General features: G+C 40.3%; 2 protein-coding genes and 1 long non-coding RNA gene across 7 annotated transcripts; 1 reads left to right on the forward strand and 2 right to left on the reverse strand.

Moving 5' to 3' along the window:
• Positions 1 to 6,385: 6,385 nt before the first annotated feature.
• On the forward strand, positions 6,386 to 20,141 carry LOC125464483 (protein ABHD15-like). 2 transcript variants are annotated; one of them, XM_048556839.2, is made up of 3 exons: positions 6,386 to 7,552; positions 14,623 to 14,757; positions 16,284 to 20,141. In XM_048556839.2, the coding sequence occupies exons 1-3, from the start codon at positions 6,780 to 6,782 to the stop codon at positions 16,801 to 16,803; spliced, it is 1,428 nt and encodes a 475-aa protein (XP_048412796.1). In that variant the 5' UTR covers positions 6,386 to 6,779; the 3' UTR covers positions 16,804 to 20,141. The 2 variants fall into 2 exon arrangements, with proteins under 2 accessions (XP_048412796.1, XP_048412797.1); XM_048556840.2 differs by lacking the exon at positions 14,623 to 14,757.
• A 2,357-nt stretch (positions 20,142 to 22,498) lies between these two features.
• Positions 22,499 to 173,352, reverse strand: taok1a (TAO kinase 1a). 3 transcript variants are annotated; one of them, XM_048557431.2, is made up of 20 exons: positions 173,207 to 173,352; positions 105,993 to 106,216; positions 104,244 to 104,315; positions 87,317 to 87,418; positions 86,686 to 86,731; positions 80,232 to 80,328; positions 76,470 to 76,583; positions 74,902 to 74,993; positions 73,806 to 73,899; positions 69,477 to 69,558; positions 66,704 to 66,871; positions 66,050 to 66,256; positions 61,616 to 61,750; positions 55,874 to 56,110; positions 52,751 to 52,879; positions 46,517 to 46,720; positions 45,915 to 46,154; positions 37,233 to 37,445; positions 32,148 to 32,330; positions 22,499 to 30,226 (listed from the first exon to the last, which is right to left on the reverse strand). In XM_048557431.2, exons 2-20 carry the CDS (start codon positions 106,122 to 106,124, stop codon positions 29,765 to 29,767), a joined length of 3,009 nt encoding a protein of 1,002 aa, XP_048413388.1. In that variant the 5' UTR covers positions 106,125 to 106,216; positions 173,207 to 173,352; the 3' UTR covers positions 22,499 to 29,764. The 3 variants fall into 3 exon arrangements, with proteins under 3 accessions (XP_048413388.1, XP_048413389.1, XP_048413391.1); XM_048557432.2 differs by lacking the exon at positions 173,207 to 173,352 and adding an exon at positions 173,063 to 173,191; XM_048557434.2 differs by lacking the exon at positions 173,207 to 173,352 and adding an exon at positions 106,471 to 106,491.
• A 38,513-nt stretch (positions 173,353 to 211,865) lies between these two features.
• Positions 211,866 to 240,781, reverse strand: LOC125464711 (uncharacterized). Of its 2 annotated transcripts, none has more exons than XR_007250069.2 (3): positions 240,567 to 240,781; positions 232,382 to 232,522; positions 211,866 to 213,804 (listed from the first exon to the last, which is right to left on the reverse strand). It is a non-coding gene; the product is annotated as an uncharacterized LOC125464711 (long non-coding RNA). The 2 variants fall into 2 exon arrangements; XR_007250067.2 differs by having other exon boundaries at positions 240,530 to 240,781.
• Between the last annotated feature and the right edge of the window lie 26,837 nt (positions 240,782 to 267,618).

A 267,618-nucleotide genomic window follows, 5' to 3' on the forward strand; every position in this document is an offset into this window, starting at 1 on the left:
TTCCCAAACTCTACTTTAAATTTACCATGAATATTTTCACACAACTATTACCCTCAACTCTAAAAATGTGTTGTTCATTGACAACTCCAGAACTGAGCAGTAGATTAATAACACAGAAAGATGAAAAAATCAGATGGATTTACACAACCAGCTCTCTCCCATCCATGGCTTTATTTTCCTCCCCTACCCCTATATGTATAGGTACTGTAGTTTAAACATACAATATAAAGAATGGCTATAGAATTACAGCATATGAAGAGGCCATTTAGTCCATCATGCCTGTGTTCAGAAAAAGATCAATCTAATTATAATAGTCCAGTGTGGAGCTGGAGGAAGACAACAGGCCAGGGAGCATCAGAGGAGCAAGAAAGCTGATGTTTCAGATCCCAAACCAAAATGTCAGCTTTCCTGCTCCTCCGATGCTGCCTGGCCTGCTGTGTTCCTCCAGCTCCACACTGAGTTATCTCAGACTCCAGCATCAGCAGTTCTTACTATCTTTAATTCTAATAGTCCCACTCACCTACTTTCTCCTTGTGAATGTGCTAATTCCTGTTTTAAGTTATAGGCAATTCTCTATTTAAATTTCACTATTGAATCTGACTTGACTGACTGGAACAAGAGGTTAACAGAGAAGACACTGGTCTCCCTTCAGAGAACAGATAGTTGACATCCAGTCGAGATGATTGCCCTCAATTGGATAAAGTAGGTCAAACAAATCCACAGTCCTCTGAATGACAAAGGGAGGTAGAAATTAACATCAGAAAGAAAAAGTACATTATCGCAGGCATAAGGTAGAAAGTACAATTGACAATCAAGAGGAATACCAAAGGTTTAGAGAGGAGAGAGAAGGCAAATAGGAGAAGCAAAGAGGAATTATGTGGAAAGATGAGCAGCTAACATAAAGGAGAATCCCAAAGTCTTCTAAACCCATATGAGCAGCGTTATAGTAGTTAAAAGAGTAGGTCAAAGAACAAAAATGGGATTTACACATAGAAGCAGAGGCATGGCTCAAGTGTTAAATGAATACTTTGCATCTATCATTATGAAAGCAGGATGCTGCCTAGAGGTTTTTGAAGGTAAAAGATAAGCTTGAGGAGTGTATTGCAGTTGATACAACATGCATGGATTTCCAGAAAGTGTCCGGTACAGTGCCACAAAATAGACTTATCATGAAAGTGGAGGTCATGGCAAAAAGGGGAAGTAACAACATGGATACAAAATCGCCAAATGATAGGAAAGCGAGAGAGTAATGGTCACTGGATGTTGTTTGGGCTGAAGGCAATTTGCCGTGGAGGTGCCCAGGGTTGATACTGAGATCCTTGTTTTACCTGATATATATTAATGATCTGGATCTTGGTATGCAGTGACTAATTTCAAAGTTTGGAGATGATACATAATTTGGAAGAACTGTAAACTGTGAGGAGGACAGAGTGGAACTCCAAAAGGACATTGACAAGCTGGTGGGCAGGGCAAATAAGGTGCTGTTTGGTAGCAAGAACTTTGAAAGACAATACAAAATAAGGGTTACAATTCTAAATGGGGTACAGGAGCAAAGGGACCTGGGTGTGCAAGTATACAGATCATTGATGATAGCAGGACAGGTGGAGAGAGCAGTTAATAAAGGAGATAGTGCTTTTGGCTTTATTAATAGCAGCATAAGTACAAGAGCGGGGAGGTGATGGTGAACTTGTACAAAATACTTGTTGGGCCTCAGCTGGAGTATTGTATACAGTTGTGGGCGCCAGATTATACGCACTGAATGCATTGCAGAGAGTCCAGAAGCAATTTGCAAGAACGGTGGCAGGAATGAGAAACTCAGCTATGGGAAGAGATTGGAGAAATTGGGACTGTTCTCCTTGGGCAGAAGAAGGCTGAGAGATTTGACAGAGGTTTTCAAAATCAACAGCGGGCTGGACAGGTAGTGAACAAAAATGAACAAGAGTGAGGGGGCACAGATTTAAAGTGATGTTCTGAAAGAAGCAAGGATGATGTGAGAAAAATATTTTCACACGAGTATTTAAGATATGGTCTGTACTGCTTGGAAGGGCAGTGGAGGCGGATTTAATTGAACCAATCGAGAGGCAGGTGGAGAGAATTATTTCAAAAAGCATATGGGATTCTGAATATGCTTGTGCCCAGGCGTCCTCAGAGAGGGAGAACACAGCATCCATTAATGCTCTCCATGCCTTTGGAGACACCGCAAGGCATACCCACTTTATTTACCCACCCCCAACTCCATTTTTATTTTGTCCCTTCCCCATGTCCCCAACCCCCACCCTGCCTTTGATGGTTAGCATTGTCCATAATGGGCATTTCTTGTAAAAACTGAATTGGCTACGCTGCTTTATTTTTTAATGATGATGGTTATTAGTTTTAAAAAGAAATGAGATTCTGAGTTCAAAGGCAAGGAAGTAATGATGAATCTTTATCCAACACTGGTTCAATTAAACGGTGTCCAATCTCGGCAGCTCAACTTAGGCAAGACAGGAAGGCTTTAAAGATGGTAGAGGAAGAATTTTCTTAGATCTTTCCAAGGATGAGGGATGGCAGTTATGTGAATTGACTTTAGACATAGAGGTATTAAGAATCAGGAGAATTTTCGAAAGAGAAGGTAGAGAGAAAATGTTCCCATTGGTGGAAGGGTCCAGAGCCACAGAACCTCAAATTAAGATGATCGGCAAAAGAACCAAGGTGATACAAAGAAAAACCTGTAGCCAAACCTGTGGCATTGAAGCAGAAGAGAAAGTAAGTTACAATAAAAAAATTATAAATTTACAAATGGACGGTTAGGGGAATGGGCCAAAATTCAGCAGATGGAATTTGACATGGATAACTGTGAGGTTATCCAGTTTGGCTAGAAGGAGACAAGGCAACTTATGACAGGGATACTTCAAAGTGCATTGGTGCAGAGGGATCTGGGTGTTCTCATGCATGAGTTGCAGAAACCGAATGTGCAGGTAATAAAGATGGCAGATGAAATTTTGCCATTTATTGCTAAAAGAAGGGAGCATAAAAGTAGAGACAGTTCTGCAACTCTTCAAGGCATTCAGAAGACTACAATTGGAGCACTGTATGCAGTTTTGGTCCCCTTACTTGTGGAAGGATGTAGGTATATTGTGGACAGTTTACAGGAGAGTCACCAAACGAATTCCAGAGTTGAAAGATAACAAAGTGTGAAGCTGGATGAACACAGCAGGCCAAGCAGCATCTTAGGAGCACAAAAGCTGATGTTTCGGGGCTAGACCCTTCATCAGAGAGGGGAATGGGGAGAGCGTTCTGAAATAAATAGGGAGAGAGGGGGAGGCAGACCGAAGATGTGTAGAAGAGAAGACAGGGGAGAGGAGAGTATAGGTTGGGAGGTAGGGAGGGGATAGGTCAGTTTGGGGCTGACGGACAGGTCAAGGAGGTGGGATGAGGTTAGTAGGTGGGAAATGGATGTGCAACTTGAGGTGGAAGGAGGGGATAGGTAAGAGGAAGAACAGGTTAGGGAGGCAGGGACAACCTGGGCTGGTTTTGGGATGCAGTGGGGGAAGGAGAGAATTTGAATTTGTGAAGTCCACATTGATACCATTGGGCTGCAGGGTTCCCAAGCGGAACATGAGTTGCTGTTCCTGCAACCTTTGGGTGGCATCATTGTGGCACTGCAGGAGGCCAGGATGGGCATGTCGTCTAAGGAATGGGAGGGGGAGTTAAAATGGTTTGCAGCTGGGAAGTGCAGTCTCTGTCTCCATCTCAGGCCACCAACTAGAAACTGATATCCATTTCAAGCCCACCGACTCCCACAGCTATCTAGAATACACCTCCTCCCACCCACCCTCCTGCAAAAATTCCATCCCCTATTCCAAATTCCTTCGCCTCCACCGCATCTGCTCCCAGGATGAGGCATTCCACTCCCGCACATCCCAGATGTCTGCGTTCTTCAAGGACCGCAACGTCTCCCCTGCAGTGGTCGAGAATGCCCTTGACTGTGTCTCCCGCATTTCCTGCAACACATCCCTCACACCCCGTCCCCGCAATAACCGCCCAAAGAGAATCCCCCTCGTTCTCACATACCACCCCACCAACCTCCGGATACAACGCATCATCCTCTGACACTTGCGCCATCTACAATCCGACCCCACCACCCAAGACATTTTTCCATCCCCACCCTTGTCTGCCTTCCGGAGGGGCCACTCTCTCCGGGACTCCCTTGTCCGCTCCACACTCACCTCCAACCCCACCACACCCGGAACCTTCCCCTGCAACCGCAGGAAGTGCTACACTTGCCCCCACACCTCCTCCCTCACCCCCATCCCAGGCCCCAAGATGACTTTCCATATCAAGCAGATGTTCACCTGCACATCTGCCAATGTGGTATACTGTATCCACTGTACCTGCTGTGGCTTCCTCTACATTGGGGAAACCAAGCGGAGGCTTGGGGACTGCTTTGCAGAACACCTCCGCTCGGTTCGCAATAAACAATGGCACCTCCCAGTCGCGAACCATTTTAACTCCCCCTCCCATTCCTTAGACAACATGTCCATCCTGGGTCTCCTGCAGAGCCACAATGATGCCACCCGAAGGTTGCAGGAACAGCAACTCATATTACGCTTGGGAACCCTGCAGCCCAATGATATCAATGTGGATTTCACAAGCTTCAAAATCTCCCCTTCCCCCACTGCATCCCAAAACCAGCCCAGCTCATCCCCTCCCCCACTGCATCCCAATACCAGCCTAGCTCGTCCCTACCTCCCTAACCTGTTCTTCCTCTCACCTATCCCCTCCTCCCACCTCTAGCTGCACCTCCATTTACCACCTACTAACCTCATCCTGCCTCCTTGACCTGCCGTCCTCCCCGGACTGACCTATCCCCTCCCTACCTCCCAACCTATACTCTCCTCTCCCCCATCTTCTCTTTTATCCATCTTTGGTCCGCCTCCCCCTCTCTCCCTATTTATTCCAGAACCCTCTCCCCAGCCCCCTCTCTGATGAAGGGTCTAGCCCCGAAATGTCAGCTTTTGTGCTCCTGAGATGCTGCTTGGCCTGCTGTGTTCATCCAGCTTCACACTTTATTATCTTGGACTCTCCAGCATCTGCAGTTCCCATTATCTCCAGAGATGAAAGTTTGTCTTATGAAGTGAGATTGAGCAATTTAGGCCTATACACACTAAGTTTGGAAGGAGGAGAGGAGATCTAACTGAGATCTAAAAAAATACTAATGGGGTTTGATAAAATAGATGGAGAGCAGATGTTTCCCCTGTGAGCAATCTGGAATGAGGAGTTATAGTATGAGGATAAAGGGTGGCAGATTTGAGAAAGAGGAGGAATTACTTCTGTCAAAGGGTTGTAAATCTGTGTAATTTATTACCCCAGAGTGCAGTGGACACAGACACTGATCACATCTAAGGAGGATATAGAGAGATATTTAATTAGTAATGCATCGATGGATAATGGGGAATGGGCAGGAAAGTGGAGTTGAGGCAGAAATGGGATCAGCCATGGTTGTATGAAATGGTGGAGCAGGCTCAAGCAACTCAATGGTGTTCTCCTCCTCCTCGTCCTTAAACAAAAATAACATTGAGGTGAAACTTTGCCTTCAAAAGTGCACTGACCAATAATAAGATGAGGGAGAAATAAATGCAGGGCCTCCATACAGGGTGAGGTCAGAGGTCACATGACACCAGGTTATAGTCCAACAGGTTTATTTGAAATCATGAGCTTTTGGAGCATTGATCCTTCGTTAAGTGCAATGCTGTGAAAGCTTGTGATTTCAAATAAACCTATTGGACTATAACCTGGTGTCGTGTGCCCTCTGATTTTGTCCACCCTAATCCAACATAGGCACCTCCACATTATAAAGAATGAGGAAGTGATACTGGCCAGATTGCTCTCGCACAGAGCCGGCAAGTACTGGATGGGCCAAATGATCCGGTTCCATGGTGTAGCCATTCTGTGATTCTACTCTAAAACCAATGTCACCAGCAATCAAATGAAATGTACATTCATCTTGTCACTTGCGTTTGGGATCTTGCCGTGTACAATTGAGCACCTCCTTTCGCTCCGGAATATTTGAATTTCCAACGTGGTTGCCTCTTTGAGGTCCCTTGGCAAATTCCGAGAGGGCGCTACACAAACGAAAGTTCTTTTATTTCTTAAAGTGAAGATTTTTTTGAAAAAAGAAAGATTGTATACTTGATTCTGAAGTTGAAGTTTTTTTGGGGGGGGCGAAGGGCTACGGGGGACGGGAGAGGGGATAAACTTTCCGAAGTAAAATTCCCACCGATCGAGATGATCGCGGGAGGAGGTCAAAAAGCCAAGACAGTGAGCGAGCGTCCTCTCGGTGATTTACAACCACCCTACCCGCCTCCCACCAAGGCAGGCGTCCAAAGCAAAACCGCGACACGCACTTTACACTCTAGATCCCAAAGACGGATCGCTGCTACCACACCCGCCCCATTTTGGATGAACTTGTGCAGAAAAAGGAATAAAGAGAAGGTGGGATTTCAGAGATGGAATTAACGGTTGCAGTGTTGGCGAGTAGCTCTGCAAATGTGAATGCTGCACCTCATTGCCGGGGCTGAAGGGACAAGGCGCTATCATTAAGAGGGGGAAAGAGGTGGCAGTTTGGACTGTGTACTCTTGGAGAATTCACTATTCCGAATTAACCTCTAGAAAAGAGTGAGAGTTTGGACTGTGTACACTTGGAGAATTCACTATTCCGAATTAACCTCTAGAAAAGAGTGAGAGTTTGGACTGTTGGCGGTTTCAGTTCCTACCCCAGTTAGTTAAGGCAGTGGGAAATGGTGATCTGGGAAATTGCTGTCTGGTTAGTGCTGTTCGCCCTACTGCTCGGACTATACTTCACTGTCACTTCAGCAACTCGGGAGGCAGACGGGGAAGACAGCGTCCCGAAGCTGATCTGCAAACCTTCAGCTCTGTCCAGCTACCTGACGCGGAACTGTAAGAGCTTCTGGCTGTGCCCCCGGGCGGGCTGGCCTCACTTCCAGACGCTGTATAGCGGCTTGTGGCCGGGACCCGGGAGCCTGCACTTAGTTCGGGAGCACCTTCAGATGTCGGACGGGGGTGTGATCGGTCTGGACTGGGCTGTCAGCGGGGAGGAGGAGTTAGGAGAAGGGAACCGGAGATACCGGGACACTCCACCGCCCATCCTGCTGCTCATCCCGAACAACCTGGGCGCGGTGAGCGGCCACTGCCGCCGACTGCTGCAGCTCGCCCTCCGCCGCGGGTACCGGCCTCTCCTCTTCAACCGGCGGCTCCACAACAGCGTCCCGCTCACCAGCCGCCGCCTGCTGCCCTTCGGAGACCCCTCGGACCTGCGGGAGGCCGTCAGCTACATCCGCTACAAGCACCCGCTCGCCCCGCTGTTCGCCGCCAGCGAGAGCAGCGGCTCGGCGTTGCTGCTGTCCTACCTGGGCGAATGCGGCTCGTCCAGCTACATGACAGCGGCCGCCTGTATCTCCCCTATCCTCCGGTGTCAGCACTGGCTGGAGGATGGGCCGCACGGCCTCTACCGCTGGTTCATGCTGTGCTACCAGAAAACCAGCCTGAGCAGGTAAAAGATTAAACTCCGCGCTGCCAGAGGTGGGGGAAGACACCCTAAATCCCAGCACTGATCTCTCGGGAGGTGGTTGGGGTGGGGAACTTCATAAACTCCAGGATTCCCAAAAGTCCACAATTGGGAGTGGGAGGCGGTATTCCCAAACTCCGGATCGCAATTACAGGTAGTATCCCCTAAACTTCGGGATTCGAACAGGAGGCGGTATTCTCTAAACTCTGGAATTGGAAATGGGAAGGCAGTATTCCCTAAAATGTGGGATTGAAACAGGAGGCGGTATTCCCACATTCCAGAAGTGAGATGAATGGCAGGACTGCCAAGATTCTGGAATTGGGATGGCAGGTGAGATTCCCAAAACTTCAGGATTGGGTTGTCAGGTGGATCAATAATGTTTGGGATTGGGCTGACAGGTAGAATTGCAAAAAAAAATAGGATTGGGACAGTTGGTGAGGTTCCCCATAAATTCAGAATTGAGATCATAGAATCTCTACAGTGTGGAAACAGGCCCTTCACCCCAGCAAGTCCACACTGGCCCACAGAGCATCCCACCCAGACCCAACCCCCTAACCTACACATCCCTGAACACTACAGGCAATTTAGCACAGCCAAATCACATAGCCTGCACATCTTTGGACTGTGGGAGGAAACGGGAGCACCCAGAGGAAATCCACACAGACACAGGGAGAATGTGCAAACTCCACACAGATAGTCACCCGAGGGCAGAATCGAACCTAGGTCCCTGGCACTGTGAGGCAGCAGTGCTAACCACTGAGCCACCCTCCTGGGTTGGGAAGTGGGAGTCTCTTAAGACTTCTAGCAGAAATTCTTTTTCTATTTACTCATTCAAGGCATGAGGGCTTTAGTGGTGAAGCCAGCACTTAAGAGTCACCCACACTACCATGATCCACAGTAGTTCCAACAAAGATTCAAGCCAGGGCACAGTTGAGTGATGCTTAAAGAACTTTCCAGAAATACTGAACAACCCACACCCCAGGGAGCTCCTGATCCAAATGTCAAAGTCTTTCATCCTCTCCTTTTTTAAAGTGAACAAATCAAACAGCATTAATATAAACATCATCTTGGGGTGACATGTAAAAAATTAGAGGAATCTTATCAAACAAATGGAAATATCTTTTGATGTGATAATGGGAACTGCAGATGCTGGAGAATCCAAGATAATAAAATGTGAGGCTGGATGAACACAGCAAGCCAAGCAGCATCTCAGGAGCACAAAAGCTGACGTTTCGGGCCTAGACCCTTCATCAGAGAGGGGGATGTGGTGAGGGTTCTGGAATAAATAGGGAGAGAGGGGGAGGCGGACCGAAGATGGAGAGAAAAGAAGATAGGTGGAGAGGAGAGTATAGGTGGGGAGGTAGGGAGGGGATAGGTCAGTCCAGGGAAGATGGACAGGTCAAGGAGGTGGGATGAGGTTAGTAGGTAGGAGATGGAGGTGCGGCTTGGGATGGGAGGAAGGGATAGGTGAGAGGAAGAACAGGTTAGGGAGGCAGAGACAGGTTGGACTGGTTTTGGGAAGCAGTGGGTGGAGGGGAAGAGCTGGGATGACTTTCCATATTAAGCAGAGGTTCACCTGCACATCTGCCAATGTGGTATACTGCATCCATTGTACCCGGTGTGGCTTCCTCTACATTGGGGAAACCAAGCGGAGGCTTGGGGACCGCTTTGCAGAACACCTCAGCTTGGTTCGCAATAAGCAACTACACCTCCCAGTCGCAAACCATTTCCACTCCCCCTCCCATTCTTTAGATGACATGTCCATCATGGGCCTCCTGCAGTGCCACAATGATGCCACCCGAAGGTTGCAGGAACAGCAACTCATATTCCGCTTGGGAACCCTGCAGCCCAATGGCATCAATGTGGACTTCACCAGCTTCAAAATCTCCCCTTCCCCCACCGCATCCCAAAAACCAGCCCAGTTCGTCCCCTCCCCCCACTGCATCACACAACCAGCCCAGATCTTCCCCTCCACCCACTGCATCCCAAAACCAGTCCAACCTATCTCTGCCTCCCTAACCTGTTCTTCCTCTCACCCATCCCTTCCTCCCACCCCAAGCCGCACCTCTATCTCCTACCAACTAACCTCATCCCACCTCCTTGACCTGTCCCCTCCCTATCTTCTTTTCTCTCCATCTTCAGTCCGCCTCCCCCTCTCCCTATTTATTCCAGTTCCCTCCCCCCATCCCCCTCTCTGATAACGGGTCTAGGCCCGAAACGTCACCTTTTGTGCTCCTGAGATGCTGCTGGGCCTGCTGTGTTCATCCAGCCTCACATTTTATTATCTTGGAAATATCATTTTGTGTTTTTATGATGCATCCCAGACTCTGCTCTCCTCTGCCTCAAAACCTCAAGAGAATTGTTTATAACACTGCAGCAACAATTAACTAGCTAGTCAAAGCCCCCGAGTAACAACTGCGTGCTAGCAGGCACACAGCTCTCAATGACAGTTAAGTCTGGTTTCTCAGCTGCATTGACAGAGGCGAAAATAAAATGAGCCCAGTGTTAGACGTTTTAATAAAGTATCATTGTCCACTCAAACTGTTACAAGGCAGTTCTAGAGGTTAGTAAAGCTCTGCAGTTCGATAGACATTTCAGTATCAACTGCCCTTTAACACCAGTTTATGGAGGTTTGTGGTGCAAGGTAGTATTACTGCCTCTGAAGTACCCTCTTGCCTTGAATGAGTAAATGGCCCAGAGGATCAGAACTCAAGTCCCACCTGCCTTTGAGGTGTGTTTTGTACACTCAGCATTCTGAGGAAGGGTCACTGGACCCAAAATGTTAAATCTATTTTTTCCATTACAGATGCTGCCAGATCTGGTGAGCTTTTCCAGCAACTTTGTTTTTTGTTCCATTTATTGGACACTCCTAACTTTGCTGGAGAAGGTGGTGGTAGGCTGGTTTCTTGAAGCATTGCAGTCCATAGTGCAGTTTAGGTGAGAATTATAGGCTTGTGACCAACTGAATATAAAGGCAGGATGTTGTCTGGCTCAGAGGAGAACCTGCAGAGGTTGTGGATTTTCCCTGCTTCTCTGTCACCCGCCCTTCTAAATGGGAGGTTATAAGAAAGTTCTCTTAAAAGACAATTGGTGATTTGTTACTAAGCATCTTGTTAATAGTACATGGAAGGCTGTGCTGTGCTCTGTAAAGGGGCAGAGACCTTTCCCCTTAGTGTAGGGGTCACTGTACAAGGGGTAACAAGGTGTGGAAGTGGATGAACACAGCAGGCCTGGCAGCATCAGAGGAGCAGGAAAGCTGATGTTTCTGGTCTGGCCCCTTCACGTCAGCTTTCCAGTCCTCTGATGCTGCTTGGCCTGCTGCGTTCATCCAACTCTACACCTTGTTATCTCATACTCCTGGATCAGCAGTTCCAATTATCTGGAGTATACAAGGGGCACAGTTTTAAGATCAGAAACTGGTGGTTTAGAGAGGACTTGAGATTTTTTTTTCGTCCTAGAAGGTGCTGGTTATCTGGAAATCTTTTCCTAAAAGGGTGGTAGAAGCAAGAATTTTCAAGACATTTAAGAGGTATTTGGAAAAGCTCTTAAAATACCATAACGCACACAATTATAGGCCAGGTGCTGGGAAATGGAATTAGAATTAGAGTATACAGATGCTTTCAGACCAATATGGATACGATGGACCTTTTACCATCCTGTAAAAATGCTGTGACTCTAAACTGGTGGAGAGAGAGAATGCCAGTCTAGTGGGTTGCTTTCTGTTGGATCGTGTTAACCTTCTTGACTGTGGGAATAGTCCATCATACTCCTGACCTGTGATAACAAAAGTGTGGAGCTGGATGAACACAGCAGGCCAAGCAGCATCTTAGGAGCACAGAAGCTTACGTTTCAGGTCCAGACCCTTCATCAGAAAAGGGGGAGGGGGGAGGGGGGAGGCAAATCGAAGATGGATAGAGGAGAAGATAGGTGGACAGGAGACAGACAAGTTAAAGAGGCGGGAATGGAGCCAGTAAAGGTGAGTGTAGGGGGGAAGGTAGGGAGGGGGTAGGTTAGTCCGGGAAGGACAGACAGGTCAAGGGGATGGGATGAGGTTGGTAGGTAGGAAATGGAGGTGCAGCTTGAGGTGGGAGGAGGGGATAGATGAGGGGAAGAACAAGTTAGGCCCCTTGACCTGTCCTCCCCACCTGCACTCACCTCTACTGGCTCCATTCCCGCCTCTTTAACTTGTCTGTCTCCTGTCCACCTATCTTCTCCTCTATCCATCTTCGATCCACCTCCCCCTCCCCCTTTTCTGATGAAGGGTCTAGGCCCGAAACGTCAGCTTTTGTGCTCCTGAGATGCTGCTTGGCCTGCTGTGTTCATCCAGCTCCACACTTTGTTATCTCAGATTCTCCAGCATCTGCAGTTCCCATTATCTGATACTCCTGACCTGTGCCTTGTAGATGGAAGTTACTTGCCACAGAATTCCTAGCCTCAGAACTGTTCAATATTTGAATGGCTGGTCCAGTTAAGAGGTGATGAATCAAAAGACATGAAAATTCATTGAGATAGCTGCACTAAGCATATCCTGTGAGAATAACGGGAAGAAGTCTTTGGGTGAAACTATTTATTTCTCATTCTTCACTTGTAACGTTATCAGTCTTTTCTTGTGGTCTTGTCTTCAAGTGGTCCCGTGTTATAAAACTGACTGCTCTTGTGCATTCCCTAGCATCTATTTATGTTCTAAAGACACGAGTCTTTTCAAAGTAAAATCCCACTTGTTTTTAAGAAGCCAAGTTATCTAAAGGCAGCAAAATCCTTGCATAACCCTGTACAATCATTGAAATAACTCAATTCCAATTCCATACTGAAATAAACTCTTACTTTACATGGAGGGTAAATTATTTGTCCCTACCTTTGGGACAACGAGATAATGTTCTCACAATGACATAATTCAGCACATATTGAAAATTAGACCGGGATTTCAACTATGTTTGCAGATTAGTTCTGCACTAGGTGGTGTTTTTGGCAACTGGGTCAGAAATGGTCGGAGCATTTGACAACAATTGTTTGAGTACATCAGAAAGTACATCAAGCAATTAGGAAGGAAAATGATTTGCAAAGGCCTTGGAGTAGAATAATAAGAAATTACGTAGGGCTTTGGTGATATCACATTTGGTGTATTACGTGTAGTTTTGATCTCCTTATTGCAGAAAGAACATATGTGCCTTGGAAGGGGTGATGCTAAGTTTCAGTAGATTGATTCTTGAAATGACAAACTTGTCCAATGAAAAGAGATTGTCCAGAATGAATCAATGCTGTCTGGAATTAAGAAGAATGAGTGGTGGTTTTATTGAAATCTATATATTTCTTAAAAAGGGGAGATGGCACGTGCTGGGGAGTCAAAAATAGGGGACAATTTTAACATAAAATACTTCAGCCATTTAGAATTCCGACAAAGAAAAACATCTTACCTCAGAGTTTAAGTATTTTAAAGTTTTTTTTACTGCAAAGGTTGTGGATAATCGGTGTTTCCGTATATTAGAGACTGAGACCAACAAACTTTTAGGTAACAAAGAAAGAGGGAACAGCTGGGAAAACAAAATTAATGTAAAAGTTCAACTATGACCTTACTGAATAGCAGTAGCAGCTTGATAGCAGTAGGCCTCAGTTTCTTATCATATCCATTGAAATTAATATTGGGCATGTTCTGTAACAACTTGGCCCATCGACTACTCAAGTTGGGAGAGTGAAATTTAGCCTTTGAGCCTTCTGCACAAGATTCTAAGTTATTGTAAGCTGCAAGTTACTGTAATGTAATTCTGGGAAATGAACTATAATTTAGTGATCTTCTCTATAGGTCACTGAAAGAAAATACTGAATGTAAGACTGTCTTAAGAATTAACACTCCTGGAAAACAGACATACAAAAATTACCTCAAATCCTTTTCACGTCAGTCACCAATTCCAACCTTTGCAATGGTTACATATTAACCCAAATAAATATTCATTTGCAGAATATTTTTAAGACTGGGTGAACTCTAATCTGATGCAGTTTTAGATAAACTCTGCTGAGAAACTTTGTCCTAGCTGAGAGATATATAGTTACTAAAACTGTTGGAAGTTTCAGAATGCACACCCACATCTAAACATAGTTTAGATCAAAAAGAAATCTGCGGCTGAGCTCCACATTAGGGTTCAACACACGAGTGAGCCTGTTACTATAATACAAGGACAGAGAAAGTTCACCAGATGAAGTATTAAAAGGGAAGTCCCATCTCTCTTATGATTTGATGGGTGGCATGGGGGTTAGCACAGCTGCCTCACGATGCCAGGGGCCCAGAATCAATTCCAGTCTTGGGAAACTGTTTGCGTGGAGTTTGTATATTCTGCCTGTGTCTGAGTGGGTTCAGTTCAGGTGCTCCAGTTTCCATTCTGAGTCCAAAGACGCGAAGGTTAGGTGGTCCGTCTGGGTGGGAATCTGTTTGAAGGGTTGGTGAGGATATATTGGGCCAAATGGCTTGGATCCACACTGCCGGGATTCTATAAACAGATGCTGAACCATCAGATTCCAAGCACTGTCCAAAGAACTGGAAATACCTCATGCCATAGCCAGTGCTGCCCCTTCAAAAAAAACAGCAATTATATATTGAGTGGGCCAGGCAGTGTCAGAGGAGCAGGAAAGTTGACTATTTGGGTCAGGACCCTTCTTCCAAAACAGGTTGGGAGACAACTGAGAAATAATTAGAGGGGAGGGTGGGGCTCGGGAATGTAGGTGGGATGGTGATAGGTGAGTGCAAGTAGGAATTGGTCAGTGGGATGTGTAGGGGGGGGAATAGGGAGGAGAGAAGATAGACAAATTTGTCAGGTCAAGGAGGTTGGGATGAGGAGGAGGATTGAACGTGGCATGAGGCTGGGGGGTGGGGAGATTTTTAAAACTGGTGAATTCCACGTTTCGACCATTGGACTATAGGCTCCTGAGCTGTTGCTCCTCCAGTTTATGTGTGGTGTCGCTGTGACACTGGAGGAGGCCCAGGATGGACATGTCACCCAGGGAGTGGGAGAGGAAGTTAAAATGGTTGGCAACCAGAAGGTGTTGTTGTTTGTCACATACAGAGCGCAGATTCTCTACAGAACAGTCGCCGGGTCTATGCTTGGTCTCTTTGATGTACTGGAGGCTGCATCCAGAGCAGCGGACATAGTAGACCAAGCTGACGGATGTGCAGATAAACCAATGTCCGATAACAGAAGGTTTGTTCTTTTGCCTTAAATGGAGGGTGGAGGGGGTAAGGGCAAGTGTATCTCTCCCAACTCCCTGACCAATCACCACCACACTCTACCTGCATTCACCTATCACCATTCTCACCTACCTTCCACAGCCCCATCCCTTCTATTTATTTCTGAGCTCCCTTCCCCACTCCGCTACCCCCCACATTTCTAAAGAAGGGTCCTGACGCAAAATGTTAACTTTCCTGCTCCTCTTATGCTGCCTGGCCTGTTGTATTCCTCCAGTTCCACACTTAGCTCTGACTGCAACATCGGCAGTTCTAATTATTTCTGAGCAATCGGATATTGTTGATATAAAATAGTTGCTGTGTTTATATATCAAACAGTTGCTGCATTTCAAAAGCAATTGCTTGAATGGGAAATATTTTTGATCACAATGATTGAATGCTGGAAAACATATCAAATGAGATTATATTTTCTACTAATATCCAACAGGTTTATCACTGACTGAAGGCAGACAGTAGTAATATCTACTGAAAGACCCTCAAAGACTAAAAGGAGCAGAGTGCACTCCAGACAGTGTTTTGTACCTTTGTCAAATGTTAATCATCCCCAGCGCCTTGCCAAATATTGATAATTAGAACTGGTGAATTCCTCCCCGTAAATAATCTGGAGATCACATGGTGCAGGTGCTGAGTCCCTGCCTCTGGATTCAAATCCCATTTGTCTAGGCGTCTAAACAAGTTGATTAAAAATACTTTACCCAAACCTCGTCGATTTGACGTCCATACCTATACTATGTGCGTTATCTGTGGTAGCACCCTCACCGCTGACCAAGAGGTTATGGTCAGGTTTGGCTGTAGTACTTGAAACTCAAATGTCAAAGTTATACTCCAATACAGTATTGTTGTTCAGATGAGATGTTAAATTGAACCTACTAACTCAAAAAGAAACTAAAGATTCCCTGGCAATATTTTGAAGTCAAGAGATGGTATCCTGGTGTCCTCTGAATACTGTTTGTGGGAATAACATGCTGTACACAGATTGTTAAAAAGGAAATGCAGTAGTCAATGAGTCAGTCAATTTTGAAAGTATTTCATTGGCTGGCAAATGCTTTGAGAGGGCTTATACTGGTATTTATACTGTACCTTTAACAAATTAAAAATAGGAAGAAATATGAAGTTTCTATTTGTCTTATTTAGACAATTAAGTTTCTTGAATACAACTTTGTTTTTGTCTTTCCCTGTAACTATACACTGACACCCGAAACCAGCTCCTTACCACCGCGTCCCTGGTTTAACGGTTGCCCTAGCCCACGGTGGCCAAAACTGACCATGGTAAACTGGTAGCAACTATGAAAGGAGTTGTGAAAAATTGGTGTAGAAAAATAATTTAGCATACTGTTGATTGTGTTTACTGCATATTCTCAACGATTTCATCTGGCAACCTAGGACTCTTTCTATGTCATCTCTATCTAAAATCACATGTAGTATCACAAAATGTATCAATCTTCTCATTAATTTCATTGCTATATTGCTCCATATTTCTAGATATGCCACCGTTCTTGGAGAAATAATAGATACAGAGAAGTTATTCAGGAGCTGCACTCTGAGGGAATTGGAGGAAACATTGTTTTGTCAGTCAAAGGTCAATAATTTGAGCTGGGCTTCCTATTGGGAGAAGAACGATCCACTAAGGGACGTGGATGAGGTTGCAGTTCCTCTTCTCTGCATCTGCAGCAAAGATGACCCATGCAGAGGTAATCCAGAGGTTACATTGCCTTTTGAATTATTTGAAACCAACCCATATTTCTTCCTTCTGTTAACGAATCATGGAGGACATTGTGGCTTTTTAACTAGCAGCTGTTCCTCATGGAGCCATGAAGCTGTACTGGAATACTTCAAATCAGTCAGTGATTTTTTTAGGGCTGAAGAACGAACAAAAAGTATTTACAGAAGAAAAAGGTCAATAACATCCCACAAAAGGAGGGGACCTGCTACTCACAAAGAATCTGTTTGCTTTCAGAATATTCATGAAATTTTTAACTGGCAACGATCATACACAAGATGAAAAACAAACATTTTGTCTTTGGTATCAATCTTTAAATATAAAACAGATGATCAAGAGTAGAATTATTAGATCCAATTTCTATATGTGTAAATCTCGACAGATCGTGCTTAGGTATTAGTATGCTTATTAATTTAATACATTTCTAATGTATTCTGTAAGCGTTTCACAACTTAGTTACATTTTATCATACATAGTTGAGAAGGTGGAGTATTTTTCAAAAGTATAAGTAAATAATTATAAAGTTTGCAATTGTTTTGAGAGAGGCAGTTATTTGTATTAATGTATTGTACAAAAACAAACTTATTTGTATTTGCTGTACTAAAAAGGAGCTATTTTCTATTCTATACCACTGCAGTTTACCCTGACCACAATGCCAATATCAACTTGTGCCATTTGACCATGAGGTAGGAACAGAAGCTGACCATTCAGCCAACCTGTTCCATCATTCAGTGAGATCGTGGCTAATCCTCATTTCCAATTTCCTGCCCTTTCCTGAAAACCTTTTATTCCATCTATTGTTTAAAAATCTCTCAGCTCTCAATATACTTAACAACCCAGCTTCTACAGTCATCTGCCATAAGAATGCCACAAATTCACTACCCTCAGAAGAAATTCTTCGTCATCTGTCTTAAATGGGCAGCATTTTGTTCTGATTATACCCTCTGCTCCTAAACTCTGGTAGGAGGAGAAATTTGAAATCAAAAACTTTTGGAGATGTGCACAAACATCTTATCAAAGACAGGTTAATGGCTGGATTTTGATTTTCGTAGATGGTGCAATATGGGAAATATAGAATTAGCTTCCTATTAATCAGAATTATTGCTGTTATCAAGATAATGGAAGAAAAGATTGGGTGAATAGTGGATTCTCAATTACATGTACCTCATTTTACCATCATTCCGTGGCAAATGACCCCAAAAGTTCAAAACATCAGAACTAGGAAAGGGACACATGAACAGTTAACTCATCTTTCTGCTTCTGGGTGCTGATAGATCTGCCTCGATTGCCCAGATTATTTTTCTGTATTTATAATTTTCCCTTGTGTGCTTATTTGTTAACAGATTTTACAGACATCCAAAGCATTGTTGCAGACCTGTGTCCTTCAGGGTTTTGCAATTCAAACAGAAAATCATTCTGAAACTGTATCAAATTGGAGAGTTTTTTTCTTTCAAGGAATGATCATGGATATTAACTAAATACAACAATGATACACTTGAGGTTAATTTACCTCTAAAACAAACGAACATGTTTCCATTATGAATTAGGTTTTAGGATTATCCATTGCTATCCTAATACCTGGACTGGTAAAGCCTTGCTTCACATTCCGAAGACCAGTTAATATGCAGTGGTAGAAAGATACAAGACAGATGTGTATTGTCCTTGTTCAAAGCAGAGACAATTCCAATACACTCTTGAACGACAGCCATTGGTCATAAGTATCTTACTCTCAGGTTTCTGTATTCATTACTCTTAAATAATTGGTTACAAAAAACATTCATGGGCCTAAGCATCATTAGCTAGGCCAGCATTTATTGTGCATCTCTGATTTGCCCTGGAGAAAATAGTTGTGAGCTGCCTCCAAGAACTGCTTCAGTCCTTGGGGTCTAGGGACACCCAGAATACTTTCAGGAGGGAATTTCAGGATTTTATCCCTACGACAACAAAGGAATGGCGGTACAGTTCCAATTCAGAATGATGTGTGGCTTGGGGGGGAACTTGGTAGTGTTCCCATTCATCTACTGCTCTTCTAGGTTGTACAGGTCATAAGGCTGCTTCCATAGCACCTTTGGTGAATGATGCAGTGCGTCTTGTAGATAGTACACACACCTACTACAACTGTATATCGCTAGTGAAGGAGTAGCATAGAAATATATACCAACATAGAATATAGCAGAAGAGGACCATTTGTCCCTTTGACCCTGTCCTGCCATTCAACATGGTCATGGCTAATTTTAAAACTTGGTACATTGGATCAAAGATACAGCCAGAAAACAAACATTTAGTCTTCAGAAGCACACCTACAAATTTCTACGAAGTCTTCAATATTTTGGCCTTGTTTGCTGTGGCAGAGAATTCCACAGGCTGAAGGTGACATTTCTCCTCAGTTATCTTAAAAGGCCCACCCCTTACCCTTAAATAGTGACCCTTGGTCTTAGAATCAATGTAATTGAGAACATCGTGCAGTTGTTATTCTTCTTTGGGTTGAAGTGTGATGCAAGGTGCGAGACTTATATTTTAAGAGTTTGGATTTTGAGCTATGGCATGTGGGTTTTAGTCTGTATATGAGGGAGTTCAACGATAATCTTGGCAGTGCTTTTGGTAAACAATCCAGTGAGAGGGATTTCCTGGAAAGTAATAGGGTTTTATTTGCATCAGGTGGAAGTTACTTCTAGAAACTAAACAGCAAAGTGCTGGAAAACATGAGTTATTTATTACAACAGATGGAAAAAAAGGTGATTCGGTGATTGAGAAAAAATGTTGGTATGTAAGAGCACTTCTGGATATATTAAAAAAAGGTGCTCCCCTTCCAATACCATTTTGATTTAGACCCTCCTGCTTGATGGTCTGCATTATTCTTACAAGCTCTGCACATAAATCAATTAATTGGAAAATACAGGTGATTTACTGGCAGTGGTTAATAGAAGGGGAAAAATACCACAAGCGATTTGGTGATGGAGAAATAAAAACTCTCAGTCTCCATCTCAGGCAACCAGCTTGTAACTGATGTCCATTTCAAGCCCACCGACTCCCACAGCTACCTAGAATACACCTCCTCCCACCCACCCTCCTGCAAAAATTCCATCCCCTATTCCCAATTCCTCCGCCTCCGCCGCATCTGCTCCCACGATAAGACATTCCACTCCCGCACATCCCAGATGTCCAAGTTCTTTAAGGACCGCAACTTTCCCCCCACGGTGATCGAGAACGCCCTTGACCGCGTCTCCCGCATTTCCCGCGACACATCCCTCTCACCCCGCCCCCGCCACAACCGCCCCAAGAGGATCCCCCTTGTTCTCACACACCACCCTACCAACCTCCGGATACAACGCATTATCCTCCGACACTTCCGCCATTTACAATCCGACCCCACCACCCAAGACATTTTTCCATCCCCTCCCCTGTCAGCTTTCCGGAGAGACCACTCTCTCCGTGACTCCCTTGTTCACTCCACACTGCCCTCCAACCCCACCACACCCGGCATCTTCCCCTGCAACCGCAGGAAATGCTACACCTGTCCCCACACCTCCTCCCTCACCCCCATCCCAGGCCCCAAGATGACATTCCACATTAAGCAGAGGTTCACCTGCACATCTGCCAATGTGGTATACTGCATCCACTGTACCCGGTGCGGCTTCCTCTACATTGGGGAAACCAAGCGGAGGCTTGGGGACCGCTTTGCAGAACACCTCCGCTCAGTTCGCAACAAACAACTGCACCTCCCAGTCGCAAACCATTTCCACTCCCCCTCCCATTCTCTAGATGACATGTCCATCATGGGCCTCCTGCAGTGCCACAACGATGCCACCCGAAGGTTGCAGGAACAGCAACTCATATTCCGCCTGGGAAACCTGCAGCCATATGGTATCAATGTGGACTTCACCAGTTTCAAAATCTCCCCTTCCCCTACTGCATCCCTAAACCAGCCCAGTTCGTCCCCTCCCCCCACTGCACCACACAACCAGCCCAGCTCTTCCCCCCCACCCACTGCATCCCAAAACCAGTCCAACCTGTCTCTGCCTCCCTAACCGGTTCGTCCACTCACCCATCCCTTCCTCCCACCCCAAGCCGCACCCCCAGCTACCTACTAACCTCATCCCACCTCCTTGACCTGTCCGTCTTCCCTGGACCGACCTATCCCCTCCCTACCTCCCCACCTACACTCTCTCCACCTATCTTCTTTACTCTCCATCTTCGGTCCGCCTCCCCCTCTCTCCCTATTTATTCCAGTTCCCTCTCCCCATCCCCCTCTCTGATGAAGGGTCTAGGCCCGAAACGTCAGCTTTTGTGCTCCTGAGATGCTGCTTGGCCTGCTGTGTTCATCCAGCCTCACATTTTATTATCTTGGAATTCTCCAGCATCTGCAGTTCCCATTATCTCAAATAAAAACTCAGTTGTGTTAAGAACACTTCTGGATATAAAAAAGTAGGGGGAGAAAAAAAACTGAAGTGCAAGGGCTCTTGTGGCACAATTGTAGTATCTCTACATGAGCCAGGAAGCTGGGTTCAAGACCCATCTACTCCAGGTGGTGTGTAATAGTGTCATTGAACAGGTTGATTAGAAAAATACCTGCTGCAGCACAACTGCAGATTGTAGATTCAAATCATTTTAAAAAAATGGATAGCGAAGTGCATTATACTGCTCCCAGATAGAAGAATCTAGAGTCTATTTTAGGGGGAACACCCAAAGGTTAGACAGCAGGTAGATGTGTAAAACAATGCCTCCTGAAAAAAAGCTTAGAACTGATAAGAATAGGTTTCTTCAGTTTGAGTTTAGTTTCAAAGCTCCAGACCAGAATTGTTTCATTAAAACCTTGAAGGGAATAACTGATGCTGAAATAGTCTTAAGTTGTATGAATACTTGAGGCTGTTTAATTCTCAAGATGGGGAATTAACAAAAGTTAAGCTAAATCTGGATGTGATAGATAAGAGATTCTCTCTGGTGTCTGAGTACTAAAGAGGGAAGTTGTGGGGATACATAGGATTGTATTTTAACAAGAAGTGTTTCAAAATCTTTAAAATTGCATCATGTAAATAGCCTGGTTTATTCTATTTCATCTTCACTGCTTTTGCATAATAAATTCATTGATAAAGTTGCACGTTTCAGTGAAATACCACCTTATTAAGTTCGAAAGAAAACATGATCTATCATACCAGATTTCGGTCTGGGATCTGATTTTTCCGGTAATAACATCAACTGGGATTATAACAATGAATAGAGATCATATCTCATTGAATGAGTAGCAGAATGACAGAATGAACAGCCTAAACCTGGTCCTATGTAGGCGCTTCATTTTCTAGCACTAACATCATTCGTCTCCCTGAATAGAAAATTCTCACATTTTTAAAAATACATCCAGAATCGGCTATTTTCAGGAAGGTCAAGCTTACAATTTGTTTTCCTGTATCTGCAAGTATACATACGTACAAGTGCTGTGTATAGTTACTGTCAAGCTTGGATTTTATTATAGCTGAAAGAAATGAGACAAAGATTCAAGCCCAAAAGTTTACAACAGATAGTCTCCAAACTCTGAATCAACACTTATAAATACAATGTGAAAATCCAGCACCCAAGAAGGCACATCTCATTTCTGTAAATTAGAAATAAATATTTAGATGTAAATAACAGTCCTCAAAAGCAAGGGTGTATATTTTTAAAACAAACTAGAAGTCAAATATACAAATTCTTTTGTATATCTTCCGGTTTAATTTTTATTAAAATTTTCTCGTATTCAAAAGTGACTGTTGCAATTAATGCTAAATAGTTTTCTTCATTAACTAGATAATGGAAAACTGGCCAACTTTTCTTAATGTTCTGAAATGTACTTAATGGATTCAATTAGTGGTTTCAGTATGGCTACATTTGTAACAAACCAAACATTGTATCAAATGATGTAATTTTCTGTATCATAAAAAAATAAGTTCATGACATAGCAGTTATCTGAAATAACAGATAAATGAGCAAAGTACACAAGCTGTACTAAAATTATTTTATTACAGTTGATTTTAACATCTCCTTTGTAACAATACAAAGGATAATTACAAACAAAATATTACATATGACCCTATTCTCTTTCTCTGACACTTGGTAACAGCTTAACTTCACAATCTATACAATTAATACAGGTTATATGAGCTAATGTATGTTGAACCAGAAGTTACCAGAATACTGACATTTTACTGTACAATTTTTAAAAGAAATACCAGTAAATGAAGGAATTTATTGGTAACCGGCTATGAACGACTGGAATAACATATTTCTAAAAAAACGATTAAAGTAGATTTGGCTGTTAAAATTTATAATTCAGATTCTTCTACCATATATGTGCAAATAAAATCAGAATTATGCTGAGAACATAAGAACTCCAAAATAGAAATGTAAAGAGATAAAGTTGAATAAGCTCAAACATGCTGTCTGATTTGTTAAAACCAGCCAGTTGCTCTAGGTTAGATTAGGTTATACATTCATGATGTGTTGTTTTCACCCCATGGGATTAGTGTTAAAACATTTTTAATGTTTATGTTAGAAATCTCAAGTTTTTGTCACAATTCCTGCAAGCTATTTAAAATGTACAATATTAACATTTCTCACAGTCCCTCATTCATTACTAATGCACATTAAACTAATTTTTTTGTTGCATACTAAAACAAAAGGGATTCTGATAGCATAGTTAGTAATGAACATCTTTATTTTAGGACAAATACCCTCTTCAAGTACTCTGTGGGTTTAGTGGTTTTCTTTAACCCTTTACACCATATAAATATCCTACTGCAAAGAAATCGTTAATAAAATTAGGCATTTACAAGATGTCAAGTCATTAGGCCATCTTTCATTATATGCACTATTATACTTTTAAAAATGGAACTGCGTTGATTTATTCAGAATCCCCAGTAAGAGTTGTGATTTTTGTTTGTTCAGAGCCAGCGACAACTACAGCAAGAGAAAAGGGAATTTTTTTTAATAACTAAGAACATTAGATTATCTTACCAAACAGAATGTAGTCATTCCCTACCTCAATGATGGGTAAGCTCAGTACTACACGTTAACAGATTACTACTATACCATAATAACCTACTGTTGAATATTCCACAGATTTTAGCACTAGGTTGATCTTGGTGAGCTCCCTTTCTGCCAGTCCTGACTGTTGGGCAGCAATGGCTAATCACTGTTCTTCTAACAGTGAACAGAGATAAAGAGCATTTCAGAATTTAAACAAAAGTTTATTTGGAGCACTTTGGAAAACTGTACAACATCCCTGGATTAAATAACAAATTCTATATGACAGTTGCTGCTGGGCAATGCTTACACGTAGATGCTCATTTTTGTTCATTCACTTCCCAAACCTGCCTGATTTTATTTTTGACCATTCAGCTTCACAATGCCCTCATCTTGAGTGCAAATAAGTAACCCTTAGCCATATTGTCAAATATGAAGCCACGTACGGCTACTTGGAATCCCTTTGTAACTGTATGGTTTTTGATTATAAACTAAAAGTAACAGACATACTGAGCATATCATTCCAACATTCATTTGCATTATGTGGGATATTGAACTTTCCATAATCTGCACTGCACAGGTCCATGGCAGGCATTTTCCACTAAAATCCAGCCATTTGGCTGAACTGGTTTCACCACTGCTAGTGATTTCCATTAGTTAACGCTGATCTATAGATATCATTCACAACCTTGATGCAACTTTGCTTTTATGTTCAACAGCTATGTAGGGGGCGATATAATGCTTTCATCCAAGAACTTCAGTGAGAATTGACACAAGTAATCTTCAACAATGCAGCAAGAAACTGCAAATAATCTAGAGGAATGCAGCGGGTCTGGCAGCATCATTATATATAAAAGAGTTAATACGAGGCCTATGACCCTTTATCAGAAAACAGGGAAGCTGAGGAAGGATGGACTGCACACTGAAAACAAAAAAATGTCGGAGATCACAGTGGTCAGTGATTGAAGAGTCACCTAGACTTGAAACGTTAGCTTAGTTTCTCTTCATGGACGCTTCTGAACATTTTTTGTTTTCAGTATGGATTCCAGCATCTGCAGTAATTTACACCCAACCAGAATAGAATGGCACAGTATAGAGATGGTGCTAAGAGGGTAAAAAAAGAAACGAAACACAGGCATACCACAAGACTGAGACATTAGGGCAGCACTTGCTCCCCCTCTCTCTCTCTCTGCACAACCAGGATCGAAAGCAGTCACATACCCCATGCAAACAATATGGACCTGAGGACACTAACCAGAGAAGAGGTGCAGCTTGCAGGACTCTCAACCCAATGTCAAGCAGGGTTGCCCCACATCTCCTTACCAGACCTTACATAACTGAAGGGATTTTATAGACTGTTTTGTAATTTGTCACAAGAACATTCAGCATCAGTTGTGCTGATTAGACATTTGATGTATTAAATATGCTATAGTTCATAAAGTTGAAACTTTGATTGCAGTATTTGTCATCCTTCAACATGGTTCATAAAGAAAAGCCCAGATCTTCAACTGTAAATTACTGAGTTTGATTGCAACCAGTAAAGCTGAATGTCCCTCACATGGTTGAAAAACCTTACAGATGAGCTCTCTCTCGGCACCATCACCATGCATTCTATTTTTGCCCAACCATAGCCACACTGCCACCCAATTCCTCCTTCCACACTACATCAACTGTTTTTCTCTCTATAGATGCTGCCAGACTTGCTGTGTTTCTCCAGTGCACACTTTTAGTTTCAAGTTTTCAACATCTGCAGTTCTGTATTTATATTACTGCAAATAATCCAAATTATGAAGTCACTTTGTAAACTGTACTGTTCCTATGCTACCTCCCATGTAGCATTTTTGGCAACTACGTAATCCCATCAAAAAATGTCAAATTATAAAATGCAATACTGTAGACACATTTTTGATTTTTTTCTTGAAACAGATTGTTCACAAATTACTATGTACATAATGATAAACTTCTCTTTGCACTCAATGACTTCTTAGGATTCTACACTAGTTATCATCCTACCTGCTCCTAAAATGTGCATTACTACTATGCAGAATTCCTACATTAGGGTGGAATGATCTAATGATGTGCATTTTTAATTATTACTAAATGCATCTACATAGTTAATGAAGGAGTGTTAACCAGAAAGAATTCAATCTTTTTACCTGTTCCCCATGTAGCAGCCATGTGGACAGTCGGTTTACATTGGAAAATTGAAGAAATATAATTTTAATTAATTAAAATCTGCATTTTAGCAGTCAGACCATGCGTTATGCAAACCAATTAAAATGAAAATAAAACAAATGCGCCAAATAGAATTCTAACTGGATTACAGATTATACTCTCACTAATTTGAGCATACTGGAGAAAGCTTACTTTCTTTGCAAAGCTATTTAACTCAGCGTTACATGTTGATGCAAATTACTAAACACCAAACCAAACTGTTCTTTTAAGTTCCAAATTAAAATTAGGGAGCACCTTGTATCCCTACTCATCTCACTATACACAGTGGCTGACAGTACATTTTTTCCAAACAGGAAGAAATGGTCATTTTTATATGGTCTTAAGAAATAAATTCTTGGCATCTCCTCCATTTTCAACTGCTTTAAATGACACCTTAAATGCAGAAAGGCGGCTTTCACAGCCTTAATTTCAAACATGGTGAGTACTGCAACTACAATACATACTTTAAATCAATTTCCTGTGGTCAAATTGCATATTCAGGCTAACAGAGCAAATGGTCAGCTACCAACTTAAACTCATTGGCCAAAAGAGACAAAATATTTGAACACACAAAAGACTGATAGGAAGAGCACTAGGGATTGAAGATGATTCTCTTTTCTTTTGTAATTCATGTTGAAGTGGTACTTAGAACAACTCTTAATATAAACATTACAAAAGATGGAGGCACCCTAAATGCCCAGAACACACAAAAATCTGAAGGTCGATGAGACTAATTTAAACTATAATTAGATACCCTCACTTCCCCTCACACACATGGCATCTCATTTATAAATTGAGTGCTGATAATGCAGGCAATTAAAACTGTATAAATTGTTCAGCAAATGTTAAATTTTAGTATCAGTATTCAATTACTGGGACAGGGCAGCAAACAGAATCTCAAAGGGTGAGGCGTGAATCTTTGCTGACATCTACTATTTTCTAAGAGCATTCAATGAACCTAAAACATTCTCATTGTGCATAATGAATTTCACCAAGTAGTGTTTATTTTCAACCAATTTTTGCTCACTGTTTAAGTTTCTAAATTCCAAGCCATACACATAGGTAGCATGACAGAGAAATGAAATTTTTACTTTTGTTGCTTTCTGTTTGAAGAATTATTGTACGATTTCACAGGGTGCTGAATTTCAGCATGCTGCATGGTACAATGGCAGGTTACCAGTTAATCTCTCAGAGGTCAACTTCCAATGCGCTCTGTAAAACCAGGGAGTGTCTTAAGTGGGAACCATGTATCCCTGGCTTGGGAAGGGAAAAGACAGCTAACTACAAGTTAAGTCCTTGGACACATACTCATGAATATCCGAGAAGCTAGTCACACAGCAACACTGACCGAGGTATTTTGCAGAACTCTGTACAACAGGTAAGATTCTCAGGGTTTGAATCATCAAGAGTAAAAACTAACACTTAAAGAGCCTTATATAGTTCATTATTTAAAAATATGAGATTAAGTTTATTAAAAATAGAAGCTACTAATAAATTAAAGGAATTGTATAGCAAATTCTAAACCAAAATGACATTTAAAATGTAAATTTTAAATTATGGCTATTCTGTCACCAACTCCAATTTGCAAATTAAACATTTGTTTTTAAAAATCAGTAGCCAAAAGCCAATAAGTCTGTGATAAAGTAGCAAGTTCTGCTTTTGAGCACTGTTGCCTAAATGATTTTGGCATGTCGTCTTCAACAATGGAGAACAGAAGAAACTCCAGAATAACAACTCACTAATGTTGTCCAATGGAATATGCATACACAACCACTTGATCTTAGCTAACCACCAAAAATACTTCAACCAGTCAGGTTCATGCCAGACTGTTTGATCTCAAATATCAAGGCAGACAACATTTATGATCTGTTATGATCTAAGCAATGTTGACTGCATGTCCATAATTTAGATATGAGTTTCCATGAGCAAAAATTATCCAAGCACTGCTTAAATAATCACTGTACCACTGCTTGACTGCAAACTGAAAAATGCTGTTCTCAGCACTTGATTCTTCTCACATTCTTTTAATAAAATAATTTAGAATTACTTAGAACAGTTTAGGCAACACTACTGGGCATGAATTTTGGTATTAAAATTATAACCAATGAAAGAAACAAACCAATCACATGGGGTCAGGTGGGAGAGAAAATTCAAACTATGAAGTTAAACATGTGAAAACACTTAACTAGTCTTCATTCTTACCAATATTGATAATTTTGGCAAATAAATGATAACTACATGTAAGTGATAAGTTGCACAATGTCACATGAAATAACAAATTAGATTATTGGCAAGATTTAATATCATTTCACCATTAAGTTTCATACCAAAAGTAGTGTTTATGTGAAATGCAGTACATACAATAATTTTTTACTGCCCAGTCAGTCAGCACTGTAAGGAAGGGAAACAAGCATAGCTTTCAGATGTATTTTTTTGTCTGTATAACACATTTAAGACTTGTTACATTATACTACAGTGTAGTAATAGTGATACATAGAAAGCTAAAAAGTCATAGGCATGCTCACTGGTGCTAATAATGGCACTAAGTTCTTTTTTAGTTGACAGAACCTAAATTCAGTATAAAAAGACACAGGAACTAGGCCAGCAGCTCAGCAATTCCAATTTACTACATATTTACAGATACATACATTCTTCAAATAAAAAAAAACTTTTTTCAATGTAACCTGAATTTTAGGGAAGCGGTTTACTTACTGCAGTGTTCTTTCTGAAGGGACAAAAATGTTCACAGTATTGTGGCAATAGATTATTGTACAACTCATAGACCACGCACAACGTAAAGTCCTTATTGAAATGTGCCAAAAGTCAGAACACATTGTACAACAGCCTATTACAAAAACACTCTAACTTTTACTTATTAAAAAATAAAATTATACTATCTGTATAATTTAAAAATAGTGTTCTGTATCGAAACTGTTTTAAGAACAATATATGTGGTTTTTCTATTGGTAATGGTAATGTATTGATAATTTTCAAATGTATAGTTTAAAACTACTTTCTATGGTAGTTTGTAAACACCTTAAATTTGGAGCATGATCATTATGATGCAGTAACACCATTTTGGAGCCACACAGCATGCTCAACGGATGGTGGGAAGATTTGCAAAAAGGAAAATGTTGCACATAATGAATAAATCTGAAAATTATGAAGTGGGGGAAATCAAAACAATTAGCAAAAGGCAGTTTTTCTTTAATCTATTATTTGGCGAATTACTTATGGCATCATTGCTATGCATTAGTTAACATTAATATTCCTCATTAACTAGTTTCATACTCTAGACATGTTAGTGGCTAAATAATTCACAGATAACGTAGCAAAAGGTTAATGCCAGATGAGTAACTGACCAGTAAACAAATGCAGGTTTGTGGCTGTACATAAATACCAAATGGTTGTACCAGATTTTAACTCAGTCCCACTTCATATCAGCCCAACTTCCAGTCTATTCACGATATAATTTTTCTGCTCAAGAAATAGAACCTAAATTTTCTTCCGTATAATACCTACTCCAGCAGACAAATTCCTCAGGCAAAGAAATATAATGTCGGTTAGCAGCTGGTGAGATTACTGGTTCAGCCCTTGAAAAAGTATACGGTCTGATGGCCAGCAGAAGTAAATGGCAACCAAAAGTATTTCTTTTTCATGAAGAAAGTTTCCACTACCACCACCTGGAAAAATATACTGCTAAAAAAGGACAACAAATGGGATGTCATGGTGTTGCAATGCCACCAATTAGAGAGAACAAGGCTCAGCAAGAATTTTCCTTTGGCCTGCCTTCACATTTTTTTTTAGGGCTAATCAAACAGATAACATATGACGTGCTGACAAATGAAAAAAAAATCTGTATTAACATAAGAGACGTGTTTTTTTCCTGAAAGGCTGGACAAACATGCCCACGCACTCTGAACCTCAACCGCAGTACCAACAGAAGGCTTTCAAAATGATGCATAATGGGCGGTTTTTGCAGAGCATTGAGGCAAGACAGCAGTTATACAACTGTTCCCCCAACCTATTAAAATTACGTGTAAGACATGTGTGAACCATTTGAAATTTGCGATGTGACACTTGTGCTCCTGCTCATGCCTTGCTCCGATCTGCCTCCGGAAGCTGTTCGCCTAAGAGCTTGGGGACTATTGCGGACCCCCATACCACCTCCTCTGGGTACAGCAACAACAGGGCCAGCGGGATGTCCCCAAGGTTGGGATCCACCTGACATAGGGTGACCCCAGGCTGGAGGGTGGCCACCCATGGGGTGACCCCAGTGATGCCCTGCTCCTCCAGAAGGGTGATGAGACCAACTAGTAGCTCCAGGGTAACTATGGCTAAAAGCCTCTGGAGACAGATTAGAAAGGACCATGTTGCTAAAGCCAAGTCTCATGCTCTCAGAGTCAAAAGCCTCTATTTCTCGGGCTTGACGTTCCAGTAAGCTTCGTATTCTCTCAGTGCGTTCATTCTGTAGTGCCAGCATCTCCTCCTCAATCTGGAAATGGAAAATACAAATGGGAGATTTGAAACCACAAGCAGTTTATATTACGGCCTATAATGCATCCAAATCTCCTAATGTAGGAAGATTGATGATAAATCCTCTGCTCATGTCAAGTGATATAATACCATAAAACTATTTTTCCAAATATTGCTTGCAAATTGTTTCAAGTTAAATATTTTATTAATATACAGCAGAGTAAAATAATGCAATGATATATGCTTGTGCAACCTAAATAACTTTTGGCCTCCAAACTGTCATGAGCTGTTTTGTAGTTCATGCAGTTACTCTGGATGGTAATTCCAATTCTGAGCAGGAAGCAGTGTAACAAATTGCATTACACTGATTTCTGGCACAGTAGCAATATCATCTGTTTATCAATGAAAGCAGGCAATGCAGTTACATTTCTGTTAACAAATGTTTAGACAAACAGTATCTCAGGCCTTCTTAAATGTGTACTCTAATGCCAGTAATTTTTTACCTGACCAACGAGCGTGACTGGGGCGGTGAAGCTTGATGGAAATAATGCTTTCACTCTAAACTGACTGATCATTTGTCACAACACCTTCATCAACACAATTGCGCAACTTGAAATGGCAAATGTAATCATCTATTCAGAGCACTGCAATATCTATCTGTAGCATGTCAGCTATTTATGAATGCGTATGACACTGATCTAGTTTTAAGTAATGCCCATTCCGAAATGAAGCCAGTGTAAAAAGTGGTAAAGGTTCAATGTGTGTAGGAATTCGAGGCTGTTCATATATCTAAGAGAATGAAAGAAAACCTGCCTCTACTGTCAAGTGCATTTTTCGTATGTCGGAACCAAGTTACAGCTTTGTTTCAATGTTTCTTCATGTAGGAAACATGGAGCATTCTCTTCAAGTTATGAGAGGTTACATTAAGTGCTTTCATTTTCATATGCTGTTTCCCTTAAAGACATATTCATCCAAGGCAAGTAGAATTGTGATGCAATACAGGATTTCACCACTGCCCCAACAGCAGAGGTCCTTGGTTTCAACCGTCCTCAAGAAAACTGCACGGCACTCAAGTGAGTTCAAGCAGGATATAAGCCAACCCACCTACTTGCCTCAGAAGATGATGATGAGAAATAACGATTAGAGATAACATAGTATACAACTGTGATCATTATTGCCAAAGTATGGAACACATTGTGTCAACATGTCCACTAAAACCTGCTGTGGAGTGTACCCCAGTTCTCCTGGTCCAAAGGCAGATCAGGAGACCAAAGAATAGCTAAACTACATAACTAGACATTAAAACGGTTCCTGTTTTACAAAAAAGATAGTTTTTTTAAAAAAAACTGCGATTCAGAAAAGTTAGTCATCAGCATTATCAGAAAAGATGGATGTCATAAACAAACTAGTGGAAGAAAATAATTACTTAAACCGGTGGCTCAGTGGTTAGCCTCGGGAGACTGTCTGTGTGGAGTTTATACATTCTCCCCGTGCCTGTGTGGGTTTCCTCCGGGTGCTCCAGTTTCCTCCCACAGTCCAAAGATGTGCAGGTTAGGTGGATTGGCCATGCTAAAATTGCCCGTAGTGTTTAGGGGTGTGTGGGTTACAAGGGGATGGGTCTGGGTGGGATGCTTCAAGGGGCAGTGTGGACTTGTTGGGCTGAAGGGCCTGTTTCCACACTGTAGGGAATCTAATCTAATCTAATCTAAACCCTTCAAAAACAAATGAGAAATTGTTAAAACATTGTGAAATTGTCAAATATTTTGAAGTACAAATATAATAAGAGTTTACAGATGAATCAGGAAGACATACTGAGTCTGCAAGTAGAAGTTAAATGAAATGGGCTCAATTTCACAGCTTGTTTAAATCATTGAACACTGTTTGAAACCTTGGGAGTAGGTCAGCATGTTAATTTTCACAGACAAACCATCACACAGTACCTTTTGCTCTAGTAGGGCTCTACGCAATGAGACTCTCTGCTCCAGTTCCTTGCGTTCACGCTCATGCTGCGCCTCAGTCTGCATTTTTATTTTGCTCTGGTATGCATTAAGTAGCTCAAGCTCCTGCTGCAACTGCATTTTTAGAACCTGGCATTCAGCCTCCTGAGCCTCGTCTAGACGTAACTGTAAAAAGTGAACATAAAATAAATAATTACTATTTGGAATTAAGATTGATTGATTGATTGCTCAGATCTGCTAAAAGTGGTTTTGCAATGTATAAATACAACAGACGTACACCATGAAATGGTCAACCTTTATAATACTCTATTTCAGTTTTGGTTTAATACTTACCCGGCTTTAATTCTATTTCTAACAAAGACATCTACATCATCACGTAGAAGTGAAAGCTTTCTGCGTAACATCAAAATATTGGCTCAGATTTTGCTGTAATAATGTCAGAGACTGCTGTACTGATAGGTGCCTGCCCACATAAATCTGAAAATTGTTGTTTGAGATACACTAGCTATTCCTGATTCAGCACTTAAAGACAGTGAACTTTGAAATTCCCCATTTCTTCTGCAGTAAAAACAACTGCAAATGTCAGGGCTATAATAAATGATTATTTTTGAACAATCTCTCTGGTCCTGAAAGTTTAATTCCTGAAAATAGAGTCTTAATTCCATGGAATAAAATTAATTTAAAAAATTCTCTCTCTCCCTTAATCGTACTTGAAATTCCTAATTTTAATTCAATTTCTTGGTCACAGTAGGTATAATTTGTACTTCTTGTTCATTAAAAAAATGCTGGTTTAGACTCTTCATGGTTTAAGAGAATTCTTCAATCTGACTAGGTGAAGCTCTTTGCTATTGCTTGCCATTCAAAGATGCCATACATTGTGTCTATATGGTACCGCATTTACATGATTAGAAGTCTGCTGACAAACCCACAGAAATCTGTCTGTGTAACTACAATGTGATGTGAATAAAAATAAAGCTTGATTTTGCTGCTGAGAGGAAATTCCTTTGCCCAGAGGACATCTGTGATCGATGACTATTTTATGTATGTGATGCAATTATCTGATTTTTTTTATTCTCAGTTTCTATTGCATAAAAAAAGTAAAATAGTAAAAGTAGTTTAACTACTTTAAACAGATAGAAACTTCATAAATTGAAAAGGTCTCTGAATAAAATATCTTTCAGTACAAACACAAACTGAGAAAAATATCAGTTGTACTAAATTTAATTTACAAATTTGGCTTTCGATGTTATCATACTGTCAGATAAAATATATTCCAATTAAAATAGGTTTTGAATGTTCATTGTAAAGCAGAAGCAATTAAAGAAATTCTACCACAAATTACAAAGAAACGGATTGCACATGTAAACTCAAATAATACAACTGAGATCAACAAATCCAAGTACAGAACTTTCATGGATGATCCACTGATCAAAATAATTACTCTCTTTCCGAAGTTACGTTTGAAGTCAATTTGCACTAATAATGCCATCTGCTGGTTATGAGCTATACTGAAAGTCCATAAAGGGCACTGAAAAGTAATATGGAAGTATATATCTCCATACATGACATTGCCAAATAAATTGCAGTATAATCTCAAAAACTGTAGAACTATTTCAGCTGCTAGATACTCATAACTTGATATGTTCCTAAACGTTTTCAGTCAGCCATGTACCAATTTTACGTACAGTACTCAAGCAGATATTTCTAAAGTCTATTTTTGAATACTTTGACAAAGCGCCAATAAATGTTTGGAAACAAGATGTAAACCTTCAGCAAACCTGATAACGCCCCTTATAATTAAACCTCTATCCTCAGATTGATGGATTCAGTTTATTTGCATATGAATCAGGTGTTTCATATAAATGAAAAATTATGAAAACCAAGGAAGTTTACAGTACTGCACTAAGTTAAATGGATAGCTTATATTTCCAGAAGAAATCATTTCTTGCTGCATTTGATGAAAAATATTCAAATCTGAAATCCAATAGCCTGAAGCTATGTACGACTTTTTGTGTCTATGATTCCCTGCAACTTATTTCTAACCTTGGTAACAGAAGAGTGAAAAGGCCATTCCCCAAAGAGGCATTACAAAAAAAAGTTAATTTGGATAGTGAATGGCTACTTCTAACAGTAACATAGATTGTGTAATAGTGAATGACATGAGGAGCCTAGAGAGTGGCAAGATCTGTATTAGGTACTGTATAACTTACAGTATCTAATTCCACATTATTATTTTTCTTTCACAGGATATGGACATCACTATTTAGCAATCATTACCCATTCCTAATTGACTTTGAGAAGATGCCAACAAGCCACTTTCTTGAAATACTGCAATCCTTTAGGTGTTGGGACCCCATAGTTGAGAAGTTCTAGGATTTTGACATCGTAACAGTAAAGGAAAGACAATATAATTTGAAGTCAGGAATGATGTGGGGCTTGGACGTAACTTGCCAGTGGTGGGTTCCCATGCACCTGTTGTCCTTGTCCTTGCAGTGGCAGGAATTGTGGACCGCATATAGATACATATCTGATTTTTCAGTCTGTATGCAGATTAAAATCCTCCATGATTACCACTGTATCACTGTGACAAGCTCCCATTTCTTTATACCGTTCACAGGACGGTACATCACTCTCAAGTGAACTTCAACTTTCATTACTCATCTCTACTTAAACTGCTTCTTTACCCCAGTTCCTAAACATAGATCATCTCTCCCTGTAAATATAACTTATTGATAGAAACTCCCCTTCCACAATCTTAACTTCATACATCCTTCAATATTCAGTAGCAATCTATGTAATGCTACAGCTTTGTCTCTGTAATGAGACATGGGATCACAATTATTGCTATTTGTTAGTTCATCCGCTTTGTTTCAAATGTAACATGAATTTAGATAGAACCTTTTGTTTTGACCTTTTACTATTTTTGTAACTGCTATCCCTTAAGCTGATTTACTCTTTGTTTTGAAATCTCTATTCTTTTCCGTCACTGTCGATCATTTTCTATATTAAGAGATTCCTCTCTCGCATTGTCTCTACTCTGGTTGACCATATCTTCCCAAATTTGATCTCTTCTTGGAAAGTGCTGTCCAGCCTTCGTACGTTTGGTTACTATTGATGGCAAAAGTTACTTCAAAATATATCAAAAGTTCACAATTTACTCCAGATTTGTATATTTTCTCAAAGGATTCTTCTATCTTAATTCTAGGTTTCAGTTTACGGTCATAAGCAAGGAATTAACTAGGAAACTGTGTTTACCCACTGCAACATGTGAATCATTACAGGACATAAGAGAATGCTTGAATCTACAGCACTTCACAACAAGTAAACTAATGGTTTTGTACAAGTACGAGTGTCAAGCACGTGTTGCCACAAACATCAAGGTGGCAAGTGATCATTTAATTTTATAATGATGATGATGATGATGATTTGGTCCCTTGAGACTGGTTCACTATTCTCAGTTTCTGCTTCAAATTCCAGATTCCCATTTGGGGATAGATAGTGTCCAGGATATTGGAAGAGATCCCATTCTTCTTTGAAAAATATACCATGAAACCTTCTGCGCACATCCAAAAGACAGAGGAGACATTAGACTGGCATTAAAAAAATACTTTCTTTTTGTTATTAGCACAAAGACTGTCTGTTTAAAGCTCTGTCATCATGATACCTTTTAAAAAATTCATTCATGGAATGTGTGGCATCACTGGCTGGGCCAGCATTTAATATCCATTCCCCAGTTGCCCTCAACGTGGTAATAGCTGCCTTCTTGAAACACTGCAGTTCATTTGATGCAGGAAGGTCCACAATAATGTTAGGGAGCAAGTTCAACACCACCAAAGGAACAGTGATATATTTCCAAGTCATGATGGTGAATAGAGGGGAGCTTCAAGTAGTGCTACTACCATAGTTTGTGGCGCACGTGACCTTCTAGAAGGTAATGACTGTGGGTCAGGAAGGTGCTGTCTAAAGAACATTGTTGAATTTCTGCACTGCATCTTGTAAAGGCTACACATTGCTGCTATGGAGCATTGGTCTTGGGAGAGAATAAATGTTTGTGGATGTGGTACCAAGTAAGCAGGTCACTGTCCCAATGGCTTTCAAGCTTCTTGAGTGTTAATGGGGTGGCACTCATCTAGACAAGTCAGGAGTGATCCCATCATTTCTGACTTCATACTTCATCTATCACAAAGTTACTACTAGGTAGGTTATACACCACTCCTCTCAGTAACTTCATGCCTTTTATCATTTCCTCATCTATACCAAAACCTCTTCTACAAATCTCTGACTGCTTTGCAGAACGCCTATGTTCTGTGCACAAAAATGATCCTGAGCTTCTAGTTGCCTGCCACTTCAACACAACACAATCTTGCCTGGCCAACATCTGTCTCTGGCTTGCAAGCAGGAAGAACAGTCCCTCATTTTCCGTTTGGGGACTCTGCAGCCTTCAGGATTCAATATTGAGTTCAACGAGTTTAGGGTCTGAGCACATCTCCCATGTACTTACCCCAATCCCTACACGCCCAGTTCTTCTCATCACTGGGCAGCTACCACAACCAACCCATTCTCAGCCACTAATGGTTCTTATTAGCAGTTACTGATTCTCTCAGGCTGACCTTTACTCATTTCTTTGTCTGCTCAGTTGTTGTTTTCTCTTTCTAGGTTCCATCTTCTCTTATCACTCCCTCCTCCCTATCCTATCCCCACCCCATCTTAAGCATTTATACTAACCTTTCCTAGCTATAAATCAGTTCTGAAGAAGGGTTGGTGGACCCAAAACATTAACTCTGCTTTCTCTCCAGATGCCAGACCTATTGAGTTTTCCCAGTAATTTGTTTTTTGTCTCTTCTACATCCTGCTTTTGTGAACTTAGGACATCTGTCCCAAATGCGCTAATGACTAAATCAGAGCTAACCTTCCAACTTTTCTTGTTTTTTCTTAATGTCATGTAACTTTAATATTTGGTGCCCAATCTATCAATTCACTAGATAATAAATATTCACAAAATCCATGTAAGGAGCTATTCACCCAACTGAACCAAGTTAGATTGTTAAAATTTAATTGTATACTTACTGCCTGAGTTGACAGCATTTCGTTTATGCTATGATCATACTGTTCAGCAAGTATGGCCAATTTTCGTGTCTGCTCATCCTTCAGTCGTTTCAGCACAGCTTTATGTTCACTCTTGGGTGTAGTTTCTAACAAATGGTTGCGAAGTGCCTTGTATTGCCTTGTCTGAATCTTGCAAGTGTCCTGGAATTGTTTTTTGATTTGCAATTCTTTTGACTAGAGAATACATAAAACTTGTTTCAAACACTACTCTAGCGATCAGCACTTCTAAGTTTCCACACAATAGGAAGATATACGTTCAATATGGAATTTTTAAAATTTCTGTGGTAGAAATGCAAGCAGAGATAATCTGATAACATACCTGTAAAAATATACATTTATACTCTGCACTTTAATTTTAACTATTTCTTTCAAAATGAAATATCCTTTACAATTAAAATACAGAACTCGTTCATTCATTCAAATGAATTGTCTGTTCTCCCACACAATAATACTTCTAAAGGTCCGTTACTTTTTAAACAAACTGACAGTGATTGTGAAAATCAAAGGAAGAAGCACAGTCAATACAAATATATTGCACAAATCAAAAAAAAATCATAAGACATTTGGCATTTCTCTGTCCCACACTGACCAAATAGAGTTGCTCCTTTCTTTCCTCAGAAATCTATACGATACCAACAACACAGGCGTAAGTGAGTGACCTACTGAGAATGGCTTTAATGAAATACTTTTACTTCTCCTGGCTCACTGGAATCAACCTAATATAGTGGTTTTTATTCAAGTAGATAACTTCTAAGGAACATTTAGGGGGGAAAGAATACTATTTGCTTTGGCATTACTTTACTATCCAAAAGTCAAGGAATACTTTATTTAAGACCAAAAATCTAAGAGGAATATTTCAAACTACCAACTTAAAAATATCTTAGAGAAATCACAAGCTTCAGTTACAAAATTTTAAGTTTATTTTCTATGATGCAATGCCTTGGCATTTTAAACTGTAAGTAAGCTTAGCAGAGTCAGGAAAGAAATATATCTGGAGTGAAACTCAGCTCGAGTGGGAATGTGGTGCCAAGGTGAAGAGATACTTTTGCTTGATTTTTGGACCAAAGTTTGCAAGATATTTTTAAGCAGCAAAATTGAAACCCAGGATTGGGAATTTAGCACAAAACAAAGTGACACAGGATTACTGCAAACTTACTGGCTGGAAAAAGCTGATAACTTGACTATTATAGGTTACTTTCAGATTGAAGGTAAATAGGAGAAATATTTAGATTACAAAACTAAAAGGCCAGTAGAATTAAAACAAAAACAAATTAAGACCTACGTAAACAAATCAGACATAACAGTGCGGAGCTGGAGGAGCACAGCAGGCCAGGCAGCAGAGGAACAGGAAAGTTGATGTTTTGGGTCGGAACCCTTCAGAAATTTCCTGCTCCTCCGACGCTGCCTGGCCTGCTGTGCTCCTTCAGCTCCATGTGGTGTTATGCCTGACTCCAGCATCGGCAGTTCTTACTATCTCAGAGATGGCGGGTCAATTGCACCTGAATGATGAGGGAACTGGTGGGCATCGTGGCTCACAGTAACCACATCTGTAGCAAGCACTGGTTGCTTGATGAGGAACTCTGGCTTCAGGGTTGATGAGATGGAGTCACATCAACACATCAATGTCCAGGGGAAGTGGGGGGGGGGGTGGTGGTGCTATGTGCACGCGTCGGTGTCTGTGTGGTGGAGACGAGTTAGGAGACAAAAAAATACTGCAGATGCTGGAATCCAAGGTAGACAACAGGAGGCTGGAAGAACACAGCAAGCCAGGCAGCATTTGGAGTGTTGCATTTTTCACAAGAAAAGATTGTTGTTTGAAAAGGCGGACATCCGGGCTGCTTGGGAGGATGCTGGATCTTGCCAGATGTTGCCTTTTCCAATCAATGCTCTTTTCCCACACCCCCGCCGTCCATCGTGCCTTCTCCAATCCCTGCTCCACAGCGCTTAACCACAACCACCAGCCCTCTCCAAACATAATAAAGATAGGATCCCCCTTGTCTTCACTTTCCACCTCAACAGCCTCTGCATTCAACACATCAGCCTTAAACACTTCCGCCAACTCCAATTAGACCCCGCCACATCTCCCCACCTCTCTCTGCCTTCTGCGGGGACCATTCCTTTTGTTGCTCCTTAGTTCATATCACACTCCCCACTCCAATCTATAACCATAAAAGATGCAACACACACCACCTCTCCCACCTCCATTCAGAGCCCTAAACAGTCCTTCCAAGTGAGGCAGAGCTTCACCTGCATCTCCTCCAACCCAGCCTAAGCATCTGATGCTCCCGATGTGGTCTTCGCTACCTCGGTGAGACCAAACATAGACTAGATGACCATTTTGCCGACCATCTCCACGTGGCCCATAATGACCAGCCTAACCTCCCAGTCACTGCCCATTTCAACTCCCCATCCAAGTATCCGTCCAACACGTCCGTGCTCGGCCTCCTCCAGTGTCACAGTGACTCGTGATGCAAATTTGAGGAACACCACCTTGTCTTCCACCTGGGCATTCTACAGCTCTAAGGACTCAACACCGAGTTCTCCAATTTCAAACAATGTTCCCACCCTTCCCCCGGCTCTCTTACCAATCCCACCTCCTCTATTCCAGCCACCAACCTGATTCATCCCATTGACCAACTAGGTCATACCTACTACTGTCCACCTATTACCACCATTCCACTACCACCTCTCTCACCCTACATCCAGTCCTAAAAGGGGGTAATATCCGAAAGGTTGACTGTTCCTTTCCTCCAGTTTCTGCCTGGCTTACTGTGTTCTTCTGGCCTCCTGTTTGTCTACCAGGGGAGCAATTACATGAATCCTGTTTCAGGAGACAGTCACAACCCTTAGTTTAACTATCTTGATTCAGTCAGTAATCAGGGACAAGAGGATGCGACTAAGGGTGAGGCAGGTAGAGGGGTACAGGAAGTAGTGCTGAAGGAGTCTCAGACCTCAAGTCTCTCAGGTTTGAGATTCTTGCTTCCTGTGTGGATGAGACCAGGAAACTTTACAGTGGATGAGAAAACCAATCATAGCACTGTGGTACAGGGAGTCAATCAAGTGGACGGAGAAAAGAGAAATGCAGTTGTAATTAAGGACAGCATAGTCAGGGGAAATAGACACTGTTTACTCTGGCCAGAATCAACAATCCCAAAGAATATACTGCCTGCTTGGTGCCCGGGTTCAGGGTATCTCATTTGGGCTACAGAAGAATGTGCGGTGGGAGGGGAAGGATTGAATTGTTGTGGACCACACAGGTATGAACAATATAGGTAGAAAGAGGAAAGATGCACTGCTGAGAGAATGAGCGCAGCTAAATTAAAAAACAGAACCAAAAAGGTAATAATCTCCAGATTACTACATGAGTCAAGAGCTAATTATTATAGGGTCAACAAGATTAAAACAGGAAAACATGTAGTTCAGATTTTGCCGAGGCAGAAATGGGTTAGAATTCATGGGACACTGGTACCAGGGAAGTGATCCGATGGAATAGTTGAATCATGGTGGGACCAGAGTCTGACTGAATCATCTAATTAGGGCTGCAGTTGGGCCTTTAAACTAATTGTTGGTTGGTAAGGGGTTTTAGTTGCATGAGGAATGTTAATGGAAGGGGGCCTCAGGACAGTTTAATATTAAATAACACTAAAAGGACAGAGCATGGAAAGGGTCAGGAAACTACCTGCAGGCATAGCAATACAAGGGAACAATAATGACATGGCAGAGGTGGTCAACATGGGACTGGGGATATTGTACTTAAGTGCATACAGTACACGAAACAAGGTACTGAGTTTGCAGCATGGATTGAAATTGGCAGGTACGATGTTGCTGGCATCACAGAGACATGGCTGCAAGGGAATCAGGGCTGGAAACTAAATTTAGAAAGATATGCATTTTATCGAAAGGACAGGCAGATGGGTGGAGGGAGTGGGATTGCCTCATTATGAAAGTGCATTAAATGGATTGCAAGAAGCAATATGGGGTCATAAGGTGTAGAGTCCGTGTGGGTACAGCTAAGGAACCACAAAGGGAAAAAGATCCTGATGGGAGCTATGTACAGGCCAGGATGTGGAGCAGAAAGTAATTAGGAGATGGAAAAAGGCATGCAAGAAGGGCACAATTACAATAATCATAGAGGACATCAATATGTAGGTGGACCAAGAGAATCAGGTTGTTAGTGGATCTCAAGCCAAAAAATTTGTGGAATGTCTACAGGAATTTATTTTGAGCAGTTTGTGGTGGAGCCGACTAGGAAACAAGCAATTCTAGATTTGGTAATGTCTAATGAGGCGGACCTAGTTTGGGAGATTAAGGTGAAGGAACCCCAAGGGGGCAGTGACGACAACATGATAGAATTCACCCTATAGATTGAGAGGGAGAAGTGCGAATCAGATGGAATGGTATTACAACTGAGTAAAGGTAACTACAAAGCATAAGGAAGGATCTGGTCACAGTTGATTGGAGGGGGATCTTAGCAGGGAACTGGAGCAGCAACAGCAAGGACTTCTGGGGTGGTAATTTCAGAGATGCAGCAGAAAAAGTCATGCCCAAGGAAGAAAAACATACTAAGGGGAGGATGAGGCAACCATTGCTGACAAGGGAAGCAGAAAGCACAACAAAAAGCATACAATGTGCTGAAGATCAGAAAGCCTTTAAAAGCCAGAGGACAACTTAAAATAAACAATAAGGGGGTGAAGATGAAATATGAGTAAGCTGGCTGGTCATATACAAGTAAGATTGCAAGTGGCTTTTAGAGACATAAAAGTCAATAGTGAAGCAAGAGTGGACATTGGACTGCTGAAAAACAAGTCTGGAGGAGGAGTAATGGGAAAGAAAGAAATGGCAGAGAAACTGAACAGGTACTTCGCATCAATCTTCTTGTGGAAGACACCAGGAACATACCAGAATTTCAAGACAGTCAGGGGGTAAAGGTGAGTGTACAGGCCCTCACCAAGGAAAAGGTGTTGGGAAAGCTGAGAAGTCTGAAGGTGGGTAAACCACCCATATGGACTACACTCTAAAGGTTCTGAAGGAGACAGCAGAGGATATTGAGTAGGCATTGGTGGTGATCTTTCAGGCATCACTGGAGTCAAGGAGGGTCCAAGAGGACTGAAAAATTTATTTGAATTATTTATTATCACGTGCATTTTGTTTAAAAAAATACAGAGTAAAAAGCATTTTATAGTGTTGACACACTCTGGTGTCACCTTAACACAGCAAAACAAACCAAAACATTGAAGAGAAAGAATTCTAAATACAACAGCAAAATAGCTAATCTAACTCTCTTAGTTAAGGAAGGAGGGTGGCAGAAGTCAGGACATTATTGATTGGTTAGCCTGACCTCAATAGCTGTTAAGAATTTAAAATTCATTATTAAGAATGAGCTTGCACAGTTCTTGCAAGTATATAGTAAAATAGAGCTGAGTCAGCATGGCTTCAATGGAAGGTCATACCTGACGAAGTGCTACAATTCTTTGAGACAGTAATGAGCAAGTTAGACAAAGGACAGACAATATGATACGATCTATCTGAATTTTCCCAAAGGTCCCTAACAAGATGCCACACAGGAAGCTACTAAATAAGATGAAAGCCAATGGTGTTATGGACAATGTACTGATACGGATAACGGACTGGCTGACTGGCAGAAGACAGCGTGGATCTGTGTCGGGATGGCAGCTGTTGATTAGTTGAGTTTCACAGGGGTCAGAGTTCAGAACATAACTATTTACATTATACATTAACAATTTGGACAAAGGTGTGTTTCTTAGTTTGCAGATGACAAAAATAGGTGGAGGGACAAGTAGTGTTGAGGCGGCAGGGGGTAGAGGATGGAGAATCTCATTGAAGTTCACACAATACTGAATGGCCTGGATAGAGTAGACATGGAGAACATGTTTCCACGAGTAAGGGAGAATAAGTCCTGGGGGCACAGCTTCAGATTGAAGGGATGACTTTTCAGAACTGAGATCAGGATGGAATTTCTTCACCCAGATGGTGGTGAAATCTGTGGAACTCATTACCATAGAAAGCTGTGGAGACCAGTCACTGAGTGTATTTTACACAGAAATTTTACACCTCAATGCTTCAAAAAGAAAAAAATATGCGGCAGGAATGGTGCCATGTGAGCATGATAAGTCTTAACTGTTAATATGGTTACCGTAATCCTACAACTGGATCCCAGGAATGCCCTACATTGTTGATAAACTAAATACTACAATTTCTTCTAAATAAGATGAAAGCCCATGGTGTTATGAACAAGGTAGTGACATGGATAGCGGACTAGCTGACCAGAAGGCAGTGAGTATGGATCTTTTTCAGGATGGCAGCTGTTGATTAGTTGAGTTTCACAGGGGTCAGAGTTCAGAGCACAACTATTTACATTATACATCAACAATCTGGACAAAGGAACTGACGGTGTGTGGCTTAGTTTGCAGATGACAAACTCAGGTGGAGGAACAAGTAGTGTTGAGGAGGCAGCAAGCAGAGGATGCAGAATCTCAGTGAAGTTCACAGAATACTGAATGGCCTGGATAGAACACAGAATAGTACAGCACAGTACAGGCCCTTTGGCCCACGATGTTGTGCTGAACTTTTACCCTAAACTTAAAATCTATCCAACCTCCACCGCTACCTTATACTATCATCCATATGCCTATTTAATAGCCGCTTAAATGCCCCTAAGGAGGCCAGCTCCATTACACTCACTGGCAATGCATTCCATGCCCCGATTCACTCTGAGTAAAGAACCTGCTTTAGATGTGTCCACAATATCTATTTCCTTTCACTTTAAAACTACACGCCCTCCTAAAAGCTACCTCCATTCTAGGAAAAAGTGGACATGGAGGACATGTTTCAACTAGTAAGACAGACTAAGTCCTGGGAGCACAGCTTCAGATTGAAGGGGATGTGACATGTGGATGTCACTGGCTGGGTATTTTATTGCCCATCTTTGGTTGCTCTTCTTGAACCAATGCAGCCTACATGCTCTAGGGTGACCCACAATGCTATTAGGGCAGCAATTCTTGGATTTTAACCCAGCAACAGCAAAGGAATGGTGATATATTTCCACATCAGAGTAGCTTGCTGGTGGTGGTATTCCCATGTAGCTGTTGTCCTTGTCCTCCTAGATGGAAGGGGCTGAGAGTTTGGAAGGTGCTAAGGATTTTTGTGAATTTACAGATCATACACCCTGCTGCTATTGAATGTCAGTATTGGAGGAAGTAGATGTTTGTGGATGTGGGGTGAATCATGCCGGCTGCTTTGTCCTGGATGGCGTCAAGCTTCTTGAGTGTTGTTGAAGCTGCTGCCATCCATGACATGTACTTTGTAGATGGTGGACAGGCTTTGGGAATCAGGGGGTGAGTTTATTTCTAAACTCTCATCTGGTCTTGTAGCCACTGTGTTTATGTGGCAAGTCCAGTTCAGTTCCTGGCCAATGGTAACCCCAAGGATGTTGATAGTGGGTGATTCAGTGATGGTAACACTACTGTCAAGGGGCAGTGGCTAAATTGTCTCTTATTGGATAAAAACGGAAAGAACTGCAGATGCTTTAAGTCAGAATAAAAAACAGAAGTTGCTGGAAAAGCTCAGGGAGGTCCGGCAGCATCTTAAAGAGAAATCAGATTAATGTTCCGGGTCCATTCTGAGGAACAGTCATTGGACCTGCTGAGCTTATCCACCAATTTCTGTTTTTGTGTCTAATTGGATATGGACATTGCCTGGCATTTATGTAGAGTAAATGTTACTTGCCACATGTAAGACCAAGCCTGGACATTATCCAGATATGGCTGTGTTTGAACACAGACTGCTTCAGTTCTGAGGTGTCATGAGAGGCGTTGAACATTATACAATCATCAGCAAACATACCCCCTTCTGACTTTATGAATGTTTTGGGGGTGGGGATCGTTGAAAAAGTGAGTGAAGATAGTTGGGCACAGGAACTCCTGCAGGGCTTAGATCTGATCCATTGGTTGTGGAACTGCTTAGCTGTTTCGCTGCCTATGCCGTGTGGCATGTAAATAATCCTGTTTGGTCACTTCACCAGGCAGACACCTCATTTTAGGGTAGGTCTGGTGCTGCTCCTAGCATGCCCTTCAGCTCTCGCTATTTAACCAGGGCTAATCCCATGGCTTGATGCTAATAGTTGAGTGAAGGATATGCCAGGCCATTAGGCATACTATGCATACCCAATGAAATAAATAAATAAAAAGGAACAAGGCTGGAAAACCAGAGCTGCTTAGACAAATATATCAGTAAGAGCATAAATTGGTTAAATTGTCAGTTTTGGAAGCTGATCTAAAATGCATTTCTGGTTGACTATAATCTACAAAACTTTAAATTAGGTAGCTTTGTGCCATGGCAAGACAAATTCTCATCTCCATCATTCCATAACAAAGAAAACTTACAATTTTAGCTGTGCCTTCAAGGAAAAGAGCTTGAGTGATGGAACAGAATTGTTCATTAACCCAGTTTTGCACACCACCACACAACAGCAAGTATAACAACTGCAACAATCTAATGCTAATCACTCTTGTAGATGCATGGCAGCAGAGGCAGGTGTAGTAGAAGAAGAGAAAGGGAGACACAGACAGAGACGAAAACAAAAGTATACTTCAATTTTTTTAATTTCAGAAGAACCACCACTACCTTTAGACTTTTAGGTTGCTGCCGGACTTCCATTCCATGTTTTCGCCGCAGCTCTCGCTCCCTCCGTTTATTGTACTCCAGTTGATTAGTAAGCTCAGTTTGGTGCTGCAGTCTAATTAGCTCACTACGCATTTTCTGAATAGTATTGAGGTGGCGAAATTCTAGCTCTTGCATGGACTCATGATGGCGCAGCAACATAGCATGCTCCAGATCCTTTTGTGTTTGTTTCTTGTTGAGCTCCTAAAACAAATAATATCTACTGTAAAATGTGAGGGCATGATATAAATTATCTAGTGTTCAACTGGTAAGACATGCAGCATGAAATCCAACATTACACACATTTTTCTTATTACAGAAGATGGCTGCTCATCTTGATGGTGAGCAGGTGTTTTTTCCTAATACTGCCTTTATCCATAGACAGCAACAGTATAGGCCTAGTACTAAGTCAGGTCAATTTCTTTATTTTTATTTACTTAGAGAAGTATACTGTTCTCAGCATGCACAGATATTCAACTTCTCAAAACTGTACTAGATTAAACACAATGATTACACAGTCACACTATTCATATTGAGAATACTCAGTATTCAGTTAAACAACGTACCTCCCGTACCAGATCCTGTTCAAGGTTATGGCGTGAAAGCAACATTCTCCGTTTGAAACGTCGACATTCCAGTTCTAGATACTGGCGCTGCCGCCGCAGTAAATTGGCTTCTTCTTCAGCCTGGAAGTGCTGGAAGTTTTCCTTCTGTTTTGAAAGCCATTCTTGTTTCTCCTTCTTTGGAGTGCTCTGATTTTCATTCAGCTCCTGTCAAAAGAAAATAAAAAACATCAAGTCATGCAGCATAGATAGTAGGATGTGTTGATGCTGGAGAATCTGAGATAACATGGTGTGAAGCTGGATGAACACAGCAGGCCAGGCAGCAGAAGAGCAGGAAAGCTTGACATTTTGGGTCGGGACCCTTCTTCAGAAGTGGGGCAGGGGAAGGGGATTCTGAAATAAATAGGGAGACAGGGGGAGGTGGATAGAAGATGGATAAAAGGAGAAGATAGGATGAGAGAAGGCAGAGAGGTCAAAGAGGCGGGGTTAGAGCCAGTGAAGGTGAATGCAGGTGGGGAGTTAGGGAGGGGATAGGTCAGTACAGGCAGGTCAAGGGGGCGGGATGAGGTTAGTGGGTAGGAGATGGGGGTGGGACTTGAGGTGGGAGGAATGGTTAGGGAGGCGGGGACTAGCTGGGCTGGTTTTGGCATGTGGCCGAGCGAGGGGAGATTTTGAAGCTTGTGAAGTCCACATTGATACCGTTGGGCTGCAGGGTTCCCAAGCGAAATATGAGATGCTGTTCCTGCACCTTTCGGGTGGCATCACTGTGGCAATGCAGGAGGCCCAGGATGGACATGTCGTCCGAGGAGTTTGGCGGGGGGGGGAGAGAGAGTTGAAATGGTTCGCGACTGGGAAGTGTAGTTGTTTGTTGTGCACTGAGCGTAAGTGTTCTGCAAAGCAGTCCCCAAGCCTCAAGTTATGTAACATGTTCTACGGCAACAATTAAAATTAAAATCATATGATCTATCATTGTTCATTCTCTTAATTTACCCTTGCAGCTATGGTTGTACTGCTCTTGTTAGAAACTACAATCAGATTCATAGTCTTTACTGATACAAGTCTGTACACAACATTCAGGTTCCTGCACTCAATGATGTCACCATATTTTCAATGCTACATTGTAATGGCGAGAGACAAGATTTACAGTATGAATTTCCCACTAAGTGTACATCCTGATTTTAGGAAAGGTCTTAACAGTGGGTAGCTGTGTTGATAAATTTGATTAACTTTTTCATAAACCAAGAAGCCAAAAACCATTTTTATGCAAAAGCTGGGACAATAATTTATGCTGAGATACTGGGAAATTTGGGAATATTGCAAATGATTTGGATGAATGAGTAGAAGGGTGGGTTAGCGAATTTGCGGACGATACGGGGGGGGGGGGGGGGTTCACATTGTGGATAGTGCGGAGGGCTGCTCTAGGTGATAAAGGGGCATTGATAGAATGCAGAGCTGGGCTGAGAAGTGGCAGATGGAGTTTAACCCTGAAAATTGTGAGGTGATTCATTCTGGAAGGACAAACTTGAAAGGAGAATGCAGGGTTAACAGAAAGATTCTTGGTAGTGTGTTGGAGCAGAGGGATTGTGGGGTTCATGTTCACAGCTCCCTTAGAGCTGCCACCCAGGTGGATAGAGTTGTTAAGAAGGCATATGGTGTGTTAGCTTTCATTAATAGAAGGATTGAGTTCCCAGAGCTGTGAAATTATGCTCCAGCTATACAAAAGCCTGGTTTGGCCACATCTGGAGTATTGAGACCAGTTCTGGACACCTCATTACAGGAAAGATGTGGAAGCATTAGAAAAGGTGCAGAGGAGATTTTCCAGGATGGTGCCTGGAATGGAGGGAAGGTCTTACGAGGAAAGATTGAGTGCGCTATGACTTTTCTCTTTAGAACGACAAAGGATGAGAGGTGACTTGATAGAGGTGTACAAAATAATCAAAGGTATAGACAGTAGACAGCCAGAGACTTTTTCCTAGAGTGGTGGTAGCTTATAAGATAGGTATACGGATGATAGCATAACGTAGGGGTGGAGGTTAGATGGACCTTAGGTTAGGGTAAAAGTTCAGCACAACATCATGGGCTGAAAGGCCTGTACTGTACTATACTGTTCTATGTTCTTTACTCTTCGTTTAAACTCAAGATTAAAAAAAAAGTACAGGATCAAGATATAGATTCATTGTGGAGGGTTGTTTTTGCAACAATAAAGACATAAAAGGATAAATTATAAATTTTAGAAGGAAGGTGATAACATTGTTGACACACAGACACAATAATAAAAGAGGTCAAGTTAGGGGTCAAATTAGGATGATTGCTTTCAATCTTCCAGAGGGAAACTTGGGGAATAATTTAAGCATGAGTATAGATGCAGTTAAGTACATGGTTGAATACTCTGGAAACTTGTAGAGGAGCTTTCTATAGTCATGAATTATATTCTGAAAGTTTTTCCAGAAATTTGCCATGGTGTTTCTAACTTTTCACAGGTATTAACATTAACTGGCGATACACTCAAAAACAAGACGAGTACATATGGCTTAGGTAGTCTTACGTCATTTTCCTTTTCAATTTAGACTGAAATGTATTTGAAATTTTATTTGAGATAAGCACCTATGATTTAATTTACTTTTAAAAATTTAATGCCAATTTTCTGGACTCTGAACTAAAATAATTGCTGACAACATAATTTAAGTCTGGCCAACTTGTATAAATTCTCTATTTTCAGAATACAGCAATTGCTGGGGTGGTAATTTGGCCATAAATATTACTGTTTCGTTTACATTACATTTTGAAAACCCTGAAGTCTTTTGGCAGTCCAGATAGCTACTTTTTTTGGCTGACATCCTTTTCAGCCTCTTTACAAATGAATTAGATCAGTTCTGGTAGCCTTATGTAGTCGAAACTAATGAAGAGGTGTACAGTTAATTTAGTTACATTTAGATATATAACCTATATTTATATGAATTTACATAAATGAGTTGGAGATGGATGTTGAGGGCAAAAATCTCAATTGCAGATGATACTAAACTAAAGAAAATAATGAATTGAAGGGATGACACTGAGCGACTTCACAGGGGCACTGACAAGTTGGCCAAATGCACAGACGCCTGGCAATTGAATTTCAATGCAGAGAAATGTGAGGTAATGCATTTTGGTAAAAGAAACACAAAGACAATACAGACTCACTGGTCCAACTTTTGAGGGGAGTACAAGAGCAGAGTGACCTCAGCATTGACATGTACAATTCTCTGAAGGTGGCCAGGCAAGTTGAAACAGTAGTAAAGGTATCTTATAGGATGCTTCAGTTTATAAATAGAGACATACAGCATGAAAGCAAAGAAGCAATGCTGCACCTCTATTAATCACTGGTCAGAAGACTACATTTGGAGCAGTGTGTTCAGTTCTGGGCACATTATTTAAGAAAGGTGTTAAATCCCTGGACAGAGTTCAAACACAGCTGATGAGAATGATACCAAAATTGAGGGATTTTAGATACAAGGAAAGCTGAGAGAGATTGGGCTTATTCTCTTTGGAGCAGGGTCGATTTAGGTGACCTTATTGAGGTGATAAATTATGAATAGCGAGTTTTGAGAAGATTTGTAGCTCAGGTTGAGGTTCTGGATGCGAGTTTGCTCGCTGAGCTGGAAGGTTCGTTTTCAGACGTTTTGTCACCACCCTAGGTAACATCAGTGAGCCTCCGACAAAGCGCTGGTGTTATGTCCCGCTTTCTATTTATCTGTTTAGGTTTCCTTGCGTTGGTGATGTCACTTCCTGTGTTGGTGATGTCATTTCCTGTTCTTTTTCTCAGGTGGTGGCAGATTGGCTCCAAATCAATGTGTTTGTTGATGGAGATCCGGTTGGAATGCCACGCTTCTAGGAATTCTCGTGCGTGTCTCTGTTTGGCTTGTCCTAGGATGGATGTGTTGTCCCAATCAAAGTGGTGTCCTTCCTCATCTGTATGTAAGGATACTGGTGATTGTGGATCATGTCTTTTTGTGGCTAGTTGATGTTCGTGTATCCTGGTGGCTAGCTTTCCTGCCTGTTTGTCCAATGTAGTGTTTGTCACAGTTCTTGCAAGGTATTTTGTAAATGACGTTCGTTTTGCTTGTTGTCTGTATAGGGTCTTAAGTTCATTAGCTGCTGTTTTAGTGTGTTGGTGGGTTTGTGGGCTACTGTGATGCCAAGAGGTCTGAGTAGTCTGGCAGTCATTTCCAAGATGTCTTTGATGTAGGGGAGAGTGGTAATGGTTTCTGGGCACGTTTTGTCTGTTTGTTTGGGTTTGTTGCTGAGAAAATCAGCAGTCTGTGTTCTTTTTGAATACGCTGTATACGTGATTTTCTTCTGCTCTTTGTAGTTCCTCTGTGCAGCAGTGTGTGGTGGCTCGTTGAAATAATGTTCTAATGCAGCTTCGTTTGTGGCTTAAACAAACAGCTCTGCCAATCATCCAACCCAAACTTTGGGTCCGCTACGTGGATGACACCTTTGTCATCACTAAATAAAACAAATTAGAGGAAACTTTCAAGACCATCAATAATACCCTTTACTGGCATAACATTCACAAAAGAGGAGTAAAACAACAACAAACTGCCATTCCTAGACGTCACAGTAGAGCGAACAGCCATTGGGGATCTTCAAACCAGCGTCTACAGGAAAACAACACGTACGGACCAAATCCTGAACTACAGGAGCAATCATCCCAACACCCACAAACGAAGCTGCATTAGAACATTATTCCAACGAGCCACCACACACTGCAGCACAGAGGAACTACGAAGAGCAGAAGAAAAGCACCTATACAACGTATTCAAAAAGAACGGGTACCCAATGAACACAGTCCGCCAATTTCTCAGCAACAAACCCAAACAAACAAACAAAACTTGCCCAGAAACCATAATCACTCTCCCTTGCATCAAAGACATTTTGGAAATGACTGCCAGACTACTCAGACCTCTTGGCATCACGGTAGCCCACAAACCCACCAGCACACTAAAATAGCAGCTAATGAACTTAAAAGACCCTATACAGACAACAAGCAAAACAAACATCATTTACAAAATACCTTGCAAGAACTGTGACAAACACTACATTGGACAAACTGGCAGAAAGCTAGCTACCAGGATACACGCACATCAACTAGCCACAAAAAGACATGATCCACTATCACCAGTATCCTTACATACAGATGAGGAAGGACACCACTTTGATTGGGACAACACATCCATCCTAGGACAAGCTAAACAGAGACACGCAAGAGAATTCCTAGAAGCGTGGCATTCCAACCGGATCTCCATCAACAAACACATTGGCTCCAAATCAATCTACCACCACCTGAGAAAAAGAACAGGAAATGACATCACCAACCCAAGGAAACCTAAACAGATAAATAGAAAGCAGGACGTAACACCAGCGCTTTGTCGGAGGCTCACTGATGATGTTACCTAGAATGGTGACGAAACGTCTGAAAACGAACCTTCCTGCTCAGCGAGCAAATTCACATCCAAATTATGAATAATTTTGGCAGGGTAAAGAATGATATTCTGTTTCCATTGTTATGTCAGTAACTTGGGGGTCACAATTTCAGAGATTTTCAGCAAGACAGCTAGACTTGAGATGAAGATAATCATCTTTACTCAGCTGTTAAGATTTGAAATGCATTGCCTGGGACAGTGATGGAAGTGGTTTCCACAGACAGCTTCAAAAGAGCTGAATGTATATTTGGAAGTAATGAAGTTAGAGGGCTATGGAGATAGGACTGGAGAGTGGGACTAACTGGGTTGCTTTTTCAGAAGCCAGTACAGACAGTGGGTCAAATACCCTCCTTCTGTACTGTAAAATTTTATGATTCTTATATAACAAAGGAAAATAAATAGGAAGGTAAATACGACACACAGAAAACTCACACTCATAAGAAGTAAAACTAAACATTTTTACTTCACTTAAAAAATCTTTTAACTGCATGCTGACATTAACGGAAACAGTGCTACCAGTTCTAGATTTTCACCTAAGTCAGTCTTTCAATTTTTAACAGTGGAAAATTCACTATGACACTGTTGCAAAACAGTGTTGATTGTGATACTAGGCCAATAGTTTAGAGATGCTTCATACAAATGACCTGATCTACAAAGTTTTAGCAAAATTACAGAACAGTTGCAACACAAGAGGCAGCCACCTAGCTTTGTGTTTGTGCTGACTCTCTGAAGATGATTACCCATTATTGCAAATGGAATATAGGCATCTTTTTACCTCTTTTAGTTGTTCCTTGCGTAGCTTATATTCTCTCTTCTGGGATTCAAGAAAGCTATTTAATTCCTTCTTCTGCTGAGCCTGTATGTGCTGCTGAAATTTCTTTTCTTCAGTAGAAACTGCTTTGGTCTTAACAAAATGACAAGAAACATGTTTTGAGACGTAAGAACAGATTCCTTTTTAGAACCTTTAAGGAAAACTAGATTTTTGTCCCTCTCCCAGACAGACGTTTTGCCCACAGCATTATCAAGGTGCATGGATGTGTATCATACATTAATTGCTTGGCAGTCCAGAAAGTTTTGGCAATGTCAATAGTAGAAGAATGCTTCATAAAACCAAAACTACACTATTGCTCCACCCTCAAGTGATAAAACCCCTCACTAAAACCACTAGTAATCTGAGCTGTTTTTCTGGAATCACAAAGATCAGTCCTTCAGAGGCTGAAAATGATTGTCAAAGTAACATTAATTTAAGTATTGCTACAATTCCTCTTTATTTCACTTTCATGGGAGGAGTATGTGGTTGGCAAGGTGAGGAATTCTAGTCTAATCCTAACTGCCCTTGGGGTGATGGTGGTGAGTTTCTTCACAAATTACTGATGTCATTCCACAGATACAGCTGTGGTTGCAGGTCTTGGGCCCAACAACCCCGAAAGAACAATTATGTTGTTGTTGCTGTTGACGTGGGGGAGGGGTGGTAATGGTGTTCCAACATGTTTTCTGTCTTTCATCCTTTCCAGTGACATTGGTCAGTGTGCAAGGTGTTGCTTAAGGAAGCTTGGCGAGTTGCTGTAATACGTTTTATGTATGGTACACAGCACTGCCACTGTCTACTTCTAATGAATGGCGTGCAGGTCAAGCAGACTGCTTTGTCCTGATTGGCAATTTCTTCAATGTTGGAGCTGTACTCAACCAGGGAAGTGAAGAATATTCCATCATAATCTTGACTTGTAGCCTTGTAAGCAGTAGACAGGTAGTGACCACTTGCTGATGTGTGAAACCTCATGGGTCCAATGACAATGTTAAGAATACCCAGGGCCACTTGAAACTGACTTAATTTTAATGGGACTGTCACGTCAAGGGAGCAGGACAAACCCAGGGATGGCAATGGCGATGTTTGGGATATTGCCTGTAAGGTGTAATTCAATATCTCAGGCTGTTTGCAACTAGTCTGTGGGACACATTTCCCAATTTTGGCACATGTTCCTTGATGTTAAGATTTTGCAGGGTTGGCTGAGCAGCATGTGCTACTGTAGATACAAGCACCTGAGTCAATGCTGGGCAGTCTATTCATCTTTAGTATTTTTCAATTTTTCAGGAATGGTTTGGCACAATTAAATGGTTTGCAAGGCCAATTCAGGGGGCAACTAACAATCATCAATTTCTGAGTATGGACTAACATGTAGACGAAAAAACTGTATTGCTTTTTCTGGAAGGTCATTTGTGAACTGGATGAGTTTTTATGACAATCAGTAGTTTGACAGATAGTTTCTGCATGATGGAATAATGTTACAAATACCCAGATTCTAAAATGTCACATGACATGCAATGATGCAATTTTAAAAAAATAAGGAATTCTGAATTTATCCTCTTAAAAATCTAACTCTGTAGTAGCTCTAATCAGCTGAGGCTGATTTTGACCTGCTAAATATTCAGTTAGTAAATGTAGTTAGTTTAGAATTGCAGGGATAGTTTACTGCAGTAGAAAATGAGCATTCATTTGACCTGTTTGTGCATCTATGATCTGTTGGTTGTGCCACAGCACTGGTTCAATGACATAAATCAGCCTATCGTGAGCTCAGCTGTCTCTCCCTCAGTCACTACACCCCTTACATTTGATAGGTGGCGGCATAAAAATAGTGCAGCTAAGTACTGGGAAACAGGAAAGAGGTAGAGGATTACAAGACAGGAGATTAGGAAAAACCTCAGAACCGTTTGGAAAAAGTTAATTCAAAAGCATGGTTCAGGCTTTGAAATCAAAATGACAACCACCTTAAACACAGGTACAAATGCATTATGAAATACACTCCATTTTCAGACTTGACTATTCCTTCAGTTACTTCGCTGTGTTCCTATCTTTACCTTCTATAAATGTCAACTCTTCCAAACTCTGCATAATATCCAACAATAAGTTCATATCTGTTTGTCCATCACCACTGTGCTTGCTGACGTACAGTACCTCAAATTTACCAATTTAAAATCTTTATGTTTGAATTCCTTTATAGCTTTGCTCTCTGCCCACCTCCAAAATCTTCAATTGCTGGAACTACGCATTCCACAAGCCTTAAGTGCTTACCCACACCCTATAATCCTATCTTGACTGTTATCCTTATGTGCTCTTAAATTCCCTCCTTAAATCTCTACCTCATTCTCCACTGTCAGTCAGTATCCCCTTTGAAAACTACCTATGAGTCAAAAGCTTTTAATAATCTTTCCTCATACCTTTCTTCAGCTGAGGGACTAATTTACACTACTGTGAACTTCTATGAGATATTTTACAACATAAAGAACACTATAGAAATGTAGGTTTTTCTGCTGTTTAGCAATTTATTTTTCCCAAAACTTTTCCATTGTTGGCACAACTCTAGAGCTAGGATTTTTATTTTCAGAGGATTCTCACTAGAAGTGCAGCCAAAACCTGTTTGTATTGCAAGCTGTTTGTTTGTCATGCCATCGCCGAAATTGTATTCTTAAACAGGATCAAGTTTGAAAAAGGTTTTCAATTAATATGTACTATTGGTATTTTCTGTTAATCTCATTGCAAATACAGCATGCAAGGTTATCTGAAAATGAAGTACAATGCTCATTGTTTCTGGTTATTTTACCTGGATGACACATTAATACTGTGTTTTCAGTTTTTCCAGGTTATGAGGTGTGGGAGGTTTCTTTAACTCATTGGAATAAATAGTTTGACTATGTCAGTTTCAACTATTCAACAAGGATCAACATGAAAAGTGGGTTCTGCTGTAAAGCCAAGTATCAATGCAAAACCACAATTACAGACACTGATATTAGTAATTTTTACCCAGATCACAATATTAATTGCATTGTCATCTTAAACATTGATATATCAATCAGTATAAACACAGCACTAAGTAAGGAAGCAAGTATTTATGCAAGGTACCTCTTTTTCCATAATACCGAGGTGTTTTTTAATAAGTTTCTCCATTTCTGCAGCAAAGCTGTTACGTTGTGTTTCTAGCTCCTTGTCAAGCCGCAGGCGATGTTCGTCCATCTCCGCTTTGAGCTTATTTTCCAGCGCCATGAGCTGCTTCTGATGCTGGCGTCGCATGCGTTTATAACCAGACATCTGCTCCCGAAGCTCAGAATCTTGTTCATGCTCTTGTATTTGCCTTGTAACCTGAAAGATACAATATAAAGCAATGTATTGACTTAACAGTCATGAACCACAATGAAAAGCTCAAAATGACTTCTGAAAATTCTTAAGTGTTTGTTCAAACTAACTATAGCAAAATTTATCCCAATAGTATTCAACACTTTGCACATACTCATGAGCGACCAGTTTTTAAACTGCAAATTAAGATAAGACCCAGTAACTATCTTCAAGTAAGATATTTGAACAGAGTTCACTCAATTAGCTTTTATGCCAACAAGACTACTTGACATCTTTGTCGCATTCCATTAGAATGAATTCATTATGTATTATGATTTAATATTTGTTTGAAAAACAAGTTTAAAGATAACCTTATAGTAAGAATAGTTTGGTGCAGCAGTTTTACTGCAATTAAGATAGCATCAACAGGTTGCTCCACTATGTCCTGAATGCACATGGTTTCACTGGAGACAAAATGTTCAATTGCCTTGTAAGTCTAAAGACAGGATTCCAGTCTATATTAATGACCTTTTAATCAGGCTTTTAGATATAAATTTCCACTATGTGCTGTTGTCAGATTTTTGTCACAGTTCAATGGAATAATAATTTTTACCACAAAAGCTTATGTCCACAATTTGTAATGGGAAATACCTCAAACTGACTGTACAATCATGTAATGTTGTCCCAACTTCTGGAAAAAGGTAAATTACTTTTCATCCCACCACTTTTTCATCAGTAACTAAAATTTTTTCAGGTGTTCTGAAGAAGGGTCACTAGACTCACCATTACTCTCCACAGATGCTGCCAGGTGTGCTGAGTTTCTTCAGCGATATCTGCTTTTATTTCAAATCTTCAACATCTGTAATTGTTGTTTTGGTTTTGGTGTAGAAGTTCACCCAGGTCTAATCACATCTCCCCCTTTCCCAATCTATTGCCATTCAGATAAAAATCTGCCTTCCTGTTTTTGCTACCAGAGTGGATAACCTCATTTATCCACTTTATATATCATCTGCCATGCATTTTCCCCACTCACTCAACTTATCCAATGTCACTGAAATATCTCTGCATTCTTCTCACAGTTCACCCTCCCACCCAGCTTTGTCTTATCTACAAACTTTGAAGACATTACATTGATTTCCCTCATCTAAATTATTCATACACATGGTGATTAGCTGGAATCCAAGCATTCACTCCTGCAGTACTGAACTGGTCACTGTCTGCTATTCAGAAAATAACCTGTTTATTGCCACTCTGTTTCCTATCTGCTAACCAGTTCATTAGTCATTTCAGTACCCTTACCCATATTACACATGCTTTAATTTTACATGCAAATCTCGCATGTGGGACCTTATCAAAAGCATCATCGAAGTCCAAGTAAACCACATCCACTGGATCCCCCTCATCAACTCTGTATCTGTATGAAAGATTGCAATCTACTTGTCAAGCATGATTCCCCTTTCAGAAATCCATGCTGTCTTTGTCCAATCCTGTCACTGTTGCACAAGGGCTCTGCTATTAAATTTTGTAATGGACTCTAGAATTTTCCCTGCTACAGACTCTAAAAATTCCTTGTTTCCTAGCTACTTTTTTTTAAAAATAGAAAAAATGGCATTACATCAGTTACCCTTCAATCTATAGCAGCTGTTCCAGAATCTACAGAATCTTGAAAGAAGACGACCAATTAATCCAATATTTCTATGGCCATTTCCTTAAATGCTCAGATGCACGCTATCAGGCCCTCGTGATTTGTCAACCTATAAGCTTGTGCATTTTCCGAATACTGTTTTCCTACCAATACAGATTTACTTCAGTCCCTCCCTCTCACTAGACCTTGTGTTCCCCAACATTTTTGCAATGTTATTTGCATCCTCCTTTGTAAAGGCAGAACTATGTATTTAATTGGTCTGCCATCTCTTTTCCCCTCATCATAACTTACCGTTGCTTTTGAAAGGGGCCTACATTTGTCTTCATTAATCTTTCTCTCTTCGTATACCAATGTAAGCTTCTACAATCAGTTTGCATGTTCTCCGCAAGCTTATTCTCATATTCTATTTTGTCACTCTTAATCAATCCCTTTATCTTCTTTTACTAAAATCTAAACTGCTCCCAGTCCTCAGGTCTAGTGCTTGTTTTGGACAATTTATATAGGACTCTTCCTTAGATCCAGTGCCATCCTTAATTTCTCCAGTTAGTCATGGTCAGGCCAACATATCTGTTTCACTTGAGTCAAACCGGAGTGAACAATTATTGCAGTTCCTCCACGCATTCTGAATATTTGCTGTTGTCAACCCAATGCTATCCCTTCAAATAATGTTCCCCAATTTAACATATCTTGCTTCTGTCTCATTCCCATTGTAGTTCCTTTTATTTAGATTCATGTAGAAGGGAGATATTCGTAGATAATTAAGATGAACTGAAGGAAGGCAAATAAAATGTTGGTATACATTGATAAAGGAATAGCATATAAAATTAGGGTAGTGTTGCTCCAACTGTACAAGGAATTAGAGAGGCACACCAGGCGCACTGTGTATAGATCTGGCCCTCTTAAGTGAGGGGGGGATCTATTTGCATTTGTGGCAGTTTGAGGGGTGGTTGAAGAGATTGATTCCAGAGTTCAGAGGTTTGTAATATGAAAAGAGATTGATCAATTTAGCTCTATGCTTTGTCAAGTTTAGAAGAGAGGAAATTTAAATGAAGCATAAGATATTAAAAGGGATTGACAAAATAGACAAAGCTGATATTCTTATTGTGGTGTAATAGCAGGTTTAAAACAGTCTCGAAGGGTGATGAATCTGTTGAATTCCCTACCCCAGAGTGTGTGTTGGAAGCCAGCACACTGAGCAAATTTAAGGAGACAAGACAGATTTTTATTTAGAGATAGAGATATTTTATTTAGTACTGGATTGAAAGTTTATGGGCTAGACCGTGGATTTGAGGCCAAAATGAAATCAGCCATGGTCATTCTGAATGGTGGAATAGGCTCAAGATATTGATTTGCCTACTCCTGCTCATCATGTTCTTATGAAGGAAGACATGGTATGGAGCTGGAAATACAGGAGTTGAGTTAGTAGTTGCAAAGTGTAGGGATAGTTGTGAAACTATGAGTTACAGGAACAGCTGTGTAGTTGGATATTTACAGGATTAAGTGAACACTACATGAGGGGCAAATGAGTGACTGGAGAAAGTAAAACTGGGAGACTGGAAATTTAAATTAAGGACAGAATTGCATTTGGAAGCTGCAATCATTGTGCCTCGCCCTCTAAACCTATTTTATCTGAAGACAGAGCTAGATCATTACTCATCATAAGCACGGTTATAGAAAATCAATTAAATTTATTCCAGATGCATAATGTCCTATCAGAGTCTTTCATGTTAATATCAATTTTAAGCTAATATTAAATGTAACATAAAAATGTAAAGTGTAAAATAAAAACGAAAATCCCACAAAATGTAGCTTTAAGTCATGTCCAGTAGGTGGCGGAGCAAAGTGAATTTCTGAAATCTATCTCTAACTCATCATCCCTCGAAAAATTAGGTTTCTTAACTGTCCTTGAGTAATATACAGGCAACTTACCAATGATGTACCAATGATGACTTAAAATGTCTACTAACATATTGTAGAGAAATACTTTTACATAAGGGGAAAGTCACCTTAAACATTTTGCCAATCAAAGAACAGTCCCTTTATCTCCATGTTTTGCCTTCACATCTGAATGATCTATCATTGTATGTCATAAAGGTGTCTCCAATTCTGTGTGGTCTCATTTTTGCAAATAATCTCTGACGATATTATGGCTTTAAGAGGTGCACTTTGTCCTTTTTTTTTTAAAATAATGAAGGGAGGTTGAGACAGAGGTAGAGAATAGTCTGTGTCAAGTCAATAGACAGCTTGAGGGGCTTTGGAGAACAACGTGTAGAGGTCATCAGGCCAGGCAGCATCAGAGGAACAGGAAAGCTGACGTTTCCGGTCGGCACCCTTCTTCAGAAATGGGGTGGGGAGGTAACTCAAATAAACAGAGGGGAGGGGTGGGGCTGTGCTGGGAGGGAGGTGGGATGGTGATAGGCGAGTGCAAGCAAGCAGTGGTGGAGATTGGCTAGTGAGGTGGGAGGAGTCGGTAGGTGGAAAAGATGATGGACAGGTAGTGCCAGGTTAAGGAGGCAGGGATGAGAGGGAGGGTTGGTCATGGGATGAGGCCGGGGGAGCGGTGGGGTAGGGAGATTTTGAAATTGGTAAAATCCATGTTTAGGCCTTGGGCTGTAGGCTGAGGGGGAATATGTGATGCTGCTACTCCAGTTTGTGGGTGACATCATCATGATGCTGGAGGCGGCTCAGGATGGACACACCACGCAGGTGTTCCGATGTCGAAGGTTTATTTTTTTGCCTTGGATGGAGGTGAGGGAGGTGGTGCAGGGGCAGGTATAGCACTTCCTGTGGCTGTAGGGAAAGGTGCCGGGAATGGTGAGATTAGTCGGGAGTGTAGAGCAGATGAGGGAGTCACGAAGAGAGTGGTCCCTATGAAAAGCACATAGGGGGTGGGGAGGGAAATACATCTTTGGTTGTGCGGTCAGATTGTAGGTGGCAGAAATTGCTACGTTGGATGCAGAGGTTGGCTGGGTGATGTAGATACAAGGGGAATTCTGCCTTTATTTTGGTTTTTGTTGTGGGGAGGCAATGTGAGGGCGGAGGTACGGGAAACGCCAAGAGATGCATTTGAGGGCATTTTCAAACATCTGAAGGGGCACGTTGCAGTCCATAAAACAGGAGGACATCTGGGATGTGGGGGAGAGGAACATCCCATCTTGGGAGCAGACGCAACACAAGTGGAAGAATTAGGAGTTGGGGATTGCATTCTTGCAGAGAGGGGGCTGAGAGGAGGTGTACTCAAGGTAGCTGTGACCTTGGTTTTTTTTTTAAAAATGCTGGAACAATAAAAGCAGCCTGAATGGGTGGGATCAAGCTCCCAACGAACCAGGATTTAGCTCTCAGTAGCTGTTGGGATTGTGAAAGCTGCTACATCTCTCTCTTAGTTACACCTAAAAGCTGGTGTTAGAATTCCTGCTTCCAGAATTGCTTGAGAGACAATCTATTTTACTGAATGTGCCTTTGCCAAGAGTGCTTTTATGGGATATTACTACAGTGGAACAGAAGTTTTGCAATAAAGTATTTTAAAACAAAACAGAATAATATTTAAATTATTCCAATTTCTTCTTTCCTTTGTTGTCTTTTAATGAGGAGTATGGATGCAGTGTGTTTTACTTCAGGCCTAGTAGGTTGATCAACCAAATCGCTACCAGAACGCCATGCCTGTCACTGGCCTTTAAAATAAGAAGATAGCCTACATCCAACCTCCTTGACATGTTTTGATGGGGTAGGTCTGGTCCATAACATCTCTCCAAGTGGATACTCAATCGCCTCATGCAAGTTCACTACACCACCTATCTTATTAGCGAACTCGTCAAACAATACAATTATATTTGTATTTTTCACAGGAGAAGTCAAAACTACTGCAGCTCACTTTCAAAGTTACTCACCAAAGAAGCTGTACGTATTGTGGCAAAATGTTCTCTGTTTCGGTAGTGTGACTTATGGCGTGAAACTGGAGGTGGCGATTGCGGTTCTGAACCCCTAGGTCTGTGGTCAACCTCTTCGCCATAGTGATCATGATCCTGACAAGTAGAGAGCGGGAAAATTAGGTGTTCAAACAAGGCCATAAAAATACATTTTAATTGCAGAATGTTTTTTCATTTTCCAAAACAGTAAATAGTACTCAACCACTGCAGATGCATCCTAGTTTCTATGACAGCACAACACCCTAGGCCAAGCAGCACAAAATGAGCTACCCATCCATGGGTGTGATAATCAGAGAAATATACCATACCCAAGGGACTCCTGTTACATGCAAGAAGTTCAAGTGTGAATGTGACACAAGCCCAAAAATATTTCCAATACTTAGCCAAAGGCCTTGCTCTCACAGTGTTCCTTTACACATGGCATCAAAGAAAGTATCAAACTACTATAAATTCACATCAACACTGAGGATGTCAGCAATCTCATACTGCAGCAGGGCTCCAAGGCCAGTCACTGTGAATTCCCTACTTCAGTTGAGCTGTACTGTCTAGCAAAATCCATGGAGCTAAATTTGTGCACGAATGTCCCAGTGCTGCCTGTAATGCACTTCAATTGTAAAGAACTGGAAAATCCAGGTTCACGCTTGTAACTTAAAGCAGTTTTCATACTTTGTATGAATTGATATTAACCTCAACAATTGTCACTGTGCTATTTTTAAAAAAAAGCTGTCACATGTTCTATGTTCTAGCATCTTATTTGATTCCCTAATACTGACAACTCCAAATACTGTACACTAAATTTCTAATTTATTTTTAAAAATCTGAGGGGCTGACACTATATAAAAATTTAAACCAAACTATCTTTGATTCTTACTAAAAATGAGATGAACAGTAATTTCAATTAAAAAAACAGACAAGCAGTTTAAGAATTCAGCTACAATTTATTCCAAATTACGAGTAACCTGGGTTAATATGCCAAATTACCCATATTTAAATTATGTCGTCTTAAAAAGAGACAAAGCTTGTGTAAATTTTGATTAGTCACAAAATAAGCCACGTATAGCAATCATCTTACCAACCTACAGAATGAAGTCACTAAGTGTGGCGGTAAAACAAGACCAGAACTCTAATTTGGTTTGGTCTCAAAAAACTGAATTTTCTGAATTTTCAAAACACAAGATGGAGTACTATTTAACAATTTCATTAGACATCACTGCATCAGAGGAAAAATTTCACATAAATGTTGGCAAGTAGATAATTATTTGTATTACAATACTTGCAACCCATCCATTGCCAGGTAGAGGAAGACTGATTTAACAAGATAAATGCAGCAGAGAAACTAAGTGGGATAATACAGTGTCTGACAATGGACTTGTGCTGTTACCACTTTGCATAGGGAGGATAACGTGCAAAATAGACAGGGGCAGCACAGCGGCTAGCTCTGCTGCCTCACAGTGCCAGCGATCCGAGTTCAATTCCAGCACCTGTGGCCCCTCTGCCTCACTCTCCACTCCTAGTACCTTGTGTTACTTCCCAGTTGTGGAGTTTATACGTTCTACCCATGTCTGCATGGGTTTCCTCCCACAGTCCAAACATGTCCAGGTTAGGTGGATTGGCCATGCTAAATTGCCCATAGTGTCTAGGAATGTGCAGGCTAGGTGGATTGGCCATGGGAAATATATGGTTACACGGATAGGTAGAGGGGGTGGGTCTGGGCAGGTTGCGGTTTGATGGGTCAATGTGAATGCGTTGGGTCAAATGGCCTGTTTCCACAATGTAGGGATTCTATTCTACATGGATGAGGGGAGAATCTGACTATGAAATCCCCCAAATCCCTTGGAAAAATTTTAACAGGGAAAATCAGATAAAACTGGTATGTAGACAGAACAAAAAGAAACAGCAAGGAACTGGGTGAGGGGTGTAATTATAGGTGCAGTCCTTTTGCTGATACTAGGAGGAAGCATCAAGAATGACCACTTTGGAGACAGCCATTTGCATGCCAGGAAAGGGTCTTAACATTGGCATAAATGGCAAGACACACAAAGTACTGGGAATGTAGGGTGAGGCAGGGAGGCCACAAGGTGCTGATGAGAATAAGGACACGAGAAAAGGAATGGAGAGAGGGGACGAGGGCAAAAGAGGCAAGGGGCAGGGGCAAGGCCTGGGCCCGGGGGTGAGGGGGGTGGGCAGCAAGTGCAGGGGAGGGGAGAAGGTGGCTGCAAGGGCAGGGAGGGGAAAGGGGAGCTGCAACTGCAAGGATAGGGACAGAAGAAAGTGACTGCAAGGGTAGGGACAGAAGAAAGTGACTGCAAAGAAGTCAGCTCTTTCAAACATCAAATGCTGCTAACTATGAGCTAGGAAAATGTGAAAATCACTTAAGGTAATTAATTTCTGGCAGATGAAAGTGGTACCTCTAGCTTAAGGCTGTAAATGTTCAGGAGTGATGTTAAACAATGGGGTTGCAGCTAAGAGTCTCGTGTGGAGCATAACTGACAAAAAGACTGGATTGAAAAACTGTAATGAACAGAAACAGCTCGCAATTATTTCTTATATTTGCCTAAACTAGGAAGCGTTTATGCTTGAAGTTTGTACCGAGTTCATGAGATTAGCACATTGTTGACAGGATGCTGAGCAATAAATTGTGAGGATAGAAGCTCAGCAAATAGTCATCTTCACAGGTAGGTAAGATGTCAGCTAAGAATGGAACAGATGAAAAACAGCACAATAAAGATAGGATGAGAATAATTCAGAACTAGAGATGCAACTGCAGATTCAAATACAGACACAAAAAGTGTGCCATCAGTTTACCTCATGTACAGTTTGAAGTGAGGATGAAGTAATTTAGTGGGAGGGAAAAGAGGGTGGAAAGCTTTGCACTACGAATGGGAGTTTGGAACCTACTGAGCTTTTGGGAGTGTGTGTGTGTGTGTGTGTGTGTGGGGGGGGGGGGGAGAAATATTAGTGCACAAGGAGGATTAAGCCAACAGAATGAATAGGTGCAAGTATTTAGGTGTTGAAGATTCTGCCAAGACTGCAACGTTGGTCACAAGTGAGATCTCATGAACCAATGATCCAGAACTCAGGCAACAGGAGGAGCTACTGTACTGGGACAGTGATAAAATTGACATTGTTAATGAAATACACCTTTAGTTACATAATTAGTCAATGCAGTTTTAACACTGAATGTTACAAGTAGAGAATCACAATTAGCTACAAACAATATCAAGTGAGAAAGAGAGTGGAGCAGCAGCCTGAACTGGAATTTGGTAGCGCAAGTTGACTTTTTTGTAAAGCTGGCAAAGGCTACATTCACACCTAAACATTGCAACCATTCTTACTTGTTTGACCTTGAGTATATATAATGTGAATTAGTTCATAAAAAGAAGTTGTTGTTCTAGGTTATAATCAGGTTGGCTTCACAATAAAAACTTTCCATCACTCTGCTCAGATGAAGGCAGTAATGTTCAATAAAACTAAAGCATCCCAGGCAAGAGTGTTACAGATTAAAAAAAAACTTCATATTTTGCCCAGAGTTGAGAAATATCTGTCCTAAATCTAATGAACAAAAAAATGCATCCTGTCACACAATTTACTTCAATCTCCTAGTTAAAGCCATTGGCTACATTGAGTAAAGGCTTGTACTGTTTTTGCATAAAGGCTTAAGTATGCACACAGCGATTAAGTGAAAAAAAGAAATATGAAGATGCAGATCTAACTTCAGTTAAAAGAAGCCTGGTTCAGAGTGGGACATTGGATCACGTAACAGATGATACAACATTGTTTTGTATTATTATACGTACTACTGATGATCTCCCTTAAGGCATAACATTAACTCCTAGTTTCCAGTCTCTGTGAAGCTAATTGAAAGAAACATCTCCGCAAATCAACTCGCAAATATATTGAAAAGCCTTAAAATTGCTTTTGAAAGAAGTATTTCATTATTCTACACTTTTGCAACAATGTACAGATCTGGATTTTTCAAAGACATCCATAATTGGGTGGCACAGTGGCTCAGTGGTTAGCAGTGCTGCCTCACAACACCAGGGACCTGGGTTCGATACACAGTCGCCAGAGGGTGGAAGAGTTTGTACATTCTCCATGTGCGCGCGTGGATTTCCTCTCACAGTCTAACGATATGCGGGTTAGGTGGATTGGTCATGCTAAAATTTCCCAGTGTTTAGGGATCTGTAGCTTAGGTGAGTTATAAGGGAATAGGCCTGGGTGGGATGCTGCAAGGGTCGGTGTGGACTTGTTGGGCCGAAGGGCCTGTTTTCACACTGTAGGGTTTCTATAAACTATATGTTCCCAATGCATCGAATATTCATAATATGTAACGCAAAATATCTACATGCATTTTAAGTGAATTGAGGGTACATAAAAGAATTGAGAAAGACTTACTGGCTTTAGATGAATAACAGAGCTATTTGACATCACCGTATGATCTCCCTCCTGCATCATGGCAATTTCACTATTATCATCCGAAGCATCTGGAAGACTATTGACACTACTGCTTTGGCTACTAGCGCTGATAGACATGCTTGGTATAGATTGATTACTGCCCACGCTGTTAACCGTGCCCGTCCTACCAATACTGTGTTCAGGTTCCTTTTAGGTAGAAGATAAGAATATTAGAACACAATAATTATTATAGCCACCAAAAGCGTATTTTGTGTTTTTAAAACAGATTAAAGAGAATAATCAAACTTTTTCTGCCAATGCTAAGTAAAAATCATTTACATTAACTAGGAACATTCAATATTTGTTGAAACACATTAAATCAGAAGCTGCGCTACTCTTTGTAATTTAGCAAAGTATAGTAGACAAAAGCAAAGGACAATTCTACAACTTTTAAATTAATATAACACTAATTTAGTGTGCATATCAAAACATTCAGATTTATATCACAAAAAGCCTTCCAGCCTTTGTGAAATAAAACAGAAGTACTGTAACGTCAAATAAATAATAATTTTCCTCAAGATACAGAACCTCTGCTCACAATATTGATTTATTCAAAATAAAAAGAATAGATACGATCCCCCAAAGCTCTCATACCTCTTCCTCCTCTTGGGCTTCAACTGCAGGCCCATTATGGGCTTCCTGAAAAAGGATTTTCTTCATCTTTCTATATTGAAGGTTATCGAGCTCTCTGACGGCATCTTTTGTCCGCTGGATCAAATCTATTAACACTGTTTCGGGGCGTTCTCTAACAACAAACGCGTGCTACGAATTGAACAAATGTGACAAGTTATAATAAAATGTCAGCCTGACAATTTTTACAATCCTACCAAATTAGTTGCTTTTCTATGAGTCTTGTACTTATGTTTAAAAGCAAAGAAATTCTGAAAAATGAAATTATCCAATTATTTTCGAATTGGCAAACAGGAACATGAGTATAATCAATTCCAGGAATATTCAAAAATCAGATCAGTAACAATATTATTCCATAATTTATATGCAAGACTCTTAAATTCTGCTCCCTTTGACGTCAGCTTTTACCTGTCACGTTAGATTCGAACAACTGCATCTTCTCCAAGCTCTCGTTTTCTGCCAAGCTGGGACATTCCCAAAAACAATTAATTCTCCTAGAATAACACGTCTCAATCTGAGGTGGTGCTGTTGTGCTCTTTATTACTTTCTCACAGATAGGCGAATTGCACGGCTCGGTTCCACATTTTCTTTCAAGACATTTGAACTGACCTGAGGTACTATGTGATTACCCCAAATAAAAGATTGGAACTGGAAGAGTACAGACTTTTTTCTTTCATGAAGTGTCTCAAATTATTTACCACTGGTTGTACTCTAACCCTGAGTATTATTCAAACGAATGGATAAACAATGAAGATATCAAGATATCAAACATGTTTTGGTTTACAAAAATGGTAGACTTGGAAGAGAAAGCACAAAGTACTTTCACTCCAGTATATTTCTAAAGTTCAAAAATCAGCAGCATTACTTTCTGCACTAAAAATATAACTGGCAATCATTTACGCAACAAAACATACTTTAAAAGTTAATTCTGAACAGAAAAAAAAGTTTATTGCATGGAGTACAAGCAGCTAATTAAAGGTCAACAATAAAAATTCAGCACTGTTGAGGAATTGAAAACTGCCAGAATTATTTGCTAACATTTCACAACAGGTCACAAGAAAGAACTTAATGATCTGCCTCATGAATTTAATGAGGGCAAGCTCCATTTAGTTTTCTTGATCATAAATAAGGCATTACATTGCACGAGGAACAACTACAGCACTAATAACAAATTTGAGTAATAATCAGGCCAAAATTGTAAGAAAACTATGTGTAAATTGCTTTAACGTTTTGCTTTCTTTAATTCAGCTAGTCTTGGTGGAATTTAATTCAACAAATTCAATTAATTCCGAGAAAAACTGCACATGAACCACTGCCATTCTCTACAGTGATGTATTTATTCGTGTTTTTGGAATTAATCTTTCATTTAACTATGAAAGATTTTATCCTGTTGCAAGTGCAAAATTTTTTTATCTACTACCTCTTTATGCTGGTTTTTAAACTCAAAATGTAAAGTAAAACAGTTGAAAATGTTAATACTTGAAGAAAGGAACATGAAACAAATGTGAAGAATTTGATGAAAACCAAGCATGGATCTAGACAGAAATGAAAATAAAGAAATTCAGTTTGGAAACCAAAATTAACTGGTGAAGCAATTCTCTTCTGACCTTTCAAACTTTTAGTTTTTATTAGGATAAAACAGTTCACACCATTCACCTCTAGGGTCAAGTTATACAGTTACTTGATAAAGCTGCAATGCTAAATTTATAACATATTAGTTCCTGATTTTAAATATGACGAACATCAGTTTTATTTTTTATTACAAATGAGTTTGCAAGCAAATGAAGTCTGGAAAAAAGCCTGCAGCAAAATGATCAGAATGGAACTAAGTTTGGAAGTGTCAGACTAGTGGAACTAGTCAAAATTGCAGCCAAAGGATTTTGTGGAAATGCAGTGCAGACGCTCAGGGGCAAAAAAAACCCACATTCCAGACTCTGGTCTATACACAGCCACAAGTAGAGTTTCAAAGGCTATTTTTGGAATAATTGCAAATTTTTAATTTTAGAGGACTATGGGTTTAGTTTTAAATGTAACTTTTCAGCATGACAAAAGCATTTATATTTTATATGTAATTAAAAGTAATTGCATAATTTGATGGAGAAAAGTATAAAATGCACTGTACTTTCATTGAGATAAAGACAAATGAAAACATTACCGGGTGGTATTCCAGCTTCTGGATGAAACATGCATAATACAGTCATCACAAAATAGCCCAAGTTCTTAAAGATGAACTGTAGGCTCTGAAGTACTTAGTATATATTACACAGTGAAATCATAATAAAATGACAACATCAAATGAAAACTATTGCAATTATATGAATAATGTTTTGTTTTGATTTTGTAACGGCACCCAAAAGAATTGCTTTTCAGACTTTCAATCTTGCTGTAAAGATCCCTTCTCAAAAATGCCTTACAAAGACTCAACAGAATATCTACAACTAATTCCACACGAAACATAAGAAGTGATTTTGCAGTTATATTCTTCTGGGATAAATTAGTATACTGTATTGGGCTGCAAAGAGAAAAGCCTGGGTTTCAATTGTTTAACATCCTGGACAGTTCTGCCCCAACTTACGAAATTGAAGCAACTTCAAATACGTAATTTAGTCAAATTAAATTTCTGCAGGTTAACAGATGCTATCAAGTTAACAAAAAACAGATTCTATATTCTATTAATCAAAGTACTTTGTTTAAAATGTCAAGACCAGATCTGCACTGAATACAGAATCCTACTGACTTTGAGAAGTTCCTCTGAAGTGGGTCTGTCTTGAGGAATTTTCTGAAGACAGGAGTCTACAAAGTTTCGAAAGTAGTCAGACCTGGCAAGAATATATCAAACCATTTGGTGAGTGTAAAACTTACTGAACAGACATTATGCAAAATGTTTTGCAACATAGCTGTGAGTTAGCCCATCATTTTTTGACTAGGAAATTGCCATGGATACTTTACGTAGTTTACACGAACATTCATATTTACCACAAAAATATTATTGATCAAAATATTCAAATTAAGGCAAAAACATCTGGCATACGATAAAAATAGGACTGTATAATCTCAGTGAATAAAACCCACTAATGATCCATGGTCATTTACTCATGGCAGATTTGTTCAGTTATTGTACATTTGCCATTCATATTTGGGGAAAGAAAAGATAGAGGCTCACAGCTTTGCCAATGGGATTTCCCGTAATTGGGAATGATTACAGAGAATAATTTCTAGCAAGCATTGTCACTTCCAAATGTACTGCACCATATGAGATGTGGTTTTCTGGAAATGATATTAAACAGATACCCCATACGGCCCCAGTCAAATGGATATAAATGCTACAAATGGTAAGGGTGACAGTTATCCCTCAGTCATCATTGTTAAAACAGATTATCTGGTGATTATCACATTTTTCCTTGTGGGACCTGGCTGTGCACAAATTGGCTGCTGTTTTATATTACAGCATTGACTACACTTCAGAAATACTACATTAGATTGACAGTGTAGAGAGCGACTTTTGCACAAATAACACACGAGCATGATTTTTTTTTGTCAACACCTACTAGAGTTAAAACTCTAAGGGAGATTAGTATGCTTCAAGATCATTCAAACTATTGCACTATCATTTCGAACCAAAAGTATTGGTGATCTTTTAGTTTTGTTTTTCTGCTGAATTGTGAATTGGATGCTTGCAAGAACTAAGCAAGATGTACAATAATCAGATTTTGGAAAGGAGCCAGATTGGCATACAGAACTTGGATCTTAAAAATATCCTTTTCAAATATTTAAAATTACAAATAAAAACGTGGAAACTGCTGCCTTTCTATTTTGTTTCTAAAACGGGGAACACATTAAAAGCTTATAGGAAAAGACATGGTTTCTTCTACATTGAATCTAAAATTTCTTCAATAAACTGACTCAAATTGCATTGCTTTGTGCACCATGCACCAGAAATAGGCTTATGGTTTTGCAATATCAAAGCTAAAAAAGTATTATTTTAAACATCAAGACATCAAAAGTTATAAATGATCAAAATTAAACGGTAACATTTTACTGACCTCAGTATTTAACACATAAAATAGCATAAGTGGGCTATTCAACGCCTCATGCACACTTCGCTGTTAAGATCATAGTTGAATGTTTAATACTTTGAATTCCACATTTCCATCTACCTCAAATGTCCCCCGATTCCTATTTTTAACAACAATCTACCATCACCACATTCTGCCGCAGTTCCAAAGTTGCATAACCCTCAGAGAAAAGGTTTCTCCATGTATCTGACCCGAAATTTTATGAGTGTCCTCTAGTTCTGGACTCATCCATAAAAGGAAAGAACTTTTGCATATTCACCTTGTCAAGACATTTCAGGATCTTGTGCACTTTAGTGAAAACACCCGTTTTCTAAACACCACTCATTTAAAATAGTCTAGTTCATATTCTCAAAGCCTCCTGTGCATTTACGCTGCAATCTTAGTCTCTTTAAGGAACAGAGTATTCAAGAAGTGGTGTCACCAATGCCCTGTATAATAAAGATAACATCCTTACTTTTATGTCCGATTCCTCTCATAATAAAAGATAGCTTCCCATTTGTCTTCTTGATTATGGACTGCACGTGAATACAGCCATTTGTGACCCATGCACTAAAACACCTAAACTGTGTTGTACTTCAGAAGTCTATAGTTGTTCTTCATTTAAGTCGCACTCTGCCTTTCCTATTAAAGTCAACAACCTTACATTTTCCGACATTAGACTCCATCTGCCAGATTTTTGCCCATTCACTTAACCAATCTATGCCTTTCTGCAAACCCATTTCTTTCTCAGAATTTACTTTCCTACTTATGATTGTGTCTTTCTTTCTCTCTCTCTCATCTAAGTCATTGATGCAAACTGTAAAAATGTAAAAAAGACTCTACTTGACAAATCCTACCAATCAGGCAAAGATCTGCCAGCTAACCTATCTTATATCCATGCTAATATGTTACTCTTATGCTATGAGCTTTTATCTTCTGCAATAGCTTTTGATGTGACACTTTTTCAAATGCCTTCTGGAAATCCAAATACCGTACATCTACGGATGTGCCTCCATCTACAACACATGCCCCTTCAACTGTCTCATGAAAGCAATAACATCAGAACCCCACACGTTAGAAGAACTGAAGGTGCTGATTAATGTGCAAAATTCCACTCGTTAAAATAAATGCCATCCAGCCTTGGATTAAACTGTCACCAAAAATGTAAAAGCACACAAGATCAAGAGGATTGAAGGAAAAACAAAAAGCCTGAAAGTATTGATGACAAACATTCAAGCTCAAGTAAAAGACTTCATTGTGAAGTACTTGAAGTAATCTGTTAACTGGTGTTCAGAGGAGTAAGGTTAAGCAGTAAACTAGGCCGTAAACTCAAAATTGTTCAAAGTTATAGAAGTTGGAATCCTCTGGTAAATTCAGGTTAATAAGATTTCAATGCGAATCAAGCCAATTTATACAAATTAGATAAAATAATTAAAACCCTTTGCAGAATGACCCCAATGTATTTGCTTGAAAAGAAAAATATGATTACAAAGTCAATATTCTTATATCAACTAAATTAGGTATATAAAGTTCTAAGTTACAAGTTGGGAATTAATGCTGAAAATCCTCTGATAACACCAACCATAAGCATTAAGGAGGATGGAATAGGTAAGTATGACACAATTAAAATAACACCCATAGGAGCAAGTTTACAAAGGACTTTACATGATTTTCACATGTAGATACAAGTTTCCTGAAGATAGAAAACAATATAGGAATTTAAATTGCAAGCACATGCAGGAGCTACAAAGAGCTGGGTTAAGTGAGAGATCAACAAAATGTCAGATGAAGTGTAATGTGTGAAAGCGTGGAGTGGGGGAGGGAGAGAGATTGTTAAGGTTACTTTTGTTTTAAGAATATAAGAGCTGAATATTTTTTCTAAAATGTATGAAGGTTATAAATGCTAATATGTTTAGAAAAGTTGGGCGTGTTTGTACAAGAAATTCAAAGTTGGCTTTCAGGTACAGTAAACAATTAGAAAGGGAAATGACACATTGACCTTTAATGCAGGCAACCTGAACACAGAAATAAAGATGTCTTGTTATAATGTGCCGGGTTTCAATTTGATTACATCTGGAATACTTTAGGCAGTTTCAGTCTCCAATAAAAGTAAGTATTTAATAGTGGAAGCAGTATGGCTGTAGTTCACTAAATTGTTCCTGGGTGTGGCAGAACTGTCCTATGATGAGAGGCTAAGTAAGTTAAACCAAGTTCTCTAAAGCTTAGAAGAATGAGAGGTGATCTCATTGAAACATACAACATTGTGAAAGCACTTGACAGAACAGACATTGACACTTTCTGCCGGCTGAACAATTTAAAACACTAGAGATATTGAAGTGTGGAGCTGGAGAAACACAGCAGGCTAGGCAGCATAAGAGCAAGAAAGTTGACGTTTCAGGTCGGGACCCTTCTTCAGAAAATTCAGAAACGTCAACTTTCTTGCTCCTCTGATGCTGCCTGGCCTGTTGTGTTGGTCCAACTCCACACTGTGTTATCTCTGACTCCAGCATCTGCAGTTCTTGCTATCTCGAAAACACAAGGGCACAATTTTGGGATAATAGGTCAAACATTTAGTACTAAAGATGACCAGAAGTTCTTTATTCCAGAAAAATATGGACATGTTAAGTTTTATATAACAGACGCTAATAGTTGAATAAAATATTTACTTTAAAAGTCAGTAGGGATTATCCATTGTACTGCTTGAACTCCAGCATTTATTACAACACTGCCATTTGTCCGAATGAATTAAATTTTGACTTTTACAGTCAACCCATATGGTTTTCAAAGATAGCAATATCATTGATACAAATGTAACTCTCAACATTTAACATCTTCATAAATATACAAATAGTATTTAAAGATTATGCAGTGCAATTTAGGATAATCTGTTTAAACAGTCAGGACTAATGATAAACCTTCACTGACTGACAATTATTTCTTAAAATGGCGACTGTTTTGATTTAGAAACATCTGTTTCGACACAAATCTCAGACCTTCAAATGTGTACTCACCATTCATTAGACTGAAGAGCAGGTGACTCATTCTGTGCTATATGATATAAGGCACTCATTGCATTCATATTAAACAAAGGAGGCTTTCGCTCCGCTGTGGGCAAAATAGAAGTAATCAGATTTCACAACTGATAACAACAAATGATAATTTACAGCATTAAAGTTGAATTTACAGTATGATTTCAAACATTTTAAACAACAGTAAGCATTTTCAAGCACAACCTATTATACTTTGTGTCAATATAGCATTCTCCCCAAGCCATTTTAATGTTAAACTGCAAATAGGAGTAGTAGGCCATTCAGCCCTTTGAGACCGCTCCATCATTCAGCATGATTGTGGCTGTGGACCACTCAGTGCTCTGTTCCTACCTTTTTACAATACCTTTCAATCCTGTAGCCCAAAGAAACTATATATAGTTCTTTCATGAATACATTTAATAGCTTGGCATGAACTGCTTTCTGTAGCAGAGAATTCCACAGGCTAACAACTGCGTGCAGAAATCTCTCCTCATCTCAGTCCTAAATGGCCTAACCTATATCCTAATACCGTGATCCCTGGTTCTTGATTCCCCAGTCATCGGGAACATCATTCCTACATTTAGACTATCTAGTTCTGTCATAATTTTATAAGCTTCTATGAGCTAACCCCTTCATTCTTCTAAATTCTAGTGAATATTATCCTAACCAATCCAGGTTCTCTTCATACATCAGTTCTGCCTTTCCAGGAATCAGTCCAGTAAACCTTTGTTGCATCCCCTCCATTGCCACAACATCCATTCTCAGATGAAGAGATCAAAACGGTTCACAGATGTGGTCTCACCAAGGGTCTATACAACTGCAGCAAGATATCTCTGTTCCTGTACTTGAATCCTCTCACTATAAATGCCAACACAGTATTTGCCTTCTTCACCTCCTGCCATACCTGCATGCTTATTTTCAGACTGATGTACAAAGATACCCAGGACGAATGTCATCTCTCCATTGCCCAACCTACAGGTAATCAGAGAATTTCCAAAAGTGGATAACCTCACATGTGCAATGCACTTCAGTCATTCACTCAACTTGTTAACATTTTTTGTTAATTGCATTGACTTACCTAATTCTATGCAGGTAATTCCCAAGGACCAAACGTCTACTTTGCCATCATACTGTCCTTCATCCATGGCAAGGATTACTTCAGGAGCCATCCTATTTCAACAAAATATAATTCTAGTCTGATAAGTCTGCATTGTAAAAATCATTTCACTAATGTTGTTGTTATTATGTAAGCATTACAATTGTAGTTCCAAAATTTATAATATAGACAAATTAGTGATTTACATCTGATGCTACAAAGTGCTGAAATTATTTCAAACCAATTTCAGCTTATATAGACCATAAGACCATAAGAATAGGAGTGGAAGTAAGGCCATTCGGCCCATTAAGTCCACTCTGCCATTTAAATCATGGCTGATGGGCATTTCAACACCACTTCCCTGCACTCTCCCCATAGCCCTATGAAACACAACCCCTTAAAGCTCTAGGTTTCTTTAAAAGCAACAAAAACTGAACTTTAAGATAACCAGGTTTTCCCTTCATCAAAAGATTTAGTTTAGGAAATTAAAACACTTGTTAACTTAAAATGGTTTGCTTTAATATTACAGTTAATAAGATATTTGTTCAATTATATCCATTAACCAAGAAGTGAGAACTTTGCAAGGATAGATCAGTTTGATAATATTCATTTTTTTTATAGCCTTGGTTAAAAATATTAACAAACAAACACCAGGTGCTGAGGGGAAAAAGCCCACTACAAGCATTTTATTCTTGTGATTTTCCCAGTAATTAGTGACAATTTCACTTAAACAAGTGTGGTTATTCCCAAAAAAATCTAAAAGGACTGTGAATGCTGTAAATAAGGAATAAAAACAGGGGTGCTGGAAAAGCTCAGCAAGTCTGGCAGTATCTGTGAAGAAAAAATAATCAGAGTTAACTTTTCAGGTCCAGAGACCCTTCCTCAGAACTCGCAATTCCAAACTTTTTCTCAATGCAGTCCCACAGGCATCAGCACCCCACTGGTACTTAATCAAGTGCTTACATATCATGCGCAAGCCTAGAAAATGATTTGATTTTGGGGAAGATGATGCCATATCAAGGGCAAGCTCAAATACCTGAACAAATTTACACTGTTACCTATCCAAATGCTGCATTAGACTTTCTAGCAGCAGTTGTTGATAATGGGCAGGTGTGGAAAGTCCAGGTGATTTGTCCCTTAAAAGTACTGAAACGAAGGCAACATTCCCAAATTTGGCTCAGCTCAAACCATTTATGTCTGGGCTTACTAAGTATAGAAGGCTGAGGAAGGGTCACCAGACGTGAAACGTTAACTGTTTTCTCCTTTACAGATGTGGCCAGACCTGCTGAGCTTTCCCAGCAACTTTGTTGTAGTTCTTTTGATGATTTGATTCCCTTCCTGCTTACTAAAGGATAAAAGATGATCAGGGAATAAGAGATTATTGGGCGTATGTAGAAGTTAAAATCATATCAGCATGATCTTGCTGAATGGTGGAGTAGGCTTGAAGAGCTGAGTGGTGCTTTTTTTTGAATGTAGGTTTGTATGTATACTTGTGACTAAAACTATGACAATGAAGACAAAGGATTACAACATTAAAGGAAGCTTCTTACCAATACGGTGTTCCCACAAATGAATTAGCAGGAGATACTATGGAAGCAGACCCAAAATCAGCTAACTTCACTTGGCCTGGCTCTGTCAGGAGGATATTACCTGCCTTTATGTCCCTGTTTATAAGGCAAGTAATATATAATTAAAAACTCAATAAATTCAGTACGTAATATTGCTCGAGGCCAATCCTACAAAAAGTGATAGTACGTACAATTTTCTTAATTAATGGCTTAAAACAAATTTACTAAAATGGTACATGGCCAAAGAATACTAGACAAAAATGCTAATTAGAAAAGATGGCACAAGTATTTTATAGAATCCTTCTGGGTTTACATTTTTGCCAAAAAATTTATTTGGTAATGTAACATTTTGACCTGCTTTACGGAATATATTTTACCAAGTTCATTATATGATGGAGACAGAGAAAGGCGTTCCAGTGGAGCTCATCCACTCCACCCACCGTTCTTTCCTTTTTCTTCCTTTCAGTGCTTTTCTTTTGTCCTCTTCAACTCTCAGCCTCCCACAGTGGCCCGGCATGCAGCCTTCCAGCATAATGTGGCAACCACCCATAGCAGCCTTCCAACCTTGCACAGCTGCGTTCCTCTGTACAGACATCCCAGTGTGGTGTAGTGACCTTCCGGCCTCCTGGCGTGGTGTGTCGCCTGAGCGGTGTGGAATCAGGGCCTGGTGTAGACTGGAAGCTAGGTGCCAGTGTGGTCTGCTGTACTGAACTTTTATTTCTGCAATGCTGGACATTTTATTTTCTGTAATGTCTTAATCTTGTAACAAAAGCGGTTGTGCCTCGGTACTTTTGTACCTAAGTCAGCATTGTAATTGGCAATGTATAAACTTTTCACTATGCTCATTGAGCATATATGACAATAAAGGCTACTATATTCTAAGATACCACTTTTGCAGAAAAAAATTTAGAAATTCAGCTTGCTAATGGTTAAGCAATATAGACCAGAATGTGTAAGTAGGATCTGGCAGCAGGACAACCAACTGCTGCACCTAGGGCAAGCATGGGAAAAATCAGCCACAATCCCAATCACAATCACAATTCCCCAACTGCAGCATTGAAATACACAAGTGCACACTGTACGGAGGAAGGATCAAGTTTAGCTGTGATACTCACCTCCTGTTGACAGTTTTGGCAATATCATACGTGGATAAAAACTACTTGGACAATCATGTGAGTTGGAAGTCAACAAGTGCAAGAGTGACAGAAAGATAACGAATGATCTTGCTTTTCTGACAAAATGTAATAAAATTCACGCTAGTCTGAGGATAGCGAGTTGAAAGTTACATTTGTTGAAAGAAATAAAGCATTTTGAGCTAAGACACTAATTTTGCACTTTCAAACTTGTGGCCAAATAAATTCATAGATGAAAGAAACTAAAAACTTGGCCTAAACATATTTTGGGAAAGATACCTAATTCAGTTGATTATCAAGATTCAGTGGCATTTAATGTTGACCTGATTTAGAAAACTAAAAGGGATGCTGTGTCATTTTGTCAGTAATCCATTATCATGTTCTTGGTGTAGCACACTCAGCAGCTTTTCACACAAGTGTTAAACCATGTTTTTCTGCACCTTTCCCATTGAGCATTAAAATGTTCCAATAGCACTAATTCAGAGAAGTTCACTTTGGTGCATTGCCCAATATTTATTCTTCACCTAGTGCCTACTGTTCATTACCAGATTACATATGGCTGTTTGTGGGAGCCTGGAGTGTAAAACCTATTGCGTTTTCAGAATCTCAACTATAGTTCAATAATACTTCATTAACTGTAAAGCACTTCAGAATGTTCTGAGGTTGTGAAAAGTATTCTATTAATGCAAATCTGCAAGTAGTGAAATTTTTACAATCTTGTGAGACGAATGCTTCAAGAATGAGTGCTTCTTAGCTTTAACTACAAATAAGTTAAAAATACAGTCTAGACAAAATTTTGTAGACTGGGGTAACAATTTACACCACTGCACTGTGAATTTAAAATCAAGTTCAACTCCAAACACTTCGGCAGTATGAAAGAAAAGTGCAAGTACTGGGTAATTTAATACTGAGTCATGGTCACTATTAAAATATAAATTAGTTTAAATATTTTGAATAACTTTAATAGTTTATATTTGTATAATAATTTTCACATAATAGAATAGCCCAAAGAGCTTCACAGAAACTCAACAAAACAGGACTTAGGACATGAGTGACCATTCGGTCCATCAAGTTGACACTATCACTCAAGACGACCACAGATAATCAGAGATAGTAGGAACTGCAGATGCTGGAGAATCTGAGGTAACAAGTTCTAGAACTCAATGAACACAGCAGGCCAAGCAGCATCAGAGGAGCAGGAAAGATGACGTTTCGGGTCTGGACCCTTCTTCAGAAATGGGGGAGGGGGAAGGGATTCTGAAATAAATAGACAGAAGGGTGAGCAGATGGAAGGTGGATAAAGGAGCAGATAGGTGGACATGACACGGACAGGTCAAGCAGGCGGGGATAGAACCAGAAAAGGTGAGGTGAGTGTAGGTGGGGAGTTGGAATGGAGTTTGGTCAGTCAAGGAGGCAGAGAAGAGGCTGAAGGCAGGGTTGGGGGTTGGTCAGTAACGTGAGAGGAGCGGATAGGTGGGAGAAAAGACGGACAGGTCAAGGAGGCAGGGCCGAGCTGTGCTGGTTTTGGGATGAGGTCGGGGTGGGGACATTGTGATCTCAGCTCTACTTTCCTGACTGCACTCTTCTTAACCCTTGATTCCTTATCTAATAAAAAACCTAAAATAAAGTTCAACGATCCACAACTTGATATAAAGGTTAGATGTAGTAAATTTGCAGCAGTAATTTCTACAATTTGTTAGCCTTTTGTTCTGTAGTAAACCACAGAAATGTAATCAAGTAGCATTTAATCACTTAGAAGTCTGAAACAAAGACAGAAATTGCTGGAGAAACTCAGCAGGTCTCACAGTATCTGTGGAGAGAAAACAGAGTTGACTTTTGGAGTCCAGTGACCCGTGTTCAGAATCAAAACACATTCTGAACACAGGTCGCTGGACTCCAAAACTCAACTCTGTTTTCTCTCCACAGGTACTGTCAGACCTGCTGAGTTTCTCCAGCAATTTCTGTCTTTGTTTCAGACTTCTAAGTGATTAAATGCTACTTGATTACATTTCTGTGGTAAACTACAGCCCATAAAGGCAAACGTTTACTACAGAACAGAAGGTTAACAAATTATAGAAATTACTGCTGCAAATTTACTACAGCTAATGTCGTATCAAGTTGTGGTAAACACTCTACGGTTTGCAGTTTTTGCAGCTTTTCCCCTTAATTTATAAAATTATCGGCATACACACACGACCCACATTTTCAGTGAAATTGGATAAATAGAACAGCATTTATCAAATTTCAGTGCTTTCAAACAAATTTGATTTGCTATTGTTAGTAAATGGTAAAAACTGTCAATGCAATCCTGGAGGATGCCAAAACTATGACCATAATTGGCAGATGCCAAAAATAACAAATCAGTACGCAGAACCTATTTGCTTATAATATAAAAGCTGATTTCCTACCTCCATTTATTGTCTTGCTAAATTTATAATTTGACCTTATAACTGACATGGATTTCTGTTCAACATTGATACAGTATGGCTTATGGCTGGAGACCTCTGAAGTACATCTGAGTTGGCTATGACACAAATCCGATATTGAAATGTCCCTCAAATGTTATTAAAACATGCTTTCCCTGACCCAAAGTTCCTTTGCATAGGCTTACCTGTGAATCATGTTGTGAGAATGCAAATAAGCTAATCCTTGCAGAGCACCATGTGTAATGGCTGCTATCTCAATTTCCTGAAGCGGTTTCTTATGAACTGAAAAGAAGCAAAACCTGATAAATGTTCTATTAGAGAACCATTTAGGGCTGTAAACCAAAATTGGCATCCCTTAATTATTAAAACAAGCAATGAAAAATAATTCTCAAAACTTTTTCTTCAAATTCAAATTAGTGTTAATTAAATTTCAATTGCTTAAGATTAAGGACAATTCTCTGACAAGTGTTTCATAGCAACTAAAGCATCAAAAAAGTATCACAGGTTTTAATTACTTGTGTTTGAAAGGAAAAATAAACTTATATCCAGTCATGCATGAGAGAGAGTATAAGGGATAAAGAGCTGGCATCTCAAAATCTGCTACATTTTGGAGAATCAAAAGACAACAAGGATTTTTATAATCATGAACAAGGCCTATGATAGGTTAGGAAAGTGAACAGTCTAAATTTTTATATTTGAAACAAAGCATTAATACTGGAGTTATATTGCAACTATTATTTGACTAACTAGAAAAACCATGCAACTAGCATACAAATTGGTTATTATTTCCTGGAGGACGATGGAGTGAGGAAGAGTGGAATTTATCGCACAGGTAAAATACATAAAAACAATTAAAATTGTCAATTGGAATGAATGGACCAGAATCAAATTTTCACTGAAGTAAAAAATTGAAGGTTTCATATGGGATGGTGTGGTAGATCAAACAGTACAGACAAGGTGAGACGGAGAACGACAATATGGGAACTGATAAACCGTGAGCGGAAGGGAGAGAGAATGTAAATCTAAGAGAAAATCAATAGATAAGACGAGACGAGACATTACAAAAATAATAAGCCAACAAAACTAAAGACTCTGTATCTGAGTGCTTGTAGGATTCAAAACAACAGATGAGCTGATGACGAAAAAAAATGCAAGTACAATCTGAAAGCTATTAGAGGCATGGCTGCATGGTCACCAATTCTGTTCTTGATCAGAGGCTTGGATAACACAGGAGCAGGAATGGCTGTTGGATGTTCCAGGATATAGATGTTTCCATAGAAATAGGGAGGGAGGTAAAAAGAGGTGGAGGAGTGGCATTGCTAATCAGGGATGGTATCACAGCTGCAGAAAGGGAGGTAGTGGAGAAGGTTTTCTCCACTGAGTCAATATAGGTGGAAGTCAGAAACAGAAAAGGAGCAGTCACTTTATTGGGAGTTCAGACACTGAAGAACAGATTGGGAGACAGAAACAGAAAAGGTGCAGTCATGGTGACTTTAACTTCGCTAGTATAGGCTGGAACCTCCTAAGTGCAAATAGTTTGGATGGAGCAGATTTTGTCAGGTGTCCCCAGGATGGATTTCTGACTCAATATGTAGATAGTCTGACTAGAGGGGAGGCCACGTTGGATTTGGTGTTTGGCAACAACCCAGGTCAGGTGTCAGATCTCTGGGTGGGACAGCATTTCGGTGACGGCAATCACAACTCCCTGACTTTTACTATAGTCATGGAGAGGGATAGGAGCAGATGATATGGGAAAGTATTTAACTGGGGGAAGGGGAATTACAATGCTATTAGGTAAGAACTATGGAGCACCAACTGGGATCAGATGTTCTCAGGGAAATGCACGATAGAAATATGGAGGTTGTTTAGGGAGCAGTTGCTACAGGTACTGGAGAGGTTTGTCTCACTGAGGCAAGGAAAGGATGGTAAGGTAAAGGAACCTTGGGTGACAAGACAATCTCTTCCCTTGCTTCCCGTAGAAACCTTGGGTATATCCTGTCTGGCCCAGGGGACTTATCTATTCATGTTTTCGAAAGTTTCTAGCACATCCTCCTTCCTAACATTAACTTGTTCGAGTATATCTGCCTCACAAACTGTTCTCACAAACGTCAAGGTCCCTCTTGCTGGTGAATACTGAAGCAAAGTATTCATTAAGGATCTCCCCTCCCCCTCTGACTCCGCACACAAGTTCCCTCCACTGTCCCTGATTGGCCCTATTCTCACTCTGGCCATCCCCTTGTTCCTCACATAAGAATAAGGAGCCTTGGAGTTTTCCTTGATCCTACCTACCAAGGTTTTCTCATACCCCCTTCTAGCTCTCCTAAGTCTATTTTTCAGTTGATAGAGTTGTAAATAAGGCATACGGTGTGTTGGCTTTCATTGCCAAGGGAATTAAGTTTAAGAGCAGTGAGGTTATGCTGCAGCTCTTCAAAACTCTGGTTAGACCACACTTGGAATATTGTGTTCAGTTCTGGTCACCTCATTACAGGAAAGATGTAGAAGCTTTAGAGGGGGTGCAGAAGAGGTTTACCAGGATGCTGCCTGATCTGGAGGACAGGTCTTGTGAGGCAAGGTTGAGGGAGCTAGGGCTTCTTCCTCATTGGAGTGAAGAAGGATGAGGTGACTCGACAGAGGTTTACAAGATGATGAGAAACATAGATAGAGTGAATAGTCAGAGACTTTTTCCCAGGGCAGAAAAGACTATTATGAAGGGGCATAATTTTAAAGGTGATTGGAGGACGGTATAGGGGGGATGTCAGAGGTAGGTTCTTCACAGAGTGGTGGGCATGTGGAATGTGCTGCCGGCAGTGGTAGTGGAGTCAGATACCTCATAGACTTTTAAACGACTCTTGGATAGGCACATGGAGGAATGTAAAACGTAGGGTATGCAGGGTAGATTGACCTTAGTAGGACAATAGGTTGGCACAACATCGTGGGCTAAAGGGCTGTTACTGTGCTGTAACTGTGCTGTACTGTTTTATGTTCTAAACATTGAAGGTACATGACATTTAGAAGGGACAGGAAGCAAGGAAATTTGTAAGTCTTAATTTGGACATTTGGCTCTCTTAATTCATGATAATGCTATAAGCACAAAAGGACAGGATGATTCAAGTTCAGGAAAACCAGGAATCCTCCACACCCCTCTAAGGTTGAAAATTCTGAAGAGCAAGTTCCAGTGTTAAATGAACCTGTCTTTTATCCCGACAGTCTAAAGTCACCAACGAGAGGAAACATTGCTCAGTATCCACCCTGTATCCCTTTTATACTTCAAAAACTCCAGAAAATACCATTTTCTTTATTTCTCTTCATAAGACAGAGATTCCAAAATCCCTACAGTGTGGAAACAGGCCCTTCGGCCCAACAAGTCCATACAGGCCCATTCCCTACAACCCACCTAATCTACACCTCCCTGAACACTATGGACAATTTAGCATACCAATCCACCTAGCCTGCACATCTTTGGACCGTGGGAGGAAACCGGAGCACCTGAAGAAACCCCACGCAGACACGGGGAGGGTGTGTTAACTCCATACAGAGTCGCCAATGATGGAATTGAACTCTGGTCCCTGATGCTGAGGCACCAGCGCTAGCCACTAAGTCACTGTGCCACCATGTTGGCCAGGGAACAAAATGGTGTGTTGAAGTGGCAGCCAACTGGAAGTTCAGGTTGCTTTTTTTTTTAAAAACAGGCAGAACACAGGTGTTCTGCGATGCAGTCACGCATATCCAGGAGACCGCATTATGAGCAGCAAATGCAGTAGGCTAGATTGAGTGAAGTGCAGCTGAAGCACTGCTTCACCTGGAAGGCATGTTTGGGCCCTTAGATATTGAGGAGGTAGAAAGTAAGCAAGGTGTTTTACTTTCTATGGTTGCAGGGAAGATGCCACAGAGCTGTTGGGCGGTGTTGGGAATGTTGGAGGAGTGGGCCAGGGCTCCCGAAGGAAACCGATCTTGTGGAAGGCTAACAAGGGATGGAAGGGGAATATTTGTCTAGTGATGGCATCCTGCTGGAGATGGTGGAAATGGTAGCTAATAATCCACTGGATGTGGATGCTGGTGAGATGGTACGTGAGGACAAGGGGGACCCTATCACTGTCATGGGAGGGAAGAGAGGGGGGGTGAGGGTGAAGTGCGGGAGTTGGGGTGGATCCGGCTAAGGGCCCTATCAACCACGGTGCTGGAGAATTCTCGGATGAGGAAAGTGGACGACATTTTTGGAGGCCTCCTTGTCAAAGTTGGCATCATCAGAACAGATGCGACACAAAGACAGAGGCATTGCAAGTCTTTACAGGAAGCAGAGTGAGGATGCATAGTCAAAATAAAGGTGGGAGTCGGTTGGTTTGTAATGTATGCTGGTGGTCAGTCTATCCCTGGAAATGAAAACCGAGATGTTGCGGAGGGAAGGGAGGAGTCAGAGATGGGCCGGATGAAGATGAGAGCAGGATGGAAACTGGAAGTGAAATTGATAAACTTTTCCAATTCCAGATGACAGGGGGAGCAGCTGATACTCATGGCTACCTCTCTGACCTGAAGTAAGTGAGAGGAGTTAAAAGAGAAGTTGTTCAGAGGAGGACAGGCTCAGTTGTGCAGAGAAGGGTTGTGATGGATAGGATGATTCTGGCCTATAGTCCAGGAAAAAGCAGAGAGCCCCGAAACCATCCTGAAGGGGAAATGGATATGTAAAGGGATTGCATGCCCATGGTAAAGCAGCAGCAGCTGGGCTCTGCAAACTGGAAATTCCAATATCTGATGCTTTATATCAGTTCAAGAGGGAAGGAATTGGACATGGGGAAAAAAAACCAGAGTAAAGGTAGGAAGAGAAGAGTTCTGTGGGGCAGCAGCAGGCAGAAATTATGGGACTTCCTAGACAGTCCTATTTGCTGGTTTTGAAAAGGGGAAAGAAGCAAACTGTGCAGGGTTGGGAAACTATGAGCTTGGAGGCAGCAGAAGAGAGATCATCAGATGAAATGAGGTTAGTGACAGCTGTGGACACAACGGTCTGATGTCCTATGCTAGGGTCATGGTTGGGGGAGACAGGAAGAGGTATGAGAGCTGGTTCTCAGTCTCTACAATGCAGAGGTCAGACCGCCAAACTACAACAGCACCAGGATTGTGAGCAGGCTTAATTACAAAGTCAGGGTTGGATCCGAGAGGTCGGAGTGCAGTCAGTTCATGGGGAGATTGGTTGAAATGGACGAAGGGTGGGGGTGGGGAGAAAGAAATTGTGGTGACCAATGTCACATTGACAGTTCTCGATGAATAGATCATTGTCCGCAAAGATGATCCTGAGTTTCCAGTTACCTGCCATTTCAACACACCACTTCCCTGGCTAGAAGAACAACTCATTTTCTGCTTGGGACCTTACAGCCTTCTGGACTCAATAGAGTTCAACCATTTTAGGGCTTGAGGCACCTTCTCCCACATCTTTACTAAAATCCTCACACAATATGTTATAACATGGTCTACTATTACACACTACCCATTGTTAGCCACTAATAGCACTCATTAGTAGCTATTCATTCTCCTAGGCTAATTGTTATCCACTCCTTTGCCAATCCAACTGTTCTTCTCTCCCCTTGGGCTCTATCTCCAACTATCGTTTACTCCTTACCCCCTCCTTTCACCCTATCTTTTAGATAAAAACCAATTTCCTAGCTATCATCAGTTCTGAGGAAAGGTCTTGGGCCTGTAATGTTAACTCTGACTTCGGATAACTGTAGTTAACAGATAGTTCAGGCCTGCTGAGCTTTTCCAGCAATTTCTGTGTTTGTTTCAGATTTCAAGTATCAGCAGTTCTTTCAGTTTCTACAAGCTGGACCGGTTGGGTTGTCTTATTCATACAAAGTTGGACGGCTACACCCCCTGGAGCTTAGGAGATAACCTAGCTGAAATATGCAAGCTCTTTGACAAGTACTGATAGGGTGGATATGGAAAGAGGTTTCTTCTTGTCCAAATGTCTAGAACTAACAGTTACTATTTTAAAATAAGGAGTTATCTATTTGAGAGGAGCATAAATGTTTTCCTTCAGTGGTGTGAGCAACTTTGGAGCTTTATATTTCAAAAAGGTGATAGAAGCAGAGTCCTTGAATATCTTTAAAGCAAAGACAGACAAACTCTTGAGAAAGGTGGGGAGTGAAAGGTTATTAAAAAGACAGAAATGAGGAATAATCAGATCAGCCATGATCGTAAATGAATAGCTTAGCAGACTTTAGAGGCTGAGTAGCTTATTGCTGCTCCTAGTACATACTTTTTATTTCTTTTAAAAAGTATCAGTTACATTTTAAATCAGTAAAGTATGGTAAGCTTGATATCGTGGAAAAGCTCCAACTTCAGCATTCTTCAAAACTTCAAACTATTGAAATCAATATACTTCTTGTGTCATTGTACAGACAATACTGTCATACTGCATTCAGGAAATACAAGTAATTTGAAACTATGGAACACAGACAGATATTTGGGAATTTTGATCATTTTAGACCATAATAAATGAGGATCATCCATCAGCTCATCAAGCAATCTTTGCTTGGCTTTGTTTAGATGTGTAGAAATTGAAAACTTGTCGATTATCCAATATTTAAGAAGAGTTTGTGTATATACTTGAAAGGATCAACTTCCAAGTTAAGAACTGAAACTTTTTACCTTCTAGAAGATCTGAAGCTGATCCTAAGCAGTACTCCATCACCAGCTGTAAAAAGAAATTCAACGGAAAAACTATAATCTCTGCAGATTCACAAGTCTCAGGAAAAAAAAGTACTGCAACAGCTATTGCAAATATACACTGGATATATATTTGTTGAAAAGTGGCCTTTTATTTCCATTATTTAAAAATTTTCAATCTACAGTATCATTGGACAAGTATTTAAAAGTGAAAAGTTTTATGTTGCACACTCGTTACAACTAGTGTCAAAAAACAATTAGGCTAAGGTGATCTGTGCAAAGCAAAATTATTTTTGTAATAATCATTTCAATTAATAATCATTTTCAATCAATTCACTTATGAGCAAACATTTCATAATTGTAGCGGTTTTAAAAGTCTGTCTGAACATTTTCTCCACAGATGCTGCCATACATGTCAAGCGTCTCTAGTGCTTTGTTTTTACTTGTATCTCCTGCATTCACAGTCCATTATTTTTCTTCCTCCCATTGGGTCTAATACTTGAGTGCTGAAACTACATTTTGGATTAATTATTAAGAGTCTTAGATGCTTCATTAACAATATAACAATTAACTGCATACAGTCGGTTCACATATTGGTAAATAAATTTCTTACCCAGGCAGTATGTTCCCTCAGATAGCAACCTTTGTATTCAATACTATTTGGATGTCGTAACTTCTGTAGGAATTTGACTTCTTTGATAATATCCTGCCATTTCTATAAGAAATGTTTGTAGTTGTTTATCAAAGTTGAAAAAATACCCAAAATGATAAAAGATGTAAATCAATATAAATATGCAATATAAATATAAATCAATAAAAATTTAAATCAGTAAATTATGGTAAGCTTGATATCGCGGTAAAGCTCCAACTTCAGCATTCTTCGAAACTTCAAACTATTTAAATCAATATACTTCTTGTGTCATTGTGTCAATAAAAAATTAAATCAATATAAATATGCAATAAATTTAGCCAGTTTTGAGAAGATTTGTAGCTCAGGTTGAGGTTCTGGATGTGAGTTTGCTCGCTGAGCTGGAAGGTTAGTTTTCAGACATTTCGTCACCATTCTAGGTAACATCATCAGTGAGCCTCCGATGAAGCGCTGGTGTTATGTCCCGCTTTCTATTTATCTGTTTAGGTTTCCTTGGGTTGGTGATGTCATTTCCTGTGTTGGTGATGTCATTTCCTGTTCTTTTTCTGAGGATGGTAGATTGGCTCCAAATCAATGTGTTTGTTGATGGAGTTCTGGTTGGAATGCCATGCTTCTAGGAATTCTCATGCGTCTACAAAACACCTTGCAAGAACTGTGAAGCCAAACAGAGACACACACGAGAATTCCTAGCAGCATGGCATTCCAACCGGAACTCCATCAACAAACACATTGGCTCCAAATCAATCTACCATCCTCAGAAAAAGAACAGGAAATGACATCACCAACCCAAGGAAACCTAAACAGATAAATAGAAAGCGGGACATAACACCAGCGCTTCGTCGGAGGCTCACTGATGATGTTACCTAGAATGGTGACGAAACGTCTGAAAACTAACCTTCCAGCTCAGCGAGCAAACTCACATCCATGCAATAAATTTTTCAGTAACAGTACCAGCAAAAATGTTAAATTACTAAATATGTCAGCCACTACAGGAAATGGATACAAGCAATAAAATCCAGGAATCGAGATGTTCTCATTCCTGCAGAAACTTCACAATATTGTATCTTGCCTGGAATCTTGAGATGGGATCACATGAAAGGTACAAAGTTTCTTAAATGAGCAACGAGATACCCACTAAGCCTACCAGAATGAAAGGGTCTGCCAATTTTCATAAAGTGAATTTTAATGTACGGTGCACTTCAATTATTACCTGTAACTTTTCTGGCGCTGAAACTTAACTGTTACGAATGTGAAGTTTCACTTCATAATTGAATCATTCTTGAATTTTCTTAATGATGTTTTTATAAAGCATTTGTCTCATCTCTCAATTCTCATCTTACTTTCAAATTCATTATGCTTTCTGTTCACAATTTGCCTCTGAATTAATATTAATAAATATGTTCTTATCAACTTGTTCAAAAATGTTAGTGCACCCCAACAGAGGAGATAGAACTCCGACATGGGTCTTCTGGCTCAGAGGAAAGAATCATGGTTAGTTTATCCTCTTCCTAGAATTCTTCTTTCTCACTGGGATTTTTTATTTGTCAGAGAAATAGCCCCACTATTGTCAGAAGACTGTCATAGTTTCAGCTATGAGTTAAATTTGCCAGAATTCATATGGGGTAAATGGGATTAATGTAGTTTGGTACTGGTTGGTCAGCACAGACATGGTGGGCCGAAGGGCCTATTTCTATGTTGTATGGCTCTACGACTGTTTAATTAAGCTGTGTTTGCCATTAGTTGAGGAAACAGCCTATGTCACAGCAGAGTCTGATATCTCTGACAAGGTCTACCTACAAGATCCACCTCGTCAATAAGGAATTTAGAGACGAATATTTTCTCAACCTACTGATTCAGAGGTAGAGGCATTTCCATTGCAAGCAACAGCTTTAGATATTTTCTAATCAATCTGTTCACAGATGTTATCACACACCACAAGAGAAGGTGAAACCTGAACCGGGGGGGGAAGAGAGAGAGAGAGAAGGAAGAGAGAGGGGGGGGGGGGAGAGAGAGAGCGAGAGAGGGGAAGGGGGTGGGGGGGGGGGGAAGAGAGAGAGAGAAGAGAGGGAGAGAGAGAGAGGAGAGAGAGAGAGGAGAGAGAGGGAGAGGAGAGAGGAGAGAGAGGAGAGAGAGAGAGGAGAGAGAGAGAGGAGAGAGAGAGAGGAGAGAGAGAGAGGAGAGAGAGAGAGGAGAGAGAGAGGAGGGAGAGAAAGAGAGAGAGAGAAAGAGAGAGAGAGAAAGAGAGAGAGAGAGAAAGAGAGAGAGAGAGAAAGAGAGAGAGAGAGAAAGAGAGAGAGAGAGAAAGAGAGAGAGAGAGAAGAGAGAGAGAGAGAGAAAGAGAGAGAGAGAGAGAAAGAGAGAGAGAGAAAGAGAGAGAGAAAGAGAGAGAGAGAAAGACAGAGAGAAAGAGAGAGAGAGAGAGAGAGAGAGAGAGAGAGAGAGAGAGAGAGAGAGAGAGAGAGAGAGAGAGAGAGAGAGGGAGGGAGGGAGGGAGGGAGAGGGAGAGAGGGAGAGGGAGAGGGAGGGAACAGCTGGAGAGAATACATGTCGGACAGGATTTGAAAATTCCTATTTTGAAAATTGTTGGTTTCTAGCTCAATTCCTTTCAGGTATCCCTGAAAACCAAAATGTCACCCTCAAACATCAGAAAGTAGCTCTCAGAACAATCTTATAAACATCCCTCTATAGAAAAAAAGTGTTTTGAATTGGTAATCGGTGTTGCAAATTTAGGTAAAGCACAGGACAGAATTTTGGCCAGGGTATTTGGAGAGCACCGATAACCTCAATTTATTTTTAGAATTAATTTGTAGCAGGTGGGCATTGCTAGAAAGATCACACATTTACTGTTAATCTCCAATTGCCCTGGAGCATGTGACGAGACTTTGAATGGCTGCAATCTACAAAGCGTAGTTAGATGCATGCCACCGGTAGCTAGTAAGTTTTGCGATTTTAAGCCAACAGTGGGTCAACAGCAATAGATTTTCAACAAAAGATGGTATGGTGACCTGAAGACAAATTTGCAGGTAACGGTGCGGTCACAACTTTGTTTTTCAAGGTGTTTGAATGGTCCTGTAGTACAAGATTTGGCGAGTTGTTGCAGCATGATTTGCAGCGGGTACACACAGCTGCCATAGAATATTGATGGAGGTGTTGAATGTTTAAGGCAGTGGGTCTAATGCTAACCAAAGAGGCTGCTTTATTCAGGATGGAACTGAACTTCTTGAACGACGTTGAAGCTGCGCTCATCTCAGCAAGTGGAGAATGTTCCATCACAGTCCTGATTTCAATCTTGTGTCAAAGCTTTGAGGGCTAGGTGGTTAGCACTGCAACCTCACAGCGGCAGGAACCAGGGTTAGATTCCAGCCTCAGGTGACTGTGTGGAGTTTGCACATTCTCCCCGTGTCCGCGTGGGTTTCCTCCGGGTGCTCCGGTTTCCTCCCACAGTCCAAAGATGTGCAGGCTCGGTGGATCGGCCATGCCAAATTGCCGGTAGTGTTCAGGGGCGTGGGTTATAGGGGGATGGGTCTGGGTGGGATGCTTTAAGGGTGGTGTGGACTTGTTAGGCCGAAGGGCCTGTTTCCACACTGTAGGGAATCTTAAAAAAAAGCTACTCACTACAGAATAACCACTCTCTGTAGCTGGTTCTGTCAAGTCTCAAGTTAATTATATATCACAGCATGTTGAAGATTGCCCCTGATGAATGCCTATGCTGTGCAAAGCAAAGAAGTGATTAGACTCTTGTTGGAATAGTGAATCTCAGACACTGATATGGCACAAATGTTTCTTGCTGTTTAACCAGCTTAAGCCTACACATTATTAAAATATTCCCTTAGAGGGATATAGGCAGGTTAAATGAACTTTCAAAATCTTGGTGGATGGAATATGGGAAAAATGTGAGACAATACATTTTGGCAGGGAGAATAGAACAGCTGAACATTATTTAATTTGGGGAAGACTGTAGAAAGCTGCAACACAGAGGGATTTCAGAGTTCTTGTGCATAAGTCATAATGAGCACCTTACCAGGACAGGTTAAGCATGTTAGGTTCGCAACAACTGGAGTTCAGGACAGAGATGAGGAGAAACTTCTTTAACCGGACAACAGGGAGCCTGCAAAATTCACCACCAGAAAAAGCAGTAGAGGCTATAACACTGAATGTTTAAGGAGTTAGACATAGTTCTTAGGACTAAACGGATCGGGGGTTTGAGGTGAGGAACAGGGAATGGTCAGCCATGATCATACAGAAAGACACAACAGGCTCAAAGGACTGAATAGCCTATTCCTGCTCACATTTTCTCTCTTTCTACGAATGAGGATGTCCTTATTGAAATGCATAGGATTCTTACGTGACAGATACGACAATGCTATGGCTTTAAAAGGTGTATCTTGTCCTGGATTTTATTTACAATGAACTGAAGAGAGGTCAAAACACAGAGTGTCAAGTGGTCTGCTTCAAGACAATAAAGTAAACAGCTTGAGGGGCCTTGGTTTTTTTTTAAAATTGGAACAGTAGAAGCAACCTGAATGGGTGGGGTCAAGCTCCCACAGAACCAGGATATTTAGTTTATCTCTGTAACCCTACATTTCCCATGGCTAATCCAAGTAACCCGCACATTTCTGGACACTACAGGCAATTCAGCATGACCAATTCACTTAACTTGCACATCCTTGGACTGTGGGAGGAAACCAGAGCACCCAGCGGAAACCCATGCAGACACGTGGAGAATGTGCAAACTTCACACAGGTCGCCACAGGTTGTAATTGAACCCAGGTCCTGGGCGCCGTGAGGCATCAGTGTTAACCACTGAGCCACAGTGCAGCTCCAATCGTACCATTTGAGCCACTGAATGGCATCTGGAAAGCAATGTTCAGCACTTGCCTTTAAAATAAGAACACGTCAAGGTCTAGGCTACCTTCTTAATCTATTCTGAGGGTATTTGGTCTGGTCCAGAATATGTATCATAGCATGGATGCCATTAATAGAAAAGCCTTCAGTTTGGTAAAGCAAAAGCTCTGTGATCATTAATACTTTAACTTCGAGGCCTGCACCAAATACCCTAGAAGTTGCTATAAAGCCATATACACTTAACTAGGATTCCTGCTTCATTTCATGGGTTGGATGCCTTACAAGTAAAGATGTTGGGAGACAAGTGTTACTTTCTAAACACGTCTGATGGCTCCAATATGCAACTCACTGATTGAAGCCAAGCACAAATGTAATGTTGCCCATTCTGCCACAGGGAATTTATGGAGCAGATGATTGGCCTCAAGATGAAGTTCCGCTGCTTTAATTGATTTGTGGAAGAATCTTTGCAGCACACATCAGAAAGTGTGCCACGTAATTCTAGTTACTGCCTGCACTAGTTGTGCAGAACGCAAGAGGAGATGTGATGGGACATTGAAGAGCCAGGACTGAGACAATCTTTCAAGCATGATGACATGGATGCTGAGCAGGAGGAACACTATCTTCAGCATGATAGAAAGCAGTGCAGCGACAGGCTGAACAAACCGGATAGGACTTATTTGACATCTGCATTCAAAGATGAGAACTGGGTGAAGCAAGCATCAATTGACTAAGTTTGCTTGTAGTTTCTTCTCACTGCCTGTTATTCAATAGAAGTTAATGTTAAAAACTGTTTGAACCCCAACTTGAGGGCTATACAAGATGTGATGTTCCCAAATTGAACAAAAATAAGCCAGCATTCTATGCTGGGTGTTAGGGAGAGTTGAGCACTCCTTCCAACAGGGTTCTAACATGGTATAGTGTGAAGGACAAGTAGCGTGTGTTGCTTCATCACTGCAGCTACAGTTAGTGACAGCCAGACAGATAATGATGCAAAAAGACAATACAACTTTGCCTGTGAGATTCTATTTCCAACGAACAGTCTTCTGAGCCAACTATATGTCCTCAGAAGCTTTTCTTTTTCATTTCCATCCTACTATATGCACTGTGAAGGGCTATTTCTGGATGGCAGTCTTTGAGCTGGTTCACAGCTGGGCTTTAAATATAGCACAATAGTGTGAAGCACAGTAGCATGAATCCTGGAAGGTCCTGGCACTGGCATGTGTTTCCACTGCTGGTGAGAGCATGATTGTACTGTGCTGCGCTGTAGAGGAATAATATACATAATTCGAACACAATGAAGTGAGTAACACAGAACTGCATAAGATAAATCACTCAAATTCAGAGACAAACCTTTCATAACTCCGTGTAATCGACAGTTAGCAAATTTTTTTTTCTTAAAATTCAGCCCTGCATTTCTATAAACCTCACGCTTGAATATTTATTGATAACTTCAAAAAATTCCCAGGGCTATTAATTATTACAAGTAGATTTAAATAACACTTGTTATGACAATGGAATTAAAAATTTCAGAAGTCAGCTTGTAAGAATTTCCACTAGAGCATTTCAGTAATACTTTTGTTATTGCCGCAAAACCATTATGTCTATTGTCAGATCACATGCAGTAATTTGGCACAAAATGTAATTCTGATGTAAGGGGTGTAACTCAAAGGATACCACAGTAATCTGGAAAGAATCCTGCTATTGTAGTCTAGAAGACAACTATCTCAGAAGCATTGTGAGTTTTGTTCATCTGGTGCACTCAAGCAACAACAGACTTCTTTGGTGTGAATTGGTGCTGCTAGTTACTCAAAAGTAAAAATCAGCATGTTTCATTTAGTGTCAGTTAATACCATGTTAAAAACATTATCCAAAACATTGAAATTAATGTTTGAAGCTTACTGCACTTTAGTTTAGAATGTGCATGACCTGGACTAATGATTTGAATATGCATCTTTTACAATTTCTCAGCTTAGTTATGTGTACCATAACTGTATCATGCATTTCTCAATGAGCCAGAGATAGTAGGAGCTGCAGATGTTGGAGAGTCTGAGATAACAAGGTGGAGAGCTGGATGAACACAGCAGGCCAAGCAGCAGAGGAGCAGGAAGGCTGACGTTCTGGGTCCAGACCCATTTTTCTGAAGAAGGGTCAAGGCCCGAAACATCAGCTTTCCTGCTCCTCTGATGTTGCTTGGCCTTCTCAACGAGACTACAGTTTAACATGCTAGAATCTTTTACTTTAGCCATTGTATGCGTGTTATTATCAGTACCACAACAATGGTATGTCAGTGACAGTCAAAAGACAACTTAATGTTGGTACTAAAAAGTGCTCAATCCAAAATTAAAATAATGATACAACAGCAAAGCCAATTAGCGGCATTTTCTGCTTGCCATCTAACTTTGGGAATGAAAACAGAACAAAAACATGCTACAAATCATTCAATGCATTCCTTCCACAGGTTTTAGGCATCTTTATTATATTGTTGCAGATTGGTTTCTGTACCAGCTTTCCTGTATTTTGCCTATTGTTAACTTCTTCTGCATCCTTAAGAAAAGCTTTATCTAGGTGGTGTCAACTTCTACAGCAGAGTTTCTTGATTGTAAAGGTTTAGCTTTTGGTTGAAAAGCTGTCTAAAATATCTATTAACCTAAATTTGATCGCCATCTACAAATGAAATGGTAAAACCTAGTATTCATTTAAAAAAAAAGGGTGATAACAACTTGTACTTGTAAAGTGTTTTTAATATAATGAAATGTCCAAAGTTGCTTCACAGGCATATTACACAAAAACAAGACAACAATCCAAATGTCCTTAATGGCCAGCTGTCTTCTTGAGCTGCTGCAATCCAAATAGTATAGGTACACTGGTATATGGACAGTATTTACTGAAGGTGATTATATCTTGTGTCAGTTAAGAAACCTTTGATCATGACAACTGCAGTTTAACTTTCTTGCCATTTTTGTTCCATTTAACTCGTCTTAAATCTCTGCCAGTTATTTGGAGGTTGCACTGCTTTACAGTCTTTTGAGTGGATTATTTTGTGGAGAAGATGGAGTCTTGACAAGTCATAGCACGAACTGGGTATGTTTGCAAGAATTAGTTTGGAACACATTGATATGAAAACAATCAATTTAGCTTTTACCTAACTGTAGAACGAATGTATTTTTCTTTTATTGATGTATTATGAGTAAAGTGTGAGTTACCGTGGATGCTTTCAGCTTTATATGTATTAAATAAATACAAGTTGACGTTAGTGAATCTTCACTGTTGAAGAATTGAGGAAAATTTCAACAGCAATGTTATTTCTGAAGTATGACTTAGTAAATTGCATCCACATTGATTTAAGGAACAGCAAATTAAAAGGGCTTGCTACATTTGACTGTTTTAGTATATTAGTTATATACAGTTCTGCCTAGCATTGGGGCAGGACCTTTGGAAGGGTTTCAGTTTATCACTTATGAAAGCTTGAAAGTCACAAAAGAGGAGTTCAAATCTGGAAGACAGTGCGTATGAAAAGAGAGAGAAAAAAGAAATGGACTCTACGTTAAGCAGGTCGTCTCTTAGCTGTGCTGCTATATGCAACTGAACTATGTACGTTCTGTGTAGTTCGAGTTCAGGTAAGTCCTAGAACATTAGTTAGCGCTCAGAGAAATCTTAGAAACTGTGAAATTGTAAAAGAAGTTGCTTCACAATTACTAGTTCAGTACAACAAAGAGTCAGGAATTTAAACTCATGGGCAGTTTTGTGCACCTGAACAACATTTGAGTTCAGGAAAAATATAGGGGCAGCACATGCTGTGTGAAAAACTGGAATTGTACTTGTGTGTAGGGCCTGAAGTGCAGTTTCCAAGAAACTTTCCTGGGAAAGGAAGGTGTACTATGAGAATGTTGGCAGTCATTGAGGCGATCCACAATGGAATGGGATTCGAGGAAATTTCAAGGCCAGTTTGTCAAAACAGAAGAATTACAATTTCTCGTGAAATTTTTATTGACTGAAGGATAGCAAATGTGGTTCCCCTGTTCAAGAAGCGGAGTAGAGACAACCCTGGTAATTATAGAAGAGTGAGCCTTTCCTCAGTTGTTGGTAAAGTGTTGGAAAAGGTTATAAGGGATAGGATTTATAATCATCTAGAAAAGAATAAATTGATTAGGGATAGTCAGCACGGTTTTGTGAAGGGAAGGTCGTGCCTCACAAACCTTATTGAGTTCTTTGAGAAGGTGACCAAACAGGTAGATGAGAGTAAACTCGTTGAAGTGGTGTATATGGATTTCAGCAAGGCGTTCGATAAGGTTCCCCACAATAGCTAATTGTACAAAATGCGGAGGAATGGGATTGTGGGAGATATAGCAGTTTGGATCGGAAATTGGCTTGCTGAAAGAAGACAGAGGGTGGTAGTTGATGGGAAATGTTCATCCTGGAGTCCAGTTACTTGTGGTGTACTGCAAGGGTCAGTGTTGGGTCCACTGCCGTTTGTCATTTTTATAAATGACCTGGATGAGGGCGTAGAAGGATGGGTTAGTAAATTTGCAGACGACACTAAGGTCGGTGGAGTTGTGGATAGTGATGAAGGATGCTGTAGGTTGCAGAGAGACATAGATAAGCTGCAGAGCTGGGCTGAGAGGTGGCAAATGGAGTTTAATGCAGACAAGCGTGAGGTGATGCACTTTGGTAGGAGTAACCAGAAGGCAAAGTACAGGGCTAATGGTAAGATTCTTGGTCGTGTAGATGAGCAGAGAGATCTCGGTGTCCATGTACACAGATCCTTGAAAGTTTCCACCCAGGTTGACAGGGCTGTTAAGAAAGCATACAGTGTTTTAGCATTTACTAATAGAGGGATCGAGTTCTGGAACCAAGAGGGCATGGTGAAGCTGTACAAAACTCTGGTGCGGCCACACTTGGAGTATTGTGTACAGTTCTGGTCGCCGCGTTATAAGAAGGATGTGGAAGCTTTGGAAAGGGTGCAGAGGAGATTTACTAGGATGTTGCCTGGTATGGAGGGAAGGTCTTACGAGGAAAGGCTGAGGGACTTGAGGCTGTTTTCATTAGAGAGAAGAAGGTTAAGAGGTGACTTAATTGAAACATATAAAATAATCAGAGGGTTAGATAGGGTGGATAGGGAGAGCCTTTTTCCTAGGATGTTGATGGCGAGCACGAGGGGGCATAGCTTTAAATTGAGGGGTGAAAGATAAAGGACAGATGTCAGAGGTAGTTTCTTTACTCAGAGAGTAGTAAGGGAATGGAATGCTTTGCCTGCAACGGTAGTAGATTCGCCAACTTTAGGTACATTTAAGTCGTCATTGGACAAGCATATGGACGTACATGGAATAGTGTAGGTTAGATGGGCTTGGGATCGGTATGACAGGTCGGCACAACATTGAGGGCCGAAGGGCCTGTACTGTGCTGTAATGTTCTATGTTCTATGTTCTAAGTCACAAAAGAAACATTAGGTTGGATTACTAGAAGTTTGGTCAAAGGGGAAGGTGTAAATAGTGCCATAAAGAATAGTAGTACAGAGGGAATTTCAGAACTTGGAGCCAAAATAACTGAAGGAATGCTCACAATGGTGGAACAAATGTGATTCAAATGTACAAGGAGCCATAGTTACGAGTAGCACAGATACCGCGGACATTGTTATTGCTTACAGAGGTAAGGACAGGCAAGCCCATGGAGGGATTTGAAAGATGAACATTTTAAAAATCAAGATTCCGGTCAACTGGGAGTTGATGCAAGTCAGAGAGCATAATGGTTGAGTAATGGGACTTGTTGCAATTTAAGAAACAGGCAGATTGTTGGATTACGGAGTACAAACGTGGAAGACCAGAACGAGTAGATTGAATCGGTTGGGTCTAAGGTAACAAAGGTGTGGATGAGAGTTTCAGAAGCATGAGCTGAAAAGGGCGTAAAGTTGAACAATGTTACAGATGCGGTGACAAATGACAAGTTCTTAAAAATAAAAGTTCAACTCTATTTGAAAACAGAATAAAAAGTAGGCACAAGTATGGATTAAAGAAATATTTTTGATAATTTGATAATTTACTATTGCAAGAATAAAGTTCTTCCGAACACCTCAAAATGGCAAGTAAAATGTAATCGTGCAACATTTTGACGTAAGATCAAACTCAACTGTACAAAATTTCCAACATGGGCCAGGATTTTGCTGTCAGCAAAGCAAGGTTGCTTGCTACTGGCCTTGAAGAAAATTGCACTGAGAAGTCTAGTCATGTCTGTGACAAGAACTTAGATTCAGTGTTGTTTAATGGGAATTACTAGTATTAACTCAATGTTGTCAAGTGTTTAAGATGCCAAACAAGTTTAAAGAATTTTAAAGAATTCAGACAAATAGCCAAGTATTAGCAACAAAATCACTATAATAAAAATTTAGAAGCTAAAGTAAAGATTTGGATATACACAGAAACTGAATTTAAAGCTATCTTTAAAAAAATAAATCTAATTAATTTAATAACGCTCCAAAAATATAATGTTATCGTCAGACTAGATTGATTATTCGGTACTAGTTATTACTCCGATCACAATATAAAAGTCCAGTCTCAATTTTTCAAAGAAGTGTAATGTTTAATAGGTGCCTAGCAGCAGTACAAGAATATTAAGTGGCAAATTAATCAGATGAAGTGATTTCACTAATTGCTGCCTCTGATAGTTCACTGTCAAAAACCTTGCAAACCAGAGGTTGTTATTATTTAGCTTAGTTTTATCCATGGTCAGAAAGGAAATATAGCTAATTGCGACTGAAATTTCCCAGAACTGTCAAGAATCCAAGCATTAAAAAGAAATATCCTTATGCAGGCCTCTTCAAAAACATTTCAATGGCAACTAAAACAACCTGACCAGCATCTTAAGACGCTTCTCCACACTACTGAATAGAGAAAAAAATTCCTGTGTAGTTGAAGGATCATTAGTTAAGAACCAGAGTTCTAAATATTCCGGCATGTCAAAAATGAAAACTTCCTAGCTTATGGCCATGCATTCTCTTCATAAAGAGCCTAAGTAAATAATTTTTCTTAAAATTTTACATATTTTCTTTGCTCTTGGGAAGTGGGAGGATAGGCTGTTTTATAACAATGAGAGGTTATGATATGTGAAGTGGGCAGAGTTTTGATGTACACTGACTGAACAAGTATTATTAAATTGTTTTTTTTTAAACTGTACTGTGGGGATTGAAACCATTAATTTGATCATTATTTGGCATTTCAGTATCCTAAAGGCTTTGAAAATGATCTTCCAGTTTTGCTTCAAATAATGTTTATTTGGATGCTTCAACATTTGCAAGGACAGACAGAAAAAGTGTCCAATTTGGCTATATTAACGCAATTACTATACTCTGGGAAATTTTACAAATCTGCTCTTATTTACAGAGTTACCGCATTGCAATAGAGATTACACTTCAAAACAAAATATATATCTAACTGTAAAGCCCTTTTTGACATTAGTCAATCAAGTGATAGCACAAACACTAGTCTATTTTTTCCTCACTTCCCTGGATAAATCCACCAACTCTAAACATTTGGGAACAATTTAGGTATTGAGACAACATCTAAACGGAGATTATTAAAAGGGACACAAAATGAAATTGATAAATTTAGCATGGTCATTTACAAAGAAATGATTCTGACAGCTCTCAAAAAGAAAGATTTATTCAATTAATTCAGCAAACTATTACAAAAATTACATATTTTTCCAATTATAAAATGAGATTTTCATTTAGAATATATAATCCCATTGGAAGCCTGTTCGCACAGTTTGCTTGTTGCTGCAGGTTAATGCTACCAGCATGGGTTTGATTACTGTTCTGGCTGAGGTAGACTTGGGACTTACCTCCTCCCCTTCCCCCACTGTGGAAACCAACAGTAAACTACTGACAAAACCACCAAGAAAAACAGCTCAGGATAAAGTACTGTCAGACAACAAGCCTTAGCCCTGCCATTAGGCAAAGCACACATGAAGGATGGATAATTAAGTTCCATTAAGAGAAAAAGATAATGTTACAAAAAGAGTGTTTATAAACAGGAAATGCAAAGCACATTTTTTAAAAAAAATTACATAATATGTAAATGTTCAGATGTGCACATGGAAACATATTGGACTAACTTGGTATCTGTTGAAAAGTGGTTTGCATATCAGTTGTTAACCTACTGTCATGGCCTAAGCACTATTAACTACACTTTGGTTGATTTTACTAATCATGAAGTAAATATTAGACAAGGAACTGGAAAACTATCAAATTCACTTAAATGTTACAAGTTCATTTTGGAACGGCATCACCAGCTACTACTATTAATCACAGTCCTATATTAGAGCTCAACTTTCCCACTGTGCAGAATGGTTGAGCCAAACTGTTTCCACTTTTACCTGGTGGGAGTTAGGTTTTCAGACTATTTACTTAATAAATATGATCTGAAACATAACACTAACTACACATAACTAATGCATAACAGTTCTGAAAAAAAAGGACATGTTTCTACCTGATTCAAGTAAAGGGTCGTGACTTGGACAAAGAGCATATTCATCTTTGCTCCCCTCTCCAGTCAGTTTGCTGGGCGGAGCCCGCACCAAAATCTAACTTCCATGTACTTATTTATTCAGTAGTTTGTGTTCTCATTTTTCGGATTTTAACTACAGCGCCCTGTGGTGATTCTGACAAGTCAGCTGCGACTCCAAGGAAAGACATTTTAAAAAGCAAACAATAATACAATCAAGATCACAGAGAAAATTTTTTCCACTCAGTAGTCATGTCTAAAAAGGTAACAAAAGCATTAATGAAGGTGTGCACTGAGACAGGGGACAGTGGAGCAACATTATGGAGGTTGAAATAGGTAATCTCACTTATGGTGTAATTATGTGAATAATGTAAAGTATACTTGGGTGAAGAGTACATTCCCCAAATAAGTGGATAAATTTTGATTCCAAACACAAACAAAATTACACAAGGCAACACAGGCATCATCAGATGATGATGCATCCGCTGCTTCTGATGTGGCCTCCTCTACATGTTTGAGACCAAGTGGAGGCTTGGAGACTCTTTTGTAGAGCACCTGCTCGCAACAAATGACTATACCTTCCAGTCGCAAACATTTCAACTCCCCTCCCACTCCTTGGGTGGCATGTCCCTCCTGGGCCTCCTCCAGTGTCACAATAAAGCCATCTGGAAACTGGAGGGGCAGCACCTTATATTCTGCCTTCAGAGCCTACAACCCAATGGTCTCAATATGGGCTTTACCAATTTCAAAATTTACCCACCCCTGGCCACAACCCAATGACCAACTGTCCCTCTCACTCCCATCTCCTTGGACTGACAACCAGTCCATCTTCTCTCCCACCTATCCGCTCCTCCCATGTCACTGACCAATCCCCACCACTGCCTACCTGCATTCACCGATCACCACCATCCCACCTACCTACCTTCCCCAGTCCCACACTTGCCCACTATTTATTTTGGAGCTCCCTTCCCTCTCCACCATTTCTGAAGCAGGGTCCCAACCCAAAACGTCAACTTTCCTGCTTCTCTGATGCTGCCTGGTCTGCTGTGCTCCTCCAGCTCCACTGTTAGCTCTGACTCCAGCATCGGCAGTTCTTAGTATTTCATCAGATAATAAATTACTTGCACCCGTAGAAATAATGAATACTTACTTTAAGTATTAGCCTACTTTTTGTGTATGCACCAAAAAATTTTATATATATGGAAATGGCATTGAATGGAGGGTAAAACAAAACAATGAATATGCTTTCAAGGAACTCATGCAAAAAAAATCTTATGATGATGGACAGTAAACCTACTTCTAAAATTAACATTTCATCAAAGCATTATCCTTTTGAAGGGGATGAAAGTTTTATAACATGGGAAGACGAAATAACCATAAAGAACAAGAGTATGGCAATGCAGAGTCAGCTGTAGAAAATGGGATAATGGACTGAAGTAGTTACTGGACTCAGTAGCCTCATTTAAATTTCTAAGAATTTGGAATAAATCATTTCATAGAAAGGTCGGCTTTGCATTTATCAGTTTGGCTCATTGGGAACACTCAATTCATCAGAAAATTATGGCTTCAAGCACCTTTTTTGAGCTCAAAAGGCAGAATGATAGTTGAATGCACTACTTCATTGCTCGGATGTATTTCTTTTACAACCTGATAACAACCCAAATCGGCTGACTCAAGCAGATTTAGAAGATCTCTTTGTATTAAGTTAAAAGTGATGTCATGGTCAAGATTTATTCCTCAAACAATGCCAGACTGACTGGCCATTTATCTCATTTCATTTATGCAGGTTTGTTCAACATAACACTTTCTACTTTACAACATTTCAATTAACTGAATATCAGGTATTGTGAAATATCCTGACGATGTGCAAGCCCTTTTATAAGCACAAGTTCTTTTGATCAGTACGATACCTCTATTTAATACCTAGATTTCACATTAATGTAAGACTGCCATCGAGTCACAGAGTTATACAGCACAGAAACAGACCCTTCGGTCCAACTTACCCGTGCTGACCAGATATCCTAAATAAAACTAGTTCCATTTGTCAGTGTTTGGCCAATATCCCTCTAAACCCTTCCTACTCATATATCCATCCACATTCCTTTTAAATATTGGAATATAGCAGCCTCCTCCACTTACTCTGACAGTTCATTCTATACATGCACCACTCTGAAAAACTTGCCCCTTAGATCCCTTTTAAATCTTTCCCTCCTCACATTAAAACTATGCCCTCTAATTTTGGACTTCCCTACCCTGAGGAAAAGACCTTGTCTGTTGACGCTATCGACACCCCTCATGATTTTATGAATCTCTATAAGATCACCCCTCAGCCTCTGAAGCTCTAGGGAAAATCACCCCAGCCTATTCAGCCTCTCCCTATAGCTCAAACCCTCCACAACCCTGACAACTTCCTCATAAAACTTCTCTGAACTCTTTCAAGTTTCACAACATCTTTCCTTTAGCAGGGAGACTGGAATTGCACCCAGTATTACAAAAGTGGCCTAACCAATGTCTTATGCAGCTGCAACACAGCACCACCATCCCCACAACTCCTACACTCAATGCAATGGCCAATAAAGGCAAACATACCGAACACCCTTCTTCGATATCCTTTTTACTTGCAACTCCACTTTCAAGGAACTATGAACCTGCACTCCAGGGTCTCTTTGTTTAGCAACACTTCCCAGGTCCTTACCATTAAGTTATCATTCATGCCCTAATTTGCCATTCCAAAATGCAGCTCCTCACACTGGTCTAAAGAATGCAACATATTATTAAATGAAAGATATAGTAGAATTTGGCAAATCTCATTGCTATGATAAAGAATGTTCGTTTCAATAGAATAATTACTTAGGATGCAGAATTACAACGGTTAGCATTTCCTCTAAGAATGTAGCTAAACATTCTAAAATAGACTGACGTTTTTGTACTTGCTGCAAAGTATTCCACACATTATTTCAAAGTACATTGGAAAAATAACTAGCATAAAATTTCACATGCCTAACAGTAAAATAACTTTGATCAGCAGTTATTTTTTAAAAATGCACAACTAAAATTCCCATTTTTAATGGAATATCTACAGGACACCACACAAAGTTCACAATCAAAGTAGCTACATATTTTGTGCAAAAACATTGCACCTGATATGCAATTTGTGCATAACATTTCATATGCAACATAATAAATACATGTAAAAATACAAGGGTAACAAAACCAAACTTGGCTAAAAAATACAAGTTTCTGTTCAGGCATGTCTCAAATGACATTTCCTACTGGTGGCCTAGGTTAAAAAAACTCGGGTCCAAATTAATGCAAGTACTCTGATTTCGATCTCATTGTAAGTCAAATAGACAAAACTGATTAGCAACCTACATCCTCTATTTTACATACAGCTTCTAGAAATGTTGAGTCGCAAATTCTTCTATCTCCATCTCTTAGCATTCTGTAGAAACTACAGATCTCATCTGCCCGTACGCTTCTTTCTCACTTAATTGCAACTGGCAGGAACTGTGTGCAAATTTGTTTAAAACATATTTTTGGAATGTACTCACCTCATTAGACTGTTTGCCACTATATGACATTTTCTTGATAGCCACCACTTCATTAGTGCGAACATCTCGTGCCTATAAAATATTATGAAGTTTAAGAAATTATGCTGAATATTAACAACATTAATATTAATGAAATACTTTTGGCCAGATAGGGGTTAGTCCGTGAAACTGATGTTGGACTACATAGGGGCATCCTTATTCTGTGCAAGCAATGGAAAGCTCCTTGTAAGTTTATCACACCCTTTAAACTCCAACTTTGAGCGTTCACTGCCAACCACTCCCCACTCCCCTTCAGCCTTTTGAACCTTAAGACTGGACAAATTTCCTTCTAACAAAATGTTTTCTAGTTTTACTTGTGATCTCCAACTTACACATTCCCAGACATCCATGCAAATATTCAATTTCATACATCGATCAGACAGTTTCAGACATCATTTCACCCCTATGAGCTCTGTGCAGTGTCTCAACTAAGCCTTCTGTTGACTATTTGAAGAATGAAAAGATTTCCTTCCTAATGTTCCACTATCTATCTCCAATCATCCATCATAGCAGCATAACTTCTAGGAATCTTTCCTCCTGCACCGGTACAGTTTGTCTCCATATGTTTCTCAGCTTTAGGCTAAAGCATGTGCAGCTAGAGGCTCATCTGCATTGTCCTGGACTTGGGAACTCAGAGCTGACAGTAATCCATTAAGTCATTAATTATAATACCAATTAGCACCAAATTCTACTCAAGTGCTGGCTGCACACAGTGGTTTCTTGTAACAGTCTTTTCAAACTTGCAGCTTTGTCTTAAAGCAATTTTGTTACATGAAATCCATGTTGGACTTTACCTTTTCAAATGGGAAAAATAAAGAATTTCTTTTCAGTTTTAAATGCTGTCCCTGCCAAATAGGCACAGATACTTATTCCAGACATAGCAATGTGGGAGTGTTCACAAAAAAAAACACGCTCAGGCAGGCCACTGGCTGTTTTTTCTTGCCCCAAACAAGATTTTTCATAAAGGAATACTTCTCTTATATTTCTGAATTCTAGAATTTGTTAGTGGCCTATACAACGAAGTGGTCAGTAAGAATCAACAGTATGCATGCCTTCTAACATACATCAAATTAATAAGGTTAAAATTTCATTGGGATTGCCACAAAAAAAATTGTTAGACAGTAACATTTCTATAGTAACAAACCAAATTCTTCACATAACTTAATGAAAGCGAACAAGGGTTTGAGAATAATCTCCAAAGAACTATAAGTTCAGAGACAGGGCAAATTACATACTATAGGCAGAGAATTAAAGCCGTACTTCAAGAACATGCTTTAGTTATCAGAAATGAAAATATCTACCAACTTGAGCTAGACATTAACAACATTTAGGAGCTGAATATTCCATTAAATTTTCTGTGTGCTTTAATAAGTTAATATATTTGAGCTACACAGAAAGGTGGAACAATTACAGCCACCCTAATGTATGCATTAAAACCAGGCGGTCGGGGTTCAAGTCCTACCTACTATAAAGAGGTCACAGTATGTTAAAACAGGTTACTTTTTTTGAAAAGCATCAATTTTAGTACTTAATTGCTGTAAGGTTGGATGAAACAAGACAAAATAATTAAGACGGCAAGACTATAAAAGAACTTCCCTTAAAAAATGAAGTGTAAATCAATAATTAAAAGAAATACATAGCTTCTGTCTAGGATGACAGTCCAGAATAGAACAAGTACCTAACTTAAATCTTTCCCAATAACATACTTACAAAATAAACTGCTCCAAAGCTGCCATGGCCAATTTCTCGCAAATCCACAAACAGCTTTTCAGGATCTTCTCTGTAGAACAGTTCAGCTATTTCTGGGTCTTTTAGGCTTCCTGCTCGGTTGGTTGACGGCATCCTACTGTGTGGTTAGTCGCCTGGCTATCTGTGTTCACAATGTCTTAATTCTTGTTGCCTCTGCATGAATGAGGTCTCTTGAACATGGGCAACTGAAAAATAAAAAAAAAAATCGCAGACTACTAAATTTGCAAACCCTCTGAATGAGAATGTTCTTAAGACGAAACTGTGAATTAAACTAAGGGTATAATGCAAAGACTAAGTTTGAGTTTTTCCTTGGAAAATTTTCAAAATAAGCACACCTAATAAACTTCCAGCCATGCAATATCATCAAAATACTTGTAACATGGCAATACGGACCAAATGTTGATTGTCACACAAACATGTCTGTTACACGATCACTTACTTCTACTTCTCAATCAAGCACAGAGCTATGCCAAAAGTAGCAAAGTACAACAAAAAGGTGCATGTTGTGCAGGCACACTAATGAGAACACTGAAACTTTAGACTCAAAGTGAAAATGAAGTATATTTCTAATGGAAAACAGAAACTTAAAATACTGCCTTATTTGCAACAAGCAAAACAGATAAAAGGAAACAAGCTTTCTTCACAGCTGCCATTCGTTCACAATGAAATTGCATAAACAAACAATAATGGGTTTTGGCTCTATTCAAACTGAATAACTTAGTCAAACAGGAATGCAGGCGCAAGAGTAGTGTATTATATCAATTCCATCATCTAATGATATTGTGGCTGATCTGCAAACTATTTACACGTTTGCTGCATAGTCCTTAATACCTCTGGGTAATAAAAACCTGGCAATTGATCAGCCATCAATTGTCATTTGTCAAAAGAATATTTTGACCTTTTATCACCTACAAGTATTTCTTATGTCACCCTTGAAATATTCAAATTTTCAGGCAATTCTTCCACACTGCACCACAACTCCCTAAGTTGGACATTCCCAAATCACTGAAAATTATTTCTAACTAGCCTCTGTTCCACCTAATATCTCCAACACAACATTATAAATTTCAAGAAATAAAACTAGAATTTGATTAACTTCTCCTCATAAGGCAACCCGTGAAATCCTGGTATCTAGCAAGATGGCTACTTGTTTGCAAAAGTGTGGTACATGAAATTGCTCGCTGTCCTTGTGGGGTTTAACAATGGCTGAAGCTGGACTACCTCCTCCTTGTACTCTGAACCCAGCCCAACCCACCACGCAAACTGTGTACCCAACCCACCATGCAAACCCGCCTTCTATCCACTGACTCCATCTATACTTCTCACTGCCTCGGTAACACAATCAACATAACCAAAGATCCCTCCTACCCCTGTCGTACAGTCTTGTACCCTCTTCCACTGTGCAAAAGATATAAAAATTTGAATCAATGTACAAATACAGTCAAGAACAGCTTCTTTTCTATTATCAGACTTTTGAACTGACTTCTCAAATATTAATTCTGATCTCTCTCTCTGCAGCTGTAATAGTGTATTCTGCACTCTATTCTGCTACCCTGACGCAATTTGTATTGTTTGATGTGCCTGTCAAGCACACAAAACAACCCTTTTCACTGTATCTCGGTACATGTGACATAAAACAATTCTTGTCCTCCAGATTTAAAGGCTACCACCGTCTTTCTGATTATTTTCCGTACCTATATATGCCATTATAAATTTTAAGTGTATATAACTGCTGTAAAGGATGTAGAATGCCTAAAGCAGCATTTTTCTTTTACAGTCAGTTATTCCGTATAAGCAGCATTTTCACATTAAAAACCATCATGAAGAACATTGGAAGGGGGCAGCAATTCAGTCAATCAAGAATCTCCTTGGTTTCAAATATTTTGAATTAGCTTGACTGTGATCTTCTGGAGTAGTTTCATATTTTCATTACTACTTGTGTGAAAAAACTGCAATTATTTCAGTGTATTACTTCAATTTACATGACTATATTCTGGAATACACTACCAAAGCAAAGTCATAGACTATTCACCCAGTCAGTTTCCCTCAAATATTTTAAGTAAATCACTTCACCTTATCCAATTTCATTAGTTGCATGGTTCAATTCCTTCATCCTCTTACATCATTCCAGTAATAATTTTTAAGGCTAATATTTGAGGCAGCTCAGTGGTTAGCACTGTTGCCTTACAGTGCCAGGGACCCGGGTTCAATTCCAGACTTGGGTGACTGCCTGTGTGGAGTCTGCACATTCCCCATGTTTGTGCGGGTTTCCTCCGGGTACTCCGGTTTCCTTCCACAGTCCAAAACATGTGCAGGTTAGGTGGGTTGGCTGTGCTAAGTTGCCCATAGTGTTCAGGGACGTAGCTTGGGTGGGTCATAAGGGGATGGGACTGGGTGGAATGCTCCAAAGGTCAGTGTGGGCTTGTTAGGCCAAAAGGCGTGCTTCCACACGACAGGAATTCAAAAAAAAAATTCAAAAAATATCCAGAACTGTTACAATATTATAAACAAGACTTGATCATTTCTGTAAAACTTGCAGTAGCACTTTTTGTTTCACATATTGAGTCAAAGATCTTTGATAAGACATTTCTTTTTGATACAGCAAAAATTGCAGATGCTGGAATCAGACGTAAAGTGTGGAGCTGGAAGAAAACAGTAACATTAGCTTTCCCATTCTTCTGACTCTGCCTGGCCTGCTTTGTTCCTCCAGCTCCACACGGTCATTTCTTTTTGATCCCTTTTCGGTACTAATGAGTTTGTTTTTAATAACCTAGGGGCTCGTACCTATTTATTAATTTACCCCAACAGTACACTTACCTGTTCATCAAAATGTATTTTTATAGAGAAATTCGACTGAAAGTTAAAGGTAGTTAAGATCAAAGGTGTAGTTTATCTGATCAAATAACTTCCTCCCCCATGTTTCTGAATTTTTTTTTGTCCTTATTTCACTATGTTTCTTTCTAGGCAAATATGAAATGAGAAGGGAATCCCATAGAAAACAAGGGCAACAGCAATAAGCAAAAAAATAAATAAAGCAAAACCTTAGTCCCAGAGAAAAGAAAACTAGTAATGTCTCTATTTTTCAATTCTGTGAGTCCTTTCTGCTTCTGCTGACAGCTTTCAGTTATATAATGGTGGATTTTAGGTATCTTCTGCAAATAACTTCAGGTAGTAGAAATTTTACACCCATTATAAATATCTTTTCTCATTTAATTGCATCAATAACTTCTCTAAGCAGTCTGAGTGTCTTACATTTATGAAAGCTGCCACTGTAGCCTATATTTGCAAACGAGTGACCTAAATACATATGTTTGTGCCATTCAAGCATGGAGTTCTTCAATCTCAATGAAGACAAGTCAAGCAAAAACAGTGAGTCAGGCACATTGCTACATAGCTTTATTTTAAGCTTCATTTCAAAGTGACCAGAGATTTGCTGATTTAATTGATGTGTGTGTGTATAGTCGAAAGAGTACAATGGTACAAAGACAGGCAGCATGTAAGCAGTATAGACGGAAACGTAAGAGTAAAACGATATTAGTGAATTGGTAACATTGTAGCCAATGGATTTCAATGTACTCGAGCGTGAGATCATCCATTTAGACACAAAAAAAAGGATAGATCAGAGTACTTTCTAAATGGTGAAAGGTTCAAAGAAAACTTGGGCCAGGTACAAGAAAATCAAAAAGTTTAATGGAATGCTGACCTTTATGTCTAGAGTATGAAAATGCAAAAGGTTCAAAACTTATACAGCAGCTGTACAAAGCTCTGGTCAGACCACATGTTGATTACTTTTCTTAGCACCACAAATTTGCAAGGATATATTGACCATGAAAGGAAAGCAACAAAGAATAACACACCAAAGAATAAATTTAGAGTGATTAGATGAATGAGTGTTGTTTTCACTTCAAGTTACATAATTGAGTTGATTTGATTGAACTTCAAGATATTAAGGAGAAATGAGAATATAGAGGAAATTTGGTTTCCCGCAGAATGTTACTGTGTGTCTGTGCACGTGCTTGTGTGCGTGCGTATGCAGGTGGTGAGAGAAGAGAATGTATACAAAGAACAGGAGAGGGGGAAGGAAAAGGTCTGGGAGTGTTTACATGATGTCCAGGCTTATCGAGAGTGAATAGAATCAGACTTACACAACAGCTCTATGCACGTTTGCTCAACTCCACACTCAGTTGATCAAGCATCATCTGCTATTAAACTTAAACCTGAAATTAATCAAGTTCCAGTTATCAAAAGGTATAAGGCAGTGAGGTATGGACAGGTTGGGCCAAACATCCAGTTTCTGTGCTGTGAGACTCTATGACTCTTAGACTATGTCCCCATTTTGAGTCTTGAAAATTGTTATGACCTCTCAGAGCTGGGGTGGGGGATTGACAGGGTTTGGAGAACAGGAAACTTGAAAGACCAGGTTGAGGCCTCTCTTCGAGAGCAGGAAAACAGCTTATGAAGTCAAACAGTTCCACAACAGTCATTGCTTCGTCATAGTTCACAAATTTCAAATCACAAGCCCACTTGGGTTCCTACTTTGGGATGTCCTGTAGTAAGGGATAAGTCTTTGTCACATTTAGCATTTTTCCCCCCCACATGGCTCAACCAAAAATCAAATGAATTGATTACTTGCATCATATAAAGATTTAATCAGAGTCACTCTGTCTTCAAGGCAGAGATCGATAAATTCTTGATCTCAAGGAAGCAAGGGCCACGGGGGAAAGTGTAGGGAAATGGAGTTGAAATGCCCATTAGCCATGATTAAATGGCGGAGTGGACTCGATGGGCCAAATGGCCTTACTTCCATTCCTATGTAATATGGTCTCAACTCATTAGCATTTTTAATAATCCAATTTCCCTATCTATTTCTTAAAGCTGTCTGTATATTCTCAGCTTTCAAAACACACTAAAAGGAGCTCTATTCTACTTCCTATCTGTGGTAGGAGAATCTTTAAATGTGACAATCATCTTGCACAGTAAATCCTAGCAGTCTATTTGACAATATGGGAAATGGCACGACAAAAGCCAACTATTTCTCATGCTATATTCATGGGCAAGCATCTCAAAAACAAATCACTACAAGTTCAGTGATCCTCCCCCCACCCCCCACTTTCTTTGTCCAGGGTACTATTTCCACCTGGAATACAATTAGCAATGTATTGCCCAGCTCACAACAAACATGCAGCAGAAAGCTCAATCTGCATCAATCCATCATTTAATCATAAGCAAAAACAAATTGCTGGAAAATCTCAGTATGTCTGGCAGCAAGTGTGGAGAAAAATAGAGTCGACTGATTTTAACTATTTCTCTTCACAAATGCAGCCGGGCCTGCTGAGTTTTTCCAGTATCTGCAGTGCTTTTGCTTTTTTAAAAAATCTAATTACTGAATTAAGCAGAAAAAGAATCCCGCAAAGTAACCAAACCTTTAGTATTTAGTGTTATGATTGTCTCAAATGCCCTTTAAATGATCTGGCAAGGCATTCAGTTGTAGCAAACTGCAGAGTTAAAAAAGGAATGAAACTGGACTGACCACAGTATCAAATTAGCACCAGATACAACGATGTGGCCTCTGACAGGCTCTACAAAGTCCTCCTTGCTGACGTCTGGGACCTCGCGTCAAAATTGAGCAGCTGTCTTATCGGCTAGCCAAACATCAGTTTGACACACAATCATACCTTAATATCCCAGATACCACCATTACCATTCTACAGTTTCTCCTGTCACATTGCAAGATAGACCCCACCAAAGGTGGTAACACTGTCATTTACAGTTATGAGGAAGTTGCCTTGGGAATCCTCCACACAGGCAAGGAAACTTCCTTCTAAGTTATCATGTATGGCAGTCAGCCTTCTACAAATTGATGAATCGTTAAAGAAAGAGTTGCAAGAGTACATAACATATTCCAGTGAGGGACTTCAATATCCATCAACAGTTGCTTCATAGAATTACTGATCACTGAATGACGTGAGTCCTAAAAGACAGATGTTAGTTATTTTAATCAACCTGCTTGGACATTCATTGACTCACTTCAGAGACAGGTGAGGCTTGAACCCAGACTTTGTGGCCCAGAGGTAGTAATGCCAGAAATAATATTAGACCCCAAAAAGATTTAAGCAATTTTTAATAACAGACAGGGGCTAAACCTCTTGCCTCAAGCTACTGAAGCTTGTGTGTTATTCGGTCTAAGTGGTGAGGAAAACAAATATTTGACCTTAGATAACAAGGCGTAGAGCCGGATGAACACAGCAGGCCAAACAGCTTCAGAGCAGCAGGAAAGCTGATGTTTGGGGCCAAGACCCAGGTATAGGCCCAAAACGTCAGCCTTCCTGCTGCTCTGATGCTGTTTGGCCTGCTGTGTTCATCCAGCTGTACACCTTGTTATCTCAGATTCTCCAGCATCTGCAGTTCCTACTATCTCTGAAACAATATTTGACCTTGTTCACAGCATTCTACTTGTTGCAGATGCATAAATCCATGGTATTAGTAGGAGTGAGTGCTGCACGGTCCTTGTGGAAACAGTTCTGTCTTCACAGTGAAAATGCCCTCCACTGTATTGCGTGGTACCACGTACATGCAAAATGGAATTTCTTACTGAGTTTCTAGGTCTAGTCGGCATTCATCAGACCATCAGTAATAGCAGAAGCATATTGAACAACAGTTCATAACCTCAGCCTGGAATATACCTGACTCTTATTATTGCAAGCAAGCTGGGGACATCAACCTGCATTCAATGGAGGAACACAGGAAGGTATGCCAGAAGCAGCAACATGCATACCTAAAAATGAAGTGTCAACTGGTAAAACTAAAGTCCAGGACCATCCGCGTGCCACAGCACAAGCAGTATAGGCAGAGCTAAACAATCCCAGAACCAACGGACCACATCGAAGATCTGTTACCCTGCCACATTCAGTTGTGAATGATAGTAATTAAAAAATAAAAGGAGATAACTGAAGGAGAAAGTTGCATAAATATTTTATCCTCAATGAAGAACATTTGGCGATCAGTGCAAAAGACTAAGCCAAAGCAGTTGCAACCATCTTCAATCAGACGTCTCAAGATGATCCATCTTGATTTCCTCCTGAGGGCTCCCAGTATCGCAAATGACAGCCTTCAGCTAACTTGATTCATTTCAAACAAAGAAATGGGTGAAGACACAGGATACTGCAAAAGCTGTGGACACTGACAGCACTTCAACAATAAGACTTGTGCTCTAGAACTAGCTGCATTTCTAACCTAGCCGTTCCAGTAAAGCAATATTTATATCTACCTGAAATGCAGGAAATGGCTCAGGCATGCCTGGTCCACAATTGGAGGAGAAATCCAACTTGCTAATTATACTTCCCTATCAATATATTTTGAAACATCAGGAAAATATGGAAGATTCTGTCTACAGTGCTATCAAGTGACACCTACTTGGTAACACCCTGCTCACCAATTCTCAACACGGGTCCTGCAAAGGTAATTTAGCTCATGGTCTCATTGCATTGGTGGTCCAAAAATAGTTAAAAAGACTGAACTCAAGAGGGTGACTGCTCTTGACACCATGGCAGCATTTGACCTAGTGTGGCATCAAAGAACCCCAGAAAATCTGGAGTCATCGGGAATTGGGGGGAAAACTCACACTGGATCAATACCTAGCACAAAAGATAATTGTGGTTTTTGAAGGTCATTCATCTCAGCTACATCTCTGCAGCACTTCCTGCGTAGTTTCATGGATCCAACTACCATCATCTGTTTCATTAATGACCTTATTTTCATTAAGTCAGAAATGGGGATGTTCTTTGACAACTGCATGACATTTCGCATTATTTGCGACTCCTCAAATATTGAAGTAATCTCTGTTGATATGCAACAAAACCTGGACAAGATTCAGGCAGAGGCTTTAAAAGTGACAAGACCAACACCTACAGAATAACATTTCCATCGAGACAAAATCTAACCATCTCCCCATTACATAATAGAAATGCTAATGAATATCACCTCCATTCTTAACATTCTGGGGGTTACCACTGACCAACTATGTAAGTAATTGGGCAATAACTACAGGCCAGAGGATAGGAAGTCTGCTTCGTACCTGTTGACCATTTGCAAGGCACAAGCTAGGGCTGTGATGGAATACTTTCAACATGCCAGATTGAGCACAGCTTCAATAGTGCTCAACAAGCTTGACAGCATCTCGGATAAAGCATTATGCTTAACTGGCTTCCCACCAATCAACTTCAACATTCACTCCTTTCACTACAGGCATAGTGGATACAAGAAAAAATGCACAACTCAGAGATTCCTTTGACAGCACCAAAATCCTTCAGCTCTACCACCTAGAAGAACAACTGTAGCTGAGGCAAGGGGACTCCAATGCCTGCAAGCTCCCCTCCAAGCCCCACCTCATCTTGATTTGGAACTATATCACCCTGCCATCAGTACCTTTGGATCAAAATCCTAAAACTTCCTTTCCAACAGTGCTGTGAATGTAACAAGAATCAGAGGTTTTCAACTGGTGTGCTATGAGAAGTCCATGTACCACAAAATTCGAGATGTAGCACCATTTCATATTGACTTCCAATACCATGTGTGCATGGAGATTTGGCACGACACATGTTCAGAAGACAGAAAATCCACATGCTAACAGGCCGCTTGCACATGCACAGGTCCAAACATTTGGTCTGCGCACGCACAATCCATCAGAGGTTGATACCTCTGCATAACTGAACGACTGTTGAACTGGTCTGCCTGCCTGGACATATTACCACAATTTTCTTTTAGTTGGATCACTGATCCAGATCTTAGACCAGATTTAAAGAAAAAATGGATGAGTATCTTGTCAAAAGAGGAAATCCCTTTGCTAACACAGTCAATGAAACATCTGAATTCAAAAAAAGAGAAGCAAGAATTGTTTTGAGAGAGTACAATGAGAATATGTGGCGTTTGAATTTTTATGGACAGGAGATGCTGCTTTTCTCCTTACCCGAATGTCTCATCTGCACAGAGAAGCTGATAGATAGTCGAGTTGAGCAGATTTTGAAAATGTGTCTGCGCTCTGAGGCAAAGATGGTGTATTTTTCTGGTGGATTTGAAACATTAAAACTTTTGATTCTTCCTTAGCTCGGTGCATGCACAATGTTATAAACCTCTCCAGCATGGTGACCGAACCAACTGAAAAGTGGGTGTGCCATGAAGCTGTTTGTTTCATTGATATGTGTCTTGATACTGAAAAACGTGGGAACCACTGATCTAGACCACACTGGCTGCACTTGTTCAAGAAAACTGATCACTAGAACTTTCTCACAGGCAATTGGAATGAACAATAAATGTTGACGTCAAGCCAGCAACACTCATCCTGTGAAAGAATAAAAGTATCACAATTTAATCAAACTGGGCTCTTAGAATCAGGCATTCACTGTAGGATGGAAGGCTCACTAATATAGCACTGCCATGATATAAGGTAAATCATTCAATGGCTTTCTCCTCTTGGCAAAAATAAAACAGAAATTGATTACATTAATTATAGCATGTTTTTTGGATGCATCCAAAAACAGCTTCTCAAAGGACAGTCTAACATGCATCCACTTCAAAGTATCTAAATTTCCATTGCATCCAATATCTGTAGCAGAAACAACACAAGAATGTTAACAGGTTCCTGAAATGGAATACACATTTATGGAGGTCAAAGATTTTTAAATTAAGCTTATATTTCTATCCTAATTTAGTATTTCCCAAATGTTAAACCACACAAAATTCTCCAAGAACTAATTAGTAATTTAACTTCATTTTGTGTGTACAAAGGGCTTGATGATGATAAACTACTTTCTTGACAGCAACTGTCGTCCCACACAAAAAAACTTGCTATATGGCATTCACCAGACTATACAATACTGCCTGATAAAATGGAGTAAGAGTTGTACTCACTATTAATACAAATAAGTAGCAAAATATTTCAGGGCATTTTATTGAACAATAGACAATATGATCACAGTGTGAATCCGGAATGATGGGGGGGGGAGGAGAGGTTTTAAACACAGTAAAACAAAGACAGTAAAGGAATGTTCTTTGGGTAAGATGATGTCACACAGTTGTATCTTTTTGCAGTGTGGCTTTTTATAAAAGGACACTGTTGTTAAAGAACAACTGCTGCTATCCCAACATGCAGTTCTCCATACATCTGTTGATTTGGCCAGGAGAGTGAGCTGCCAGCATGACATGAAGTCACATGGCATAAGCAGGAAGACAGCTGAGGGGATTATTCTTTGGCTTCCTTAGTGACTTCACTTCTGTTTGGCTTTATTGTTTGGCAAATGTCATCAGTAAGTGTAAGCTTTAGTCAGAAGAATGTGTGCTATGCTGATCCTGTATTTGCACAGGAGTTTCCATGTGGTCTACAGTACTTGATTGCATTTGGACTGAGGTCACAGAACTATGAGAAGTTAACAATGAGAAGTTCCTTCAAAATTTACTGACTTGAGAGAAGTTGTCTTTTTGTGCCATCATTACATGTTTACAAAAATAAAAAAGTTACGCATATGAACAAACTTATACTCTTGCCTATCACTTTTTCATTTATACAAACACAGAGCAAAATTAATACTAAACACCAGAAACCGATTTCTTATTCGTTCTCCAAGTTCAAATTAACTGATCAAGATATTTGATAAGGAGAAATAGAAAGCATCTCCTTTAGTTTACACAAACTGTTCAAGCATTGCACAAATCGCAGCCATACAGCACTCTTAATTGACTGCAAACTGTCCCTTGATAAACTTGCAGTGAAAAGAATTCACTTTTAATCTACCTTTTACTAGCAACATGAAGCTCAGAAGGTCTTTTAGGAAGAAGGGAGAGAATGTAAATGGTGAGCTAGATGTGGACTGAATTAATGAACGCTTTCAAATTTGGGAGTGCATGAAAACTAAGATTCCACAGGACTGCCATAACCTAAAACTGGGGATTAGACCGATAATTAGAAGCTGAAGCTTTTTAGTTTATGAAGCCAATTAGAATACTGATAACTTTTTTCCATGGGTATACTTTTATAACATTTTTCTAAGACATGGTTCTTAGAGTTACAAAATCATATCACTTTTTTGTTACTACAGGAAAGAAGCACTTTTTTGCCACTTGTCATTCTTTACCTCTATCAGCAACAAATGCATTTGCAGTGTTCCATTTTCCTATAACTGGGACACTTTTACAAGTATTTAGATCGAATTTCTTCCCTCCTTTAAAATTCTTCTTTCCATAGGTTTCTATTTTAATCTAAGTTTGAATGACACGGCTTTAAAATTTTTCCTTTTATTGTTCTGAATACTTACATAAAGTATTTAGAACAAAATTAAAAGCCCCTCTTGCATAACATATTGAATTATTCCTAACTTGTTAGGATTCTCCAAAATCAAACATTTTAGAGTGAATTTAACATACTAAGCATTTGTTAAAATGGCTAAGTTACTGAAAGTGCTCAATGGAAGCCAAAAGAAATGTACATTTGCCCCAAACTCAAAGTGGCGTGCTTTATCTTTCCTGTTTAGTCACAACTCAGTGCAATAGTTGTGGCCCAGTTAAAGACTTGCATCCAGTAGATGTAGGCACATCACACTATTCTTCATTCTACAAACAACTGCATAAGGGTAAGTGAGAATTCTTGCCCACTGTTGCCCACTAGGAATGGGAAACCAACTTAGCCCCTCTTGCTGAGTACAAGATTCATGAATCAAAAGCGTAATTAAGAGCATATTGGAAAGGCAATTTTCCATATAAATACTTGCTACAGTTGTGAAGATATCAACAATTTCAATATGGAGGTAAGTATTAAATCAGCATTTTCCTTTTAAAAGCCTTTTATTGCAGTGGAACTAAAACTAAAACAGCCACTTTGAACTGCTTTACCTTCAAAATCTAAGCTCAGGTGACGCAACAACCACACTGAGCATGATGAGCATTCCATGACAAGACGGAGTGGCTCTAACCTTCGATGGAGGTTCAAGTAACCAAAGAATCATCCAATTCAATGATAGTCAGACGAAGGTAAATCAGTTAAGAACCAATGATGTGGAGATGCCGGTATTGAACCAGGCTGAATAAAGTCAAAAGTCACATCACCAGGTTATAGTCCAACAGATATATTTAAGATAACAACAAGCCTTCGCAGCACTGCTCCTTTGTCAGGTAAAGTGGAGGGAGTGCACTGGCATAATACAGACAGACGGTTAAAGGCAACAGGTAAGTACAAATAGTGTAGTTAGTGTGTTGACAGGCTGAATAACAAGTCTTTGCAAGTAATCAAATGTGTCAATAGATTAATATAAACCAGTGTGAGTAAAGTGCTAACAGCTGAGTAAGAAGGGAAAGGATGATCTATGAATCAATTAATTAAGGCAGAGAAATATTTCACTTGCTATTCAGCTGTTGACACCTTACAGCATTTGTATTAATCTGTTGACACTCTGTTACCTGCAAAGACTTGTTATTTAGCCTGCTGACACTCTACTCATTACTTGTACTTATCTGTCTGATGTCTCAACTACTTGGAATCATCTTGCTATTATCTCTCCACTTATATATTCTGTGCCTGTGTTCCTTCCCCCACTTCACCTGGTGAAGGAGGGTACCGAAAGCTTATGATTTTAAATAAATCTCTTGGACTCTAACCTGTCTTACGCACCTGTCATGTGACTTTTGGCTTAGTTAAGAACCAAAAATGCCATCACATTCCCCTCTTCATAGCCTACTTGGTAAAAGTGGTTTTCTGTGTTGCTCTAAATCACAACATTCCAACTTCTAAATCAAAATTCGTGGCATCCAATAGGCTGACTAAGACGTTATTCCTGATTTAACAGGCAGTTGGTCTCTATCCAGCCGGAAACATCCAGAGTGAATAGTAATCCTGGAAAAGCTAAGTAATTTTATTATCCATTAGCTGAAGTTTAGAAGTTGTTTCCTTTGAATATGAACAGGTTTACCATGTGTCAGCACAGGAAGGTCTCATGTTCAGTATTTTGTATTCACAACTGTTAACATGCTCTTAATCCCAGGTCAAAATTTTCTGCCCAGGAATTGAATGTCACATCAAAGCATCATCCATGATGCATGAATGAAATGGTTAATAATGACCTGAGAAATCTGGATTTTTTTTAAAAACAACAATTTGGCAGCTCAATTTTACCATGGGAAAGGTTCCCAGATCAGTCTATATTATCACTCATAAGACTATCACACTCCTCACTCCAATTCCCACCAAACTTCCTTTCACAAAAAAAGAGTCTTGCTTAAGTTCGTCACTAAGCAAGTCCTTCACCAAGACTGAACTTATCAGAAAGGGTGGCAATTCTGAAGTAATGTTGACAATATTTAAATCACAATGCCTAAAAAGTTTAAAGTAGTAATAGTGGCTCCTTTAATACTAAGTAAAGCCAAAGCAATACGTTTAAAGTTTGAGATTTTACACAGTCCGTAATTAGGAAGGCAACTGTTCCATTACCTTGAACTTAAATGATTCCCTATCACCACCAATAACCTTGATGCTGCCTCTCAGAGATCAACGTATATCAAGTGGAGCATGAAGAAAAAATGCTGTTTACGTGGTGTCAAATTCAATGTCACAACCTGCACTTGGTTATCCCAATGTTTCAGCATATATTTGCATAGAGCAGATTGGACCTTGCATCACAAATATTTTGTACTGCATCTTAGAAGTTAAATGTCTTTGTGCAATAACACACTTGCACACAATTAGCTCCACATCTTCGTGTTACAAAATTTCTAAATAAACAATTTAATTTGATTGTTAAATCTTCAGATGAAACACTAATTTTTCTCAAATATGCGTAGTTTCAAATTTATCATGAAATCCAATAATATTTCCAAAAATTTGAATGGTATTATGCAGAAAAACTGCAATAAATTGATGATTCAATTTAGGTTGTACACACCTGTGGGACTCAAACAACTGTGAATTTGATATTGACCTGATTAGACCCAGAAAACGGCAGGAGAGTAGTGATGCTGATTGGCTACATGGAGAAGATCAGCATCAGTGCAGTCACAGCTTCCAAAAAGGTGGTTCGCGGAGGGGCTGTCCTCAGTGTTTCCCTCCCGAGCTCTTCCTCCTCTAACCAAAAACAAACATGCTCCACTGCAAGGAGCAAAAGCAAAGGGAAAGGGAGAGATTCAGGTATCATCCTTGGAAGGTGAGTGAGGGAAGACCTATCTTGGGTATTTGCAGCAATAAGCAAGGGTAAGTGTTTAATAAATTTTCTTAAACAGCTTGGCTGGGGATAGAAATCAGAGGGGTTAGGTGCTGGACTTGAGATTTAGGACATTCGCAATAATTCCAGCATCTTGGATGACTACATCTGCGGGAAGTGCACCCAACTGCAGCTCCTCAGACTGCATGGGTAGGTTGGAGCAGCAAATAGATGCACTTAAGCGCATGAGGGTGGTGGAAAGTGTCACAGACAGTAGCTTTTAAGATGTGGTGACACCCAAAGTGCAGACGAATAGATGGGTGACCACTAGGAGTGGGCAGCCAGTGCAGGAATCCCCTGTGGTTGACCCCCTCTCTAACAAGTATACTGTCTTAGAAACTGTTGGGGAGGATGACGTATCAGGGGGTAACAATAGCCTGCAGCCAAACTAGTGGTACCACTGTTGTTCTTAAAAAGGGAAGGACAAAGAGCACTAGAGCAGTAGTTATAGAGGACGCTATAGTTAGGGGTACAGATAGATGCTTCTGTGGACATGAGAGACTCCAGGATGGTGTGTTGTCTCCCTGGTGCCAGGGTCCAGGCTGTCTCTGAACAGGCAGAAAGCGTTCTGAAGGGAGAGGGCAAACAGCCAGAGGTTGTGGTACATATCTGTACTAAAGGCATAGGTAGGATGAGTGACGAGGTCCTGTAGCAGGAGTTCAGGGAGTTAGGTAGAAAGTTAAGAGCACGACCTCCAAGGTTGTAATCTCAGGATTACTCCTTGTGCCATGTACTAGTGAGGCTAGAAATAGGAGGAGAATACAGCTCAACACATGGCTGAACAGATGGTATAGCAAGGAGGGTTTCAGCTATCTGGACCATTGGGATCTCTTCTGGGGCAGGTGGGACCTGTACAAGGACGACATGTCGCATCAAAACTGGATGGGCAATTTGCTAGTGTCGCTCAGGAGGATTTAAACCAGTTTGGCAGGGAACCAAAGCAAAGGTGAATCGATTGAAAGGGAACTAGAGAATAGGGCCAGTAAGACTCAGGAAGAGCAGGCAGGGGGTGGATGCGAAACAAAGCCAGTCTGCTGGACTAAAGTACATCTGTTTCAATGTGAGAAATGTAACAGGTAAGGCAGATAAACCTAAAGTTTGGATTAGTACTTGGGACTATGATGTTGTTGCTATTAGAGACTTGGTTAAGGGTGGGACAGGATTGCCAGCTTAACATTCCAGGATACAGATGTTTCAGGTGGGATAGAGGGGAATATAAAAAGGGTGGGAGAATTGCACTACTAGTTAAAGAGGATATCACAGCTGTACTGCGGGAGGACACTTCGGATGGGTCATAGTGAGGCAATATGGGTAGAGCTCAGAAACAGGAAGGGTGCAATCACAATGCTTGGGGTTTACTATAGGCCTCCCAACCACCAGCAGGAGATAGAAGAACAGATATGTGGCCAGGTAGTCAACATCTCAGTAGGGGAGCAGCGATCACAATTCGGTAAGCTTTAAAAGGTACTGATGGATAAAGATAGGTGTAGTCATCAGTTGAAGGTGCTAAATTGGGGGAAGGCTACTCACGACAACACTAGGCAGGAACTGAAGAATGCAGATTGGAGGCAGATGTTTGAGGGCTAAATCAACATATGTTATGTGGGACATATTCAAGTGCAAGGTGCGAGGAAATCAAGACCAGACCATACGCGTAAGGATGAAGGATAAGTATAGCAAGTTTAGGGAACTTTGGATAACGAGAGATATTGTGAGCCTAAATCAAAAAGAAAAAGGAAGCATTTGTTAAGGCCAGGAGGCTGGGGACACATGAAGCCAGGGTGGAACACAAGGAAAGTCAAAAGAAACTTAAGCAAGGAGTCAGGAGGGCTAGATGGGGTCATGAAAAGTCATCGGCCAACGAGATTAAGGAAAATCCCAACGCTTTTTACACATATATAAAGAGCAAGAGGGTAGGCAGGCAGAGGGTCGGCCCACTCAAGGACTAGAAAGGGAAGGGAACTTGTGTATGGAGCCAGAGGAAATGGGTGAGGTATTAAAATCAGAACTTTGCTTCAGTATTCGCCATAGAGAAAAACTTGGTGGATGGGGAGTCTGGGGAAGGGTGTGTAGATAGTTCGGGTCATGTTGAGATTAAAAAGGGAGGTGGAGTTGGGGTCTTGAGAAAGTAAGGTAGACAAGTCCCCACGGCGTAATGAGATATACCCCAGAATGCTGACAGAGGCAAGGGGGGAAACTACTGGGTATTTTAGGGAAATCCGTGTACCCTCACTGGCTACGGGGGAGATCAAGGGATTGCAGAATAGCCAAAATTATTCCTTTCTTTAAGAAGGGTGGCAAGGATAATCCAGCTAATTACAGACTGGTGAGCCTTACATCAGTGGTAGGAAAATTACTGGAGGGGGTTCTTCAAGACAGGATTTACTCCCACTTGGAAATCAGTGGGTGCATTAGCAACAGGCAAAATGATTTTGTGAAGGCAAGGTAGTGTCTCACTAACTTGGTTGAGTTTTTTGAGGAAGAGGCAAAGATGACCGATGAGGGTAGGGCAGTGGATGTTGTTTACACAGACTTCCGTAAGGCCTTTGACAAGGTAAAGTCATATGGGGTCACAGGTGAGCTTGCAAGACGGATTAAAAAATGGCCCGGTTATAGAAGATAGAGGGTCTGCAGTGGAAGGGTGCGTTTCTAAATGGAGGGCTGTGACTAATGGCATTCCTCAGGGATCAGTGTTGGGACCTTTGGTGCTGAATATTTTGTTCTTTGACATGAAACAATTGACTGTAATTACTGACATTGGAATAGTGATTTTAGATAAGCACTTTAGAAAAATTCATTTCAACATTAACATCTATATTCCATGATTGTTTTAAAATCCAGTATAATTCCGAAGCCACAGGCCTTCAGTGTTCAATAAATTAGAACCTTCACACAGATGTGTGCACGCTGTTCCAACATTTCATAGTCCACACAAAGTACTTAACACCAATAAAAAATTATATGCACATCTGTGATCTTAATAGCCAACCATGTGCCCTTACTAGAATGTGCCAGCTTTTTCTGTGCTAACATGACTGTGATTACATGACTGTGATTCCAACCCCACATTACTCCAACGTTTTCTTTGAGCCCCATGAGTTTTTAAAACTTTACTTTAACCCTTTTCTCTAACTCAGATATGAACTGAGTATAATATGCAATGTGTTAGGAAATTTGTGTTCTGAAACTTTTTGATAATAGCATTACTCAAACAGATATGCATAGGAAAGTAGGTCATTCAGCCTATCAAGTGTGCTCTGCCATTCAATGAGATCATAGCTGATTTAATAATCCTTAATTCCATCTCCCTGACTTTTCCCCATAACACTCGATTCATGTAACGCCTTTAATTTTTAGAAAAATGAAGACAACCTAGCACACAGTTTAATCTGTACAAGTATGATGTTCTAGAAACACAGCAACGTGCCAGAACAGCACTCAATTCCTTTTACAAATATAATTAAAATGCATCTTACATCAACACTTAGAACACTGCATACAACTCTGGCCACCCTTCTATAGGATGGGTGTTGTTAACCTTGAGAGGATACAGAAAAAAATTACAAGGGTGCTGCTAGAACTGGAGGGTTTGAGTTATAGGAAGAGGCTGAATAGGCTGGGGCATTTTTCCACAGGTGTGTCTGGGGCTGAGGGTAACCTTAATTAGGTTCATAAAATCATGAGGGACATGGATAGGGTGAATAGCCAAGTCTGTTTCCTAGCGTGGTAGAATCCAAAACTAGATGGCATAGGTTTGAGTGAGACAGGAAAGATTTAAAACAGACCCGAGGGCTAACTTTTTCATGCAGAGAGGGGTACATGTATGGAAAAAGCTGCCACAGAACATGGAGGTGGTAGATAAAATTATCACATTTAAAAAGGTAGCTGGATGGTTTTACGAATAGGAACGGTTAAAAGGAATATGGGCCAAATGCTGGCAAATAGGACAAGATCAAATAAGCATGTCTGGGCAGCACAGATGAGATGGACTGGAGGATCTGCTTCCGTACTGTATGACACTACAGGTCTATAAATGCAGTGTTGAAAAGTAATTCATATCACCTGAATCAGATTTAAATTTTCGAATCAGGCAGTCCTTGGGGTACAAGCATAAATCTTGATTATTTTCATCTTGTTGTAACAAGTACAAAGAAAAGTAGATATAGAGAATGTTTCAGTGAAGAGTTCACCAAGTCTTTTTAATCTTATTAAAAAGAAAGAGAGACCTTGCACACTTATAAAAACCACGGCATGCAAAAATTGAAGACTAAATTGAGCCAACTATAGAATTTCATCAGTACCAATAATGAAGAGTGTGAATGAAAAAAAATGAGGCTTCATAGGTTAAGTTGGCATGTTCAGAAATGGGAACAAAAGACAGCAGTAAAGGATGAGCGTTTTGATTGCATCCAAAATATTTAATCTTTCCTTGCACTAATTCCCTGAATCATTAAGCACAAAACAGAGTAATCATTATTGCCAGGGAGAATGCAAATTGTTTTGAGAAAGGAGGTATTACAACTGTAAGATCTTACTTTTTTTTCTTAATACAACAGTGCTTCCCATAACATAAAGATCACCAAGTCTAGGCACAGCGCAGTTGGAATGGAACACGTTCTAATGCAGGTTCGAAGATAAAATTAAGGAGCCAACCATCTAATAAAGGGCTTGCATGAATGCACTGCATCTCCCCAGAAGGATGGAAGCAAAATTAACTAAATCATTTAACTGATGTTCTATTGGCTCAATATTGCACCTACCATTTATAGCATCAGAGATAATGGGAACTGCAGATGCTGGAGAATTCCAAGACAACAAAATGTGAGGCTGGATGAACACAGCAGGCCAAGCAGCATCCCAGGAGCACAAAAGCTGACGTTTCGGGCCTAGACCCTTCATCAGAGAGGGGGATGGGGAGAGGGAGCTGGAATAAATAGGGAGAGAGGGGGAGGCGGACCGAAGATGGAGAGTAAAGCAGATAGGTGGAGAGAGTATAGGTGGGGAGGTAGGGAGGGGATAGGTCAGTCCAGGGAAGACGGACAGGTCAAGGAGGTGGGATGAGGTTAGTAGGTAGCTGGGGGTGCGGCTTGGTGTGGGAGGAAGGATGGGTGAGAGGAAGAACCGGTTAGGGAGGCAGAGACAGGTTGGACTGGTTTTGGGATGCAGTGGGTGGGGGGGGAAGAGCTGGGCTGGTTGTGTGGTGCAGTGGGGGGAGGGGACGAACTAGGCTGGTTTAGGGATGCAGTAGGGGAAGGGGAGATTTTGAAACTGGTGAAGTCCACATTGATACCATATGGCTGCAGGGTTCCCAGGCGGAATATGAGTTGCTGTTCCTGCAACCTTCGGGTGGCATCATTGTGGCACTGCAGGAGGCCCATGATGGACATGTCATCTAAAGAATGGGAGGGGGAGTGGAAATGGTTTGCGACTGGGAGGTGCAGTTGTTTGTTGCGAACTGAGCAGAGGTGTTCTGCAAAGCGGTCCCCAAGCCTCCGCTTGGTTTCCCCAATGTAGAGGAAGCCGCACCGGGTACAATGGATGCAGTATACCACATTGGCAGATGTGCAGGTGAACCTCTGCTTAATGTGGAATGTCATCTTGGGGCCTGCGATAGGGGTGAGGGAGGAGGTGTGGGGACATTCCACTCCCGCACATCCCAGATGTCCAAGTTCTTTAAGGACTGCAACTTTCCCCCCACAGTGATCGAGAACGCCCTTGACCGCGTCTCCCGTATTTCCCGCAACACATCCCTCACACCCCGCCCCCGCCACAACCGCCCTAAGAGGATCCCCCTCGTTCTCACACACCACCCTACCAACCTCCAGATACAACGCATCATCCTCCGACACTTCCGCCATTTACAATCCGACCCCACCACCCAAGACATTTTTCCATCCCCTCCCCTGTCTGCTTTCCGGAGAGACCACTCTCTCCGTGACTCCCTTGTTCGCTCCACACTGCCCTCCAACCCCACCACGCCCGGCATCTTCCCCTGCAACCGCAGGAAATGCTACACTTGTCCCCACAACTCCTCCCTCACCCCAATCGCAGGCCCCAAGATGACATTCCACATTAAGCAGAGGTTCACCTGCACATCTGCCAATGTGGTATACTGCATCCATTGTACCCGGTGGGGCTTCCTCTACATTGGGGAAACCAAGCGGAGGCTTGGAGACCGCTTTGCAGAACACCTCCGCTCAGTTCGCAACAAACAACTGCACCTCCCAGTCGTGAACCATTTTAACTCCCCCTCCCATTCTCTGGATGACATGTCCATCATGGGCCTCCTGCACTGCCACAATGATGCCACCCGAAGGTTGCAGGAACAGCAACTCATATTCCGCCTGGGAACCCTGCAGCCATATGGTATCAATGTGGACTTCACCAGTTTCAAAATCTCCCCTTCCCCTACTGCATCCCTAAACCAGCCTAGTTCGTCCCCTCCCCCCACTGCACCACACAACCAGCCCAGCTCTTCCCCCCCACCCACTGCATCCCAAAACCAGTCCAACCTGTCTCTGCCTCCCTAACCGGTTCTTCCTCTCACCCATCCCTTCCTCCCACACCAAGCCGCACCCCCAGCTACCTACTAACCTCATCCCACCTCCTTGACCTGTCCGTCTTCCCTGGACTGACCTATCCCCTCCCTACCTCCCCACCTATACTCTCTCCACCTATCTGCTTTACTCTCCATCTTCGGTCCGCCTCCCCCTCTCTCCCTATTTATTCCAGCTCCCTCTCCCCATCCCCCTCTCTGATGAAGGGTCTAGGCCCGAAACGTCAGCTTTTGTGCTCCTGGGATGCTGCTTGGCCTGCTGTGTTCATCCAGCCTCACATTTTGTTGTCTACCATTTATAGCAAGTGTTTTTTGCATAAATTAGAGTCACTCAATTTGCTTAAGGGAACTTTTTCTGTACATTAAGTTAAAAGTAGTATTACGTTGAAATCTCTCAGGCTCAGTGGTGATGGAGGTAGCAGCTGACATTGGACAAGATGACCGTGAATTCCTCAATCCTAAAATGGTGATGGGGGCACATGTGCATGTGTGCACATGAAGACTAACCATCTCATGGTATGCATTTAACAAGATTACAACTTTGCACATTTAAGAATATAGAAAGATCTACCGGCTTAAATTGGGTCTGTTCTTACTCTGTACTACTGTGGTACAAGTAGATGGTGTTGAAGGAGAAGATCAGCCATCATCTGAACAACTGGAAGGCTCGAAGGGCTGAAAGACCATCCCCACTCCTATTTCTTAAGATTACAGAGCTTTCCAGTACAGAAGGAAGCCATTGTGGTTGTATCAGTTCCTGAACAATCTACCCAGCTAGTCCTATTCATCAGTCCCATCTCTGTAGCCCTCAAAATTCTTTACATTCAAACATACATCGTAGATAAATTATGACCTGATTGGATTTACTGAAACTGTTTTACATTTGTAACTGAAATAATTAAGGTGAAACAACACATCTTATTAAATATAAAAAGATAATGTTCAAACGTTAGAGAAATTTAACAGGTCTGGCAGCATCTGTGGAGAAAGAGACAGTTAAAATTAAGTCCAACATTGGATTTTCTGTTTTTGTTTCAGATCTCCAACAGCAACAGTACTTGGTTTTTATTTAACTTTCAATCTTTTGTTGCATCAGCCTCTGAAAACGAGAAGATGTTAGAAATTTTGCCATTTATTCTTTTCTCTGGTATGTAAATGATCCATTTACGATAAAAAGTGCACAGCCACTTCAACTTCTTTTCTGCAAGTTGTTAAAAGAGCCAACTAATGCATGGCCTGTGCAGGAATCTTTTGAGTTATAGCACAGCTACCTTTAGATATGGCTAGGCTATTACTGCATGATACTTCAGTTTCTTGCTCTAAGAAATGAGAGAATGGTGGCTCATTTGTAACACCCTGCTGGTTGATTAGTGAATATCACAAAGAGATCAGCTATTAGTTGATGAGGAGCACAAATTAGATGCTGTACAACTTAAATCAGAACTCAAATACTTAACTGGTTGTAAAGCTCTTTGTGGTATCTCACATTTGTGAGAAGTATTTAACCAAATATATGCTTTTAATATAAAAGTTTAATGAGTTACAATCAGTCTCTCATCTCTAACTTTTCATCACAGGCTCATACATTGAGGACTAATCAGATTCTGAACATATATCAGTTTTACAATAGAAGAAATATTTATCATGGATATCTGACTTATTCTTGCTTCTGTATAATGTTACGTTTTGGAATAAACTATATTGTCTGTCATCTATCAACTCACAAATCTACAGACTTCAGGCAAACGGCACTGACCAGTTTCACTTCTTCACAGATAATATGGTGTGAAGCTGGATGAACACAGCAGGCCAAGCAGCAGAGGAGCAAGAAAGCTGACGTTTCAGGTTGAGACCCTTCTTCAGGCCCTTCATCCAGCTTCACACCGTGTTATCTCAGATTCTCCAGCATTTGCAGTTCCTACTATCTCTTTCACTTCTTCCCTTTGGCTTTAATAGATATTTCAAATAGAAAAGTAAAATTTAAAGTTATTGAATTGCAACTTGCCAGTGGGAACTGATCTTATGAAAACAAAAACAGAAGTAAGCACCACTGCACTGAACTGCAACACCCACACTGAAATTATACTGCCTTTAAATGTCTGATTGTTCGGAGATGTAATATCACATGTATTTCTGTTATATAGATTTTCACTGATAAGTTATTTGTTGTGTCCCAACTTAAAAAGCGCATTTGGCAATACACAGTATCCTTACACAATCCCCATTCATCTATACTTTGTAGGGGTTATCAAGTCTGTCAACTAACTTGTACAAGGGGTGCACATTTTCTTTGCAAGGCTATCATTTATTGCCCATCTCTAATTGCTCCTCTGAACCACAACACAACATGAGATGTCGACATACTCAGGTCTTGTGAGGGAGTGAGTTTCAGGATCTTGGCCAACAGCAGGTTAGGAGATACAGATCCAAGTCAATATAAGAACCCCCATATTCAGTAATGGGATTGCTCAAATTTTAACTCTAGACTTGGGTAATCATATCCTTAAAACAAAATTGCTCTCCATGTCCCTTAATGTTTCAAGAACTTCAAATGAGAGAGAATGGATATAACCAAGCTTAAGAAATGGTGTTTCTAACTTATTTCGAGTTAAAATTGTGTTCTTGAAAATGCAAGGCTCAAAGCTATTTTCCTGGGTTTACCAGGTGATTAGAGGATTTTTCCAAGTAGGTCACATTACTTCCTAACAGACTCCCAACAGGATTAAAGAAATGATGATAGCGTTCAGACAATTAGCAGTACTCCTTTCAACTAGGAATGAACACTGGATAACAGTTGGACTGCAAATTAACATCACAGAAAATGATGCTCAAAGTTAAAATCTAACCTTTTTTCCTGTTTACTTCATCTTTTCCATTCACTTACATCTAAGTAATATTTATTCAATATTCTTTGCATTTCAGTACAAAGTGAAAATGTTTGTCATTTTCTGATATAAATTCATCTTGCAACTTTAAATTGAAGAAAGTGCTTTCATCAGTTTGATATTTTGCCCTAACAGGATACTATCCTTTAAAATGGATCTCAAAACATTTGGCTGTCTGTCAACAAGGAGATCAAACTCTTGGCCAAACAATTTTTGCTTCTCAATTAACAAGGAAAAAGATTTTTAGATTATATAGCTAACAAAATGACAATTATAATTTGACAGTCTACAAAATACAGAGAAATAAAATTTGCTTTCAGAATAAATACATAAGTTGGTCTAGGGCAGTGGTGTCCAACCTATTGCCCATGGGTCTTACAATCCACTCGAGCATTTCATATAGCTCAATGTCTGCTTTAATTTACAACTCACTCAAGTTTTGCAGAAAGCTGCTCGTCCAATCAGAATCCCTTTCTCCAACCACTTGTGCTGCTGCAGGTTTACTGGTGAGCCTCTCTAGCAAGTGCACGAAAGAAACAATGAACAGCTCGAGGCTGAAGCCATTGAAGCGAGTTTGCCAGTGTCGGCTTCCACTTTCATTTTTGATCTTCGGCATTTGCAATATTTCACAGAAGGAAAAAGGCAAAATCTGGGGAATGGACTGCTCAACTGGATTGCTTTAAACCCTAGGTACCTTCTTGAAACAGTCATTCAAATGATAGGTTATGATGGATCAAGTTCTGCCAGTCCACTTTGCTGATGTAGAAGGATAAGTTGCTGGCCTTATACTGGCTGGTAGATTTGGCTGAGACTGAAGAGAGTGAAGGGATGAGAAAGAGTGGGTCAGTGGCAGGGCTCAGGGCATGAAAAGGGGACAAGAGAAAAAAAACAGGAAAAGCAGGAGATAACCGCAGGCTGAAAAAGTCAACTCACTTCTGAACCCCACTTTCATGTGAATTTTTAAGGGGCCATCTGTGAGAGGGTGCCCACCAGAGCAATCCAAAGTCAGCATTATTTAAATTGAACTCCTTGGCTCAGTCCAGTTGGCCTCCCGCTTCCCTGGCAAATTCCACTAATCATTCACTTAAATTCTGAATAAAAATCTGCAATTAAAAATCTAACCATGACCATTGTTCAGCGTCAGAAAAACCCACGTTGTTCACTAATGTCTTTTAGGGAAGCAAGCTGCCACCCTCACCTGGTCTGAATTAGCAATATGCCTGACTCATTAGCTGCCCTCTGGGATGGGCGATAAATGCTGGCCTAACCAGTAATGCCCCCATCCCAGGAAGGAATTTTTTGGTAGTTACCAATTTATTGCTTATGAGATTTTTTTGATGAATTCCATGCTTACTGTTATGCCTCAAACCCAGGCTTCTTGTTCAAAAGACAGATTTGATTGTTTTCAAAAAGTGTATAATACACTTGTGATCTTTTGTTAAAGAACACTGGCAGCCTTGTTTGACTATGTTCAGCAACTAACAATCATAGTAACCAACTGCAAAAGTTATACTTATGATCTGTTGAATCAGGTTTCACTCTAGATCTGATTCACCTATTACCGCCTTTTTGGGTCATAATATTCCAAACCAGGATTGTCGTCCCTTCCTCTCAAAAATTTAAAATTGATAACAGAAAATTAGTGTGTGTTCTGGATTAGCATTCCTTTGCTAAATGCAATAAATGCGTGCATGCTAATCAATAAACAAAAGAAATGACCAAAATTTTAAAAAATTCTTATGGCTACTATCTTAAATATGATAGTCTTCCATCACATTTGGAATTTCCACAATAGTTATTAAATTCAATGTTAAAAATACACACTACAGAATTCTCATGCCCTAGTATTTCACATTCCAACAGAAATTCAAGTCATATGTGGATGCACAGATTCATGAAACGTCTTGTCCTCTGGTTGCTTGAAAACCTTCTTCTTTTTAAAGTTAATTTTTAAAACCCATGATGTATTAAGGTACTTGTGGTACATCCACCAAATCAAAAGTAGTTTCTGTATTAAACAAAGTTTGTTTTTGTAAGAAAACCTTTTTGATGACTTTTGGCCTCCTCTCTTGTAGGCACCTATTAGCTTGCTCAGGTAAAATGTGTGAACTGCTCTACAAAAATTCACCAAATGTATCCCTTGGCCATGTGTGAGCACCAACATGAACTCTGAGGTGCAGCCTCTCTTGGCATCCACTGACACTTTGAATATGAATTGCCACATTGTAATCAGAAAACAGAATTCTGTTCAGCCAGGTAGACAAATGTGGCATAGGGACAACTGAACACTGAAATCAGTTGATCATATATAGCTTAAAAGATATTGCAAATTTGAAAATACTTCATATTCATATGCTGCAAAAATAGAGAAATCTAATTCTCATTTGTGAGAAAGTCTTCAGGTTACAAATGGGTTCCAGTCTCAATTCCATTCATAAGTCAATTTGCATGCAAGGCAGAACACAATGCAGTCAATATAAAATAGCTATTCAAAAGTATAAGGAAACATTCAATTATCGGATCTTTGAAATTGATGTTAATAAACCCCTGTGTGGGACTGTGTTCTTAAGTCTGAGTGTTCATGAGTCGGACATTCATAAACTGCGAGCTCCTGTAGTTCTTAGTATAGGAATTCTTGTACTTTGGCAGAATAGATCACTTTTGGACTAACTCATCCAACTTGTCCTTGGGACAGGCAAGGAAGGATTCACTTGTCCCATTTAACTTTCATATGGCCCAGATTTAATCCAAATGAGGTCAAGCACATGAACATGGTACATACAGACTGTTGGCTTTTCAAGTTATAAGACACCGTCCTTTTCATTTTATACATTGCAATCTAAGGAAATCATTTCACGTCTATAAAATTAAATTTACAACTACGATCGATAATACATTCACTTACAGGAATTACTTGACACTTAAGAGAATTAACAGTTAAAGCACTGATCAACAGATGCAAGTTAAGCTTGAAAAAAATAAATGACTACAGCTGGACTACATTGATCATAAATTGTGCATGCCTCACTTGGGACATCAAAAACTGTAACAGTCTTCAAGATGAGACCTGTCACTGGTCAGAATTTTTATTTTAAAATGAAAATGTAACTGCAAAGTCTTGTGTTTAAAATCTGACTATTAATTTCAATTTTGCTTTCTCTTCAATATTGAGGCAATAAAGTTAATAAGATCTGCAGTTTTAAAATCCGAAACATAACTGCCATAATTCAATCTACAAACTTGTGTCTGCTGTCTCCTATTCTTGGTCTGTCAGAAGTTACAACAAGTGGTGACCCTACCCAGGACAGTTTCATATTTTTAATAATTTTGGATGCAAATGAAGATGAACTTGAAGATAAATAGCGATTAGTACAACTAAAGAAAAGTAACTGATTCTTTTAAAAATATAATTCAAACCAGACTGGTCACCTGCATGTCAGGGAGACTCGCGGCTCAAGGCCACAGGCTTTTAAATCCACAAATATACAGAATGTATATTCTAATTGGATACATTTTGCCATGGTAACACCTTAATTCCAGAAGGTGGGAAAATAGATAACTATAGTTCAGTTAGGCTAATAGGAAACGTTGCAGAATTTACATCTTCAAATAAAACCAATGAGTATTTGGAATTCTATGTTGATCAACTGTCTACATGTTTTACAGGAGTGTTTTTCAAAATTAATTTTTTGAAGCAGTAACTGAACAGATATACAAAAGACATGTTGTTTGATATACTGTATATAGATTTTCAAACCGTATTCAACAAGGTTCCTCATAAGAAGTCTGAAATTTTTGTGCATGGTATATGTGGAACAGGGCAGCATGAGTAAGGTTTGATGATGTTTGGGAACCAATACTGAAATAAATGAATTCAGGTGCAATTACAAAAGGCTTGAAAAGATGTGAACATGTCATTTTTTGAGTTTATACAGTTTCGAAAGAAAGAACAATGGAATGATATTGAAGGGCTGCAAGTGACAATCAAGGGCTGTATTTCATAATTTCTGAATGCGTGTAGCAGTAGTTGATAAAATTTTTAAAATACCAGAATTTTTAGGTTTATGCAGGCAAGTAGCTCAAGAGTGGGACAGCAGTGATTAAAAGCATTCAAAATATTTATTAGGCTATTATTAAAGCCTTACATGTGCAAAAGGGAATGCCAGACTACAGGATGCTAGCCACAAAGTAAGCTTGAGGCACAGATTAATTTATCTTTGAAGGAAAAATATTTGAAACAAAGTTAGATTAATTCCAAAATTATGCAAACACTCACTAAAAGTCAAACAGCTACCTTTCAATTTCATCTCTCAACTGGTTTATTATTAAGATCCTACAACGTAAAATCTTTATTATAATTTATCTACATCTAACTCAACAACAGTTTGGTAGCACTATCATCAGTTACAATATAAATACAATATAATTATGGCTCTCAGTATAATTAGAACTGAAAATACAAGATAAGGTACCCTACAGGCTTACGTCCAAGTCCACTGATGTTGTCAGCTTCATTACACCAAAATATGCTCGTACCTAATTCACTTCAAGAAACAAAAAGTTTTGTTTTTAAGTTTGATGGCAGTAATATCAACACTAAACAACTAACTTGTTTCTGGAACATATGCACACTGGCCTATATTTTACTGTGTACAAATAAGTATGTGGGCATTTAGTTTTGTGCTAAAGTAAACTGATCCAAATTCAATACTACTTACCCATATATGAAAAATAAACATAAGATGCCTATGAGGATTCTAGCTAAGTTTTCAATTCTTTCCAAGTAGAGACAAGGAAGAATAAAAAGTTAAAAAGAAACCAATGAATTAACAAATCATATCTGTGCTATTGCTCCAATCATATTCATACAGTAATGTGAAAAGTCCTGCCCATCACAGTGATAGTGGTAAAGTATAGCCTGCCTACTGTTAAATAAGATTTAAATTCACTGTTTGTTGAATCTTAACATTTCTTTGTTCTGCTATAATAAAATTGCAGGTTATTTAGCATAGGTATCAAAACCGACATCCTTTCAGAGATTAGGTACTGTAACAGAAGAAACGCTATTTTGTTACAAATTTTCTAAATGAAAAATGAAACATTTCCAAAAATATTTTAGCACTATTGCTCAGAATTGAATTATTTTAAACTGATGTAATTCCTTTCCAAACAGTAACACCAATCGCCCATTCGCCTCATCCTTTATATTATTTGAACCAGGGCTTTTTACAGCTATAACATGTCTTCTTATAATTAGTATCCTCCTTCTAGACATAAAGGCCTGCATTCCATTTGTATTTTTGATTATTTTGGTTCCTGTCAATTTTATTTATGTAAACAGACTTGTAAATCGCTTTGTGTGTCCACCTTTTACCACTTAGCTAAATTTAATATTACAGTAACTTTCCACTTTGGGTATTGAAGACAGTGAGTAACTAGCAGCAGCAACAATTCAAGCAAGTATTTTCCTTTGTCAAGTTCAGATGCACTTTGGCTAAATAAAATGCATTACTAGAAAATGCTGGAAATACTTGACAGTGCTGACAGACAAACAGTTGTTAGTTCTGATGACTGGTCACGGCATGGAAACGTTAACCCTGGTTCTCCTCCTATTGATGCTGCCGGATTTGCTGAACCTTTCCTCTATTTTTATATTTGACTCACTGCAAGCAACATCACAGAATATAACATACAAATATGCATTAAAAAGTTCTATCCTTTCACAGTTTCTGTGGTTTGATTGTCACAATGTGTCATGCCTGGACAGTAATTTTAAGATTGAAGGATTATACACTAAACATAATACCTACTGGTCAGTATTCCTAAAGATAGACTGAAGGGACACAACAGAACTATTCTATAGTTTCAACTACATTATACCTACCCTTCATTCATGATTGAAATATTGTGTCCGTACCTCCACCTCATTTCCACTCTCCAACAGGCATCAGAAACCTTGCAGGTCTGGCCACATACTAACTTTCATCAACACACCAGTACCTGCCAGCTACTGGTGGCCAACAGTCCAGGCTAGGTCTTACTACACTCTGCTGGCCTATGACGCTGGCTAGATCCCACACTCAACCATTCATCCCATTCCTGTCAACAAACCAACATCAACAATCGGCTAAGGATCCTGGGATTGTACTCATTAGAGTTTAGAAGGTTGAGGGGAGATCTAATAGAAACTTACAAGATAATGTATGGTTTAGAAGGAGTAGACGCTATGAAGTTGTTTCTGTTAGGCAGGGAGACTAGGACCCGTGGGCACAGCCTTAAAATTACAGGGCGTACATTTAACACTGAAATGAGACAACATTTCTTCAGCCAGAGAGAGGTGGGCTTGTGGAATTCATTGCCACAGAGTGCAGTGGAGGCCAGGATGTTGGATGCCTTCAAGGCAGAGATCGACAAATTCTTGATCTCAGAAGGAATCAAGGGCTACGGGGAGAGTGCAGGGAAGTGGAGCTGAAATGCCCATCAGCCATGATTTAAATGGCGGAGGGGACTTGATGGGCCGAATGGCCTTACTTCCACTCCTATGACTTATGATCTTATAATATCCTGCCAAGTCAAACCATCTCTGGCTGAATCACCATGCCAACATGTAGGAAAACAAAAACAGAAAATTACACAGCAGAGTGATGGAAGAAATAAAAACTAAGAACAGGAACAGCAGCACAGCCACATGAAAATAAAAATGGATAAAAAGAGAAGCAACATGTTATCGAACAAGATGAGATTCAGAGAGAAACCAAATGAGAAGTAATGGGCTGGATTGTGCTGAAAAAAAATTGTGTTATCTTTGCATGCCATCAGTAAGTATACAATCTGCTAGCAAAATTCAGAGACTAAAAGTGAAACACCATAGATTCTAGTGGCCAGATTCTCTGGTCAACTTTACAGAATCACAAATGATACGGTGCTTAAGGAGGCTATTAGTCCAGCACATCTGCATTGGCTCTCCAAATGAGTATTATGACTTAGCGTCATTCTTTTATCTTTTCCTTGAAACCTGGTGTATTATTTCAATAGGAAAAAAATGAATGCCTTGGCTGAACCTGTCTCCACTACACCTACATAGTGCATTTTAGATCCTAATTACTGAGAGAACAAGTTTTTTTCCCCAATACATTTGTTTTTTCTGCAAATTACTTTACATCTGTGCCCTCTTATTCTCAGTCCTTTTATGAGCAGGAACAACCTCCCGCCATCAAGTCTCATGGTTCTGAATAATTCAAACAAATTTGCTCTTTGCTTTCTCATCTCCGAGGTAAATAGCCTCAACTTTTCTAATCCGTCCTCACAATTTGCAGTTTCAAATCCCTCTTCTGAACTTTCTCCAATGTGCTCAGCCTTCCTGAACAGTGGCACCCAGAACTAATAAAAAACTCCAGCTGCTATCTAACTAGTGTCTTATACAAGTTCAGCATAACCTCTACACTTGCATACATCATTTACAAACTCTGAAATTGCCTCCCTACACTCACAACTAAACCATTTACGCATCAGGAAAAGGAAAGATTCCAATACCAACCGCTGGGGAGCTCCAATGCAAACCTTCTCCCAGTCTGAAAAACATCCACTGGCCATTATTCAGCCAACTATGCCATCCATGCTGCTACTGCCACTTTTATTCCATGAATTTTTATTTTAGCTCACTCTGTTTTGTGCTGGGCCTTTTGGAAGACCATTTAAGGGAATATCAGCAGCATTGCCCCTCATTTTTTGCCTCTTTTACCTCTTCAAAAACATTCAAGTTAGTTAAACAACATTTTCCTTTAAGAAATCCATGCTGGCAGTTTTCAATTTGGCCACATTTGTCCAGGTGGCTATTAATGCTAGTCCAAATGTTGTTCCGAGAAGATTCCCCATCACAAAACTAAACTGTGGTTTGTAATCGCTGGGCTTATCTATTCACTATTTTTGTTGGCAAGAATGCTAAAAAAATCCCGAGGGCAACTTCATCTCGCAGTGAGTGCTGCATATATGGAATGGGCTGCCAGAAAAAGTAGTTGAGCTAGGTACATCAGTAACAATTAAAAATCATTTGGATAGGTATACAGATGGGAAGGGTTTAGGAGGGATATGAACCAAATGAGGGCAATTGGAACTACTCAAGTGGGCACCACAGTCAGCATGGACCAGTTTGAGCTGAATGGCCTGTTTCCATTACTCTGACTCCACCGTAATGTTTGCTATTCTCCAGTCTTCTGGCATCATCCGCGAGCCTAGAGAACAATGAAAAATTATGGCCAGTGCCTAAGCAATTAACATTTTGCGTGCCTTTACTATCCTCTGATCTATCCCATCTGATCCCAGTACTTAGGTTAAAATTTTCTAGTGACTTCAGTGAACGAGTGGCCTGCATCACCATAGTCTGGGTAGCATGTGTTCCTATGGTTAATACAGATGCAAAGCAATTAAATATCTCAGTCACATCCACCTACTTCCATGTGTTTATCTCTGTTTTGCTCCCTAATCAGCCTTACTCTTTTCCTTACTAACTATGGGCTGCAGAAGGCTTGGAATGCCCGAATATGTTAGCTGCCAGCCCTTTCTCCTATTCCCTGTTTAATCATCTCCCTTTAGAATGTTCTAAATTATGCTACCCTGTCAGTTACTTTTACAAGGAAGATATTAGACTCACTGTCATTAGAAACTTACTGGATTTGCATATTAAATACGCATTAAACTTGCCACAACAAGTTAAGACTGGAACTGGAATTTAACAGCGCACATCGCTTAATAACTTGATATTTTTCACGCAATGCCAATCAACATTTCTGGACAAGGGTAATAAAACTATTCAATCTCATTCATGCATGTAATCAACTGAAGAAGTTGGAAATGTTAAAAATGTCAATTTCCTTCCCGCACCTGTCTTTCCCTTAAAGCCATTTTTTTTTCTTTTTAGTCCTCTTGTTATACCTGATTTGACCTTTAACGCAACCCGCCAATTCAGACACCTTCTTTGCTTCTTTTTCAATTCAGTTTCATTGTTCAAGGGAAAAGTACCGATGGCCCTGGAATACACCGACGGCCAAGACGACCGGTTGCCATTCACAAGCCATTAGTAGCTTGTATTCTTGACAATTACAGCATATGATAAATTTTGAAGTTAAAGCGTGCAGAAAAGAGCTTATCTAATGACATGCTAAGAAAGATACACTGCTTCAGTAGAAATTAGCCATGATGTAAAATTTGACAAGAAATGCAAGTAACAGTATGAATTAACCACAGAGAAAAGGTGGAGGAGAGAGATAAGGGAAAGTCTTCTCTCCATCACTGTATAGAAGATCCAATTACTTTGGATAATCATGCTTATGCTCATTATAAAGATGCAACTTTATATGTGCAGCAGAAAGCTGTCCCTGGCATACTTGAGAATTATGCAAAACAATCTTTCGAAAACTTGCTATTCAACTTTACATTAAGGTTTTAACAGAAGTTACACATTGGAATCATGCATAGCCCTCCGAAACAAATGAATATGTACCATAAGGAGGGGTTAGGACATGACCCTTGCTACAGTTTTATGCTCATGTAGTTTTGATTACATAATAAACATTTTGTAATTTCAAAGTACTGTATCCTGAAAAAAAAAGTTCGGTCTTCTCAACATATTTCCAACCCAAGGGAATGAAAACAAAAAAAAAAATCACCAAATACATGGCAATTTTGTCTTCTGTATAAAGATATAACCCAGTAACAATGAGAAATGGCTGCAATGGCAACCCACAGCTCAAATCTGATCATTCCTCAGTCTCTACCTCCTCCTACAGTGCTCAGCATCAAAGATGCCAGCATTCAACCAATTTGATTTGCCCCAAGAAAGCATTAGCCTGAAGGCACTAGGTGGTGCACAAGTTAAAGGCCCTAGCAACATTGCTGCAATAATACTGAAGACTTGTGCTACAGGACTGTGATCCTAGACAAGCTGTTCCAACGTAGCCTCAGTACTGGCAGTTACCCAAGACTGTGGGAAAACTGCCCAGGTAGGTCCCGTTCACAAAATAAAAACAGGACAAATCCAACCTGCTCAGTTGCTGTTTTGGTTCAAATATGGACTTGATCAAATGTAACATGAAGCAGCTCTAGCAAAACTGGAGAAAATGGAACCAGAGCGAAAATTCTCTTCTGGTTGGTGTCAGACTCAACAGAAAGGAAGCTTGTGGATTGCCAACAATCACCGCCATCTCATCCACAGAACATCACTGCACGAGTTACTGAGGTGGTTCCTAGGACCAACCATCGTCAGCTGCCCCACCAATGACCTTCTGCCATCAAAGGTCAAATGCGTGCATATCTATTTGCCACCCCTCAAATAGCGAGGCAGTCCATCCCCAAATGCAGAAAAACCTGAAAAATATAGCCTGGGCTATTATGTGGCCACGATGTCACACATGTCTGGTAATGACAATCTCTAATAAGAACGAACTCAACTGTCATCCCTTGGCATTCAATGCATTATCATTGCTGCACATCCCATCAAAACTTTGAGGGTTTACTATTGGCCAGCCATATGAATATTGCGGCTACAAAAGCAGTTCAGAGACGGAGAAACATGCAACAAGTAACTCAATTCCTGATCTTACAAAGCCTACCCACCACTCACATGACAAATCATAAGCAAGAAATACTCTCCACTTACTTGGATCACAGCAGCTATAACAAGACTGAAAGAAGCTCAACAGCAGCCTGTTGACTGACACCAGATTTAAAAACTTCAACATTCAACCCCTTCACCAACAATACATGATGATAGTAGTATGCTTCTTTTACATATTGAGTGCAACAGCTCAGCAAGGCTCTGTCTAAAGCCACAACTTCTATCACACAGAAACAGAAAAACAGCAGATACCTTGCAACCACATTTCCTGCAAACTCCCCTCCAAGTCGCACAAACTGAAAGAGTTCAAGGCAGCATCGCACTATTATCTTCTTAAGACCAATTATGAATAGGTGTAGATGCTGGATTAGCCAGAGACACCCACAATCTGCAAATGAATAAACAAAAATCCAGAATAGATTTCTCCAAAATACATGGAGACTAAATGTAAAGAGAGAGAGTGATATCAACATTCTGTAAAACGTTAAGGAAGTCAAATAGCTGCTCTATGAAACTTTTCAGATGGTAGTGATTCTAAATTTCAGACCAGTCAACTCTGAAGCGAAATGTATTCAATAATATATGCCATGAAAATATATCATGAATCCAGTCAAAGAAAATTCATTCAAGATGCCTTAATTTAGAGCAAGAGGGGTGAATATCATCTCGATTCAAACTTTCAGAGTTGTAGTCAAAACAAAATCGAAGCTGTTCATTTAAAGCCATCAAAAAACGTGCACCTACTGTAAAACTACAATTCTCAAATTCACATCAGCTAAATAAACTAAGTTGTATACGTGCTCTTCATTCTATTTCCAACTTGACAGTACGGCTGACTGCATTTAAACTTCTTGAAATACAATCCTTTAAAATCTGCATCAAGACTTCATTAACAAAATATTAATACAGGCCCGACAAATAATTGTTAAACCAGATGCTTCCAGAAGAACAAAATTAATTCAGTTAAGTAAAATAGCAAAGCACCACGGTCACTGGAAGCCCAAAATAAAATTAGAAAATATTGAAATTCTCATCTATGGAAAGAAATAGATAACATTTCAAGAGTCAATCAAGTAAAATGTTAACTAATCTCCAACTTTAACTTATTGGAGGCAGAATTCTGATTTCACTCACAGTAGGGATTAGAATTATTACTTAACGTGCACATTTAGGAAAAGAGCTTAGAATATGGTGTGTCACAACTAAAGTCTGATAAGCAAACAGACATTTACAACATATTTACTTTTAGGATCTAGTAAAATGAGTGTTTCTGACTTGATCAAAAATAAAATTGTTGACTTGACAAACAGGAGAGCTAGCCCTTAGGCTAAGCAGTCTTGAGAGAAAAATCACAAGTTCTGAAACTGACTAAGAATTAACCATGGTGCAAAAGTTTCCATGGTAGTTTTACAAGTTTATAGTGAGCAAATATTTCACATAGACTAAAAAGATCTGACTTAACCCCATAAGCTGATGGAGTAACAATTCTTGCTGCATTATGGATTGGGGAAAAAAGGACACAGTATCCTGTATTTCTGACTGTTGCAAGTGTACACCAGTACACATTGATAGTTGAGAGATAGTAGGAACTGCCGATGCTGGAGAATCTAAGAAAACATGATGTGAAGCTGGATGAACACAGCAGGGCGAGCATCAGAGGAGCAGGAAAGTTTGACATTTAGGGTCGGGACTTGTGTTTGTCACATCTCTCCATCACACCAATCGCAGTTGCACAGCACATCAAACATTAATAACGTGCACTTAGCTAAAAGTACTAGAGAGTAAGCAGCACCTATGGAAAGTATTTCCGGTATTTTTCAATGCTGTCAACATACAAGGAAAAGTGAGAAACAGGCAAGGCGAGTTTTAAAAAAAATTAGAGACCCAATTTCTAAAAAAAACAGGTTGGGGAATGGAACAGTCAGCCCACTTGTAAACGGAATAGCTGAGTTTGAACGGTTTTGGTATTTTTCTCACTTGACTAAAGTTTATCAATGCAATGCATATTTTCCATTAGTTCTTCTACTGGCTTCTCCATTATTAAGATGAATCTTAAAAATGATTAAATTGAATAATAATTCCTTGAAACATTTCCATTGTTAGTTGGGCTTCCATCATTTTATTGACGTAACCTTGTACATTTAGATCAAGTTAGAAAACTCAAATTTGCATCATCTTTCCTATAACAAATGTTTTTGTAATATGTTCCATTCATTACACTGCAACCAACTAAGAAGGGCATGGAGTAGTTTTACACATTTTTAAAGATATATCCATGGAAATAGGTGATATCAACAGCTTGCCTTGTCTTATGCTATAAAGTGCTATTAGAGAAGACTGAAAAAAACAAGTATTAATGATCTTCTTTGCCAATAACTAATACACGATCTACCCAAGTCCAATATTTGTAATTACCATTTATACACAAGGAGAGGCAATGGCCCAGTAGTATCATCACTAGATTGTTAATCCAGAGATCCAGATAACATTCTGGAGACCCAAGTTCAAATTCCACCATGGCAGATGGTGGAATTTGAATTCAATAAGATATCTGCAATTAAGAATCTGACAACAACCATGATCCATTGCTGTTTGCCAGAAAACCCCGTCTGGTTCACTAATGTCCTTTAGGGAAGGAAAGTGCCATACCTACCTAGTCTGGCCTACATGTGACTCCAGACTCTCAAAAAAAGTGGTTGAATCTTAACTGCCAACTGGACAATTAGGGATGGACAATAAAATGCCACCTAGCCAGCGACGTCCCCATCCTGTTAATGAATAAAACAACCACACAACTATTGCTATTACGTTAATCATAGATAAATTTCTGAAAAGCAGTTCATGCAGCAACATAATTCGTAAGCAAAATACACATAAAACCAGAGTAGTCAACAACTTACTCCAGTATAGTAACACCTTCTGATTTGATACAAAAAAATGTAAACTCCATTCAGGTAGATTTTTTTAAAAACACTTCTACACTAACACGTGCTTTGAAAATAATAATTAAGATTTTGGGGTCAGCAGTGAACATCAGTTTACTATGGACTTCTGCAATAGCACTGGCAGTTTTTGGAAATTTGAAAGAGAATCTAGGCGAATATGACAGCAAATGTACTCCTTTTTAAAGAATGAGACTGAAGAATTCTTACTGAGACTAACAGAACCATGATGTGAGAGTTACAATACTTATTTCAATATCAAAGCACAAAGGAAATGAAACAGAGGAAAAGATGGACGAATTAAGAGAAAGTGATAGAAGCAAATTAAAAGTTTCATTTTGTAAAAATCTTAATGATAAAAGAAGTTAATTTTCAGTGCCAATGAAGCTGTTTTTAAGTAACTACATCTCGACATGCCAGTAGAAAATAATTTATTCTTGAATGAATTGGCCCAAACCTTTTCTAATATGTTTACCTTCACACTCTTCAAATCTGTTTCAAATCTGAATTTCTTGGTAACAGAACAGGGTACTGATAGCAAGGTAACTTGACAGCAATTCTTCAGTTGATCGATTCTTTAATAGTGATGAAATAGCGAAATTTTCAACGCAAATTCCTCAATGGATTTGAGAGAGGGTGTTACAAATCATACAGAATTTTATCAAATTGGGATATGGCTTAAGAGCTGTCGTTGGCAATATGAACATACCCTATTCAATGTCACCTGCTGTGCTGTTTGCCTCCTGGCCCCTCAGCAGGTCATTTCTGGGCTCACTCCAGTACCTACAGCCTAGTTTGCCTGACCACTAGAGAATACTACTTAAGCAGCTGCTATGTTGCATATACTTTTCTACACCTTGAATAATTCTCAAATCCAGTTAAGTTTAAAAAGGAAGACTAACATTTATATGATGCAGTTTTTTTCTTGTTATGCACACTCAGGACATATTTTTGGAATTTACATGTAGCCATAGAATGTTTCAACAGGGTCTGTTTCCGAGAGATACATCTCTATGACTCTGGCATATTTTACCATAGAGATCAATAAAAATAACATGTTGTATTTCAAAATTGTGACAGCCTCAAGTAACATTTCAAAATGATTAAGCGCTACAAAAGTATGATTAAAATAAAGGGAGGAACATTGTCAAAAAGCTAAACGTTTAAAATGCCACAGAAAATATTCCCACTTCCTTTTTTGGAAAAAAGATATGAATTTACGCACAACTGCAATCCAATTGCAATTTTCTAATTGCCTATGTAACTCCCTGAAACCTGTCTCAAGACAGCTTCCTTTGTTTCAGAAAAATGGTTACATGAAAAATACAATGGTGCACTTAGATTTTTATGTAGCAACATAAGCATTTTAGCTTCTGTCATTCACAGTCAATTTGTGACCTTATTCCACATACTCTTTTGTCCTCTTTTCATTCCACTTTTCATTCACAATAATTTATCCATCTCACTGTTAACTTTAACTAATCTAACAAAATTCCTGTTAATGGAAGAGTTCAAAATCTCTACAACCATTTTGGGTAGAAGTATTCTCCACTTTCACTCCTGAAAACTGACTGATTTTTAAACTGTCAACAAATTCTAGTCTCCCCAATCAGCAGATATAATTTCTCTTTCTCATCAGTTCGTTCTAATTAGCATCTTGGAAACCATGGTAAGTCTTTAATGAATTCCAGCACCACAAATTGGATTTGTACAAATTTCCCCATTTGACACTCCAAGTAGCAGTTTGTAAACTTACTCTGCACCCTCCCCATGACAAAATGTCCTTCCTAAGAAGTCATATAGCAAAATGGTTCTTGTGGTTCAAACAGGCATCTGTATAACTGCAGTATGTCTTCCGCTACTTTGTATTCTAGAAAGACCAGCATTCCATTACTTTGATTATTTTCAACATTTGCTCATGAAATTTTGATGATGTGCATAAGCCGACCCATTCTTCAATCATTCACTGTTTCTAGATTTTCAACATTTAGAAGTACTGTTTTTTTTCCAGGTCTAAGTGGATGACCTAACATTTGCATACAGCAAAATAAATTTGCCAGACTTCAGAGCACAATATAGATTTTACAAAGTACTACTAACTACATCCCACTAATTAGAGTACCCTCTACTCTCTGCAGTCTGCCAATTTGTAATCAGGCTACCAAAATGGGTTCCATAAGCTTCAACTATACCCAGCAGAACTCTACAAAGAAGCATTAAATTCTTTCCCAAAGTTCACAAACACAACTTCCATAGGTCTTCCTATCTATTACTTTAATTACCTCTTCAAAACATTGGACTTTGTAGTGACATTTTAAAATCCATGTTGACAGATTGAGCACTTTGATTTTCAATCACACTGCCCTTAGTTATATTGGCTCTATTCCTTCTGCAACAGATCGGAGGCTGATTGGTCTCCCATTCTCTAATTTCCCTCCCATTTTTTTGTAAATAGTATGTAGCATGTTAAATTTTCTGATTTCAAGAAATGGTTCATTTGTCATAGGACATCTGAAAAATTCTCACCTACTTCCTCTAAAACATCCTTTAAAAAGGAAGCAAGCATCTGGTCTTGGGGAATTCATCATTCTTTACTTCCTAATTATCATTATTTTCATCAATTAGTTTATGATATATTGGATTTTCAAAAATCAAATTCTACCTAACTTAACCTCTAACTGGTATGACTTCATTTCTACTGCCAAAACTGCGTTACCTACACGATACACTTTCTGTGGTGTATGCCATTAAAAAATTACTTACTTCCTGCAAAAGCCAGGAAGAGAACTTGGCAAATTGTCTCAATGGTAATGGAATAAGTAAGTTGTAATGCAACCCATATTTTTAATAATGAGACCAAAATTTTAACATTCTTTTTCCTCAAATTTCATTTGAGGAATTTGTTAAGAGGGTGAAAATATGTACAAAAAAGGTTTTGGAAAACAGAAATCCCATTACCAATTAATTTTTTTTTAAAAAGTATTTCAATAGAATCTCAAAAGGGACACACCTAAATAGACAGCATCCTAGAAGCATTTGATAATTGTCTGAATAAAAGCACTGGTAGCATGACTTTTAAAAATAGTTTTTATCTTTTTGATCTGAAACTAAATATATTCAGATATTCTTAAGGCTGTTAAAGTTGGTTGTTTTCTTTCCTAAGCAATTAAACTTTCCTGTGTGAGCTGCTGGGCTATGTTTAACAAGCAAAAATTGACAATTAGAAATATATTATTCTTTTCTCAGCCTGATTCTTTCTTAACCTCCAATCTAGGTTTTGGGGGATGCTGATAGGTCAGAGCAAACAGATGAGGTAAAATAATCAGTGCCATCAGTTTCTGATTACCTGAGTGGTCCTTGGATTGGTAAAGTTGCCTAATAAAATAATTCAAGAAACTCAAATTGATAATCAAATGCAATGTCAAGTTCAGAAATATTTATAAAATGACACTGAACATCTATTGGTGCCAGTAAATATTAATCATAATAACAGATATTTTCTAAGCAACCTGTTCAGAGATGGACTTGGATCTCCTGGTTCATAGATGGTAACATTACCTAACGTTACCATTGTGCCACAACAACCCTACAAAAATCAAATTTCATTCACCAAAAAGCAGGGACGACACATTTGGGCCTCTTGTGAGTATGAGGCAGCATCAATGGATCATACTGAGAATTGTGTAATGGATTGGCAAACTTGACCCATACAGAGGGAATAAAATGTCAAGCCACAATTTAGTACCACAATGTAATTTTTCAGAACTTGACCTCTTTTCTCCCCCCCCCCCAAATTTTTTCACAGAATGTGGGGGCTGGTGGTGAGGCCAATGCTTATTGTCTGTCTGTAATTTCCATCAAGAAAATATTGCTGAGCTACCTCCTTAAAGCACCACAGCCATGCAACACAGATGCTGATACAGTTCTGCTGGGAAGAGTGTTCCTAGATTTTTGAGCTTGTAATATTAAGAGTGGCAACAAGTCAGGATGGCAAATGTACTTGATAAAAACCGATAGAACTGTGGATGCTGCAAATCAGAAACGAAAACAGAAGTTGCTGGAAAAGCTCAGATCTGGCAGTATCTGAGAAGAGAAATCAAGAGTTAGTGTTTCGGGCCGAGTGACCCTTTTTCAAAGGAACTGTCACCAGACCCAAAACATTAACTGATTTCTTCTTCACAAATGCTGCCAGACCTGCTGAGCTTTTCCAGCAACTTCTGTTTTTGTTTAGGTGAGTGCACTTAAAGGGAACTTGCAGACTTGGCATTCCAACCTGTCAGTTGCCCTTGTCCTCCTAGGTTGTAGAGGTCACAGATTTAGCAGGCTCTGCCAAAGAAATCTTGCCAAGTTGTTGCAGTGCATATACCTAAGGTATGCCTTTCTGCCACTGGTAGAGTTGGTGGTAGAGGATGAATGTAACTGATGATAATTGATGGTAGTTGATGATATGGTCAAGCAGATTGCTTTGTCCTGGACAGTGTCGAGTTCCTTGAGTATTACTGAAGCCACACTCACCAAGGCAAATGGAGACCTTTCAATCACAATCTTGACCTGTACTCTGCAGATGGGTGACAGGCTTTAGGAAATTCAAAAACTGAATGCGCATTCCTAGCCTCTAACTTGTTCCCGTAGCCACAGTAATTACATGACTACTTCTGTTAAGCTTCAGTCAGATTAGATTAGATTCCCTACAGTGTGGAAACAGGCCCTTCGGCCCAACAAGTCCACATCGCATCCCACCCAGACCCAACCCCCCATAACCCACACACCCCTGAACACTACGGGCAAGTTAGCATGGCTAATCAACCTAGCCTGCACATCTTTGGACTGTGGGAGGAAACCGGAGCACCCAGAGGAAACCCACGCAGACACAGGGAGAATGTTGAAACTCCACACAGACAGTTACCCGAAGCTGGAATCGAACCCGGGTCCCTGGCGCTGTGAGGCTGCAGTGCTAACCGCTGAGCCACCATGCCGCCAAATGGTGGCAGATCCCACTGAGTGCCAAGAAGATTTTGCTAGATTTCCCTTGTTGGAGATAGTCATGACCTGACACTTGTGTAGTGACCAGCATGATCAATAAGTATGTTTACTTTAATCCAAAAGAAGCAAGTCCAATCTGTAACAAGCAGCATCATTGCAAGTCAAAACAAAGGTCAAACAGCATCTAGCTGCATAGACAGAAATGGATTGGAAGGTTCTGTACAATTCAATAATAATCACTCCAATCATAATGAGGAAGTCAAAGTACCATTTGTAGATGCTGAACAAAATGAGAAATTGCACACTGGCGTACTATGATAAATTTACACCTGAATTCAGAATATTGTATAAGCTTCACGCTCAATGGCCACAGGATTCAGGTAAATATGCATATGAAATACTTAACTCAGACAACTGTTGATTGCAATTTCTACAAGTTACTACTGAAGCATGACGTACACATTCCACAACCTAATATACCAGCATACACTTAGCTCATTGCCATACTGTAGTAAGGGACAAGATTCTTTTGGTGATAGGCTGATCATCTTATCATTCTCAGACATATTAGCTTAAGAGGCATTTTGAAATTGTAAGTAAGTGTTCACACCTTAATGAAACAGCAATATTTCTACATAACGCTCTGACAGTTCAACATAAAACGCAATTACATAATCAATTCTCCAGTAATCCACTAAAAATGATACTCCCCAAGTTAGAGGGAAATACAGATTTCAAATTTGTTTCATTAAAACAAAACTGTCAGGGCAAAAATCCCAAATCAAATCTTCAAATTTAAATTTATTATAAACATTTCATTCTTGAAATATAAAATCAGTTACCTATGACCAAACAAAAAGGAAGATCACAAATACTGGCAAAAGCAGAAAGACAAAGCGGCATAGTCAAGCATTTGGATTTCTTCTGAAAATATTAGCCCACACAACATAATTATCTCATGTGAAGTAGCATTGTACTACTTTTCCCAAAATTACAATACATTTGCCCATCTAGGTCTTGAAATATGAAAAACAATAAACTTTAAAATTAATTTTCTCTAAAATGAATGGCATCTCAGCATCAAGTTCACTGCAGCAAAGGAACTTTGCTGTGATTCAGCAAACAAAACTACAAGGAAATAATTTTATGTATCTGCTTATGAAAGTATCTCAGGAAGGGCTGCCCTGAGGGTTTTCAAAACACAAGAAAGAAATGGGAGAACCACCAAAAGAATACAGCATGGAGCTTTAAATTTACAAGGGCAAAACTAATAACAATCCTGAGAGGATTGGCATGATGGACATTCATTTTTGTTTGTTACCACAAATCTACCTCTACTTTATTCCATTTCTTGCGGTAATCGTTCACCTCTCCCTCGAAGACACTGCCTGCTTGAAATAAGAGTTCCAAAATGCATCAGGTAATATTTGGACACCTGCATCACAAGCCTGGACAATGAAAAAGTGATGAATAAAAATTAAAAGAATTGCAGATGCTAGAAATCAGAAACTGCTCTAAAAGTTCATCAGGTCTGGCAGCATCTGTCGAGAGAAATCAGAGTTCTGAGGAAGGGTGACTGGGTCCAAATTGCTAACTCTGACTTCTCTTCACAGACATGTTAAACTTTGAATAATTTCTATTTTTGTTAGTGCTGGCCTATTTAAAAGTGGCAGAGTTCATAACCAACTCTTACTTTTCTCTTCATCTGATGTTCAAACATGCATCTGTGGCAATTAGCACGAGAAATGACTGTCATTTGCAATGATGAATTTCCCATCTTTAACCATATGTTCTGAAGCTCATTATAATCACCCCTATCTGCATGCAAATACCGATCAACTAAGTCATTGCAAACAGTAGTTCAATTGAGATCTCTCTCGCCGCCCCTCCATAAGGCTTAGGAACATTGTTTAATCATTGGACTATAAATGAAGTTATTTTTTGAAATATAAAAGTAAATATATGATACTGTCACAAAGTGCCTTTAAACACCATAAAATTCAAATACGAACAAGTTACACTCCTACAGTTCTTGTGAAAATTAAGGACTAAACACAGCACATTTTCTATATGAAAAGCCATTATAACAACGGAAATTCCAATAAAGCTAAACAAGCATTTTATCTATGAACTTCACCAACAGACAAACATTATACTGTAACTCCTATTATGGAAGTATTGCAATAGAAATTCTAAAAGTTAAAAAGGCAAAATAGAATAAAACTTCCTTGCACATTGACAAATTGTACGAGTTAGTTTTTTTTAAAAAAAAGACTCTGTGCTAGAACAGCAACCCACAGAGCACTAGGTTCTCACAGATCAGGATATACGTGAAGTTAAGCACTCTTTTGTGAAGGTGCTGAACCATTATTGGTCTACACATCTAAATGACAATCTCACACTTATGGGCTAAGGGGGTCACGAAGATGCATGTGCATACATGCGCACAAGGACACAACACAAAACATGCACATTAGATTTTTATTTAAAATTATTATGTCACAGAAAGGGCCATTCAGCCCATCATATATAGTGGATCCATACACAACAGCCAGCCAACTTTTTCCCTCTGGATTATTTCCTGTAACACTGCACTTATTTCCCACAAGCACCTATTTAATTTCCTTTTAAATTCATTGACCATCTGCACTTCCAACAGTCGGTGGCAATTAGTTTCAAGTCAAGACCACTTGCTACATAATATTCTGACATCCCTCCAATTTTAAGTATGTATTAAGGTATTTCAGTGGCAACACTATACCATTTACTGAGATCAGGAAACTCTCAGGTTTTAGCCTAGACTTTGTTGTAACACTATTGTCTTGGATAATAAAACCGTGAAGCAGCCTACTTTGCCTGCTGCTCAAACTTCTAGCATATTTAATTGGAGGTAGATTGGGAAAATATCAAGACCATAAGTAACAGCCTTGCATCTGTTCATGAATTTGTGCAATATACAGCCAGAAACACAGTGATCAGGATAACCGTTATCCCATAGGATAGCTCTGACGTGTCCTATTTCATCAAGCTTACACGGGGAACAATCAGCTTCAGCCCTATTTGAGGTCACTGAAAAAAGCAATTTCATAGAGTGTGCATCTGTAGGAATCCAGTGAAGGTAGGTTTGTTGTAGATAGGAATAGAGAATCCCCTGGCTGATTTCTCAACTAGGATAGGGAGGAGAGCAAACAAGTTTCAGTGCCAGTGTGATGACAGATATGTACATTCATGGAGGAGGCAACAACCTAGTGGTATTATTGCTGGACTGTTAACCCAGTGAACCAGGTCACATTCTGGGGACCCAGGGTCAAATCCCATCACAGCAGACAGTGGAATTTGAATTCAATAAAAAGAAAAAGTCTGGAAGTAAAAATCTAATGATGACATATCCATTGTCAATTGTTGGAAAACACACCTGGGTCACAAATGCCATTTTTACCTGGTCTGTTCAGCATGAGACACTGAATCTTAACTGTCCTCTGGGCAATTAGGGATATGCAATAAATGTTGGCCTAGCCAGTGGTGCCCTCATCCCACAAATGAATTTTAAAAAAGCGTAGGGTGCACGGCCCAAAGACTGGCAGATCATATGAAATGGCACATCTATCCAGCTGCTCACAACAAGCAAAGATTTAACTATGCCCAACCAGCCCATATTAGCAAAACAGCACCCAGCATCTGATGCGATTCTGGGGTTGAATAATATTTGCTAAATAATATGGAGTCTGTGAAGAATGTTGATGATAACCAATTTAAGATCAGTCAGGCTCAGTGCAGAACAAGGTGTAGAGTTGGATGAACACATCCAAGCTGCATGAGCAGCAGGAAGGCTGACGTTTCAGGCCTAGATCCTGTTCCTACTGTCTCAATGCAGAACACTTGTGCACATTGGAAGCCACGCATATAATACATACGGCCCTGTTCTCTGCAGACAGAAAGAACATACAAGCACTATTCCTGTTTCAGCTTAACAACATAGCTGACAGCCCTTCTTTGGTTCATTTCTCAGGGAAACGTCTTAACCAGAGTCAGCCTACATATTTCAAATTTAAACAAAGGGAATGGGTCTGGGTGGGATGCTCTGAGGGTCGGTGTGGACTTGTTGGGCCAAAGAGCCTGTTTCCACACTGTAAGGATTCTAAGATCTTCTACGATCGATGATCTCAAAACCAAACTGTCAGCCTTCATCCAACCGGTGAATTCTCCATTATAATGCCGCCACCAGAGTGGCCCAGCCAATAAATGCTCTCATCTCTAACATTGTTACAATGTTGTTTTCCTCTTAAAAATCAATAATTTTTTTCAGAACAGTAGATGTATACAAGATGAACCGCTTTGACAACGCATCTTTTCAGCAGAGCTCAAGTTCTGTATTTGTAAATTTATATAGGTATCAGGGAACATTCCTTTTTAAATTCTACAGGTTTTCCTTAGCCACTGCTAGAAAGTCTCAATGTTGCCTCCTTTCTCTGCTACTCCAGGCACAACTATCAAGTGCAACATTCACACAAAATGTTTCTTCCTGATTTTTGCTTTCATTATTTCAAGTTTAACAGCAACGAAAAATAAAACCACAAACTCTTGGCAAATCTGAAAGCGCATGTAGGCTTTCACGTTCTCAAATGAGATGGCGATGACAATGAGAAGGAAAATAGCTGATACAGGTAATAAGAAGCAAGGAGCAGGTCATAAAGATCCAATTTGCCTACCAAGCATATGGTGTTCAGTATCTAACATTCAGATGCAATCGTAAGCTCAGAGGCAAGAAAGCACCAGTGCACCTAATCTTAGAAACTAGCTTGGACAACTCCAAGATGGATGAAACAAAAAGCTTTGTTTATTATGGAAAACGAAGACAACCATCTACAATCATTGAATAACTATTGGGAGGAAGACCTTTTGGCTCATTCAATCAGAAAGCTTCAACTTGAATTTTAAAAGAATGCAAAACTTGCGCCTCCATTTGTTATGAGCATTCAATTTCTTCTGCGCAGTATCTGGTGAAGGAAAGCTTCCTGTTTGTGTGGTTCCCATTGAATGGGTCTGTTTACACCAACCACCCAATGACAAATTCTGACTGCACATGCTCACCTCCAAATTTCTTCGAATGCACGCATGTACAACATAAAACCTTTACAAATTAAAACTACTTTAACAGTTTTGTTCTCTTCACCTGTATGTCTTTTCATTTTTATGGTTTTATTCATTTTTATTCATGTTTTTATTTCAACTTACTTCAAAGATTTTGCTGCTGCTACACATGCTCAATCGGTGTTAGCAAACATAGCGATCGTCATTGGATTAAATCTACAGCATTTTGTCCTACATTCTTTCATTGAAAGTAACTTGGCAAATTTATCTTCACCGTATCATTTAACCTATTATAGCTCTCAGCTGTATTTGTCAAAACCTGAAGAGTGAAAGTGAAAATCATCCTTGCATCTTTCTATGCATGGTCTATTTTACTATTTGGCTACATTATTCAATATTTCGTGAGCTTTGCTGATTGTTGTTGTACCTTAGTGGGGCATTTTGATCATCAACTCAAGATTTCCAGTTCTTACACTAGGCAGTAAGAATTTGGCCTGTTGTCATTTATCTTTACAATACCATATAAAGAAGTGCTGTTGCTGTCAAATTTTTGTCTAAGTGATTTTATAATTCAAGTTTTTAATAAATTTTGACTGTCCCTTGTGGCTTGCTTTCGTTTGTAAATTTAGTTATTTGATACTGGGTTCCTGAGAAAGCATGACACTTCCAGGAAAACAATAAAGCACAACACCTTGCACATTTATGTCTTCATGGACCTCGCAAGCATTGCTCCCTCCAAACTGTCAGCATGAACCCTATGACTCTTACACAAGTCCTCCCTTTCAGTTATCCATATAGCAAAGCAAAAATAAAAAAAAACAAGTCGCTCAGTCAATGCCTCAAAAAACTGAGGGAACCATTATTCCCAATCCTGCAAGTCTAAGTTGTAATTTCATCACCAAAACAGCTTCCAATCAGAGGATGAGTGTTTTGCAAATAGCAGGATTTTCCTGAGGAAAAGATATGTCAAAGGGTAATGAAATTGTAGGATTCTCTATCACAGAACGCTTTTGAGACCAAGTCGCTGAATATATTCAACAGGGGTCATTTTCAAATTTTAAAGGCATAAGGGGTATGGATAGAAAGCAGGAATATGGCATTGAGACTGTAAATCAGCCATGATCCTAACAATTAGTGTAGTCGTCTCGAGGGTGGGCGGTGAAGGGTTGAATGACCTACACCTGCTTCCAGTTTCAATATTTGTATGGATATAGAGAAGGAAGAATTAAAGGAATTAAACTGTGCATTAAATAGGCTCTCTGATGGTTTAGGTGCAAGTCTCCCCATTTCCAAAACTGTCTGCCAAATGCAAGTCTGAACTATACGTACACAGGTAATGCTAGAGGATGACAGTTGCCTTATCGTAAAAAAAAAAATCACAAAAGCAGGATAAAGGGAGAAAAATCAATTAGCAGTCATTTAAAACAAAAATATTACTGTAAACTAAATAGAGGAGAATAACCAAATAAAACCTGATCGCTGAAATTGCAAATCAAATACTTCGACTCCCAAATGGCATTCTATTAACGAACAGACAACCAACTATCAAAAAATCAGCTTAAAATGCACGCTTCAATCAGAAACTGAATTCAATACTTCCTTCAGGTTTCAATTAAAACTTTAAAGAACATTCTGCAGGCAAATATTGCTCCTAGAAAAAAGAAACCACGAAACGAACCGAGGCCGAAAAGAATACTATAAGGACCTCTAAAAGGGGCATGTGTTTTTGGTACTATAAACAGCAAATTTATTCTCCCAAGACTTAGCTAGACTTACTACAGTTGTAACATTTATACAATTAGTTGATGTGCAACCAATTTCACTTCTACTATCTATTTGCAATAGTCAGCTCTCAACAATGAAAGAAACTTTTTTCAAAAAGTAGTACAGTAATAATATTACGCAGCTGCAAATTACCGATGGAACCAGGATGAAGCCTTGCACAATACTTACTGGTGACATAGTTGACACATGCCCATCCCAAAAAGGGCAAAATTCTATTGATGCTGAATTGAAAAGACAGACAGATAATAAAAATATTCAGCAAATTGAGCAATATATTTGGACAGAGGAGGAATCAAATTCTGAGAGCTGGAAAAATGTTACAAATGTGTAACAGGTTTTAAGCAATAATATGCATTATCACATATTACTCTGCGAATATAATTTTACATTTACGTTCATTCAGGTTTTTGGAAGTTTTTTCAAACCACGAGAATGCAATTAATAGAAACTGTTTTCAAACAAACTTAAAAAGTTTAAAATAATTTCAGAGCAATGGTGGCTGCTGATTATAATCAATTTTTAAGTCAGTTTGCTTCATCAATGTGCTTCTAGCTTTCTCATTTCTAATAGAATATAAAATATAAAAAATAGAAATGCATAAATATATACAGTGTATTTTTAAAATATCACAGCCACAGCTGAGCTGTAACAGTACCAATCATATGCATGCAAGAAGCATCCAGAAGGGTCTAGGCCCAAAACGTCAGCTTTTGTGCTCGAGATGCTGCTTGGCCTGCTGTGTTCATCCAGCTTCACACTTCGTTATCTTGGATTCTTTAGCATCTGCAGTTCCCATTATCACTGATACAGTTTTCTTCCATATCTGAGTTATAAGCAATATCACCAGAACTAGGGGCTTCTGTTGCAAAAGGCACTCTGAGGATAAAGCAGATATGTGGCTAAATTTCAAAGGATGAAAACCATGATAGATCCCAGGAGTGGAACATATTTTGTCTGCTATCGCTTCGAAAGAATGTTGTCATATAGAAACTTGAAGGGTAAACAAAATCAACCTGGAAGCAGATATCTCTAACTAGGAGAATGCTATGGATTTCCTAGTCAACATATGGGTGATTGTATTTTTTCATTGAGGAAAAAGGAAAATAAGACATTACTTTAACTGTAAACTTCAATCAAGTGAATATAAACTGAGAAAACCAATGTGATTTAGAATCAGGCATTTTGAAAAATGGGGCACAATGTTTTTCACTAATTTCACCAAGGAACCTACAGGAGGCAATGCTTAACTTGATTGGATTATTACGAACCCAGAAAGTGCGCAAATCATACAGACCCATGGAGAACAAAAACTACAGTGATAAGGCTCAACAACACATGGAAGTCAATAATGCTGAAACCAGAAGGCTGGTACAAAGTAAAAAAAAATGCAAGTAAGAGGTCTAACTCCCATTTGAAGCCTCCACAAAGACCTCAGAATGAAACAAGTCTGGCTGGTCTAACCGACATCTTTGCCGAGACTGCTGCAGGCCACAAACAACAACACAACTGATCAGCTCCCAGTCCCACATTCAAAGATTAAAGGACATCCTACAGTGGGCCTATTAGCCTATACAACCAATCAACAATAGCAGAGCTTTTCTTATTTTGATTTCTTACTTGATGACCAGTTTTAAATTGTGCCATACCTGTAAACTGCTGCTACTCTTACCAAAACCCATGCAAATGAGGCTCAAAGCCTATCACCGGAGAGAACTCAGGCCTCACCATTCAAGTGAAGACCAGTCCCTGCACACCCCAAAAAAAAATTCATGACCAAAACTCTAGATCAAGAGTGTACATTTGGTGGGGTTCAGTGCAATAAGAGCAGCCAGAAAAGTGTTGAAAACCAGGAGAGGCAAAAGTAAACATAGAACAGAGAATGAGCATGAAACAGTTAAATATTCTGAACACTTAAACATTTTCTTCAAGTATTCACAAAAACATGAGCAAAATCGCTGGTCGAAGTAAAGCTTCTATATTACAAGTCAACAAAAAAATAGTATGGTGTTTAGCTTCAGGTAAAAACTGACATCAAGCTATGCAATTTACGTGCATATTTACTATGCACTGCATCTCACTCGCCCAATTTTCCAATATGCAGCATTCTCTTCTCCATTCATTTATTAATTTACAGACATATAATTAGAAAACTTTATCTGTATATATTGAGCGAGATGAAGAGATTTACTAACCTTGACTCAAATGAGGCAAGTTACCTTGTAATCTTTAAATTAAATGGTTTCTCATGTTTCACATTTAATATTTTCACCAAAATTTCAAATTAAATGAATTTTCTCTTGAACCTTCAACATCACAGAATCTAAATGACTAGGACCTGGAATTACTACATAAATATGTTATAATAAGGTGTGTGCTATAATGAGAATGTTTATTTATGGTTTCTCTTATTACTGTTTCTCTTATTACTGTGCAGTCATAAGCAATAAATCACACTTGTGGTTTGGCAGGGTTCATATATCTACTTTTCGACATGGGAAAAGACTTTACAGAACATACCCGTTGACTTCTACTGGGAGTGTGTGCGTGGACCTTGTGCTGCGCTGCTCCTTCCTCCCAAGTTGAAAAAATTGCTACCACTCAACATTAAGGTTCTCAAATAACATCCTTTGCACAATAAAACACTACCATTTCCAGCAAGGATGAAACATTTAAAAGAGGAAAGAGAAACCAAATGTACTCCTGCTCCTATTTTATCTTGCTGAAACAGACGCACTGAAGATAGCTAAACTGGGAGAATGAAATGGAGTCCTTACAGAAAGGAGGATGTAAGGAAGTGTAGTCAAGAGAGCTGTGCGAGTTGGTGTATTTCCAATGCATGACAGTACACAGCTTAGCCCTGTAAATAGAGAGAAAGACAAGTTAAGGAAGAGAAGAGGCAGAGATGACCCAAATGAAAGTGACAAATTTGAAGATTCAAACTAAAATTAATGTTCCCAGTTCTGGAAGAGAGCAAGAAATGACACCAAGATAACCATCAGCGTAGCAGGTAAACAAGATGGTGGATGAAAAGGACTGGAACAATTTTCCACATACATCACACACAGACAGGCAACCCACAGCCACATCTTTTATTAAGAGTCAAGAATTGAACAGCATAGGAACAGACCTTTCGGTCCAATTTAGAGGAAGTGAGATAAGTTAAAGGATGAATTGTTCAATTAGAAAATGATGTCAGTCAGACAGAACAGGAAGGCAGTGGACGGGGTCTGCCTGGTGTTTTTTCCTTTGGACAGAAGCCATCTTCAGACAAACATAGTAGGATGAAATTCGAGGTCATAGATGTCTACAGTGAAGAGTCATCAATTGGGCAAAGGAAACATTAAATTGCTGAAATGATGCAGGGCATTGAACGAATGACAAATGTAGGTGGAATAAGGCTAGACAGGACAGAGAAAAAAAGTACAAAGTAAGCTTGGTGGAAAAGGAACAGGTTAAAATAATGAGTCTGCCATGCCATTCACATTTATGAATTTGGGAAGATTATGCACTGTCTCTAGACTACAACCGTTAACACCTCCTTGGCCTGCTGTTTTGAGACCTTTGATCACTAAACTGTCTCGCACTTTAACCTCTCAATCTTGACTTCTGTCTACTTCCTTCTCCTCGGTTTAGTTCTCAAGTATTAATTTGGATTCTAAACATTAAATTAATTTCTCTCTCCACTGATGCTGCCAGGCCAGAATCTCTGCAGCACTCCAGCATCTCAGTACATTGTATTTGTTTCAGATGAAAAAAGCTCCTCATTGTCAAAAAAATCCTCTAGTTTCACCTGAACTTTTAATTTAGCATTTTATATTGCTACCCTGCCAAGAGTGTACTTCTGAATAATTTTCAGATGCCCCACTGACATTTTATATTTCCCTGTTCCTACACCAGCATAGTTCCCCACGATGCTAATACCATGGACCCATTCCAAGTAGGAGTTGAGTTAAGGTGACTTAATGCTGCTGTGGACACTCCAAGATAGAGGATAGATCTTCCACCTCAAATGGAGCACGTTGCATTCAAGCCCAAAATAATTCACCAGTGGTTCAGGGTTGCACTACACCATTTTGCTGAACAGTCATGAAGAGTAACCTATAAAATGCCACGTTACACCTCACTGGGATAGTGTGTTGAAAATAAAGCCCAAGTATTCCCAGACTATTCTCAAAAGTTAGAAGATTTTTAAAACTTTGCAGAATTCCCCAATTTACCTGCCTTTTACACCCAAGTTGACAGAAAACATGGTCTAGGTTTCTGTGCTTTAAGAATTACAATGCATTACAAATAAATACTTTAGCTACTGGTAAACAAACAAACCTTTGCCTAACTCTAAACTCCTCTACTTAAAACTCTAACTCCCTCATAAAAGACAGACACAGGAAGAAAAACATGGGTGTTGTAGCCAAAGGAAAATCGGGAAAGCAGTTCAGTGGTTCCTGTTCATAGAATTTGCTGAGATAATTTGTGTGTAAATCAAAACACTGCTCTGTGGTCTTCCTTTTCTAGATGCTTTCATTGGTTTGCAGGAGAAAAGGAGTGGCTGGTACATATTTACAAAAGGAAAGTTCGACTGGCTTTCTTCAGACTTAAAGTAGCTTTTATTATAGAGAACAATGTGAACTATTAAGCTGGTGAAGATCTGAAGGTTGTGCCCTCTCTCATTTACAGGTCCAAGTTGCTCAGCTACCTGAGAACTATGCACATTGTTGGTGGCAGCCAGAAAGCCTGGTCATTGATAACTGGTTACCAGTCCAGACTAGTTCCTACTTATGCTGGCTGAATCTCCATTTGTACATACTTCTCATCTCCACTTCATCTGCAAACTGCACTTCAACTACTGCTTGACCAAGCAACTGTGTAAATAATGCTTACACTGAGTGTCAGGTTACTCATGCAAAAACTGCAGTAATCCTTCAGCAATCAATGCTTCCTGAAACCATTCCTTTCCCATTTCAGTCAACAGTCCAAAATATAGAAAAATAAAAGACTGTTTACAGTAATAATTTTTACAGCTACATAATTTTTGTTATGAGCATATTTGTCAGCAATGAAGGAAATGGCAAATACCATGAGAAAAACTCATGACTGTTGAAACAAAGTCTTCTCGTTTAATCTAAGTGTTTAGTACATTATGAGCAACAATAGCTGATGAAGTCTTCATTCAAATAACATCTCTCTGCAGTTGTATCAAGACCAAGGCGCTAGTTAGTGATTCAATACGTGGGATTTTTTTAAAAATCTGCATTAATCCTACAGTGAATACAATCTGAGCAATTTTAATTAAAACACTTAAGAATCCCTGATTTGGTAAAGAAGCATTTAAAACTCACTTCCCAAAGCCCAGGTTCAAAAGGCTGCACAAGCAAAATCTGTTATATTTTGCTTCACAAGCCGAAGCATTATTGCATTTTTAGCCCTCCATTCTCTACCCACGGGAAAGGGATAGAAATGTAGCTCCACAGTAAGACAGCAGATACAAATGAAATGCAGCTGTGCATCCACACCCTAAAAAACTATAATATTCTTGTTCATGTTGATCCCCAAGAATGCAGGAAAATCTCTACAGGACGTAGTGACAAGCTCACCATAAACATTTCTTTTACTCTTGAGCAATAATAATCATTCAGAACCTTCCATTTAATGAAAGTTCAATATAGTGCGCTGGTTATTGCATTTTAATATTATAAACAGACAAACATTTACTACACTTGGACATGCAAGTTTATAGATAAATCAACATTTCTCAGCCAATGTAACTATAATTTGAAGTTAATTTAACACTCTTGCTGTTTCCAAATTTCATTTCATCTTCAATGATTGGAAAGACTGATTGGGAACAAAGGATGAGCATTTAACAACAGAGGTATATAAATAAACCTACATGATCATTTAATTTTTCCATGACACCCATGAATTCTTGTACAGTTTATAATCAAATAAAAACCCTAAATCCTTTCAAAGGAGTCACAAATCTTTAAACAAAACCATGCAATTCAATACAATAACAATAGGAACATGAACTTCAGTCTAGTCAAATTAATGCCATGATAAACAGCTAACTATGCAGTGTCGCATCATTTAAAACTGCAAGCTCAAAGTGCAAAGAAATCAAATCAAATTAGAAGTGGCTCAGTGGGAACCTGTCTGACACTCATTAATCAAGACTTTAACATAATGCAAACATTACAAGTCTCGGATACAAATACCTCAAAAGATACTGTTGCTTGATTACAATAATCACGTCAAGAGCATCTTCCTTTGGATTTCCGACTGCAAACAGCTAACTTATTTAATGACATAATGTCTAAGTCCACCACATAAACAAAAGTGACAGAAATCTTAAACATTAGCTCAAATATATAATCATGCTCATGGTAAGCTCATATTCACTTGAGGTCCAGTACAAGATCAACCTCAGCTGAATTTGCAGGTTATACATTCTGAAATAAAGTATAATTGATTATAGATAGAAAGAAAAACTAAGTGGCCTGCTCCTGCTCCTAATTTGTATGTTAATTGTATTATACACCACCTAATATACAAGCATTTTTCTCTGCAGGACTGTTAAAATGAACAGATCTCATCTACTTACTGACTTCCCAGAACAGGGGTTTTCTACAGGCTCTTAAATTTGAAGAGCCTCTTCAAATGGCTGCAAATGGCAGAGATCCACCACTCCTCATATTGATCTAGAGCATGACCAACTTTGTGGAAAGAATCACTTTCAGGCAAAATAATTTTAAAACCTCTGTTAAAGAATGTGGAAAATTAGTTCAGGTACAAATTAGCTGAGTAAAAGAATTCTAACTGTTTAAATTTCATGGTTAATATGTTATTGTAATTTACTGTTTAAATTTCATCCAGACTTAAGCAGTTATGGACTCTCAAGGTGAAAGCAGCACGAGGTTAAAGAGATAGGGTGGGAGCCTGGGTGGGATGCTCTTCAGAGGGTCAGTGCAGACTCAATGGGCCAACTGGCACTGTATGGATTCTAATGATTCTAAAGTTAGCAAAAGAAACCAGATTAAGTGTTTTCTCTACCTTGGGTTGAGCTAATTCTAGTTTCAAAAAACAAAGAGTTATCTCGATGTGACTTTGAAAATAGAACTGAGAGTTGGATGAGTAAGGGAGTTAGTGGAACGAGGTGCTTTTGCTAGCATTTTCCATCTTCAAGAAAGTTGTACTTAACTGTACTATTGGGGAAATGGAAGGGAATAAGTGATACTGAGCAAAATTGTTGGACTGGCTGGCTGAACAAGTAATTATGGACTTCACCCTCAGTTCTGAATGAAGTGGTTATGAGTTGATATATTGGTTTTTGTTTTCTGAAGTTCCTTAGATCCAGGGAAGGTTCTTTAGATGAGAAACTGTGAAAATTTGTGGTATGAGTTTAAGCATGAATAATCATCAATTGGGACAGATAACAGAGGTTGCTAGTACCATGAAACCATGTCACAGTAAGATTCAACAGCCATAGAAGAATGAGCAGTAGCAATCAATATCAAAGTTTAATAATTTGGAGTTTGGAAACAGTGAAACTGTTCTTACATAGCTCTGAACAGTGCCAGGCCATCATACCAGAAAGAGCAACATTGGCTTGTTGGATTAGTGAGAAAGAAGAAATGAGGGTTGGTGTGGAAGCATTGGGCCAAATGGCCTGTTTCCACACTGTAGGAATCCTATAAAATTTGATCACATAAATTACTTCTCCCAGGTGTCAAAGACTCATTACTATTCATAGATGAACACAGACGAAACACCACCTTGATCATCACTATCATATCCCATTGAAATTCTGGTGACAGACCCATTGATTTTTACAAAAATCTATAACAGCATGAAAAATAGATAACCTGACTATTTTTTTTAAGGTACTATGGTCAATAGAATGTCATGTCACTAAAATAGTTCTTCCTTAAGGATGCCCCTACTCTGTGCAACAAATAACTGTTTGATGAGGAGGAAAAATTAAGCAATTATTCATATGTTACAGATTAGCCAGATAATGGCCTGCCTCCTACCATTCTGCCGAACAACCTCCACCCACCCTAACTCCAGATTTCTCCAGTTCCATTCTCAGCTGAAGATCCTGGAGTTTGCCAGGATACATTTCTACAACTGCACACAAAAACTTTCATTACATCACATGGGCTGCAAAAATCACACAACTCAGATTTTAAAATTTTGCTTAAAGGATAAAAATTCTAACTGTAGATAAAGCAGTAGATTGAGAAAACAAAACAAAAACCTGCCATGTAAACATAGCTCTAAATAATCAAGATTTAAACAAAAACTGACCTAAATTTGTCCTCCAACACCAGAACTGATAGTCAAGACCAATTTTAACAAATAATCTCTTAATAAGATTGTAGCCAGCAGAAAGAGCCATAAAACTTCTTTAGAAATATTAACTGTTTGTGAGAGTTGCAGAATCAAAGAGTTGGGCTGAAGGTAAAATAGCTATTGCATTTCAGCTTGGGTCAACCTAATGCATGCCTTACTGGCAGGAATTCAGTGTGAAACTTGGTTAGAAGGTGCTTCCACTCAATTTATACATGTGTTTCTGCAGACAGAAAGAAGCATTTCTGTTTGGATTGGAGTGGGGGGGGAACAGTACCTAGAAGATTTGCTCTAGTTTGCAGCTCACGGGAAAAATCTAGAGTCATCCTCAGTCTTGTGGAAGATTGCAGTCAATTTCAATAGTTAACTTTGTAAGAGCTGTGCTGAAGCCATGCAGGCAAACTAGTTCAAGAAAACTGGAGGAGGGCTTAGCCAAAAGTTAATGCAAAAATCCAGGTGTAATCTACACCACAGGAATAGTATTCCCAGTTGAATACTGCTGAGAATTAAAATAAATTCGGGAAGTCTGTGGCACATTTTTCGGATTGGTGCCAGAAGAAGTGAAGAGACCTTTAAGATTTCATAAGACAAATCAGACTCTTGAAAGGAAGTATAAAGTAGAACTGAGTTTCCAGAATTGGTCTTTATAAGCTATTGTGTTTATTTTGCTGGGCTTACTTTGTTTAACTTTTGTTTTTGTTTTTACAAACCAAACAGATATGGTGTACTTCTGAAAATTAATCACTGGGTGCTCAGATCTCTCTATAAAAAAATTAAAGGTCCCTAATATGTTTGTAACACACATTTGTGTCACCTTCAGAGATAGTAGGAACTGTAGATGCTAGAGAATCTAAGATGACAAGGTGTAGAGCTGGTTGAACACAGCAGGCCAAGCAGCAAAGGAGCAGGAAAGCTGACGTTTCGGTTCTGGGTCAGTTTACAGTCAGCGTGCAACTTGAATGTAGGAAGTGTCAAGAACCAACTTATTCAAAAATCATGCAAGCACACTTATGAATTAGGCCTTACCAGTGAACAACAAGCCTGAGCAATTTTCTTCCTTGTAGGCCCAGAGATGAAATACAGAACATTAAATTGTGTCTCTGCAAATTCAAGCTAAATTAGCCCAGAATGTGAATCATACTTCAGCTATATATGGTTTCATACCCATCATTATATCCATCACTGTCTACAATGACAGTCAACAGTTCATCTCACGCTTATTAGATTGTGGGTTCTCAAAGTTGAAGTACAACATTTTCAAGGATTATTTTCTCTCACACTGGTACATTAGGTTGACCTTTGGGTTCTGTTTCTTTGGCTAGCTAACTAGCCCTGCTTCCAGTGTTGTTGGCATAAACTGGTGGTTCTTATGGTACAACGACAGCATCCCCAACACTGGGCTAGGAGACCCAGGTTCAAGTCCCCTCTGCTCCAGTAGTGTGTATTAACAACATCTCTGAACACATTGGCTAGAAAATATATGTGAGCAACTGTACTTAATTGGCCACTAGGGCAGACATCAAGATATTCCAAATTAACAAACATATTTTGATGAATATAAAGCAATTAATAAAACCTTTGCAAATGTTTGTTTCATCATTTGATGAAACAATCTGTTAAAGTTCTTCACTTATTTTGTTTCACAAGAATCAAACTGCTGCGCTTTGGGGAAAAGTAACAACTTTCTCCTGCAAAAAGAACTGCTTTTGGCTATTATACTCGGTCAAATGCAGCAGTGCCCAATATAAGATTAAACTATTGGCAGACTACGAATCATCTATTTGTTCGTAAGATCCAATTTTGTTGTTGTTAGTTAACCCCTATATCCTGTATTAGCTCCTGCCTTTATGTGCAGATGAGAATGTCAACAGGCAGGCAGTGGTCATTTAGTTACTTGCACCAACGGCTTTCAAAACTGCATAAGAAAATACTCCCAATGGGATTGTAACAATTTAAAAATTCGGTAAGCCACAGTTTGAATAGAATTGTTCTTCTTTGCAGCTGTGACTGGCTTTGATGGTGATCCTTCCAGCCTAATCAGCAAGTATTACAGACTGTGATGTTAGAAATTTTGAAAATTGAAATAAATATATATAATTTGTTAAAAGTTCTACTTTCTATTATTTTACCAAGTTAACAGCAACACAATTATTTCACGAAGCACAACTCCTACAGCAATGTAGCTAAATATGCATGAATGCCATTTATAAACTCGTACTGATATAAAGCTGAAGCTTCTTTGGGGAAAAAGACATGATGGCTAAAGGAAAACAAAACTTCAATCTAACTTGACATATGGACACTGAATGATCAAGGCCATCTCAACTGAGATGCTAGCACACAAATAATAGGTTTGAAGAAAGATAAACCATAATTATATTGCCAGTATTGTTTCATTCAGTGAATAAGTAAACTCAGTGTCAAAGCTAAGCCTACATTTGAAAACATGGCATTTAGTACTTTTTTTGGAGGACACCAGCACCAGTTCTAGAATACTAACCAACCAAAAAAGCTGATTTTTTTTGGTCTGAAAGGAGAGATTACAAAATCATATTTGGCGTGTAATGCAGTTGGTAATTAGAAGTATGAGGAGGACTGTATTCTGAACTGATGACAACTTTTTAGAAACTTTTTAATGAAGCATAAGCAAGGCCATCTAAATCAATCCTACAAACTTCTGAACTGAAAATAAAAGTAGTACTCTACATTGGTGAATTGTTAACTACTAAGTAACATCAAGTCCACCGCATCATACTCTGTTACAACAGCACAGCTTGATTTCATCACAAAAGGGGTGTGTTGATACATTCCACAGATTTAAAAAGTTAGAATTTATTTTCTGTGACACTGAAACATGCATGACCTTGACAAAATAATTTGCATATATTATTTGTAACAGTGTGCAAACACACCAACAGTCATCACCCCACCTCTAAAAACAATTAGGATGACATGTTATGTCATCTGTTATACTGAAACATCAGTATGAACTTATTGATGGTCAGTTTTACAGAACATCTTCACATCAACTAGAACCGATTACTTTTGTCGCTTGTGGACAATGGTTTGCTATATACAAATATTCGCTAGACTATGAAAATATATAAAGAACTCTTTCAAGATTAAGTACTTTGGTCAAGAAATTTCTAAAAAATAAGTCATTTATGTCACAAAAAGAGTCTAAACAGGCCAGAGGCCATGGTGACTGTACAGCAAACCAGTCTGTCCTATTCCCTCACTCTAACCTGCAGCACTTGAGGTTTTATTTTCAAATGCTCATCCAAACCAAAAACTAAATTCATACACCATGAAAAGTATACAGCTCAATTTGCATTGCCATGTTTTTCGGAAGATTTGTCACTTTTATGCATTTCATAGTATTTTGTGTACTTCCATAATAGTGCGACTGTCCTTCATTTCAATAGAGATTGACGAAGATCATTTAAGTAGCTTAAGTCAATTACGTATGACAGTTAAGGAAGTAGGGCATTCCATAACAGTTGAATAGAAAATCTCAGCAACATGGTCAAGCTGTATATTGTTTGTAAATTCATAAGAATTCAAGAAGTTTATATTTTACATGAAAGCAAATGTATAAATGCATAAAGCCCTGTGGCACTTTGGAGAAATCACTAGGGGTGAGCAAAAATTTGTTTGAAAAGATAGGTTTAAATAATAATTTTAACAAACGTATAGAATTTGCATTTCTTAAGTTTGCTTCATATCAAAGGAATATTCCAAAGTACTGCACAACCAACTAATACTTTTATTTGGAAGTGAAGTTACTAATCATAAGTGCAGCAACATCACAGGTCTCTCAATTAGCCATGAAATAAATGAACAAATTAATTTGTTTTTGCTGGTGATTGATGGCAAATCAGAACACTGGGCAATATTTCTGTTCATTTTTGCTAAAATATATCAATGGGACTTTTGCACTAGCATAATCAGAGCTTCAGTTTCTGAAAAAACAAAGTAATAAACTTTTTGTTGGGACTGACAGAAAACTGTCCAGTTACAAAATGAAATTAGTTTCTCTTTCTTATTTCTGTAGCTGCACTTTGTTGTGTTAAACTTCGGTGGAAGCTTTAAAGCTCCATCCTAGGAGTTGGTTTCCCTTTGTGAATTCAGCAATTCCATGTCCATGAAGTCCCACAGGAGAGTATACATCTACCTAAATGTGGAACGGAGCATTAGTAAAACATCTCCAATTAAACACAATTTCATTCCTAACAATTCAATTGAACATTGGCACATATTATGTTCTCGTGTCATGAAGGGAGACTGATTCCAGAAAATGCGTGACTCAGGTAAACTGGCTATCACAGAGCCAAGCTGACATGACAAGTAGAGGTACAAAGATTTAGGAAGAATGCCCCAGAAAGTTCAGCTGAAGTAGGCAGGTGTATAAGACCACTGCAGCAGTTTAGAGCTCACAGAATCAATAGAGAGTTTCAGCAGCAGTACACGTTCAGTACCATGGCTACTAAGTTTACACCAAGAGTAAACTGAAGCACACAGTTAAGGCAAAATTTATATGCCCAAAGAGTGAAGAGCCCAAAAGTTGTCCTGCAGTCCTGACTAAAGTAATAGTGTATTTGGTATCAGGAGGGTTACAAGGCAGAGAGCTAGAATGCCCCAACATATGCAGAAATTATAACATAAAACAGACTATTCACTCCAATCTGTACTAGTTCATGACTCACCCAATCAGTAGCTGTACCTCTACTGATCAGGTCCGTTATCTTATCTCAATGTCCTTATCTCTACATATCTCTTCTTCAACAATCTATCATATTCTTTTAAAAAGGATGCTCAACTTTACTGTTAGCTCCTATAATACACGTCCTTTGCAGATTCTAATACTATTCATAGTGTTTTCGATCTAAATCCTATAACGCGATTCACTACAGGAAGATTTGAGTCTTGGATTTAGTTTTGTTTTAACTTTTTCCATCATTGTGTTATTGTCGAAAACTGTGATGGTAGCTGAAAGGAAGTGAAATTAATGAGTCTACAATAAAACAGAATAACTTCATAGCAAAAACAAACTAATCTGAAAGCTGAACCTTTGAGTTGCATCTAAAATCTGTACAGAGAGATTCAAGACATACATAAAACTGTAGACAAAGAAGCTTAATACTAGCTGTCATTTTAATATTTTCTTTTTATATTTATACTATTCATCAGCTAAATACTAACTTTGCCTTTTTCCAGTTTGGCAATCACCACCGCACGTCAAACCCAATATTAAATTGGCTTTGAAGCCTCAATAACTCATACTCTCGTCCAATTTTCAAGAAAACCTTATCAATTTAGGCAAGTAAAGGCCCAGAGAGAGTTAAATGCCTTTTATATAAAGTTTTGTTCAGCTTCACACTTCATTAGATCAAATATCACAATGTTAAATTGCGAGGTGTCATATGTCATTTTTAACTTGAATATGCATCGTGCTAAACAATAGCATTGAAATCTATTCATTGTGCACGCCTATTGTAATACAAAGATCCAAGTACCATAATGCAAACATTTTGACTATTTTTGTGCATGGTGTTTTAACCAAACACATCTAAATTGTAGCATACCACAAAACAGAAACAGAGTACAAAAGTAGGGTTGTTAAGAGTCTAGAAACAATATCAAATATCTAACAAAACAGCCAAAATTGAAACATTGTGATCGGAATCAGAAATAAAACATGATATGAAAATGTTTGAAAGCAACAATCTCAAATTTAAGCCTTGACAATGAAGAGTTGCATTAAAATCCATTCAGCCGCAAGTACAGACATTGTTTCAAGTAAAAATTGCCACAAAAATTCACCACAAATTTGACTACCTCCCCCAAAGAGAAACCCTGTCCACAGAACAGGTGTTTCTGTTCCCTCTTTTCTCACCATGAAAACACAGACCTTTGCTGGAGTACAATTCAAAAGCAATGGCAGCGCAAGTCATTCTTCATGTGTAAGGATATTGGCAAGCTAACCAACTGTGAAGAGTATTAACAACCCTGATAATATCTAATCAAAAACCCATAAAAGCGCATCTTCTAGCAGCAAGTACAAAAGTCTTGGCTGACTTTGATTTGTCCCTCCCAAGATAACAAGAGTTGAAACAAATGCAGTGCCTCAACCTGTTACTCCTGCTAAGATCAGTTTAATTCTCAATTTAGGATGAGTTAACTTTCACCTTCAAGCATGTACATTTGACACAATTGATGTGCTTTTGTCAGCTAGTGCTCAACAAATTAATTGCTTCCAGATTATATTTCCTAACCAAAGAAGAATTAGGCAAACTAAGACAGGGGAAAAAAGTTTAAAGTATAATTTTTCTTTTAAAAAAATCAGACTACTTAAGGCAGAAATCTGGAATACCACAAAAGATTTTTAAAAAACCTTTTCCCATCTGGATCAGTAAATTTGAGTCAGCACAGAATATTCTCCATGAAAATACATCTTTTCTTCATAGAAAATATCAACTTTTCACTGAAATAATACAAATATTCAAAATGAAAATGAGAAACTTATCAAGGTCAAAAAGTTATTTTTGATAAACATCATGTGCTTTCTCTTGCGAAATTTTTTTTAACAACACGTGCCTTAATTCAAATGCTACTTCTGCAATTAGCAAAGGAAATTTGAGATCTGTGCAACATCTTGGTTACAAAGCTTAAGACTCCAGAATCTTGAAACAGCAATTCAACTGGCTGTTAATAGAAACTTTAAAAATTGTACCTTGACATATGCAAACTGCCTATATGGGTATAGCTAAAATTGCAAACGAGCCTCTCAAAAAAGATATAATTCAGTCATCAGTGTTTTCTTTCACTAGTCTGACAGCCCAGGTTACACTTACAGTGGACTGGTGGAAGTGTAACAGTCCTTTGTCTAATAAATCTAAGCTAATTTGCACTCTGCACATCACTAGATTTTTCAGTTATGATGCAATTTAATCTTTCATTCCACCCCACGAACAAACAATAATCAAACAAAGTTGTCATATCATTTGATACAACAGAAATAAAAAAATTCCACTCATCTCATATGGTAAGCTGCATTAAAGCGAAAGGTTTTGATGAGAACCAAACGTTGATTTTTTAAAAATCTGTCAGGCATTTCTTTGCAAATGCAACTGCATTTGAAAATATAGTTTTCACTTTTCAAACACAAATTTGAATTTTCTTTTGAAAAATTTAGTAATTTCCAGCTTTTATATCAAAACTGATAAGGCATTACAAACAATGGTATGAATGCGAGTACAGGAAGGATGATTAATGATATTAAATAATCATCTATAATCCTTGCAATAAATAGGAAGGAAGACAAACAGCATAATTTTAGCAACCACAAAATGATGCCACCTGGAATTACAGAATTTAACAATATACTAGTTATATTGAACCTGAATAAAGAAATATCAATTTAGCAATTATAAAAAATTCCTTTAATGTATAACAATAGTTTAATTTAGAATTCATCTATGTTAATTACCAGCATAATTCCTCTTTACTATTTAAATGCAGCATTTTAATCATTAAACTTCACTCAAATTTAATGCTCAGGTGTTGTTGAGCTACAGATACCTTGAAACGCTCACTTTTTTTTAAAAGAAATGCCTGAAAGAAATTCTCCCAAACTCCAACTTCCAGGCTTTAAAAGTGAGGGCGTAACGTACACACTAATCAACAGTAAGTTTTCCATGAACTTAAAAATAATCAGTTGCACACTAAGCTTAATGATTGACAATATACAATACAAACTTGCAGCTGCAGTCAAGTCCAACAGAAAAGACAAAATTGAGCAAAAAACCCTCAATGAACAAAAACATATAAAGAAATGTCATGGCAGTTGCCTAACAGAGATGATAGGTTTAAAACATTCAAGATTTTCTGTGATATGAAGCTCTCCTTCAAAATACTGGTTTGTGACAACTCCCAGAAATCATTACTCACTATGTATACACGTGGTAGTTTTTATCTTGCTTCCTTCATTCAGCAATGAATAACTGAATTTGGAGTTTACTTGCAGGATTATATGCAAACCACCGTGTCATCACCACTATTTGTCAGAGGCTCCACAACACCTTACCGGTTTAGAGGGTGAGAAACATCAATCAGAATCAGTTGATTGCAACTAAACATTCATTATCTCATAACTTCCTTGAAATATCAAAAGTTTTATACATATTGATTAAAAAATTCTTGAGTATCATGTTGAAAATCTGTAATGAAATCACAACCTATACATCTACCTGCTGAGCATAATTGCACTTGAGGTGGTGATCATGAAACACTTTCTTGAAGTCTATTTGGTATCTATACCAGCAGTTTCAGAGGGCAGTTCAGGATTCTGGAGACACATTTAGGCCAGACCAGCTAAGGAATTCTGACCTCTTGCTCAAAATTACATTAGTAAACTAGTGTTTTTTAATGACAACCAGCAGTTTCGCCATTACTGACACTAATTTGCATTTCCATATTTATTAATTTGTTGAAGCTAAATTTCATCAGCACATTGATAGTGAACCACTCTGCACTCTGGCTTACTAGTTCAATGACATTAGCACTGTATTACAACCTGCCTGAAGACAAATGCACTGCAGGTCGTCATTCTTTGAGATGTAAATGACATTAGAATAATACAATTTACTCCAGAAATATTACAGTTTGCAGTATTTTAGCAAAGGATGCTCAAAAATATTTTGCTCAGCCTATGTTAAGACAGTTTACATAGTCTAAGAATAAGCTGTAAACATCTAGGGCGAAAGATATGTTTTACCAAAATGTCCAGCATTATACAAGTTAAAAGTCTGTTTATGACAGTAAATGCTTTTGTTTTATTTTACTCAAAACGATGACCAACTCATTAAAATGAAGACTTGTACACCCCAAATTCAAATATTAAAAACATATTAAAATGAAGGTACCCTTTTTAGCTTGATTGCAATCTTCGCCCACCCTATATTGGACTTTTAAATTATTGCCAATGCAGCAGTCTTTATTAATAATGACACAACTTGAACGGGTGAAGGAAGGCTTGCTTTTTTTCCTAAATGAAGGACAATGTCACATACATGATCCAAAGGGAGAAAAAAAAATTGAGGGAGGGGGCCCATCAAATTCTCTGAAAAGATCGTAAACACCAACCTTCGAGAATACTGTCACGACTCTTTTGCAGGTTTGTAAACACTCGAAAAAAATGCTCAACCAATAACGACCGGCAGCCGAGTGAAAATCGTGCATTAAGAAAAAAAAGTGGTGAAAAACACAGACCCTGCCTTTCTAATAAAGGCTTTCTTTATCCTAATGTTTTTTCTCCCCCTCTCTGACAAACAGACATGACGGATGTACGCAGGCTCGTACCAGCACTGCAGTCAGAGAGAGAGAGGGGAAGGAATTTGGGGCATCGGAATCCTGCATTTGTTCATAATGAAAATATAGTCATTGAGGAGAATTTATGGGTGAAGAAGGTGGTATGGTACAGGGGTGTTGGCGCGGTGTGAATGATACAATTTTACTGGGAGGGAAGGGGAAAGAGAAAGAGGGTAAGGAGTAGAGAAAGATAGGAAAAATAAGAGAGTAAACCCTCGGACTCACCGATATGAAGCGACTGCCCTTCAAACCAATCCAGCCACAAATCGAGGAGAAAATTAATGTCAGAAGTGGAGCAAAAACTCCTCCCAATTTTTCCCTCTCTCTCAAGATGGCGGAAGTGAAGGGACGGATTATGCGCACATTTACCTCACAGATTGCTCTCGGCCTCCCCGTCTCCGGCCGCCGCCGCCGCTTCCAGCATCCGCCCCGGTTGGCGGTCGCTCCGCCCTCCCCCGGGTGCAGGGAGAGCAGACGAACTCGACAGCTCCAGCCCTGGGTCTCTCGGTGGATCCCCTCCCCTTCCCTCTCCTCTCCTCTCCTCTCCGCCTTTGCTTTCCCCTCCCCCCCCAACCACCACCTTCAAAAACAAAACGGGGAGAAAAAAATACCGTGGTTTTTCTGATGTCGTGTATATATATATTTTAAAGAAAGGGTTATTTCAGTTTGTGGTTTTGTTTGTTTTCAATGGGGTGTTGAAGGGGGTAGTTATTTCTATCCAGCACCTCCTCTGCTGTCGCTCCAACCGCAGCCCCACAAGTCCCGTGCACACGCCCCGCGCACTGCTCTCGCGAGGTTCCAACTCTAGCTCCGCCCCCATCGAGTCCCGCCCCTACACCGGCAGCTCCGCCTCCGCGAACTTCGCTCCGCCCACCCTGGCACCCGCTTTTCCTTGAACCTCTTCCACATTCTCATCCTTTCGCATTCACCTCCTCCCCGCTTCCTTCTCTCGTCCTCTTCCACCCCCGATTACCCTGCCTCCCATGTTCCCCCTCCCTCATTCGGCCCCTTGTCTCCTTCCCCAATTCTCAACCCCCAATCTCCCCTCCCCCTTCATTTCCCCTTTTCCCCATTCTCTCCTGACCCCTCCCAACACGCGAGCTCCTGAACAGACTCTTTGTAACTTGCACTTTTCCTCTCCCTCCTCCTCCCCCCCCCCCCCAACTCAGGCTGACGTCTCAGTACGAACAGGGAAGGGTCAGATGACACTGTTTGAACCCACGCACGTACACTCTCTCTTTCTGTAATTCCCAGCCTTTTTTTTGCTTTGAAGAGCACTGGACTAAAACAGTTTCCGCACACTACGCGCAAGTGAGCATTCTTGCCTGAAGGCCTGCCAGTTGGACTGTCAGCAGCAGGCTGTTATGGTATGTTAAAACAGGCAAGTCCAGCTCCCCCCCCACCCACCCCATTTCTCCTCCTCATTATCTGCCAACACCCAGCAGACCAGGCTATGATCAGCAGATAGATGCTTGAGAGTGGAAATCTCAGCTCAACTTTTCCCCCTTCCTAGCCTAGTACTGCTGAGGCCAATTGCAAGATGCACACATCGTCCAGCTGAGAGCAGACCACTCGATACAAATTGGGACTCAAAATTTAGGACTTTAGAGTGTGTGTAATTCAGTGCTCCACTTGGCACAATTTGTAAGCCAACTATCTCTCTATTTTAACTTGATATCTTACACTTGTCATTATTATTCAGGCAGATGAATATTCAAACAGTTTGCATTTTCTTCATTGGGATATAAATCATATCCATTTCTTTGAAGAAATAGAGCATATTTTTCTTAAATGTTGTAGTATGTGTTGCAGTCTGTCCAGGAATCTCACTTGTTCATCCATAACGTTGATTCAATTCGGAATTTATTGCCTAAGCAAAACAGTGGAAGAGATTAAGTGAGAAAAGATCTCATTTCAATTCCCATTCTTTACTCATCTCAACTGTGGTGTCTGCAAACATACCACTTTTGATGTCATGTTTCTGGACTAGATTGGGGGGAAACAATTATTTTGTTGTTATTCTGATCACTACCAGTGACCCCTGCTGGAAAAAACACGTGCATGGCAAGCAAGGGAAAACCACCAAAAACTGAACACAACATTTAAAACTAGAGGAGCAAATAAAAGATTGATGCTTCAAGGACAATGTCGTTATCCTTAGAAGTAGCGCATCTAGTACTGGTCATCAAAGTAGAATTCAAGATTCAGTGATCTTCATTATCAGAAAATATTGCAGGAAATTGGGTTAAGATGATATGACAAAGTGATGACAAACCAGAGATTTCCAAGAACATCATTGCCAACTCTCCCCAGCTGTCTGACGAAGAAATATCACCAGGTCATTGGCATTCAGAGAACTGCTGGAAATCACATCCCTGCTCAGCACCAGTGTGGAGATGATCCCATGGTGTCAGTCACTAATAACTTCATTAAAGTGCACAACAAGATACAGAAGCAGCAAACTGGTTTGCTAGAGGCACTCAGTTAACTCGATAGAAGATTGGATGAGTCCACCAATGCCATCTGTAATGGGGTCCAGCATGCAAGCATCTGACTGTCTCCATCAAGTGGGTGGCAGCTGCAATGGAGAGCCAGGTCCAGCACACTTAGTGTCTACCAGATCTGCATTCGATCTCAGTAGGCATTGGTATTGAGCATGAACAGCATGGTGACAGGAAAACATGGACCTTGGCTTCACTCCATGCACACTTTCCTACACAGGGTCAAGGTAATTCCAGTAGGCACCCAGCAGGAACAGGAACAGTCCCTCTTCTGCTGCTACACTGGCACTATCCCCACTTATTCCTCCGCTACATTGATGACTCTATCGGTGCTACTTCATGCTCCCATGAGGAGGTTGAACAGTTAACACCTTTCACCCCAACCTCAAATTCACCTGGACCATCTCTGATACCTCACTCTCCTTACTGGAGCTCTCTGTCTCCATTTCTGGTGACTGCCTCAAAACCGACATCTATTTCAAGCCGCAACTACCTACACTACACAACCTCTCACCCACTTTCCTGTGAGAATATGATCCCATACTCCCAATTCCTTCGCCTCCGCCGTGTCTGCTCCCGGGATGGTGCATTCCACTCCTGCACATCCAAATGCCCTCCTATTTCAAGGACTGCAACTTTCACCCCACCAGTCATCAAAAATGCCCTCAACCGCATCTCTTGCATTTCCAGCATCTCTGCCCTCATATCACTTCCCCCCAACAAAAATAAAGACAGAATCCCCCTTGTCCTCACACATCACCCCACAAAATTCTGCATTCAATGTATCATTCTCTGCCACTTCTGCCGCCTACAATCCAACCCACAACCAAAGATATATTTCCCTCCCCACCCCATCTGCCTTTTGTAGGGACCCCTCTCCCCTCATCCACTCCACACTCCCCACTAGCTCTAAGACCCCCAGTACCTTGCCCTGCAATTACAGGATGTACTACAGCTGCCCTTATACCTACCCCCTCACCTCCATTCAAGGCACAAAACAAACCTTCCACATTAGACAGGGGTTCACCTGCACATCTGGCAACGTGGTCTACTGCTTCCGCTGCTCCGATGTGGCCTCCTCTACATCATTGAGACCAAACGGAGACTTGGAGACCACTTTGTTGAGCAGCTGCACTCTGTATGCGACAAACAACAACACTTTTCGGTTGCAAACTATTTTAACTCCCCCTCCCACTCCCTGGGTGACATGTCCATCCTGGGCATCATCAAATGTCACAATGACATCGCCCACAAACTGGAGGAACAGCACCTCATATTCCACCTCAGGAGCCTACAGCCCAATGGTCTAAATATGGAATTTACCAGTTTCAAAATCTCCCCATCCTCGGCCTCGTCCCATGACCAACCCTCTCTCTCATCCCCACCTCCTTGACCTGAAACAACCTGTCCATCTTCTCTCCCACCTATCCGCTCCCCCCCACCTCACTGACCAATCTCCACCACACTCTACATGCACTCACCTATCACCATCCCACCTACCTTCCCCAGCCCCACTCCTCCTCTCTATTTATTTCTGAACTCCCCTCCTGATCCCTATTTCTGAAGAAGGATCCTGACACAAAACATCAACTTTGCAACTTCTCTGCCGCTGCCTGGCCTGCTGTGCTCCTTCAGCTGCACACTGTGTTATCTCGGATCCCAGCATCGGCAGTTCTTACTATCTCTCAGCATTCATAAATTCATGTTCACTTTTCATCATTAGCTATGTGATTGACTGCCATGTTAGCTGCAGCTACAAAATTAAGCTTGACAAGTGAGATATCCTTAGAACCACATGTAACCCTGTCAGAAGGATAACTATTCTTACCTTAACACCCATACTAGCGTGAAACTCGAACATAATTGAATGAAGATCATCAGAGGTTGTGAAGACTTCCATCAAATTGAACTTTAATTTTTATAAATCAATAGGAAAAACTAAGAAAGAGCCATGTGGTAAGGTGCATTTGCAGTTGGGATTAAACAATGGATACTTGTCTCTGCAGGGTCAAACCACTTACAGTCAACAAAAGATGACTTCATGCAACTCAGCTCCTTTCAAAACAGTCAAGTCCCATTTAAGTTACTACTGACTTACAATCTGAAAATGGAGACAACTGGACCTACGGGAGACAACTCAAAATGGGCAGTGGATAAGAAAGAGTTCAGGTCGGGACTGGAGACAGCCGGGTCTGCAGGAGACACTTCCAGGGAGTCATCGGTTAACCCCCCCCACCCCGACAAAGTATTAAAAGGGTGACCAAAGTAACATTAGCAGAAAGCAGATTGCTAGGGATCAGTTCTTGCTCCACTAGAGGGAAGGAATTAGCTGTTTTGTGAATATCTGTGAAGTGGTTAAAGCATATTCTATTCTCAATTTTGGACATACCATATGCACTGGCAGTAAAATGAATAAAACACATATAAAACAACATTAAAATTGAATAATGTAGCTAAATAATTAATCAAAAACCCATTAAGAACAGCAATGCAGGTGGTGTATCAAAACTGTAGCATGTGAGAGCTCATGGATACCATTGTGATCTGGTGCAAACTATGCAGTAAGTGTTTGAAGCCTGAGCAGCTTTGACTCACAGATTTATGAGCTGGAGGCTGAACTACAGATATTGTGATTTGTACCGGGTGGTAGTTGTACCTCATAGGAAAGGGTGCTCTGATATGTCCAGTGGTCCGGTTCATGAGGGTGTCACAGCAAGTGAAGCAGGTAAGGTGACCCAGAGAACAGTAGTGCAAAGTGTCAGCATCGCAATTGCCCAACAAATTTGAAGTTTTCTTTGTTTGGATGAGATAATGGACTATAGAATGGACAAAGAAAATGATTGAGATACAGAAAGCCATTCATCCAGCAGGGAACCAAAAGGAGCATTGTCATAGTAGGGGGCAACATAGTTGGGGGAATGACTCCATACTCTACAGCAAAGATTGCGAAATCAGATGGCTGTGTTGTCTGCCTGGTGCCAGGGGCCAGTATATCTGCTCTGGGCTGGAGAAGAACTTGCAGTGGGAGGGGGAGGATCATGTTATATGGTCCATGTGGGCACCCACAGCATAGGTGGAACTAGGAAAGAGGTTATGCATAAACAGTATGGGGAGCTAGACACCAAATTATGACGCAGAACTTCAAAGGTTATAATCTCTGGATTATTATGAGCCATGTGCAAATTGGCATAGGGTAAACAAGATCAGTAGAGATGAATGCATGGCTGAAAGATTGGATGTGAGATAAGTAGGTTCCAGTTCATGGGGCACTGGCACTAATATTGGGGAAAGTGGGATCTGTACTGTTGGGACAGTCAGCAGCTGAACCGTGCAGAGACTGGCATTGTTATGAGTTGCATAACTAGGAGGGTACAGCAGGTTTTAAACGAACTAATGGTGGAAAGGGCCCTATTTGGAAGGTTGTGTGAATCCAAGAGTAGGAAAAAGATGACAGAGGAAGTAATCAATGTGCAAGATGATAAACAGACAATGGCAGAAAGAGACAAAAAATACAGAGGAAATAAGCAGATAAGACTAGAGAATATAAAAATAGTAAAAGGGCCAAACTTAAATTGCTGTGTTTGAATCAGCAATTTGAATTGACTTAGCATTTGAAACAAAACTGATGAACTCATAGTACAAATTGAAGTAAATAAGTATTTTGGCCAAGACTGAGTTTCGGCTGCAATAAGACCTGAATATTGAAAGGTAGGCGACATTTAGGAAGGACAGGGAAGTAGTAAAGAGGGAAGGAGTGGTTCTGATAATTAAGGATGATATTAGCGCAATAGACCGGGATGACCTAAACTCAGGAAAACAGGATATAGAAGCAGCCTGGGGACAGATGGAAAAAGATAAGAGGTCACTTATCGGAATGGTGTACAGGTTCCCTAACAATAACTATGTGGTAGGGCATGGTATCAAGGAACAAATCATGGAAAATCATCTAAATGTTAAAATGATTATCATGGGGATATTAACCTACATATAAATTGGAAAAGATGAATCAGAAAATGTAGTCTTGATAAGGAATTCATTGAATGTTTTTAGGACAATTTCTTAGATCAGCATGGCACAAACCAGGATTTACCAGAGATAATGGGAAGGGCAGATGCTGGAGAATTCCAAGATAATAAAATGTGAGGCTGGATGAACACAGCAGGCCAAGCAGCATCTCAGGAGCACAAAAGCTGACGTTTCGGGCCTAGACCCTTCATCAGAGAGGGGGATGGGGAGAGGGAACTGGAATAAATAGGGAGAGAGGGGGAGGCGGACCGAAGATGGAGAGAAAAGAAGATAGGTGGAGAGAGTATAGGTGGGGAGATAGGGAGGAGATAGGTCAGTCCAGGGAAGTCGGACAGGTCAAGGAGGTGGGATGAGGTTAGTAGGTAGATGGGGGTGCGGCTTGGGGTGGGAGGATGGGATGGGTGAGAGGAAGAACCGGTTAGGGAGGCAGAGACAGGTTGGACTGGTTTTGGGATGCAGTGGGTCGGGGGGAAGAGCTGGGCTGGTTGTGTGGTGCAGTGGGGGGAGGGGACGAACTGGGCTGGTTTAGGGATGTAGTAGGGGAAGGGGAGATTTTGAAACTGGTGAAGTCCACATTGATACCATTAGGCTGCAGGATTCCCAGGCGGAATATGAGTTGCTGTTCCTGCAACCTTCGGGTGGCATCATTGTGTCACTGCAGGAGGCCCATATGGACATGTCATCTAGAGAATGGGAGGGGGAGTGGAAATGGTTTGCGACTGGGAAGTGCAGTTGTTTGTTGCGAACTGAGCGGAGGTGTTCTGCAAAGCGGTCTCCAAGCCTCCACTTGGTTTCCCCAATGTAGAGGATGCCACACCGGGTACAGTGGATGCAGTATACCACATTGGCAGATGTGCAGGTGAACCTCTGCTTAATGTGGAATGTCATCTTGGGGCCTGGGATAGGGGTGAGGGAGGAGGTGTGGGGGCAAGTGTAGCATTTCCTGCGGTTGCATTGGAAGGTGCCGGGTGTGGTGGGGTTAGAGGGCAGTGTGGAGCAAACAAGGGAGTCACGGAGAGAGTGGTCTCTCCGGAAAGCAGACAGGGGTGGGGATGGAAAAATGTCTTGGGTGGTGGGGTCAGATTGTAAATGGCGAAAGTGTCGGAGGATGATGCGTTGTATCCGGAGGTTGGTAGGGTGGTGTGTGAGAACGAGGGGGATCCTCTTAGGGCGGTTGTGGCGGCGGCGGGGTGTGAGGGATGTGTTGCGGGAAATACGGGAGACGCGGTCAAGGGCGTTCTCGATCACTGTGGGGGGAAAGTTGCGGTCCTTGAAGAACTTGGACATCTGGGATGTGCGGGAGTGGAATGTCTTATCGTGGGAGCAGATGCGGCGGAGGCGGAGGAATTGAGAATAGGGAATGGAATTTTTGCAGGAGGGTGGGTGGGAGGAGGTGTATTCTAGGTAGCTGTGGGAGTCGGTGGGCTTGAAATGGACATCAGTTACAAGCCTGAGATGGAGACTGAGAGGTCCAGGAAGGTGAGGGATGTGCTGGAGATGGCCCAGGTGAACTGAAGGTTGGGGTGGAAGGTGTTGGTGAAGTGGATGAACTGTTCGAGCTCCTCTGGGGAGCAAGAGGCGGTGCCGATACAGTCATCAATGTACCGGAGGAAGAGGTGGGGTTTGGGGCCTGTGTAGGTGCGGAAGAGGGACTGTTCCACGTAACCTACAGAGGCAGGCATAGCTGAGGCCCATGCGGGTGCCCATGGCCACCCCCTTAGTCTGTAGGAAGTGGGAGGAGTCAAAAGACAAGTTGTTGAGGGTGAGGACGAGTTCAGCTAGGCGGATGAGAGTGTCGGTGGAGGGGGACTGGTCGGGCCTGCAGGACAGGAAGAAGCGGAGGGCCTTGAGGCCATCTGCATGCGGAATGCAGGTGTATAGGGACTGGACATCCATGGTGAATATGAGGTGTTGGGGGCCAGGGAATTGGAAGTCCTGGAGGAGGTGGAGGGCGTGGGTGGTGTCACGGACGTAGGTGGCGAGTTCCTGGACCAAAGGGGAGAAAATGGAGTCCAGATAGGTGGAGATGAGTTCAGTGGGGCAGGAGCAGGCTGAGACGATGCGTCGACCAGGGCAGGCAGGTTTGTGGATTTTGGGAAGGAGATAGAAACGGGCCGTGCAGGGTTGGGGAACAATGAGGTTGGAAGCTGTGGGTGGGAGGTCCCCTGAGGTGATGAGGTCGTGAATGGTGTTGGAGATGATGGTTTGGTGCTCGGGTATGGGGTCATGATCGAGGGGGCGGTAGGATGTGGTGTCGGAGAGTTGGCGTCTGGCCTCGGCGATGTAGAGGTCAGTGCGCCATACTACCACTGCGCCACCCTTGTCTGCGCGTTTGATGGTGAGGTTGGGGTTGGAGCGGAGGGAGCGGAGGGCTGCCTGTTCTGCGGGGGAGAGGTTGGAGTGGATTTACCAGAACTTGTTTTGACCAATTCAACAGAATTACTTACTGATCACATAGTGAATCTGTTTGAATTTTCCATATAGTTTGATGGAGAGGAGTGTGGTTCAAAGAATACTATATTTTCAGGGGACATATGTCTGTGGTTAGCTAAAAAAGTCAAACATTATATCAAACTCAAATAAAAGACATATAATTCTGCAAAGATAGGTGATGGATCAGAAGATTGGACGGAATGTTTAAAAAAATAAATAATTACTAAATGATTAATAAGGAGATAAAAAATTAGGGAATGAAAGTTAGTCAAAATATAAAACAGATAGAAAGGTTTCTTGATAAACACAGCAGGCCAGGCAGCATGCGAGGCCTGACCTGCTGTGTTCATCCAGCTCTATACCTTGTTACCTCAGATCCCAGCATCGGCAGTTCCTATTATCCCTCGAAAGGTTTCTTTATATTCTATATTATATTTAAATAAGAAAGGAGGAATGCAGAAAGCAGGAGACTGCAGGTCATTTAAAAAGTACACAATTATTACTAAATAACATCTCTGAACTTGAAAACACAATTATATGTTTAGTCATTTGGTGCAACATAACTTTACTGTTGCTAAAAAGGATAGGCATTTTGGCAAAGCTTTGCATCTTGCACTCATCAGGACAATTTGCAAGAATACTGAAATAAAAGAAAAAGCAATGCCTCTACCCCAGGGTCTTTTGAAAACTAATCAGCTCGTCTCTCATACCACATAAATGTTGTTTTTTCCATTTAGAACATAGAACATAGAACATAGAACAGTACAGCACAGAACAGGCCCTTCAGCCCACAATGTTGTGCCGACCATTGATCCTCATGTATGCACCCTCAAATTTCTGTGACCATATGCATGTCCAGCAGTCTCTTAAATGACCCCAATGACCTTGCTTCCACAACTGCTGCTGGCAACGCATTCCATGCTCTCACAGCTCTCTGTGTAAAGAACCCGCCTCTAACATCCCCTCTATACTTTCCACCAACCAGCTTAAAACTATGACCCCTCGTGTTAGCCGTTTCTGCCCTGGGAAATAGTCTCTGGCTATCAACTCTATCTATGCCTCTCATTATCTTGTATACCTCAATTAGGTCCCCTCTCCTCCTCCTTTTCTCCAATGAAAAGAGACCAAGCTCAGTCAACCTCTCTTCATAAGATAAGCCCTCCAGTCCAGGCAGCATTCTGGTAAACCTCCTCTGAACCCTCTCCAAAGCATCCACATCTTTCCTATAATACGGCGACCAGAACTGGACGCAGTATTCCAAGTGCGGTCTAACCAAAGTTTTATAGAGCTGCAACAAGATCTCACGACTCTTAAACTCAATCCCCCTGTTAATGAAAGCCAAAACACCATATGCTTTCTTAACAACCCTGTCCACTTGGGTGGCCATTTTAAGGGATCTATGTATCTGCACAGCAAGATCCCTCTGTTCCTCCACGCTGCCAAGAATCCTATCCTTAATCCTGTACTCAGCTTTCAAATTTGACCTTCCAAAATGCATCACCTCGCATTTATCCAGGTTGAACTCCATCTGCCACCTCTCAGCCCATCTCTGCATCCTGTCAATGTCCCGCTGCAGCCTACAACAGCCCTCTATACTGTCAATGACACCTCCGACCTTTGTGTCGTCTGCAAACTTGCTGACCCATCCTTCAATCCCCTCATCCAAGTCATTAATAAAAATTACAAACAGTAGAGGCCCAAGGACAGAGCCCTGTGGAACCCCACTCAACACTGACTTCCAGGCAGAATATTTTCCTTCTACTACCACTCGCTGTCTTCTGTTGGCCAGCCAATTCTGTATCCAAGCAGCTAAGTTCCCCTGTATCCCATTCCTCCTGACCTTCTGAGTGAGCCTACCATGGGGAACCTTATCAAATGCCTTACTGAAGTCCATTTCTTTGGTAGTTCATGCAATTATTCTGATGAAACAAGATGAAAAGCATCAACAAAGTCAGTTTTCAAAACTTATTTTATATTTTTGAAATGTCAAATTTATTCATTACAATTTGAATAACAACACAACTCCCATTTATTAAAAAGGGCTGGTTGTGTTATTTCATCTTTTACCTTAATGTTTGCCCATTTGATATTAACTTGCTGTAAACTGATTTAAAAAAGGAAAAAAAAAATCCAGACATTTAATAACCAAGCTTGTTGTACGTGTATTATTCAAGGTGATTGGATATTTACCCTACTCAATGACATCAGAATGATTGGATACTTGGAAATTTCCTTGAGTCAATGCCAGTTCAAATTAACAGCCCAAAAGCTAACATCCACATCACAAATATCATCAAATCAATGTCTACAGCTTTCCTTAAGGTCAGAAGCCAATGAAATTGTTTCAGTGCTGACTACAAAATCTAGACTATTGCTTTTCAATACTCTGGCAGTTCTTGGCAAAGACAACTGAGGTAAGCTGCTGAGAACCTGCTTAAGTCCAATATTAATATCTTAGTTCTAAATCTGCTGAATCAATGGTGGATGTCAAGTCGAGACAATTAATTTGCGCAAATTTAGTTATAGGGGAAACAAATGGCATATGTAAATTTTGATTTCATTGTGTATGCCTTGTATTTTGTGTACATTTAATGAGTTAGTTAATAAGCAAGGAAGTTTTATTTTAAGAATACTGTTTCAAGCTTTGGCAGTTTCAAAAATAATGTTGTCAATCTGTAATGGTGCTGTCATATCCTACCATTACAATCACTGAATATATGACTACACATCATGGAGCTATTGTACTGCATTTTACTTTGAAAAGCTAATGGTATTACAGAAAATATCAAAATAATGCTGCCAAACCACAATATTGAAACTGCAACAAGCATCAAAAATTAACTCTATTATCTGTTCTGTGCTTCAAAACATTCTTGATAAGATGAGAGAATTGCCATTGAGTGTAATCATATGCAGTATCATAAGTGAACATTAGAATTTTCAATGCTTTTCTCTATGATGGTAATACATCATTTTAAGCCAATAAGTTACAACTCACCAACAAGTTCTTCTGATCCACAGTAAATAGTTCCCAAAATGAACTCCTCAACTCAGACTGAGAGCCAGTTTAGTCATTCAAATATGATACTTTCGATTCTGGCCGGTGGAAGGCAAACTTGGACCAAGTTTCTTCACAAGTAGTTTATTTCGTAAGTATATAGAGTAGAAATAATAATGTATGTTTTGAAATTATATAAAATGCTTTAGCCCAACTATTAAAATGTTTGTTATCAAATCTGAGATGCTAAGCAATTGTTTGAATTTAAATTTTCCAGCGGCATGGCAGGTCAGTGATCAGCACTGCTGCCTCACAATGCCAGGATTCATTCCACCCTTGGGCAACTGTTGTGTGAAGTTTGCGCATTCTCCCTGTGTCTGTGAGAGTTTCCTCACATAGTCCAAAGATGTGCAGGTTAGGTTGATTAGCCGTGGGAAATGTGGGTTACAGGGATAGGATAAGGGATTTGTCTGGGTGGGATGCTCTTTGGACAGTCAGTGTGGGACTCAATGGGTCAAATTGCCTGCTTCCACACTGTAAGGATGTAATGATTCTATGAAATGTCTTGCCTTCGGGGAATGCATTCCTACTATGTTGCTTATTATCATACTATGATGAATTTCCGTGTTACATTCCTACCTTGCATGTACTTAAACTCAAATTTTCACTCAAAACTAAGTTTAAAAAAAATCTAAAAAATTAGCCAGGACTGTGGTTTGTTTCATTGACTTAAACTATGACTGTAGACCAATATACATATACAAAAATTGTGTATTAAACTATGCACCTTTTCAAACCAAGGGCTGTTTGTCAAGTTTATAAAATAATCATTAAAAAAGAGGTTTGGTCTTGATTAGAATTCGGAACAAAAACAAAAATAAAATTTTCCCAGATCTACACTGTTCTTGAAAGGCATTTAAAATGGTCACAATTAGTTTTTGTAAGGAAGAATCCTTATGACCATCTCTCTTTGTATGCTGGTTTTCCAAGTCCTTACGTGACAATTTCCAATGACTCATTTCCTTTGCAAGATCACATATGCTCAGTTTTGTTTTCTGTTCTATTTCAAGATATTCAGCATAAGACTTTAAAGAGATTCATTACGCCATATTTTGAAAGATAATAGTTCTTTTTTAGCTGTTAAGGTGATTAAATATACATGGTTACAATCACTAGAAAAATGATATTGTCCAAATTCAATAAATATTAAAACAGTTTAGAAGATTTTAGTTGATATGAATTCTGATAAGATAAGTTACTATCTTTATCTGCTGTTAATAGCATATTTTGCTAGGTGTACTTTTCCAAGCAATTATTGTATGACAGCTGAAGCTCAGAGGTCACCAGAAGTATTTTACTAAAGAATAAACTTAAGAACTTTTTAATGATGCTGAATTATCTTAGGTTACAATTAAAACTAATGAAGAAACAGCACAAGCAGGATACAATTTCAGATCACTGCTTTGATTCCAGTGCTTTCATATAATTAACTTCCTTCAGAGCACAAGTAAATAACCTGTTTATTGGATAGTAATACAGTGCAAAAAAAATCAAGCTGTGGTGATTGCTGATGTCTATGATCTTTTGATGATAACTATGGCATCACCTTCCTTTTTTCTCTTAGTAAGATATTACTGCCAACAGTTTCCGACTCTCTGTTCCCAACATTGTTTACGCAATCAGAATGATCTAATGAAAGCAGTTCAAATGTTGCACAATAAGTGGAATTTATTATTTGACAACATGCTTTAAGTATTTTGTGTTTTTAGGAGAGCATTTTGTTGGCTCAATACAAAGTCAGATGAAGTACTGCACCTTATAATGAATTATACTTCATATCAAATTTTGTTAGCCCCATTATTAATGTATCAAATTTATTTCCAGGGAGAAGGGGTGAATTGACTCTTCTCTTTTTAACTCGCTTGTTTGATTACAGTAAGTATTTAAATTCTTTTTAACGTGCAGCTATATCATGTTTAAATTAGAATGTATTACTAGTCAAAATTAAGGAGACAATTACAAAGTTTCCTTGAGTGAAATAAAGATAAATTTATTACTTACTAATCCAGAGAGATATAATAAAAAATGACATCAAACTTTAGCAAAAAAAAGTATAAAGTTTAAAAGGGAAAGTGTCTAATAAAGTGGGAAGATACAGAATATCAGAGATAATGGGAACTGTAGATGCCAGAGAATCTGAGATAACAAAGTGTGGAGCTGGATGAACACAGCAGGCCAAGCAGCATCTTAGGAGCACATAGTTTGAAACATTCTTAGAGTCCTTCAGTTTTTCTAGCTGAACCTAGGCCTGTGGCTGTTTAGTTAAAGTCATATGTCCTCAGCAATAAAAAAATTTACAGGATCCTTGAGTTATTCATGATAGATTTGTCTCTGATTTGTTTTATCACCAGTGTTAGCTTTTGAAATATTGAGGATGAGTCGGGGAGAAATAAGCAGGGAGAAAAAGAAAGAGTCTTTCAGTCCTTTACAAATCTATTTTTCTTTTCTGCTCTCTCTGCTGTTCTGCCAAGTAGCTACTGAAATAAGGCTGATTTGTGTGTTCTTGAGTCTGTCTCCATTGTGTCTCCAAGCAGGAAATTTGCAGGCAGCCCTTTCATCTCCAATGTGTGCAACTTCTCATGTAAGTATTAATTAAAATAGGAGATACAAGTTTCTTGATGCCTGGCTTAGTTGACTGGTTTCTATCTCTTTATATCAATAAGTATCAAGACATTTGGGGCAGAAAGGTGACTCAGTGGTTAGCATTGCTGCCTCACAGTGCTAGGGACCTGGGTTCTATTCCACTCTTGGGTGACTGTCTGTGTGGACTTTGCACATTCTCCCCTTGTCAGTGTGCATTTCCTCCCAGAGATCTAGTTTCCTCCCATAGTCCAAAGATGTGCAAGTAAAGTGAATTTGTCATGTTAAGTTGCCCATAGTTTCTAGGGATATGTTATGGGGATAGGGCAGTGAAGTGTCTCTAGGGAGATGCTCTTTGGAGGACCAGTGTGGGCTCAAAAAGCTAAGTGGCTTGCTTCCACCCTATAGGATTCTATGATTCTACTAATTTTGTGAACTTAGTTCTAATAATGTTTGTGGGATATAACATGACTTCCATATTTATTTCTTTTTGAAATTACATACTACATCATAGGATTTATACAGCTATATATGTCTGATTTGTTGTCACATTTAATGCACAAAGTTGGCTTCCAACCATACACATCTATCTCCACCAGAATAACTTTGCCAGACATGGCCTCATTTTGACCAGTCTGCTGCTGAAACTTACAATAATGCTTTGTTATCTTGAGACTTGACAATTCCAATGATGACCATGAATCCATTGTTGATTGTTGGAAAAACGAATCTGGTTCACTAATGTCCTTTAAGGAAGGACACTGCCATCCTTACCTGGTCTGGCCTACATATGGTTCCAGGCCCACAGCAATGTGGTTGACTTTCAAATGTCCTCTGGGCAATTAGGGGTGGGCAATAAATGCTGCCTAGCCAGTGACGCCCTCATCCTGTAAATGAATAAAGAAAACAAAATCTGCCTTCACTTTCCAATTTTACTCATTGCAACCTTAAGCTCATTCAAAACTCCCCTCCCTGTGTGTAAATTTACAGCAAATCCTATTCCGCAACCACCCCATGCTTGCTGACTTACATTAGCTCCCAGTCAAGCAATGCTTTGATTTTAAAATTTGCAGCTATGTTTTCAAATACCTCTGTGGATCTGTCCTTCCTTATCTCTGTAACCATTTCCACATGCACAATACTCTGAGATGACTACATCCAGATAAATTTGGTCTCTTGAGAACCCTCGAATTCAATTGTTACATCATTGGCTGCATGTTCAGTTACCTCAGTCCTGAGCTCAGGAATTCCTTCCACGTGCCTTGCCACCTCTCAAACTCACTTCCCTCCATGAAGACGTTCCTGAAAATCTACTTCTGAAATTACCTTTAGACATTTGATCTTGTATCTCTTCATGTGGCTTGGCATCATGTTTTGTTTCATAATGCTTCAATGAAGCACCTTGGGTGTTTTATTATGTTAAAGGTCCTGTATCAATCTACATGTTCTGGTTTAGATGTTATATAAATGTGTCCGGCTGACCATTTATACCACAATACTCTCAACAAAGGTTGAGTAGCCTTCAATATTTCACATAAAAAGCAGAGTTTAAGGGAATGACTCAGTAGAATTTTTTTATACAATCAGTCTGGCAAAGGTAGAAAAGTTCGCTTTTTTTTGTAAATACTGTTTCAGCATTCACCTCACCTCGGATTCAGTTGGTGAACTGAGTCAAGCAGAAATTTACCACTGAAATAACTTATTTATCCTGGCAATTGCATGTGATATCAAATCCCAAATCGTTCTTTCTGTTGTCGATATAAATCCTGACTTCTGTTGCTGGCTCAGTATGACCTCGCTGAAGTAGTTTTCCGTGCACAGAATTCATCTTGGCTCCTACCGCCTGGGTAGCTTTCAGTTTAGAAGGGACACCATCCCTGAACTCGTGATCATATTGTTAAATATTATGCATGTTCCATCGACAATTCTGTTCATCCACACAATGTATCATATCCACTTCCATGTCCGAGGCAGTTTATTCAGGAGTGAATTACGATGTTCTTTAATGGGAGGAAATAATATCAGAGCCCTATCCTGTATCAGCATCGATGGCTCACACATTAAAATGAAAAAAAATGCTTTACCTGATGGCACAGCTGGAATAATGGCTGGTCAGAGATCTAAGTGGAAGAAGCAAGTTTCTAGTTCAGTTCCTGCTCCATGTGGAGTTACATTTTCTCCTTGGAACAGTATTGGAAGGTAATACTGTTGGTTTTGGTGTCCAGAGTTTAGGAAGGGGAAATAAAATTCAACTGAACAGTTACAATGTTCAAGTGAGCTTGTACATTTCACTTAAAGATAATCTTATTTCAGCTGTGATTCTCCCAGATTGGAATATAAGTGACTAGCTAAGCAGGAATCAATTTTATAGAAAAACAAACACTTTGCTGTCATCAGAGAAGAGCCTACGCCTTCAAAAGAGAAAGGAGTTTGTTCTAAAAATAGGTATTGTAATGTTTACGGAAAATTGAGAAAAGTGGATTTCGTCGTTTCATCGCTTGGGTGGAATTGTTTTCTGCTGTGGTTTAAATCATTATTTTGTCTTCTGATCAAATATGGTACCTTAATGATTCAAATGGTTTCTTGAGTGCATGTGCAAACTGGACCCTGAAATTAACTCCACAGGTGAAGATTGACTGAAAAGAGCCCCAATTACTTGCCATTCTGTCATGGAAGCTATGCTGGAAGTTCACATCACATGAGAATATGTTGAAATAAAAACAATTATAAATCAGCATAAACAACAGCACAAAAGGAGACAAACTTACACCATATTCATTTGAGTATACAAATTAATGTTTCAAATCACTCAGCATTCATTTATGGCCATCAGAAACGTTTTATGTAATTGGCAATTGGGAAACTTTGCAATTTTTATATGTGGCTTATCCTGATGTCAAAAAGTGAAATTAGAATAAACAGACAAAAAGAGAATAGATCTCAAAAGGACATCTTTACGACTATATGATTTTAAAAGGTTGTACTTCCATGTCATATAATGTCTTCTTGTTACACCAGAAAATCTGGTCATAGTTTGATGAGAGCCCCTGAGCAAAGCCATTATGAAATTCTCTTACCAGTCCTGTAATTTGGGTGCCAGAGTCCCTCATTATGAGTGAGTTTGCATTTTGTTGGAGCAATTGATCAATGGTCTGGGAAAGATTCAAGCCATTCTGCTGAATTACCCCATATTTTGACCTAATGTCATGGAGGGTTTCCCTCCGTGAACCATGCCAATTTTTCTCATGCAATTCTCCGCTGTTCACCGCATTAAGTATGTACCCTGTCCCACAACGCTGCTCTTACTCATTCATGTACTCACTGCAGTTCCATTGTGGTCCTGGCCATTCCAACATCGACCCTAAATAAACTGGAGGTCATCCAGAAATCTGCTGTTAGTGTCCTAATTGCACCAAATTCAATTTAGCAAAAACCCTTATGCTGTCAGGCCTACTGTTGTCTCCCAGTTAAGGAACATTTTGATCTTAAAATTTTCATTGTAAAAACCGTCTGTGGTCACAGTTTTCCCTTCCCTTGTAAACTTCTTCAGCTCTACAACCCTCAGAGATTTATACTCTATCAATTCTGTCCTCTTGAGTATTCTTGATTTTTAATCATTACACCATTGGTAGACATTCCTTCTGCTACCTGGGACCTAATCGATTAATTTTTTTTAAAATTAAAGAACCTTTTGTAAGAAGAATTTCTTAAAATAAAAGATGATTGGGATCCACGTGGTGAAAAATCAGCCTTTATAAAAGAAGTATTTGTCAAATTGCTGAGTTGAAAATGGCCTCAGGGGATGTCATTGAGAGAGTGGCCTGTGTTCTCAGTGGAGATATAATAGGCAAGTCAGGAAGGCCTCAAAGCCTGACAAGACTGTTGGCGCCCGCAGTCTGGCACTGCACGGAAGGTGGCCTCTAGGTTGATAGTCTAGTTCCCGGCACTTCAATGGTCCATAGGCCCATTGAAACTTCCAGCAACTCTCTGGTAGGCCTTAATTGTCCTTTCCTTTCCTTTCCCATGGGGAAATGGCCTGGGAAAAGGATAGTCTAGGCACATTTTCATGCCAGCCCACCTCCATATTCAATCCCATAAGGGAGAAAAAGTCGTCCTCAGTGTTTGACCACTCCTTTACATTCAGCAATCCCGGTGAACAATATAAAGAGGACTCAGCATTGGCAGGCAAGTTCCAATGTCAGACTATAACTTTATATACTTGAACACAACTTTCCAGTCATAGCAAACTTCAGTGTACAAAATCTTCTTGATTTTCCAGCAAAACCATGTTTTATGTAAGTGACTATATGCAAAGCCAGGGTACATCATAAGAGAATTTTAGTTAAGCATGTCAGTGCCTTGGATTATCGCTCTTTAGACACAATGTTCATACTGATTAATTGTAATTTCTTTGAGTTCAGAGCAGTGCCCATTTGTATGAAGTGTATCAGATACCAAACATGGTTTAATCTAGTGGGTAGTGCCAATCTACTTGTAAGGTAAACATACACATATTGCCGGTCAAAAGTTCTTACACAAGCTCCAACGTTTATAGATAAGAATTGTCTATAGAAACAGGGCTTCAGTTTAATTTTCAGAAGGCAGGCTGGTCTACAAAGAGTATACTTTATTGGTTCCTTATTATCCACCAATGAGAAAGCAGGACTCCTCCCTGTATCCAAGCCCCAAGGAAACTATGGAAAAAGAACAACCCAGTGACTGATTAGTCAAAGTTCTCTAAAAACTCCTTACTGTATCACAGAAGACAATTAAATAACCGATCAGCCACAAATTTTTCCCTCAGAGGTATTAACATGCTTTATGATACTTTTAAATAATAAAATTCAAATATGTTTTCATGTTTTTCTCAGTTTCACTTTCCTGTGTTTTGGATGGAAAGTAATTTTAAAAAATAACGAGTGATGACGAATATGAGGGCAAACTCATGTAGAACCTGTCTGGCAGCTAAACACAGGATTTAGTTTGCTGTAAAGCACGACAATATTATTCAGTCAACAGCAATAAATACAATTTGTAAATGCCTCACCTTTGTGCATATAGAACACTTATAATTAATATAAATTGTATAAAGGTTACCAATATTACAGGAGTACAAGCACAATGTAAGTATATTTTTATTATGTGTAGCAAAAGAAATATTTGGAACGTCTACTAATCAAGTGATCTAATGTTTAAGCAAACTAAAAATAGCAAGACATACAACATGTGTGAAGGAAGAAACAAAGTTAACATTTTAGGAATATTGATTCCTCCAATTCTGCTCTCACGCATTGCCTAAAACCATTATAGTGACCCCTTGTCATCACCTTCCAACTCACTAGCCTCCATATTCAGCAAATAGCCTTCTACCATCACTGCCACTTCTAGTAGATGCTGCCAAAGATATGGTTGTATACAAGCCCAAAAGACATAATACTGACAAGGTCTATCAGCTTCATCCATTCTGATAATGTCATATGGGCCTATGGGCAGAACATCATAGGATCTTGAACGAGGGGGACTAGCTCTCTGGTCCACCTCAGAGTTTTTGTAATAATGTCTATCACATCAATGTAACCTGTAACTAGTTGGTAACATGCCTGTCTTATTAACTGCAAGAGACTCTTTGAGTTAGAGCAGGAAGTGGTTTTCCTTGACCAAACTAGAACAAGCAGGTCCATAGTTTCCAACATTTACAGTGATCGGGGCAGCAATCACGAAGAGCAGCTCAGGCAGTGAGCATCTTCCCCTCCTTTCCTTTTTTATCATTCCCAAAGTATCACTCTGTAAAGGAGTGATCCTTGTACACTTCTCAATTATTATCAGCCCATCACTTTCCTAAAATACCTTCTCATGCAAGTGCTGGGCATACAAAACCTAATATTTTGCTTCTCCCCTTTCCACTTTTCAAGATCTTTCTTCCAGCTGAAAGTGATGCAGTTCATAAACGCAAAGCATAGAGTCAAGGACAAAGAGAAAGTATTAATACCGGAAATGATGAATAGATCTACAACATAAATCTAAGAGTAAATCAACTAACTAAGAATAGATTAAACTTTATAAAAATAATACAAGTATACAACTAAAGGCTCTGTATCTGAATGCATGTAGCATTTAAACCAAAACTGAGAAATAAACTGAGTGCAAATAAAAACAGTTAAGCACGATCTGGTTACCATTATAAACACATACATGGAGGATGACATGAATTGGCACTTGAAACCCTGAAGCACACTGGACAATATGATATTTAGGAAGGATACTCAGACATTAGTTAGGAGACTAAAACAAAAGTGAAGGGCGGCTCTGTTAGTTAATGATACTATTCACAGAATAGAAGTGGGATAACCTAAGCTTAGGAAATCAGGCTAGTGAGACAGCAAGATGAAGGCAAGAAGACTCTGTGGGAGTGGTGTACAACACCCCTAATGGTCACTACATATTAGGGTGGAGCACAAAGTAAGAAATGAGAGCTTTTCAGAAAGTCACTAACAGCAATAATCGTGAGAAGATTTAAATGTACATATCAACTGGTGTCATGATTGGAACTAGGTGGGCCTCATTTTCACAATGAGATCCTTGATTGGGGTTGTTAATCTGGGCCAATCAAGAAGCCCTGGTTGACCAATATAAACAGGGGATTTAGAATCCCCTCAGTTTGGGGGACTAACTCCAAGCTAGCTGGTAAATGTGTCTAGCAGAGGAGTTAATTGTGGGAATAGTTTCTCACAATAGCATGTGATGGCACCAACCAGAAAACAGGCTGTACTTGACATGGCATTGTGCACTGAGGTAGAATTAATTTATGATCTTGTAATGAAGGCACCTTTGGGTAGTGCCAAATATAACAAAATTAAATTTTATGTTCAGTTTGAGGGAGGGAAGAGTGGGTGTGAGTCTGTTCCATTTTATAATGTAATAATAGCCATTATGTGGGCATGAAACTAAGTTGAGGCAAATTAATGAATAGGTCAACAGATGCAATGGCAGGTGTTACAGATTAGCTTTCAGAATACATAGAGTATATACATTCTATGGAATAAAATAAAATTTGATGTTCAGACTCACCATTTCTGTTTATTTGGAAAGGTTAGATAAAGTATCAAACTTAAAGGGAAAGTATATAATTGTGTAAGTGACAGGTCAGTGGTGTAGGTAGTATAGAAAACACAGCAAAGAATGACAAATACATTAATTAGGTGGGAAATTATTGTATGAGAGAAAGCTAGCCACAAATATGAAAACAGTTGATAAACATGTCTGTAAATATTTGGGGGGGGCGGGGGGGGAAAGCAGCTAGGAAAGTGAACACTGGCCCTCTTGAAACTATGTTTGGAGAATTAATGAAAAATAAGGAAATTGTAAATAAATTGAACAGGTATTTTATGTCAGTCTTCATGAGAGTGTATACAAGTAACACCCTGAAAGCAGCTATAAATTTGGAAATAGAAAGGAGGGGTGGACTCTGGAAAATCACAATTACTGAAGAAGTGGTACTGAGTACTGTTGGAGCTGTAGGCTGACATATCCCCATTTTCTGAGGTATTATATCCCAGGGTCTTCAAGCAAGTGGCTACTGAAAGAATTAATACACTAGTTTTAACTTTTCAACTACTACAATCCAATTATTTTCACATTTTGTAGGGAAAATATTAGAAGCCATTATTAAAGAAGTTATAACAGGATGCCTGGGTAATTGGGCAGGATCAACATTGTTTTTTGAATGGGAAATCATGTCTGACCAATCTGTTTGAATTCCTTGAGGGCATAAAACATGCTGTGAATAAAGGAGAACTATAAGAATGCACTGGAATTAAATTTCCAAATAACATTAGCTAAGTTGCCATAACTAAGGTTATTAAAGAAAATAATAGCTCATGGAGTAGAGGATAGCGCATTGTTGTAGTGAGAAGATTTGCTGGCCAGCAGGAAGCAGAAGGTAGGCATAAATATGTAAAGATTTTGTAAGGCTTTCTTTTGTAAATTAAATGTAATTTGAAAGTATTTAATGATGGTATTAAATGTACTGAGTGATGTGCCACAGGAATCAGTGCTGGGACCTTCACTGTCAACAAATTATACAAACAAGTTGGATGAAGGGACAGAAAGTATTGTTCCCAAATTTGCTGATGCTAGAGAGATAGGTAAGAAAGTATGAAGTAAGAAGCTAAAGATTTATAAATAGGTTAATTAATGTGTAAAGATCCGGCAAACAATGCATAATGTGAGAAAATGTGAAATTGTCTATTTTGACAGGAATAACTAAAAATAAATGTAGTATCTAAATGATGAGAAAATGCAGAGCTCTGAGGTGCAAAGGGATCTGGATTGTCCTAGTTGATGAATCATTTAAGGTTAGTGTGCAGGTACAGCAAGGAATCAGAAAAACTATAAAATATTACCATTTATGTTGAGGGGTATTGACCACAAAAGTAGAGAGGTGACACTTAGTTGTACAGGGCCCTGGTGGGACTATGTCTGGCGTACTGTGCACTGCATTGGTCTCCTAATTTAAGGGATGGTGTAAATGCATTGTAAGTAGCTTAAAGAAAGTTCATCAGATTAATACTTGGAATGTGTTGGCTAATGGGGAAAGAGTTGACAGAGTAGGCTTGCATTGACTGGAATTTACAAGAGTAAGATACAACTTGATTGAGCCATATGAGCTTCCTGAGGAATCCTGACAGGGTAGATTTGAAGATGATGTTTCCTCCTATGAGAGGATCTAGAACTAGGGGTCACTGTTTAAAAATCAGGGGTTAACCATTTAAAACAGAGATAAGATTAAATGTTTTCTGTCAGAGGCACTTGCATCTTTGGAACTCTCTTCCTGAAAAGATGGTGGAAACAGTTCTTGAAAATTTTTTCAGGCAGAGGTAGATAGATTCTTGTAATGAGGTGAGCAGGAACACAGATTGGAAGGGAAAAACCAGATTATCCATGATATTATTGAATGGCAGAGCGTGCTCAAGGGACTTATGGTCTACTCCATATCCTTATTTGCACATAATTGCATTTCTTCCAATTTAGAATACCATATTCTCTGTTCATAGTGTGGTGTTCTCTACAGTGTGGAGACCAATTGCAGATTGTCACTTAAGTTGAGCGAAAAGCAGAATCACATTGTCAACAGACCAAAACTAAATGGTGCAGAGCTTATAATGTGATTTCGATGTAGAATTCAACAGGTTGGAATGTACTTATCAAAAATTGTCATGCTGTTCCCAGATCTTATGTTCAGCTATTTTAGAAAAATGCAAGAGGCTCTGCACAGAGAGGTCAGGGTGGGAGAGGGTCAGGAAACTAAAATAACACGTGACAAAAAGCTTAGGATCACAGTCGGAGATAATAGGAACTACAGATGCTGGAGAATCCGAGATAACAAGGTGTAGAGCTGGATGAACATAGCAGGCCAAGCAATATCTTAGGAGCAGGAAATCTGACGTTTCGGGCCTGGACACTTCATCAGAAATGGGCTTGCATTGACTGGAACTGGGCAAGCCATTTCTGATGAAGGGTCTAGGCCCAATAAGTCAGCTTTCCTGCTCCGAAGATGCTGTTTGGCCTGCTGTGTTCACCCAGTTCCACACCTTGTTATCTTGGATCACAGTCGGATCCTGGATCATTATAACAGCCCAATCTACATCTTCCATTTTCAATTTCCCTCATCACAGGTGAAAATTATGAAAAATTCCCTTTTTCAATTATTTTGTGCAATATGAGCATCATTAGCAAGGTTGCCCAACGCAGAATGTCCTCACAGAGGAAAATGTAACACCATGGCATGGCATTTTAGGAGTTAATGGACAAAATAATCTCACACAGATTGAAAATGTTGGTGGTTAGCTAACATTCCTGATCATGTCTCGTATAAATCCACCTTGCCTTTTCTTCTGTGGCTTTTTATTTAAGGACTGTCACTGCAATAGAGACAAGGAACAATAATCCATAACTTGCTTAAGCAAATAGGTATCTCAATGCTGGCTGCAAGCCAAGCGAATTGCTGGAACTTGCTAGGAGTGTCAGTGAGGGCCTGTTCTTTGACTATGATCTGTGTTACTCAACTCTGATAGTTTTGTTGCCAGCTACTGGAGATGTATGATCCAGCACTCGCTGGCTTAGTAAATCTTGTAGAGAATAAAGTCAACTAGGCGATTTCAGTTTGCTGAAAAAAATATACACACAAAAAAACTGTTGGTTAATTACCTTGACTAACCGTAAATTCAGTGAGTTATTAGAGTGAATTTTTAAGTAAAGTTTGTTTCCTCTTCCAGCGTAAAACAGGTGGACCTTTTACATTTACCGTACTTAGGATTCACTGCGTCACTAATTCTAAAAGGGATTTATTTATGAACGGTATGAATAGTTTTGAACTCTGAACTGTCATAAAGGCATTAGCACATAAACAACCACAGCCTTTGTGATAATCCTTAATCCATTCTTAATAGTTTAACACTCCAACAGCCCTTGCTTTCTTGTGCTTGTTTTCCTCCATTCAATATACACACTTTTCTTCTTCTGTAATTTCACTTCAGTTTTTCAAATATAAATGTAATTGCAGTACGGGATCTCCAATTTATAATAATGTTTTGACATGCTGTTGCAGTGACAACAGCCTGATTCTTAAAAATTTTCCTGAAAAAGAAGATCCACAAGCAATGTATCAATTTAGTGTTGTCTGTATTGTTTATTTTTCAAATGAACAACTTTTAAAAGATACAAATGGTCGACCAATAATTGGAGAAGTCAATCATTTGAATTTTAGGAGGGACTGGCCATTTAAGTTTCGAAGCTTGAAAACATTAAATGAACTTCCAGCAGTTTTTACACTGGAATAGGAATCTTCTGGCTGGATAACGCACTTGCGCTTTGAAACAGTTCTCAGCTCTTGCAAAGCATATTGGAACGGTCATGATACCACCTCTGCATCAAATCAATGACTTCTGTAGCGACAGAATCAAAACCTCTCCTTACAACTACTTGCAACTATGTCAAGGTTATGCAGACGCAGACAAGATCTATGTGTCTGCTAATCTGGGTCCTAGCAGTAGAACATGGTTCAGGGCAGCTTGCTGCAGCTGTTGTTGGTATGTGAACTTCTGCGTAACTGTGGAATTCGGGAATAAATCAACAAGAGCTTGAATATTTTGGTCAAGAAATCTGTTGAAGTAAAATCACACTTTACTTCTGTCAGTCGTCATTCATGCTGCATTTGAAAATAGGGTGATCCACAGCTGCTGGTATTTAACTACATTAAAGTGCACCTCTGGGAGCTTAAACATTTTTGTTCCGCCATCACAAACTGTGATAAATGACAATTTTTTTTTGCATGATGTTGACTGAGCAACATTATTAATGGACTTGTGGATCAATACAGCAAGTTGCTTAGGTAGCTTGAATAAAAGCAAAATACCATGGATGCTGGAAATCTGAAACATAAAACAGTGAATGCTGGAGAAACTCAGCAGGTGTGGCAGCATCTGAGGAAAGAGAATCAGAGTTAATGTTTCAAGTCTGATATGATTTTTCTTCAGAACTCAGTTTGAAATATTAGCTCCATTTCTGTATCCACTAATGCTTCTGGACCTACTGAGTTTCTCCAGCATTCTCTGTGTTTGCATTAAGGTAGCTATTTCAAATGGTGTCTACTGCCTTAGGGATCAACCGTGGCTTTGCTAACATCTAGGAAGCCACACTTAGTAAGGAGGAAGCGTATCCCTACCTATCATCCGCTTTCAGAAAAATATGTGGAGAAATCAATTAAAATTAAAACTGAGCAGCTGGTGATTCAGTGCATTGTTATTATTTCAGAGGAAAAGCATGAAAAAGTGGATAAGACCCTCTCTCAAGGACAGCCAAATTCCTTTTTTTTAAACTATAGAGATGAGCGCTTTGAAAGCGTTCTATAATTTTACTAGGGATGAGTACTTCAAAAGTGTTCTATAATGTCATAATTTATTTACCGTTGGATGTTCCAGTTTGATTTATGCTGCAATATAGAGCGTCAGGCAGAATGAAGCACGTTATTTCAGAATCCCTGCCCACAGACTGGAAAATTCACTTGTATCTGACTGTGTAGCAAGTTTTGAGATGATGAGATCAAAGTTCTTCCTATGACCATCTGACAAATTCAAAAACCCATCTGGTGACCATCTGATCAAGTAAGGTATCTACTAATGTTCCACAGTCAAACATGCTCCTTCAGTTATAGTACTGAGGTACAGAGATTATCATGAATTCAATAATAGTCGGTGATAAACTCACTAATCTTAGCAGCACAAGTGATGAGATCATTGTATTCTTAAACTCGGAGCTGAGGAAGGCGAAAAATCGGCCAGTATACCGAGTTTCTATGCTCTTTGGCAAGTCCCAATGGTACTGATATAATTAAAGGATATGTAGGCTTGTGAAAAATTACCATCCACCACATCTGCTACACGGATTGTTTCCATGTTTTGTTAACATATGAATAGGCACAATGTTGATGTGCTGCTTTTGAAAAATCATGAGTAATTGAGTATAAGCTTTTCAAGGGCCACTAGGGGTAGATAATAAATACCAACTTTATCTGTGATATCTCATTCAAAGAATGAATTATTTTAAAACAAGCTTTTACACTAGTATAATAACGTGTGAAGCTGGATGAACACAGCAGGCCCAGCAGCATCTCAGGAGCACAAAAGCTGACGTTTCGGGCCTAGACCCTTCATCAGAGATGGAGATGGGGTGAGGGTTCTGGAATAAATAGGGAGAGAGGGGGAGGCAGACCGAAGATGGAGAGAAAAGAAGATAGCTGGAGAGAAGAGTATAGGTGGGGAGGTAGGGAGGGGATAGGTCAGTCCAAGGAAGACGGACAGGTCAAGGAGGTGGGATGGGGTTAGTAGGTAGGAAATGGAGGTGTGGCTTGGGGTGGGAGGAAGGGATGGGTGAGAGGAAGAACAGGTTAGGGAGGCAGAGACAGGCTGGGCTGGTATCAATGTGGACTTCACCAGCTTCAAAATCTCCCCTTCCCGCACCGCATCCCAAAACCAGCCCAGTTCGTCCCCTCCCCCCACTGCACCACACAAGCAGCCCAGCTCATCCCCTCCCCCCACTGCATCCCAAAACCAGCCCAGCCTGTCTCTGCCTCCCTAACCTGTTCTTCCTCTCACCCATCCCTTCCTCCCACCCCAAGCCACACCTCCATTTCCTACCTACTAACTCCATCCCACCTCCTTGACCTGTCTGTCTTCCCTGGACTGACCTATCCCCTCCCTACCTCCCCACCTATACTCTCCTCCCCACCTATCTTCTTTTCTCTCCATCTTCGGTCCGCCTCCCCCTCTCTCCCTATTTATTCCAGAACCCTCACCCCATCCCCCTCTCTGATGAAGGGTCTAGGCCTGAAACGTCAGCTTTTGTGCTCCTGAGATGCTGCTTGGCCTGCTGCGTTCATCCAGCTACACATTTTGTTATCTTGGATTCTCCAGCATCTGCAGTTCCCATTATCTCTTTTACACTAGTGCTCACTTAGATGTGTCCAGGAAGAAAGGTGCTAACAAATTAGCTCCCAACATTTAACTTATTAAGTGTAGTTTAATTTATAACAAAACTAAATGTTCATGAAAGCAATTGTAAGAGGTGACGAGACATCACTGTCAGAGTTATCAGTCTTCTGGAATCTGAATGAAACATGCGTCAGTGTAAAAGTGGCTGCAAAATTATGAGTGCACTGTGAATAAGAAACAACATTATAATCCATGCTGGATGTGAATATTATGATCATGTTTGGACTCAATTTTTGCTGTTGGGACAGGATGTTTTGTGACTCACTGGTAAAATGAATGCTAAATGTAGCAATTTTCACTCTGGCAGGGGTAAGGGAATGGGGGTCTCCTGGTACGGTTAGGCCTGGAAGCAGAGTTTAAGTAGCTACGATGGTGGGCAACTGCTGAAGTGGGCTGGTTAGAAGGCCTCAGTTCTCTGGGAGTTCACCACTGTTGCTTCAGAATTTGTTACTACCGCTAACTCACACTCTCCCTCCCACCCACGCCCAGGGATCCTCACACCCGTCACACAAAAATCATGTGCACCAATGCTAACTCTGTAACTACTTTCCCAGTCTTTGCCATGGGTAGACCTCAAGACTTGTGGAGGTGAGCGATATAAACTTCTAACAATCTAATGCAGCTCTCCCTTGTACACACTTGATTGTGTAAACACCAGTTCACGCAACCTATTCAAAGCTTTTAAATGTCCTCAGTGGTTAATCTCTCCTGAAAAACAATTTCCACCGAGATTTCACCAAGACAGCTAATCCTTTAACAGTCTCTTTAAATTGTCAAATTGTTCATGTAGAACCTCTGCCAAGATCATTGTCGATTTTGAAACTCAGATAAGCATTCATAACAAAATAGAATCCCCTGGAGAGATCTGAGCAAAATGACTTTAACTGAAACTACACAAACATGCCAATGCTTTATTTTCTACCCCACAGCAGGGGACCTGTCAATCAGAGCAGTCCAGCAGATGGATTTCATTGACTCTGAGTGACAACTATAGCCTTTATAAGTTTAAAAATGAGGGGATTTAAAAATAACGCATCATGGCAGCTAAGCAGACCTCACCAGACACTCAAGTATATTTAAATCTACTTTAACAGTTTGTGACGCGTACACTGCGGGTTCAAGTCCTTGCAACAGCCAAATTGATGTCTGCTTGAACTCAGCACCGAACGTGGATTGATGGATAAATTCAATCTAGCCCGGATAGGGATGACAGTTTCTTTCCTCTGATGGATATTACTGCATCAGGTAGGTGTACATGACACCTGACAACTTGTTCTCCTCTGACTTCACCCTCCAATTATGCTGAAGTACCTCCACTGTCAGTGGGTCTGCTTTTGGGACCTCTCCATTCTACTGCCTCTATATACTGTCCGGCCACCATTTCCAGGTCTAACACAGGTCTGCGACCAGTAGGTCACTGCCACTCCAGACTTCGAGCCAGATCTTGTGCTCATCTGTTCACCTTCGTGCTCCTCTCAGTGACGCTAACTGCCTGTTACAGGGTCCTCACCTTCTCCTCTCAGTGACGCTAACTGCCTGTCACAGGGTCCTCACCTTCTCCTCTCAGTGACGCTAACTGCCTGTCACAGGGTCCTCACCTTCTCCTCTCAGTGACGCTAACTGCCTGTCACAGGGTCCTCACCTTCTCCTCTCAGTGACACTAACTGCCTGTCACAGGGTCCTCACCTTCTCTCAGTGATGCTAACTGCCTGTCACAGGGTCCTCACCTTCTCCTCTCAGTGACAGCGACTGCCTGTTACAGGGTCCTCACCTTCTCCTCTCAGTGACGCTAACTGCCTGTCACAGGGTCCTCAACTTCTCCTCTCAGTGACGCTAACTGCCTGTCACAGGGTCCTCACCTTCTCCCAGTGACGCTAACTGCCTGTCACAGGGTCCTCAACTTCTCCTCTCAGTGACAGCGACTGCCTGTCACAGGGTCCTCATCTTCTTCTCTCAGTGACAGCGACTGCCTGTTACAGGGTCCTCACCTTCTCCTCTCAGTGACGCTAACTGCCTGTCACAGGGTCCTCACCTTCTCTCTGTGACGCTAACTGCCTGTCACAGGGTCCTCACCTTCTCCTCTCAGTGATACTGACTGCCTGTCACAGAGTCCTCACCTTCTCCTCTCAGTGACGCTAACTGCCTGTCACAGGGTCCTCACCTCCTCCTCTCAGTGACAGCGACTGCCTCTCACAGGGTCCTCACCTTCTTCTCTCAGTGATACTGACTGCCTGTCACAGAGTCCTCACCTTCTCCTCTCAGTGACGCTAACTGCCTGTCACAGGGTCCTCACCTCCTCCTCTCAGTGACGCTAACTGCCTGTCACAGGGTCCTCACCTCCTCCTCTCAGTGATACTGACTGCCTGTCACAGGGTCCTCACCTTCTCCTCTCAGTGACGCTAACTGCCTGTCACAGGGTCCTCACCTTCTCCTCTCAGTGATACTGACTGCCTGTCACAGGGTCCTCACCTCCTCCTCCTCAGTGAGGCTAACTGCCCGTCACAGGGTCCTCACCTTCTCCTCTCAGTGACGCTAATTGCCTGTCACAGGGTCCTCACCTTCTCCTCCTCAGTGACGCTAACTGCCTGTCACAGGGTCCTCACCTTCTCCTCTCAGTGACAGCGACTGCCTGCCACAGGGTCCTCACCTTCTCCTCTCAGTGACGCTAACTGCCTGTCACAAGGTCCTCACCTTCTCCTCTCAGTGACGCTAACTGCCTGTCACAGAGTCCTCACCTCCTCCTCTCAGTGACGCTAACTGCCTGTCACAGGGTCCTCACCTTCTCCTCTCAGTGACACTAATTGCCTGTCACAGGGTCCTCACCTCCTCCTCCTCAGTGATGCTAACTGCCTGTCACAGGGTCCTCACCTTCTCCTCTCAGTGACAGCGACTGCCTGCCACAGGGTCCTCACCTTCTCCTCTCAGTGACGCTAACTGCCTGTCACAAGGTCCTCACCTTCTCCTCTCAGTGACGCTAACTGCCTGTCACAGAGTCCTCACCTCCTCCTCTCAGTGACGCTAACTGCCTGTCACAGGGTCCTCACCTTCTCTCAGTGACGCTAACTGCCTGTCACAGGGTCCTCACCTTCTCCTCTCAGTGACAGTGACTGCCTGCCACAGGGTCCTCACCTTCTCCTCTCAGTGACGCTAACTGCCTGTCACAGGATCCTCACCTCCTCCTCCTCAGTGACGCTAACTGCCTGTCACAGAGTCCTCACCTCCTCCTCCTCAGTGACGCTAACTGCCTGTCACAGGGTCCTCACCTTCTCCTCTCAGTGACAGCGACTGCCTGTCACAGGGCCCTCACCTTCCTGCTCCTCTCCTCCCCTGTCAGTGATGCTGAATGCCTTTCTCCAAATCCTCACCTCACCCAGTCTTCACTTATTTACCTCAGTTTTCTTCTGATGTCAGAATGTAAATTGCAAATACATTGTGGATTGTATTACAGTACATATTTTGAACAGTAAAGTTTATTATTGCTTATTTGACTCCGTGGAACCTTATGGCTTTGAAAGGGTACCTAGATCTCATACTTATTTAAAAAGAACCTCCTGAACCGTAGCAAGATAGTAATGTAAAATGGGATCAGAACAAATTATAATTATGGCTTAGTAGCCCAATAACATCTGTGACATTACTACCCTTGTAGACTGAAACATAAATTTACTCATTTATGTTTGAGCAGTAACTCTGTTTCTTGTCAGTGAAATGGTCCTCTCTTAATAAGTGGTGATTCCATCAAAGGGAAGGAGGAAGATATCAACAGTGTTGAAGAAACATTCTTAACATGTCCTTGTATGACTTTTTTTAAAGTAGGAAAGCCTGCTCATGTAGCAATGTGCAGAAATGACAAGGAAGATAAAACATATGGGCTATCTCTCCACACTAGTGTCATTTTTATCACCGAATGGAGCAACATCCAAATTAGAATGGATCAATGGAAGCATCAAAAAGGCAGCAAGTAGAAACCATGTTACATTTTCTCTGCTATGTACAAATATAGAGGTCAAAAGCAGAAACCAGGCCACCCCACCCAACCAATCACCATTGGCAAGTTGTTGTAATCACATTTACTTACCCTGCTCCCATATTACTTCAATTACTCAATTAAACCACATATTCAATGCAATCTTGTATTTTCCTGGTTGTTTGCTCCTCAACCACCAGCTCTTGTAAGGGAATCCCATGGCCTCGCAATTCTCAGTGCAGAAAGGTTTCTTCAGTTCTCGGTTCAAAATCTTTCATCAATGCCCACTCATTAATGACCCTTCAGCTAAGAGAAGTATCTGCTTCCATCTCCCTTGACCCAACTTTTGCTGTTTACCTGCCACTTACATTGCCAGAAACTAAATTAAATAAATAAATAGATAATTAATTAAACACATAAATTAAAATCAACAGGAAGATTGACATGCAGTATATTCTAAATTAGAGCTAAATTCTTCAGAAGGATCTGGACCCAAAATGGCAGCTTTCCTCCTCCTCTGATGCTGCTTGACCTGCGCGCTCACCCAGCTCTACACCTTGTTATCTCAGATTCTCCAGCATGTACTATCTCACAACAGATGCTGTTGTTTTGCTGTCTCACTTTGGGACTTTAGTACAATACCTATCCCATGTGACAGATGACCAGGAAAAATCCAACCAGGCCAATGACTGTAAAAACCAATTTGTTTAGAAACATGGGAGCAGGAGTCAGCCCATTCAGATCCTTGAAATTGCTATGCCATTCTAAACCATGGCTGATCATCTATGTCATTGTCATTTTCCCACACTATCCCCATATCCCTTGATATTAACAGTATCTAGAAATCTATTGATCTCTACCTTGAAGATAATCAGTGGTTGCCCTTCCACTGCCCTCTGGTGTAAAAAATATGCAGAGATTCATTGCCTTCTGAGTTAGGAATTCCTTCTCATCTCAGTCCGACATGGGTTGCCTCTTATTCTGAGACTGTGTCTAGGTGCACCAGCAGGGACATCCTTTCTACAACTACCCCATATAACTCTCTCACAATTTTGTATGTTTGTATTGGATCTACTCCTCATTTTTAAAAGTCTAAAGGGAGTCCAGCCCAATCAGATCAAAAATTTTTAAGTGTACTGTTATCACATCATTTGTATTAGATTCTAGTATTGTATTTCCTCAGTATTGACATCAGTACATTTTGAATAGTTGGAATACATTTGTAATTTTATAAAATGCGGAATCAATAGGATTTTTAAAGATGACACCAATGCATTTATTATTATCACTTTAGCCACCTCATTCAACACTCTAGAATTGGATATTTGTCGTCTTTCGTACCATTATTTTCTCCAATACTACTGATTTGTTTCAGTTCATAATTTGCTAACTTCCTTGGAACGATAGAAGTTTTTATATTTCCATTTTTTAAGTTAATTGCTATTTTACATTCATATGCTATTCCCCACTTCTTTATCAGTTCCGGTATTCCTTTGCTGAATTTTAAAATGCTCCAATACTCAGGCTTACAGCTTTTTTTTTTGGCAACTTTATAAGCTTCCTTGTTTGATCTTAGACCATCTTGAATTTCTTTTCTTTGTTAGAGTTGATTTATTGGATTTTTTATGCATTAAAATCTGTATGTTTATTGTCCAAATCTTACATTTGTTTGGCTAAGTACTTGTCGATTTGCATGTTTTTTGGATGGTGTTTTTGATAAATGGCCGAGTGGGTTTCTTGCTGCGTCTTACCAAATTCACCTCATTTGGCACCCACCTATCCCTATGGCATCTCTCTCATCTGATTCTATCCTATCTTACCATGTACTGTTCCCTAAACAAATTTGCACTGCTGCGATATCCTGGAATTGACTCAATTCCCTGGCACCGAAACCAACTTTAAAGGGGCATTGTGCATCATGACAAGCACTGGCATTCTGGAACTTCTCTGCATGGTTTCTGATGTTTTTCGTGGACTTGATAGGCAAGGAAAATTTGTCATTGCATATGGTGGGTAGGGTTGTTGGAGACTTGTTGCAGATGCAGGACGTCCTCCAATTCAGGGCTAGCAGTGAAGACCATGACACCATATCGTGCCAGTCTGCTATGAGATTGCCACACACGTCCAGCCATCTGGAGGAACACAACACTGTAAGATGAAGGTCAAGGACCTCTTCACTTCACCAGCTTAAGTGCCACCATCCTCTCTCTGATACCTCACACACTATCTCTTTGCTACTGCAACCATCTCCCACCAAAGCTCATGCTCTACCACTCTTAACGTTGCCTACAACCTCACCATCTGCACTAACACTAACAGCGGTGCCACACACTTTCATCTCCCTTAATACTTACCTTTCTTTCCCTTCAGGAGGAGAACAGCCTCAAATAGGCTATTTCTAAGTCAAGATAGATAGTGGGCTGCTCAACATTCAGCTCCTCACCCTGAATGCGGAAGGGATCCTGATTTCAAAGCCCTAAGTGGTTGACTGACCATACTCTGGACTGGGACCAAAAGGCAGCCCTTGACTTACTGAGTCTTCGGTCAGGAGGTCAAAACAATCATTTTTCATTTCTCTGAGGTCTCCTGACAACCATGACAAGCATCCCTGCTTTGTGCTGTTCCAAATGGCACAGCAATATAGTGGTAATATGAACTTGATATCTTTAGCTGAAAAGGCAAAAAGACAAATAAGAGGGATGCTGTGAGCTCAGTGAGTGGATACAATGACAGCAAGCTAACGTACAGCCTGGTCTGATCCATGCCTGCTCAGACACCTTACTGCAGCATGGCAAGACAGTTGCCAGTGCAGTTTGAGATACAGTTCAGAACTGCTTAAGCATCCCCCTCCAAGTGGATTGGAGATGTACCATGAGAGTTCTGAGAGGCTGACATGTGTCAGATGTCCATGTCTACAGATGGGAGATATATGTGGAGTGTGTTCTGAGATGTTGTTGCCCAGTGACCAATATGGCACAAGTGACCAGCTGTAGTTACTAGGTGCCTGCTTTGACTTCCATGTTGAGAATTCTCAACCTCCAGTTTGTTCAGCAGTGTGCTAAAATATGAACCTGATACAAAACTATTAATGAGAGAATTTGTGCTGATATTAATGTGTTTAACAAGCTTTAATCCTCTCAATTGGCAACTCACTGCTTCCCAGTAAGAAAGCTGCTCCACTACTCAGCAAACGCATAAAAGATGTAACAAATTGGTCCTGGCATTGAGAAAGGCCTCACTGGATGTCTTGTGGGATTCTGCCACTAAACCACCCTTAGCCCATATTGTTTAGGTCATGATAAGATTCCATTCACTGTTTTCAAACTTAATGGAAAATTCCATCATATTATGACCACTTTACCCTGATTGGTTCTTACAACAATATTTTTATTTACTGCATTGCAAAATACCAGATTGAGCACAACCTGTTCCCCCACTGGTTTCTCAATGTACAGCTCTAGAAAACCATCTGGTACACACTCCAGGAATTCATCCTCCACTGCATTAGTGATCATTAGATTTACCCAGCATATATGTAGATTGAAGTCACTCATGATTATTGTATTATTCTTGTTAGATACCCTTCTGATGTCCTGGTTTACACATTAACTCCACCTAAACAGATTCTACATCTTGAACAAAAACAGAAGTTGCTGGAAAAGCTCAACAGGTTTGGCAGCATCTGTGAAGAAAAAAAATCAGAGATAACGTTTTGGGATCTGGTGACCCTTCCTAAGAACTACATCATGTTTTTTTTTCACTTTTGAGAGCCTTTCTAATGATAGCTTGATCAAGTCCATTATTATGAACATTACCCGAGCTCATCCACAAATTTTGCCTTCCTAACTGTTGAATGTCCTTGAATATTCTGCCCTCAACCTTAGTCACTTTGCAGCCATGTCTCCATAATAGCAAACAATATCATACCATTCATTCCATTTGTGACATCAGTTCACTGTTTGAGCTGTTCAATGTATTGACAATATTTGATAAATTGTACACTCAGCAAAAAGATAAAACTTGCCATTGGTGAAATGGAAGAAATTTTTTGTAAGCTTTAACACTCACTTCCCTTTGTTCAGTGATAACCTATCAGTGATTTGGTCTCTGATCAGGGAGAGAAGGGTGTGACTGCTCTGAACTGAAACAAATTGCTGTGAAAAGTCAGCAGGTCTGGCAGCAATTGTGAAGAGAGAAAGCAGAGTTAATATCGGGTCCAGTGACCCTTCTTTAGAACTGGCTGTAGCTAGGAAAATGTTGATGTATATGCTACAGTGGGAGTGGGGGTGGAGTAAATGGAAGTCGGAGATGGAGCCCAGAGAGAGAGAGAGAGAGAGGGAACAGCAACTGAGGAGACAAAGGAATGTCTAAAGGTCAGCCTATGAGAATCAATAGCTGCTAATGGGGACCATTAGTGGCTGACCATGGGCTGTTTGTGGGACCAGTCCATGTGATGACAAGGCCTGGTGTGTGAGGTTAGGGAAAGGACATGGGAGAAGGAGTTCAAAACCTAAAATGACTGAACTCAACATGGAGTACAGAGGACTGCAGGGTCCCCAAGTGGAAAATGAGGTGCTGTTCTTCCAGCTTACACTGAGCTTTGCTGAAGCACTGCAGAAAGCCTCAGAAAGAAATGCTGCCCTTAAGAACAAGGTGGTCTGCTGAAATGACAGGCAACTGGAAACCCAGAGTCATTTTTGTGGACAGAGTATAGGTATTCTTCAAAGCTGTCATCCAGTCTATGCTTCAACTCCCCGGTGTAGAGGAGACTACATTGTGAGCAGTGAATACAGTAAAGTAGGTTGTGTGAAGTGCAGATAAATCACTGCTTCACCAGGAAGGTGCGCCTGGGGCCCCAGATACCAAGGAGGACAGAAGTAATTGGGCAGGTGATACACCTCCTGCGATTGCATGAGAAGTTGCAGTGGGTGTGTGGGGAGGTGTTGGGAGGGGTGGAGGAGTGGATCAGGGTGTCCTGGAGGGAACAGTCCCTGTGAAAAGTTAACAAGGGAAGGAAGAGGAATATGTATCTAGTGGTGGCATCCTGGCTGGAGGTGGCAAAAATGGTGGCTAATGATCCTTTGGATATGGATGATTGTGGGGTGGTAACGGAGAACAAGGGCTACCCTATCACTGTTGTGGGAGGGAAGAGAAGGCGTGAGGCCCAAAGTGCAGGAGTTGGGTTGGACACAGCTGAGGGCCCTGTCAGGTGGTAGAGAATTCTCAGATGAGGAAGAAGGTAGCCATTTTGGAGGCCCCTCTGTCAGAGGTGGCATCTTCAGAACAAATGCGACAGAGATGGAGAAACTGGGAAAACGGAATCAAGTCATTCAAGGAAGAAATATGTCAGAATGTACAGTCAAGGTAGCTGCAGGAGTTGGTGGGTTTGTCCTGGATGTTAGTGGCTTGTCCCCAGAAATGGAAGCAAAGAGATTGAGGAAGGGAAGGGAGGAGTCAGTGATGGACTGGGTGAAGGTAAGAGGAGGTTGGGAACAGGGAGTGAAATTGATAAACTTTTCCATTAGGGAAGCAGTGCCGCTGATGTCATCAAAGTACCAGAGAACAAGTTGTGGGTGTGGCCAGAATAGGACTGGAACAAGGAATGTTTCCCATACCCCACAAAGCGACAGGCATAACTGGGGCCTGTACAGATACTGATGACCATCTCTTTCTTAAGTGAGAGGAGTTAAAGGAGAAGTTGTAAGAATAGACTCGTATCCCCTGGATTTTAGAAGGGTAAGCTACGATTTGATTAAACCACCAGAGGTGTCTTGGTAAGGTGAATGTGGGACTAAACAGAACGTGGTACTATTGTTTAAAATAAAGCACCAGCCTTTTAAGACAAGGGATTTCTTTTTTCCTCATAGGCTGTCCTGGGTCTTTAGAACTCTCTTTTCATGTGAGTCCCTGAATATTTTTAAGGCAGAGGTAGATAGATGGATTTTTGATAAACAAGGGGTTAAAAGGCTATTCAAGGTAGGTCAGAATGTGGAATAATCAGATCAGCCACAGTCTTATTAAATGGTGGACTTGAGGGACAGAGAGGCCTAATCCTGCTCCTAATTCAAATGTTTAATACATTTGTATGTAAAGGAGTTGTGTTACCATATGAAATTTACTGTCAACAAAAGGGCATTGATAATGTGTCCAGTCTGGTTCATTAATGATTTTGGAGGTTTAAAATGTTTGCCAATCTTGGACTTTTCTCAAACATCACCTAAGCTCTTTGGGCTGAAATACTCACGTCCATTATGTGAAGAGAATACACATTCCATATAAAGCACATAGAATGTTCATTAGTGTGAATATCCCAGCAAACTGGGGTGAAGATTCTTCTCTCAGTTTCTTTTATATCATTTCTCTTCCAATTTGGACTATCTACTTCAGCCAAGCGATAGCTAGATTCAGAAAAAAATATTTTTGACATAACAAGATGTAGGCCTGAATGAATACAGCAGGCCAAGCAGCATCACAGCAGCAGGAAGGCTGACGTTTCAGGCCTAGACCCTTCTTCACAAAGGGTCAGAAGAAGGGTGTTGAGGCCAGAAATGTCAGCTTTCCTGCTCCTCTGATACAGCTTGGCCTGCTGTGTTCATCCAGCTCTACAGCTTGTTATCTCAGATTCTCCAGCATCTGCAGTTCCTACGATCTCTAAAATATTTTTGACATGTTGTCCAATGCTGGTCAAAGTTACTTTGCTCACAAGTTGTTGGCATTGGATATTTCCTGAAATCAATTATGTTTGGCTGAATTCACTTTTCTGGGGGTAGTGATGTATATTTCAAATTAGCCCTTTGGTAATCCTGAACTAAGAGTGATGAGGCCTTTCAGTGGATTTTCAGTTCACAAACTTTGATGAGTGGGGATTGAAATAACTGCACAGAGGCCAGTATCTCATTAGCAAGTCACCCTTTATTTACACATCCACAGTACACTGGCTGTGGCCAGGCAGCTCAGAGCCAGTCCCAAGAATGAGGAGGTTCTCTGAATCTCCTGTTTATATCTGTCAGCCCTGTTTGGCTTGGGTTAACAACCCCAGTCAAGGATCTCATAGTCAAGAAGTCCAGCTGACCCTCATTCCAATCATTACAGTTGAAAGAAATGAAAGGAGAGAAAAACCTGTTGCTCCAGGAAAGATATCTCTTGGACGTTCGATTCCAATGGTTTTATTAGGCCCACAGACTCTGTCTTGTGGCCTTCTTCTGAAAGTGTTGTAGACTTAGCATCTCCAGTCAAGCAGGTTTTGTTCTTTGAAAATGCAACAATTTTCCTGCTGCAGACAATCTTCTTTGCTTTTAAAGCATTTATTTCCAAAAACATAGATGTAGTCCAATCTGTGAAATTCTAAATTATCATTTCAGGTAGCATGCCTTCATAACATTTTTATTGTCTATTTTGCACCCAGCACTTCAACAGAATGGAAGTTACAAGGTGAGTAATAAAAAACAGCGCTGTTTACTGCAGGCAACTGTTGGTAGCGAAATGTGCCAGTGATTTTCTGGTGAAAGTTCATTTGAGTTTGAGCAGAAGGACAAGAATGTCAGGCTGATTGATATGGCTACCATCCATTTTCACTGATGTGGAGGTTCCAAGAAATCCTATCCTAAACACTCACTCTGCTTACATTACAGTACATCAGTATCCTCTGGGAAATCATCAAAAGTCCATTTCAGGATGCACAAAGGACCAATGCAAAAAAATTGTCAATAGTTGCTTCATACCAAGCACTGACATAGCTGAACAGCCCAGAGAATAATTTAGTTTGTTTGAAGGGATAATATCTTTTAGGGAAACAAATGTATCATGCTTACCTGCTCTTCCCTATCTGTGATTCCATACACACCACAATGCGGTTCATTCTTAATTAGCCTCTTAAGTGACCTAGTAAGCCACTCAGCCTAGTAAGCTGTATTTATGAGGCGTCAACTCATCATCATCTTCTCAATGGCACTTGGGAATGGCCAATAAATGCTGGCCTTACAAGTGATAGCTGAAAACCCAGGAAGCATTTCCAGTTGAAGCATGTAATTAATAAAAGGCATGTGGCACTCAACCCTCACAACTTTTTGGCTGGGATTTAACTGATGTGAGTTCTCCATCACCACTTACTGGGTAAACTAAATTCTACCATCATCTTCTCAATGGCACTTGGGAATGGCCAATAAATGCTGGCCTTACAAGTGATGTCCACATCCTATGAATGGCTACACAAAATTTGGCTAATATCAGCTGGGTTATTGGGATTGATGCTGCCAAAACACACTGGGCTTGGTTGACAGAAGAAATGATTTCACTTGATTGCTGCAGGTAAATCAGTCTTATCCTTAGCAATTGTATATTTTGAAAGGGGGAATTAGGGTTGGAAAGCATCGGAGTAACGTCTGGAAATGTAATCGGGGAAAACCCACAAATCATTCCATGATGAAATATAACAATAACTGAGGACACTTAATCAGTGCTGGCAGTATAGTATCAGTTGAAAATCTAAGACTCAATTCGCTAAAAATCTCATCAGTGGATGTACAGTGATCTCCATATCCTTTAACACAAGGGCAGCATACTATGTGGCTGCCAGAAATTTGAGACAGAAACTGTAAATACTCAGAAATGCAGACAGCATCTTGCGGAGAGAGAGAAAAACAGAGTTAATTTATATATTTTGCTGTCTCCGCAGATGGTTCCTCACCTGCTGAGTATTTGCAAAATTTTCATTTCTTCTTCATTATCTTTTCATATGTTTTCACTCCTCATGTTGCCTCTTGTTGATCAGTTGTCGACAAACACTGACTGAGCATCTTGACTCTTCAAAATGGAGACTGTCCAGTGATTCAATCTCAGCTAGCTTTCTATAGCCACTGTTATGACCATTCGCATGTGATTCAAGCAAGAGAAGATAAATAGTTAGTTCTCCTTCACAACGAAGCATAGTACATTACCACAATGGATTATTCCATGCAGTAAGATAGCTGAAAACCCAGGAAGCATTTCCAGTTGAAGCATGTAATTAATAAAAGGCATGTGGCACTCAACCCTCACAACTTTTTGGCTGGGATTTAACTGATGTGAATTCTCCATCACCACTTACTGGGTAAACTAAATTCTACCATAATTATTTTCACCCTTTATTATAGAAGCTTTCTAATGGTTAGATGCTTTTTCTAGATGAATATATTCAGTTAAATAACACGCACTTTGCACTCATTTGCCAATCTGTGAACACACAACTGACTATTATAATTATATACAAGCGCACTAGCTGCTTGTATTGACAATGGTGAGTCAGAGGGATTTAACTACAGCATCTGAAGTGCAGCAGCTAAAGTATAACACAATGTCAGTTTGACAGGATGCAAATGTGACATTTGCAGAAAGATTGTGTTACACACAGGACTTTTAATATTTACCGATGCAAACTAACAGATCTCTGAGTTAGGGGACCGGTTGGACCATCTTTTGCAACACATAGGCCCCCTCATTTTTCTCCTCCTCCTCATTCAGCCTGTCAAAGTGTCAAACAGACTTTCAAAGCTAAGGTATTTTAAGAATTTTGTGAATCAGATCCTGATCCTACCATAGCAAGTTAAATCAGGAATTACAAGATGGAAACAAGAGTACAATTGCAGATCCTATCAATGGTCGAATGGAGAACACAACACCCACAGGATCTTCTCCTTCATTTCATTTGTTTCAGTTATGCACTTATTTCCTCCATATCCAGTGTAGTAATGGACATTTTATGCTAATGCAGAGATGCACAGCTAGATGCCCTGTCTATTTATTACCCATGCTAATTACTATTTTGTACTATCGTTGAGCTATACAAATTGAAATGTCTGAACTTGATCCCACTGTGTGCACCGGACAAATGACATGCTGAGGCTTCATTCTAACAAATCAATCCTCGCACAATTTATTATCTCTGTCGGCAAAGTCATGAGCGATCAACCTGTATATCTATCTAGGGTGCACAAAATATCTTGTTTTTGTTTGCACTTCCTGTCTGCATGTCCTAGTGTGATTTTGTGTGTGTTTTTTGTGCACACTCAATAAATTCCTCCTTCTGCATTTATCAAGGATTTTTCTAATATTGACTCATTGCTTTGAAAGATTTGGCAACTGGATTCCCATAAATATATCAAAATGCTTTCTTTTCTGCTTCACTTATTTTCTCAGCATTTGAAATTTCTGATGTCCAAAAACTTACGTTCAAACAAAATTCAATTAAGCATTCCACTACAACCCAATTACATTCATCCACAGAGGTTTCTGTATCCTTCAATTCCTTCATAAAAGGTTTTGCTTGAAGATCTCAGCCTCTTACCAAATCTGCTGGTTTTGATATCTTTTGTCCAGGTCAATGGCCGAGAGGAAATTCAATTATAAGCATGTACTGTACATCTCATTTTCCAGAATGCAACAGCCAAGTTAATGCAATATTTTGATTCTGGACTATACCGATTTCTACTCAGTAACTCCTTTCTGTGTAACTTGTAAAAATGAGGGCTAAGTTTAAAAGCTCAAATGAAGTGAAACAAGGTTCCTAAAGGAGCTGCTTCTCTGTGAGATTAAAAACAATTATAATATAGTATTTGTGTACTAACTATTAGCTTTTGTGTCAGATAAAATTTACAAAAGAAACTGACAGAATGAGAGTGAGAGTTCATGCAAATGTTTCATTTTCTCTTTAAAAAATGAATGTTTAAGCTACTCAATAATCTCACCTCTTTGTTTTGTTGATGGTTGTGAATGCGTCATATTCATTTTTTTCACATTGGAGATGTTCCTACTTTTAACATCTACAAATAAAGTGAAACATTCCTCTCTCATTCCAATTAGGTTTTAAGCTCAGTTTTGAAAACAAAATTAAAGGATAGGAAAAGAAAGCAGAAGAATTTGGATTAAGTGAGTTGACAGAGGGAAGAGTACTTGAGAATGTTGGGATCGGAGACAAAGTGAGAAGGTGTTGAACGAGAGCTGGACAAGAGAGGGATGAGAGGACAGAGATGGTATTAAAGAGGGTTTGAGAGATCATAAAGGCATTGAGTCCCTCAACTTCATAAATTGTATGCTGAATCTTCCTGGAAATAGAGACTCGGACTGTTCCCAGGACCTGAAATCCCCACCCAAAGGCAAACATTTAGATTTTTGCATGGGGTGTCCCCTAATGATTAACCTGGAGGCAGGTTCTCTACCCTGTTATGGTTGTAAATAATGCAATGATAACTTCAGCTCTCATCTATACATTAAAGGTTTTAGCAAAGATCTATAGCTTGGGTTGTCAGTAAGGTTGACTTGCTCGCTGAGCTGCCTTGTTTTCATTCAAATGTTCCATCACCTTGCTGGGTAACATCATCAGTGAGGCCTCTGAACTTTCCTTAGTATCAGTACACTCAGATAATGAAGGCCATCAGTTTAACTGGGACAAGGTAACCATAGTAGCCCATGCCAAACATAGGCACGCACGGGAATTCCTACAGGCATGGTTCTCAACCCATAATGCAATCAATAAACAAAAAGAATTGGACCCCATATACAAACCCATGCAGCACAAAACTGGAAATGACAATACTCACCATAACGGACCAAACAATATAAATGCCGAGCTGAGTAGAACAGCATTGCATCAGAGGCCTCACCGATGATGTTACCTAGCATGGTGATGCAATGTCTGAATGACAACAAGCCAGCTCAGCGAGCAAGTCAACAACTTCTCATCTATACAATCTAAAGCAAGCTACTTCATTTCACTTCAAAGGAATCCAGAGAATGATAGGCAGATTATAGCACTTGTACTTGCTTAATGTTTTGAAATTCAAAACAATGTTGTTTCTAGCCTTTGAAAAGGGTCAGACTCCAATTGTATACTGCGTCATGTTTTCAAACAGCTGGATGATGAATTATTGACTGCTAGAAGGGACAGTGCAGACTGTTCCTGATTTCATTGCCTTTCCTGCTCCTGATTAGTTCTTGATGTCAGACAGTACAAGTCATTCTGCTCTTTGCTTGGATTCAAAAGGCCACTTGGGGATTTTTCATTTTGGAGTTGATTACACAGCACTTACAGAGTCATAGAATAATAGAGATGTACAGCACAGAAACAGACCCTTCCATCCAACTTGTCCATGCCAATCAAGTATCCTAAATTAATCTAGTCCCACTAGCCAGCATTTGGCCCATATCCCTCAAAACCCTTCCTATTCATATACTCAATCAGATGCCTTTAAAATGTTGTAATTGTACCAGCCTCCACCACTTCCTCTGGCAGCATATTCCACACACGCACCACCCTCTACATGAAAAGTTACCCCCTAGGTCCCTTTTAAATCTTTCTCCTCTCACCTTAAATCTATTCTTACTAGTTTTGAACTCCTCTACCATGGAGAAAAGATATTGACTGTTCATCCTAGCCATACTCCTCATGATTTTATAAATCTCTATAAAATCAGCTCTCAGCTTCCGACACTCCAGGGAAAATAGCTTGAACTTATTCATCCTCTGTCTATAGGTCAAACCCTCTGACCCTGGCAACAATCTTGCAAATCTTTTCTGAACCCTTTCAACTTTAACAACTTCTTTTCTATAACAAGGGGACCAGAATTGACTGCAGTATTCCAAAAGTGGCTGAACCAACGTCCTGTACAGCTGCAACGTGACCTCCCAACTCCTGTACTCAATGCACTGACCGATAAAGGCAAGCGTACCAAATGCCTTTTTCACTAACTTGTCTCTCCCGTAACTCCACTTTTAAGGAATTAAGAACCTGCACTCCAAGACCTCTTTGTTCGGTGACACTTGTTGCTTGTAAATTTCATATGCTTGCAATCAAGTAAAGAAAGGCTGAAGAAGGTGACAGAATCAAATTAATTTTGGATAAAAAGCTAAAGACAATAGAAACATTAGAATTTATGACTTTGGCCTAAATCAAATGGCCTAAGTTCCATTGGAAAACTATGAACGTTCTTCAAAGATAAGCTGAAGCTCACCTTGAAAGATGGTAGCATGAACGTGAATGACTGGGAGGAGCTACCTGGCAACTGCTCGGAGTGATTACATCTTATCTGTCAAATTGCATCACATTTTGATTGTAAAAGCTGAGAAGGAGAGAAAAGGAAGCAAATCCTGCACTCTGCATTCCACTATCTCAGGATCATCCAGCCCAAAGTCCCACCATCTCAGGGTCATCCAGCCCAAAGTCTCACCATCTCAGGGTCATCCAGCCCAAGGTCCCACTATCTCAGGGTCATCCAGCCAAAACCCCACTATCTCAGGGTCATCCAGACCAAGGTCCCACTATCTCAGGGTCATCCAGCCCAAAGCCCCACTATCTCAGGGTCATCCAGCCCAAGGTCCCACTATCTCAGGGTCATCCAGCCCAAAGCCCCACTATCTCAGGGTCATCCAGCCCAAAGTCCCACCATCTCAGGGTCATCCAGCCCAAGTCTCACCATCTTAGGATCATCCAGCCCAAAGTTCTGTGGGTCGAAATCAGCCTGCTCAGTCAAGTGAAAAGACACAGCAGAAAATCACAACAGTTTTCTCAGAAAAATCTTAGAAAATATTTAATAAGACACAGGAAAACTGATCACTCATAAATCTGTCTCAAACCGGAAGCTGCCACTGAGCTGTGTCATCCACTGTAGTAATGACTGAGCCCAATATTCGGGCATGTACAACACTGTAAGGCAACAGTTGCTCTTAACCTCTAGACCATAAGGTAATTCCAGGATATAAACAGTTAGCACAAGCAATATTATCCAACCTGATGTCAGTAACCCTAACCCTAACCCCATTAACTGCATAAAATATGGAACCATCAAGGATTGTCAGAATGATCTGATGACCAATTTTACATGAAAGACAGTATTCCTTCATTGCTGCATTTATTTCACTGTATCATCCTCAGCAGAGAAGCCATTAGGTAAATGAAGCAGTGTTACTGCACATGGGGTGCAATATGAAAAATGGCTCTCAGGTGCTGGTGAGGTAGGAGCACATCTATAGCAACACTGAAGCTCCTGTGGCAGTGCTTCACTTTCCATTTCTCTGGCTTCAAACCATCCCCCAGCCATCCACGATTTATGACTTTGAAGACACCACTCCCACAAAGTTTCTCAGTAGCACTGATACAATTGCTACTGATACAGCTCGGTAATCCGAAAGAGGTCAGGTCTACAATTCCTATTTGAAAGAATGTAGCACGGTCGGAGTTAACAGTGGATCAGCGAGCTGCACATGCATACCTGCATCTGAAGGTCATAGGTTCAAGTTCCCCTAGAGGGGCTTTGACACATTAATCTAGGCTGATAGTTTAGTGCTGCACACTTCTCCGAGGTGTTGTATTTCATAAGGAGGTGTGAAACTAAGTCTCAGCTGTACTCTCAGGTGGATACAAAAAAAATCCAATGGCCTTATTTAGAAGAGCAGGGGGTGTACTCTCCAGTGTCCTGGACAATGTTTATTGCTCAATCACCATCACTCCAAAGTCTGCATTACAATGTGGTCGCTCCTCAAAAAATGCATAATTCGCTATAATATTCCTTGGGCTGTCTTGAAATTTATTTTATTTCTTTTCAGAACTAAAGACTTAATTTTAAAGATGCTGGAGACATGCAGTCAGCATTCCGAACTGACCTTAGCTTAGTGAGGCCCAGGAAGTGTCTTCTCACACACCTTGACAGTTGAAGCCAGCCTGCTCTGCAGACTGGCCGATCTGCAGGCACAAGGCTCAGAGACAAGGGAACTATCCTCCACACTCAGGTAAGTTGTGAGAGCGAGGTTGCGGAGGGTATCACAATCAAGGCAAAGGGAAGAGCAGATGAGGCTAGAATGAAAGGAGAAAAAGACCCTGAGAGAGAAGATGCATCAAAAAAACTTTTCATCTGGGGCCTTTACTTATCTCAAATTCTCCTCCTGCAAAGTCGGCCTGTCCAGGAAACACTACCAGTCTCCTTTCACATTCCTCTGGGTAGAATAGCAGCTGGGTCACAAAATATCATTGTAACCCAGGGCAGCACAGTGGCTCAGTGGTTAGCACTGTTGCCTCATAGCTGCAGGGAGCTGAGTTTGATGCCACCTTGGGACTCTGACTGTGTGGAGTTTGCACATTCTCCCTGTGTCTGCATGGGTTTCCTCCAGGTGCTCTGGTTTCCTCCCACAGTGGAGGTTAGATGGATTGGTCATGCTAAATTGCTGCATAGTGTCCAGGGGTGTGCACGCTAGGCGGATTGGTCATGCTAAACTGCTCCATAGAGTGCAAGCTGGGTAGGGTTAGTCATGGTAAATGCAGGGTTATGGGGATAGAACGAGAGGGCTGGGTCTGGGTGGGGTACTCTTTGGAAGGTTGGTGCAGATTTGATGGGCCAAATGGCCTCTTTCCGCACTGTAGGGATTCTATGACATAGCAAAAAACCTGATCTGCATGATTAAAACAAAAAAAAACACCAGAAACAGGGAGCTCCTCTCACCAATTTAGAAAAAGTTATTAGAATCAAAGACTTGGAATTTGACAGAGCGTGTCTTGGGCCTCCTTGCCACTGGTTCCATTTCTGCTGTCCAGGCAGTGTTTAACCAACATCTCATTGGTTCAAAACACCATGGGAAAGTTTAACTTTGGGTAGAATCCTCTCCAACAATGTCAGCAATTATGAGTGTTTTAATCACAAGCAATATCAAAATATTAAATAGTTTGCCCCCTCACAGATGATCAGCAAATGCTATGATGCAAGGGAATGAGGAGAAGCTTCTAAAGCTAAATGACAAAAATCAAATAAATCAGAAAAAAATTGTTGCAAATGGTGAAATGCTCGATTTCCCCAATGGTTTTAAACATCTTATGCTCTGCTTCCTATATTTTAATTTACATCATGTCTTGTTTATCCAGTGCTCCATGTTTGCTGACCTACACCAGCCCCCAGTCTGACACAAGCTTAATTTTAAAATTCTCACCCTTGTTTAAAAATTTTAGAGAAGTTTTGTAAATGTAAGTTGTTTTTGTTTGTTCTCTAAAGTCTTCCAGTTTTATTGTTGAAAGAGAAATTGAAAGACATATTAAGATAGAAAGGGACATTTCTACATTCCTGGTGGAATAGTCATGGAAAGAAGGAAAATTATTTATCTGGGGTACTCTTTTGTGTCACAGAAGGTGGCAGAACCACAAGGTTAATAATCTCTAATTACTGCTTGAGCCACTTGCAAATTGGCATAGGATAAACATTAGAAAGGTATGTGCATGACTTAAAGAGAAAGAAGTTCTGATTCAAGTGGAACCAGCAGTTGATAATTAAATTCTAATAAAAAGTCAGAAAATATAAATGGCGGAGAAATGTAAAACATACAGGAAGATGTCCTACAGGTATATTCAAAGAAAGTGAGCAGCTAAAATGAGTGGGGCTTCCTAAAATGAGTGGGAGTGTATAATGGGGAGCAGGGAAAATGGCAGTTAATTTAAGCCAATACTTTACATCGGTTGTTATGGTGGAAGACACAATAAACATCACAAGATGGGCAGCATAGTGGCTCAGTGGTTAGCACTGCAGCCTCACAGCGCCAGGGACCCGGGTTCGATTCCAGCCTCAGGCAACTGTCTGTGTGGAGTTTGCAGATTCTCCCCTTGTCTACGTGGGTTTCCTCCCACAGTCCAAAGATGTGCAGGCTAGGTGGATTGGCCATGCTAAATTGCTTGTAGTGTTCAGGGGTGTGTGGGTTATAGGGGGATGGGTCTGGGTGGGAAGCTTCAAGGGGCGGTGTGGACTTGTTGGGCCGAAGGGCTGTTTCCACACTGTAGGGAATCTAATCTAATCATATCAGATTAATGAGATGCAAATGGGAGGCAAAGTGTTGTAATAGTCTCTATCACAAGGAACAAGGTTTGACAAACTAATTGGATTGAAGGTAGACAAGTCAACAGGACCAGATAGCCTGACCCAAAATCTTTAAAGGAAGTGGCTGTGGAGATAGTGGAGGCATTGGTTGAAATATTCCAGAACTCACTGGACTCCAGGAGGATTCCAGAAAATTGGAAGACTACTAATATGATGCACCCTGGTATAATTCTTTAAAGGTGTGGCAATGGAATTGGTGATTGAATTGTGAAGGGAAAAATGTCCTTTATTGACCAATAGGTAATAGACAGGTTTCACACACAATTTGAAATAGCCAACATTACTCAATGGAAAATTAAAGAAAGGTTACATTTTCAGTCATGTTTGATAACATCAGGAAATAGACTGAGAAAAAGATTTTGTCCTGCAAACTTAAAGACCACAATGAAAAAGATGGGAGAAAACCTGGTTGGATTTATGTAATAAAATGTGAGGCTGGATGAACACAGCAGGCCAAGCAGCATCTCAGGAGCACAAAAGCTGACGTTTCGGGCTTAGACCCTTCATCAGAAGGGTCTAGGCCCGAAACGTCAGCTTTTGTGCTCCTGAGATGCTGCTTGGCCTGCTGTGTTCATCCAGCCTCACATTTTATTATCTTGGAATTTTCCAGCATCTGCAGTTCCCATTATCTCTGGATTTATGTAATTACAATTTGCAGTCTTCCTGATAGATTAATGACAGAGGAGACATCAGAACAGATAGAATCTTGTAATCGGTCTTCTCAGAGGGTGTCCTAAGCAACTGCTTCAAGCATAAACATGAAGGATTGAGATATTGATAAATGTGCAGATATCCGTATTCATAATAATTAGTATTTTGGAAGAATTAATATTAATATACTTCCTTTTGACTCATTTTTCCTTTATAAATCAACATTCAGTAAATGTAATATTTAAGTTTATACTTGAAACAGTTAGATAAGCTTGTGAATACTAAACTGCCTCGCCTGTATGTGACCGGTGAATTGGTAACTACTACTCACTGTTAAATAGTCACTTTTAAGTATTTCAAACTCACCACATACACAGCAGGCAGTTTTCACAAAGTGCAACCTCATAGACTTACTCATCAACAATGTCCGCTGAGGTATCATTAAAATCCTTTTTTGGCATTTTCAAAGTCACGCCCTGGATGTATCGATGGAATTTTTGTTGTCACTTTGAGTATAATGTTTTTATTCATAGCAGAGAGTCGTTTATGATATTGTTACGCTGCATTGCTTTCAGGTATAATTTTGCTAGTTCACTTGGCTTATGGTTTGGAGAATGGGTGACATGAAAATGATGGCAATCTGTTGTTGAAAATCCAAAACAAAGTGAATTTGCAAATCACAACAGCATTGGCTGACTGATAAATTCCATGATGTTGGGGTACTGGTGTTGGACTGGGATGGACAAGGTCAGAAATCACAGGTGACGTTGTGTGACTTCTGACCTTGCTAAATTCAAGATATGAACAGTTTAGTTGGAGACACTGACCCAGCAGACAGAAACTAATCAGACCCCAAAGGGAGGAATGGATGTTAAGTATCCCCTACCACTAAGTGATACACAAGCCTAACTGTACATGTTATTATTCCTGTATCAGTACTGTGTATCCTAGTATTCCCTATCTAATAGCTTCATGGGAGTGCAATCACCACTAAGATTCAGGATGAGATTTCATGTAATTTAGCCAACTAAAGATGGCCAACGCTATTTGCAGGTTTGGAATGAAGATTCAAAAAGAACAAGCTGTTAGCTGTAAATGTTCTCAAATGTCACTTACTCAACATTTATACTGGATTCTAGCAAACTGCTCTGGAGTAGTTTGCCTATTTGTTTTCTGGGTGTAGGAATGGCAAAGGGAAGACCAACTGAGGGGTGGGGAGAGGAAACGTGAAAGCCACTTATAAAAGTTGAGCCAACAAGTACTTAAAGAACTACTCTATTTCTTTTTCATTCCAAAGTTCTGTTTTCCTTTGGGGTTTGGACTTTATTTTTAAATGCTTGTTTTGATTGCTGCTTGGGTAGTTTCCTGAACAGGGTGTGTGCAAGCAGGGCTTGTAAACAGTGTCAAATAGCAGCACTCAGTCCAGAGCTGGGAGTTCCTTAAGATTTGATTTGTTTGTGCTGAAGCTGAGGTGGTTTTCAGACTCTTCGGCCACCTAGAAATCTGCAACATTTTGGAAAATGTAACCCCAAGATTTAATTCCTTTATTTTAAGGAATTGATTGGAAGGATGAGTCTGGTGTGTCACTCCACAAGCAAGTTGAACTGAATCAAGAAACAAATGGATCAGTACAGGCCTGTAAGAGAACACACATCAGCCTGAGTAATACTCTGAAGAATACACACTGGTGAATTTTACGACTGAAGCAACTAGCCTAGATAATGAGCTACTTGGAGCACTTGGGGACAGAGCTATTCTATACAGAGGCTTAACAATTAATTGCACTCTCGTATCACTCTCTATCAAGGCATTTGGGGGGCAGGGAACAGATGGCAGTCAGTCAGCAGAGCTGTTCTGGTAAATAAAGGTGTTTGAAATAAAACATAATAAATTTTCTTCAATGACTACAGGGATCAGAGAAGTAAAATGCAGACCATCTCAGTGATTAATGTCAGATTGCTGGAAGAATGTGCACATTGTGGGCCTTACAGTTGAGGAAAGAAGTCAAGGCTTCGAACAGGATACAAGAAAAGGTTTAGCAGGATTCATTTTTGGAGTGTTTGGAGTATCTGGAAGTGTTATTTCCCAGCGAAGAAGATTGAAGTAGACTGAACAGCAGGGCTTTGATAAAGTAGGGAGAAGTCGTTTCCTCTGGCAAGCAGTTCCTAACCAGATGTCAAAAATTTAAAACAATTTGTGAAGTAACTAGTTGGGAAATTGCTCACAAGGGATAAAGATCTGGAATAGGTTACCTGTAGGTGGAATCAGGTTCTGTAGTGCTATGGACACTTCTAGTCACAGCTGACAATATCAGACTTTGTGCGCAGTAAGATCCGGTCCTGGCAAAACCGAAATGGCAGGAGGTAATTGGGGAAATCAAAGGGCCACCACAACCAGAAGCTTTGGATCCAGAGAGAGCAGATCACAGTAGAGAATGGCGATTATTATGGGGAGCAAGAGTGATTGTCCTGAGCAAATGTCGCCACCAGATACTGGCTGAACTTCATCAGGGTCTCCAAAATGAAGGTTTTAGCAAGAAGTTATGTCTGGTGGCCAGGTTCGGATGCAGACATTAGTGGGGCAGTGCCCAGAGTACCAACAAGGACAAAGTTACTGCCAGCAGCTCACCCACATTTGTAGGAATGGTTGAGTAAACCCTGGATTCAGTTACACATTGGCAATGCAGGTCCTTTCACAGGATCAATGCTCTTAGTAATTATAGATGCCCATTTGAAGGGATTGGATGTGCCCTGAATTCATTTGACAAACTCAGGAATGATGATAGAAATTGCATGCATCTTTTGCAATACACAGACTCCTGAAAATATTGGTCACAGGTAACGGACCGTTGTTCACCAGCAGGGAATTTGGGCATTTCCTAAAGTCAAATGGGATCTGACATATAAGGACAGCTCCATACCATCCATCATCTAACCACAGGGTGCTGAATCATTGCTCATTTGCATTCTGGGAGCAGGCTTTGCAGTGAACGTGGCTGTGAAAGGCATAAAGGAAGAACCTGGTGTTAAGGAACAATCAGCCCCAAACATTGCAATACTGTCATGTTTACATCCCTTCTTCCTCTTCTAACTAACAAAAAAGGAGATAGAAAATTCAGAGGAGAGGAGACAGAACATTGATAGAGGAAGGTTGGCAGCAAGTGTTCCAGTAGATAAAGGAGAAGGAGCCTAAACAGCTTCTGGAAACTGTTATTAGTGAGTAGCAGGTAAGTTTTGAGAAATTGTTATCAGAACAGAGAGCACCAGCAGCTTCAATTTAGCATTAAAAGTATGTGACATTGTAAGCTTTAATTAAGTTAAAGGGGTAAGACAAAGCAGGAGAGCTCCAAATCGTAGTCTGCTCCTCTTGCTTGATTTGGGAATTCAGGCACATTTACAGTGCCTGGGACTGCATGTGTGCATGAAATGTCTCCAGCTGCAGCTCCTGGATGCCCAGGTTTTGGAGTTGGAGCTGTGTTTGGGCACACTGTGGAGCATTCGCGAGGCAGACAGTATCATGGATAGCACATATAGCGAGGTGCTCACACTGCAGGCTCAGAGTCCACAGGCAGGAGGGGAATGGGTGACCATCGGGTAGAGCGGGATGGCTAAGCGGGTAATGCAGGAATCTCCTGTGGTTATTCCACTGCAAAGCAGATAAACTGTTTTGGATTCTATTGAGGGGAATGGCCTCTCAGGGGATAACTGCAACAGCCAAATTCATGGCACCTCTGCTGAGGGGGGAGGGAGAAATGCTATAGTTACAGGGACATAATCACAATGGGAAATCGATGTGTTTCTGTGGCCGCAAATGAGAATCCAGGGTTGTGCGTTGCCTCCCTCGTGCTAGGATCCTGCATATCTTGGAGTGGCGGTAGGACATTCCGGAGAAGGAGGGCGAGAAGGAGTGGCTGTGGTACACATTGGTATTAATGGCGAAGGGTAAAAAAGAGGTACGAAGTCCTAAAAGCAGAATATAGAGAACTAGGAAGAAAGTTGAAATGTAGGACCGCATAATTAGTTATCTCAGGATTACTACCAGTGCCACAAGCTAGTCAGAGTGGAAACAGCAAGCATGTATAGGATGAATACATGGCTGAAAAGAGGGTGTGAGGGGGAGGGTTTCAGATTCGTGCTGACATTGGGACCAGTTCGGGGGCAGGTGGGACACATTTTTCACACAAAGGGTGGTGAGTGCCTGGAATGTGCTGCCAGGGGAGGGGGTGGAAGCAGACATAATAGGAGCATTCAAGAAACACCTGGATGAATACGTGAATAGGAAGGGAATAGAGGGATAGGGATCCTGTAAGTGAAGACAGTTTTAGTCTGGAAGAGCAAAATGTGTTGATACAGGCTTGGAGGGTCAAAGGGTTTGTTCCTGTGCTATGTTGTTCTTCATTCTTGTCTGGCAGAAACAGCAGTCCAAACTTTGAGGGCAGGCTGAAAGAAACTGCCTACAACCTCACTAGATACCAAACTGTCCTAGTTCCTATTTGATTATATAACTGCCCCTCATGCAACTGCAGAGCTAGCTCCAGCAGAGTTGTTAACGGGGAGAAGACTTCGCACCAGATTAAATCTGATCTTCTTGCATCTGGGGACCAAGGGTGAAATGGCATCAAGAGTGCCAGTGTCAGAAGGCAGATGCTGCCAAGCAACACAGACAGTTTACTACAAGGGATGCGGATTGGTTCAGGAACAACAGGAATGACCCTGCATGGCTAAGAGACTTGGCTGACATAACGTCAAGGCCAGTGACATATAAAGTTCAGGTCGGAGTGATGGTCCTGAACAAGCACGTGTGCCATACGAAAGCCGCAAATTCACAAATGGTGCGGGAACAAAATGTGACACGCTTGTCGGGGCAGTCAGGAAGGCTGTCTGAACCCATCACTGCCTTTACGTCTTTGCTGCCCAAAGGTGAGACTGAATTTCTCCCAAGGTGCTCTGGGTGCAAGAGGTGATCTATTGTGCATTACACACTGCCCTTATCCAACACAGAACTGGAGGAACCTGACCTGGTGCTAAAATGGTCCGGATGGTGCTACAAGAGAATAGATTAATCTAGATTCTCGGACTCGGCAGGGTGGGGATGTAGCGATTGTAATAAGGTTGTAAGGGTATCAGAGGATACACATTGAAAGGTACAGGAATGGAGCTGCAATAGAAATCAGCCATGATTTGATTAAATGGCAGAACAGGCTGAATGGTCCACTTGTGTTCACGTACTCACACGGAATCATTAACAATTTATTCTCTTTTTCATGTCTATTAAGGATTTTGGCTTCAATAACAGAAGACGTCAAATGAGGGGTTGAATTCTTCCAATATATTGCACTCAATCAAAGTGGTCATTTGATCCTCCAGGTTACACACCTCTGGGTGGTGCAGTGAACACAATGTGAATCCACATGATCACATCTCAGCTGCACTTGAATGGACAGTGCACAGAACAGAAAGTGGAGATGTTCAGGGCAGATGGTGGACAGGGAGCATGGGCAGGCTGAATGATGTCCACTTAGAAACAGTGCTGGGTACAGACAGAAGCAAGTGGGATGGACTTACCTCCGGCAATGGGAAGAAGAAATCTGTTGTGCTGACCAGTTATCTCGGTTAGAGATCGCTGAGGTGAACAGCAAGAGTTGTGCACAGATCATGAATGCAATCGAGGAAGCAGTTTAATGATTATACCAGGTCAGAAAAAGTAAGTGCATCTGCTGATTTGACTTGCTAACTCCTTTGCTCTGTGCCGTACCTAGCCACCACCATTGTGTCTGATGAGACATCCTCTGCTACGCCTATTACTCCTCATCACTCAGATTTCAACATCAACTTCACACATTTTATACACTTGACATGACAACAGATCACATCCCAGGTTTACTTTTCGACATGTTGAACTTTTAATTAAGATAAATGTGTTTTTATAAGAGGTCAGAAAGGCTAAAGATGATGGCAGATGTAAATTCAGTTTCTGTCTGACAAAGCCCTAACAGAACTCCTGAAATGTCACAATTGAAATGTCAAGAGAACTTCAACCGGCAAATTTTCAAAAGGAGAGATGCAATTCTAAACAAACTGGACTGTCATCTCCTGGGTTACACACAATATGAGGGGCTGATTTGTCCTTTTGTGGATAATGTCACAAACTGCAGGTATGTTTGTGTTTTATTTTTCCATGAATATACAAAAATTAGGTTAAAAAAAACCAACTGCAGCATCTGTGATAATGGGAACTGCAGATGCTGGAGAATCCAAGACAATGAAATGTGAGGCTGGATGAACACAGCAGGCCCAGTGCTCCTGAGATGCTGCTGGGCCTGCTGTGTTCATCCAGCCTCACATTTCATTGTCCTCAACTGCAGCATCTGTTTGATGTGTGTGTTAATGGGCTGATACGCTAGTGATAACTAGTGTGAATGTGATAGCTTTAAGACAGTCACTAGACACCGATGTACTGCAAGCAAAGAAAGATTCGCTTGTGATCTAAAGCAAGATAAGCCAGTGAAGTCACCATCAAAAAGGAAACAGGACAAGTGCCTGTCAAGTAACCTGCAGAGCCAAGAATCTTTCTAACTGCTATTACACATTTCTTATCTGTGTGTGATGTGTGTCACATTTTATTATCATTTCTTGCAATATGTAGCTGATAATTTCACCCTTCCTTTAAATCAAGAAAGCCAGGTTAATTAGGCTGCTTTCAAAATATAAATACATCTGACTGGAAAACAGTATCTAGGGAGAAATTCTTTGTAAATTAACTGAATTGTGACCAGTGGAGAGAGGGGTTGAATGAAGAAGGGGAGCCAGTTCCTCTAGCATCTCTTCCCATCCCCTGCGAAGCATAATCATTTCAGGGTATTCTGCCCTGAATCATCACAAACTGGAAACCCCTGCCCAACTCATCAAGCAATTCATTCCTCAAAACTAAGCACAAAGAGGCTTAGCATCAACAACTTATTCACAGAGTTGCACACTCTGCACAATAGTGAAGAGGCTAATTTGATCACTGTTTTAGGTGGCAGTGGAAGGAATTGTGAGACTATCTGCCATTGAAAGTACAGGCTCCTCCATGAACTTCAAACATCACTCCCAAATAAGTCCACATGAGCCCTTACCGTGACCTTACAATACGTTGCTGATCTCCATCAACCTGGTCTTCAGCAGAGTGTAGGAGTGATGTGGTGCTGGTCCAGAGGAGGGTAATGAAGAAGAAGACAAGGAACTTGGAATTCCATTCAAAGCACTCCACGTTCCCTACAGGTCATCTCTTGTAGGGCCCTGAGGTTTCAGCTCATCATTGGGGAGGTGGTCAGGGGTGTGCCATGTAGTGTCTGCAAATCCCAGAGGGTGGGCCTAAAAGCATCTCAACAGCTAGGTCAGGAATTTGAGCATCCTGCTCTTTCCTCCACTGAAACCAAAACAAATGATTCATGTTGGAGCAGTAGGAAACACAAGATCATGAAGTTACTATTAACCAAGGCTTTGTATGTGGATGTTACAGTTCTTTTTCCATAATGCCACATGAAATCAGTTGTCTAGCACTACTTCTGTATCTTGACCAATACTGCATTTCAATTGCTAACTTGTCATTTTACTTGATTAATGGTGTATGTCAATGCAATGAGAACACCTAATGGGCAGATGTGTAAAGGGTAGATGACGGTTTAGTACAAAGATGGGGCTGGTTCTGCTAAAAGGACACTTAGGTACGGCCCTTTTATCGTGAGTCTTACTGACAGCAATGTACGAGGCAGGTTCGGTGAAGGGTACTCCCAAAGTCATAAGCCTCTGAACCCCTAGGACACAGCACATCATAACCATTGTGGACACCATACAAGGGACCACTGAATGTTTCCTCCGTATCTGTCTGAGCACTAGAAATTCACCTTCAACATTCCAACAAACCAATCCAATGACAGGTGGTCATGTAGCTCCAGTTGTTGCAATCCTGCCACTCACTGATGAGTTTCCTCATCGTCATCATGGGGTTGGCTTGGTCTCCTTATACCTTGCCTCCCAGAGGCTAGTCCTTGAAAATCTGCTTCCAGGAAAGAGAAGGAAGGTTGGATGTACTGTGGAGGCAAAGTGCCAGCCTGCATCCAATTTAGCAACCCCTTGCCTAAATTTCTTGTTGAGCACCAGCTGCTCTTTGATGCCCTTGCAGTAGATGCATTCTCCTGGTTGCTGTAGCTGTGCTCAGACTGCCATCCAATTGTTGTGATAAAGGCTGCTGGTCCTCTGCATTGTTGATACATAGCCCAGGTCTCACTGCAATATGGTAAGTTGGTGCTGATAACTTTCTCTGTTCACTAGTGCATGAGTTCACTTGTGGAGTTCTTTGCCATCAAACACTCAGTAACATAGCTTTGACAAGGAGATATAGCTGATCCAGTGTTCAATCTCCTTCTCAATTTTGAGAGATGCGGCTGTTAGAGACTAATGTCCTTCCTACAGCCAGCTCCCCAATCATTGAAACAAAACTCTTCCCAAACAGCTTCAATGGAGCAGAATCTGTCCTTGGATGGCCAAAAAGTATTTCTCTACCAGGCCCTGTTTCCCCAACTTTCAAATTGCCGGTTTTTCAGAGGAGGACCAAGAAAACAGTTCCAACAGACTCTTGAAGTGTGACTGGGTTGATCTCAAAGATTGAGAGGAGTACGCTACTGGTTGTTCAAAACGGTGACAACTTGACTGTTAAGTTGCATCACACTGAGAGCTTTCAGTTCTTAACAATGCGGCACATGGGTGGCAGAGAAGATAAAGAAGCAAATCCTGCATCTTATTCTACATACCACTGCAACCTGGCACTCTTCCCAATTCCAATCACCTGCTCAGCTTGATACTTCTCTGTCCCTTGGTGCAAACAGCTACTCTTCCCTCTCCCAATCTTGATCTAGCTTGTACTCTTGTGGTGCATTGGTAGTGACCCTACTCTGAGTCAGGAGGCCTGTGTTCAAGTCCCTCCTTGCACCAGAGGTATACTATAACATCCCTGGATATGTTGACTATAAAAAATACTGCTCTCTGGTTCAAGTGGTCCTTTTCGCCCGATCACTGCTCATCCTTTAAGTGACCATTTGGTCCACGCCTGGTTTATGGTGGCATCATGCCCAATCCCAAAGGGCAATGTTTTCCATGTTTAAGGATGTCTCGCCTCTCTGTTCCCTCATTGAGGGATGGCACCATTTTTATCCCCAGGCTGATGCTGCCAGACTTGTTCGTTCCCAAGTTATTGCTGGAATTCTCTGCCCGCCCCAAGTCAGAGCGCTTCTCCCAGCTTTTCCTCCTCATTTCTCCCCTGAGTAGTCTTCCCAGCTCTGTTCCACTTCCTTTTTTTTAGTGCCATTAGATACCTCCTGTCCTCTCCCAGTCTTGCTTCCTCTCCCTGTTTGCTCCTCCTACCTGAGCAGAACAGGTTCTGACTGATGCATTCTCGAGCTGGAACTTCCATTCTCACAAGCATTAATATAATGTTGCAAATTGGGATCCTTACTGACTTTACCAGGCATAGGAAATTGCAGAAGAAACTCACCAGGTCTAGTAGCATCTGTGGAGAGAGAAACAGAGTTAACGTTTTGAGTCTGATATGACTACTTCAGAACTGAAGGGCAGTAATGTAAGCTGGTAGGATTAGCTCTGTTTCTCTCTCCTTTAGATGCTATGGAGTTTCTCCAGCATTCGCTGTGTGGTTTTGCTTCAGATTTCGAGCACCCACAGCATTTTGGCTCTTGCTCCATTGTTAGGTTGGAGCGGTTTGAGATGAGAGGTGGCCAAAGCCTCACCCACAAACACGCATTGAAGTGACCCAGGAATCGATGCAAGTGTTAGCACTAGTGTGTTTGAATGGGTGGAGTTCCTACCACATGCAACCAAGAAAATCTATGCTACAAGGACCTTACCTGTTGATCGCTTTAGATTTGTTTCAACTTGGGCAGACATGCTTTATCCGTTCACCTCACTTCACACAACAAAATCAGTGTGTCCCAGGCTCAATCCTTTATCAGTTGATCCCAGCAATCAGGAATGGTGATCTGCTGCAACTGAATCAAGGGGAGGTGGTCAGAATTGAAATCAGTCAGGTTTCTTTTTGGAACAAAAACAAAAATTGCTGGAGAAACTCGGCAGATCTGGCAGCATCTATGGAGAGAAAGCAGAGTTAACATTTCAGAGCCAGTGACCCTTCTTCTGAGCAGGCTGGAATTTCTCAAGCAATTTCTGTTTTTGTTTCACATTTACAGCATTCACATTTCTTTGTTCAACTTTAGGGTTTCTTCTGGGGTTGGGCTGTGGTTCGAGGAAAGGAGTATGGCAGTTTTATGGTGAACACCATCAATCGATGCCATTTGTGGAAAGTGCGCAGATATGGATAACAGGTAAGGATTGGATTGTGATAACATGCCCATAAATTTAGCCCATCACTACTGGCTCACCTAGAAAGAGAGGCATGACATGATAGCAGCATCTATACATGACACATGGGCTCAAGCAGGAAAGACCGGTCATGGGGATACACTAAGCAAAGTTCTTTTGCATGCCCCTTAGCAATCAAAGCAATTTTGGACTTCAACCAATTATTTTCCTCAACTCTGTCTCACAGCTTTGATGAACATTAATATATTTCTTTTCCTCTGCTCCAATTGGCCCGGCATGTATTTCCAATACTTTGTGTTTAGTCACAAATCCAACAGAGCAATGTGGCAAAATCTAAACCAAGCCTTTCACATTACTGCCACCTGCTGATGTGAATAGGGATTGCTCTTATTTTACGTTCTGCAGAGGATGAGTAAACTGAACACAAATCTCAACATTTATATGCTTTATGATAAATGAAAGTATGTCACAGAAGTTTTGTGTTTTTGGCAATGGATGCTTGTGTTTGTGGATGTTTGTAGTGTGGCATATGTGAAATGTTTACGTGGAGAAATATTTAAATATTTCATTCTAGCTTTCTGCTTTATATGACAATAATTACGGACTCACCTCGAGAGTCTCAAGCACCTGGTCATTGTTAGAACAAGTTCTGATATGGGTTCCTTGCCTCTTAATACAAGCCCCTGTCAGATTTCTAGGTTAGTGTTAAACAAGGGGACGCCACGGCCCAGTGCTATAGTCATTGGACCAAGTGGATCAAAGACCCATGTGTGTTCTGCGGAATGTGTCAAACCCTGTTCTGGCAGATGGTGGAACGTTAAATCCACAAAAATCTGGAACTAAGAATCTAATGATGACACTAATTATTGTTAAAAACCTATCTGGTTCACTAATGTCCTTTAGGGAAAGAAATTGTCATCCTTACCTGGTCTGGCCTACATATGGTTGGCCCTTAACTGCACCCCAGGGATTTTTCACTTTATTCATTCACACAATGTGGGCACCGCTGGCCAGGCCAGCTTTTATTGCCCATTTCTAAATGCCCGGAAGGGGTTAAGTGTCAACAACATTCCTCTGGGTCTGAAGTCACATGTTGGCCAGGCCAGGTAAGGACAGCAGTTTCCTTCATTAGTGAACTAGATGGGTTTTTCCAACAATCAACAATGGTTTTTCATGGTGACCACTAGACTCCTAATTTTAAAATATTGAATTCAAATTCACCATCTACCTTGGGACAATTTGAACCTAGGTCCCCAGGACATTACCAGGGCTTCTGGATTAATAACAACACTAATGCCATTTGGCCATTGCCTCACCCAGTTAGAGGTGAACAACTGATGCTGGTCTAGCTGTCCATGTCCTGTGAATGAACAAGAACCATAATATTGATAGATAAACTCTACATGATGACAAGGCTACGCTAGCAGCATGCTCTGAGCTGTACAGATTCCAATCTTCTAGCAGAATACTAGCCCATTACTACTGAGATTGCAGTTTATCTCACAGCCTCATCCACATATTCATTCAACTCTATTTTTATGGATATTCTTCATGAGATGCCACACAAGCACTGCAGCTGCTCAATCCTCGCTCCATGTCCACACTTGCCAACATCCCACAAGGAATTATCAGATAGTGATCAGAAACAGAATGTCAGCTAATTATTTCGTGTGACTCCATACCCACAACAATGTGGTTGACATTTAAATGCCCTCTAGGAAATTAGGGATGGGCCATAAATGCTGGCCTAGCCATGAATGATTTTTTTTAAAGAGTTCACCATCGCTGCATCTGAAGCATTCACAGTTTTAGATTTGGTTTACATCAGTTTGAAATACTGAAGCATTAGCACTATTATATCAGAAAGGCTGCTTCTAAAGCTTTCCTTAGTGATGAATTGTGTTTCCCTGGCTATTTGAGATCTGATGACAAAATGGTACAAGTGACATAGTGATGTAAGCTATCTCTGTAACCACTCACGGGCTACTTTGGCAAACTTCATGCGACTGAAATTAAACTTTTTACAGACTCCATGCATCTCAATACTTTCAATTTTAGCCCATTTCTTCCTAATGTCTACAACCAAATGTGTCGTGTGACAGTAACTTCTTGTTTTATTTTGATTTTAACTCTGAACATGAAGCAAAGAAATCAGGCCTGAGTTAACTTGCCGCCCCCCCCCCCCCCGCCCCCGAACAACACCAGCCCATCTTACTGGAGATAGTGACTGCTTGGCATTTGTGGCGTATGATGTTATTTGCCACTTGTCAGCCCAAGTCTGGGTACTGTTTAGAGCTTGTTGCATTTGAACATGGACTGCTTCAGAATCTGAGGAGTCACAAATGGTGCTGAACATCCTTCACTTCCGATTTTACGAAGGTCATTAATGAAGGAACTAAAGGCGGTTGGGCCTAGGACATTACCCTGAGGAATTCCTGCAGAGATGTCCTGGAGCTGAGAAGACTGCCATCCAACAACCACAAACATCTTCCTATGTGCATAGGTATGATTCCGACCAGCGGAGAGTTTGCTCCGATGCCCATGTTGCTTACAAATATTCTGTCCTAAATACACTCAATGACTTGACCTCCTTGGCCTTCTGTGGCAATGAGTTCCGCAAATTTACTACCTTCTGGCTGAAGAAATTCCTCCTCAGCTCAGTTCTAAAGGGTTGCCTCTTCACTCTGAAGCAGTGCCCTAAGGTTCTAGTCTCTCCTAGTGGTGGAAATGCCTTCTTCCCAAATCCATTCTATCCTGGGCTTCTCAGTATTCCGTAAGTTTCAATCAGATCCCCCTCGTCTTTCTAAACTTCTACAAGTACAGACCCAGGGTCCTCAACAGTTCCTTACTTGACAAGCTCTTCATCACTGGGATTTTTCTTATCAGCTTCATCTGGACCTCCTCCAATATCGACACATCCTTCCTTAGATACAGGCCCCAGCACTCAGAGCAAAAAACAAGGATGAAGCATTTGCAGCAATCTTCGACCAATAGTGCAGAGTGGATTTCCACTTCAGCCTCCTCCGATGGTCCACAGCATCACAGATGCCGGTGTTCAGCCTAATTCTAATTCTGTATTTTATGGAGCTATGGTCTCTCAGGATTGGTTAGCACTCTACTCCTCTTCACAGCAGCATCAGCCCAGCAGATTCCTAATCAAACCCGAATTAAAATTGCACTCTGGGCATATCTAAAGTAAGATGTCACTGGTTTCAGATGAGTGCCACCTGAGCAGAAATGTGGCAAATGTACATGCTCAACATCACCATTAATGTCGGCTCTGCCAGGGTTAACCAGTCCTGAGAGACCATAGCACCATAAAATACAGAATTAGAATTAGGCTGAGTTAGAATTTGACTGAACACCGGCATCTGAGATGCTGTGGACCAGTGGAGGAGACTGAGGTGGAAATCCACTTGGCACTCTGGCCAAAGATTGCTGCAAATGCTTCAGCCTTGTTTTTTGCACTGAGCGTTGGAGCCTGTATCTACAGAAGGATGTGTCGATATTGGAGGAGGTCCAGATGAAGCTGATAAGAATAATCCTGGTGATGAAGGGCTTGTCATATGAGGAGTGGTTGAGGACTCTGGGTCTGTACTTGATGAAGTTTAGAAAGATGAGGAGGAAATCCCATATAAAATTACAGGATACTGATAGCTAGAAGAAAATTGAGAAACCCCGAGGGAAGAACAAAATAGGAAACAGTAATTTTTTTTAAATGGACACACTAATGCCTATCCATATTGATGAGTCAGACCAGTTTAACTGAGTTTGCCCAAGCCCTTGAACAGAAGAACACCAATGGAAGAAAGAAGATACATCAAAGGAGCTGTAACAAAATGACATTTCCCTGCCTCTTGTACAATAAAATAGCCATGAGTAAGAAATTTTAAAATGTATTTAAAGTGCCCAGTGGTTATTATTTTAAAGTTATATCAGCAGACACATAGACAGCCTTTTGTTGGGTAAGCTGTAGCAACATTTATACTGAATTTCAACTGAATCTCACACTCAAATATTTGTTCACAAAGACCAAGACACTGTAATAAAGGCACAAAGTGTTTTTTTTAATTGGCTGCTGGCTCTTTCTTTTCTGTATTAAGTTAAAAAGTAGTGCTTTGTCTTAGCTCTACACAGATGGGGATTTGTTTTTGTATTTTTATTTCCAAGGTTGTGTCCATTTGGCCATTGCCTGGCCGTCATCCATCAATCGCCAGATCATGATCCAAGCCTTTTCATATTAACCACCAGGAGGCAATGCTGTCCACTGTTAACTCTGCCACATGGATTTTCTAACACCCTCCGGGCAGAAGCTGAAGTTCGTCTTAAAGTTAATCAAATAAAACACGAGGTACAGTAACACTTGCATCTGTATTTTTCCACCACCTGTGCCAACCATCATTAGCTTGATTATTATTCACAGCATGGAAACAGATTTGTGAACTAGCATGTTTAATAGATGTACTTTCCCTAGATTCCCTTTGATATATTCTAGTTCTTTTTGTGGGTCTGAATTTTACCAACAAAGCGGCCAAGTACTGTATTGATTTCGGGGAGGTTGTGGATGGTTAATCTCGGTGAGTTGAAGCCCATTCTCTCATGCTGTCTCTGCGGCTCACTTTATTGTGTATGCATCACATGTCTCTACAATGACTAACTCATGCTATCATGGGCTCATCAGTTGTGGATGGACTCACCAGCAATGGGACCTTCGGGGATTTCTGTCATCAGCATTGAGATGTGGGCCAGTTCAATCACTGCCAGCCAGGAATAGCCCTACATAATGCATGTAACGGGAAGGTGGGCGAGATGAAAAAGGGCTTCTGAAGGCAATAGATGGCACGGGTGTCACTTCACTGCAAACAGAAGCTCATTCATAAATGTAATGCTGCTCCACATCTGTCTGGCTGTCGCAGTAACTGTAGCTGCAGTGATGAAGCTAAACACGCTACTTGTCCTTAGCACCACACCATGTTAGAACCCTGTCTGAAGGAGTCCCCTCACAGTTGGCATTGCCTTCCATCTTGTTCACTGTAGAAGCCTTGAAACAGCTGAATAGTTTAACATTTATGGAATAACAGGATAAGTGAGGAAAACACAAAGCTAAACAAGTTGCATTTACTTCTGGGCATAAACAGAAGCCACTTGCCTTTCAAGTATGAATGAAATACTGTCAATAAACGTTGACTTCACCCAGCTAGGTGCCAATGAAGTCCTGTCCTGCTTGTTGTTTCTGATGCTGAAATTCTCTTTCATGGTGATGGTGGCGCTCTTCCGGCTTAATGTCCTTTGTAATACTGCTCCTGCTCTCCCACCTGATCAGTGTCCATCACATCCACTCTTTGCCTGCTCCAGCTGCGCTAGGATAGCATGGCGCACTCTGTTCAGAATGCACTGCAAGCCTGATCCAAGTATCAAAAGCTTATCCTCAGCAGATCCATCATTGGCTCCACCCTGGGCCTCTTGAAAGAATGGACTGCATTGTATCGGTTCTCAATCTTAGCTAGAAGACTGCATAACAGAGTCATCATGTTTTCAGTGCCTAGCCCTTGATTCCCAGTCACCATCTTTGTAAGGCAGATGGCCTTTGAAGGAAAGCATGAACCTGAGAATTTTCAAGGATCTAGGTATCATGGAAGTTCCCAGAGTGCTTGGCACAAACCTCCAGGATGTGATACTGATGATCACATACCAATGAGATATTGATCTGCAGTTCCCATTATGTCTATTGATGGAATGGAGTCTTTTTCTGTTGAGGAAGTCAGCCACACTCTCAGAGTGACGTGGGTACAGCCTATTGTGCTTAGTACCTAGGGGATAGCTAGCGATGTTCGCAAAGCTGACTGCCTGGGTCAGAGCGCTGACCTCGTCCTGAGGAAATAAGGTGAAGTGGTGTGATCTGCTACAAACTGCATTGGTAACAGCCCTGATACATTAGTGGATGAAGTGTTCTAAGATCCCAACATTGGGATCTAGTGGGTCTCTGGAAGCAACAAGAAGTGTAAAAATTCACCACAATTGTCACCTTGACAGTCATAGGGAGGGGAGGGGGGGGGGGCGTCCACAGGAAGACTGGAATAGTTGGATCTGGAGACGAAAGAAAGGTTGTTCAGAAGTTTCAGCAACAGGTAGGCTGCAGCAAATGTTATAAGGAAGATATGAAAGTAAGTGGCTTTTGTGATGGAGAGGGTATAGGACTAGAAACTTGTCAGAGATTGAGTAGGAAACAGAGAATCGGCATTAGCCTCAGACAACGTCAAGAGAGACCAACAAATTCCAGGATGGCTACCAAAGTTCCAAGATGGCCACCAGGTGCAAGTTGGACTACATTGTTTTAATTACTGCTGTGAATGGTTTTAGATTTTGGATTTTCAAACAGTTTCATTTTAAACAAAAACTAGATGATACATTTTCTGGAACCAAATCCAGTACTTTGTCAGAGAGCAGGAAACAGCATATTAAGGTGGTGTTTTGCAAGAGACAGAGTAAACCTTGAAAGCCATTAGCTCATTTTTGTTTCAGGATTATCAAGGATTGAATAATTTACTGCCTTAGAAAACACAGTAATTAAATGTATTAGGTTAGTTAGGAGGGGAGTAACTGCGGTCATAAGCAAATATGGTTTCTCTCCAAGAAAGAAGTACCAAAAAATTCAGGGAAAGCGCAGGAACCTCAGCAAATAAGATTAGTTTCATTAAACTTCCAGATCAGGAATGCTTGGTTAGAAATCTGCAGGCTATTAGAAACTGAGAAAGTTTTAAGCTGTCAGTTTTGTGAGTAAACATGCAAGAAGGCATCACAGTTCACAGAAAAAAAACTGAGAAGAATCAATTAGTATGAACATAAAGATTTGATATAGAGGAATAATTACTCCAGATTTGAGTTTTGCAATGGATCGTTACAGGAGACTTTGTCTCACATCACGTTTTAAGATTAAAAAAAAGCTGTTGTGTTCTATATCGGTATATCATTTTCCTTTTATTCTTTTGCATAATACAATTACATTCTCTTGTTAAATACACTTCACAGTCTCATTTAGCTATACTTCAGTGAATGACCACCATGTTAACTAGACATTAAAATAAATACAATCTATCAGGCCAGGTTTTGTTCTCGAATCAGACTTATCTATTAATACCAACAGCTGGAATCACAACAAGCAGGGTTCTTGCCTGGGCTTAAACTCATTCATTTCCAGAGGGATTATGTCTCTCTTAAAGAAAACTATATGTGGAGGCTCTGAATATAAATAAGAATGTTTGGTGGCATTCATCTCACACAATGGCTTTTCAAGATGGCTTCGAATATTTCTAAGAACTTTTTGGGACTAGAAGGCATAATAATAGATCATTTAAAATTTTTGATGAAAGCTAAACTGAGAGAGTTAGCAGAGAAATTGAAGGTAGAAATAAAAGCAGGATCTCATAAGCAGACAACTTCGAACACGAATTAATAGAAAAAAAACTTGAGAGTTGAAAAATGGAAGAAAACAATAAAAAGATTTGAATCGGAAGGAAAAGGGAAAGAGAGAAATGAAAAAGGGGAAGGAAATCAAAGAGCAATAGAAAAGGAAGGAAGAATGAAGATAAGAAAGCTTGAAATGGAAAAGGGGACTGATGTGAAAAAACTGGGATCATAACACTAATTTCAAACAACTTAGCAAAATATATACATACCTTAACCAGATATGCTATTCAATGAAAAATTAGTTACCATTTTATGCCCCATCACTTTTTTGAATATTTCGCCAATAACCTGTCATTTTTATTCCAGAAGTCTTCCTACAAATGCAGGCAGGATCACCCGAGCAAATGGGATTTTGCCTAATCTCTTTATGTTTTATAGTGCAACATTCATGCGGACATCTTGACTTTTAAAAAGCTTCTTCGACGGAAGGAAATGATCGCCCATCAAGGCTAAACTGCGTCCAGATCAAAGTGACTGAGCTGGGTACTGAGCTTTCTGGATAACCTTTATCCTCTGACGCATGCCCTTATCAGCAGTCGGATCAGAGTTATGGATAAAGAAAACTGGCTTAAACTGGGTCAACAATCGCTGCAAAACAACAAGCAGATCTCTTTAAGTAATGGAAGCCTGAAATATTGTCATGATCTGGAAGAAAATAAATTATTTGGCACCCAAACACAGGTGAAAAAATACAGCTGACTTTGGGAGATTTGATAAGTAGCACCGCATGTTACTTGATGCCTTTAACCTCACTGTCAGTAACAGACTTTAGATTAGCTGGGATGAGCTGGTAAATCAGTACTCAGTATATAAACAAGACCTGGGATCACTCTCACTGCAAGAGCTGCACGCAAAAACTACAAAGTCGGCTTTCACCGCTGAAACAGATGAGGAACTACAGTATTATTTACTCATGACTGCTTTTGATATTGCTGAACCACATTTTGATTAATGAATGAGGTTTCATCTAATAGCAATGTTGGAAAATTAGATGTCAAAAGGTAAATTAGGCAAAAAAGTTAAAAGGGAGCAAATTAAGTTAGTGAATTACCATTAAGCAGTGAGATTACCAAGTGCAAACATTGTCCTACAACGTCAGCATTGATTTTAAGAATGGCGATGACCTGTAAGTGAACTCAGAAGATAGAACTTTAAATAGTCAGACCAGAGACAGAATGAATGATCAGTAACTCTTCAGTGGAAAACACAGCACAGTACAGGCCCAAAGCTACATTTGAGCCTTTCACAACTTCCAAATATTCTAAGGAACTTCACAGCCAAAGAAGTATTTGTGAGGCACAGTCAATTTTATAATGCAGAGGTCAATGCACCTTAAGTAAAATTCCAGAAATAGCAAGAGACAAATGACAAGTTGTTCATTTTAGTTGAGGGTTGGCGAGACGCTTGCCCTTCTTGAAAAAGTGCAACAGAATATGTATCTGCCAGACAGAGCAAATCTTGACATAACGTGATTATAACAGGTATTGCATTGTACCCTTTAAATAACAAAAAAGCAGATATTTATGGAGTCAGAAATTGAATGTGGAAGAGTACAGATTGACAACACCAAATCCTCATTATACATAAGACTATAAGCCATAGGAGAAGAATTAGGATGTTTGGCTCATTGAATTATAACTGGTATGTTTCCCAACCTGATTCTGCTGCCTTCTCCCTATAACCCTTGTTCTCCTTAATAATCAAGAATGTTTCTATCTCTGTCTTGAGCAAACTCAATGACTTGGCCTCCATGGCCTTCTGCAACAATGAATTTCACAGATGCCCCATCCTCTAGCTGAAGAAATTCCTCCTCATCGCTGTTCTAAAGGGTTGCCTCTTCACTCTGAAGCTGTGCCCTCGGGCCCTTGTCTCTCCCATGAGTGGAAACATCATCTTCATGCCTACTCTATCCAGACCTCTCAGTATTCTGTAAGTTTCATTGAGGTCCTCCTCATCCTTCTAATCTCCATCGAGTACAGACCCAGAGTCCGCAGGTTTTCCTCATATGACAAGCTCTTCATCCCCAAAACATTCTAGTATATCTCCTCTGGATCCCCTCCAATGTCAGCACACCCAGCTTAGATATGAGGGCCAAACTGCTCACAATATTCCAAATGCAGTCTGACCAGTCCATCCCTGCTTTTTAATTCTAGCCCTCACAAAATGAATGCTAACATTGCAATGGTCTTCTTAACTGCTAATTGAACCTGCATGTTAATAGTAAGAGAAACTCAAGCTGGGACTTCCAAGTCCCTTTGTGCTTCAGATTTCTGAAGCCTTTCCTGGTTAGAAAAGTAGTCTATGCATCCATTCTTCCTACCACATTGCATGACTTCAAACATTCCCACATTGGATTCCACCTGTCACTTCTTTGCCCACTCTCCTAGCCTGTTCCCAAATGCTAATGCAGTCTCCCCACTTCCTAACACTACCTGTACTCCCATCTATGTTTGTGTCATTTTCAAACTTAGTAACCTCAGTTTCTTTGTCCAGATCATTAATGTATAACGTGAATTGTTGTGGTCCCTATAAGGACCCCTGTGGAACTCTTCAACAACCTCTCCTTAGTAATGGCTGCGACACTTACCTTTGGCCTGACTCCTTTTCTTGAGATTCACTACCACCATGATATTTCCAGTCCACTCCAAATTAAAGTTCCCCATGATTATTGTATTGGTGCCTTTCTTAAACGCCTTTTCCATCTTCTGATTTATTTCTCCCCTATATCTTCACTACTGCCAGGAAGTATGTACACAACTCTCATCAGGGTCTTTTTACTCTTCCTATTACTTGTTCTTGAAACTTTAATAACATCTAACATCTAACCTCTTTGGGGTGGCACGGTGGCTCAGCGGTTAGCACAGCAGCCTCACAGCGCCAGGGACCCAGGTACAATTCCAGCCTCAGGTAACTGTCTGTGTGGAGTTTCTCCTCATGTCTGTGTGGGTTTCCTCCAGGTGCTCTGGTTTCCTCCTACAATCTAAAGAGGTGCAGATTAGGTGGATTGGCCATGCTAACTTGCCCGTAGCATTCAGGGGTATGTGGGTTATAGGGGGATGGGTCTATAGGGGCGGTGTGGGCTTGTTGGGCCGAAGGGCCTGTTTCCACACTGTAGGGAATCTAATCTACTGAGCCTTCCCTCCACCTTTAATTTTTTTCCATAATTTTCAAGCAACTGGGCCCACAGTTACAATATCACCTGGCCTGGCACCTCTATTTTCAAAACTTAGTTGTTAATTTAGTTTTTTTAAAAATTGCAGTGGTCTTTTAGCTTGTAGCCAATAAATGCTTCCTCGTTTTACTTTTAGTCTAGAAGTAGCCTATAATAGATAGTCAAATTAGTAGCTATTACTGCCCAATGAACTTACAGTTTGCCTGAGATGTCAGCCTTTTCTGCTGGGCCCCTGATCCTGGTCTTCAATATATTTTGTTTAAAAACAATCTTACAAACTATGAGCGATGAAAAAGCAAGCAAAAAAGCACCTTTTCCCCTCTGAACTGAATTCCCATGTTGCCTCCAAATTTCCCCAAACTATGTACTCACTCGGGCTAAATTCACTCGGGATGGGATAGCTCCTTCCTGACCGTGCAAAACTTACTGATTGTATACTTTCAACAGGCCTGTTCTGGAATAGTACTGAAATGACTCATGTTAGTTAAACTTCATTAGGAGTAACGTCTATTGAGGCCCTATTCAGGCTTCAAATTACTCACTTATAACCGTCTGTCAGCTGACTAAATAACCTTTTCAGTAGACTGCTGAATTTTAAAGTTCTAAAATGGGGAAAGAAAAGTTCTCACTTGAGCTGTATCTCTGTCTGAATGGGATCTCTCCTTCCTCACCATGCAAAGCTTAATGATCCATGGGGGACAAGGGCACGGACCTTCGGACAACAAAAACATGGATGCTACTACAATATAACCATTACATCTACTGCAATGAACTGTGCAATTAGACCAGACTAGTTAATTGGGGAAAAAAGAGGGACTGGACTCACAAATACACGAGAAGCAAATTTGTGGACAATGAGGAGTGAGTGTAGTTAATAAAGTTCATAGGTCAGAAACGGTTTCTTCTGAATCAATAACGAAACCCCAGTTTTGTGCATATTCTGTTTACAACAGATTTTACTTTTTCAATAATCTAATAGATGCACTGATATTAATTTTCTAAGTTCCCTCAGTTCAAGAAAGGTCTCGTAAATAAGCCTGGAAACTAGCAAATATAACCTTTATTCAACGGAGGTAAGGAGGTATGAAACAGGAAACTATAAACCAGTTAGCTTGACATCTGTCACAGAGAAGGTGTTAGAACTGGTCATTAAACAGTCTATAATTGCGTACTTGGAAAAAACCTGAAAATATCGTAAACTGAGGGCTTAGTTTTTGTCAAAGGAAAATTACATTTGACTAGTTTATTGAAACTCCTTGAAGGAGTGATGGGTGCTTTGGATAAAACGGAGTCTGTAGACACACTGTATTTGGATTTGCAAAATGCATCTGACCATGTGCCTCAGAGGTTATTGTTGAAATTAAAAGCTTATGGTATAGGTAGTTACAAATTAGCATGGATACAGAATTGTCTGGAGCCAAGCAATCCCAGGGGCCCCTAATGACACAGGAATTGATTTTCTTGTTCACATCAGCAACTAAACTCTGATCACTGGAGGTAGACCATTGAGATTGTGAAATGCTCATAGCACATTTCAGTCATTATGGCATTCCAGTGATTGCAGTGAGTGTCAACGGCCCTAATTCATAAGTGAATAAAGGTTTGAGACATTCAACATCACACATCATCTCCATATTATTCCCAGTCAAAGGCTGAGACAACAGTGAAAATTGTCAAAGAGGTCATATAGAAATTCAGGAAATCCAGCAGAGATATGTACAAGGTAAGTGTTGAGTAAAGGAACAGGCCTACTAACGGCATAGAAAATAGTACATTCCGAAGATGAATGTTAAGCTGCACACAAACTACCCTTCCGATAGAGAAAAGCAATACTCCAGCTAGAAATAATAACAGACATGAGTGACAACTCAAGGTGACACAATGGAAACCCAAATTTCTTACTGGTGAAACAGTTAAATGCAAAGGCTGAACCTTGAAGAGCCAGTCGGACTGTAAAAGTTCAACAGACAGGTCACGTAACAACTTGGAGTTCAGTTGTCACCTCAGTCATGCGTGGTGAATTTATCACTGCAGACGCAGACATCTACATTGAGAAAAACTACAGCTTTGCTACAGGCTGCAGATCAGGGAGAAGCAGTCTCACCAGTTTAAAATGATGGTTAGCATTAGCGAGAGGCTGTTCCCCAGTAACCAAGGTGGATCAGTAACAGCAGTTACCAGAGGAAAAATATTCACAATAGGAATAGCACTCCCCAGAGAAGAAAAATCACTCTTGAAACAACCGGATATCAGATGAACAGCCAACATCATATGCGCACATACCATTAGGAGACCTGCACGATTGAAAGGCTCCGTCTCCATTTCAGGCAACCAGCTTGTAACTGATGTCCATTTCAAGCCCACCGACTCCCACAGCTACCTAGAATACACCTCCTCCCACCCACCCTCCTGCAAAAATTCCATCCCCTATTCCCAATTCCTCCACCTCTGCCGCATCTACTCCCACGATGAGGCATTCCACTCCTGCACATCCCAGATGTCCAAGTTCTTCAAGGACCGCAACTTTCCCACCACAGTGGTCGAGAACGCCCTTGACCGTGTCTCCCGCATTTTCCGCAACACATCCCTCACACCCCGCCCCCCACCACAAACGCCCAAAGAGGATCCTCCTCGTTCTCACACACCACCCCACCAACCTCCAGATACAACACATCATCCTCCGACACTTCCGCCATCTACAATCTGACCCCACCACCCAAGACATTTTTCCATCCCCACCCTTGTCTGCTTTCCAGAGAGACCACTCTCTCCATGACTCCCTTGTTCGCTCCACACTGCCCTCCAACCCCACCACACCTGGCACCTTCCCCTGCAACTGCAGGAAGTGCTACACTTGCCCCCACACCTCCTCCCTCACCCCTATCCCAGGCCCCAAGATGACTTTCCACATTAAGCAGAGGTTCACCTGCACATCTGCCAATGTGGTATACTGTATCCATTGTACCCGGTGTGGCTTCCTCTACACTGGGGAAACCAAGCGGAGGCTTGGGGACCGCTTTGCAGAACACCTCCGCTCGGTTCGCAACAAACAACTGCACCTCCCAGTCACAAACCATTTCCACTCCCCCTCCCATTCTTTAGATGACATGTCCATCATGGGCCTCCTGCAGTGCTACAATGATGCCACCCAAAGGTTGTAGGAACAGCAACTCATATTCCACTTGGGAACCCTGCAGCCCAATGGTATCAATGTGGACTTCACCAGCTTCAAAATCTCCCCTTTCCCCACCACATCCCAAAACCAGCCCAGTTCATTCCCTCCCCCCACTGCATCACACAACCAGCCCAGCTCTTCCCCTCCCCCCACTGCATCCCAAAACCAGCCCAGCCTGTCTCTGCCTCCCTAACCTGTTCTTCCTCTCACCCATCCCTTCCTCCCACGCCAAGCCGCACCTCCATCTCCTACCTACTAACCTCATCCCACCTCCTTGACCTGTCCGTCTTCCCTGGACTGACCTATCCCCTCCCCACCTCCCCACCTATATTCTCCTCTCCACCTATCTTTTTTTCTCTCCATCTTCGGTCCACCTCTCCCTATTTATTCCAGAACCCTTACCCCATCCCCCTCTCTGACGAAGGGTCTAAGCCGGAAACATCAGCTTTTGTGCTCCTAAGATGCTGCTGGGTCTGCTGTGTTCATCCAGCTTCACACTTTGTTATCTTGGATTCTCCAGCATCTGCAGTCCCCATTATCACCAGTTGAAAGGCTATATTTGCGATGAATGTTCATTGCTTGGCAAATGTGTATCCAATTAGAGTTAACACATGCTAATGAATGATAATATTCTGTGTGACTATGTATATTGGGTAATTTGCAATACCCTTGCATATAAATGTTAGTGCATGCAATTCTTTCATGAAAAAGGAGATGTTTGTGACTCAGTGTACTAATTGGCTTGCTTTAGTCTATTCCTGCTGTTCAGGCATGTGCATGCAACTGGTGGCAGCTATTACAGGGACATCACTTATAACAGTAAATATGAATGGAGATCAAGCTGGTGGCAGTGGGTCATTTTGTTTTCACACACTGAGCTAAGTGTTAAACTACTAAATACAACTCACCTGTCAGATGCTTCTTTCAGACTTTCTGATTACTCATCTATATCCTGCTGCAAAATCATGGTGAGAAGAAAATAAAACATTTTTGCGGTTGCTTTATGGATTGTTGGATGATTGTATTGACATTTGGTTGCAGTATTTGCCCTGGGTAAATGATATAGCCAACGTGCAAATGTTTGCTATTTTGAGAATCTTGGCATCATTATGTTTGACCTTTGCTGAAGTATAGCGTAATATAGAGCTTTCATCAGCATTGGTTTCACTGCTCATGTCTCAGAAAGAAGGCCTCTATTTTCTTTCTTTTGTGACACATTGATACACTATTAGATTGGTTCAATTAAAACACAACACACAGGGCCAGAGGGAATACACGTTGATGGGCATAGTTGCCTGATACTGTTAGTTTATTCATTTGTACAGACATGAAAGAAGATGTCTTCCTAAATTTGTGGTCTAAAACTCTGTATTAGGCATTGAATTGTAGGTGTTTCTTTAGTTGTTGCTAGTAGTCTTGCTAAAAGGTCAAGGGTGAATGAACAGCAAACTCCTGATGAGAGGACTGAGTGTTTAATTACCAGTTTCTATGATATCCTCAGTGAATGCCTGATAGGGCCTGAAGTAGAAAGAAATCAATTCCTTTCAAGAAAGGGAGCTGCCTCCCATGTCCAACTTAATTTCCACAGTCACATGGTTAACTCTTAAAAAAGCAATAAATACTGCCTTATCAATACGAGCCAAATTTTCAACACTAGTAAAAACAGGAAGTCAATGAATTGGTGACTTTCACCAGCAGTTGATTGTGGAGCAGGCTGAGAAGTTGCTGTACAAAAGCTATAAATCTTCTCAATGAGACAACACAACGTGGAGCTGGAGGAACACAGCAGGCCAGGCAGCATCAGAACAGCAGGAAAGCTCATGTTTCAATTTGGGACGCATCTTCACAAATGGGCAAATGATGCAGATTTCAGCATGCGCATATGAGACAGTTGGAGTAATTGGAAAAAGTGGCACGCTGCTTTGGAAAGGATCACTGATACTGTGAGGAAGAATGTGTGGGATAATGAGACTGACCTCATTATACAGAATATAGAGAAGCCTGGACAACACCAAGACGTGAGTAAAATGGCTGAATCCTAACGGGATGTGAATGGTGAGATAAATGTCTGGAATGAGGATGAAAGACAATTGCCTGAACTAGTACAGTCAGGGAAAGTTGTCGGAGCATCTAAGAAAGTAATTATGAGGAGATTACTAGAGAAGGGAGGTCAACGTGTTGTTTGAGGGATTGTTGTAAAAGGGAGGGCTTTAGAATTTTTGGGACATTAAGATCACTTTTGGGAAAGGAGAAAGCTGTTCAGAAGAGATGGGTCCTACCTGAGCAGAAAAGGAACTAATTTCCTGGCTGACAGAGTTAATAGTGCAGTGGGGGTGGACTTAAACTTGCAATGCAGCGAGATGGGTTGACTGATGGGCCTGGTTTTGGTAGTACCCGTGAGGGCAAAAGAGAGATGGGGAATAGGGAAAAGGAAGTGAGGCAAGGCTTGAGTGTTGACAGTGAACAAATAAATGGTCACCTCCCAATGGGCAAGGAAGAGATAAGGGCAGGGTTAACTTGTACGTATTTTAAATGCACAGACTATACTGAACAAAACTGGGGAACCGGGAGCAGAAATTTCTCTGGGTAATATGACATAGTAGCACTGACAGAAACATGGTCCACGCCAGAACAGGACTGGACTTAATGTCCTGAGTTATAAGGTTTTTAGTAGAAACAGAGTGGGTAAAAAGAGAAGAGGTGTAGCAATTTTGGTCAATGATAATATCATTACTCCTGAATGAGATACAGTTCCTGAATTAGAATCTATATGGTGGGAGCTGAGAAACAGGAAGAGAGCAGTGACCTTGTTGTGTATTTATTATAGACCTCCAAATAGTGGGGAGGAAGTAGAACAGCATTTCTCGGCAAATTATGGTACCTGCAGAGCTAGTAGTGTTGTGTAAATTGGTGATTTCTATTACCCTAGGGTGGACTGGGTAAAAGGTGGAGTGTGGAGCATGGAAGGGGAAAAATTCCTGTGATTTGTGCAGGAAAACTATGTGGAATTCCAGTCTTATCAGGGAGAGAGCTGTGTTGGATCTGGTCCTATGAAATGGGGTGGGTCAAGTGAGAACGTCAGAGTGGGAGAGCATTTGGGAAATAGCAATATAACCTATTAAGGTTCAATATTAAGTCGGAAAAGGAGGAAAATCAGTCAAGGATACAATCCCAGAGTGTAAAAGGCCAGATTTTAGGTGTCTAAAATTTGAACTAGCAGGTTGAGTAGAAACACATTCTGGTGGATAAAACAGTGGATGAAAAATGGGAGACTTTCAAGAGAGATGGATAGGGTGCAAGTTAGATGTATACCCAGGAGAAACAGATATTGGATATCCAAAATTGGAGTACCTTGGAAGACTAAGGATATTGATATTAAAATAAAGAAGAAAAGAAGAGGCACATGATGCACACTGGAATAATATTATCAATAAAAATCAGGAAGAGTATCTCAAATGCAGGAGAGATGCTAAGGCTGGAATAAGAAAGGCATGAGGAAAGGGTGGCCAGCTGCGTGAAAACAAATAGTGGAATGTTCTTCAAACATATTAATGATTAGTGAAGGATAGGCTGGAGCCCATATAGATCAAGCAGGGCAAGCTGCTCACTGAAGGAAAAAATGCTAAAAGGGCTGGCAGCACTCCAGCTAGAGAAGTCACCAGGCCCGAATGGGATGCATTCTAGATTCCTGAAAGAGGCAAGAGAGCAAATTGCAGAGCCATTGACAGATATTTTCCAGGCCTTGCTGAACACAGATGAGTCCCAGGGGACTGGAGGATCGAAAATGCAATGCTGTTGATAAAAGCATGGGCCAGCGAACGACAGACCTGTCAGCTTGACATCAATAATGGGAGAACCAAAAGGAGCGCATAACACAGAATAAGGTAAATATATTCTTAGAGAAGAAACAGGTTAATACTGGACAGCTAACATGATAAATTTAATTGAGTTCTTTGACGAGGTGACCCAGGCAGTGGATGAGGATCAGACCATAGATGTTGTATGTTTGTACTTCTAGAAAGTTCTGGATAAGGTGCCATTTGGCAGGTTGATTAGCAAATTAGAACTGTTTGAGATTGATGACTCCATGTCAGCATGGATTAGAAAATGTTAAAAGATAGGAAATGGAGGGTAGGTATAGATGGGCATTTCTCAGACTGCAGACAAGCTGAAAGTGATTTTCCTCATGGATTGGTGTTGGGACCCTTGCTTTATCTGATTTTATACATCCAATTTGGAGAGGGTAAAATCTCTAAATTTGCAGAAAATACTGAGTCAGGGAGAATACTGAATTGTGAGGATGACCCTGGGCAACTTCAGAGGGATAGTGACAAGTTGGCCAAATGTGCAGACTCCTGCCAGATGAATTTCATTGCAGTGAAATATGAAGTAATATATTTTGGTAGAAGAAGCACATAAAGACAATACAGGCTTATTGGTGCAAGTTTGAGAGGAGTACAGGCACAGAGATGGCCCAGCATTCAAATGCATGATTCTCTGAAGGTGGCCAGGGAAGTTGAAACAGTTGGTAAGAATGTTCATAAGATCTTTGGGTTTATGAATAGAGACATTGTTTATAAAAGCAAGGAGGTGATGCCACACCTCTACAAATCTTTGGTCAGATCACATTCGGAGTTTTGAGTTTGGTTCTGAGCACCTTATTTAAGGAAGAATGTTAAATGCCTGGAAAAAGTGCAAAGGAGATTTACTAGAATGATACCAGGAATGAGGATACTGGATACAAAGAAAGATCAGAGAAATTGAACTTTTTCTCCTTGAAGTATAGAAGTTTAAGAGGTGATCTTATTGAGGTGTTCAAAATTGTGAACAATTGTGACAGGGTAAAGAAGGATATTATGCTTCCACTGTGTGGTCAGTATATCAGTACCTAGGCGTCATAACTTCAAGATTGTCAGCAAGAGATCTTCAGGTGAGATGTGGAGAAAATTGCTGGGATTTGGAATGTGCTGCCTGGGACAATGGTGGAGGTCAATTCCACATGGGACTTCAGAAGAGGGCTGGACATATATATTTGAAAATGATGAACTTAGAGCTCTATGGAGATAGGAATGGAGAATGGGACATGCTGGGTAGCTCTTTTGTGAGTTGGTACCAACATGATGGGTTGAATGGCCTCTTTCTGTACTGTGCAATTCTATGAATTTAGAGGAGATTGAAATGGTGTGAGTATCTGTTGCATAGAGACTGAAGTGGGGGTGGACAAATACTAATGGGAATGTGACAACCAGCGAGAGGAGGAACACTCAGAATGGAACAATGTGGTGATGATCACAGCAGGACTGGAAGAGAAATCAGTGACTGGCAGGATTGTGCTGACCCCAACTCAAATTGGAGGACCCAAAAGGAGAGGTAAAGAAAGATAAGCACCACCATATTGTAGTGGATCCACTAAATTTCATTTTGTGAATAGGGACATTAATTTACTGAACCACTGAAATCCTTTGCTTTGCTGAAATTACAGCTATAAGGAATGAAACCAGGCTTCATATTTAACACAGGATGAACAAAGCCACATGGATTTATCTTGATTGATCTTTATCAAGAGTTGGACACAGCTAAATCAGAATTTCCTCTTGTAGGGTACCTGAGTGATTAACATTGCTGCTTCCCAGCACCAGGGACCTAGATTCAATCCCAGCATCTGACAACTGTCTGTGTGGAGTTTGCCTGTTCTCTCTTCGCCTAAGTGAATTTCCTGCCAGTGTTCTGGTTTCCTCCCACAGTCCAAAGATATGCAAATTAGGTGGATTGGCTATGCTAAAAAAAAGTTGCCCATAGTATCCAGGGATGTGCAGGCAGGGTGAGCTGGCCAAGGGAAATGCAGGGTTATAAAGGCAGGGGGCTGGGTCTGGATGGGATGCACTTCCAACAGTCAGTGTGGACTCAATGGCTGAATGGCCTGCTTCCACACTATTGGGATTCTATTCTATCGGACTATCCATACAAAGTGCATTTTTCAGATTACAAGAAGCAATACAAGTAGAGAAAGTATATGTGGCACTAACTACTGAAAAGATGGAGCTTGTTGTGATTGTAATGAGGTCAGTCAGGTGGACCTTATAGAATATGAGTTTCCTGATTGGGGCTGTTAGCCTGATTCACTCAGGGAGCCCTGGTTGGACAGATACAAATACGAATATTAGTGGTTCTATTCACTCTGGGAGCTGGATTGGTGTCAAGGACTCTCCACATGTAAATAAAGGGTGACTCGGTGATGCAATACTGGTCTCAATGGAGTTATTTCAGTGCTGTTTTTCCTGGATTCAGATCATTAGCATGACCTTAATGAGGCAGTGCAAATAATGTGCCCTCCTCCACCAAATACCTTGAAGGAGGGTGGGCACAGAAATCCTGATGAATGTACAGAGCAAGCATTTGGTTTAAACAGGTCTCTGAATTTCCCTTGCTTTGTGCCCACGAAGTTAAAACAGGTCCAAACAGTCATTTCCTCAAAAGTAATCTTGAAGTGTAGAAGCAGAGCTTCTGTACAACCATACAGATGCTTCAGTCAAGGTGCTTCACTATTTTTCACATCACAAAATTACTACATTTGTGGTTTGTACCTGATTTTGAAGGGAAAAAAAAAAGAGATCAGCATTGACAAATTTTTGGATCTATATATGATGGAGTTTAGAAGGATGAGGGGGTATCTAATTAAAACTTACAGATTACTGAATGGCCTGGACAGAGTGGATGTTGTGAAGACACTTCTGTTGGTAGGACAGACTAAGACCCAAAGGCACAGCCTTAGAGCAAAGGAAAGACCTTTTAGAACGGAGATAAGGAGAAACTTCTTTAGCCAGAGAGTGGTGAATCTATGGAATTCACTGCCACAGAAGGCTGTGAAGGCCAGGTCATCGAGTATATTTATGACAGAGATAAATAGGTTCTTGACTGTTAACGGAATCAAGGGTTACGGGGAGAAAGTGGGAGAATGGCGTTGAGAAACTTATCAGCCATGATTGAATGGCAGAGCAGACTCAATGGGCTGAATTGCCTAATTTTTGCTCCTATGTCTTATGGTCTTAAATCTATTTCAGCCCATAAAGAAGGATCTGAGACAAGAGCCAATGATGAGTTTGACATTAAAAATCACACAGTTGTCAAAACAACCAACAAAATAATGTACTGAAATCCCTGTATAAAAACGATATGTGGAAGAAAGTGAGTACAAATAATTCAGCTGTTTATTATAACTGCCAAGTTCAATAACATTCAATCTTCCTTGCTGTGGAAAAATAAGATTAAAAACAAGACAGATTTTTAAGAGTTGAAATGGGATAGCTCCCATTTGAGTGATGCTGCATTGAAAGCCAACACTGTGGTTTTGAAATAGAGCACAGAAGGAAAATTCAAATGAATGAAAACCCAGTTATGATAAATGCGAGAAGCTTATAATTCTCTGTTTCTCTGTGTTAAGTGATGCCTGGTTTTCAGATCACTCATTTCAGTTGCTAAAGGAGACAAAGCTCCAATGAAGATAATATCTTACTTGTCTCTTTTTTTTGTAAGATGTGAAGAAGTACAACAGGTAACTTTCTGTATTGCTCAGACCTGTTTCTCCTCATCTTCTTGAGCTTATAACTCATCTTCACTCTGATACCTCTCTCTCTGCACCCACCTTCCAGTCAAGGGTCATTCTCTACCATTCTCGCTATTGCCTACAACATCTTCCCCATTTATCACACTCAACCCAAACCACAACACAATAACATGGCATGCTTTGTGCTGCGTTCTCACGCTCTCAGGAAATATTCTCAACTGCACCAACAGCAATAGCTGTGTCACCCATTTTCATCTTATGTAATACCTGCCTCTCTCTCACCCCAATTGAGCAGATGGAGTCAATAAGGTGGTGTGGTGTCCATCATTCAACTCCTCATCTCCTTGTGAGAGGAGACTGACACAAACTGCCTTGAGCAGGGCATGGACTGGACTTACTGTGCCAGCATTCAGAGTGAAGGTTATCCCCTTGACAAGATCGATGTAGCCAACTGTGGCAAGCTTCCTGCCCGTGTATCTGCCCTAAATGGCATGTCATGTCAGCACGCGCATTGGTTTCCAAGTCTGGTTTTCCCAACATCCAGGCTTGTTGGGCTGGTTTGGCAAGATCCCAATCAGAATTGTGATGAGGTGAGTTGGCCCACCAACAAGGGCCTTAAGTGATAATTGCCATCAATTAGCAATATGCCTGACACGAATCTCACCATGATGGTTGTGTGAAGTGTAAAACATCAGGGGCGGGGTAACATGATTTTAACATTGATTTCTTAGCCAATTCTGCCTCACAGCTCACCGTAGCCCATGTCATTCAGATCCCAATTTGATTCCGCCCATAAAATTACAACATAATGGAAACTAAAAGATAACTTACGATGGTTGCAGTAACCTAAGATAACAGTACAAATATAATAAATTGGCTGGCTATCTACAGCTGTCATTTTACAGGGCATCTGTTGACTGTACAGAAAATAGGAACATATGGTATTTATCGAAACTGAATTAAGAAGAGATGTATATCAGGAATAAGAGGAACTGCAGATGCTGGCGAATCCACTGTGAAGCCTCTTCTAAGGATGCCTAACCTGAAGACCCTTTTCTTATGAAGGGTCTAGGCCCAAAACATCAGCTTTCCTGCACCTAAGATGCTGCTTGGCCTGCTGTGTTCATCCAGCTCCACACCTTGTTATCTTGTCTATCAGGACTTTGTTTCAATTTAAACAATGCACTTTGACACATAACAAATGGTGATTGAATCTATAATGGGATGTTTGACATGTGATTCCAATTAAATGGAGGATTTCTCCTACACATAATCAGGACTTCTTTTGTAAAGAAAATTACTATCAATTTTACTGCACAAGGTAGAATATCTTTCCTGTTGTATCCCCAAGTGCAGTTCCCCATGTGACAACATCCTGATTTTGAAATCCTTGTGATCGTTTTCAAATTCCTCTGTAGCTGTGACTCCCCTGGTCTCAGTCCTCCACAGATCCACAAGTCTTTGTGATCACTGCACTCTTCTTGAATTGGTCCTGCACATTTTGGACTTTAATCACTCAATCTATGGCAGTCATGCACTGGCTTAGAGTTCATTTCTAAACCTTTCCATCCTCTTGAAATGCTCCCAAGAACTGACCTGTGATCAAGCTTCAGATTGCCTTTGTCAAATTCTCCTGCTTTTCTGCCAGAAAAAAGTGCGGAAAAAAATTTGACAGAACTATTGTTAAGCATTTTGTTTCTTTTTAAACTACATTAAATGTATTACAGAAGTTCAAGCTGTTGAAGATAACCTGAAGCAGTTGTAGCATTTGCAAAATTCAGACTGGACAGTATTATCGTAAGCCCTGAATTGAAGTAGTGGCCAGGGATAAGTAGGCTAGATGGATTAGCCAGGGTAATGCAAGGTTATGGGGATAGGGTGGGGTTCTGGGTACGGGTGGGATGCGCTTCAGAGGGTCAGTGTAGACTCAATGGGCCAAATAGCCTCTTTCCACACTCTAAGGTTTCTAAACAAAGTCATGGAGCTATACAGCATAGAAACAGCCCCTCCGGTCCCAATTGTCTACACCGACCACATACCCTAAATTAATCTTGTCTTATTTGCCAGCATTTGGCACATATCCCTCTAAATCCCTCCTATTCTTGTACCCAATGAGATGCCTTTTAAATGTTGTAATTGTACCAACCTCCACCACTTCGTCTGGCAGCTCACACCACCCTCTGCATGCTAAAGTTGCCCCTAGGGTTCCGTTTAAATATTTCCCTCTCACCTTAAACCTATTCCCTCCAGCTTTGAGCTCCTTCACCTTGGGGAAAAAGACCTTGGCTATTCACCCTATCCATGCCCCTCGTGATTTTTTTAAACCTCTACAAGGTCCTGTACTATTTCTGCATTTTGCCATCATTTTGGGTTTGTTACCTCAGTGAATCTCCTGATATGGCTTTCAACTTAGTAGTTTCAAATCCATCTGCTTTGCATAATACTGCAGTTTGATTACTGTCATAGTCTGTGTCAGGCTAATACTTAATGTTGAGCAGCATTGGATTGCGAGGTTGGGTAGCAGGCTGGGTTATAATCCATGCAGCCTTCCCCTCAAACAGTAATGGAACATTGCCCACTTACAAGTAAAATGTTTGGTAAGCGTCTGCAAAAGAATGCTGATAGTACCAAGTACAACCTGGACATTGTATTGTGCATAGCGTTATGCTGATGTTCTGAGAGTGCATGGCATGATATAATATAGGTACACTGTCTAAAGCACACTATAATGCAAAGTCAAAACATCTTGACAGAACATTGCAGGAAACTGGTTTATAAAATTTATTTCCTACTTCTATTGTGTATTTTGGCTGAATGCTACATGGTTCTGTAAATTGAGTTATTTTATGTGGTACTACTAAAAAATGACGACGGTCTGCGGTTAGTGTAGTCTAAACACATTAACAGAGGACTGCTGGAGGGCTTTGGAATTTTTGTCCGTGATGCTGTCTGTTACAATAGAAAGCAGTCAGAAGAGGTAACTGTGAAACACATGTAACTTTACCAGCTGAGACATAAAAATGAAAATCCACAAATCATTTATTCTTTTGTGGTTAGATGTCAATCCCTAATTTTGCTTGAAGCAGAGTACAGCAGTAGAAAAGCACTGACATTCTGAAATCCTCGGTTATCTGTGATATGTCCAGATGACACCGGCAATCATCCATCTAAAAAGCAAAGATGAATGGCAGGAACTGATGGAAAAAGACAGAAGTTAAAATGTGAAATTAAGTAACAGAACTGGAAGACAAACAACAGAATACAAAAATAAAAAAAGTTCTGGGGGAAGAAAAGTCATTATTCAATGTTTTGAAATATCCCACTAAAATTCAGTCTTACTTTGAACAGCCAACACAAACTCACCACTTGGAGGATTCATAAATCATTGGCACTGAACCAATATCACAGCAAAATAATGCACCAATAAAGAGATGAATTAACATGGGAGGTGGGAAAAGGGATACAGCCTATTGTTTATTTTCCGGTCAGATAACGGCAGGAAATAAATCAAAGGCAGAAAAATGTAACACAAGTAAAATGCACAATTATGAAAGAGGTTAGCAGTTTTAACTTTACTTTCATGAAATCATACTTCCTAACAACCATCATCAAACCTCATTATTACCTGCTGACTGTTACTTCCTGGCACACAATTACTGTGGTCTGCAGAGGAATGCCACACTCACATTGTATTCATAAAATTAATTATTGTACCGTAAAGCTTTCAAAACCTGAATGTCAAACAAAGATCAGCAAAGGTCATGAGAGATCAGTTTCTGCATACTTATGTTTGTTTTTCATAGAATCTCTACAATGTGGAAACAGGTCCTTTGGCCCAACAAATCCACACTGACCCTCAGAACATCCCATCCCCCTAGTCTAAACATCCCTGAGGGGGATGGGGCCTATGGGGCAATTTAGCATGGCCAATCCACCTAGCCTGCACATCTTAGGACTGTGGGAGGAAACTGGAGCACCTGGAGCAAACCGGGGGAGAGTGTGCAAAATCCACACACAAACAGTTGCCAAGGCTGGAATCGAACCCAGGTCCCTGGTTGTGAGGCAGCAACTGAGCCACTGTGCTCCCTGGATTTATCCAACTAAAAAGAATAGAATTTTGATTATAAACGAAACCAAAAGCAAAAGGCTTGCCATTTAGAATGGCAAAGATATCTTATTTGTACTTAAATGCAAACAAGACTAGATTTATATGGGGGTAGAAATCATACTTTAGCCATGCAAAGCCCCATATTATCACAAGCAGTTCTGGACACAATTCAGTTAGGAGGATATGTTAGTCAATGAGGATGAATAATGTAGACTTACAAGAATAACTCTTACAATAACACGAGTTATACCTCCTGTCCACCTATGGAAATATGAAACTTTAATTCCAACATGTATTTTCAAAAGGGATCAGTAAATCTAAAATGACTGCAGATGCACACACAATGGCTGTCCAGAGAGAGAGCGCACGTGAGAATGGAATGTCATACCTGACAGTATCGAGGAATCTTCAAATTTCAAAAAAGGGAGAAACGACGTGTGATCTCCTGGAAGCCATCTCAGACTATGAAAAGTCAGCAAATTGGGGAAGAGGCATGCTTTCGTTTTCTTAAGAATACACAAGAACAGGGATTAAAGCCAGTTCAACACTGGCCTGTGTGTGCTAGTAAACTCTCATACTTGAGTGCAGAGTTCAAATGCTAATGTTCAGTTAATGACATAGTCAAAAGACCACCATTAATCACCTCTGTATTTAAGGGCCTAGTCTACAAGATATAGGTGCAAAATTAGGCCATTTGGCCCAATGAATCTGTTCCACTATTCTAGTGTGACCAATATAAAGGGGGAGGTGATGGCCTAGTGGTATTATCACTGGATTGTTGACCCAGATAATATTCTGGGGACCCAGATTCAAATCCTTCCAAGGCAGATGGTGGAATTTGAATTCAATAAAATATCTGGAATTAAGAATCTAACAATGACTGTGAATCTATTGTCAATTGTCAAGGGAAAAAACCCATCTGGTTCACTAACCCCCTTTAGGGAAGGAAACTGCCAACCCTCCCTGGTCTGGCCTATATGTGACTCCAGACCCACAGCAATATGGTTGACTCTTACCTACCCTCTAGGCAAAAATGCTGCCCAGCCAGCAACACCCTCATCCTGTGAATGAATAAAGGAGAAAAAGGAGATATCAACCTCATCCTTTTAAACACCATTGGCGTACACAACCAGAGTCCTCAAGTACTCCTCATATGATAAGCTCTTCATCCCTGGGATCATTCTGGTAAGCCTCCTCTGGACCCTCCTATGCCAGCACACACTTCCTTTAAATACAGGGGCTAAAGCCACTCTCAATATTCTAAATGCAGTCTGACCAGAGATTTATATAGCCTCAGCAGTATATCCCTGCTCTTGTATTCCAGCCCTTACAAAACGAATGCTAACACTGCATTTGCCTTCCTAATCGCCAACCGAACTTGCACATTTAACCTTAAAAGAGTCCTGAATTAGGACTCCCATGACCCTTGTGCTTCAGATTTCTGAAACCTTTGCCCATTCAGAAAATACTCTATTCTCCCACCAAAATGCATAGCCTCAAACTTTCCCATATGATATTCCATCTGCCACCTATCTGCCCAGATCCATCTGCAGCCTCTGCTTCTTTAATACTGCTTGTCCCTCCATCTAACTTTGTGTCATTTGCAAATGTAGCAACCTGGCTGAAGGAAATGACAGCAAGGTTGTTAATGTATAACATGAATAGTTGTGGTGTCAACACCAAGTCATGCAGAATCCCATTAGTCACCAGTGCCAACCTGAAAAAGACCCCTTTATTCCTACACCCTGCTTTCTGCCAAGCTGGCCAATCCTTTATCAATGTAAGTACCTTGCACCTAACACAATGGCTCTCCTTTGTCTAACTTGTTGATTACTTCACAGAATTCTAACAGATGTCAGGCATGACCTCCTTGTTGAAGCTGTGCTGACTCAGCCACTTTCTAGTCCTCTGTACCCTGCCTGATTCCAGTGATTCACCACTGAAAGATCACCAATGTTTCTACAAATTCCTCAGCTTTCTCATAGAGAATCCTACAGTGTAGTCCGTCAGGATTTCTCCACCTTCAGACCTTTCTGCTTCCCCAGTGTCTTCTCCTTAGTGATGCCCACCACACTCACCACTGTGCCGATTCTCTTGAAATTTGGATATGTTACTAGCATTTTCCATCTTGAATACTGATGCAAAACCTATTCAGTTCCTCCGCCATTACATTGTTCCCCATTTCTTCTACTTCAACCTCATTTTCCAGCAGTCCATGTCAACTCTTGCCTCTCTCTTACTTACTGGAGATCTTACCATCATATTTCATCTCCTCACATTGCTTTTTTGGATATCCCCTATTGCTTTTTAAAAGGTTCCCCAATCCTATAGCTTCACACTAAATTTTCATTACCTTGTATGCTATTTCTTTTATGCTGTCCCTGGCATTCGTTGTTAGTCATGGTTGCTCCATCCTTCCCTTTGTAGGTTCTTCTTCTTTGATGAACTTCTGCTGTGCCTTTAGAATTACACTCCAGGAACTCTTGCCATTGCTGCTCTACTGTCTTCCCTGCTAGACTCCCCTCCCAATCAACTCTGGCCAGCTCTTGCCTCATGTCTTCGAAGTTACCAATTTGTAATACTGTTACATTAGATTCCAACTTCTCCCTCTCAAAATGCAGGGTGAATTCTATCATATTATGGTCATTGCCCTTGAGGAGTTCTTCCACCTTAAGCTCCTTCATCAGGTCTGCCCCATTACAAACTACCAAATCCAGAAGTGCCTGTTTCCTAATAGGCCCTACCACAAGCTGCTCCAAAAAAGCCATCTCAGACATTCCATAAATTCCTTTTCTTGGGATAGTCAGAGTCATATAGCACAGAAACAGGCTCTTCAATTACCAGTCCCAACTGCCTGGTCTTGGTCCATACCCCTCGGAACCTTTCATATTCATGTATCTATCCAAATGTCTTTTAAACATTGTAATTGTACACACATCCACAACTTCCTCAGGAAATTACTTCCACACACAAACCACCAACTGTGTAAAAAAGTTTGCCCTGTGTCTTTAAGGCTCTTTCCTCTCACCTTAAAACACCCCCCGGCCCAGTCTTGAAACTCCCCATTGTAGGGAAAAGACAATCGCCATTAATCCTATCTGTACCCCTCACGATTCCATAAACTTCTATCAACCTCCTGCACAAGTGAAAAAAAGCCCCAGCCTATCCAGCCTTTATCACTCAAACCTTCCATACATGGCAACATCCTGTTAAATCTCTTCTAAACCTTCTCTAGCTTAACATCCTTGATAGATGACTTCCCAACTCCTATACAAAGGACTGAGCAATGAAGGCAAGCGTGCCAAACACCTGTTTAACCACTGTCTGTATGTGATGCAACTTCAAAAGGAATATATACACAAATCCCTAAATCCCTCTGTTGTACTACCATTAATTGTGTATGTCCTACCAGTTTTTGTACCAAAATGTAATATCTTGCTTTTATCCAGAACAACTTCTATCTGCCATTTTTCAGCCCATTTACACATTTGATCAAGGCCATTTTGTAATCTTGGAAAACCTTCTTCACTGTCTACTATGCCACCAATTTTGGTGCCAGCTACAAACTTACTAACCATGTCTTCTGTATTCTCATCCAAATTGTTCATATCAATGAAAACAGCAGGACCGAGAACAGATCCCTGCAGAACACTGCTGGTGACAGGCCTCCAGTCTGAAAAACAACCCCACACCAACACTATCTTCTGCCATCAAGCCAATTATGTGTCCAATCAGCAACCTCATTCCACATCCCATGTGACCTAACATTATTAAATTTGTCTGTATTGTGGAACATTGGTGAAACGTTTACTAAAGTCCAAGTAAACAACATCTACAGCTCTGCCCTCAATCTTTATTTGGTAGCTTCAAAAAAATCTTAAGTTTGTCAGATAACAAAGTGTGAAGCTGGATGAACACAGCAGGCCAAGCAGCATCTCAGGAGCACAAAAGCTAACGTTTTGGGCCTAGACCGTTCAGAGGATTGAGAGAGACAGTTCTCCTCACAAAGACGTGCTGGCTTTCCATAACCAATTTTTGCCTCACTAAATGTTCATAAATCCTATCTTTTATAATTACCTCCAATAATTTACATCCAAAGTCAGATTCACAGGTCTATTGTTCCCAGATTTCTCTTTACAACCCTTCTTAAAGGTAGACATTAGCCACCCTCCAATCATCAGGCACCTCACCTGCAGTTATAGATGACACAAATATTATGCTATCAACCTGATTTCCCATTGAAGCCCCCCATGGTTATTGTTGAAATGCCTTTATCTCCTGCTTTATTTTCTGCTCCATATCATGGCTACTGCTGGAAGCCATGTAGACAACCTCCATCAGGATCTCTTTTCCTTTGCAATTCCTCAACTCAGATTCTTCACCTTCTGACTCTATCATTTCTTGCTATTGATTTAATTTTGTTTCTTACTAACAAGACATCCCTACCTCACCTCTAGCCATCTATCTGTCCTTTCAATAAAAGTTTGTATCCTTGGATATTTAGTTCCCAACCCTGATTCCTTTGCAGCCAGTTTTGTGATGCCTACAGCCCTTTTGATTACACATGCAAATCCAAAGAGTTTCACCATGTTTAGCAACAGCTCTCTTTTACAAAAAGAAAATTCCTTTAAGAGCGTATCAGTCTTGAGGGAAACAAATCAGGAGAGGCTCTCTAGGCCAAGTGGTTGGAAGCCTCGGCAGACTTCTGCTTCTCCAATGGGCTCTGTGCAAAAGTGCATAGGGAATACTAGAGTTAGTTGGCCATGTTAGTTCTTACACTTCTGGTTGGGATGTTCTTTGGAGGGTCAGTGTAGACCTAGGCTGAAGAGCCGCCTTCTACGCTGCACAGATTCTAGGGTCAGTGTGTAACCACCTATGACAAAAGACCAGAGGCAGATAACAGGTTTTGAAGCTGTCACAGTGCATGTGTTCTTGTCCACCTACAATCTCATCTTTATTTTAAAGCACCATCATCCTAGTGGATTGCTAAAATCTGGGCACTAAGGGACTCCCACTCAAGTTGTAGCATATAATATTTGGAAATCAAAAAACTGTACTATGAAAAATCTGCGAGTTTTATATCATCGGCTTAGAATTCTTATACGAGGCGGCATAGCTACAAATTGAGGGGTGATAGATTTAAGACAGATGTCAGAGGCAGGCTCTTTACTCAGAGGGTGGTAAGAGCATGGAACGCCCTGCCTGCCAATGTGGTTAACTCAGCCACATTAGGGGCATTTAAACAGTCCTTGGATAAGCATATGGACAATGGTAGGGTAGTGGAAGGGGCTTTGATTAGTTCACAGGTCAACACAACATCGAGGGCCGAAGGGCCTGTTCTGCGCTGTATTGTTCTATGTAATCCAAGACCATAAGATAAAGAGAACACAGTGGGTCATTCAGCCCATCAAGTCAACTCCACTCATGAGATCAAGGCTTACAATACTTTTCTGACTTTTTCAATTCCCTTACTGATTAAACATCTATCTCAGCTTTGAATAAATCTAAATGACCCAACCTCAATAACCCTCCACAGTTCCAAGGTGCCAACTTTGATTCAGTCACAGTGGTGTTACTACATTTGAATAAAATGAAGAAGGGGTGATATAGTTAGCGATAAAACCTTGGAACCAGAGAAAGTGATTTTTTCCTACTGTCTTTTGCTGAAAGAATGTGTATACACATCATGTAAGTACTAATTTGTGGTCACTGTGATTCCTCTGTGATGGATCATCCTAAGGGCATCCTATCAAAGTGCACAAATTAATAGTCATTTAAGTTAGGCTAAGAGATTACTGCTTTCATCAAACTGTATCCAGGCAAGTGTCAACACCTTGAAAGAAAGGAGGAAGCCCAAAATTAAGCAGCCAAAAAAAGTCCTACTTCTCGCTTGTAGCAACTGGAAATCATAACACCAGGCCGAAAAAAAGGAAAAGGAAAAAAGAAGATAGAGGTTAAATTCTCTGAAATACAACCGGTCATTTAAAAAGAAAACAATCCCAGTTGTATTAATACTAGAGGAATGAATTAATTGTGAACATAAAGCTCAAAAAGATGATTAAGAGTTTCAGCAAAAAATGACCTAATTTAATATCTGCTAACAGTTTAGTGGCAAAACTTATAGAAATGGTTGATTTAATTAGCAACAGGTGATACAAGAATGGATTTTGGTACGGTACCTGAGAATCCAAAATTTAGAGTGAATTTTAATACTTCATTCATACTTGATACATTGTTTCATCTTGACTTATTTCAAAATGTTGCTAAATTAACCAGGCACCTACCACAAGCCTCGATATTTTGAACCCACTTAATCTTCCTGTCACTGTCTGTGTTCCTTCACATTCACTAGGTAAGCTAGCCATTCCAACTTGCACTGCATCCCCCTCAACCCAATCAATTATTTTGCATACTCCACAGAAGATTGCTATCAACTCCAGTTTGAGAGCCACTGACCAACAAGGCCACATTAGTTACTCCTTGAACAAAAGGGATAAGTTATGATTGATCAATTTACCCTTAAAAAAGTGGTCACTTACCTGGAAATTCTATTGAAAGCCAATGTGCTCGGCCCAATTTTTAAAAAATATATCAAATAGGATTTGTGCAACAGGGATGCTCACAGTGCTGTGTCCTGGCTAGCAGAGACACTTCGGGGGTGGGGAGAATATCTTCATTTCATGATTCCAGAGGAGAGACAGAAATTATGATCAGGTGGGAGCATATTGTCTCAATATTTGCACATGCTTGTGGCACAGCAGAAACAGTATAGCAAAAAAAAATTCCAACCTAAACAACAATAAATGGGAACATAAACAAATATTGCCTGAGAAATTTAAGGTTCACTGGGCCCAAATTTAACTTTGCAGGAAAAACTCAGCAAGTCTGGCAAAATCAGTGGAGAGAAAGCAATTTCTCTTTTTCTTTCTGATTTCCAGTACTTTGGTTTTGTTTAGAATTTTGAAAAAAGTAACTTGGTGACTGGGCTCAGGATCAACCCAAAACCATTTTCTCCTGTCTTATCCACACTGTCGCCCTTGACTGTTGCGAGCATGCTTGAAATTAACTTGCCAAGTCTATTTTTCAATCCAATACCTTGGAATGCAGTTCATAGTGCCTTGAAAGTGGAGTTACAGGCACACAGGGTAATGAAGGCAACATTGGCAGGCTTGCCTGTATTGGTCAGGACATTGTGTAAAGGAGTTAGGAGGTCGCATTACGTCTGTACAGGACTTTGGTCAGGTGACTTTTGGAATACTGCATTCATTTCCAATTTCCCTGTTATAGGAGGGATGTTGTGAAACTTGAAAGGGCTCAGAACAGATTTGCAAGGATGTTGCCAGGATTGGAGGGTTTGAGCCGTATGAACAGGCTAGAGTGGGGCTATGCTCCCTGGAGTTCAGGCTGAGGGGTTAGCTTATAAAAGTTTATAAAGTGAGGGATATGGATAAGGTGAATAGTCAAGGTCTTTTCCCCAGTGTAAGGGACTACAAACTAGACGGCATAGGTTTAACGTGAAAGCGGAGGAATTGATAGGGATCTAAGGGGCAGCTTTGCAATCAGAGGGTACAACGTGTAGAATGAGCTGCCTCAGGAGGTGAAGGATTCTGGATGGATACAAGTAGTATTTAAAAGGATATGGGACAAATGCTGGCATGTGATACTAGATTAAATTAGGACATTTGATCAGCAAGGACGAATTGGACCAAGGGGGTCTGTTTTTGTGCTGTACATCTCCATGACTCTCACCCAAACATCATTTTGTGCTGGCAGATAATAGATTGAAGATATATTTCACAATTTTGTACTTTGAAGAATAGCCGTATTCTTTGGGAATTTAAGGACAGTGGGAAGATGTGTTTAATGAATAGACAAATGCCAAAGATAGCAATTAATATTTCCATGAAGTAACCTAACACTCCCATAAAATAAAGGTATAATGGCTAATGTACACTTTTTTTCAAACTCTGTTTCCTGCTGTAGGTATTACCTAAACACCTTGTTGTTTTGATTTTGCTCACCCAGCAGTTTGAAAATTAAAAATGTAAAATATTGCAATTACACAGACAGATCTAAACTGTGGATCAGGTTGAACTATTATTTGTAGCAGGGTAATTTAAGTCACAGAACTGACTGTACTTGAGCCTCAGAAGTCCACAGAAAATGCAGTATTGATTAGAACTGTGCCAGTTCACAACTAGTGAAAATTGCTACCTAAGTAATGACTAATGTCTACTGAACCATGGCTGCAAAACATTGCAGTCATACGATATTCAAATGAATAGCAATTAATGCATGTTTAAAAAAAAAGAACAGAAAATAGATTTATTGCAGAAAATAAAGCAGCAGAAGAGTTTTATTTGAACAATTTTGTACCATGATTGTCAGTGAACTTAGTAGACAGTCATGACTTAAGTCTTGAAAGGACACAAACCGAAATGCCTGCTCTGAAATTGAATTCACCTCCTGGAGCTAGGTGGCATGACTGATGCTGCCAGGAATTGACTTTTACAGCTAAATTCTATTACAAAGTGGAAAGGTATTACAGAAAGGAATTTCAGAAGGTTAAGGAGTGACAAAATCTTTGACAAATGAAACTTCTTACACATTAAAATTGGATCGCAATTTTCAGATATCATACACTTTGAAGTTGCCATGTATTATTAAGGCCACAGTCCCACGCCCCAAGGTGAAGTCTGCACAATTATTACATTTACCAGATGTTTGCACAAGAGCTGTTCATTATTGATATGCTTCAACAAAACTTTTTTAAAAAATTTCAGTAAGTTTTAAGATGCTGGTCAGGAAAAAGCATCTCCCCCCACCCCCCAACTTCCACCCCCTCAGTATATTTCAACGCATGTCTCTTCTTTTTAGAAGAAAGTAGTCACTCATCAGTTTTTATTAAGTGGGAGGGAAGAAATAATACATTTACAGTGAAATTGATTGCTTGTGAAAGACAGTGACCAGTTCATAAGATAAAAACATGATAAATTTGCAGCTGGGGTTGACATTCTCAATTGCAGAGATTGTATTTATGTATTCCAATACAATACTAAACAAACCCCTCTTCCGGAAAGAAGGGCCCACATTTATTCATAATTTACATATCTGGTGCTTTCAATTTCAGGTATTTACAACACCAGCAATGAAACAGTTCTTCCAGAAGAAAATTACACCAGTTAAGATTTGCAAGGAATTAAAACTATTTTAAACCGTGATGTGGGGTGGAGGCGCAGTGGACAAATCAGAATCATTTAAATAAAACATGGCAACTCC

This window comes from Stegostoma tigrinum, chromosome 27 (genome assembly GCF_030684315.1).
Source record: "Stegostoma tigrinum isolate sSteTig4 chromosome 27, sSteTig4.hap1, whole genome shotgun sequence".
Classification (NCBI taxonomy): domain Eukaryota; kingdom Metazoa; phylum Chordata; class Chondrichthyes; order Orectolobiformes; family Stegostomatidae; genus Stegostoma; species Stegostoma tigrinum.

Excerpts from the sequence above, each read along its gene's own strand:
- LOC125464483 (XM_048556839.2), top strand. The coding sequence starts at position 6,780 with ATGGTGATCTGGGAAATTGCTGTCTGGTTAGTGCTGTTCGCCCTACTG. Across the intron at positions 7,553-14,622 it reads CAGAAAACCAGCCTGAGCAG|AGCGCAGATTCTCTACAGAA; the intron begins GTAAAAGATTAA and ends TGTCACATACAG. Across the intron at positions 14,758-16,283 it reads CCAATGTCCGATAACAGAAG|ATATGCCACCGTTCTTGGAG; the intron begins GTTTGTTCTTTT and ends CCATATTTCTAG.
- taok1a (XM_048557431.2), bottom strand. The coding sequence starts at position 106,124 with ATGCCGTCAACCAACCGAGCAGGAAGCCTAAAAGACCCAGAAATAGCT. Across the intron at positions 56,111-61,615 it reads CAATACGTACAGCTTCTTTG|GTTACAAGGCAAATACAAGA; the intron begins GTGAGTAACTTT and ends TGTATCTTTCAG. Across the intron at positions 32,331-37,232 it reads AAATGCTGTCAACTCAGGCA|TTACGTCTAGACGAGGCTCA; the intron begins GTAAGTATACAA and ends CACTTTTTACAG.